This window comes from Chiloscyllium punctatum, chromosome 2 (genome assembly GCF_047496795.1).
Source record: "Chiloscyllium punctatum isolate Juve2018m chromosome 2, sChiPun1.3, whole genome shotgun sequence".
In the NCBI taxonomy this organism is placed as follows: Eukaryota; Metazoa; Chordata; class Chondrichthyes; order Orectolobiformes; family Hemiscylliidae; genus Chiloscyllium; species Chiloscyllium punctatum.
In genome coordinates, this window is record NC_092740.1 from 125,326,336 (window position 1) to 125,588,407 (window position 262,072).

A 262,072-nucleotide genomic window follows, 5' to 3' on the forward strand; every position below is an offset into this window, starting at 1 on the left:
TTCCTGGTATCTGTGCCACCTTTAAAAGCCCTTTGTTCCCTCAGACCAGCACTGTCTGTCTAGAGCTAGCCTGTTCAGTTCCTTACATTTGCCCTGGACCTGGCACACAGGGAGGGAATATGTACCCTGCTTTGTGGGGCAGGGTCCTGGAGATTCTGCTGGAAAGGGTGGTGCAGAGGTGGGTATATTTCCTCACCCAGATCAACCTGGTCTCAGGTTGCCATTCAGATTGAAGCTGGAGGAATGCCCGGCTATGTAGGAAGAACGTCAATGACCTTCTCCATTCCGCCAACATAAGTGCAACACCTTCTCTCCGATGCCTCAGACTTACTCTATCTCTACTTTTAGATCCATCTCCCACTAAGGTTCAAGATCCACCATTCTCACTAATGCCTGCAATATCTTTTCCATTCATTCTCACCACATCCACCTCAATCCCCAACAACCCTGCATGGCCTCTCTGCTGCCAACTCACTCATTTAAAATACTTCCCCAGTTGCACCAAAGTAATGCCTGTACCGCCCAATTTCAACTCCCTAAATATCAATCTCTCTGTCATTGCAGAAGGAAAACAGCTCCCAGTCAGAAGTAAATACTACAGATGGGCTGCCCAACATTCAGCTCCTCACTTGTTTGGAGGAGAACATCCTAACTCTGATTTCTCTGAGTGGTTGACAGACTGTGAGAAAGTGAGGACTACAAGTGCTGGAGATGAGAGTCAAAAAGTGTGGTGCTGGAAAAGTACAACAGGTCAAGCAGCAACTGAGGAGCAGGAGAATTGGTGTTTCAGGCATAAGCTTTTAATCAGGAATGTGAATCAGGAACAGATTGTGTCCAAAACTCTGAATTGATATCAGAGGCGGCACTTGAATTACTGTGTTGGGATCTCCTGAGCAAAGGTTATCCACCTTGATTTGACTGAGGTCTGCTGACAACCATGGCAAGCTTCCTGGCTCTGTGTCTGCACTAAACAGCAAGGCTGAAGAGGAAATCCCAGAGTTAAATAGTTAGGAAAGACAGTTCATATTGAAGCTGAGGCTGGAGGAGTTCAATAGAGTTCTGATGACAAAGTAGAGCCATCCTTGTAAACGAACCAATAAAGACTGGGTAGTTGTTCATGAAACAGTGTACAACCCAGCTATTATATGGAGACATTGTGAGAACACAAATTCCTATGGCAGGACACATGGGAATACAGGAACATAGGCATCAATAAACAGGTATTTTGCAAGGCCAAAACATCAAAAACTTGTCAGGTCGTAGAAAAACCTCTACATGTAATTAAACCAACACCTTTGATATCTATCCAAGTATCTGAAGAACAATTTAGTGTGAGTAGATTGAGTAGCATCATCACCTCGAATGAAAGCAGGACATCAGGTCATCCTTGCAATTATGGATATGACATCACAATTCCCAGAAGCCAAGGCATGGTCACTTGACCTGAAACATTAACTCTGATTTCTCTCCACAGATGCTGCCAGACCTGATGAGCTTTTCCCACTATTTCTGTTTTTGTCCCAAAAGCTATACCGTTAAATACATTTACAGGCAGGCTAGTGGTAGAAAAATTAACTCGGCTTTTCACTCTTTATTGATTGTCAGTTGAGATTCAATTTGAACAGGGTTCTAACTTTATGTCTTAAGTTTTCTATCAAATCATTAGCAGTTTGGATGTAAAACAATTGACTTCAACTGGGTATTAGCCACAAACACAGGGATTTTTGGAGAGGTGCCATCAGGGACTTAAAACCATGACTGAGGCACATTTTTCATGAATACCCACTAGATTGAGCTAAAGGTTTAGATTTCTTACTACTCGCTACCAGAGTTTTCCCAAATGAATCTACTGAATTTAGCCCATTTAAATTGGTTTATTGTCATGAGGCTAGAGGTCCATTAAAATTGATTAGAGAGAAGTTCTTCAAGCAAAATGACAAATCCTCAATGTTGAATTATGTATTCATGTTTCTAGGAAGACTCACAGAAACATGTATAAGAGCATTTAAAAGTTTCAAAGCCAAAATGAAAGAATGGGAGGAAAAATATTCAGCAACTACAGTGTTTCACGTGCAAGATGAAGCTTTGGTTTTGTTGTTTGTGTAAGGTGAACCTCTGAAAACAAAATTCAGTGGCCAATGCAAAATAGTTAGGAGGGTTAGTAAACTGAATTATCTGATAAGGGGAAGAAGAATCAGTTATATCATATAAACATGTTGAAAAGGTATCATCATAAGGAAGAGGATAAGGAGGAACAAGTGTCCCAGCTGGAAAGTGTAGTGGACTTTGTTAGAGAGAATAGGAGTGAGGTGGATGGACAGGCTAACAGTTCTCAAGCCAAAGTTCCTCCACTTTGACTAGCTAACACAGAAATACAGAGACAGTTTGACACTATGTTCCATATTCAGAAGGGCAATGGCTGGGTTTTGTAAGACCGCTTAGAAAGTGTAAGGCAACCTGTAGGCATACACCTGATGCTCTACATTAGCTAGGCATTATGTAGACACAGGAGAGCCACAGTCAACAATACAGCATCTTTATCAGTTGAGCCCAGAAAAAACAAGCTCAGCTGGAAATAGAAATTCAACATCAGTCAGAAAATCAAGTAACTGAAGCTAATCAAAGCAGCTGGAGTTCATCAGTGGCGTCAGTTTCTAAACTGGATAGACACTAGTGAAGTGGCCCAGCAGGGGCATGCTGGACCCCATAAGCCAGAGGTTGATGGATCAAAGCCATCTTCTACAAAGGGTTCTTGTGGTGTAGTGTCCCTACCTCTAGCTCAGGAGACCCAAGTTTATGTCCCACCTACTCCAGAGGTCACAGAGTCATAGAAATGTACAGCAAGGATACAGACCCTTCGGTCCAACCCATCCATGCCGACCGGATATCCCAACGCAATCTAGTCCCACCTGCCAGCACCCGGCCCATATCCCTCCAAACCCTTCCTATTCATATACCCATCCAAATGCCTCTTAAATGTTGCAATTGTACCAGCCTCCACCATATCCTCTGGCAGCTCATTCCATGCACGTACCACCCTCTGCATGAAAAAGTTGCCCTGTAGGCCTCTTTTATATCTTTCCCCTCTCACTCTAAACCTATGCCCTCTAGTTCTGGACTCCCCGACCCCAGGGAAAAGACTTTGCCTATTTACCTTATCCATGCCCCTCATAATTTTGTAAACCTCTATAAGGTCACCCCTCAGCCTCCAATGCTCCAGGGAAAACAGCTCCAACCTGTGTATAATAATATCTCTGGACAGGTTGATTAAAAAATATCCTCAACCGAATAGACCAACTAAATTCTGTAGAGTTTATAGAACTGTAAATTTAGTCACAAAACCATATTCAGACCCAATTCCACATTGAGAAGATTATATTGAAAGGCGGTAGTTCTTCATTCCTTTCAAAGATAGATCTCTTGAAGGGTTAGTGGCAAGTACTATTGACATCAAGGGAGAAAGAAGTACCCACGTTTGCCACAGCATTTGGATTACAGAATGCCTCAACTGCATTTCAGAGATTTATGGATCAAGTCAAAGCTGAGCTCCATAGCTGTATAGTTTATTTACGTGATGTTGTGTAACATATTAATACAAGGGAAGCGTTTGTGAAACAAATCTAACCCACGAAACAAGTATAACACTTATTTAAGCAATTGCAGTTAGCTGGCTTGATAATAAACTTAGCCAGAAATGAATTTGTGAAAGCAAAAATAACAACTAAGTTATATTGTAAAATGTAGACAAGTGTTGCCAAGTACAGCAAAAGGGAAGACTCTGACAGAATTCCTCAAGCTAAATAAGAAACATGAGATTTTTAGAAACACATGGGATTTACTCAAAATTTGTGCACAATTTCAACACAATAGCTGTGCATTTAACAAATTTGCTAAAGACACAAGCTACAGTGGTATGATCAGAAGAATGCCAGGCAGCTTTTGAGAATCTGAGGGCAATCCTCATTATTGAACTAGTGTTAGCTTCCCTTGATTTTTCCAAACATTTCAAAATGGCATTTGATGCTAGTGATTTAAGGCTGGATGCTGTTGTGTTGTTAGTCGAGGAGTTGGGAATGGAGAAGTCAGTAGGTTACTACTCCAAGAAACTAAACTGGTATCTTCTACTATAGGAGAAGAGACTTTGGGATTATTATAGGCCTAATGGTTGCAGGCAGCTTGTGGTAAAGTGTGGTGTAACCACACCTGCTCCTGGCTCCATCCCAACTTTTTTGTTAGTTACCAACTGTTAAGGAGAAAAAGACAGCAGGCAGGTACCATCCCAGTTCTGGCCATAGCAGGTCAATTTCAGAAAAGGCCCTAAAGCAGACGTGCAGCTTCTCATTTAGATACATAAGGAGACAATTGTATATTCCACCAAGGCACCAGGGCCTCCTGAAAGATTAGCTCATATGTGCTCAGGTGTATTTCATGTGCCCTAAGGTTGCAAAATTAGATTTCCTCCTCACCATTTTCCACAAGGAGCCCTGAGGCTCAATGACTATCCAATGGCCTACTTCCTTGTTCAAGTAGTGAGTCCCCTTGGAATTTAAAGACTGGTAACAATTACCAATGACATGTATACCTAGGATTAACACTTCAACTTGATCTTATCTTCTCCATTATTCACCATTGGCAAACTGTTCCAGTACATCTAAAACATTAGCATCTACCCAGCGAAGTGGATATTGGGCAAGATACGTTCTGTACATAAAAAAGCAAGACCAAATCTACCCAACCATAGGTGCTGTAATAGTTTCTTCTCAGTCATCAGTAAAGAGATGGAAGGTGTCAAGCAGCATATTCTTAACAATAATCTCCTCACTGAAGCTCATTAGGTTCTGCAAATGCACTTATCTGTTGGACTTACTATAGATTTCATCTAAACATGGATAAAAGAGCTGAACTCCAGAGATGAGGTGAAGTGAAAGTGACTGTTTCTGACATCAAGGCTGCATTTGATCTAGTGGCAACAAGGCGCCCTAGCAAAACTGGAATCAATGGAAATTGGAGGGGAAAAGCCCTCCACTGTTGGAGTTATGTCTAGCAGAAAGGAAATGGTTGCAGTTGTTGGAGATCAGTCCTTTCAGTTCAAGGACATCTCTGCTGGAGTTCCTCAAGGTAGTGTCTTAGGCCCAACCATATACAGTAATGACCTCCTCACCAGTGTTCCCTCTTTCTTCCCAGCTGCACGGGCCTCCAAGGACCATGTGTGGTAGCTGGAAATTCTGGAACTGGAAGTCAATGCTGCAATTGACATGTCGACACCAATCACCATGCCTTGGAGCAGTTATGCACCGATGCAGCCACACAGCTTAGAGGGAACGTTGCTTCCTTCCAACATAAGGTTAGAAGTGGGGATGTTCACTGATTCCTCAGATACTGAAGCAGTCCGTATACAGCAATATCCAGACAGAAGTCATGGTTGGGAGATGTAAGGATACAAGTTATATTCATGCCTCAGAAGTGTCAGGATATAACAATTTCTAATCAGAGAGAATTCAACCACCTCATCTTGATGTTCAATGCATCGCTATCACAGAATCATCTGCTATCTACATCCGAGGGATTACCATTGACCAAAATTTGATAAACAATATGGTTACATGTAAATTAGAAGTCAGAATTTCTGGAATATGTCACTCATCTCCAGACTCTGTTTATCATCAGCAGGATACAAGTCATGAGTTGGATGGAATACTCTCCACTTGTCTGGCTGAGTGCAGCTTCAACAATACTCAACAAATTTTATGCTATCCAGGACAAAGCAGCCATAGAGTCACGGAAACGTACGGCATGGAAACAGATCCTTCAGTCCAACTCATCCATGCCGGTCTGATATCCTAACCTAGTATAGTCCAATTTGCCAGCACTTGGCCCATATCCCTCTAAGCCCTTCCTATTCATATATCCATGCAGATGACTTTTAAATGCTGCAATTGTACCAGCCTCCACCACTTCCTCTGGCAGCTCATTCCATACATGCACCACCCTCTGCGTGAAAAAGTTGCCCCTTAGGTCCCTTTTCTATCTTTCCCCTCTCACCCTAAACCTATGATGTCTAGTTCTGGACTCTCTCACCCCAGGGAAAAGGCTGTGTCTATATCCTATTCATGCCCCTCATGATTTTATAAACCTCTATTAAGTCACCCCTCAGCCTTCAGCACTACAGGGAAAATAGCCTTTTCAGCCTCCTCCTTTCGCTCAAATCAAGGACTGGTTAGGGATAGTCAGCATGGTTTTGTGCATGGGAAATCATGTCTCACGAACCCGATTGAGTATTTTGAAGAAGTAACAAAAAGGATTGATGAGGGCAGAGTGGTGCAGGTGATCTATATGGACTTCAGTAAGATGTTTGACAAGATTCCCCATGGGAGACTGGATAGCAAGGTTAGATCTCATGGAATACAGGGAGAATTGCCACCATTGATGTCAGGCTCAACGGTCTATAATTCCCTGGTTTTTCCTTACCACCTTTCTTAAATAGTGGCATCATGTAAGCCAACCTCCAGTCTTCCAGCACTTCACTTGTGACTAGCAATGATGATAGCGAGTATATCTCAGCAAAGGGCCCAGCAATCACTTCCCTAGCTTCCCACAGATTTCTGGGGTATGCCTGATCAGGTCCTGGGGATTAATCCACATCCAGCACTTCCTCCTCTGTGATATGGACATTTTCCAAGATGTCACTATCTATTTCCCTCTTGATTTGCACCATATCCACTGCCTTCAACATTTATTCCTTCCACAGTGGAAGTAGTGTGCACCATCTGCAAGATTCAATGCAGCAAACCAAGTAATCCTGCAACAGCATTTTCAGAACCCATGCCTCTACCACCAAGGAGAACAAGAGCAGCAGATACATGGGAACACCACTCACAACAAGCTCCTCTCCAAGCCACTCACCACCCTGGATTGGAAATGCATTGTCGTTCCTTCACTGTCACTGGGTTAAAATATTGAAACTCCTTCACTAACAGTACTCTGGTTCTACATTCCATGGACTACAGCTGTTCAGGAAGGCAGTTCATCAAGACCAACTCCTCAAGGGCAGTTAGGGATGGTCAACAAATACTCTCTGTGGTCCCTAGCAGTGACACACATGAAATAACTAAAAAAGTGATCATGCTCACACCAAGTTCACTTATCCATCATCCCTTTCCTCACTGAACAACATTGGCCTGTACTTAAGCATTGTCTAATTTGTTCCATTTTCATCCTTATTTTCAAATCCCTCCATGTCTTCAGTCTTGGCCTTAGCTCTGTAACCTCCTCAAGCTCCAATATATCTCTACTGCTCTAATTCTGATCTCTTTAACATCCTGGATTTTAATCAGTCGGTTGTACTTTCAGCTGCCAAGGTCTCAAGCTCTGGAATAGCCCTCTTAAACCTCTTCACCTCTTTACCTCTCTTTCCGTCTTTAAGATGCTTCTTAAAACTGACTTCTTTGACCAGGATTTATCATATTTTTTTGAGGCTCGGTGTCAACATTTATTTAATAATTTTGCTGTGGAGGATTGAAATTATTGCTGCATTCAAATTTTTAAACATTTGCAAACTTCATAACGTAAACAACAACAGTGCAGAGTGTAAAATAAATCCCGTGAAGAGGATAAGGAGGATAATGGTGTCACAATGGCTGGTCAAATGCTGTTGAAATACTATTAGTAGTTACTAAAAATGTTGCAGACAAAACATGAGGTGAAACCAGAGTGACCTGAATAGATAGTGTAACTTATGCAAATATTCACCATGTTAGTTAAGAACAAAATTTAATCTATGGCACTGAATGACAAAGTGTGGGATGATGTGGAGTCTGTGTGGGTGGAATTGAGGAACCACAAAGGCAAAAAAACCATAGTGGGAGTTATGTACAGACCTCCTAACAGTGGTCAGGACCAGGGGCGCAACATGTACCGGGAAATAGAGAAGGCATGTCAGAAAGGCAAGGTCACGGTAATCATGGGAGACTTCAATATGCAGGTGGACTGGGTAAATAATGTTGCCAGTGGATCCAAAGAAAGGGAATTCATGGAATGCTTACAGAATGGATTTTTGAACAGCTTGTCATGGAGCCCACAAGGGAGCAGGCTATTTTGGACCTAGTGCTATGTAATGAACCAGACTTTATAAAAAATCTTAAAGTAAGGGTACACTTAGGAAGCAGCGATCATAATATGGTAGAGTTCAGTCTGCAGTTTGAAAGAGAGAAGGCAAAATCGGATGTAATGGTGTTACAGTTAAATAAAGGTAATTATGAGGGCATGAGAGAGGAACTGATGAAAATAGACTGGAAGCAGAGCCTAATGGGGAAGACAGTAGAGCAAAAATGGCAGGAGTTTGTGGGTAAAATTGAGGACACTGTACAGAGGTTCATCCCCAAGAAGAGAAAGATTATCCGGGGAGGGATTAGACAGCCATGGCTGACAAAGGAAGTCAGGAAATGTATTAAAGAAAAAGAGAGATCCTATAAAGTGGCCAAGAGCACTGGAAAGCCAGAAGATTGGGAAGGCTACAAAAACAAACAGAGGATAACAAAGAGAGAAATAAGGAAGGAGAGGATCAAATATGAAGGTAGGCTAGCCAGTAATATTAGAAATGATAGTAAAAGTTTCTTTCAATACATAAGAAACAAACGACAGGCAAAAGTAGACATTGGGCCACTTCAAACTGATGCTGGAAGCCTAATGATGGAAATAGCAGGAGAACTTAACAAGTACTTTGCGTCAGTTTTCACAGTGGAAGACATGAGTAATATCCCAACAATTAAAGGGAGTCAGGGGGCTGAGTTGAGTATGGTTGCCATTACAAAAGAGATAGTGCTAGAAAAGCTAAAAGGTCTTAAAATTGATAAATCTCCTTGTCCCAATGGGCTACATCCTAGAGTTCTGAGGGAGGTGGCTGAGGAAATAGTGGAGGCGTTGGTTGAGATCTTTCAAAAGTCACTGGAGTCAGGGAAAGTCCCGGATGATTGGAAGATCGCTGTTGTAACCCCCTTGTTCAAGAAAGGATCAAGACAAAAGATGGAAAATTATAGGCCAATTAGCCTAACCTCGGTTGTTGGTAAAATTCTAGAATCCATCATTAAGGATGAGGTTTCTAAATTCTTGGAAGAGCAGGGTCGGATTAGAACAAGTCAACATGGATTTAGTAAGGGGAGGTCGTGCCTGACAAACCTGTTGGAGTTCTTTGAAGAGGTGACAAGTAGGTTAGACCGGGGAAACCCAGTGGATATGGTCTACCTAGACTTCCAAAAGGCCTTTGATAAGTTGCCACAGGGGAGGCTGCTGAGCAAGGTGAGGGCCCATGGTGTTCGAGGTGAGCTACTGGTATGGATTGAGGATTGGCTGTCTGACAGAAGGCAGATAGTTGGGATAAAAGGTTCTTTTTCAGAATGGCAGCCTGTGACAAGCTGTGTCCCGCAGGGTTCAGTGTTGGGGCCACAGCTGTTCACATTATATATTTATGATCTGGATGAAGGGACTGGGGGCATTCTAGTGAAGTTTGCCGATGATACAAAGTTAGGTGGACAGGCAGGTAGTACTGAGGAAATGGGGAGGCTGCAGAAGGATCCAGACAGTTTGGGAGAGTGGTCCAGGAAATGGCTGATGGAATTCAATGTGAGCAAATGCGAGGTCTTGCACTTTGGAAAAAAGAATACAAGCATGGACTACTTTCTAAACAGTGAGAAAATTTGTAAAGCCAATGTACAGAGGGATCTGGGAGTGCTAGTTGAGGATTCTCTAAAGGTAAACATGCAGGTTGAGTCCGTGATTAAGAAAGCGAATGCAATGTTGTCAATTATCTCAGGAGGGTTGGAATATAAAAGTACCGTTGTGCTACTGAGACTTTACAAAGCTCTGGTTACGCCTCATTTGGAGTACTGTGTCCAGGTTTGGTCCCCACACCTCAGGAAGGACATACTGGCATTGGAGCGTGTCCAGCGGAGATTCACACGGATGATCCCTGGAATGGTAGGTCTAACATATGAGGAACGGCTGAGGATCCTGGGATTGTATTCATTGGAGTTTCGAAGATTAAGGGGAGATCTAATAGAAACTTACAAGATAATACATGGCTTGGAGAGGGTGGATGCTAGGAAATTGCTTCCGTTAGGCCAGGAGACTAGGACCCGTGGACACAGCCTTAGAACTGGAGGGGGTAAACAGAAATGCAGAGACATTTCTTCAGCTAGAGAGTGGTGGGCCTGTGGAATTCATTGCTGCAGAGTGCAGTGGAGGCTGGGACGCTAAATGTCTTCAAGGCAGAAATTAATAAATTCTTGATGTCACAAGGAATTAAGGGCTATGGGGAGAATGCGGGTAAGTGGAGTTGAAATGCCCATCAGCCATGATTGAATGGTGGAGTGGACTCGATGGGCCAAATGGCCTTACTTCCACTCCTATGTCTTATGGTCTTATGGTCTTATGTTTACCTGCCAGAACATGTTTCCTGCAAATAATATACACATGTGAACACCGGGGTATTGTTGTTCCCTCGCAGCTACCCATATAATTAGCATAACTAATAAGCACAAGCACGAATATTTTTTATATCAAAAGAAACCCAAATAAAGAGTAACATAAAGATAATTCAGAATAATGCAGAAATCATAGAGTGTAACAAACTTGTCATGATCATGGGAGATTTAGTGGATAGATGGAGAATATAAATTTCATCTGTCGAATGTGTCAATAACTAGGGGTCAGTAAACTTCCCTTCCTCAATAATCTCCTGCAACCTGATACCTTCCCTATCTCTGTAATCTCTTGCAGCCTGACACCTTCCCCATCTCTGTAAACACCTACAGCCTGATACCTTCCCCATCTCTATAATCTCCTACAGCCTGATACCTTCCCCATCTCTATAATCTCCTGCAGCCTGATACCTTCCCCATCTCTATAATCTCCTGCAGCCTGATACCTTCCCCATCTCTATAATCTCCTACAGCCTGATACCTTCCCCATCTCTATAATCTCCTGCAGCCTGATACCTTCCCCATCTCTATAATCTCCTGCAGCCTGATACCTTCCCCATCTCTATAATCTCCTGCAGCCTGATACCTTCCCCATCTCCGAATCTCCTGCAACCTGAAACCTTCCCTATCTCTATAAACACCTACAGCCTGATACTTCCCCTCTCTCTGTAATCTTCTGCAGCCTGATACCTTCCCTATCGCTGTAGTCACCTACAGCCTGATACTTTCCCTATCTCTGTAAACACCTACAGCCTGATACCTCCCCTCTCTCTGTAATCACCTACAGGCTGATACCTTCCCTATCGCTGTAATCTCCTGCAGCCTGATACTTTCCCCATCTCTATAGTCTCCTGCAGCCAGGCACCTTCCCCATCCCTGTAACCTTCTGCAGCCTGATACCTTCCCAATCTCTGTAATCTCCTGCAGCCTGATACCTTCCCTCTCTCTGTAATCTCTTGCAACCTGGTACCTTCCCTATCTCTGTAATGTCCTGCAGCCTGACACCTTTCCCATCTCTATAAACACCTACAGCCTGACACCTCCCCTCTCTCTGTAATCTCCTGCAGTCTGATACCTCCCCTATCTCTGTAATCTCCTACAGCCTGATACTTTCCCTATCTCTGTAAACACCTACAGCCTGATACCTTCCCCATCTCGGTAAACACCTACAGCCTGATACCTTCCCCATCTCGGTAAACACCTACAGCCTGATACCTTCCCCATCTCGGTAAACTCCTGCAGCCTGATACCTTCCCCATCTCCGAAATCTCCTGCAACCTCAAACCTTCCCTATCTCTGTAATCTCCTGCAGCCTGATATCTCCCCTCTCTCTGTAATCACCTACAGGCTGATACCTTCCCTCTCACAGTAATCTCCTGCAGCCTGATACCTCTCCTCTCTCTGTAATCTCCTGAAGCCTGATACCTCCCCTCTCTCTGTAATCTCCTGCGGCCTGATACCTTCCCTATCTCTGTAATCTCCTGAGCCTGATACCTTCTCGGTCTCTGTAATCTCCTGTATCATGATACCTTCCCTCTCTCTGTAATCATCTGCAGCCTGATACCTTCCCTACCTCTGTAATCTCTTGCAGTCTGATACCTTCCCCATCTCTGTAATCTCCTGCAGCCTGATACCTTCTCTCTCTCTATAACCTCCTCCAGCCTGACACCTCTCCTCTCTCTGTAATCTCCTGCAGATTGATACCTCCCCTCTCTCTGTAATCTCTTGCAGCCTGATACCTTCCCTATCTCTGTAATCACCTGCAGTTTAATAACTTCCCTCTCCCTGTAATCACCTGCAGTTTGATACCAGCCCTATCTCTGTATTCCCCTGAAGCCTGATATCTGCCCTATCTCTGTAATCTCCTGCGGTCTGATACCTCCCCACTCTCTCTGTAATCTACTGCAGCCTGATACTTTCCCCATCTCTGTAGTCTCCTGCAGCCAGGCACCTTCCCCATCTCTGTAACCTTCTGCAGCCTGACACCATCCCTACCTCTGTAATCTCCTGAAGACTGATACCTTCCCCATCTCTGTAATCTCCTCCAGTCTGATACCTTCCCTGTTTCTGTAATCTCCTGCAGCCAAATACCTTCCCTCTCTCTGTAATCACCTGCAGCCTGATCCCTTCCCTATCTCTGTAATCTCTCGCAGCCTGATACCTTCCCTCTCTCTGTAGTGACCTACAGCCTGATATCTTCCCTATCTCTGTAATCTCTAGCAGCCCCACAATTCTTCAAGGTCTCTGCCATAACCTAACTTTTCTTTTCTGACCCCAATTTTAATTACTTCTCCACTTATGAATGCTCCTTCAACAGCTCAGGCCCAAAGCTCGAGAATTCCCCCTCTTACTGTCTCCACTTTGCTGACTCTCCTTTCTTTTATAGACAGGCAGGAGGCTGAAAGAACACAGCAAGCCAGGTAGCCAGAAGGTGGAGAAGTCGATATTTCTGGTGTAACCCTTACTCAGCCTCCTACCTGTCTATTTTGGATTCCAGCATCTGCAGTTTTACTTTTGCCTCTTTTGTTTTAGATATTCCTTAAACCCTGGGTAAGTTTCTTTGACCAAGCTTTTCATTTTCCACCTTAATAACTCCTGGTATGATTGGTATCAAATTTTTCTTCGATAATCGATCCATTGAAGTGCTTCGGGTATTTTATGACTTGGAGATGCCTGTGTCGGACTGGAGTGGATAAAGTTAAATATCCCACAAGACCCGGTTATAGTCCACAACACCAGGTTATAGTCCAGATTAACCTCCACAATACCTGATGAAGGAGTGGCGCTCCAAGAGCTAGTGCTTCCAAATAAACCTGTTGGACTATAAGCTGGTGTTGTGGGATATTTTGTTCTAGTAATGGAGCTCAATAAATATAGGTTGTTGTTGTTGTAATACGAGCTAGATGCAGTCTTTTACTAATTTATCTCTGCCTTGGTTACATAATGCTGCCTGTGTTTTCCCAGGGTGTTTGTCACGTCTCTGCAGTGCTACTCCAAAGACCTGAGCAAAAAGAGCATTGGGACATTGTAGTAGGGCAGTAAGGGAGTGCTGTAGAATCAGAGCTGTTGTTTTTCAGAAGACACATTAGGCACAGGACTCTCAATGGGATATAAAAGGTCCTAGGACCCTATTTTGAAGATGAATAGGAAATTTCACTCTGGTGTCTCAGTCAATATGTATTTATCCACTAACAAACATAATAGTCCAGATTTTGTAGTCAGAAAAGCAATGAAGTTATCTATACATGTTGTTATTATGAGGCAAATTGCACAGCAATCTCCAGACCCCATATAACATACAGTTAAACTTGGAAGTTCAGAAATTTATTATGAGCTGCCCTTCTCCTTTACATGATACAATACACCAGAACCTCAGAGATAAGCTGAGATTTGAAATTGATCCAATGAATCATAGAATCCCTACAGTATGGAAGCAGGCCATTCAGTCCACACCCACCTTCCAAAGAGCATCCCAGCCAAACTCACCCAACCTCCCGCCTGTCCCTCCTATCCCTGATACCCTGCATTTCCCCTGGCTAATCCACCTAGCCTGCACATCTTTGGAGTGTGAGAAGAAAGCAGAGTAAACTTATGGGGACATGGGGAGAATGTGCAAACTCCATACACGCAGTCACCCAAGATTAGAATTGAACCCAGGTCCCTGGTGTTATGCATCAGCAGTGCTAACTACTGAGCCACTGTACTACACAATAATGCAAAGTTGCTATACTAGAACACTACTTAGTTACTGTACATACTTAGAAAATAAAGCCTTTTGCACTGAAGTATAAATGATTTTTAACAGCATGGAAGTCTTAATTCTCTGACCCTGAAAATGTGGCTTTACAGGGTTTGAATCCTTTTTTTGGATTTTAATTATTGTTGGAGATTTAAAATAGATTTATCCATGTGCATTTGTCCCTCTTAATCCCACACTTTTTTAAGAGTTGTATGAGATTATGCTTAATTCAGTCAATAGGTTCCAAAATACTTATTCTTTCAATGACATAACCCTTCCGAAAGATCATTATTGGGAAGTTATTGTTTTCAGATAATTCCGAATTAAACAGAAAATGAAGTAGAGGATATGTTGACAGGGTGGGATGATGTAAAATGGGAAGAGGTTTATGTGGAGTAGAAACATCAGCATGGATGATTTGGGCAGAATGGCCTGTTTCAGCACTGTGAATTTCTTGTTCTGGTATTTGTTGTGATTATCCACAGGCTGGCTTTATTGCACCATCTAGTGGCCACTCAACTTTTTTTTCTGTTGGTTGCAAAAGGTAACATTTTTTCTCCTTTGTGAAGCAATGTTTGAAACACACTGTCGACATAGAAGACAGAGGAAGAAACTGTTGCTAGAAGAGTTTGAAATTAATAAGCAAGAAGTCTTAGAATGATTGTTGCAGCTTAAAGTTGACAAGACACCAGGATCAGACGAGATTCATCCAAGGATTTTGAAGGAAGTAAGGGTAGAAAAGGGGCACTGATAGTAATATTTCAGCCTGCCCTGAACTTGGAGAGGTGCCAGGAGAGTGGAGAATTGTCAACATTACGGCCTTGTTCTAAGATGGTTCTAACTATATTCCCAACAATTACAGACCAGCCTGTTTAACTTCAGTGGTGGGGAAATGTTTGGAAATAATTATTGGGTCCAAAATGATGGTGGAGTCGGCCACTTCAGTCAGAATTCATTTTGCTCCACACGTTCTCCTTCTTTTCTTCTCTTTTTTTCTCTTGGTGATTTTTTTTCTCTTCCTCTCTCCCAGTGGACAACTCCTGGCCTCCAACGACAATTCCTGGATCCCGACAACAACAACAACTCCTGGCTGGGCGTGGTGGTCTCTTGGCCTGGATTAGCAGCTTCCCAGCATGGCCTGATGACCTCCTGGCCTGGCGTAGTGACATCCCATGGTGACCTCCAGTCTTGGCAAACATGGAGTCCTTGGTCTGGCAGGGCAGTCTGGAGCGATCTCCCAGCCTCATGGTCTTTAGGGTGGAGGGCAGAGCAGTCTGGAGCCAGGGCCCAGTATGGACTGGAGGCTAGGTGCCACCGTGGTATCGGTTGAAAGACCACTGTTGTGGACTTTTATGTTTGCAATGCTGGACATTTTACTTCTCTATTTTCTAAGATCTTGTAATTAAAGATGCTGCACCTCAGTACCTTTGCCCCTAACGTGGTGCTATAGGTGGTGACGTATAAACTTTTCACTATATTCATTGAGTTTATGTGACAAGCTAATTTATTCCTCATTTTCACTCAGATAGAAACAACAGTCACTTGGGAAAAGGGCAGTTGATTAGGTAGAATTAGCATGGATATTTAATGAGGAAATCATGTTTAACTAAGTTGCTGGAGATTTTTGAAGTGGTAACACAAAGAGTTGATGAGTGTGATGTAATGTGGTATACATCAATTTCCAGAAAACGTTTGATACAGTGCCACATAACAGGTTTACAAGGAATGTTATAGACCACGGTATAAGAGGAACAGTGGCAATACCGATACAGAATAGGCTGCTTGATACAAAATAGAGAATAATGGTCAATGAATTTTTGTTTTGGGCTGGAGGAAGGTTTGTATTGAGGAGGATAGTATGTGTGTGGATCCAACCAACAATAATCTGATTCTTCATCTTTATCATCAGAGTAAATAAAGTAATAGAAATATGAAGCAAAATCTGCCATCAAATACAAGTATCTAAAAAGGCATATCAGAACTGATCATACTGGAATTTGTAAAAGTGTTGGTGGAGGTGTGTTACAGTTCACTCAGGGAGTCTGAATGGCTGTGAAAACATGTACCTTTACATCCATGTTAGAATCTGGAGCTACAGCAAGTGAGAGTAGATTCCTTTCCATTTCAGGAATTTCTCCCACTCTTACCACCTGTCAACAGATTTTCAAACTGATACTCAACCTGTTTGGTCACATTGTGAATACAATGGGCGGCACGGTGGCACAGTGGGCGGCACGGTGGCACAGTGGTTAGCACTGCTGCCTCACAGCGCCGGAGACCCGGGTTCAATTCCCGCCTCAGGCGACTGACTGTGTGGAGTTTGCACGTTCTCCCCGTGTCTGCGTGGGTTTCCTCCGGGTGCTCCGGTTTCCTCCCACAGTCCAAAGATGTGCAGGTCAGGTGAATTGGCCATGCTAAATTGCCTGTAGTGTTAGGTAAGGGGTCGATGTAGATGTAGGGGTATGGGTGGGTACGCTTCGGCGGGGCGGTGTGGACTTGTTGGGCCGAAGGGCCTGTTTCCACACTGTAAGTAATCTAATCTAATCTAATCTTTCTTGGCCACTATGTTTTGGAATAGGATTTGAACCCAGAGCATCTGGTCAGAGGCAGGGATGCCACCCACTGCACCACAAGACCTTCTTACATTTGTAGAAGTAACGTTGTTAAGTTGCCTTGAGTCTGTTTGCTTTCTATTTGGTTGGTGAGGGGGGCTAGGGTTGCAAGTGTTATAACCAATGGTGTGAGGAATGGAGCTACCAGAGATAACAGATGATGAAATCATAAAGAATACACCAACCCAAGATCTGGTATCCCTACCTGAAAGTGAATATAATGAAACATTAGACAAAGTATTTTTCAGCATTACTAATCATATGTTCAAATGCAAAGAAAACTAAGTGCAAATTACATACTGATAAATATAGGAGAGGGAGATAGAACTTTTTGGTTTCTGGCTTTGCAGTTTTATAGTTTATTTTCAGACAACTTTCTCAAGAGCACATGTATGCTACATGTATGACTTGTATTACCAATGTTCAAAGAATATTAGTTATGGGGTTAATAAATCATTTCCTGGTTTGAGGTTTGTAATGATTCCCAGTATTTTAAGGTACACATCCTTCAAAGTATATGCACATTGTATTGGAATGGTTAAGAACATCCACAGTGCTATTTTACCTAGAGACAGTGAAGGAATGGTGATATATTTCCAAGTCAAAATAGTGTGACTTGGAAGAGAACTTCAGGCTGGAGGTGTTCTCATATATTTGTTGCCCTTGTCCTTCTAGATGGTCATATTTGTGGGTTTGGAAGGTACTAACAAAGAAGCCTTGGTGAATTTCGACAGTGCATCTTGTAAATAGTACATACTGCTGCTACTGAGCTTTGGCAGTGGAAAGAGCAGATGTTTGTGGATGTGATGCCAATCAAGCAGACTGCTTTGTCCTGGGTAGTGTAAAACTTCTTGACTGTCATAGAGTCATACAGCATAGGAAGAAACCCTTCGATCCAACTAGTCCATGCCAAACACAATCCCAAATTAACTAGTCCTACCTGCCTGCTCCTGGCACATATCCCTCCAAATGTTTCCTATACATGTACTTATCCAAATGTCTTTCAACTGTTGTAATTGTACCCATATCCACCACTTCCTCAGGAAGTTTATTCCACATGCGAACCACCCTCTGCCCCTTATGTCAGAGAGTCATAGAGATATACAGCATGGACCAATGGCTAACGAGGTGCCACTATTTAAGAAAGGTGGTAAGGAAATGCCAGGGAACAAGAGACCAGTGAGCCTGACATCAGTGATGGGCAAGTTGTTGGACGGAATCCTGAGGGACAGGATTTACATATATTTGGAAAGGCAAGAACTGATTAGGGATAGTCAACATGACTTTTGTGCATGGGGAATTGTGTCTCACAAACTTGATTGAGTTTTCTGAAGAAATAATAAAAAAATTACTCATGTGGGCAGAGCAATGGATATGATCTATATGGATTTAGTGAGGTGTTCAACAAGGTTTCTCACACTAGACTGGTTAACAAGGTAGCAAGAGCACAGCAGTTCAGGCAGCATCCAACGAGCAGCGAAATCGACATTTCGGGCAAAAGCGAACCTGATGAAGGGCTTTTGCCCGAAACGTCGATTTCGCTGCTCGTTGGATGCTGCCTGAACTGCTATGCTCTTCCAGCACCACTAATCCAGTATTTGGTTTTCAGCATCTGCAGTCATTGTTTTTACCTAGCAAGGTAGCAAGGTTAGCCTTCTGTCCAACTCGTCCATGCCAACCAGATATCCTAAATAAATCTAGTCCCATTTTCCAACATTGAGCCCGTATCCCTTATATGGCCACCAGGTGTTTTTTAAATTTTGTAATTGTATCAGCCTCCACCACGTCCTCTGGCAGCTCATTCCATGTGTGCACCACTTTCTCGGTGGAAGAGTTGCCCCAATCAATGTGCCCGAAACATTGATTCTCCTGTTCCTTGGATGCTGCCTGACCTGCTGTTTTCCAGCAACACATTTTCAGCTTTTGGGGTATACCCCAATTTTCCTGCTCCTCGGATGCTGCCTGACCTGCTGTGCTTTTCCAGCACCACTCTAATCTAAACTCTGATTTCCAGCATCTGCAGTCCTCACTTTTACCTAAGAGACTTTGGGAGTCAGGGTATGGGTTACCCAATGCAGGATTCCTTGCCTCTGACCTGCTCTTGCAACCGCAGTATTTATATAGCCAGCAGTTCAGCATGTGGTCAGTGGTAAATCTCAGGATACTGGGGATAGTGGTTAGATTACTTGTTGTCGAGATAGTCATTGTTTGGAACTTGTGTGTCACAAGGTAACCTGCCTATCCAGTCTGGATAACTTTTGATTGTTTTATCAACTGGGATATGGGGAGAGAGGAATAACTTGGTCCTGCTAGCAAGCCTGTAGCATACTGCAGTGTCCACCTCCCACCCAGGAGGTGGCGCTGAGCAGAGTCCTCCTCCTGGTCGGCATATGGTTCGTCGCAGTGCCCTGGTCCCGGCCGGTGCGACGTCATCACAGTGCGCCGAACAGTAACCCAGGCCGGTGTCGCTCTGATGCCAATGTCCTAGTGACCGCGGCCTGGTTGTTGGGGTGTGTGTCGTCGCTGTCGAGATGCCGCTGGGTTACACGCCCGATGAGAAGGCCCGGTTCCAGCAGTTGGTGAAGTTGCGTCGCCAGTGGTTGAAGGACCAGGAGCTGAGCCCACGTGAACCCGTCCTCCCGCCCGAAAGCAAAGGGCCCGTGGCCCGGTTCTGGGATGGATTTCTGCAGCCACGGAGTCTCTGGCGAGTTTATGTGAGTGAATGTGAACTGTCACCCAGCAGTGGTCAATCGGCAGGCATTTTACTACATTACATGGACCGTGACCTCAGGTAGACCGTGACCTCACTGTGACCTTACATAGAGTTAGCACATTGTGATCTCCTGTTAATGAGGTTTTGCTCTGTGTTTCTGGGGTCTAGCTCACTGAATCCTTTATATTCGATTCTGTCCTTGGCTCAAAAGGACAGCTGAGTGTTAACGGGCCTGTTCTCTTTCTCATTCGGCAGTTGATCCGCCACCTACAGTCAGACCCCACCACTAGAGATATATTTCTCTCTCCACTCCTATCACCATTCTGCAGATACCATGCCCTCCGTGACTATCTTGTTAGGTCCATGCCCCTCACTAACCTACCCTCCACTCCTGGCATCTTCCCTTGCTGACATAAGGGATGTAAAACTTGTGTCCACACCTTCCTCCTCCGCGGCATCTCCATCCAAGGATCCAACGCTCCAAAGGGTCCTTCTATATCCAGCAGAGATTTCCCTGCACATGCAAACACCTTATCTACTCTGTCCGTTGCTCTTGATGTGGTCTCCTCTACACTGGGGAGACAGGAAGCCAACTCATGGAATGTTTCAGGGAACATCTCTGGGATACATGCAATGAACAAACCCCACTGCCCTGTGGCTGACCACTTCAACTCCTCCTCCCACACCCCAAGGACATGCAAGTCCTGGGCTGCCTCCACCTCCAAGTGTTAAGTTCTTATACAACTACACAGCATCAATGGTCGACTTCACCAGTTTCCACATCTCCCCTCCCCACACCTCATCCCAGATCCAATCCTCCAACTCAGCACTGTGCTCTTGGACTGTCCTACCTGTCCATCTTCCTTCTCACCTATCTGTTCCATCCTCCCCTCTGACTTATCACCATCACGCCCCACCTGCATCTACCTATTGCCTTCCCAGCTACCTACCACCACCCCACCCTCCTGTTTATCTCTCAGCCCCCCTATACCCCACCACATTCCTGATGAAGGGCTTTTGCCAGAAGTGTTGATTCTCCTGCTCCTTTGATGCTGCCTGACCTGCTGTGTTTCTGCAGTGTCACACTTTTCAAGTCTGATCTCCATCATCTGTAATCCTCACTTTCTCCTAGTTGATTGTCACTTCTAACATCTGCAAATTTGACCCAATACCGTATTTAAAACTTTTATCTTTTGCTAAAATAAACATTTCTTCTTGTGGGGAGGGGCATAACTAGGTATTTAAACATATGATAGCAAGAAATAGATTGGAAAAGTTGGGACTGTTTTCTTTAGAAATAATAAGACCCAGAAAAGACTTGACAGAAATTTTCAAAATCATGACAGAGTAGATAAGGTGAATCTATCATCTTATGAAAAGATCAAGAAGAAGATGTCACAGATTTAAGGTAATTTGCAAAAGAAGCTAATGAATGTAAGAAACGTTTGTTCAGGATAGAATTAATAGTCACCTAGAAAAAAAGATGGGTTGATTGGGAGAGCTTCAGCATGCATTTTTAAAGAGGAAATTATGTTTAATTAAATTGTTTGAGTTTTTTTGGGGAAGTCATGAGGTTAATGCTGGTATGTGGTATACATGACTTCCAGAAGATATTTGACACTGTGCTACACAATAGACACGCAAGGCCAGTTGTAGGTTATGGTAGGGGCAGTAACAATGTGGATAGAAAATTGGCTGTGGCAGGAAACAGAGTAATGCTCAATGAATATTTTTCAGACTGGAGAAAGGTTTCTAGTGGAAATCCCCAGGGGTCAGTAATGGAACCCTTGCTTTTCCCGAGATATATTAATGATCTGGATCTTGGTTTGCATGGGCCAATTACAAAGTTTGCAGATGACACTAATCTTGAAAAAATTGTAAACTGAGAGGAGGACAGAATTTAACTGAAAAAGAATATTGAAAGTGGTGTCATAGGTAGCCAGAGTAGTGAAGAAAGCATTTAGCGTGCTTGCCTTTATTGGTCAGAGTGTTTAATAAAGGAGTTGGGAAGTCATGCAGCTGTACAGGACATTGGTGAGAGGCCACTTTAGGAGTACTGCATATAGCTCTGGTTGCCTTATTATTATTAAATTGGAAAGAATGCAGAGATGATTGACAAGGATATTACTGGGACTGGAGGGTTTGAATTATAAGAAGAGTTGAATAGACTGGAACTTTTTTCCTAGAGTGTAGGAGGTTGAGGGATGACCTTTTACAGGTTTATAAAACCATAAGAGGCATAAATAAGGTAAATAGCAAAGATCTTTTCCTTAAGATGGGGGAGGTCAAAACTAGGGATTATATTTTTAAGGTGAGATGGGCAAGATTTAAAAGTGAGTTGAAAGGTAACTTTTCACACACACTGGTTCATACCTGGATTGAAATGCCAAAGGAAATGTAGGTGCAGGTACAGTTTTATCATTTAAAAGACATTTAGACAGGTACACGAAAGGAAAATTTAGAGGGGTGTGGGCCAAACACAGGCAAGTCGGGCTAGTTTAATTTGGGAAACGTGATTGGAATGGATGAGTTGAACTGAAGGGTCTGTTTCCATACTGTATGACTCTATAGTTGATAAAGTGTAGGGCTGCAAGAAGCACAGCAGGTCAGGCAGCATCTAAGGAGCAAGAGTCAATGTTTCAGGCATAACTGTTCTTCAGGCTTGGGATGGGGGAAAGGGGGCCAAGAGATAAGGGGGGGGGGGGGGTGGGCGGAGGTAGGGGAAAGTAAGGTGGGATGGTGCTAAGTCGGTAGGAAGTGTGGAACAGATAGGTGGGAAGGAAGATGGACAGGTAGGTCAGATCAGGAGGGTGGATCGGAGTTGGAAGTTTGGGTCTGGAATGGTGTGGGGGGAGGGAAGATTTGGAAACTGGTTAATTCAATGTCCATGTCATGTGGGGGTTGTAGGCTCCCAAGGTGAAAGATGAGTTGTTCCTCCTCCAGTTTATGGGTGGCCTTGTGTAGGCAGTGGAGGAGGCCTGGAATGGATATATCCTCAGGAAGTGGGATGGGGAATTGAAGTGGACAGTCACAGGAAGGTGGGGTTGGTTGGGTGTACGGATCAGAGACATTCCCTGAATCATTCCACAAGTTTGCGCTCGGTGTCTCCAATGTAGAGGAGATCACATCGAGAGCACCAGATGCAATAAATGAGGTTGGAGAATATACAAATACATCTCTGCTGGATTTGAAATGATCCTTTGGGGTCTTGGACTGAGGTGAGGGGGAGGTGTGGGCACAGGTTTTGCACCTCTTGCGGTGAAAGGGTTAGGGTTGGTGGGGAGTGTGGACCTAATGAAGGTATCTCTGAAGGAATGGTCTCTACAGAATGCAAAATGGGGTGGGGAGGGAAATTAATTTTTGGTGGTGGGGGCTGACTGTAGGTGGCAAAAATGGCAGTGAATGATGCGCTAAATTTGGAGTTTGATGGGTTGGAATGTGAGGATCAGGGTGGATTCTATCCTTGCTGGGGGGAGAAGTTCAAGGTCAGCAGTGTGGGAAATGGAGGAGACGTGATTGAGGGTAGTTGATCACGTGGGAGGGTAAATTATGATCCTTGAAGTAAGAGGATATCTGGGATGTCCTAGAGTGGAATCACTTATTCTGAGAGCAGTTACAGTGGAGGAATTGGGTGTAAGGGATTGCATTTTTACAGGAGAGGGGAGGTTTAGTTAATGTAGCTGTGGAAGTCGGTACCACAGTTGGTACTCATTTATTGTAACTGGTGCTCTTGCTGTGGTCTCCTCTACATTGGAGAGACCGAGTTCAGGGGCCGTCTCTGGTCCATGTGCACCAACCAACCCCACCTTCCTGTGACCATCCACTTCAACTCCCTCGAGGACAGATCCATCCTACACAAGACCACCTGCAAACTGGAGGAGGAACATCTTCTGTCTTGGGACTCGACAACCACAAAGCATGAACATTGAACTCACCAATTTGCAAATCTCCCCTCCCCCACCTCATCCCAGATCCAGCCTTCTGACTCAGATCCACCCTCTTGACCTGACCTATCTGTCCACCTTCCATCCCACCTTTCCACTTGCCACCGACCTACCACCATCACCTCCTATTTTTGCCCACCTATTGCCATCCCACCTACCTTTCCCCAGCCCCACACTCCACCCCATTTATCTCCAAGCCCCCTTCCCCACCCACCAGTCCTGGAGAAAGATTACGCCTGAAACGTCAACTTTCTTGCTTCTCAGATGCTGCCTGACCTGCTGTGCTTTTTCCAGTACCATGCTTTATCAACTCTGACTCTCCAGCATCTGCAGTCCTCACTTACTCTCTGACTCTATAGGTTGGTAGAGTGCACAGATAGGTGGAGATGAGGTTCAATGCAGAGAAGTGTGATATGATGCATTTTGGTCGCAAGAACATAGAAAGACAATAGAAGATTCTAAAGCGGTGCAAGAGTAGAGAGACCTGGGTATATGTGTGCACAGGTTATTGAAGGTGGCAGGACAAGTGCATAAAGTATGCTGTGTTTTTGGCTTTATTAATAGAAGCATGGAGTACAAGAGGTGATGTTTAGATTAGATTAGATTAGATTTAGATTAGATTACTTACAGTGTGGAAACAGGCCCTTCGGCCCAACAAGTCCACACCGCCCCGCCGAAGCGCAACCCACCCATACCCCTACATCTACCCCTTACCTAACACTATGGGCAATTTAGCATGGCCAATTCACCTGAACCTGCACATCTTTGGAGTGTGGGAGGAAACCGGAGCACCCGGAGGAAACCCACGCAGACACGGGGAGAATGTGCAAACTCCACACAGAGAGTCGCCTGAGGCGGGAATTGAACCCAGGTCTCTGGCGCTGTGAGGCAGCAGTGCTAACCACTGTGCCACCGTGCCGCCCCTGCCACCGTGCTGCACCTGTTCAACTCAGGTGGAGTATTGTGTACAGATGTGGGGGCTACATTACAGGAAAGATGCAAGTGCATTGAAGAGAATGCAGAGGTGATTTACTAGAACAGTTCCAGATATGAGAAACTTCAGCTACCTAAGGAGAGATTGAAGAAGTTGGGACTGTCCTCCTTTGAGAGAGGAAGGTTGCCATGAGACTTGGTAGCAGTTTTCAAAATCGTGAGTGTGCAGGACAGACTAGGTAAGAAGAAGGTGTTAAAAAAAAGGAGAAAGTGAGGACTGCAGATGGTGGAGATCAGAGTCGAGAGTGTGGTGCTGGAAAAGCACAGCGGGACAGGCGGCATCCGAGGAGCAGGAGAATCGATGTTTCAGGCATAAGCCCTTCATCAGGAATGAGGCTTGTGGACCCTTGGTGGGGGCATGAAAGATAAAGGGAGAGTGGTGGGGTTGGGGGAAAGGTAGCTGGGAATGCAATAGATAGATGAAGGTGGCGGCAAAGGTAATAGGTCAGAGAGGAGGGTGGAGTGGATGGATGGGAAGGACAATGGAGAGGTTAAAAGGGTGGTGCTGAGTTGGAGGCTTGGGACTGGGATAAGATGGGAGGGGAAATGTGGAAACTGATGAATTCCACATTAATCCAGTGTGGTTACAGGGTCCCAAGGCGAAAGATGAGGCATTCTCCCTCCAGGCGTCGGGTGGAGGAGGCCCAGGATCTGCATATCCTTGGTGGAGTGAGAGGGGGAGTTAAAGTGTTCAGCCACAGGGAGGTGGGGTTGGTTGGTGTTCCCACTCATAAAAGGAAAAAGGAGAGTGCATAGATTTAATGTGCAAATGAATCAAGGGTGATGTGAGAAAAACCTTTGCTCACAACAAGGAGTTAGAATATGGAATGCACTGTTCTAGAAATATGGTGGAGGCATTGGATGGTTATGGTATTTGAATTGAAGTGGAATATATGTGCTAAAAGGAGGAGATTGGCACGAGGTAATACAACCACAGTTGGTATAATGGGCAGAATGGATCCTTCCATGTCATAACAATTGATGAACGTTGAATTATTGTCACTCGTAGTCTTCAATGAACAACATAGTGAAAAGTTTCAGCTGTCGCCACAATCCAGCGCTATTTGAAATAGTTTAAGAATAAAAAGATATAGCTGAAAAGAAAGTCCATCTTTGTTCTGTCGCCTCTGCCATGATTCCTGGACCCTGAGCCAGCTCACCAACGATACCTGTGCAGCTGCGTGTGCCGGACCCAACAATGTCAGAGTCACCACTCTTCAGGCACCATCTCTTCTTCACTGGGCCCACCTCGCCAATGGGCTGCTGATGCCAGGTCCCATACTGGACCTGCAAGCAGGAGCACCTCCCTCTCCAATAGCCAGGAGTCCCCCGGCTCTGGGACTACAGCAACCAGAAACTGCCACTGTCTCGCTGATGACCAGGAGAGCCCTATTCATGGCCTACCACAACTAGGAACTGCCACCGTCTTCATGCCACTATTCAGGACTCCCCGCTACAGATTCCTGGCCGACCAGGAATTCCTAGCTGTGCTGCCAGGCCAGGCCAGGCCGCTGCCTCACCAAGAATCCCATTCAGGCTGCCCTCCTCCATAATGTCACCTTCTTACAGGCACAGTGGCTCAGTGGTTAGCACTGCTGCCTCACAGCGCCAGGTACCCAGGTTCAATTCCCACCTTGGGCGACTGTCTGTGTGGAGATTGCACATTCTTCTCGTGTCTGTGTGGGTTTCCTCCAGGTGCTTCGGTTTCCTCCCACAGTCCAAAGGTGTGCATTGGCCATGCTAAATTGCCCATAGTGCTAGGTGCATTAGTCAGGGGTAAATGTAGGGTAGGGGAATGAGTCTGGGTGGGCTACTCTTCAGAGGGTCAATATGGAATTGTTGGGCCAAAGGGCCTGTTTCCATACTGTAGGAAATCTAGTCTATCTCATCTAATTTAATCCACCCTACCAGGAAGAAGATGAAGAAAAAGAAGAACACAAAAAGGTTAAAGAAAGAAGGGAGGGAATGGATGGGCCCTGGAGCATAAACGCTGCCAACATTGCTGGTGCCGCCATCTTATATTTAATTCTGAGATTCTGTGAAAACATTTACACGATGAGTAGCTAGGCTAATACCTAGAAATGTGGTGAGCAGGTTTAATTGAGGCAATCAAGAGATCATTATATGATTATCTAAATAGAAAGTTTTTAGGGTTGTGGGAAAAGGGCAGGGGAATGCCACTGTCATAATGCCTGGAGGGAGAGCTGGTACTTCTGCACTGCAATTCTGTGAAATCCAATTGGGAATTCAGAAAATACATCTTTTCCTGAGAAATGGTGAGATTATGAAACTCTCTAACACACGTTCTATAGATCCCAAGTTTATGAAGGTGAAGGGAATACAGTGTTATGCTAATGAGGTTAATTGAGGAAGGGTGGGGTCTCAAATAGAGCATGAGCACTGGCATGGACTGATCAGGCCCAAATTACTTGTTTCTGTGCTGTTTATCCAATGTCATAGTTTCTCAGAAACAATGCAGAACTCTCTGTAGTTTCTTACAGTCCCAGGCAGAGCAGTTGCCAAACAAAGCTGTCATGCATTTGGATAGAATGCTTTATATGGTGCATCTGTAGAAATTAGTGATACCACTGAACTGCTGGGACAGTTTGCACGCAGACTTCGTACTGTTTAAAATTCAGGGATCAGACATTTTGCAAACAACTGTTCTGCCTATTATGGCCTAATAAATCTGAACGAGATCTGTGAGAATCAACAACTTGAAATATATTCAAATTAATAGAAACGTTAATTGAACATTATCTGTGACCAAACCTCAACATTTTGGTTAAGTTCAGTTATATATATTTTCATGGGCATTTCTACTGGTATTTAATATTCCTGTCTCGAGAGTGTTGTGCTGGAAAAGCACAGCAGGTCAGGTAGCATCCGAAGAACAGGAGAATCGACGTTTCGGGCATTAGCCCTTTATCAGGAATGTGGCTTGTGGGTCAGGGCTAAGAGATAAATGGGAGGGTGGTGGGGTTTGGGGAAAGGTAGCTGAGAAAGTGATAGGTGGATGAAGGTTAGGGAGAAGGTGATAGGTCAGAGGTGGGAGTGATGGACAGGTCCAGAGGGTGGTGCCGAGTTGGAGGCTTGGGACTGGGATAATGTGGGGGGAGGAGAAATGAGGAAGCTGTTGAAATCCACATTTATCCCGTGTGGGTGCAGTGTCCCAAGGCGGAATATGAGGCATTCCTCCTCCAGGCATCGGGTGGTAATGGTTTGGCGGTGGAGTTGTCCCAGGACCTGCTTTCCCATGAGAGTGGGAGAAGGAGTTGAAGTGTTCAGCCATGGGGTGATGGGGTTGCTGGGTGCGGGTGTCCCAGAGATGTTCTCTGAAATGATCCGCAAGGAGGGGTCCAGTCTCCCCGATGTAGAGGAGACCACACCGGGTGCAACAGATGTAGTAGATGGCAATGGTCGAGGTACAGGTAAATTTCTGACAGATGTGGAAGGATCCCTTGGGCCCTTGGACAGAGGTGAGTGAAGTGGTGTGGGCACAGGTTTTGCACTTCCTGCAGTGGCAGGGAAAGGTGCCAGGAGTGAGGTGTGGACCTTGCAGAGGGAATGGTCTTTTCGGAACGCTGATAGGGGTGGGGAGGGAAATATATCTCTGGTGGGTGGGGTCCGTTTGGAGGTGGCGGAGGATGGTGGGCTGGAAAGTGAAGACCAGGGGGTTTCTGTCCTTGTTGCGTTGGGAGGGGAGGGTTCAAGGGCAGTAGTGGGTGAAGTGGAGGAGATGGACATCGTCGACCATATGGGAAGGGAAGTTGCGATCATGGAAGAAGGAAGCCACCTGGATATTCCCATGGTAAAGTGAGTCCAAACTCAGATTTTGCTGCTTACTAACCAACCTTCTCACCAAATTTCTTCCCTTCAGTGCTTGAGGATATTGATTTATTTGCTGGAATACGATTCTTTTAATGGTCACTATTTATGTTTGGGTGTCAACAGGCAGTGCAGCTGGAGAGGGTATAATAGCTTACTTGATGCAGTTTTCACACAGCATCCACAGTTGATGGTTTTAGTCAGGACACTGTCATTTCTCTTTTCCCTTTACTAATCCAGACATGCTGTACTTGTCCTCATTGTTAAAAATATAGTTTAAAATGATGTGACATTGTGAGAATTTGATCAATGAGCTACGACTACTGCTCACTTATAATCATGGAGTTCCTCCATTCATGGTTAACCATTATGCGGGAGTTCCGTTGGCGCCTCTCCTAGTTTAAGTAAGTTGCAAATGGTTATAACACCACTCCATCTCAAGCTTTGCATACAAGTATCTCTCCCAGTCTTGCTGCCTACCATGTATTGGATTATCAGTTTATTTATGAATGTGAATGTTGCCATGAGACGGGGTAAGAATTTTCAAAGCCATAAAGTCTCATGGTCTCTGACTGCTGGCTTTTTCAACCTGATGGAAACAAGTGGAACAGCCATCGTGCTTCCTCGGTGTCAATGGTAGTGAGAGAAGCCGTGGAAACATAGAATAGCACAACCAAGGAGGAAGTCATTTGGCCCATTGTGCCGTTTCAGCACTATGAAAGAGCTATGCAACTAATCTGCCATGTCCCTGCGGGGGTTTTTTCTTTCACATCTCATTCCAAATGTACTTGAGTCTGCTTCCATTGTGTAGAGTTCCAGAGATAGATGATTTGTTGGTTCCACAATTTTGAATCTCCGTGATTAAGCCTTGAAGTTAGGATTCACAAATGAGTTACCAGGTTAAAACATAATCTTGGGAATGATGTGAGGTCCTGGAGAAGATGTAAATGAGATTTGTTGAAACAGTTCCAAAGATAAGAGCTTGTAGTTAGAGATATTTTTCTAATCAACCTGTTCAGAGATGTTAATACACACCTCTACAGCAGGTGATACTTGAACCCAGGACACCTGGCTTGGAGGTAAGGACAATTTTGCACTGAATTTATTGTAATAAGATTGCTTTTAGCAGAATACATCATGGTTTTGAATACGAAATGAGTCACTCCAAACTACTTGTAAACCAATGGTTTCAATGTTCTAATCTAAGTACCCACTTTCTAAAGTGTCTTGACTGTTCTTTTTCTAAAATCTTATATTCTTGTCAAGTTCTTGATGAGGATGTTCTCACTTTGTAATTATTTCATATTTCAGACCTACAAGACATACTTTGCAGGCTGGTGGACGTTGACTCGGTTGTTGATTCCTGCCTGGATTATTCACTACTATGTGAAGTACCATGTTGCAGTAAGTACTGGCAATTGTTGGTAACCTAAATGAAGAGCTAACAGATTACATTGTCTGTAGTTTCTTTCTAAATGTCCCTAAGCAATTTACAGCTAATGAAGCACTTTTGATGCACACTCACTGCTGTAATGTTAGAAACAGTTTATTTCCACTATTGTGGAACATGAGGCTTTGGCTTAACATCTTATTCAAAGGACACCACCTCCCCACCAGAGTAGGATTTCCACAAGTAAACAAAGCTACGTTTGTGAGACTCTGTGGAAATGGCATGTGAATGGGATCGGTTGAGTTCATTTTGTAGAGATCTAGCTTGCACACAATGAAAGAAATGACTACTTTCTGTGCTGTAACTAATTCTAAGATATTGTAAGTGCTGAATTAGAGTTAGAAGCAATAGAATGGTAGCAGTTAGGTTCACAGGGACTTTTTTAGGGATCAAACAAATACAAGATCATGCAAAACAGAGAAAATGAGTATTATAGGTAAATTTGGAAGCTGCATATCTTGCCCACATCTTTGGAGTACATTTCAGGAACAAAGTGTATTATTCTCAAATCTAACCATGGCCTCACCTTATCACATCGAACATCTGCAGTTCTGTCCTTTTTTAGTTCTACACACTTGAGCATCGATGATTTTCGTCATGGAGACGTACAGCACAGAAACGAATCCTTCGGGCCAACTCATGCATGTCAACCAGATATCCTAAATAAATCTAGTCCCCATTTGCCAGCATTTAACCCATATTCATTTAAACCCTTCCTATTCATGTACCCAATCAGATGTCTTTTAAATGTTGTATTGTATCAGCTTTCACTGGCAGCTCACTCCATTCATGCACCAGCCTCTATGTGAAAAAGTTGCCCCTGATCCCTTTTAAATCTTTCCCCTCATCTTAAACATATGCCCTCTAGTTTTGAACTTGCCCACCTAGGGAAAAAGACCTTGTTTATTTACCGTATCCATGCCCCTCATGATTTTACAAACCTCTCTTAGGTCACCCCTCAGCCTCTGATGCTCCAAGGAAAATAGTCCCAGTCTATGCAGCCTCTCCCTATAGCGTAAATCCTTTAATCTTGGCCATATCCTTGTCAATCTTTTCTGAACCCTTTCAAGTTTCACAACATCCTTCCTATAGCAGGGACATTAGAATTGCACACACTATTCCAATAGTGGTCTAACCAATGTCCTGTACAGCAACAATACTTCCCAATTCCTAAGCTTCATGCACTGACCAGTAAAGGCAACCAAACGACTTCTTCACTATCCTATCTACCTGCGACTCCACTTTCAAGGAACTACAAACCTGCACTCCAAGGTCTCTTTGATCAGCAACACTCCCCAGGACCTTATCATTAAGTGTATAAGTCCTGCCCGGATTTACCCTTCCAAAATGCAGCACCTTACATTTATCTAAATTAAACTCCATTTGCCACTCCTCAGCCCACTGGCCCATCTGATCAAGATCCCATTGTACTGTGAGGTAACGTTTTTGCTCTCCGCTATGCCTCCAATTTTGGTGTCACCTGCAAACCTACTAACCATAACTCTTATGTTAACATCCAAATTATTTACATGAATAATGAAAAGCAGTAGACACAGCACCAATCCTGTGGCATAACCGCTGGTCACAGGCCTCCAGTCTGAAAATAAACCCTCCATCACCACCTTCTGCCTTCTACCTTAGAGCCATGTGATGTATTCCATGTGATCTAACGTTGCTAACCAGTCCTCTTTGTCGAATCCATATAGATCACGTACACCGCTCTGCCCTCATAATCCTCTTCGTTACTTCTTCAAAAAACTCAATCAAGTTAGTGAGACATGATTTCCCATGCACAAAGCTATGTTGACTATCCCTAATCAGTCCTTGCCTTTTCAAATGCTTATAAATCCTGTCCCTCAGGATTCCCTCCAACAACTTGCTCACCACCGACGTCAGGCTTACCAGGCTACAGTTTCCTGACTTTTTCTTATCACCTTTCTTAAATAGTGGCACCAATCTGCAGTCGAAAGGCACCTCACCTGCAGCTACTGATGATACAAATCTCTTAGCAAGGATTTTCATTGCTTTACCATTGGTGGCTTTACCTTCAATTGCCTAAGCCCTGAGCTCTGGAATACCTTCCCTCGCTAACTCCTTAAAACCTGCATCTCTGATCAAGCTTTTGTTCACTGTCCTTGTATGAGAATCGCTCCTGTTCGGTATCTTGGGGGTACATACAATGTTAAAGATACTGTGCAAGTGTAGACTTTGTGAATAATATATATCAATTTTTCATTTCTTTGATATGTCCTTTCCATTCCACAGACAAAACCATATGGCATTGTGAGTGTGAAGCCAAGAATTTTCCCGGTGAGTTACTTGCCAGAATTTGTGCCATGTGCAACAGCGTATAAGCAGGTTCTTCAATTTAATAAAATAATGAAGAGGGATTTATTTGAAAAACGGAGAATAATGGAAATCTGAAATGAAACAAACAATAAACTGGAATCAGCATGAGTTTTTATTTATCAAACAGGAACTTTGAACGTGACTTCATTCCCTCCAGTCCCCGCAGCTGTGTAATCTCCTTGGAGAAGCACAGAAACACGGAGCTAATAAGCATGCTCCTGAAAATACCCCTCCAATCAAGATTTAACTTTTGCACATATGGGTGATATTTTGAGATAAACTTGCAGCATGCAGTACCATAGTTGAATGGTACTTGCCTGCATTAGTGTACATTGTATTTTGTCATCCTGTTTTCAACTATCCAAAATCATACAATTTTAAGCAAGCAAAGACAATTCCCAAGAAGTGGCTAGAAATGTTCTGATTTCTACTTCTCCCATTATTTGACTGTGAAGAAAATCTCCTGTTTCATTGCAGATGAGTTGGAAGATGCTTGCCACTCGATGGGTCTTGAGAACTATCTCATTGAGGATGTGTATGCACTGGTGTGAGCTAGGGAGCCTTCAAATATAGAAAATCGATGCATAAACAGAGATCATGACATATTCAGAGGAGAATTTGTTTCTTATCCAGATGATTAAGTGAGGTGCATCATATGTAATTTGTGAAAAGGATGACAGTTAAGTACCTTTGGGTAAGATTTCTACTGCCTCCAGCCATTTCTGTTTCAGAAGAGAATTCTGGAAACAGGCCATTTTCTCTGTTATTCCAGGATTTAAAGCAAAGTAATGCCAGGAAATTATGAGAAACCCAATGAAAAATACTGCCAGTGATCACTACAACCTTTCAGGGCTTTTTTTGTTTCCTATCTTTGTGTATACATCTTTTAGGACTATAAAAAGGAGAATCTTGTGGTGCCTGTCCAGATCCCTGAAAGGACATTTTCATAGGGTCAGTCAGGAATGCATACAGGACACTTGCCTTTATCACTCATGGCATAGATTATAAGAATGGGAAGTTTGTGTTCGAAATGTACAAAACTTTTGTTAGGCAATGACTGAAGTGCTGTGTCACCTCACTGCAGAAAGGATGTGATTATATTGGAGGAGATGCAAAGGAGAGTCACCAGGATGCTGCCTGGGATGGTGCATCTTAGCTATGAAAAGAGGCTGGATAGGTTTAGATTGTTTGCTTTGGAGACGAAAAGGCAGAAGGGACACCTGATTGATGTATATAAGATTGTGGAGCATAGATGGGCTGGATAGAAAGCAGCTGTTCTTCTTCGTTGAAGATTCATTTACGAGTGTACTTAATTTTACAGTGAAGGGCAGGAGGTTTAGATGGGATTTGTGGAAATATTTTTCACAGAAAGCATGGTGGAAATCTGGAATGCACTGCTTGGGAGGGTGGTTGAGGCAGGAAACCTCGCAATCTTTTAAAAAGTATGTGGATAAGCCTTTGAAATGTCATAATAGTCAAAGCTATGGGCCAAGTGCTAGAAGCTAAGATTAGTGCAGATAGGTTGGCACAGACTTGATAGGCCTAAGGGATTCATTCTTGTTGTATGATTATGAAAAAGTAGCTTGGACAAGGAAATGTTAAATAAACTGTTTTGCAGGGTCTTCACTGCTGGAATATTACTGTGTAGACTTTGTGGTGAAATGACAGGGAGAAAAGAATGCTTGCACAATATGATTGCTAAGAATTGAAATTCAAAATAACCAATTGATGCAAAAACTCACGACTGGAAACATGTAATTAAGATGGAGGAAATCTGGAAAAAGCAAACAAGGAAATTTACCATAAAGAATACCATACTTTAGAACATCATACTATACTCTAGGCCTTCAAATCGAGTGAGAATCTGTTGAGCTAATCACACATCTGACATATATTTTATATTTGTTCCTTCAGGGTGACAGAATTTTGGAAACAGGAGAAGTTATTCCACCAATACAAGAAGATGAGCACAATGGACACCACTAATTACAGGATGAAAGCACAATGTAAATGTATAGCATCAATGGCTGTACAAATTGAATTCAGTGGAATAGAACAAATTTTCTTCTCATTTTGAAAGAGTTATTTATCATTAAACACTGACTTACCAAGATGCAGAGGTTGCTATTATTCATATACAATTTATAAAATCTGCCTATGTCCTAATTTGCACTGAGTCCTGTTCACCTGTTATCCATATGCATGCATGTCCCAAATTGACTTCCAGTCCACCGAAACCTGGATTGTTTTTTTTTTACATTTCTTATGCATGTTTTCAAATCCCTCGGTTGCTATTCTCCTCCTCAGCTCTAGTCACTTCCTTCAACCTTATGACATTGTGAAATATTTGTGCTTCCCCAGTTTTGGTGTGTTGGGCACCCATGCCATTTTAATTAAATCGCCATTGGTTGTAATGCCTTCACATGCCTAGGGCCCAACCTCTCAAGCCTAAGCTTTGGAATTTCCCTCCTAAACCACTTTGCCTTAAAACCTACTTCTTTGACAAAGCTTTTGGTCACCTGATCTAATTTCACTGAGCTCAGTGCTAAATTTTGTTTCAGACAGGAAATGGCTGTGGAGAGAAAAATAGGGTTAATGTTTTAAGTGCAAAAACTCTTCAGGGAAAAAAAAATATTTCATAGCTGTTCCTGTGAGGGCCTGAGGACTTCCACTTAAGGCCAGAATTAGCTAAGCGCCGAACTCCTTGCAGGTTTTCAGCTGACAGAGGTTACAGAGATAAAGATAGGGGAGGATGTGGAGGGATTGAAATCCAGGATGATAAAATTCAAATCAAGGCACTGCTTGACCAGGAGCCAATCTAGGTCAATGACCACAGGGAGTTGGGTGAAATGGATATGGGAGAAGAAGACACAAATTAGAATTCTTTTTGTCTTTCTTGAGATGTGCTGTCATTGATTAGGCCAGCATTTATTGGCCAGGCCTTAATTTTCCTTGAGAAGGTAATAGCTACTCCTGTAAACTACTGCAGACTATTTGGGTGCACTCAGCAACAAGGAATGGTGATAATGTTCCTAGTTTTAGATTACCTCAATTGAGTGGAAGCCAGCTGGCAAAGCATTGGAATAGTCAAATCCAGAGGTAACAAGGTGAGGCTTTCAGCAATAGATAAAGTTGCTGAGACATGGGCAGAGCTGGTAATATAACAAAAGTAAAAATAAAGCAGTCTTTGTAATGGTGCAGATACACAGTCACAAGCTGACCTCTATTAAATATGTGGCCAAGATCGTAATCAATCTGGTTCAGCAATACACAGTTGTCAAGGAATGTGACGCAAATTGAAAGCTAAGTTTGAGGGAAGACTGTGGTCTCAGTTCTCAATCTTTAATCAGAAGAAATGTCTGCTGATCCAGTGCTGGGACATCAGGCAAATAGTTTAAGAATTTAGCAACTGTGGAGGAGTCGGGAAACTGTGGTGGGTGTTGTCAGCATAAGTCCCACCTATCCTAGAGGTGCGTCAAAGTATATCACGACAGGCTGATTGAAATAACTGTAAACCATGGCTGTGATTTCCAAAGACGTGAACACCAGAATGCAGATAAGAAATAGGAGAGGCCTTGGAGGACTCCAGAGCTAATGGGGTGAATCAGGAGGAGAAGCTATTACAAACTTACTGTTCATTTAATGATAAGTATAAAATGTAAGGGGTGAACAGTCAATTATAGATTGAGAGCCTACCTGATGACTGAACACCAACAACAGATAACTGACATGTCAACTAATCTCCCTAACTGGATGGCAACATTGCTTGTCTTAGCAGTGATGCCTACAACCAATTGAAGATTGAAGGAAAATAAAATATTTATACTATTCAATTCGAATGATGCCTATGTTGGAGACTCCACACTTTTTAAAAATTCAAATCCATGATGTCGGAGACAATAAAACGATATTCACAAATTTCAAGTGTTTAGAAATGGAGTATATCCCAATACAGAGGAACCTTGATTATCTGAAGGACACGGGTGGGGAGTATTCCATTTGGTTAACTGAATGCCAGATAATCGATGTTGGATAACATAGTTAGCCATGCATCAGGACCTTGCGATCTTATTCAGATGATCCGAAGTTTGATCAATCAAATGCTGGATAATCAAAGTTCCTCTGTATATCAAAACAAATTCGACAATTTAGCAATAACACTGTATTATCAAAATATACTCAATATTGAAAGTACATTTTTTAAAAAACAGAACTGTATTGACATTTATTTGCCTCTGGCACGGTCAATCTCTGCCCACACATTTAGTTATGTTTGCACTGCTGAAAGATGATCTGTACTTGCTTTGAAAGATACAGTCTCACAAAATGCACCATCGATACCAAAACATTTCTGCTTAGTGTATTTCCAAAATGATTGTTGTCACATCAACAGAATCTTAATGAACATCTGCTTCTGGAAAGAATTTCTTTAGTTGCTGAACACCAGTGATCCTGGCTGCGTAAATAACAAATCCCCAAGAAAGTAAGACGATGGTCAGGAGTATCTGTACAAGATGAAAGATTGATGTTATGTTAAACAAGTAAGTAAACTATTGATAAAATTTGCAATACCAAAATAGAAACAGCAGAAAAACAGCCAGTCAGGCAGCATCTCTGTGACAGGACAACATAAGATGCCAGATCAGAGCTGTTTTAATTCTGATTAAACTTTATCAATATAAAACACAGTCTCCTCAATAGATGCTGTCTGAATTCCTGAGTATTTTTAGCATTTTCTGTCTTCATCCACTAAATTATGAGAGTGCTATCAGATCACTGGCTTTTATTATTTAAATTATTTACCTCACCAACCTGCTCAGAGATGTTATTACACACGTCTGGAGCAGATGACTTGAACATGGACCTCCAGTATGATGGTAGGGACACCACCACTCCAAAAAAGGGCTGACGGGCAATTATTTTAGCAACTGGCCTCAAATGCAGTCCCATGGATGTTAATGGAACTTTATTGCTTTTTTTAAAATAAGCTTCGTATCATCCTTGTTTTACAATAATCACCCAACTTGACAGTTTTATCTGAAAGACTAGCTTGAAGTTCTGAATTACAAGCCCACTGACGTTACCACTACACCACATAAATGCATGCAAAATGAAGTATCTTAGTTAGAACAGTCATATTTGGGTAGGAGCCCTGATGATTGGTGTAAATCCGTGTACTTCTCCTATAATACAGTTTCTGATGATAATTGAAAATTTAACCATCTTGTGTTTGTCTTGAAGAAAGTAGAGTGAAACACATTCACAGCATGCCTTTCTGTTCATCATGAAAAACAACTTGGTCTCTACTATCCATTTCTAGCCCTCGGTGTGCCTGCCGTTCTATCAAAACACTTGTTAATGTGTTAAAGAGGTGGGAAGATTAGAAACAGAATCTATACTTATACTACAGGGGGATATAAACGTTAGCTGAAAATGTGTTGCTGGAAAAGCGCAGCAGGTCAGGCAGCATCCGAGGAGCAGGAGAATCGACGTTGCGGGCATGAGCCCTTCTTCAGGAATGAGGAAAGTGTGCCCAGCAGGCTAAGATAAAAGGTTTGGGGGAGGGGTGTTGGAAATGCGATAGGTGGAAGGAGGTCAAGGTGAGGGTAATAGGCTGGAGTGGAGGGGCGGGGCTCAAGGGCAGAGGAGCAGGAAGTGGAGGAAATGTGATGGAGAGCATCGTCGATCACGTCTGGGAGGAAATTGCGGTCTTTGAAGAAGGAGGCCATCTGGGTTGTACGGTATTGGAACTGGTCCTTCTGGGAGCAGATGCGGCGGAGACGAAGGAATTAGGAATATGGGATTGCGTTTTTACAGGGGGCAGGGTGGGAGGAGGTGTAGTCTAGGTAGCTGTGGGAATCGGTCGGTTTACAGTAAATGTCCATGTTGATTTGGTCGCCCGAGATAAAAATGGAACGGTCTAGGAAGGGGAGGGAGGAGTCTGAGACGGTCCAGGTAAATTTGTAGTCAGGGTGGAAGGTGTTGGTAAAGTGGATGAACTGATCAACCTCCTCGTGGGAGCACGAGGCAGCGCTGATACAGTCATCAATGTAGCGGAGGAAAAGGTGGGGGATGGTGCCAGTGTAGCTGCAGAAGATGGACTGTTCGACATATCCTACGAAGAGGCAGGCATAGCTGGGGCCCAGGCGGGTGCCCATGGCTACTCCTTTGGTTTGGAGGAAGTGGGAGAGTTGGAAAGAGAAGTTGTTCAGGGTGAGGACCAGTTCAGTCAGTCAAAGGAGGGTGTCCGTGGAAGGGTACTGGTTGGTACGGCGGGAAAGGATCCCGCCGAGGGATCCTGCACTTCCTGCTCCTCCACCCTTGAGCCCCGCCCCTCCAATCGCCACCAGGACAGAACCCTACTGGTCCTCACCTACCACCCCACCAACCTCCATATACATCATATCATCTGTCGTCATTTCCGCCACCTCCAAACGGACCCCACCACTAGGGATATATTTCTCTCTCCTCTCCTCAGCGTTCCGAAAAGACCACTCCCTCCGTGACTCCCTCGTCAGGTCCACACCCCCCACCAACCCAAACTCCACTCCCGGCACCTTCCCCTGCAACCGCAAGAAATGTAAAACTTGCGCCCACACCTCCCCCCTTACTTCCCTCCAAGGCCCCAAGGGATCCTTCCATATCCGCCACAAATTCACCTGCACCTCCACACACATCATTTACTGCATCCAGTGCACCCGATGTGGCCTCCTCTATATTGGGGAGACAGGCCGCCTATTTGCGGAACGTTTCAGAGAACACCTCTGGGACACCTGGACCAACCAACCCAACCAGCCCATGGCTCAACACTTCATCTCTCCCTCCCCCTCCACGAAGGACATGCAGGTCCTTGGACTCCTCCATCGCCAGACCACAGCAACATGACGGCTGGAGGAAGAGCGCTTCATCTTCCGCCTAGGAACCCTCCAACCACAAGGGATGAACTCAGATTTCTCCAGTTTCCTCAATTCCCCTCCCCCCACCTTGTCTCAGTCCCAACCCTCGAACTCAGCACCACCTTCCTCACCTGCAATCTTCTTCCTGACCTCTCCGCCCCCACCCCCACTCCGGCCTATCACCCTCACCTTAACCTCCTTCCACCTATCACATTTCCAACGCCCCTCCCCCAAGTCCCTCTTCCCTACCTTTTATCTCATCCTGCTGGGCACACTTTCCTCATTCCTGAAGAAGGGCTCATGCCCGAAACGTCGATTCTCCTGCTCCTTGGATGCTGCCTGACCTGCTGCGCTTTTCCAGCAACACATTTCCAGCATCTGCAGTCCTCACTTTCTCCTCGAAGATATAAACATGTTAACCAATTTGGAAAAAAAAAATTGGCAGGTGGAATATAAAGTGGGAAAACGAGAAGTTCTGTACTTTGGCAGGAAGAATGGGGAGATGAGTATTACTTAAATGGAGAAAGACTACAGAAGACTACAACTCGGAGGGATTTGGGAGACCTTGTGCAAAAATCTCAAAAAGCTAGCATACAAGTTCAGCAGGTAATACAGAAGGCAAATGGAATATTGACCTTCACTTTAAAGGGAATGGAGTGTAAAAATCATGAAGTCTTGCTAAAACAATACAAGGCACTAGTCAGACCACAGCTGGAATATTATGAATTATTTTGAGCCCCTTATTTAAGGAAAAATACACTTGCATTAGAAGCAGTCCAGAGAAGATTCAACAAACTGATCCCAGCTATGGAAGGAAGTCTTATGAGGAGAGGCTGAGTAGATTTTAGTAGAATGAAAGGTGATCTTATTGAAACATACAAGATTCCTAAACTTGACAGGATTGACATGGAAAGGCTGCTTCTCCTTGTGGGAGTATCTAGAACCAAAATGTAATCTTAGAATAGGTGGTCATCCTTTTAAGAAATATGATGAGGAATTTCACCTTTCAAGAAGCAGTAAATTTGTGGAAATCTTTACTGCAGAGGCTGGGTCTGTGTGTATTAAGGCTGGATGGAAAGATGTTTATCAGGAAGTGAATCAAGAGTTATGGGTGTGGGATATAGGTAAAGCAGTGTTACTTCTGCAATCATAAGTTGCTTATGCAAGGTAAATGAACTCATATCAGTGTATAATTGTTTCAGCCAACAGCTGAGTTCACAAGAATGAAAACTATGTGAAGGAAATATATAATTGTTTTTGTATTAGCTAAAATGTGCATACAAGACTGAAATGTGCCTGCAAACAATGGTAGATGTTACAGACAAATAGATAAGGTGTTGTGAGGGGAGGGGGTTAAGCTAGATATGCCTGTACAAACAGTAGTTATAAGCATCTGTTTCCCGCTTCTGCAAAAACAAGAACAAACCACAATCAAGAGGTCATAAGGTCATAGCAAGCAAGGAAACAGATGGCAGAAAAGGAGGATATACCTAACAATGGACCACAGCAGGATGTGGTCAAACGGCCATGTGAGGCCAGAAATAAGCATTTTGTCACAGACAAGGCTGGATAAGGCAAGAGATAAACAAGAGTAATGGGTGCAGGTCTTAGAGAAGTGGGAGATGTAAACAGGGGAGGAGCATTGGGAAGAGTGAAGAGGAACGAATGACATAAATATTGTGTACTCGTTAAACACGTGTGTGTGACTATTTTGTAAATAGACACCACACCCTTCTTGCAAGAGCATAATAAATGATACTACTGCTTCAGATCTTGTCTTGGACTGAAATGATTGAAGTGAGTGAGCTTTGTTTCTCACATGGGCAAAAGTCTGAAGGTGGAGTTGAGGATTATTGGAACAATCATAATTTCACTGAATGACACAGCAGACTCAATGGGCTGAATAGCCTGGCTCTGCTCCTAGTGTTATGCTCACCATTGTTCCCAAACCAAAAGTATCAATACCTCAGAGTTCGAGGGCAAAACAATAGCTAAGTAAGTTATGATTTGGAGATGCTTGTGTTGGACTGGGGTGTACAAAGTTAAAAAAATCACACGATACCAGGTTATAGTCCAACAGGTTTAATTGGAAGAACACTCGCTTTCGGAGCGACGCTCCTTCATCAGTTGGCATAAGTAAGTTATGCAGCGGAAGACGCATCTATGGATGCAGAAATGTGCTTCCTATTTCGGTCAGTGTTGCTGTTAGCTGATCTGCGATGCAAAGTGACGACAATTGCGTGGGTGCAATTCCCGCACCTTCTGAGGTTAGAATGAAGGTCCCTCTGCCTCAACCTTTCCCTCACCTGACGTGCGGTGACCCTCATATTAAACCATCACCAGGGCAGAGGAAATGACCTGGGAGTTGCAGTGGGAGAGGGACTCCCTGAGATTCTTGTAGAGAGAGGAGGAAAACATCTTCAAGCCCCTTAAACCATCACCAGTTGTGTGTGTGTGTGTCTCTCTCTCTCTCCAGTGAGAAAACAGCATTTCGGTTCGACAGGACTACGACGATTTACTTAACCCAATGCCCCAGTTCACTCCGGCGAAGGTGCCAGTTTTCCAGAATTGCCCTGGACCATCCAGGGCTCTGCTCAACCAGATGTGGCCACAATCCCCCCCACCCCCACCCCCTGCAGTTCACAGTTGATACTCACAACAGAATAAATCCAGTCCAGTGTTCGCTTACTCACACGCATCATGGCCCTTCACTATGGCAACCTGACTGGGCCGATCACTGGAAGCTGCAGTCACAAATATAAACAAAGCCGAAAAGATTTACAATGCAAACCAAAACATAGCGCTCAAAGGAAGACTCAGATCGGACTGGAAAAGTTTGCCCTGTCTTTCCCTCTCTTCACAGATGATGCCAGGCCTGCTGGGTTTCTCCATCACTTTCTGTTCTTTTTTTTTAAATTGAGGTCTGAGATAGCCCTCCTCCTACCACTAGGGTTGGTGCTGTAAATCCCAATGGATGAGATACCCCTAGATCATCAAAACGAAAGGTCTCAGTGTCACTCTGTGGGGCCCACCGGCTTTACACGCTCTCTCAGTCGGTCCTCCCAGGGCCAGGGAGAGGGTCCTCCGACGTCCCGGCGGCCAACGCGTGACGGTGAGCGGCGGACAGTTGTGGGTCCTCCGACGTCCCGGCGGCCAACGCGTGACGGTGAGCGGCGGAGGCGGGGGAAAGTTGTGGGTCCTCCGACGTCCCGGCGGCCAACGCGTGACGGTGAGCGGCGGAGGCGGGGGAAAGTTGTGGGTCCTCCGACGTCCCGGCGGCCAACGCGTGACGGTGAGCGGCGGAGGCGGGGGAAAGTTGTGGGTCCTCCGACGTCCCGGCGGCCAGTGCGATGCCGTCACTCACTGCGCTTGTGTGATGGTGTCACCCCCCTCACAGGCAGGGGCTTGTCGCCCGGACTCAGCCTGAGGGCTAGGGAGTGGGGCGGGCCTACGTGGGAATAAACCGAGCAAATGTTCGCGGTCGGATCCAGGAGGAAGAGGAGACGAAGGGGGGAATGGGATGCTGTAGCATTTAAGGAAAAGGGAAGAGAATAATCGCAGTTAAAATACCGTATAATTCGAGTGAAGTGTGTGGAAGATAGAGGAGTGTGCGGCTGCCGCAGGTAAGAGATCCGGGGAGGGGGTAACTGCCTAAATGCTGGGGCCAAGCGCAGGCCCAAGGTTAGCATCTCGATCTGTCACCGGAATGAGCAACCTGTGGAACAATTTGTGGATCTGCGAGATGACAGGCAGCAAAAACAAAACGATTCGAGGCCAGAGACTCTTAAACCGGAACCTGAGCCAGTGGCATTCAGCTCTGTGGAAGGGTCACTGGACCCGAAACGTTAGCTCCGACTTCTCTCCACGGATGCTGCCAGACCTGCTGAGCTTTTCCAATAATTCCTGTTTTCATTTCAGGAGGCTGGCACCTCCTTGCGTTATGGGGAGGTTGTGGTTCAATCCTGAAATTGAAGAGCCAGACAATTCTGGAAGCAACTCTTGCACAAAGGGTGGCGGAAGTGTGGAATCCTCTCCCTCAAAGCATAACTCTTGTATACATCTGTGACCATGATTGATTGGTGCTGGAAGTCGAGGGTTTAAGAGGCATAACCTAGGTAGCTGATTGGGGTTTTGCCATCATCTTATTGATGTTGTATAAAATCAGAAGTCACACAACACCAGGTTATAGTCCAGCAGGTTTAATTGGAAGCACTAGCTTTTGGAGTGCTGCTCCTTCATCAAGGGGTTGACCTGAGGGTGGATGAGGAACAACCGTTTAGATTTATTTGAAATCACAAGGCTTTGGAGTGTTGCTCCTTTGTCAGAGTTAATCACACGACACCAGGTTATAGTCCAACAGGTTTAATTGGAAGCACACTAGCTTTCGGAGCGTCGCTCCTTCAGGTGGTAGCAGAGGGCTCAATCCTAACACACAGAATTTATAGCAAAAATTTACAGTGTGATGTAACTAAAATTATACATTATACACAATCTTATATAGATCAATCAGATGCCCCTTCTGCCTTTTTGTCTCCAAAGCAAACAATCCAAACCTATCCAGCCTCTTTTCATAGCTAAAATGTACCATGCCTCCGGGCATCCTCATTGGGGAATCCGAGCAAAGGCCACGAAAATTGGATGAATGGGCACCGCACAACAATCAACAGACAGGAGTGTTCCCTCCCAGTTGGGAAACACTTCAGTGGTCCAGGACATTCGACCTCGGACCTTCGGGTGACCATCCTCCAAGGCGAACTTCGGGACAGGCAGCAGCGAAAAGTGGCTGAGCAGAGGCTGATAGCTAAGTTCGGCACCCATAGGGAGGGCCTCAACCGGGACCTTGGTTCATGTCACATTACAGGTGACCACCATTGCACTATACACACACACAGGTATTCCTACACACACACACAGACACCCACACACACCCTTACAGACACACATTGCATCCCCTCACAGTCCTAAGACATTTTGCACTCACTACACACACGCACACATACATTTTCTCACACTCACAACCCCCAACCCAGACAGACACAGGCACACAGACAGACAAAGACCCACATGCACACATATATTTTGTGGGGTGAATTTGTACTTGCAGAGTTACATTGTACTTTGCTCAAAAACTGCATGAATTCATGTAAAACTCCGTTACCTCACTTTTTAGATTAGAATCAATCTAAACATCATGGCATAGACAGAGAACATAGGGGGCTAACACCTTCAACATATTGTCTAACTATCACCATTGTTAACAGCTAACCCAAGAATGCAACTTTTTAAAAAAAAATTGTGATTTACACGTGAAAGAAGTGAAATTATAACGGTATTCTAACTGATGAAAGGCTTAACAGACAATCAGTTTTCCAATGTATAATTTCAGTTACGTCACACTGTAAATTTTTGCTATAAATTCTGTGTGTTAGGATTGAGCCCTCCATTACCACCTGATGAAGGAGCGACGCTCCGAAAGCTAACGTGCTTCCAATTAAACCTGTTGAACTATAACCTAGTGTTGAAAAATGTGTTGCTGGAAAAGCGCAGCAGGTCAGGCAGCATCCAAGGAGCAGGAGAATCGACATTTCGGGCTTGGCTTGTGCTCGAAACGTTGATTCTCTTGCTACTTGGATGCTGCCTGACCTGCTGCACTTTTCCAGCAACACATTTTTCAGCTCTGATCTCCAGCTTCTGATCTCCTCACTTTCTCCTATAACCTGGTGTTGTGTGATTTTTAACTTTGTACACCCCAGTCCAACACCGGCATCTCCAAATCATGTCTCCTTTGTCAGATGAAGTTATCTGTTGAAGGAGCAGCATTCTGAAAGCTTGTGATTGCAAATAAACCTGTTGGACTATAACCTGGTGTTGTGACTTCTGTCTTTGTCCACCCCAGTCCAAAACCAGTGCCTCCACATCATGAGGGATAGACCAGCCTCAGAGGGCAAATTAGTCTCCTTGTTCATAATGTTAGGAAGTTTGCAAAAGTGTTAAATTACTTTGCACCAGTTTTTCCCTCAGCTTCAGCTGGAAATCCACTTTTACTGCAATGTAAAAGTAACTAGATGTTCACAAGAAGATATTAAAAATGATCTGATGTATTCACTGAACAAACTGTCCTTTCAGCTCTGAAGTCTGCTTTTGATGACATAAAAGACTTTGTATGAAATATGTCTGGACAAAGCTCTAGGTTAGTGAACTCACATTCTCTAAATTGACAATGTCACAGAGATGTTACAAGGATGGCAAGTACAAGTAAAGGCAATACCTCAATGTAATTTGAAGTTACATTTGAGACAACATTAAGTAAACTACACATTTTGTATTTCACTTGTGGGATGTTGGCATTGCTTTATTGCTCATTTCTAGCTACCTTTGAATTGAGTGGCTTGCTGGGCCATCTCAAAATAGCAATTCAGAGTCAATCACATTGATGGTGTCTGGGATCACATGTAGGCAGACCAGGTGAGGATAGTAGATTTCCTTCTGTGAAGGACATTAGTGAGCCTGATGAGTTTTTTAAGATGATCAGCAATGGTTTCATGGTCATCAGTACATTCTTAATTCCGGATTTCTTTTTTTGGTGTTGAATTCAAATTCCACCATCTGCTGTAGCGGGATTTGAATCCATGTCCCCAGAACATTAACTGAGTTTCTAGTTTAATAGTCTGGCAATAGTATCATTAGGTCACTAGAAATCTGCATGCAGTGTCTATGCCTGTCAATAGGAGCTTCTGAAACATGAGAAAATACTAACTGATATCAGCATCCACACACCTGTTTAAAAAATATACTTAATTCATAAATTATCTTTAACTAAATACAACAAGTATTTTGACATTCCTCAGTAAGTTTCAATCCAGTTGCAACAACAAGGTATTTTCTCATCATGAGAGGAAACTATTTACATACCCATTAAGACTGTAAACATATCTTGAAACTTAATAGATCCTCCCGTCATTCTATTTTGGCCGAAAGACTGTGGTCAGTGCCTTGGCAGCAGCTGCCCAAGCTTTAGTGCATCCCTCAGCACATAGTCCTGGACCTTGGAATGTTCCAGTCTGCAGCTCTCCGTCAACTCTTTGCACTGGAAGACCAACAGGTTTTGAGTGTCTGTCACCAAGTTGGCCCTCCAGGTGCAGTCAGTGTTTGTCTTGGAAACCAGCCCATAGATCACAGAGATCTGCATCACAGGGCTGCCCGAGGTGAAACTTAACAAAAACTACTGCATCTCTCTTCAGACCTTGATTGCAAAGGCACCTTCCAGAAAGAGATTTATGGCAGCTTCCTCACTATCACAGCAGCTTTCAGGACATTTGGTAATGGACAGAGACTTGGTGTGCATTAAGGATCTGATGGGCAATACCCTTCTCATTGCCAGCCAGGCTAGATCTTGCTAGTTGTTGAAATGTTTTAATGATGAGATGACTTAAACCTTCCACATACTAATGGATTGAATGCAGTTCCCTTTTATTGATATTGTGACTGCACTGTGTATCTGTAGATTTCTGTTTGTCCTTTGGCCAGCTCTGTCCTGCACTAGAGCAGATGTGTTACTATTCTGCATCAAGATTTTGATTTTGAGGAGGATTGTGCCCATGCACTCATTGATTGAATGAGAATCCTGAAAAAAAATGGAGAGACAGATGTCCACAATTTTTAAATTCAGGCACTGTTTCCAGAAGGGAAATGTTTCTCATTGAAAGTTCACTGCACATCAGGTAAACTTCTCTTGAAGTCTTTCACTGATAACATTATCGACCAGAAACTTAAATATCTTTAAAACGTATTAAGCAAAAAATGTATGAAACTAAAATAAACACACTCTATCCTTTCTTAGTGAACAGCTGAATATGGTAATCTTGGGCAGAAATGAAATTCTAGAGTTCAAAGATTTGATCTGTCATACTAAAATATATCTGTTGTTGAGTTCTTATACTAGCAATCGCTATAATGTTTCACTCTAAATTAGTTCAATATTTCCAAACAAACCTCTTGTGTAGAACAATTGTATTCCCGATGAATCAGTGAGCAGTCAACACTTCTATAGGAAAGATCCAGCACCATATCATAAACACATTTAAACGTGGGTGCTTTATGTCAAAAGCATTTTTAGCCTTGTTTTTGGATGCCAGTTTTAATGTTTTGGCAATGCAACACCTGCCTTTGCATTCTTTGTTAATTAGTATGCATACAGTGCTTACATCTTAACTGATACTGCCCTGTGATTAGATTAGATTCGCTACAGTGTGGAAACTGGCCCTTTGGCCCAACAAGTCCACACCAACCCTCCGAAGAGTAACCCACCCAGACCATTTCCCTCTGACTAATGCACCTAACACAGTGGGCAGTTTCGCATGGGCAGTCCATCTGATCATCTTTGGACTGTGGGAGGAAACCGGAGCACCCGGAGGACACCCACGCATACATGAGAACGAGCAGACAGTCACCCAAAGATGGAATCGAACCCGGGTCCCTGGTGCTGTGAGGCAGCAGTGCTAATCACTGAGCCACCGTGCCGCCCCACTTAATTGATTGCTAGAAACAGTGAGTTGTGAGGAATTAGCTCTGTTTAAATAGAAATGTTTAAGGGGGCAGTGGGAGGGTAGGAGGAGAGAAGAGAGGAAAAACAATTGGAATGGAGGACTTAAAATATCATTTAGCTTATTTGTTCCTGTGCTGCTGTAAGTTGGAGAGGACTAAAAACGTGACAACCAACTACTTTGCCTTCTGAGCTGAAAGATTCTACACAATTGTGAGGATGAAATGAATGAATGTAGGCAGTTAACCCAACTGGTCTGACCTGATGTTTATGATCCAGATGCAATCTGCCACTCTACTAGATTTCACCCCATCAGTATATTCCTCTTTTATCTTTCTCACTTATTCATTTCTCTAGCTTCCCCATAGATACATCTTGCTAGTTGCTTCTACCAACCCTGTGGTTGAGAGTTCTACATTCTTATCACTCGCTGGGTAATTGAATAAATCACAAGATTGTTTCTTTGTGACTTTTTATAAATTATTGAAGCTTATAAACATTAAAAGTAGGCAAAGGTAAATTATGATTTCCACACTGGAAGCAATTCTTGACAGAGAAAGCACACTGAGAATTTTCCTATGGTGTAGATACTATATAAATGAGAGTTTTGTCATAGGATGTACTAATTGAATTTATCACAATACCAATATTACCAGAACACCTGGACTTCCAGCTATTCAAATTTTAAATCCAGTTGTCTGAGCTTGGCAGTGGTGCATGTATTGAGATCGAGCCCTACTATTCATTGTTGGTCAACTTATTGGTGATACTAAAAGATGGTACTGGGAGATAGAAGGACGGCCCTGACAAGATGATGGGACAGCTCTTCTACAGTTGAATTGAATTGAATTTATTTTATTGTCACATGTACCGAGGCACAGTGAAAAGTTTTGTCTTGCGAGCGATACAGGCAGATCACATAGTTAAGTAGCATAGATAAGTAAGTAATATGTAAACAGTGGCAAAAACAAAAACACAGGTACAGGCAAATGTTAAGAGTTTGAGAGTCCATTCAGTATTCTAACAACAGTAGGGTAGAAACTGTTATGAAACTGGCTGGTGCGTGTGTTCGGGCTTCTGTACTTTCTCCCCGATGGTAGACGTTGTAGAAAAGCATTACCAGGGTGGGATGGATCTTTGAGAATGTTGGCGGCCTTTCCTTGACAGCGGGCATGGTAGATGGATTTTATAGATGGGAGGTTGGCCTTTGTGATTGTCCAGGCCAAGGTTACCACTCACTCTAACCATCTCTGATCTTGAATGGTACAGTTACTGTACCAGGTAGTGATACATCCAGACAGAATGTCCTTGATGGCATTCCTATAAAAATTGGCAAAGGTATTCACCGTCATGCCAAACTTCCTCAGCTGCCTGAGGAAGAAGAGACATTGTTGGGCCTTTGTAACCAGTGCATCCACATGAAAAGTCCAAGAAAGCTTGTTGTGGATGACCACTTCCAGGAGCTTGACACTCTCCACTTGTTCCACCTCTGGGCTGTTAATGTGTAGGGGGGCATGAATAACATCCCTCCAAAAGTCAATAATGAGTTCCTTGGTTTTGCCGACATTGAGCTAGGTTGTTCTCAATGCACATTTTTCCAGGTCTTCCACCTCCCGTCGCCATCTGAGATTCAACTGACTATGGTGGTGTCACAGTACATAATAAGATAACTTGGATGTTAGAATTGTCTGCTTTCAACTGCTTTAGAAACTTTGAATGTAATGAAGAGAGAATGAAAATGCTACTGGTTTGACTTCTGGGCTGTTGCGACCAAACTAGAACATACAATCTTTTTGTGTTTGCATTAAACGTACTTCTTTATTTAAAGAAGAGTGGATTTAAAATGTTTCCTAATTTTATAGGATACTGAGCTATTTTGTGTGATATTGAAGACTGTGTTGGTTATTCCAAGTGGCATCGGATGGATTAAAGTCCATGTTGCAGTTTTACTTTCTGCAAAGAAATTTACTTTTACCATCATTTCAATCTGTATTGGCAAAATAAATATATATGCATCTCCATATCTGTTGCATTTTTATACACAATTGTTGGGATGTTGATATCACTGGCAATACCAGTATTTATTGTCCATTCTCTCTTTGCCCTGAAGGTTGTCGTGCTGCTTTCTTATCCCTGCTGTCCCTGCTTGTCCATACTCCGAGGATGCTGTTAAGCAGGATTTTGAGCCAGTAATGCTGAAAGAAGAGTAATATGCTTCCAAGTCAGAATGGTGTGAGATTTGTGGGAAAATGTGTGGGTGGTAGTGCTGCCATGCATCTTCAGCCATTAGAAGTCATAAGTTTGGGAAGTGCTGTCAAGCAACACTAACAAAACTGTAAAATCTAGTTTCAGTCTCAACCCGTGTCTGTGTGGGTTTCCTCCGGTTGTCTCCCACAATCCAAAGATGTGCAGGTCAGGTGAATTGGCCATGCTAAATTGCCCGTAGTGTCAGGTGCATTAGTCAGGGGTAAATGTAGGGGAATGGGGCTGGGTGAGTTGCTGTTTGGAGGGTCGGTGTAGACTTGTTGGGCCGATGGGCCTATTTCCACACTGTGGGAATCTAATCTATAAATTGAGCAGTTGTCAGTACCTAATACTGCAAGATGGAGAGTCACCTTAAAGAAAAGATCTGTCCATAAAAACATTGAGTGACCAGGTTATTATTTAATCTGGAGAGTTTCAGATCATCCAAGTTACCTTGAATAATGCAGAATATAAAACAGATACACAATGTAAAAGATGAGTAATTAATTAACAGCAAATTTCTGTTGAAAAGATCAGATTTTTAAAATTTCTAAACTGTTTTTGGATCAAACTTTCTAATCCTAGATTATTTCAAAATTTGTCAGCACAGAACTGTTGGCCCAAATGGTCCTAAGTTTAACACAAGCTTCTTTTGATCTCCATCTCATTCTATTAGCATTTCCTTCTGTTTCTTTCCTCCTAATGTATATCAATCTTCCCTTAATTATATATGCAAATTGCCTCCACCTCTGTCAGTGACAAGTTTTGCATTTCATTAGTCTATGGGTAAATAAGTTACTCCTAATAGTCAATAGTTTATTAATCTTATATTGATTATTCCTTGGTGTGGAATCTTCCACAAATGGAATCATCTACGCGAATACTGTGTCAAACTCATTCACTAACAACTATACAAGCCTTTTCAACTATTCCTGATGTGTGTAACCTCAGTTCTGACGTCAACCTTTAGATCATTCTTATAACAGTAATATTCTCCTGAATCATTCTGTGCTGTAGATAGTAGCATCTTACATGGTATATTTGACAAATTCAATCTGCCAAAGTGTTATCCAGATGGTGCCCAAAATTGGCTGTTCAAAGCCAAGGCAATATGTTTTATTTTAATATATAATGTATTTTAATTTTAATATATATTCTATATATTTTAATCCAGATCTTATTCAATTTTTTTAAAAATGAAGTAGGGTTAAAAAGTGGTTGCGCTTATGTTTGTACTTGTAGTTCCTAACAAACTAAGCTGTTTATCTCCACAGTATCTTGGGTTTAGATACGTAACAGTGGGAGAGTGAATTGCAGAACAAGGCATGCCAGGTCCCTCTCTTAAGATTTCTGGCTAAAGAGTGGCAGAGACCTGGGACCTGACTTCCAGCTTGTCTGTACCAGACATGGATAATTTAACCGGATTTTATTGGGAAAATGAGATCTGTCGTCAGCCTTTTGTTTCTATATCCATTTAGAAATTCTTCATTGGAATTTTTACTTTTGGTTTCAGATTATGGCATCTGCTACCGAAGATTTGAAGATGGAGAACCAGTTTTCACCAGATCCTGAAAGCAGCAAGATTCCACATGGAGTCAGGGCTGATGCATCACCTGATGCAAAATGCCCCATCTGTCTAGACAGATTTGACAACATGTCCTACATTGATCGCTGCTTTCACAAATTCTGCTTCCGCTGCATTCAGGAATGGTCACGAAATAAAGCTGAATGTCCCCTGTGCAAACAACCTTTTAACTCCATTTTCCACAGTGTGCGGACTGAAAATGATTTTCAGGAGTATGTACTGAAGGCAACAGAGAATGGCTCATTTGCCAGTCCAGGTGGGCAGAGGTTTAGATACCGAACAACGCTGACGCGCGAACGTCGCAGCACCCGCCAACCTCGAAGGTCCCCTGTTCTTCCTGAATTGCCTGACAACGGAGTGGTATTTGAAGGATTTGGAAGGCAGCCCCGGATGTATCAGGGACACAGCTTGCGTCGAATGATGCAGCGAATGAGCGCCCGGAGGAGAGCACAGTCTGAGGGAAGATCCACACGCCAGGTGCAAGAACAAGAGATGATCCGTTTTAGACGGGAGTTGTACCGATCGGGCTTGAGGGTAAGGAATGTCCAGGATGGAGGTCGGTATCGAGATATTTCTGCCGAATTTTTCCGGCGCAATGCAGCCTGTCTTCACCGGTTAATGCCGTGGTTAAAACGGGAGCTCTGTGTCTTGTTTGGCTCCCATGGCTCTGTTGTCAATATTGTGCAACACATCATCATGTCTAACATTGTTCGATATGACATGGAAAGCGAGGCATTTCAGGAAGAACTCCGGCCTTTTTTACTCAGCCGCACAGATCATTTCTTGCATGAGTTCATAAGCTTTGCACGGGCACCATTCAACATGGAATCGTATGATCAGAGGGCAAACTATGACTGTCCAGCTCCATCCTATGAGGAAGAAAGTGACTCTGATTTGTCTGTGATCACAATCTCCCCTGACACCGCTCAGGCTCAGGAAGAAGACAGACCCACTCCCAATTCTTCAGAGTTAGCACTTGGCTTAAGTCAGGCGACATGGGATGACGAAACACCGGGCCCTTCTTATTCAGTGACAGAGACAGTGGAGTCAGCTAACTCCTCACCTGGTGAAACGTCTGTTGTTTCTGAAGAGACACCACCACAGCCTGGATCTTCATTGCTTACAGCATCAATTAAAACTGATCCAGGCACAAATGAAGAGGGGTCAGTCCGTTCCATCGATGACTGCCTAATAGTTGGTTACGTAAAGCCTTTAGCTGAAAGAACTCCTGAACTAATTGAGCTAAGTTCAGACTCTGATGCTTCCATTCAAGCCACAAGCACTGAGGTTGCTGAACAACCTGTACATATACGATTCCACAGCACCAGCAGTTTGTCTTCATCAACTAGATCATCATCAACTAGATCATCCACATCCAGGGAGCGATTGAAAAGAAAGAAGTTGAAACACAAAAAGAGCAACAAATCAAAAAGAGATAAGCACCACAGTCGTAAGAAGAGTTCCCATTCTAAGGGCAGTGCATCACGTTCGAGCAGGCACAGAGAAAGGACATTGAGCAGAGTTCGAGGCAGTTCAAAGGATCGATCCAGAATTCGATCACTTAGTAGAGATAAGCATGATCTTCGGAGGCCCGAGCAGTCAAGCACCAGGGATAGAACCATGGTGACTTACTCTTACAGTAGAAGTGAACATCGAGCTAAAGACTGGAATAGAAGAGAGAGGGCCAGATCAGGTAGCAGAGAGCCCCGTGCTCATCAAATTCAAGATAGAAGGCGATCAAGGAACCGAGAGAGGGCATCATTCACCAGAAGTCGGACGAGATCACAGAACAGTGACTGTGTTGCTTACAGGCATAGAGCCAGGTCACGTTCTTGGAGCAGAGGTTATCCTGCTCCGAGAGACAGACAGAGGTCCAGAAGTCGGGAGAGGACGTACAGCTATATGAGGGAATATCAGGAAAGAAACAGGGCTTTCTCCTATCAGTGGGAAAGATATAGTTATCACAGTAGAAGGAATGATGGCTATGAATCTGCAACTCGAACCAGAACTCATCACAGGAGAGGGTCACCATGTTCAGATTATAGAATTCGATCCAGTTCCGAAAGTACAAGTTTCAGGAGTCCAAGTAGCCATAGAGACGATATCTATTACCAATACGGAAGTTATCGATCAAGAAGCCCATCTAGTACCCGATCTAGAACCACGTCTGGTAGGACCGATAAGATTAGGCAAGAGAAACCTGGGGGCAAACGGAAATATAAGACTCATTATTTGGAAAGTTTCTCCAGCAAAGAGATGAAAAATGCAAGTTTGCAAGTTGCTAATTTATCATCAGAAATTCATATGCTGCCCAGACAGGAGGGTAGCTCCCCTGGCCCTCTTTCACAGTGTAGCAGTAACTCGAAGAGTAGTTCAGTGTTACTTGAGAGTACACTAGGCAGCGAACCAAAGTTCAAAAAACATAAGGAGAAAAAAAGAAGCGCAAGTGTGGAAATAGTGTACGAGGGAAAGGTAACAGATGCAAGTCGGCACCATAAGAGGAAAAAGAAACACAAAAAGAAACAGAAAAGGGAAAAGAGCAGCGAGCAGACTGATACTGAACATCATTCACCCCTTGTCATAACCATTGAAAGTGATAGTGACGTGATTGTTTCAAGTATGGAAGATGGTAATAGCACTTCTGTCACAACTACTAACCTTCTCACAGGTAACAGTTTTGAACTTGACGAGAAACATGTTCTCAGGACAATGGAATCTCCCGACACAACTCCAAACATTTTCTTGAATCGCACAAACACAGACTCTTTGGATGTGTGCAGAGTCTCCCCAGATTCTGATCATAGTCCACCAAATCCACATGAACAGACTTACTTTGACCAAGAAGATGTCAATCCAGTGACTGATACTGACAGTCATCAGAATTTCAAAGGGGAAGAACAAGAATATGAGCAACATTGCTCTTCACCAAGTAGAACCCTTCCTAAAAACTCTTCAGACAGACCACCTTTGATACTGAAAATTCCAAAGAGGTTCATTAACAGCACCAACTTATTTAACCGTCCGACGGAAAATGCTTGAAAATTGTTTCTCGGCTCTAAGTTGGTTTGAAAACTTCCTGGTCTCCATTCCCTAAACCTCCGCCCCCGCCCCCATCCAACAACCACTTACCACGTCCCCTCCACCCAGGGAATATTATCAGATTCTTTCAGTAGCACCAAGAGGATTACTAAGTGTGTGATCATCAAGGTGGCTTCCTACATACAAATTTTTTTTCAAGAAGAACTTCGTGACAAGACCAGTAACAGTGGACAGATCAATCGTGTTTGTAGATGTTGCTTAACAATACCATGAAAATGTAGATTCCTATACAGGATCTATCCATTGGAAATTTTATAAATATGATGTATTAAGGTGGGATTTGACAAGATGTGTGGGTTTATCTATTCAAGTACATCAGAGGTTCCTTTTCATCTGACTTTATCATTGCCAAAAATACAGCACATAAACTTACGTTTTACTGTTCTAGGTTGTCATGAATCACATAATACATGGAAGGGAAGACTCGGAGAGATTAAAGAAACTTGCACTTCTGTAAATAATTTTACTTGAACGTTCTAAAACAGTTGCCAAATATATAGATCAAAATTGGCAATTGGGTTGGCAATAATTTTTAAAAAGTTCATTTTGAGAACAGGTTTGAACAAATGTTTAGTTTTCTTTTTGCTGAAGCTTGTGCTCATCCCAACGAGGACTATTTCCTTGGGAAATGAAATTCTTTCATGCTCCCTTGGTGGCACTCTTGGATAAAAGGCCTTTTGCTGCACTAGCAATCACAAATCGATGTGGCTAACAGTTGTGTTCCTTGCCCTTAGGAGCTGGTTTCTCCCAATTTTTACACAGGATATCAATTTCCATTAACATTCTATCACCCTGATTGAAGCTTTCAGCAAACTAGAATGATGTCATGTGATGGTAGAAGGAGGGCTGTCAGTTTAAGGCAGTTCAACCTTTTCTACTTCCAGGTCAATGTTCTTGATAATTCAGTTTGTTAGAACAGTGCATTTTCAAAACATTGAGAATATAGTAAGTGTGCACAATGTCCTGTAATTTGCAGGAAATGTATTTTTATGTTTGATAGTTTTTTTTTTAGAGTGTGTTGTGAAATGTTGTAAAGAGGCTGTTAGATAAACCTACCTGCAGTATAGTTAAAATTTTCAGTTTGTCTGTCTTTATCAAATGATTCATCCCTACAGGGGATCCACAATTTCTGAACATCAGGCTAACGAACACGATCCCATACATGATTCTAAAATTTAAAGACCTGACAAACAAACATTTCCTGTATTTGCAATGGCTGCTTTCCACTGTCCCAAATTGTGCTCCAGCTTTCCAGAACGGAACACTTTGCAACTCCGGGACTGCCTGTACTTTTAAGTGATTGCCTGCAGTTTTCCTTACATTATAGCAGTGACTTGCCTACCTGAATTGACCTTGCACAGAGATGGTTCATATGTGAGCGCTGAATGGCAGCCTCTGTGCTTGTCACCATTCTAAATGTATTTTGGCTTTGGAGCACTTTGGGAGATCTTGGGTCATGTCAAGTGTTACTGGAACGCAATTCTTAGTTTCACTCCCATGTGAATTCATCAAGATAGGCCTCATAGAAGATAATGAGTAAAAGTCTATAGTCCATTACTGTCAGATGACCTATCCTGAAATGTACTAAATGTCCTTATATTGAAAAAGATAAAAAGCCACCACCACCACCACATCACTAGATTTAGTCAGTTAAATCACCACCAGTCTGTTAGATTGACCTCCAGCAAGTCCTTTGCATTTTTAGCTACAAATCAGTGTAGTCACATGGTGTGCAGGGTGTTCTAGCTAGTTGGATAAAGAACTGGCTGAGCAACAGGAGACAGAGTAGTAGTCGAAGGAGAAAGGTGACCAGTGGTGTTCCACAGGGATCAGTGCTGGGATCACTGTTGTTTGTGATATACATAAATGATCTGGAAGAGGGCATTGGTAGTCTCATCTGTAAGTTTGCAGATGATACAAAGATTAGTGGAGTAGCAGAAAACATAGGGGACTATCAAAGAATACAGGAGAATTGGGCATAGAAGTGGCAGATGGAATTCAACCCAGGCAAATTAGACCTTTGGAAGGTCTAATTCTAGAGCGAACTATACTGTAAACAGAAGAGCCTTGGGCAAAGTTGATGAGCAGAGAGATCTGGGAGTTCAGGTCCATTGTACCCTAAAGGTAGCTGCACAGGTGGATAGAGTGGTCAAGAAGGCATATGGTATGCTTGCCTTCGGATAGGGTATTGAGTATAAGAGTTGGCAGGTTTTGCTAACATTGTACAAGACTTTGGTTTGGCTCCATTTAGAATACTGTGTACAGTTCTGGTTGCCACATTACCAAAAAGATGTGGATGTATTGGAGAGGGTGCAGAGAAGGTTTATGAGGATATTGCCTGGTATGGAAGGTGCTAGCTACGATGAAAGGCTGAGTAGGTTAGGATTGTTTTCATTAGAAAGAAGGAGATTGAGGGGGGACCTGATTGAGATCTTCAAAATCATGAAGGGTATAGACAGGGTGGATAGAGATAAGCATTTTCCCAGGGTGAGGAATTCAATAATGAGAGGTCATGCGTAGAAAGTGAGAGGAGAAATATTTAAGGGGGATACATGCGGAAAATACTTTACACAGAGGGTGGTAGGTGCCTGGATCGCATTGCCAGCAGAGGTAGTAGAGACAGTCATGGTAGATTCATTTTAAGGTGCATCTGAGCAGAGGCATGAGTAGGTGGGGAGCAGAGGGATACAGATCCTTAGGAATTGGGCGATAGGTTTAGACAGTGGCTTTGGATTGGCACAGGTTGGGGGGTCGTGAAGGGCCTGTTCCTTGGCTGTAAATTTTCTTCGTTCTTTGTATGCTTGAGTATTGAACAATGTAAGAAAGTTCTTAAACAATCACTGGGAGTGATTGTAACAGACGCAAGCACTCCAGTAAATCTGATTAAAACTCTATATGGAGTGGATGAGAAAATATTAGATTTTTAAGTGAAACTTAGAAAGAACATGACAGAGAAGGAATAAAAGGATGTGGTGAGTTGAGGTGAGCAATGAGGAAAGGGGCTCATGTGGAGTATAAACACTGGCATGACCCATTTGAGTCAGCCTATTTCTCTACTGGAACTGGAGCACTGGCACTTTGAAGAAAGTTTAGGACTACCGAAGGGACATTGATGGCATCTGCATGCAAATCTGAATAACATGGAGAAATCTCATCTGTGAGATTTGCCTCAAAATGCAGATAGTAGCTGCAAAATAATATTCTCTGATATGCTTTCTGTTTTGGAGTAACACGCAATGTAAGACTCCAACACGTCATGTATGTTATTCCTCTACCTGAATCTCCTCCCACTATATTTATTTCATCCCACCTTATCAACATGACTTTCAAAATCGCCATCATGTTCTTATCCAATGTACCTATAAATGAATTTTTGTTATTAAGCTCTACCATTCCATTTACTAGCATATTCCACATTCTCACCACTTCTTAAATAATGCTTCTTTATTCATTGTATTCACTAGTTATCTTATTAATGGAACTCTAGTTTTAACCACATGGGAGGTAGTGTCACTGGCCTGGTAATCCAGAGGTCCTGTCCAAAAGTCTGGAAACTTGGGTTCAAATTCCTGTCGAATTTAAATACATTTAATAAATATGGAATAATTAAAAACCCATTTGCTTTACCAATGGGAAGAAAATCTGTGGCCTTGCCAGCTATGTCTGCATCCCATGAAAGAATTCAAAAAAGTAGAAACATCTTCTCCAAGTCTGACCTAGAAAGCCTCCTTGTTGTGGTTCTGTTAGCTGAGCTGGGAATTTGTGTTGCAGACGTTTTGTCCCCTGTCTAGGTGACATCCTCAGTGCTTGGGAGCCTCCTGTGAAGCGCTTCTGTGATGTTTCCTCTGGCATTTATAGTGATTTGTATCTGCTGCTTCCGGTTGTCAGTTCCAGCTGTCCGCTGCAGTGGCCGGTATATTGGATCCAGGTCGATGTGCTTATTGATTGAATCTGTGGATGAATGCCATGCCTCTAGGAATTCCCTGACTGTTCTCTGTTTGGCTTGTCCTATAATAGTAGTGTTGTCCCAGTCGAACTCATGTTGCTTGTCATCTGAGTGTGTGGCTACTAAGGATAGCTGGTCGTGTCATTTCGTGCAGCGGACAGTTGGAACTGACAACTGGAAGCAGCAGATACAAATCACTATAAATGCCAGAGGAAACATCACAGAAACGCTTCATAGGAGGCTCCCAAGCACTGAGGATGTCACCGAGACAGGAGACAAAACGTCTGCAACACAAATTCCCAGCTCGGCGAACAGAACCACAACAACGAGCACCCGAGCTACAAATCTTCTCACAAACTTTGAAAGCCCCCTTCTTTGAGCCTTCATTTTTCCAGAGCAAAAGGAATTCCAGCCAATTCAGCCTTCCTGATCCTGTTGCTATAAACTCCAAGTTCTGGTATCATCCTTATAAATAGTAGGGAATTCAACAATAAATAGAAATGGTTGGCAATTTACTATGAAACAAAACATAAGTAATTTGAAGTCATATCAAAACCAGAGGTACTGGAACCAGGTAGAAATGGACTTCACCACACTGAGTGTAACAAGAAAGTTCACCTGGTGAAGTGCAATGAATCAATTAAATGTTGAGGACAAGAAGATAACTGGGTTCCAATCAAAACTGATCATTGTGTGGAAGCTGGATATCAATATTATCATTTTGGAGAAAGGTAAGTTTAAAAAAAAACAACCTTCAGAGGTAGTGGCAGGAGGTAAAGGACAGGAAAGCTATATTTATACTATACACTAAATGCATTTTTTTAAAACATAAGGAATACTTTGTTCCTACAGCCAATAAATTGATTTTATAGATCCCATAAACAGCACTAAAATAATGACCAGTTAGCATTGGTTGAAGGACAAATGAAAGTTAGGAGAACATCTCCTGCAGTCATACAGCCCTTCAGTCCAACCAGTTCATGCTGACCATAATCCCAAATTAAACTAGCTCCACCTGCCTGCACTTGGCCCATATCCTTCCAAACATTAAGGGCGGTACAGTGGCTCAGTATTTAACACTGCTGCTTTACAAGCCCAGGGGACCCGGGTTCAATTCCAGCCTTGGGCAACTGTGTGGAATTTGCACATTCTCCCCGTGTTTGCTTGGGTTCCCTCTGGGTGTGCCGGTTTCCTCTCAGTCCAAAGATGTGCAGGTTAGGTGGATCGTCCATGCTAAGTTGTCCATAGTGATCAGGGATGTGTGGGTTAGGTGCATTAGTCAGGGCAAATGTAAAGTAATGGGTTAGGGGGATTGGATCTGGGTGGGATACTCTTTAGAGGATGGGTGTAGACTTGTTGGGCCAAATGGCCTGATTACACACTGTAGGGATTCTCTGATATGTCTACTTATCTAAATGTCTTAAACATTGTAACTGTATTGCCATCTACCACTTTCTCTGGAAGTTCATTCCACACATTAATCACTGTGTAAAAACTTGCCCCTCATATCTTTTTTAAATCTTCCTCTCCTCACCTTAAAAATATGCCCCCTAGTCTTGAAATCCCCAATCTTAGCAAAACGCCACTTGCCATTCACCTTATCTATAGCCCTCATTATTTCATAAATCTCCATAAAGTCATCTTTCAACCTCCTATGCTCCAGTGAAAAAAAGAGTCCCAGATTATACAGCCTGCCCTTATAATTCAAACTCTCTCCATTTCTAGCAACATCTTGGTAAATCTCTTCTGAACCATCTCCAGTTTAATAATATCCTTCCTATAACTGGGAGACTAGAATTGGACATGGTACTCCAGAAGAGGCCTCACCAATGTCCTGAACAACCTCAATGTAACGCCCTATATCCTATACATAAAGGTGTGAGCAATGCAGGTGAGCGTGCTAAACGCCTTTTTAACCACCCTATCCAGCTGTGAAGCAAACTTCAAAGAATTCTGTACCTGAACCCCTAGGTCTTTCTGTTCTACAATACTGCCCAAGGCCCTACTTTTAATTGTATAAATCTTGTATTTGTTTGTTTTACCAAAATGCATTACCTTGCATTTATCCAAATTAAACTCCACTTACCATTCTTCAGCCTGTTGACTCAATTGATCAAGATCTCTTTATAATCTTAGATAATCTTCACTGTTCACTCTACTACCACTCTTGGTGTCATCTGCAAACTTACTAACCAGGCTTTCTATATTTTCATCTAAATCATTTATAAATGACAAACAAAAGTGGACCCAGCACCTCACCTGCTTCTTAAATATTGCAGTAGAATCTTTTGGTGGAATTTGGGCACTTAGTTTCTCAGATGAAACGATAAGCATCACTTTGGATGCTGCGATATACCCTCGTTTTGTCAGAATCATCCAAATGCAGGAAATGGCAAGTGTTACTTCCAGAGATACCACATTTTTTTGTGCAACTCCAAGAACTTGGCCTCTCCAGTGTGATCAAATACATGATCATGTCATTAGCTAGCAAACAAGATTTATTGATTTGGACAGGATCTTACAACTCCCTGAGGATCAGTGGACTTAGCAGATATGACAAAGTTAAACAGCTCTAGAAACACTTATGAAATCCAAATGGATATTTTAAAAAACTCCAGCAAAATAAAGCATTTCATCTGACCTGATGTCTTTTTAGACCCAACTTTAAAGTTTGGTTTGAATAAGACATAACCTGTTGACAGCATTATTTTTAAAATGCAAATGCAATCCTAAGTTACGTAGGCAAATGGTTTCACAACAGGTCAAGAACTAGAGGAGACACATTTAAGGTGAATGGCAAAGTAACAAAAAGCAACATGAGGTTAAACTTTTTATGCAATGAATGATGAGGATCTGAAGTGTACTACTTCGGGGGGTGGGGGCGGTAGATTGAATTTTGGTTTTCAATGAATATTATCTGAAAAGAAAAATATTGTAGACTTGGGGAAGAGGATGGGATAGTGGGACTAGCTGAGAGCAGATTCTTCCAGAGAATCAGCGCAGGTATTTTAGACCACCTATGTTGTTAGTTGGTTTGTCACCTTTTAGACATAGAGCTACTGCTGAACCATTATTTTAATTACCTTAAAATAATAAAAAGTCAATACAAGAGGCTGTTGTTTCAGGTGGGAGTTACAGTACAGTACAAGTTGCATAAACATGAGCAATTATAGAAGATGATTAAACCATTAAATAGTTATTATAACTGAGATTAACTAAGTACACTCCCTCTCCCTACTACCTTCCTGCACTACTCTACTAGTCACAACATAAGTTGAAATGCATCTGTGGAGAGAAATCAGAGTTAACGTTTTGAGTCAAATGACCTTTCCTCCGAACTTTCTCCACAGATGTTGCTAGACCTGCTGAGCTTTTCCAGTAATTTCCATTATTGTTTTTGATTTACAGCATCTGCACTTCTGTTGATGTTTATAAATTGAAATGCTATACTCATTACTGATATGGTCAGTTATGTACTTTAGCTAAGGGACTCTTGTGTAGTTTTAGTGTCCCTACCTTTGAGACAGGACACCCAGATGTGTCATGACATTTCTGAATAGATTGTTCAGAAAACATTGATACTTCATATTAGGTTTGGAATAAAATAATTATCTAGGAGGGTTCTTTAATAAATAGGAAAATTATTGATTTACTGTGAAAACAGGATTTTATAGCAAATATGTGAAGCTGATTAACACAATTTGAAATAGGAAAGTATAAATTTTTCAGGGGAGGCAATGGCCTAGTGGTATTATCGTTTGACTATTAATCCAGTGAACTAGGTAATGTCCTAAGGACCTGGGTTCAAATCCTGCCATGGCAGATGGCAGAATTTGAAATCAATACCAAATCTGGAATTAAGAGTCTAATGAGGACCATGAAACCGTTGTCAATTGTTAGAAAAATCCATCTGATTCACTAAAGCCCTTTAGGGAAGGGAACTGCCATCCTCATCTGGTCTGGCCTACATATGGTTGACTCTAAACTGTGTTCTGGGCAATTAGGCTGGCCTAGGCAGTGACACCCTCATCTCATGAATGAATATTAAAGAAATTTTAGAAATGTCCCCACTGTACACACAATTCAATGGAAAAAAGGTGGAGACATTTCTTTATAGAGATTAATACTGGGGGATAATAAAACTTGACAAATATTTGTTCTTCAGAGAAAAACTGTTAAAGTAAAAATTGTTCACAATGGCATGCATTCTGTCACACACTAACTCGTGTCAGTCAACATAGGCAGTTGTCAATGGGAACAACAGTTTATTCAGTGGAAAATTCCGAGCCTTTCAGCAGAATAGTTGCATTGGTTTTATCACATTTCACATTGGAATCTCCAAAAGGCTTTTCACAGGGATGAGCTGAGTAGCTTTCTCTATGGCTGTACCCCAACTGAACTCCAAACAATATTCAAAGCAAAGCATAAACCCATTCAGGTGATTTCCAGGAAATAAGTCAGCACAATCCAAACAAATATGGCTATATCCTTTTAGGACCCTGTTTTATAAACAGAAACCTTCAGGTATCTCTTCAGCAGTCAGAATGAGCCACTGTTAACAAACCTTTAAACTTGAACCATAGAAACAAAATTGAACCACCTTCATAAAGGACGCTGATTAGGAGCAGAAACATTTGCATGTTAAAGACATTAATGATATGGGTGGGAAAAGTTGGTCAGGGAATAGATCTAATTAGATGTCTCTCTGATGTGAAAAATGTAAAACTAACATTAGATGAGCTACAGTCTATGTTGGCAATAATTAAAAATTAATTGGTTTACACAAAAAGTGGACATTTGGCCCATTAATGACACTGTCATCTACTTGATAGATCAAACTAAGTCATCCCATTCCCTGCTTTTCCTCAGCAGCCTTGTGAACTCTTAAGATATAAAAGAGACCTACATGGCAACTTTTTCACACAGAGGATAGTATGTGTATGGAATGAGCTGCTGGAGGAAGTGGTGGAGGCTGGTACAATTGCAACATTTAAGAGGCATTTGGATGGGTATATGAATAGGAAGGGTTTGGAGGGATATGGGCCGGATGCTGGCACGTGGGACTAGATTGGGTTGGGATATCTGGTCAGCATGGACAGGTTGGACTGAAGGGTCTGTTTCCATGCTGTAACATCTCTATGACTCGTAAGTATTTATCCAAATAGCTGTTTAAAGTTGTAATTAAATTTTCTTCCCCAACCTTGAGGAAGTGCATTCAGATCATAACTTCTGCATGTTCCAGAAATAAATCTCTGGTTCGTTTTAAATCTGTGTCATGGTTTACCAACTGTCCTGCCACCGAAAACTGTTTCTCCTCATTTCCAAGTTTTCGTTTCACGAGGCTGGCACTAAACTAGACCATGTACTTGGTCAAACAGCAATGTTGTAGCTTTTACAGAACATCTTAAACAATAGAGAGAGAAAAGAGACACTGAGGGGTTTAAGGGGGGAATTCTAGGGCTTGGGACTTCAGCAGCTTCAGGCTTGGCTGCTAATGATGGAGATGTACAAGTGGGTTGGAACTGGAGGATTACTGTTAACCGAGAAAACTGTCAGGCTGGAAGAGAATCCAGAGACTAGAATGGGAGGTCAAGGGCATGGAAAGACTTGGAACCTGGGATAGGAGGAGACATGCCTGCCATTCTATGATTAATTAAGTTTCTGCTTGGATATTAGATTTGTCAAGGTCTCTTTAAGCCCCTTAGTTCTGGATAGACCAAACTTGGTTAAAAGAAATTGTGTTGAAGTTGACTTGACTTTTATATAAATACACGTGCAGTCTGGACACCTTTTTTTCCAGTTCGGAGGTAACCTCTGAAACATAATTATAAATGTGATTTCAAGAAGTGTTAATTATTCTTCTAAGCCCAGAATAGCAATCAATTGTGTCATTGAGGAAATAGAATATACAAGACTGACTACAATTGAGGAAAGTTAAAAATCACACAACATCAGGTTATAGTCCAACAGGTTTGGAAGCACTAGCTTTCGGAGCGCTGCTCCTTCATCAGGTGGCAACGCTCCAAAAGTTAGTGTGCTTCCAAATAAACCTGTTGGACTATAACCTGGTGTTGTGTGATTTTTAACTTTGTACACCCCGGTCCAATACCAGCATCTCCAAATTACAATTGAGGAGATTTCTTTGTGACCCCTGTCCTCTAGGAGAACCAGCTTCAGTTCTTGGAATAGCTACGATTGAAAAGAAAGACAGATTTGTAATTATAGAGTCCCATTTGAAACTTCAGGACATTCCCTTGCACTTGATCACAATGATCAGTGCCAGAACTCATTGTTGCTCTGTGCACAGAAATCTCAATGTGATAATGACCAGATATTTTTTTCTCTTTGGTGATAGTGGCTAAAGGACAGTAGAACTGGCATGGTATTTTTTTTTGTGTCCACCCAAAAGCACAGATAAAGCCTTGGTTTAATATCTCATTTAATATCTCAGGTAGTACAGCATTTTCTCAATATAGTTTTGATACTATCATTTTGGATCTGGTCCTGAGGTCTTTGTAGTTACTGTAGAAATACTTAATGCAGGGACAATCCAAGGAGAGAGCAGTAGGGTCAGATTTTGAATTGGTATTGCAAAAGGCCACATGGATGTGTTGGGCCTACCTTCTATGTTTCTATGAATGTGAATCCCCAAGGATAACCTGAGAGAAATGGAAAACTCATGCTATCCTGAGAGAAGTTGGGATAAAACATCTTGATAGCACAGAATAAAAAGAATTCTCAAAGGTGCAAATGTGTAAAACGTTAAGCTGAAAGTACTTGAAGGAAGGCCTTCACTGGCATGAAAATTCACATAAAGTTATTTCAAGATTAAATAGAGATATTTAATCAAGTGGCTCAAGGAAAAGTATTTCCAGTTTTGTTACACGTTGGTAACAGAAGCATCGAAGTATGTTGAACTTTTTACCTGATTGCATTTTGTCTAGAATCATGTCCCACTCCAGAGGATATCCCATTTGACAGAAACATTGTCATATTTAAATTTTAAGATTAAGGAGATGCATGTGTTGAAACCTCACCCAAGCATCAACTCAGAATATAAATGCCTGTTAGACCTTTTGATAAATATTAGGGGCGAGGAAATGGTGAAATCAGTAAGGTGTGATAATTAGAGACAGTTATCATATAGAATATTTTCATAATTGTTGAGATTTTCTGAAGTGAAAAATGTTATACTAAGCAATAAATAATTAGAACATAATGCAACAGCTTGGGTCGTCATGCAATGATCAGCAGTCTCCATCAGTAATTAAACAACATTGTAAAGATCATGGGTTTTTTTTCCCCAAATTTTTGCTATTTTCTCTCTTCTGATCTTTATCAAATGTCATTAAAAGCAATTATATTTAGAGTTGCAGTCTGAAAGTATGTTCATCACATACATTATTTTGATATTAATGCTGAAATATGATGATGTTTTTCACAAATGGGAATTCTTATAACATGGAGTATAATCCCAGAGAAAATTGGGAGCACGAAGGCATTGATGTTTAGGAGGTACTTAGGTTTGGAGGCAGCAATGAGTTGAGACCAATCATAGTGCTAACTGATGGGACGTCTCTTGTCAAATGGAGGGGGTATTGCTGGCAGGAAGATGATGATGAAGATGTAGCAGGTTCAGTAGTAACTTCCAAATTGGGACTGTATTTCTGCAAAAATAGCAAACATTGTGTCTAATTGGTAGCATTTTAGAGCCAGCACAGATGTCAGATAAACAGCTTGCTTCTCCAGTGTATGATTCGATGAGGTACAGGTTTTGGAGTTGGCACATGTACAAAGAGGGGAGTGGACGTTTTGGGAGCTCTGAGAATGAGCAAGATGAGCACTGAGTTGTGGATGGACAGGATCCAAGAGACACACCAAGATCTGTAATCAGATGTGCAAAGAGTGCATATGTACTGGCAGAGAGTGTGACCAGAGTGCTGCATTAAAGTTGACTCTTATATATTAATATCACAGAAATGATATGATTGGCTAAATTTGTCCTATGAATCATACCTGGAGCCTGCACTGCTGTAAGTGACTAGCATTGATTTAACACGCATCATTTTTATCATTTTGAATTGAATTGAATTGAATTTATTGTCACATGTACCGAGGCACAGTGAAAAGCTTTGTCTTGCAAGCAATACAGGCAGATCACAGAGTTAAGTAGCATAGATAGTAAATAATAGGCAAACAGTGGCAAAATCAATAATACAAGTACAAGCAAATGTTAAGAGTTTGTGAGTCCATTCAGTATTCTAACAACAGTAGAATGGAAACTGTTACGAAATCGGCTGATGCGTGTGTTCAGGCTTCTGTACCTTCTCCCCAATGGTAGAGTTTGTAGAAAAACATTGCCAGGGTGGGATGGATCTTTGAGAATGCTGGCGGCCTTTCCTTAACAGCAAGCCTGGTAGATGGATTCTATAGATGGGGAGGTTGGCCTTTGTGATTGTCAGGGCCAAGTTTGTCACTCACTGTAACCATCTCTAATCTCGAATGGTACAGTTGCTATACCAGGTAGTGATACATCCAGACAGAATGCTCTTGATGGCACACCTGTAAAAGTTGGCAAGGGTAATTGCTGTTATGCCAGATTTCCTCAGCTGCCAGAGGAAGAACAGACGTTGTTGGGCCTTTGTGACCAGTGCGTCCGCATGAAGAGTCCAAGAAAGCTTGTTGTGAATGACGACTCCCAGGAGCTTGACATTCTCCACTCCTTCTACCTCTGTGCTATTAATGTGTAGTGGGGCATGAGTAACATCCCACCAAAAGTCAATAATGAGTTCTTTGGTTTTGCTGGCATTGAGAACCAGGTTGTTCTCAGTGCACCATCTTTCCAGTTCTTCCACCTCCCATCTGTATCCTGTTTCGCCGCCATCTGAAATTCAACTGACTATGGTGATGTCATCAGTGAACTTGTAAATGGCATTAGTCTGGTATTTGATGACGCGCTCATGGGTATACAGTGAGTACACTAGGGGGCTGAGTACACACACCTGGGAGGCCTCAGTGTTGAGTGTTGGTGACAATGAAATATTGTCCCCAATCTTTATTGATTATGGCCTGTGGGTCAGGAAACTGAGGCTCCAGTTGCAGAGAGTGGGGCTTTTTCCGAAATCACTAAGTTTAGTAATCAGTCTCGAGAGGATAATAGTGTTGAAGGCTGAACTGTAGTCAATGAGCAGGATTCTTACTTAGCTGTTCTTGGTGTCAAAATGTTCTAGGGAGGAGTGAAGGGCAAGTGATATGGCATCTGAAATGGATCTGTTGGTTTGATGGGCAAATTGGAGTCAGTCAAGAGTAGTGGGAGGCTGGAGTTGATTAATGCCATGACCACTTCATGAGCACCAAAGTTCGGGCCACTGGGCAGTAGTCATTGAGACAGGCTGCATGAGCCTTCTTAGCCACAGGGATGATGTTGGCCCTCGCAAAACAGGCAGGGACAGTGGCCTGCTGCAGGGAGAGGTTGAAGATGTCTGAGAAGATCTCTGCCAGTTGACCTGCGCATGCTCTGAGTGCACAGCCTGATACTCCGTCTGGTCCCATTGCCTTCCTTGGATTCACACAAAGGAAAACTGATCTGACCTCTGGTGCAGTGACTGTTGGGATAGGTTTGTCAGGACTTGTCAGAATAGGTGTTACCACTCCGCCGAAATTCTGCTCAAAGCGAGCATAGGTGTTGAGACGATCTGGGAGGGATATGTCATCGTCTGCTATCTTACACTGTCTCTTTTTAGAACCTGTGATGTCATTCAGTCCTTGCCATTGTCGCCGGGTGTCTGCCTGGGTCTCTAGTTTGGATTGGCACTGGTCCTTGGCTGTCTTAATGGCTCTATGAAGGTCATACTTGGATTCCTTATATTTGAGTGGGTCTCTTGATCTGAAGGCCTCACACCTGGTTTTTAGCAGGTTCCATAATTTCTGCTGGGGAACACCTGGGTTGACTTCCTCGGTATACAGTCCTCCACATACTTGCTGGTAAAGTCTGTGATGGTGTGGCGTAATTGTCCAAGGTACCTGCAGACTGTTTGAACATGGCCCAATCAGCCAATTCCAGACAGCACCGGAGTTGATCCTCTGCCTCCTCCGACCAGCACTGGACCTGTATCCACGACGGGAGGTCTCCTGCTTGGGTTTTGCCTGTAAGCGGGAGAAGAAACACGGCACTGTGGTCGGAGTTCCGGAAAAGAGGGCGGGTGATGGAGCGGTAGGCATCCTTCACAGTATAGGAGAAAGTGAGGACTGCAGATGCTGGAGATCAAAGCTGAAAATGTGTTGCTGGAAAAGTGCAGCAGGTCAGGCAGCATCCAAGGAGCAGGAGATTCGACGTTTCGGGCATTAGCCCTTCTTCAGGCATTCTTGAATCACTGCAGTCCGTGTGGTGTGGATACGTCTACAGTGCTGTTAGGAAGGGAGTTCCACAATTTTGACGCAGTATCAGTGAAAGAACAGTGATATAGTTTCAAGTTAGGATAGACTTGGAGATGCTCTTGTAGGTGGTGGTGTTCTCATGCATTAGTTACCTGTGTTACATGAGGTCCTACATGAGGTGTGGAAGGTGTTATTAAAGGAGCCTGGTGAGTTACTGCAGTGCATCTTGTAAACGGTACACATTGCTGTCACTGTGCAATGGTGATCAATGTCTGGAGTATATGCTCCCTGTATATTTTATAAGGGAGAGTCAAAGAAACAGTTCAAAAGCACAGGCCAGGGTGGGTGAAAAAAGAATTATATTTTTTAGACCATTTGAGTATTGATGGCTGTTGAACAAAAAAAAACATATTGGATCTCCTACAGGAACTCTAACTTTATAAATGATGGCATAGAGAAAGCCTTTATAAAATATTGATTAGGCTTCAGCTGGAGTATTGTGTTCAATTCTGGGCACAGCAACAGGGGAAAATTTGAAATTTATTAGAATAATCTGGAAAGTTTGTTAGCCAAGAACTTTAGTTGTTTTGTTCTTGACCCCATTGTCCTTGCAAATAAATCCCCATCTCTAACCTGTTCTCCCCAAAGTCCTTGAGTTTTGATACCCTAATATAAGTCCCTCCAATCAGACTTCCAGTCTAAACCAAAGCACTTTATCCTTGGTGATTTATTTTGATCCTGGGACAAGTTTCTTACCACACTAAGATCACCTATTAGTGATTAGCTAACTGCAGTCATGTTTCATTTCATCTGTTACTGAGATTTTTGTTATCTTTACAGTTGACTATTCCAATGCATTCTAAGCTGGCCTCCCACATTCTGCCCTCTGTAAATATGAACTCATCCCAAACTTTGCTGTCTTGTTTTTAGTGTGCCAAGTTGCATCCACCTATCATATCTATGATCCCTAACATACATTAACTCCTGTTCCAGCAACACCTTGATTTTAAAATTCTCATCCTTGTTTTCAAAACCCCATCATGGCTTCACCCCTGTATATCTTCCATCTCAGGAATAAAGGCAGTGAGCCTGAAGCATGGAGAGATAAGCTAGAGGAGGATGGGGGTGGGGAGAGAGTAGCATAGAGTACAATGGGTGAGTGGGGGAGGAGATGAAGGTGATAGGTCAAGGAGGAGAGGGTGGAGTGGATAGGTGGAAAAGAAGATAGGCAGGTCGGACAGGTCAAGGAGACAGTAACTGAGCTGGAAGTTTGAAACTAGGATGAGGTGGGGGAAGGGGAAATGAGGAAGCTGTTGAAGTCCACATTGATGCCCTGGGGTTGAAGTGTTCCGAGGCAGACGGAACACTTCAACCCCAGGGCATCAATGTGGACTTCAACAGCTTCCTCATTTCCCCTTCCCCCACCTCATCCTAGTTTCAAACTTCCAGCTCAGTTACTGTCTCCTTGACCTGTCCGACCTGCCTATCTTCTTTTCCACCTATCCACTCCACCCTCTCCTCCTTGACCTATCACCTTCATCTCCTCCCCCACTCACCCATTGTACTCTATGCTACTCTCTCCCCACCCCCACCCTCCTCTAGCTTATCTCTCCATGCTTCAGGCTCACTGCCTTTATTCCTGATGAAGGGCTTTTGCCCGAAACGTTGATTTCACTGCTCGTTGGATGCTGCCTGAACTGCTGTGCTCTTCCAGCACCACAAATCCAGTATTTGATTTTCAGCATCTGCAGTCATTGTTTTTACCTTATCTTCCATCTCATTCAACCCTTTTCCCTACAAGTTGATGGTGGTATGTACGTAGCAATTGATCTGTAATGCATTGCCTGAAAAAGTGTTGAAAGTAAATTCCATAGTATCATTAAAGACGGAATTGGATAAATTCTTAGAAGGGAGAAAATTGCAAGATTTCAGGGAAAGGATCTGGGATTAACTGAATGGTTCACTTAAAGAGCTGACCTGGATACATGGGCTGAATGTTCTCCTTCTATGAGCAAGATTCTGACTCCATGATTGAAACGAATGCAGGAGGCCACTGTGGATTTCATTAATTTTATACAATCTTGCACAAGGAGGTCTCCACCTCAGTCGGAAACAGGTCTTGCTCCTGTGCGAACCTGACTGACAAAACAGTTAAGCATTCTGGCATTAACGTTAGCCTCAGAGTGCAAACAGGAGTAAACTACTCTGAAGGGCAGTTGAACAGAAATGACTGGTCTATAGTGGTGTTAGAAAACAGGCCTGGGAACTCCAGTACTGTGAATGAACACTTAAACTGGGTAGCATTTTGCAGAGCATAAGCTGTGAGTTATTTACCTGGGGGGAGTAGACAGTGGTATCGGCAAGTAAGGCTGAGAAAAATCGTGATGAACTGAAAACAAGAAATGGCTATTTGCATTTATATAGTGCCCTTAATCTAGTAACATGTCCCAAAGTGTATCACACATACATTAGCACACAAAAAAAACCAAGTCACATAAGTCAAATGATCAAAAGCAGGCCAGTTTAGCAATAGAGTTTTAAATTTGGTGAAGGGATTAAAATCGGGCCAGCACTGAAGGTGAGCGTTAGAGAAGTTCAGAGATCTGAGGACCATAGGGCTGCGAGAGATTAGGGGGCGCGGAGAAGACAAGGAAAGATTCGAAAACCTTTTAAAAATTGGGGCGTTGCTAGACAGAAGACCAGTGTTGGTGGACGATGGCCGGATTGGAATTGGCAGGCATTAGGGTTCGAGTAGTAAAAGCAAAATCGATACTTGGATGGGGTAGGCAGTGGGCTGGCGGATCAACAGGCAAAATGGGTTTGGACTTTCTTGCTTTATGCAGTCTAACAACAGATTTAGGAGGGGGGAGGCACTGTAGACGTAAACAAAAAACAAGGAAATGTTACCTTCAGAAAATGAAAGAAGGGAAATGGAAACCGATAGTGATAAATCAGAGAGAGAGAAGGGGTGGGGGGAACAGGCATGTTTATTTTCTCAGTGGTGCTGACGCAGAAATCCGCGGAGGTTCGTGACTGGATTTCTTACTCGTCAAGGGGTGAAAATGATGGCTAATAAATGTTAAATGTAGATCCGCAAGAAACTGAAACTTAAGTGGCACCTGATTTCCTGGAAATTGCACAGTGTAGGCGGAGTCGCCGAGCTGATATTTAGTTGTATGGAAGTCATGCAGATCGCCAAGACAGCGGAAGAGCATTCCACAACAGTCACGGTTATAAAGATTTAAAATGACCGACGTCCAGAAAGAAAACTTGAAATTATGGCGACATTATATCACTGGAATTCTTCGCCCTACGTATATTCACGGATTCCTCACGTCTTTCTTTTCACCAGGTACGTAAGGTTGTAATAGTTGATCTTTCAATACTGGCTGTTGCATTTATTTTTCCGCTGGTGCGATTTTAAACATATCTGCCCGTGCATCGTGATTTTCCTCTGAAATGTTACAATCGACGGTAGCATGAACAAACAACAATGTGGGATCATTCATTACTTCCGCCCTCAGCTAGCGAAACGAAAACTCCCTAAATTAAAGGAAATTGTGTTGGAATGGATGTTGGGATTGAATATGTAAACATGCTAATTATGATTCTGCTGGGTCTATCTTAATAAATAAGTATGTCTGTTACAGAAACTGCACCCAGGCTTCAAGGATTAACACAGGAGTTTGTGAGGAAGACTGTTTCAGTCAAAATGTGTGGTGCTGGAAAAACACAGCAGGTCAGGCAGCATCCAAGGAGCAGAAGAGTCGACGTTTCGAGCCTAAACTCTTCATCGGGATTTTCCTGCTCCTCGGATGGTTCCTGACCTGTTGTGATTTTCCAGCAACACATTTTAATAGCATATGTAAATAGTCCATTAGCTAGATGTGTTTTTCGGCTAACAAATGGGCCTTTAATTTTTTTTTAACATGACTGTGCCTTTCCATAACGAACTGTGGACTCGTGTGGGGTTCCAGATTGCGTCTGATGTGTCAAATATCTTCTGATCTTTTAACCAACTAAAACTTGTTAAGATCTTCTGCCACTCGAAGTTGTTTTGTTCATTATTCGAGGTGAAATCCCATAGTGCACCACACCGGCCAAGGCTGATGGATCCTTGCTTAGAATTACCTGACTGCAGAGCTGAGATCCTGTGGTATGATTCCTCATGGTGTTCACAGCCAGCTGCTTGGTGTGAAAAATAAAAAGAAATACTGACAAAGGGGAAGTGGGTGTCCTTCCAGTTTTCCTTGATGAAACTCGAGCAGAGGACTCTTTGGCAGCTGCATTTTCTTTTGCTGGAAATCCCCAAGAGGCTGCAAAAGTAATGTCTTTAGACTCTGGATTTTGCTTTTAATCAACTTATTCAGAACCATTATGACACGCCTCTCGAGCAGATGGAACTTGAACACATGCCTCCGAATCCAGAGGAAGGAACACTACCACTACACAAGAGACTCTGGCTTTTAGATACAGAGGTGTGCTCTGATCAGTGAAATTAACACTCGACTTTTTTTATTTCTCACCTGGTATGTGACTTAAATCCCATTTTTGTTTCAATAACTCGTTTGAGAGCAGTGATCCTTCACAATTGAGTTTGGAAAGATGATTCTAAAGCTCTCCACTTTGGAGACTTTTTCACAGCTTGTGGCTGAGTCTGTTGTGGACTCATTGATGAGAGATTAACAGCTGTGAATAGTCAACAGCTCTTAATTAATAATTTGAAGGGTGGCTTAACCCAACACATTAAATCTGATTTTTCTCCGCAGATGCTGCCAGACCTGCTGAGCTTTTCCATCAATTTCTGTAACAAACTAAGTAAGGTGGGTTGGATTTGTTGGTTTCGATGATGCTTGGGAAAGGAAATCTTCCTTTGTTCTGGTTCATATGCTCCTCAGAGATCCCCCACCAGGATTATCCTGGAGTCTCCAAGAATTTAAAGGGGCATTTAGAAAGAAAAACATTGTGCTTAAATAAGATTTCCTTGAATATTTTCACAAGTTAGCAAAATACAAGATATTGAGGGAAGAAAAATATTGTATGTCCAGGATCAGCCAATGAGTTGATGTCAAGATTAGAGTGGTGCTGGAAAAGCACAGCAGGCCAGGCAGCATCTGAGGAGCAGGAAAATCGACATTTTTGGGCAAAAGCCCTTCCACAGGAATGATGCTGCGAGCCTCGGGGGTGGAGAGACGAGTTGATGGTTCAGTCTGCTGTTTGAAGGCATAGTGATTGACATGTTCAGTGAGTAGTGGGAGGGATGGGATGTAATATCATGAAACCTCCAAGATTAGATCCAATTAAAGTCAGAAACCTTTGTACGTGTGACCTTTTCCTTCCTGGTTTGTACATTTCATCTTGTTTCATGCTTGGTGATCATGTTGGAAACTCTGTTCAATTTGGTTCATGATTTGCAATGTTCTTTTTCCCCAGTTGATACTGAGCAGATTTTATCATTAGAAGAAAAGTCAGTCATAAAGTCTGCAGAGCTCTTTCTGGACTGTCTGCTTAAGTTGGAAGAGCAAGGATGGTATCGAGCATTTTTAGATGAACTAAGAGGAGCAGGTGGGTGAGTGAATTTTGCAGAAAAGCCACACTTCTCCTCCTCTTCAGGTTTTGTTCTCAACCGAAGTCTTTTTTTCCCCATTGTGTATTATCACTATTTACATAAGATTCATGAAAAGTACACCATTAAGTTATCACTAGTTTATCAATACCTCAACTCATTGGTTAACATTTTATAAACTTCTCACAAAGAATGGAGAATTTGCAACATTTAATGAGCAACCTGTTTCATCAGCTAGGACACAAAAGCATTATTTGCATTTAGTGGTTTCAGTAGTAAGTTGTGCAGTGGACACAGATCACTCGTAAAGAAATGCTAACAAATTCAAATAAATGCTAGAAAATATTGGGAGATTTGTGTTTTTATTGATAAGATTTTATTTTTTTTCTTTTAATGAGTAAGTGACATAACTTGAAACAATACAGAGTAATTATAGACCAGGATTTGGATTCAAAGACATTGGAATTCTGAAGAAATTGAGCACTGTAGAGATGAAGTGGGATCGTTGGTTGAGGTAGAAGATTACCAATGATCTTATTGAATGATACAGAAGGCTTGAAAAGCTGATTTACTTTTTCCTGCTTCTTATCCCATGCTTTTTCCTTGAACTAATTGAGTAATCAAAGGTAAAGCAAATGATTAGCTGATGGGCACAATTTTTTCACAGTCCCTTTTGACTTATGATTGAAGATAAACATTTGAGCACTTGATCGCACTATTGTTCATTCTGGTATAACACCAGCATGCATTAATAAAACATATTTAATATGGTTAGTAACATATTGGTGTTTAGAGGCAGCAGAAGGCTTTATTTCTCGGGAGGCAGTTGGAGGCAAGATAGTGTAGTGGTATTATCACTGGACTGTTAATCTAGAGACCTAGGTAACATTCTAAGGATGTGGGTTCAAATCTCACCACAGCAGATTATAGAATTTGAGTTCAATAAAAAATCCGGAATTAAGATTTAATGACCACAGATCAATTTGCAGACAAAAACTGCCTAGTTCACTAATGTCCTTTAGGGAAAAAAAACACCATCTTTGCCTAATTTGGTCTATGTGTGACTCCCACAGCAATATTGTTGACTCTTAATTGTTCTCTGGGCAATTGGAGATGAGCAATAAATGCTAGCCTAGCCAGCGATGCCTTCATCCCATGAATGAATTTTAAAAGTCATATGGTGAAACTTTCCTGAATATACCAAACCAGAGTCAGCAATACGTTTTGAAACTAAGATGTATAAAATGTTTCATGTTAATGCTCTGAATGTTCTGTTTGCAGATTATACTGGCCTAGAGCAAGCCATTGAAAATGCTGACTTCACTGAAATTGCAAAATTGGAGGAGCCTAAAAAACTCCTGGAGCGCATTTTGCCAACAATCGTTTCCAATATAAAACCATGTGAAGTTATTAATTTTATGCCAACATGTCTCCGACCCAGGGAATGTGAAGAGATTATACAGGTATTTCTGATGGTCTGAGAGATGTGGGGAAGCAGTTTGGGACACCAACTCTCCAAGATTGTCCTGCAGTCTCAGAGATTAATAACAATCTTAGAGTCATAGAGTTGTACAGCATGGAAACAGACCCTTTTGTCCAACGCATCCATGCCGATCAGATATCCTAAATTAATCTAGTCCCATTTGCCAGCACGTGGCCCATATCCCTCTCAACCCTTCCTATTCAATTACCGATCCAGATGCCTTTTAAATGTTGTAATTGTACCAGCCTCCACCACTTCCTTTGGCAGTTCATTCCATACACACACCACCCTCTGTGTGAAAAAGTTGCCTCTTACGTCCTTTCTAACTCTTTCCCCCTCACCCTAAACCTATGTCGTCTTTGGCAAGGCAAATCAAGGCAGGACATAAACACTTAATGGTAGGATCCTGGAGAGTGTTGTTGAACAAAGACCTTGAAGTGCAGGTTCATAGTTCCTTGAAAATAGAATCTCAAGAAGATCGAATAGTGAAGAAGGCGTTTGGTATGCTTTCCTTTATTGGTCAGAGCATCGAATATATGAGTTGGGAGGTCATGTTGTGGCTGTACACTTCATTGGTTAGGCTATGTTTGGAATATTGCATGCAATTCTGGTCACCCTGCTATAGGAAGGATGTTGTGAAACTTGAAAGGATTCAGAAAAGATAGAGTTCGAGGGTTTGAGCTATAGGGAGAGGCTGAATAGACTGGGGATATTTTCTCTGGAGCATTAGAGGCTGAGGGGTGACCGTAGAGGTTTATAAAATCATGAGGGGCGTGGATAGGGTAAATAGACAAGGTCTTTTCCATGTGTTGGGAATCTTCTGGAGTTCGTGGCGGATAATACCAAGTGACAAAACAGAACAACATTTAAAATTTTTTTTTAAATTATCTTTGAACATTTCTACAAATGAGGGATTTCTCACTTGCCCCTTATTTTAAAAGCCCACCATTGTTAGCAGTTGTGCCTTCAGCTGCCTGGGCCTCAGGCTCTGGACTGAACTCCCTGAACTTCTGACTGTCCCACACATTCCTTTTAAAATGGTCCTTGAAACCTAATTTTGGTCATCTCTGAAATATTTTAGACATAAGTACGATAGGATGTTTATGCTATGTCAACATAGAAACTTTGGCAGGCCATTTGAACCCTTGAGCCAGTTTCAGCATTCATTCAGTAAATTGGCCCTGTCAAGACTAAGTTTTTGATGAGTATTATATAGCTATGATACATAGAACCACCCACAATACTCCAATACTTGGTCTGACAGCAGCAGTTTGTAGCTGAAACATGATTTCTATTCGCTTGTGTTCCATTTCTCCAGATATAAAGGTCAGCATTTCTTTGGGATTTTTTTCATTAAAATATCATCAAGGGGTAACTAAAATAATGATCTGTTTACCTGAGCCTAGTAGTCTCTGGGGTTCTATTATTTCTATCTTTTTCACCATTTAGACCGTACCCTGTTGTGTCCTTTTATAGGTCATATTTATTTGCCGATGTTGAGTCTAATTGGCAAAGCACTTGATTTATCACTTTTTGTTAAAATCAAGCTCCTATCTACTCTCCATACAATGCCACATCTCTTTATGTCATTGGTATATTTGAATATCTGGCTTTTGTCCCATCATAAAAATCATTGATAAATAAATCACCGTTCTTCCGCTCAACTAATTTTATAAGCAGATCATAGAATTCCTACAGTGTGGAAGCAGGCATTTCGGCCCATAAAGTCCACACCTACCCTCCAAAGAGCATCCCAATATAATTCTTTTTAATTCTTTTTGCTAAAATGGACAATTTCACACGTTCGTATTAAAGCCTATTTGCCAGATCTTTGCCCTCTCACTGTCTATATCCCTTTTGTAGGTTCCTTATGTCCTCTTCACAACTCACTCTCCTACCTATCCTTCTGTTGTTAGCAAATTTAGCAACCATCCCTTTGGTCTCTTCATCCAAATCAATTTTTTTTAAATTATAAAGAGTTAAGACCCAGTACTGTCCATAATGGCACACCACTTACCACCTTGAAAAACACCCTTATGTTTCTACTTTATGCTTCGTGTTAACTAACCAGTCTTCTATCCTTCCCGAAATGTTACCCCAAACAATATAATCTTTTATTTTCCGTAGTAACCTTTGACATGGCACCGCTTCAAAAGTCGTTTGAAAGCTTAAGCTGGCTCCCCTCTGTCTATAGCACATGATGAGGGCATCACTGTCTAGTACCAGTATTTATTGCCCATCTTTATTTGCCCAGAGGGCACTGCCCAAACAACGGGTAACAATTTAACCGGACATTTATTTTGATTTGTTTCTGATTTGGATGTTGCTGAGCACGATATCGGTGGACTTTCCAGGGTGTGCCCTCTTCTGGATACCAGTCTTGAGTTCTCTTTCTCAGCTTAATTCTAGTGGGGCTCTTTGGGTATCGCAAGTCTGCGTACCAGCAGCAACTACAATGACTTGCTGTCCCAGATCCTGATGCAAATTGTAACTTTGGCCAAGGCTTGGCTTTGCTTTGAGGTTTTGCTATGGGCTGACCTAGAGTCCCTCTGTTCCTGATGCGTCCTGAATTCCCTTGATTAATTTGCTCTGGTCCTTTCTTTTATAAATATCTGAAGAAATGACTCCTAACTATTAGTATATTTTTGTTATCTGGTCTCTGGTTGGTTCCATAACGTGCAGGTCTAAGAAGTTGCCCCAAAAATATTGAATAAATTCCTAATCTAGACCACTGTTACCCATCTGATTTTTCCAATCTAAATGTAAGTTAAAATCTCCTGTGCTAATGGGGACCAGAACACCATTCCCACAAGCGACCTCTTGCTTTATTTCTACTTAGATTGCTTTTTATATATCTGTCCCTTCCTGTCATTGTTCAAATTCATTTATGAATTCATTCAGTAATTCACAAATTGATTTATGATTTTGCAGTAGCCTTTGTAAGTCACTTCTGTGTTTTCCTGAGAGATTAAATATTATGGTATGTAACCCACAAGTACATTTGTATTAGTTGATCTGAGTCCTGGAGGAACAACTTTTTCAATTTTCAATTTCTGAATCCTTCAGCAATTGATCTGATATTTTCACATCTCCTTTCTTTCATTGCCATTTTTGCAATAATTGTTTTCTTAAAGTTACTGCTTCAGGGAATCTTCTGGAAACATCCATGTTTGTTAATATATGCTATTCCTATCCTTGCTTTTAAGTACACCATCTATTAATATCCTGCAAGATGGTTCTTTGAAAGCTGGTATTAGAATTAAAGGTGCATATGTAATTAATAGTTGGAGTTACCCCACTACCTAACAAGTGTGGCATATCTGGCAAAACTTTAAGACATCTTTATGTAATCCTGGCCAACAAAAGTCTTTTAATGTTTTAGCCTGCATTTTTCTACTACCTAAAGTGACCTGCCATTGGAATTTTGTGAACCAGTCATAAAATATTTTTACCATGCTCAGATGGAACTACTGCTTGACGGTACACTGCCCATTCCTCATTTCCTCCTTAGTCTTTGCATTTCAAGGATTAACACTGTAGTATTAGTTCTGATTCAATTTCAAAGTATGGTATGATTCTTTTGATTGAGAATTTGTTTGTTTCATTTCTATGGAAGAGGATGGACTAAACATGACAACCTCACGCTCTTTAACCTTCATCCATTTTACTGAATTTTTCAAAAATTCCAATCACTGAATTTCCAAGTCTTTTTTTAATGTTGTCACCACTTCTTCCTGTCTAATTTTATGGGCCTGATATCTGGTCACAACACAGTCACAAGATAATCCAGGATGCTTGTAGCTTCTCATGTACTTTTACTTCTGTTATTTGCTCAACAGAAGGCTGGAAAAAGAGGAGGGGGTGATTGCTAATCAGAGAATGCATCACAGCTACAGAAACGAAGGTTGTTGAGAAAGGTTTGACTACTGAGTCAGTATGGGTGGAAGTTAGGAACAGCAAGGCAGCCACCTCATCGGGGGTTTTCTAAGTATAGCAGGAGAGATTGAAGAACTCATAGGCCGGCAGATTTTGGAAAACTGCAGATGTAGCAGGGTTGTTGTTATGGGTGATTTCAACTTTCCCAGTATTGACTGGAACCTCCTTAGAGCAGATGGTTTGGATGGAGCAGTTCTTGTCAGGTGTGTTCAGGAGGGTTTCCTTACTCAGTACGTAGACAGGCTGAAGAGGGAAAAGGCCATTTTCGAGTTGGTGCTTGGCAATCAGCTAGGACAGGTGTCAGATCTCGTGATGGGAGAGCACTTTGGTGACAGGGATCACAACTGCCTCACATTTACCATAGCCTTGGAGAGAGAAAGGAGTAGTTACCAAGGGAAGATGTTTAATTGAGGAAAAGGAAATTATGATGATATCAGACAGGAGTTAGGAAGTACAGACTGGGAGCAATTGTTCCACAGAACAGGCACAGTAGACATGTGGAGACTTTTTAAGGAGCGGTTGCTGCGAGTGATGCATTAATTTGTTCCTCTGAGACAGGTAAGAAGGGGTAAGATTAAGGAACCTTGGATGACGAGAACAGAGGAGCTTTTCGTCAAAGGAAAGAAAGCAGCTTATGTAAGGTGGAGGAAGCAAGGATCTAACACAGCTTTAGGCTTGCTAGAAAGGAGCTCAGAAATGAATGGAGGAGAGCCAAGAAGGGGCACGATAAAGGCTTGGCAAGAAGCATTAGGGAGAACCCAAACACATTTGACTCACATATGAGGAATAAGAGAATGATCAGGGAGAAGGTAGGGCCGATCAGGGATAGCGTAGGGAACTTGTGCGTGTAGTCTGAGAAGATAGGAGAAGCCATAAAAGAGTTTTTTGGTTCGGTTTTCACTAAGGAAAGGGAACTTGTTGTGAATGAGAACTTTGAGAAGCTGGGATACAGGCTTGAACAGATCAAGATTGATGAAGTTGATGTGCTGGAAATTTTGGCAAACATTAAGATTGATAAGTCCCCAGGGCCAGACAAAATTTATCCCAGGCTGCTCCGGGAACGAGAAAGGAGGTTGCTGAACCATTGGTAAAGATCTTTGCTTCCTCACTCTCCATGGGAATCGTACTGGAGGATTGGAAAGAGGCAAATGTTATTCTTTTTTGAAAGAAGGGTAATAGGGAAATCCCTGGCAGTTACAGACCAGTCAGTCTTACGTCTGTGGTCAGCAAAGTTTTGGAAAGAATTCTGAGGAATAGGATTTATGATTATTTGGAAAAGCATAGGGTGATTAAAGGTTGTCAGCATGGCTTTGTGAGGGCAGGTCATGCCTCACAAATCTTATTGAGTTCTTTGAGGAGGTGACAAGACAGGTGGTCGAAGGTCAAGCAGTGGATGTGGTGTATATGGACTTCAGCAAAGCACTTGATAAGGTTCCTCATGGTAGGCTCATTCATAAAGTCAGGAGGTATGGGACACAGGGAGATTTGGCTATCTGGTTTCAGAATTGGTTGGCTGACAGAAGGCAGAGAGTAGTTGTAGATGGAAAATATTCTGCCTGGAGGTCAGGGCTCTGTTTTTGGGCCTCTGCTCTTTGTAGTTCTTATAAATGGTTTGGATGTGGAGGTTGTGGTGGGTTAGTAAATTTACTGATGACACAAAGGTTGGAGATGTCGTCGACAGTATCGAGGGCTATTGCAGGCTGCAGCGTGGCATTGACAGGATGCAGAGCTTGGCTGAGAAATGGCAGATGGAGTTCAACCTGGATAAATGCAAAATGATGCATTTTGGAAGGTCAAACTCAAATACTGAATATAGGATTAAAGACAGGATTCTTGGCAGTGTGGAGGAACAGAGGGATCTGCGTGTTCAAGTACGTAGATCCTCAAAGTTGCCACCCAAGTGGATAATGTTGTTAAGAAAGCATATGATGTTTTGGCTTTCATTAACAGGGGGATCGAGTTTAAGAGCTGCAAAATTTTGCCACAGCTCTACAAGTCCCTGGTGAGGCCACACTTGGAATATTGTGTCCAGTTCTGGTCGCCCTACTATAGAAAAGATACCGAGGCTTTGGAGAGGGTGCAAAGATGGTTTAGCAGAATGTTGCCTGGACTGGAGGGCTTGCTTTATGAAGAGAGGTTGACTAGGCTTGGACTCTTCTCTCTGGAGAGAAGGAGGAAGAGAGGTGACCTATTAGAGGTATACAAGGTAATGAGAGTATAGATAGAGTCAATAGACAGAGACTTTTCCCCAGGGCAGGATTGACTGGTAAGAGGGGTCATAGTTTTATGAAATGAGAAGGGTATAGAGGGGACATCAGAGGAAGATTCTTTACGCAGAGAGTTGTAAATGCATGGAATACGTTGTCAGCGGTGATGGTGGAAGCAGAGTCATTAGGGACATTCAGGCGATTGTTGGAACATGCACATGGATCGCAATGTATTGAGGGGTGTGTAGGTTAAGTTATTTTATTTTTGATTAGGATTAATCCTCGGCACAACATCGTGGACCAAAAGGTCTGTTCTGTGCTGTACTTTTCTATGTTTTGTGTAACCGTCCTTGGTGACGCCAAACATTTTGAAACTGCCAGGTTACTTTCCAGGATAAAATCAGTTCTTTCAAGAATTTGTTATTCTCTAACTACAACTTCTCCATTTGCTAAGTTACTCTTTAATCCAACTTTGCATCTGGGACTGGATTGTAACCTCCATGCATATCTCCAATAAATACTTTCTCCTGACTTCTCTGGAATGCAAATGGTAACATCACCCTGCATCACTGGCTGGCTTGCTCCAATGTCTCTCATATATCTTTTATTAGTTTACCTCCTTGATTTGACAAGTAAGGAAACACCTCCCCTTCTGAGATGAAATATTCAGAACCTTCAGTGGTCTGACTTCCTATCAATATTTGAAGAATTTTCATGACTCTCCGAAGTGAATTCTCCCTTCTCAGTGCATTGTAAGGAAACACATTCTCTTTGTACTGCTGCTATAGCTGTAATGTCGATTCCGTTGCCCACTATCTGCTTTTTGGAAAATTCCCTAAGTGTTACAACTGCTTCAATTGACCTGCTGTTTAACTTGGCAATTAGTTTTACTGCATCAAGTCATATTCCAATGGAGACATGCTATTTTCTTTATATCACGTTCTTGTCTTTCTCCTTTTTATTAAATTTGCATCCTTTTGTTTGTTCCCAAAAACAAAAATCACTTGTCTCTGCAGATTTTCTATCCCTGCAGTTTCCCACATGACCATTAGTCTATGAGAGATCATAGGTATCTGCTGCTTCTCTGATCTTTGATACTTGGTGTTCATCTAAATAAATATTTAACTTTTACAGGAATGTTATTTCAGAGTTCTGTATTAAGTGTGAAATTTTCTATAACTTCGGTGATCAATACCACTGGTCTCTCAGCATTTCATTTTCTCTTGCAAATTTTATAAATGCTTAAGTTTCTTGCTTGTAGTTCAAAATTTTAATTGACGTGCTTCAGGAGCAAATGCATGAATATTGTTTATTTTATAGTTCCATAATCTGCAGCAAACATAGAATGCCAACGAAACTCATCAAATTTACCAATGGCACGAGTGTGGGAAGTATGGCAAATTCTAATAGCTCTGAGAAATTGCTAGAGATATGGGAAGATCGGGTGGATAGGTGATTAATGAAATTCTACATAAAAGAATGTGAAATTAATAGAAGTAGTCCATCAACAATAAACAAAATGAAAGGACCGTGGCAGGCAGATGAAAAAGTCACCAATTGAGGTGGCTACAGAAGTAGAGAATGACATTTCTTAAAAAAAACAGAAGAGCTCTCATGTGTCCAGTGATGCTCCCAATTACTGTAACATCCCTCAACCCCAAAATTCTTCTAACACCCACTCTCAGTGACCAAGCTAAAATCAAAAGTACTGAAATTCTCAACCTTTTGCACAGATTTCCGAGCGCAAAGGTTCCACAGCTGGAGCAGAGAAACTACTTGATTGTTTACAAAGGTCTGACAAACAAAGCTTTTTGAAGGAATTTCACCTTGCGTTGGAGAGGTGCAACTGTAATGCAGTGACCTTGCTCTTGTCTCCAGATTCAGGTAAAAGTAATGATACATTATAAATCCTTGTCATATGTAATCAGTAGCTGATAAGTAAGCCATGAATAATTTTGGAATATAACATTTTTATTTTTTAAATTCCCTTAATTGTATTAGCCTGTAAAGTGATTGAACTAATATTTGATAGGGCAGATCATGAGAAACTATTTAATCTGTTGAGAGAGTAATGCTAGTGGTATGGAGAAATCCAGCACAAATTGGCATGGATCATGACTTTAGAATTAAAGCCAGTCCATTCCGGGCTGCTTCCAGGCAACACATTTTCCGACTGCCAAAAAGACATTGAGGCTGCAAATCAGGTCAAAATATCAAAAATAAGATTCAAAGACTTTTTGTTTGGTAAGGATATTCAAGGGGGTTGGCTACCTCAGTTGGCTTGATGGCTACAGTGTGCTGCTAACAGCATGGCTTCAATCCCTGCCGAGGCTGAGCGCGTCTTTCCTCAACTTGCACCGCAGTGTACAAGCCATGATTAAGCTATCATTACACAATGAGGTTGCTACCTGGGGAGAGAGAAGGGTATTTAAGGTTACAGAAACAAGTCAGGAAGAAGTAATTCAGACGTAGATTGACTAAGTGTTCTAATTGACTGGTGTAACAGATTTAAGGGCCTGAATGGCCTACTCCTTTCCAATGTTCCTCATGAACCCGCAATCTAAATAGTGTTTTACTTAAATTCTAGGTTCATATACAAATCACTTGGCAATCTTACTCCCACATTGTTTGAAATGGATTACCACACTGAAAGTAACCAGGGGTGACATTTGCAGTGGGAACAGGTCTCGATGTTAATGTAATATCAGTGAAAGAAAAGCTACTGGAAAGTTTTGGAAATCACAGCGCAGCAAGCCACTAACCAGTTTGAGCAGCTTTGTAGGAGGAAAAAATCCATTTGCTTCAGGGCATGTATTAGGTTAAATACTGAATTTCCCCAAGGTAACTAGGCTATCTCAATACAATTTTTACAACAAAATGTCGTATTAAAAAGCAGGTGGCAGTAATGATGACCATGTAACTGCTGGATACTTGTTAAATTTCATCTGGTTTACTAAAGTTCTTGAGTGAATGATATCTGACATCCTTATCTGGTGTCATTTACATGTCACTATAGACCCACAGCAATGTGTTTGATGCTTAAATGCTGTAGCAATGTACACTGTAATATTCAAGATGCACTGGCTCAGTAGTTAGCACTACTGCCTCACACCACAAGGGGCCTAGGTTTGATTCCAGCCTCTGTCTGTGTAGAGTTTGCACGTCTTGCCTGTGTCTGTGTGGGTTTCCTCTGGGTACTCCAGTTTCCTTCCACAGTCCAAAGATGTGCAGGTTAGGTGAATTGGCCATGCTAAATTGCCCGTAGTGTTCAGGGATGTATAAGTTAGGTGCATTAGTCATGGGAAAATGTAAAAAAAAATGGGAGGGGAATGGGTTTGAGTGGGATACTCTTCGGAGGATTGGTGTGGGCTTGTTGGGCCAAATGGCCTGTTTCCACGCTGTGTAGGGATTCTATGATTCACCGTCACCTTTCAGGACAATTAGAGATTGGCAACAAATGCTGACCCTGCCAGTGATACCCACATTTCATGCATTAAAAATGCACTCCATCAGTTTGATTGAATTTTTCATTTTTTTGTGTAGGTAGGAATACCCCAAGGCACCGCACAAAGAGAAGACAATCACTGGGGCAAAAGAAAATCTAATAAGTTGTTTTGGCATCAAGTTGATTTTGATGAGGTGAAAATAAAAAGCTGTGTGAAGGGTTACTGAAATTTTCAGAATGATCTTGGAGTGATGGAGGTTTTGGTAGAAGAAGCTCATTGACACTTCATGTAATTAAGTCAGATCTGTTGTTGAATGGTAAACAGGTTTTGCTGCAGATGCGTTCAATTCTGTAACCTCTTGCACTTGGCTTTACTAGTGGAAGTGACCAGGATTTCAAATTATAATGGTGTTTTGGGGCAATAAGAAAGATGAGGGAACTGTTCAGCAAATTGAGATATTTTGATCAATGTAGGGCCAAAGGTTAGTTGTTGGGAGACTGAAAGCGCTCAGGAGATAGTTTTAGGGGAGTGTTTCATCCAAGCCCAGATGCCAAGGAAGGGGGAGGGAGAGAATGGGTGGCAAGGGTTAACAAGGAATTGAATCCTTGCTGGTTATGTGGGTGTCCACAGAAGATGATTGAGAGGGTGGATATGAATGTTGATTGGGAGAGTATATAAAGAGGAAGGCATTTAAAACAGACAGGAGGGAACTGAGTCCAGAACTCGGTAGGTTTAATGCAGAATGATAGTTGAGGGGATGCATCTTGTGCTGGTGGATAATACGTTTTATTAAAGGACACAAAATTGTGATGTCAAAGGAGAAGAAAGTACCAGAAATGTCCTAGAAATGACCTCCAGAAATATATTGCTACTGAAGGCCACATCAGCAGCACCATGCCTAATTTGGAGTGTATATCCAGTTTACATAGTTTTGCTAAATCTTGAACTTGAGCTGTAAACTAGTTGTTTGCCCCTCATGTCTTTTCCATAGTTGAGATGAAAACAATTGAAGAAAACAGTAGCAACTCTCTGAGCAATGATGTGGAAATGCATTATTCAGAAGAGGCAGAAAGCATGAACACTTCTAGTGCACCAGTCAGCGATACAGGTAAGCATGAACAATACTTCTGTCACTTTGGCTATACTTGCTAAATGATTTATTTCCTATCAAGAGCTTTCCCCTCAACTCCTCCACTTCCACTCCCCCAAAGCACAGCAGTCACCTCCATGTGGTTCCAGATGGCCATGAATAGGAGAAGCGGAATGGGCTTTCCACACAAACTCAATCCATTCCAGTACCAGGAGAAAACCAACCAAAGATGTGATGAAAGGTTGTGCGTGTAGTCTGGATGATTGGACCCTTCTTTCATGTATTAATGTAAAATGAACTGTTAATGTGATAGTAAACGAACAGATGCAAGTTAAGAACTTGTTTTATATGACAACATGTTACGCTTTGAAATGTGCTGACCAAAAGGAATGGAAATTAAATTATCCCTTTTACAAAGAAATCGGATAGATACTTGGAGAATTGTCGCCAGGCTACATGGAAAGAGTAGGAGGAAGTGGGGATAATGAGGTAACTCTTTCAAAGGGCTAAGACTGGAATAATGGGCTGATTATTACATTCTCTGCCTTACTATTGAGTTCTCCAGGCATTTTTCCATTCTCCATAAACTGAATTCTAGAGGCCATTTTGTAATGTAAATAAACTTCATGTTGTAGCATAAACACATATCAGTAATTCCTTTTGGTTTTGCTATTTGTAATTTTTCAGTGATTGATTTATCAACTATCCTGTAATTAATGCTATCTAGCTGTGTAACATGTGGTTAACCTCATGGTGTCATCTGGTGAAAGTAGTTAAGCACATAATTAAGACCAGAAAAGTCAATGTATTCCCTTGAGCTTGTACCACCATTCTATCAGATCATACTGATCTGTGACTTGACTTCATACATCTGCCTTTGCCCCACAACCATTAAAATGTGTGGCTAACAAAAATCAAACTGATTTTAAATGACGTACTGATCTAACATCAATTGTCATTTAAGAAGAGTTCCAAGCACCTACCTTTTTGTGTGAAGAAATGGTTCCTAATTTCACTCCTCTGAAAGGTCTGGTTCTCGTTTTTACTCTGGGTTGCATAGACCCAGATCCCTTGCATTAGTGAAATTAATTTATCCCTGTATACCTTATTTTAAAACACATTTTAATTCTTTCATAGTTTGTGAGCATCCCTGGCTCAGCCAACAATTTTGCCCAACATTAAGTGCCATTGTGAAGATGGTCGTGAGCCTTATTCTTGAACCACTGCAGATCCTTTGGTGTAGATACATCTATTATGCTATTTGGAAGAGATAGCTGCCTCTCAAGCTTTTATTCCATCAATTTAGAAAGTTGTTTGGTATAATTTCATCCTCTCATTTAACCATAGGAGTCCAGGTATCATTTTGATAAACTTCCATACACTGCCCTCCATCCAAGGCTTCCTACAATATGATACCAGAACCGGTTACAGTACTGCAAGTATGGACTAACTAGAGCTTTACATAGTTGAAAGATAACTTCTAGCCTGTTGTTTTTGTGTAGATATTGTCATGCGCTTTTTTGATCTTATGTACACAAATGACAGGACAGGAACCATCCATTTAGATTGACTCCTCCAATTATAATTGTCTTGTACACTTTAATGTAATCACTCTTCATCACACTGGAGCCATGAGTACAGAACCAAGGGAGTTATGATGAACCTTTTTATAAAACACTGGTTTGGCCTCAAGAATATTATGTCCAATTCTGCGCAATATAACATGGGAAGATGCAAGGGCATTGTATAGGGAAAGTAAAGATTTACAAGCATGGTGCAAGGGCTGTGTAATTTCAGTCGCATGAATAGATTGAAGAAATTTGGTTTAATTCCTTTAGACAGAATTGAGGAGGGATTTGATAGAGGTCTTTATTATCTTAATACGTCTGAACAGAGCAGATAGGGAGAAACATGTACCCATTGGAAATCAGAAGACATCAGTTTAAGGTGAATGGTAAAAGAACCAAAGGTGACATGAGAAAACACAGCATGTAGTCAGAATCTGGAATGCATCAGCTAAGAGTGTGGTGGTGTCTGTTGTCACAAAATCAAAGCTAGGAATTAAATGTTAAGGGATATGTAACTTTTTGAAAGAATAGGTACAAAGACAGTTAGTATAGCTATGTTAGTCTAAAGTGAAACAAGTACAAGAGCCAGAAATGATTTGTTTCTGAAGATGTAGAATTAATGTGGATGGAGGTAAGAAATAATAACAGGAAGGAGACACTGATGGTAGTAGTCTATCAATCCCCTAGCAGTAACTATACTGTTGGACAGAGGATAAATCAGGCGATAAGGAGGGCATATAAAAAAAAAGCAGTACATTAATCATGGGTGATTTTAATCTTCTTGCAGATTAGAAACTGAAGTTCGTACAGGTAGCCATGAGGAAAAATTTATAGTATGTTCAAGACAGCTTCCTAGAACATAATGTTGTTGATCCATCCAGATATTAGACTATAACAAAAGATGCCGGAGAAACTCAGCAGGTCTGACACCATCTGTAAAGAGAAAAACATTTAATGTTTTGAGTCAGGTCACCCTTCATCAAAACTGGCATCAGTTTTGGATTTTTTTTAAATTTTGAATCTGGTAATGAGGCAGGTTAATAAACAATCTCAGAGTAAAGGATCTCAAGGAAACAGTGGCCATACTATGTTGGATTTAGCATTCTGTTTGGATGTGAGAAACCTGGGTTGTAAACAGGTGTGCTCAAACTTTAATATCAGTAATTACAAGTAATGATAACAGAGTTGAGTGAAGTGGACTGAGAGTTCTTTTATATCAGAAAAGATGGCTGAAGAACGACAACTTTTAAGAAATTAGTTCAGGACTCAGGGCAAAGATACATCTTAGTGAGGCAGAAGGATTTTAGAAAGACGATAAGCCAACCATGTTATACTAAAGAAGTTAGGACTGTATCAGATTGTAAGAAAAATAAGTGACACAGATTGGTGGTAAGACAGTGTTTTAAAACCAACAAAAAATGACTGATTTAAATTAATAGAGGAACTTTGAGGGTAAACGTGCAAGTAATATAAAAATAGACAATAAAAGCTTCTCTCAATAAAGAGAGAGGCAAAAGTGAACACAGACTCCTCAGAGAATGAGGCCAAAAAAAAACTGGAGAACCAGAAACTGACACAGAAGTTAAATAAATAATCTACATCAGTCTTCACTGTGAACATGACTAATAGCATTCCAAAAATACTAAATTTTCAAAAGGACAAAAAGGAGAGAGGAACTATCTACAAAAATTATCACTAGAGGAAAGGTACTAGGAAAGTTAATGGTTCTAAAAACCAATAAGTCCCCTGAGCCTGAGGGGTTGCATCTTGGGATACTAAAGATACTATAGATATAGTGGATGCACTGGGAGTAATCTTCCAAGACTTCTTAGATTGTGGTAAAGGCCCAAAGGATTGGAAAACTGCAATGTGACATCTTTATTTAAAATGTGAAGGAGCCAAAGCGATAACGATAGGCTGTTGACTTATTGGGAAAATGTTAAATTACACTACAATGGCTGTAGTAGCAAAGTGTTTAGAAATACATAATCTAAACAAGCAAAGTTAATATGGCTTTGGGAAGGGAAAGTCATGCCTGATAAATTTATTAGTATTTTTTTCAGAAGTAACAAGCGGGGATAAATAAAGGGGGGCCAGTAGGGGGAGTTGATGGCCCAGACCATTAAACCAGAGAGAAGCAAATTACTGTGGATGCTGAAACAAATGCTGGAGTTCACAGCGGGTCAAGCAGCATCTATGGAGCTCTGAAGAGTCATCTCGACTCAAAACATTAACTTGCTCTCCCTCCATTGTTGCTATCTGCCCCATGTGATCTCCAGCATTTGTTGTTTTCAGTATTAATCCGGAGATCCAGGTAGAGTTCTGGAGACCTGGGTTCAAATCCTGTCATGGCAGAGGGTGGAATTTGAATTCCTTGAAAAGCCAAAAATAAGAGTCTAATGATGACCATAAAATCAATGCGGATTGTCATGAAAGGCCCATCTGCTTCACTGATGTCCCTTAAGGAAGGAAATTTGCCATCCTTGTGTGGTCTGGACTACATGTGACTTTAGACCCACAGCAATGTGGTTGACTCCTAACTGCTCTCTAGGTAATTAGGGATGGGCAATAAATGCTCGCCAGCCAGTGAAAACCTCATCCCGTGAGTGATTTTTTTTTAAAAAAAAGAGATGTAATTTATTTGGATTTCCAAAAGTTATTCAGTAAGGTATTAAACAAAGGCTACTTAATAAAATGAGAGTCCTGAGTATTTGGAGGAGGATATTAACATGAACTGAGAATTGCATAATTAAAAGAAGGCAGAGAATTGGGAGGAAGTGGTGTTTTACAACCTGTAACGAATTGAGTCCGACATAGGTCAATGCTGGACCAACAATTTACTATATTAATGACTTATATGAAAAAGTGAATGTATTGTCATCAAAATTATGTGTGACAAAAATAGATGGGAAGGTGAGCACTGAGAATGACAGTCTGTCGAGAGATATAGGCAAGTTAAGTGAATCGGCAAAAGCCTGTCAGATGGAATACAATGGGCAAATGTAAGGGTATGCACATTGGCAGGAGAATAGAAGAGCTGAACATTATTTAAATGGAAAAAGGCTGCAGGACAGTGTGATTTGGGAGCACTCATCTATTAAATTACAAAATGCTAGCATACACATTCAATTAATAGGGAAGACAAATGGAATTTTGGCCTATATTTCAAAGGTAAATGGAGTATGCTGAAACAATACAAGGCACGAGTTAGACCAGACCTACAATGCTGTGAACAGTTTTGAGCTTGTCATCTAAGAAAAGATGTACTCGCATTGGAGGCAGTCCAGAAAAAACTCGTTAGGTTGATTCCAGGCTTTGAGGAATTTTCCTATGAGGAGAAGGTGAGTAGACTGGGTCTGTACTCATTGGAGTTTAGAAGAATGAGAAGCAAACTTATTGAAACATAAAGGATTCTTAGGTTGTGTATCGGGATAGATGTGGAGATGTTGTTTTCCCCATGTGGGAAAGCTTTTATCATCATCTCAGAATAAAGGGTCACTGACTTGAGACAGAAATGATGAGGAATTTCTTCTAGGGGTAATGAATCTGTGGAATTGTTTACTACAGATGGGTTGTTAAATATAATCAAGGATGAGAAAGGCATTTTTCATCAAAACTTTATGGGGGGGGGGGGGCAAAGGCAGGAAAGTGGAAGTGTGGGTTGACAGATTGTTCGTGCCATTAAATGGAAGAGTGCACTTAACAGTCCAAATTTCTTAATTCTGCTCTTATGTCTTATGGTAATCCTTTCAGAAGAGAATTGTGTCGTGATCTTAAGTCAAAGTTTACAGGGCTGTGGGGAAACAGTAAGGAGAGTGGGTTCAGAGTTTCTCTTGCAAAGAGCTAGCATACACTCGAAATGCTGAATAATCTTCATCTGTCCTGTAACTATTCAATGATTCTATTGACTCCCCTGAAAGAGCCGTACCAACTAGGAGAAAATCATTTGGGAAATCCCTGCCCAGGTGGTAACTTTTTTGGGGCACGATACTTGTCCAAGATGCTGTTCTATTCCTGATTAACGTTAGCAGATACCTGTCCATAACTGAATTCTGGAACATGTGTAAATGACTGCCTTCATTGGAGGCATCAGACAATATGCTCAAGCTGAACTAACATAGTTTAGTAAATGTCTGATTTGTATCTCCACAAGCATTGATCGTGACGGTTAACTACTTTTATATTTATTTCTTACAGAAAAGTTCCAACAAAACTTAATTGCTGTGGAGAATTTGCAATTGAGAGACTATCAGATTGAGCTGGCAGAACATGTACTCGTTGGCGACAACACTATCATTTGTGCTCCTACAGGTACATTTAAGAAACAAGTGATTGATATCTCTTTGCTAGACCTCTTTTGCATCTCCAAATTTCTTTGCTCAGAATAGTGTGCTTTCCATGAAAATGAGAACTACAGATGCTGAAGATCAGAGTGGAGCTAGATGAAGCACAGCAGGTCAAGCAGCATCAGAGGAAGAGGGAAATCGACGTTTCAGGTCGGAACTTTTCATCAGGACAGTTCCAATCTGAAGCATCGACTCCTCTCCTCCTTTGCTGCTTGACTTTTTCCAGCTCCACTTTTTATCCACCCTTTAACTATCCATGACCTAAACATTGGAATTCCTTCCCACTGCCTTTTCTTTCCTTTTTTAACAAGCTCCTTAAAACTTAGCTCTTTCATTATGAAAAGGAACTTACAAGGGACATCAGAATCAATAAGAAGAAACTTTTCTACATACATTAGGGGAAAGCAGATGGTGAGGAGGAATATTGGCCCACTAAAGACTGGAAGTGGTGATATTGTCAGCGTCTATGGGGAAATGGCAGACATGTTGAATAATTACTTTGCCTCACTGTGTTCTGTAGAAAAGGAAAATAGCTTGCTGAAGTCCCAAGGAAATTAATAGTGGATTGTGGATCGGGACTGAATAAAATTAATGTAAGTAAAACATCAGTAATTGGGAAATTAACGGAATTAAAGAGCGACAAATACCCAGGAAGTAACAGTTGCCATCTGAGCATTTTAAAGGGAGTAGGGGAGTGCATTGTAGATGTCCTAATTATAATCTTTCAGGGTTCATAAGGTGCAGGAGTCATCCCTCTGCATTGCAAAACTGCATGTTGCTCCACTTTTTAAGGAGAGCAAAAGATGAAAACCAGAGAATTATAGACCTAATCCTAACCTTAAGGTCTGTGGGGAAATTGTTGGAGTCTATAATCAAGGATGAGGTAACTGAACACCTCAAATTTACAATTAATCAGGGAGATCCAGCATGGATTTATGACAGATAGGTCATGTCTTACACACCTCATTGAACTTTTTGAAGAGGTCACTAAGGTAGTGAACAGGGGAATATCTGCATTTTCTTTCATTCATTCATGGGACATGGACATTGCTAACTGGCCAGCATTTATTATCTGTCCCTAGTTGCCCTTCATAGGGTAATGGTGAGTTGACTTCTTAAACTTCTGCAGTCTGGGTGCTGTAAGTTTACCTATATCACCCTTAGGGAGTGAATTCAAGGATCTTGACCCAGCTACAGTGAAGGAACAGTGCTATATTTCCAGTCAGGATGGTGAGTGGCTTGGAGGGAAACTTGCACATGATGTGTTCTCATATATCTGCTGCACTTGCCCTTTAGGTAGAAGTGGTTGTGGAATTGGAAGGTGTTGCCTAAGGATCTTTGGTGAATTTCTGCAGTGTACCTTGCAGAAAGTACATACTGCTGCTACTGAGAGTCATTGGTGGAGGGAGTGGATGCTTGTGGATGTGGTGCCAGTCAAATGGGCTGCTTTGACCGGGATGGTGTCAAGCTTCTTGAGTGTTGTTGGAGCTGTGCCCATCTAGCCACGTGGGGAGTATTCCATCACATTCCAGACTTGTGCCTTGGTAGACGGTGGACAATTTTTGGAGAGTCAGGAGGTGAGTCAGGCTCTGACCTGCTGTAGCACCACTGTGTTTATGTGGTAAGTCCAGTGCTTTTCTGGTCAATAGTAATCCCCAGGATGTTGAAGTAGGGCATTCAGTGCTGGTCACACATCATTGAATGTCAAGAGGCAGTGGTGAGATAATTTCTGACTGGAGATGGTCATTGCCTGGCATTTGTGTGGTGTGAATGTTACTTGCTACTTGTCAGCCATAGCCTGGATATTATCCAGATCTAGCTGCATTTGAACATGGACTGCCTTCAGTATCAGAGAAATCATGAATGGTGCTGAACATTGTGCAGTCATTGGTGAATATCCCCATTTCTGACCTTATGATGGAGGGAAGTTCATTGATGAAGTAGGTGAAGATGGTTGGGCCTAGAACACTACTCTGAGGAACTCCTGCAGAGATGTCCTGGAGCTGATATGACTGATCTCCAGTCGCCACAACTATTTTCCTATGTGCCATGTTGTTTAAATGATCTCCAGAACACATTTAATAAAGCCTCATAAAGAGACTGTTAACTAAGGTAGACACCCACAGAACTGAGCAAAAGTGAGGACTGCAGATGCTGGAAAACAGAGTTTAGATCAGAGTGGTGCTGGAAAAGCACAGCAGGTCAGGCAGCATCCGAGGAGCAGGAAAATCGATGTTTCGGGCAAAAGCCCTTCATCAGGAATAGATATGGGGGCAAGTTCTTGACATGGCTGGGAAGTTGGTTGGGTAACATAATAGAAAGTAGGGATAATGGGTAGATACTTAATTTGGCAGGATGTGATCAGTGTTGTCACCAAGGATCTGTGTTAGGGCCTGAATTATTGATGTTGTTCATTAACTACTCGGATAATGGCAGAGAAAAAAGATGTACTTTCTCAAAGTATCTAACTATCCAGTTTGGATTTGATCTCAAACTCTCTGAAACATTAGAACCAGCTTCTAATTTCTAGTGAAATAATTTAATCACAGAATCAGGCAATATTTGTGAACTTTCTTCTTAACTTCCCTCTTAACATTGTGAAGATGAACCTGCCTCATTTGCCTCTGGATATTAGGGAATAACTATACTATTATCCAAATGCTCATATCTGTATTGAATGGCAGTACACTTTGCCATGGTATCAAAAGTGCCATTATCATCAAATGCATTTCTATTCAAAGGATGTGGAAAAACCATAGTTGCCCTCTATATCAGTGAGGATCACCTCAACAAAGCACCTAAAGGTGTGAAAAGGAAAGTTGTCTTCATGGCTACCACAGTTCCTGTCTATGAACAACAATACAACTTGTTCAAGAAACACTTCGAGCAAACCAGGTACACCCAGAAATGACAACTTCTCAGCCCTTTGTAGAAGCAACATAAGTTTCAGGATTTTGCTATCATTTCAGAAATTCCTTTTGGCAGTGTGCTAAACTTCAGTTATGTTCGCACAGTATAGCTTAGAATGCGCAGTACAGACACAAGCCATTCAACCTAAGTGATCTGTAATATAAAAGCAAAATACTGCAGGTGTTGTAAATTTGAAATAAAATCAGAAAATGCTAGAGTTATGTAGTAGGACAGGGAGCACATGTGAAGAGAAAATGTTGTTTCAGATTGATGACCAATCGTGTAGTCCATGCGAAGTTCCTCCCATTCCATTTCTGCACATCTTCCTATTCTATTTTCTCATCTTTTGAAAGTATTTGTCAACTATTTCCCGAGTTACCAATTCATTCACCCTTCACTGAATCAAGCAATTTCCCTGTGTTTTTTATTGGTAATTATTTTGTTTTTCTGGCCCCTCATTTTGGTTTCTCCCACAAGCGGAAGCATTGACTCCATACTTACTCTGTCCATCTACTGGAACATAGGACCAGGAGGGGATTGTTTAGTCCATCATGCTTCTGGAGCCATTCAATGAGATCATTGCTATTCTGCAACTGAACTCCAAATACCAATTTTTCTTCATATCCCTTAAAACATATCAATAATAAAAATCATTCAATCTCAGTTTTCAAATGTGCAGAATAAGTCCAAAATTGCATCACTTTGTGTAGAAATGTTTCCTGTTTTCATTTCTTAAAGGTCCAGCTCCAAATTTTATGCTGTTCCTCTTCATCCTCAAACTCCATGGTTTCTGTCAACTAAATCTGTCCCTCTTAACAGCTTAAATTTTAATCATTACCTCTTAGTCTTTTAAATTCAAGGAATGCAACCTTTATTGTGATGGACTCCAAATGCTATACTATCATTCCTGTAAATCTACACTGAGCTCCCTCTGAGGCCTATGGAACCTTCCTAAGCTGTAGTGCCCAAAATGGCTCACAATAACTCCATGTCACCTAACCACATTTTTTTTTTCAGCTTTGAAGTTTTTATTACCTATGAGAGGTAATTCAGAAATTTTTAGTGATCTTAAGGTCAGAAGTCCAAAGAAAGAGATCAGGCTCCCATCAATCTTTCAGCTTTAACCTGGGGAATCAGGAATTAAAATTTAGATTGCAGCGTCATAAATATGGATCTGTTCAGCAGATAGGCACTCGATTCCTGCTGATTCTGAATCAAAAGGTTTGGAGTTCAAGTCTTATTCTAGAAACTTGAGCACAGCAATCTAGCCTGACTCTCCCAGAGCAGAAGCGAGAGGGTGTTGCACTGTTCAAGGTGGCATGTTTCAAATGGAGCTTTTAGATCAAGGTGTTATCTGTCCCCTTGGGTGAATATAAGAGATCCCACAGACAGCACTGTTCTCTTGTGTTCCAGCTGACCTTTATCCCACAAGCAACATCATTAAAAATATGATCTGTGTCAGTTTGCTTCATGCAATTTGAGAGCCACATTTCCTACAGCAGTGACCACAGTTCGAAAAGTACTTAATTTTCTGTGATGTCCTCTAGAAAATCCTGAGGTTTTGAAAAAAGCTAAATAAATTCACCTTATTTTAATTGATTGATTGAAGCCACAAAAGGAGAAAGTGAAAACTGCAGATGATGGAGCTCAGTATCAAAAAGTGTGGCGCAGGAAAAGCATAGCAGGTCGGGCAGCATCCGAGGAGCAGGAGAGTTGACATTTCAGACAACATTCCTGATGAAGGGGTTATGCCCAGAATGTTGACTGTCCTGCTCCTCAAATGTTGCCTGACCTGCTGTGCTTTACCAGCGTAACACGTTTTGTCCATACTTTAAATGTTCACATTAATGGCTGTGCAGTGATCGCAGGTTATTTCTTGGGTGAGACTAATTTCCATTTGCCTTCATCTTCCAGCTACAAGGTGTGCGGACTGTGTGCTGATAAAGTGGACAGTTCTCCAGTGCAAATGTTGGTTGAGAGAAATGATATCATTGTCCTGACACCACAAATTCTGCTGAATTGTCTCAAAGATGAACGAATTCCATCCTTGTCTCTCTTCACACTGTTGATTTTTGATGAATGTCACAACACAACGAAAAACCACCCATACAATGTTTTAATGAAGACGTACATTGATCTCAAGTTGGGCCCAAAGACGAGCAGTTTACCTCAGGTTAAACCTCTGGCTTTCCTGTTCCTTTGCCTGATTTATGTAATGGGGTCCTCAGCTTTATAAGTGAGGGTGTAGAATACAGAAGTGAGGAGAGAATAGAATAAAGCAAAGAACTGCGGAGGTGATCTGAATAAAAAAAAACAGAATTGCTGGAGAAACTCAGTAGATCTGGTAGCATCTGGATGGAAAACGGAGTTAACATTATATGTCCAGTGACCCTTCCTCAGAATTGAAATATTAACTCCGTTTTCCCTCCAGATGCTACCAGATCTGCTGACTTCCTCCAGCAATTCTTTTTTTTATTCAGATCACCTCCAGAGTTAACATTGCATGTCGAGTGACCCTGAAATATTAACTCTGTTTTTCTCCACAGATGCTGGCAGACCTGCTGAGTTCCTCCAGCAATTCCTGTTTTTGTTAGAGAAGTTAAGAAGTTATGTTAAACCATCAATAAAATTCTGTTTAGGTCTTGCCTGGAATATTGTGTCCAGTTCTTTAAATTCAGACCATCCCTTTAGTTCTCCTCTCTTGCCTCCCTTTCCCGTGCTGTGTAGTTATTTATAAGCAGGTAACTCTGATTTAATGGTTAATCTATTCATAATCTAACCTTATCCCTCATGATGGAGTTCCATTTCTCCTTTTGTCTACTTGCCTCAGTTCTTGTCAATGCTGAGTATCAGATTAAGTTGAGATTGAGTTGCTTTCTTTATCTTTAAGAAACCACAGACCAGCAACAACTTTACTGCTGGGTGTTGGAAACAATGTGCTGTCTCAGAGGCCATTTTCAGAAAATGATATCAGAGCCAAGAACACCAGTTTGCAAACAACTTCTCCTCCATAAATGGAATCCCTGATGTACTCAACCACCACCTTTCCGTGGCTCATCTAGGGGGAAAATAAAACAAATTCAATATGTCTTACAGAAGTTTTAATGAGGGAGGAAAAAAATGCTGGACTTGCTTGTGATCACACCTTTATGTAACATGAAATTTTTTTTTTTGCTTCTTAATAGATTGTTGGATTGACAGCATCACTTGGAGTTGGTGATGCTAGCTCACTCAATGATGCAGTGAATTATATTCTCCAAATTTGTGCCAATCTTGATGCTGAATCCTTATCAACTGTGCAGAAGAATGTGGTAGAATTGAACAAATATGTCTTTGTTCCAAAAAAATGTAAGACTTCTAACTGCATTATTATCCCAGCGGGTTAAAGTGTAGCATTGAAATTTTAGCTTTGCCTCATGCCAAATGATTTTCCCAAAACTGCTGGAAATGAATTTATTTTTCCTGTATGTCCAATAGGATTTTAAAATTATGAAAAGGGCATCTTTAAAGATTACGAAAGATTATGCTTGATAAGGTAAATGTGAAGGAGGCATTTCCACCTGTGGGGGAGTTCAGGAATCAGAGGTGTAATTGTGAATAATGTTGCCTGTAATTTCATTCAAGACTGTCTTCTGATATCTTCGAGGAGAAAGTGAGGACTGCAGATGCTGGAGATCAGAGCTGAAAATGTGTTGCTGGAAAAGCGTAGCAGGTCAGGCAGCATCCAAGGAGCAGGAGAATCGATGTTTCGGGCCTTCTTCAGGAATGAGGAAAGTGTGTCCAGCAGGCTAAGATAACAGATAGGGAGGAGGGACTTGGGGGAGAGGCGTTGGAAATGCGATAGGTGGAAGGAGGTCAATGTGAGAATGAAAGGCCAGAGTGGGGGTGGGGCCGGAGAGGTCAGTAAGAAGATTGCAGATTAGGAAGGAGGTGCTGAGTTCGAGGGTTGGGACTGAGACAAGGTGGGGGAGGGGAAATGAGGAAACTGGAGAAATCTAAGTTCATCCCTTGTGGTTGGAGGGTTCCTAGGCGGAAGATGAGGCGCTCTTCCTCCAACCGTCATGTTGCTATGGTCTGTTGATGGAGGAGTCCAAGGACCTGAATGTCCTTGATGGAGTGGGAGGGGGAGTTGAAGTGTTAAGCCATGGGATGCTTGGGTTGGCCCCAAGGGATCCTTCCATATCCACCACAAATTCACCTGCACCTCCACACACATCATTTACTGCATCCGCTGCACCCGATGTGGCCTCCTCTATATTGGGGAGACAGGCTGCTTACTTGCGGAACGTTTCAGAGAACACCTCTGGGACACCCGGACCAACCAACCCAACCACCCCGTGGCTCAACACTTCAACTCCCCCTCCCACTCCATCAAGGACATGCAGGTCCTTGGACTCCTCCATCGCCAGACCATAGCAACACGACGGTTGGAGGAAGAGCGCCTCATCTTCCGCCTAGGAACCCTCCAACCACAAGGGATGAACTCAGATTTCTCCAGTTTCCTCATTTCCCCTCCCCCCACCTTGTCTCAGTCAAATCCCTCGAACTCAGCACCGCCTTCCTAACCTGCAATCTTCTTCCTGACCTCTGCGCCCCCACCCCCACTCCGGCCTATCACCCTCACCTTGACCTCCTTCCACCTATCACATTTCCAACGCCCCTCCCCCAAGTCCCTCCTCCCTACCTTTTATCTTAGCCTGCTGGACACACTTTCCTCATTCCTGAAGAAGGGTTCATGCCCGAAATGTCAATTCTCCTGCTCCTTGGATGCTGCCTGACCTGCTGCGCTTTTCCAGCAACACATTTTCAGCTCTGTCTTCTGATATCCCCAAAATGCCCTCATGCAGATGTGCAAACCGTGCCTGCACAGTATTCCTGCCAGTGCGGCAAGTGCCATCATTCTTAGTATCACATTCCTGATGGCTGTGCAATAACTGGCCACTAATAGGTCCAGTAAAGAATTCAGAACAAACATCTTCACCCAGAGAATGCAGAAAATGTGAAATTTGCTATCCAGTGGAGTGATTGAATTAAACTATATTGAAATATTTAAGGGGAAGTTCGATAAATGCATAAGGGAGAAAACAGATGGAAAGACTTGTAAAATAGCAAATGGTCCATATGCAGCACATAACCAGCATTAACCACTTGGGCCAAAAGGCCTGTTTTTGTGCTGTGAAAGTGTACAGCATTGTTTAATTTTAGAATCTGTTATTAAAGTTATTAGAAAAAAAGCTGCTTGGACAATAAATGCAAGAAATTGATTCAAATAAATGTCTCATTTGATGTATGCAAAACAAAGTAGAATATGATGAATATCTGGCCTCAATTTTGGTAGAATTAAGGATGTTCCAATTCAAACAGCATCATTATCACATTGAGGTTTATATAATATTTACACAAGGTTACAGCACTGGTGAAATCTGCTCAGATAAAATTCCTGGCCTTTGATTCGAGTTTTTTTCACAAAGCTGGACAACTCAAGCTGACAAATGAGGTGGGCCATTGCTGTTTACAGATACTGCTACTAATGAAAGTATGCAAATATATATACTAGTTGCAAAAAGTAAACAGAAACTTATTGGCATAGTGAACGGGAAATGGGGATTAATTCTATGTTTCTGTGAAGAAATCAAGCAAATCTGGACAAGGGAAAAAGGGTCAATAGCTGAGGTTTACATTGCTTTGCTTTTAACCGTTAAGGTCACTGTACCCTGAAATGTACTGGCAAACTTAGATTCTTATGTTTTTGTTGTTCTTTGATAGATACTCGTCAAACTACCAGGCGTCCAAAGGATCCATTTGCAGACATTATCTCTCAGATGATGGCTCAAATTGAGGCAATGGCCAGGAGCAATTACAACATTGGTAAATTGCAATTTAATGAGATGTTTTTACATTGGCAGAGAGTATTTGATCTGGCCTGTTAGTGCCAATAGGCAGTGATTGGTTTTGAAAATTTTGATTTATTTTTTCCTACCTATTGTTCCAAATATATTTGGATACTGATACATATGGAGGAAATCTGTTACTACATTATGAATTATGCCATTTGCATGCTGTTTTGCCCTGATATTCTTCTATAATGGTGTAGCCTTTTAACACACATCTTATTCCGCCTGAATCACAGGTGCTGCTGTTAAGAAGTGGCATTCAGCAGTGCAGTGAAGCTTTAGATTAAATTAATTACTTACAGTGTGGAAACAGGCCCTTTGGCCCAACAAGTCCACACCGATCCTCCAAAGAGCAACCCACCCAGACCCATACCCCTACATTTACCCCTTCACCTAACAATGCGGGCAATTTAGCATCGCCAATTCACCTGACCTGCACATTTTTGGACTGTGGGAGGAAGCCGGAGCACCCGGACGAAACCCACGCAGACACTGGGAGAATGCGCAAACTCCACACAAACAGTTGCCTGAGGTGGGAATTGAACCCGGGTCTCTGGCGCTGTGAGGCAGCAGTGCTAACCACTGTGCCACCGTGCCACTTTATTTTGTCATTACAGATAACCTTTCACACATCCAGAATCGAAGCCGTGGGACACAGAAGTATGAGCAGTGGATCGTTGAAGTGCAGAAAAAGTGCAAAGTTCTCCAAATGGACGATATAGAAGAAGAAAGACGAATCTGTCGGGCACTTTTCACTTACACCGAACACTTACGGGTGAGGGAGTTTGTCTGTGCCAGCAATAGGGCTTCAGCCGTGTCTGTGAGAAATCAGTTTCCAGCTAATTTGGTTTCAAACTCAACAATTTTCTGATTTTGAACTGAAGGGCAAAGCTTATTATTTATATAGTCCATATATTTATATATTCATTCTAGATATAAAAGTTAACACCTAATGGCACTGAAATATTTGGATACGTAGTTTACTGCTGCTCAGTTCATCAAGTTTGATAACCCGCTATAGCCAGTTTGTCTTCTGCCTTCAACTTTTCAAGATGTAGGCTTTGGGTCATATATTTAAAATAAAAGCAAAACAAAATGCAGTTGCTAGAAATCTGAAATAGAAATTACTGAAAAAACACAGCAAGTCCAACAGCAGCTGTGGAGCAAGAATCAGTTATTGGGTGAAAAATTCCCAGCCTTTGATCAGCATGGACACCGGTAGAATTTGGGAAAATGCAGCAAGAATAAATAAATGAGATTCTTGACGCTGAGAAAAGAAATGAGCTTTTCCCCTTGTGATTCTCACCCTAGCCATTGAAACTTCCAAAGCAAATGGTAGGGACCCAATATGCATGCATTAGCTAACCTTACCTCTTTTCTAAGCAATTTACAATTCTCCCAGGTACCAGTGAGCAACTAGACCAACGCGAGTTGGAAGTCGGAACAATCAGCTGATGGCAGTAGCTCACCAGTTTCTTCTCCAGGCCTGTATCTTGGCCAACATTCCCCAACATCTCTGGGCATGCCCTGTGGGCAGTGACTGAATGTATCCCCTGTCCATGAAAGTCGACTGCAGCAAAACATAAGTCTCATTTTCATAGCATAACTTGGGTTAACTCGGAATACATTGTAGTACTTAACAATTGCACTTTGGAGCTCACTAACACTTTGCATTGCAATGCTGCTGCCACGTGGCTTTGCACAGGGACACGCACCCACATTGTTCATCAGCACAGTGTGCATCTGTGCTTCTAGCTTCCTTGAAGCTCACTCAATTTTACTTACTTGAATGATTACATCATCTTCTCCTTACCCCTTAGCACATTACCACTTCATTCAGATTTCTACGTTAGCAGCATCTCTGTTTTGCCTTGCCTTTCAGCACAGATGCAGTGCCAGGCAGCTTGGCATGGTTGCTGGCATTGAACAGTCAAGAGGGTCAACATGTTGGTGTATGACATCATGCTGTGTCAATGTCACACCTACACCATATGTCTGCACCTTCAGCTCCAAACACCACATGAGCTCCAAATGACTGGCCACGTCTGAAAGCCTAAGAGGAGTAGTTCTTATCAAGCAAAGAGGGACAATGGTTAGTCAGTCAGTGGCACCACGGTCATTGCACAATCTCAGTCCAAGGGATTGGCCACAGTCAGATGAGTGCTTAGTGCGATCAGAATTTGGCCATGGTTAATCCTACAGGTCAAGTCAGACCAATCCAGGATGACTATTAAGTCAGTCAGGAAGCCACGCAGAGATCAGTCAGAGGTTGAGACTGTGTGACTGGAGGAGCAGAGTAGGAGAAGCCAACTGAAAAGGAAATAGAAAAGATGAACTTTTGAACCTAAAATAGTAAAACTGTTGTAATAAGATCATGCTATATAATTCCGTGTTCAAAGATGGTGCTAGAACGTAGTAAAACTTTACATTTAACACACAAAACAACACTTTTCACTGTACTTAGGTACGTTAAATATTAAATAAATCTAAATAAATGGGTTATTCACTAAGTAGCAAAAACAGGAAGTCACGTTATTATCTGAACAGCTATAAACTGAGAGAAGAGAATGTGCAGTGAGATCTGGGTGTCTTTGTATACCAGTTACTGAAAGCAAGCATGCAGTTGCCACAAACGGTAAAGAAGGCAAATGGTATGTTGGCCTTCAAAGCAGGTGGATTTGAGTGCAGGAGCTGGGGTGTCTTGCTGCAGTTACACAGGACCTCCGTGAGACAACATTTGGAATGTTGTGCACTGTTTTTCTGTCTTTATCTGAGAAAAGCTGTTCTTGCTATAGAAGGAAGTACAGAAAAGGTTTACCAGACTGATTTACTACACTATGGCAAGATTGACATTTGAGGAGAGGTTGTATTGATTAGAATTAAATTCACTTGGATCAGAAGAATGTGAGGGAGTCCCTGTAAAATTATAACAGGACTGGTCAGTATAGTTGCAGGAAAGGTGTTCTCAATGGCAAGGGAATCCAGAATCAGCGTCATAGTCTAAGCATACAATGTAAATTATTTACATAAATTTAAAAGGGACCTGAGGGGCAACTTTTTTACATACAGGGTGGTGCATGTATGGAGTGAACTGCCAGAGGAAGTGATAGAGGCGATTACAATTACAGCATTTAAAAGACTTTTGGACAGGTACATGATAGAAAAGGTTTAGAGGGCCAAGGGCCACAACTCAAGCAAATGGGGCTAATTCGATTTAGGAAACCTGGTCAGCATGAACGAGTTGAACTAAAGAGTCTGTTTCCTGTATGACACTGAGAAGTTTCCTCATCCAGAGAGTGCGTCTGTGGAATTCATCACCATGGAAACCAGTTGAGGCCAAAACATTGTACGATTAAGAACTAGTTGGAAAAAGTACTTGGGGCTACAAAGATCAAAGAGAATGGGGCTAAAGCAGTAACCAGCTATTGAGTTGAATGATCAGACATGATCATAATCAGTGGTGGAGGAGGCTCAGAGGGCTGAGGTGGTCATCTGCTACTTCTATTTTCTACGGTTCTATAAGGGTTTCATATTACTATGGCATAATGTGCTCTTTACAATGGGAGAAAATAAAGTGGGGATCTCATGGATGCTGAGGAGCTGGGACAGCAGCAACAGTTTTCTGAGGAAGATGATGATGATGCTGAACAGGAGGAACCTCACTTTTACCATGCTGGAGAATGCAATTTGGGGTGTAACAAGTCAGCCAAACAGTTACTACCTGCTCCCAAGTGATGGTAACGTAGGCTTTGCACTGATGCAAAGGCAGACAGTCCCTCTTTTTGCACAAAACAAATGCATTTTTTTTTGCCTTTCCTGTTGTATGATAAAAGTCACTACTATCAAGTATTTTAATGCTTTGCAACCTCTGCTGCTCCTATATTCAAGAATGACAACATTGTTCTGTTCTCAACGTTGAGAAAAATCAGCACATATTCACATTGAGTTCTAATACTGTATGGTGCTAAGTAAAGGCAGTTTCTGAGGCTTTCTTCCTGATTATGTATTGAAGACCTATACAATGAGTTCTGCCATGACCAGTTTGAGAACCTTCCAGATATGAATGCTTCTTGCCCACCCATCATCATTCAGCCTTCAGTGTCTTTGTTTCATATGCTCCACTGAATGAGTATGCAATTCTTTAGCAGACTTTGCGATAACTGCAATCAGTTCTTAAATCTTCAATTCCAACAAGAGAAATGTGCTGTGAATCAGAGTTTAGATGATAACGGGGTAGTAGACATCATCCGTCTCTAAATGAGTGTATGCTCCCTCATAAGATACACAGGTAGAATGAACCCTTGCCTCCAGAGAGGAATGCAATCATGAATGAGCACTAACCCACATATAGAGGCCATAAGTATGGAACATGAGTGGATTCCAAGACCTATAAACAAGGTGTTCCTGTTAACTTCCCCTCACCGTGTAATAAGTCTTGGAGTAATTAAAGCCAAAAAGTGGGGTGCTGGAAAAGTGCAACAGGTCAGGCAGCATCCAAGGAGCAGGAGCATTGACGTTTTGGAGCATTCCTGATGAAGGGCTTATGTCCGAAATGTCAATGCTTCTGCTCCTCGGATGCTACCTGACCTGTTCTGCTTTTCCAAAGCCACACGTTTCGATTCTGATCTCCAGCATCTGCTGTCCTCACTTTCTTCTTGGAGTAATTTAGAATTATTCATTATGATATGGATTCAAAAGATGCAATCCTTTTCTATTTATTTCCTGATAGCCATACATAAATTCCCTGTTTACTTTGTAGTTTCATTTCATAGTTAATTCTGCTCCTTTATTAATTCAGTTTTAACCTCTCTCTGCCTGTAGAAATACAATGATGCTTTGATTATCAATGATGATGCCCGGACCAAAGATGCTATTGACTATCTGGAGGATTTTTTTAATAATGTGAAGGAGGGTGGATATGATGAGACAGAACAAAAGCTTACTGCGTTATTTGAAGGTAAAAAAAAAATTTGCATTATCAATCAAGCTTTAGATCTTTCATTTTCACATAGCTTCAGAAGAACTGTTTTTGTTTGGACCCTGCATGTTTTAACTGAGCAAGGTGGGTTATTTGATTTTTATTGGCATTAATCCTAAAGTCAGCCTTGGCTTTAACATTCTTACTCGTGTTTCCTAATTCCTCCGAGGCCTCATCACTTCTATTCTCTGTAACCTCACCTATCACTAAAATCATCCAAGATCTATGTATTCCTGCTGTTGTGGCCCTTGCAGTCCCCAACTTGCATCACTCCACCATGGGGAGCAATACATTCAGCAGCTTTTGCCCTAAGCTCTGTCCAAATCTCTCCTGTCTTTCTCTCCTCCTTTTACGATGCCTCTTAAAATCTACCTCTTGAACAAACATTTGGACATTTAGCCTAATATCTCTTTAGTTGGCTCACTATCAGATAGTGTTTGATAACAGTCCTGTGAAGAGCTTGGGACATGTTGCAATGTTAAAGGTGCTATGTAAGTGTAAGTTGTGGTTGGAATTTTATTTATGCTTTAATTGTGCACTGTTCCCGTTCATTGTTGATTTTTGCCACATTTGTTGAATCCTATGTTTTACTTTGTCCCTTAGATAAGAAACAGCAACTGTTGGAAATTGATGCTGATCCAAGCAATGAAAATCCCAAGCTGACTGAAGTGAAGAGTATTCTGAAAGAGGAATATGAAAACAATCTACAAACCAAAACTATCCTGTTTGTCAGAACCAGAGCACTTGCAGATGTAAGCTGCCTTTTGAGTCACATTCCTAAGAAATGCATTTATTAATGGAATGGAGTGAGAATGAATGTGGGAGCCAGTGGAGCAGGATAGGCAGGACTTACAGCAAACAGTTTATTCAAACAGGAGTCTCATCCACTATAGCAAGCAAAGCCTATGACTGAAACTGAAGAAGTCTGAATAGAAGTAGGATACATGATTTAGGGAACTTTGCTGGTACACATTGCCACTGTGGTTGAGACTTGTGCTGTCATTATATGCAGTCTTTATCAATTAATAGATTCAAAAGACAGAACTAGTTTCACCAAAATAGGTTCCACAGTTGTGATTTTCATGAAAGCCTTGAAAATGAGCTGTTTTACCTGGTTTCCTTTTCAAAATTTGCTATTTAATTGTCAAACAAAGAATTGTTTTGACACTTGCCTGTTCACGTTGCTTCTCATGGTCACTTACCACAAGTATGATCCTACAAATCTTCCATTTCGCCTGGCCTACACAGATGTTTTTCTCCCTTGTCATTTTAGACAATACAGAATAAAATCATCAAATAGTACAGCACTGACAGTGACCATTTGCCTCATCAGGTTTGTGCAGTCTCTTATAGAGTCATGGAGTTGTACAGCATGGAAACAGACTCTTTGGTCCGTCTTGTCCATGCAAACCAGATACCCTAAATTAATCTAGTCCCATTTGCCAGCACTCAGCACATATCCCTCTAAACCCTTCCTATCCATGTACCCATCCAGATGTATTTTAAATGTTATAACTGTACCAGCCATCATCACTTCCTCTGGCAGTTCTTTGAAAAATCAACTCTGTTAAACCCAACCCCTGGTCCTTTTACCTGTCTATCTGCAACTTTTCTGTTTCAAATGTTTATCCAATTTCTTTTTGGAAAGTTACTATTGAGAAGCTATTTCTACCATGTAAACAAACAGTGTATTCCAAATCCTAACCACTCATTGCATTAAAATGAAACTTTGGTCATTTTTACTATCCTTAAATCCGTGAACTCTGGTTATCAAACTTGCAGCCGTCGAAAGCAATGACTATATGTTTCCTTTATATGAATACATCATGTTTTTAAAAACTCCAGAAAATTTCTCCTTTGCCTTTTCTGCTCTGAAAAGCAGTTCATACCTCACTCAAATTATCAACTATGTCCTTGAAATGAGATAACGAGAGTCCACAGACAGTACATCCCTGTTTGGGTGAAAGGAAAGGCTGGTAGGTGTAGGGAATGCTGGATGACGAGAGATATTGAGGTTTTCTTTAAGGAAAAGAAGGAAGCATTTGTCAGGAATAGACAGGAGAGATCACGTGAATCCTTAAAAGAGTATAAAGGCAAAAGGAGTATACTTACGAGTGAAATCAGGAGGGCAAAAAGGGGACATGAGATAGCTTTGGCAAATAGGGTTAAGGAGAATCCAAAGGGTTTTTACAAGTACATTTAAGGACAAAAGGTAACTAGGAAGAGAATAAGGCCCCCCAAAGATCAGCAAGGCAGCCTATGTGTGGAGCTGCAGGAGATGTGGGAGATAATAAACGAGTATTTTGCATCCGTGTTTACTGTAGAGAAGGAAATGGAAGATATAGAGTGTGGGGAAATAGATAGTGACATCTTGAAAAATGTCCATAATACAGAGGAGGTGGTGCTAGATGTCTTGAAATGCATAAAAGTGGATAAATGCCTAGGACCTGATCAGGTGTGACCCGCGAACTCTGTGGGAAGCTAGGGAACTGATTGCTGAGCCCCTTGTTGAGACATTTGTATCATCAATAGTCACAAATGAGGTGCCAGAAGCCTGGAGGTTGGCTAACATGGTACCACTATTTAAGAAAGGTAGTAAGGAAAAGCCAGGGAACTATAGACTGGTGAGCCTGACGTCGGTGTTGGGCAAGTTTTAGATTAGATTAGATTACTAACAGTGTGGAAACAGGCCCTTCGGCCCAACAAGTCCACCAGTTGTTGGAGGGAATCCTGAGGGATAGGATTTACATGTATTTGGAAAGGCATGGACTGATTAGGGATAGTCAACATGGCTTTGTGCGTGGGAAATCATGTCTCACAAACTTGATTGAGTTCTTTGAAGAAGTAACGAAGAGGATTGATCGGAGAGAGCAGTAAGCGTGATCTATATGGACTTCAGTAAGGCATTCAACAAGGTTCCTCATGGTAGACTGGTTAGCAAGGATCGATCTCACGGAATACAGGGAGAACTAACGATTTGGATACAGAACTGGATCAAAGGTAGAAGTCAGAGGATTGGCGCGGAGGGTTGTTTTTCAGACTGGAGGCCTGTGACCAGTGGAGTGCCACAAGGATCGGTGTTGGGTCCACTACTTTTTATCATTTATATAAATGATTTGAATGTGAGCATAAGAGGTACAGTTAGTAAGTTTGCAGATGACAACAAAATTGGAGGTGTAGTGGACAGTGAAGAAGGTTACCTTAGTACTAAAGCATCTTGATCAAATGGGCCAGTGGGCTGAGGAGTGGCAGATGGAGTTTAATTTAGATAAATGTGAGGTGCTGCATTTTGGAAAAGCAAATCTTAGCAGGACTTATCCACTTTTGGAATATTGTGTGCAATTCTGGTCTCCTCCTTCCTATCAAAAGGATCTTGTGAAACTTGAAAGGGTTCAGAAAAGATTTACAAGGTTGTTGCCAGGCTTGGAGGATTTGAACTACAGGAAGAGGCTGAATAGGCTGGGGCTGTTTTCCCTGGAGCATCAGAGGCTGAGGGGTGACCTTATAGAGGTTTATAAAATCATGAAGGGCATGAATAGGATAAATAGAGAAAGTCTTTTCCCTGGGGTGGGGGACTCCAGAACTAGAGGGCATAGGTTTAGGGTGAGAGGAAAAAGATATAAAGGGACCTAAGGGGCAACGTTTCACGCTGAGGGTTGTGCGTTTATGGAATGAGCTGCCAGAGGAAATGGTGGAGGCTGGTACAATTACAACATTTAAAAGGCACCTGGATGGGTAAATGAATAGGAAGGGTTTAGAGGGATATGGGCCAAGTGCTGGCAAATGGGACTAGATTAGGTTAGAATATCAGGTCAGCATGGATGAATTGGACCGAAGGGTCTGTTTCCGTGCTCTATATCTGTATGACTCTAAATACTTAAGGATTCATTATATGAGAGGGAACTAAAGGATCAAATGCCTTCATTACTTTAACTAACAAAAGTAATATAATTAATCTAGCCAAGGCAGATAAATGGGAGTTCAAATAGAGGTTAGCTGTGATCTAATTAAACTATGGAACAGGACCAAGAGTCCACACAGCCTATTCCTCTAGTTCTTATATTTACTCTGCAAAGCAAAAATGTCTTGTGTGAAATTACATACTGCCAGTTGTAAAATGCATTCAAATTAAAATCTAATGTTGAAGAGGATAGTCTTTAGCTGAAAATGTGTTGCTGGAAAAGCGCAGCAGGTCAGGCAGCATCCAAGGAGCAGGAGAATCGATGTTTCGGGCATGAGCCCTTCTTCAGGAATGAAGAAAGTGTGTCCAGCAGGCTAAGATAAAAGGTAGGGAGGAGGGACTTGGGGGAGGGGAGTTGGATATGTGATAGGTGGAAGGAGGTCAAGGTGAGGGTGATAGGCCGGAGTGGGGGTGGGGGCGCAGAGGTCAGGAAGAAGATTGCAGGTTAGGAAGACGGTGCTGAGTTCGAGGGATTTGACTGAGACAAGGTGGGGGGAGGGGAAATGAGGAAACTGGAGAAATCTGAGTTCATCCCTTGTGGTTGGAGGGTTCCTAGGCAGAAGATGAGGCCTTCTTCCTCCAACCGTTGTGTTGCTATGGTCTGGCGATGGAGGAGTCCAAGGACCTGCATGTCCTTGATGGAGTGGGAGGGGGAGTTGAAGTTTTGAGCCACGGGGTGGTTGGGTTGTTTGGTCCGGGTGTCCCAAAGGTGTTCTCTGAAACGTTCCGCAAGTAGGCGGCCTGTCTCCCCAATATAGAGGAGGCCACATTGGGTGCAGCGGATGCAATAAATGATGTGTGTGGAGGTGCAGATGAATTTGTGGCGGATATGGAAGGATCCCTTGGGGCCTTGGAGGGAAGTAAGGGGGGCAGGTGTGGGCGCAAGATTTGCATTTCTTGCGATTGCAGGGGAAGGTGCCGGGAGTGGAGGTTGGGTTGGTGGGGGGTGTGGATCTGACGAGGGAGTCACAGAGGGAGTGGTCTTTTCGGAACGCTGATAGGGGAGGGGAGGGAAATATATCCCTCCAAGGCCCCAAGGGATCCTTCCATATCCACCACAAATTCACCTGCACCTCCACGCACATCATTTATTGCATCCGCTGCACCCAATGTGGCCTCCTCTATATTGGGGAGACAGGCCGCCTACTTGCGGAATGTTTCAGAGAACACCTCTGGGACACCCAGACCAACCAACCCAACCATCCCGTGGCTCAACACTTCAACTCCCCCTCCCACTCCACCAAGGACATGTAGGTCCTTGGACTCCTCCATCAACAGACCATAGCAACACGACGGTTGGAGGAAGAACGCCTCAACTTCTGCCTAGGAACCCTCCAACCACAAGGGATGAACTCAGATTTCTCCAGTTTCCTCATTTCCCCTCCCCCCCACCTTGTCTCAGTCAAATCCCTCGAACTCAGCACCACCTTCCTAACCTGCAATCTTCTTCCTAACCTCTCCGCCCCCACCCCCACTCCGGCCTATCACCCTCACCTTGACCTCCTTCCACCTATCGCATTTCCAATGCCCCTCCCCCAAGTCCCTCCTCCCTACCTTTTATCTTAGCCTGCTGGACACACTTTCCTCATTCCTGAAGAAGGGCTCATGCCCAAAACGTCGATTCTCCTGCTCCTTGGATGCTGCCTGACCTGCTGCGCTTTTCCAGCAACACATTTTCAGCTCTGATCTCCAGCATCTGCAGTCCTCACTTTCTCCTCGAGGATAGTTTTAACTTGAGGCATGTTTATATTCATTTTAAAGCACACATTACTTTCCTTTTTATACAGGCTTTGAGGAAGTGGGTATTAGAGTGTCAAGAATTGGCATTCTTACAACCTGAAATGTTGCTGGGAAGATCCAAAAATACAGGTGATATCCTATGTGTAACTATTATAGCCTTTTTAACATAACAAATACTGCACCCAGTACTAAAATGTTGATTTAAAGGTGACAAACTATGAAGGATTTTGATGAGATTAATAAAGGAGGGTCACAGACAGGAGGGTCAGTAACCAGAAACCACAGAATTAGGATGCAGAATCCAGAGTTACTGTGATCTCAGTGTGTTGCCTATCATACTAGTGGAAGTAGATTCAGCAGTAACTTTCAAAAGTAATAGGGTAAAAAACTTAGAAGGAAGAAATGTGCAGGTCTATGCAGAAGGAACAAGGGACTGCCTGCTCACGTAAGATGAACCTTTCCTGTCCTATATGGTTCTGTGGTGTTTTGGTCTGGACACCATGCGCTCTTCCACTGAAGTTACTGAAGTCAAACACATTGGTAACCCTCAAAAATATTTTAAAATTTATATCCAGTATTTTTTTAATTGTAAAAATAAGCAAATAAACAGTGCGAGGGTTAAATGCCAAGAATACATTTTGGTATTTGATTTCTAAAGTTTCCCTCTAAATGTAGGAAGAAGGGTAGGTAATTCAGAAGCCTGGAGCATTTTCTGCCATTCAGAATAAAAACACTTACAATTTTATAAAGCATGTCTCACAACTTCTGTGCTTTACAGCCAATGAAATATTTTCAAAGTGTAGTCACTGTTGCAATGTAGGAAATTTTATACACAGCAAGCTCCCACAAATGGTAATGAAATAACGATCAGAAAATCTGTTTCAGTAATGTGACCAATTTGATATTTTAATTTCATTTGTCTGCATTGGTTCTCAAACATTAATATACTTTGGTGAGGGTAAAACCATCAATTTATTTTGGCATTTTCAGTTGCGCCATAACAGCCTTTTGGAGGGGCTTTGAAATTTCCACTCCACTTTTGCATCAGAAGTGCCTCCAGACATCAGCTCTAAAAGGCCCAGCTCTAGTTTTAGGATTGTACCTCTTTATTCAAAGCATGAAAGAGAAGAAGAGAGAGCAGGGACAGCAGTTTCACAAAGACAGAAAGAGTGAGCATGAAGACAGCAGATTCATAGGTAGAAAGCATAGGAAGGACAACTTCATGAAGACCACAAGAGAGTGTGGAGACAGCAATTTTGTAAAGAGAAGGAAAGAGGGCAGGAACATCTGAGGATTTACTTTTGGGAGCAGAGGCAGAGCCTCTGTGACTTGACTCAGCAGCAGAGAAACAATAGCATCTATGTCAGTCGCAGGAATGAAAATAGAAGCAGGAGTGAGCTGTTCAGCCCATTTGAACCTGCTCTACCATCTAATGGGATCATGGATGATCTCTATCTCAATACCAAACTTCAAATCTCTCCCCATACTCCTTGACAACTCTATCTATTTTTTATTTTAAATATATCTAGTGACTTGGCCTTCACACCTTTCTTTGATAGATAATTCCACAGCCTTACCAGTCTCTCTCTGAATGAAGAAATTCCTCATCTCAGTCCAAAATGCCTACCAAATATTCTGAGACCATGACTCCCCAGTCAGGGAAACTTAATCCCTGCATCCGATCTGTGCAATCCTGTCAGACTTCTTTATATTTCATCGAGGCCCCTTCTTATTCTCCTAAATGCCAGTAAATACATGCCCAGTCAACTCAATCTCTCTTTACAAAACAAACTTGCCGTCTCGGGAATCAAACAGGAGTGCTTGTGCTGCATTCAAGCTACATTGCCACTAATTTCTTTATTCATTGCCCTCCAAAGTCTACACATGTCAGCAATGTGCAAGTGTGGCTACCTTTGCAATGGTTTGAACAGGACCTCGAGCAGTCGTTTAACTTACAGGGAATATTTTATATCTTTCCTTTGATAAGGAGACCAAAAGGTACACCAGGTATTCTAGGAAAGACTTTGTACAGCTGCAGTGAGACTTCCTTGCTCTTGTACTCAAACCCACTTGCAATGAAGACCCAACATACCATTTGGCTTCCTAATTGCTCGCTGCACCTGCCTGCTTACTTTCAGTGAACAAGTGATACCAGCTCCCTTTTTTTGTAACGCAACTTTTCTATCTATTTTAATTTACACTCTGCCGTTTTGTTTCACCTAACAAAATGAACAAGTTCACATTTATGCATGTTGTGCTGCATCTGCAATATATTTGCCCACTCTCTCAACTTGTCTAAATCATCCTGACATCATCGTCACCACTGTCTCTCCCACCCAGTTGTGTCACCAGCAAATTTGGATGAGGGAAAATATTGTAAATGGCTGAGGTGCGAGCTTTCATCCCTGCAGTAGCCCCACTATCACTGGCTTCCTCTCTGAAAATGGCTCATTTATTTCTGCTCTCTATTTCCAGTCTGCTAACCAGTTCTCAATCCATGCCAGTATATTTCCACTGATCCCATGTCTTTCATTTTGCACAATGTGGGATTTTAACAAGGCTTTCTAAAAATTCCAAATCAGCACATCCACTGGTCCTTCCCTCATCTATTCTATTAGTTATGTCCTCAAAAAAAAATTCAAGTTTATCAAATATTATTTCTCTTCCATTGATCTATTATTTGGAGATGCCGATGTTGGACTGGGGTGTATTCCATAGATCTATGTTGACTTTAAGTATTTTTATATGTTCTATTATCACATACCTATCATAGACCCCAGCATTTTTGCCACTACTGATATTAGACTAGCCAGTCTGCAACTGTAGGTTTGATTCCCCCTCTGCATTTTTATACAGTGGGATTATGTTTGCTACTGTTGTTTCTTTGTGTAAGTGTAGTGGACTGTCACTGTGAGATTTGGCAGTTAACTGCTACCCTCCAATCTGCTGGAACCATGTCAGTACTTAAAAAAATTTTTGACAGTGACAACCAAAGCATCCACTATTTCCATGGCCACCCCTAGGGTTTACCAACATTTTAAAAAAACTAATGTTAATTTCCTCCTTCCCAAACGACACCTGCTTTCCTAGCATTTCTGGAAAGCTTTTTGTGTCTTCTGACACAGAACAAAAGTAGTTGTTTAATTCCTGCACTCCCTATAGTGTGGAATCAGGCCATTCAACCCATCATGCCCACACCAACCCTCCACAAAGAACATTCCACACAACACCCTCACCCCAGCCCTCAATCCCTGTACCCCCCTATATCACATGGCTAATCTAACTAGTCTGCAATTCCCTGGATATTAAGCAAATTACCTAATCTGCACATCATTGGACTGTGGGAGGATATCAGAGAACCTAGAGGGAATCCATCAGACATGGGGAGAACACACTACCTCCACAGAGTCAGTCACCTGAGGCTGGAATTGAACCTGGGTCCCTGACACTATGAGGAAGCAATGCTAACCACTGAGCCACCATAACACCCATGCGATAAGGTTACATGCAGTTTCCTTGTTCTCCATTATCAATTCTTCAGTTTCAAACTGAAAGGGATGTATAGTTGTCTTCAATAATTCTTTTTTCATTTCATTTACTTGCAGTCCACTTTCATGTTCCTTCCAAGTTTACCCTCGTGCATTTTCCCTTCTTGTTCCTCTTTTGCTGAATTCTAAACTGGTCCAGCTCTCAAGCTTGCTACTTTATCAAACAACTTTTATATGGCTCCTCTTTGATCAAATGTTTTCCTCAACTACTTTTGTTAAGCATGGTTTGACAACTTTTCCTGATGTTATTTCACCTGAAAAGAATGTGCGAGTGCTGCAATGCGCACATTTATTCCCTAAATATTAACCATTACCTATCCACTGTCATGCCTTTTCACAAAGTTACCCAGTCTATTACAGTGAACTTACTCCTCATACCTTCATAATTTCCTTTGTTTAGATTAAGGACCATAGTTTTGGATTGGACTGCTTCACTTTCTATCCCAATGAAAAATTCCACCATTTTAAAAAAGAAAACAAAAGAACTGTGGAAGCTGGAAATCAGAAGCAAAAGCAGAAATTGCTGGAAAGACTCAGCAGACCTGGCAGCATCCATGGAGAGAAATCAGTGTTAATGTTTTGGGTCCAGTGATCCTTCTTCAGAACTAATGGCAGCTAGAAAAAGGGTGTTTTTATGCAGAAGACAGGGGGTAAGGAGTAAATTATAGGTGGAGGCAGAGCCCAAAGAGAGGGAACAACAGTTGGATAGACAAAGTTAAAAATCACACAACGCCAGGTTATAGTCCAACAGGTTTAATTGGAAGCACACTAGCTTTCGGAGCGACGCTCCTTCATCAGGTGATAGTCACCGGAGCGTCGCTCCGAAAGCTAGTGTGCTTCCAATTAAACCTGTTGGACTATAACCTGGCGTTGTGTGATTTTTAACTTTTTACACCTCAGTCCGACACCGTCATCTCCGAATCATGACTAGACAAAGGAGTGGACAATGGTCAGCCTCTGAGAATAAATAGCTGCTGCTAATGGGGATGATCGTGGCTAACAATGGGAAGTGTGTGATAGCAGACCATGAGACAACAAGGCCTGGATGTGTGGGGGTTGGGGTAAAGACACAGAGTCATAGAGATGTACAGCACAGAAATAGACCTTTTGGTCTAACTTATCCATGTATACCAGATATATCATCCCAATCTAGTCCCACCTGCCAGTAACCAGCCCATATCCCTCCAAACCCTTCATATTCGTATACCCATCCAGTTGCCTTTTTAACGTTGCAATTGTAGCAGCCTCCCCACTTCCTCTGGCAGCTCATTCCATACACGTACCACCCTCTGCATGAAAAGGTTGCCCCTTAGGTCTCTTTTAAATCTTTCCCCTTTCACCCTAAACCTATGCCCTCTAGTTCTGGACTTCACCACCCCAGGGAAAAGATTTGTCTATTTATCCTATCCATGTCCCTCATGATTTTATAAACCTCTAGAACGTCACCCCTCAGCCTTTGACGTTCCAGGGAAAATCAGCCCTAGCCTGTTCAGCCTCTCCCCATAGCTCAAATCCTCTAACCCTGGCAACATCCTTGTAAATATTTTCTGAACCCTTTCAAGTTTCACAACATCCTTCTGTTAGGAAGGAGACCAGAACTACATGCAATATTCCAAAAGTGGCCTAACTAATGTCCTGTACAGCTGAAACATGACCTCCCGACTCCTATATTCAATACTCCAACCAATAAAGGAAAGCATACCAAACGCTGCCTTCACTACCCTATCTGCCTGTGACTCCACTTTCAAGGAACTATGAACCTGCACTCCAAGGTCTCTTTGTTCAGCAACTCTCCCGAGGACCTTACCATTAAGTGTATAAGGCCTGCTAAGGTTTCCCAAAATGCAGCACCTCGCTTTTATCTAATGGGAGAAGGCTTCAAGCCCTAAAATAGGTGAACATGATATTGAGTCCATCAGGCTGTGCAGTTCCCAAGCAGAAAATGAGTTGCTGTTCCAGTTTTCACTGAGCTATGCAGGAGCCCTGCAGGAAGCCAGGGAACAAGGTGGCGTGTTGAAATAGCAGGCAACTGGAAGCTCAGGGTCTTTTTTTGCAAACAGAATGTAGGGTGTTCTGCAAAACAGTCCCCCAGTCTATGCTTTGTTTTCCCAATGTAATGACTGCATTGTGAGTAGTGAATGTAGTAGATTAGATTGAGTGAAGTTCAGGTAAAGTACTGCTTCACCTGGAAGGTATGTTTGGGCCCTGAGAAGGGAGGAAGCAGGTGTTGCATCTTCTGCAGAGGTACCATCTCTGAACAGGTTGAATTTTAAAAAAACCCTAAATATCTTGGAGATGCAGCTTGGGGCTCTTGTGTAACAGTTACATTGGCCCTACCTGCTTCATAATGTGTCTGAAATACATTGGGGCTGCAGCCGGACCAGGAAAACATTTACCGAATCAAGCTCGTCTTACCAATCATCTAGAGTCTCACAGCTTGCATCATGGAGGTTTTGGAACATTGATTTTGTCTGCAGCAGTCCGTGTTTGGGAAGGTGATCTATCTGTCATTGAAGGAACTGGAAGCAGAGGATTGCAACAAACTTCTAGAAATGATAAAACACTGTAGGAAACATTTCACCCATTGAGTCTGTGCTTGAGCTAATCAATCAGTTCCATTCCCCTTTGTTCTTTTACCATAACCTTGTGATTTTTTTTCCACCTTCAAGTATTTATCCAGTTCCCTACTGAAAGATATTGCATTTATTTCACTGCAAATCACTGCTCCTGATCACAACTTGTTACATAAAATGTTTCCTTATGCTACTCTAGTTCTTTAGCCAATTACTTTGAATCTTGTAACCTCAAGTTGTTAATCCTCCTGCTATTGGAAACAGACTTTGGTAGTTCTTTTATACTACAGCAGCATTAAAATTCTTAGATTTTGTAAGTAATCTTTTTATCAACTGCTGTATATAAAGAATTTGCACTGGAATTCCAAAAACACTGAACAGTTTGACCTCTTGCTACCTTTAAAACTGTTAACAGGTTGCAGGTAGCAGTTCTAAATGTAAATGTTACATTTCAAATTATGGGGAACTGTAGCCACATTAGCATGAATCTGAGGAATTGTTCTTTCGGAGCTGACCTGTGTACAATAGTTTGTGTGTGCGTTAGAAAAGTTAGCTTCTCTAAACCAGTGGAACAATAACATAATAACGTAGCACTGTTAATATATCAGAGTATTAACAAAGAAAATTTGACACCAAGCCACATAAGATTAAGCCAGGTGACTTAAAAACTTGTTCAGAAAGATTGGTTTTGTTGAACATTCTAAGTGAGAGATTTGGAGGGAGGTGGTTCCTGAAATAGGCCTAGCCAGCTGCCAGTGATGGAGCGAGAGCAATCTGATTCCAAGAGTCTGGAAGTGTAAATGTTTTGGAGGAGGTTTGCAGAGATCATAATGGTGACCTACTGTGAATGTTTTCTTTTAACTAAGGTATAAAAGATAATTTTATCAGTGCATATATTATGTTTTACAGGAATGACTCTGCCCTTGCAAAAAGAAGTACTGATTTCGTTTAAAGGCGATAGTGGAACCAAAATCCTTATAGCAACATCTGTTGCTGATGAGGGAATTGACATAGCTCAATGTAACCTTGTACTGTTGTATGAGTATGTGGGTAATGTTATAAAGATGATTCAAACAAGAGGTAAGGACATTGTCAAAGTAAGATATGATCAACTGATCTATTGTCCAGTGGTTGTTACTGGATAATGGTGGGGTAGGGGGCACAATATATCACTCAAGTAATGTTTAAACAAGCAGTTCAGTGCTAAGTTGTTTTGGACCATGCATACAAACTAAGCATAATTAAGGAATTCAGTTGAAACGTCTTCACCCAGAGAGTAATGAGACTGTGGGACTCACTAGCTAGTACCAATGTATTTCAGACAATGTTCAATACATGTAGTCATAAAGACATACAGCATGGAAACAAACCCTTCAGTCCCACTCACCCATGACGACCAGATATCCAAACCTAATGTAGTCCCATTTGCCATCATTTGGCCCATATCCCTCTAAACCCTTCCTATTCATATACCAATCCAGATGTCTTTTTAATGTTGTAATTGTATCAGCCTCCACCACTTCCTCTGGAAGCTCATTCCATACATGCACCACCCTCTGTGTGGAAAAAGTTGCCCCTTAGGTCCCTTTTTTAATTTTGCCCCTCTGACCCAAAATCTATGCCCTCTAGTTCTGGACTTCCCCACCCCAGGGAAAAGACCATGTCTATTTATCCTATCCATAACCCTCATGATTTTATAAATCTCTATAAGGTCACCCCTCAGCCTTCGACTCTCCAGGGAAAACAGCCCCAGCCCATTCAGCCCCTCATTGTAGCTCATACCCTCCAATCTTGGCAACATTCTTGTAAATCTTTTCTGAACGCTTTCAAGTTCCATAACATCCTTCTGATAGGGCAAGATAAAGGAGATGCACGTGAACAATGAAAACTGGCATAGACCACATGTAAGTTTTCTGTAAATTCTATATGACTGGAGAGCTTATTGAGGCACAGAATTGTGGGTGCCTCTGGAATTTAAATTGCTTGCTAAATGTAGATATGCTATTCTGCAGTTGTTAAGTCATGTTTTCATGCAGTTGAGCAGTATAATAATTATTCTTGTCAAATGAAATGACAATATAAGGGACTTTGGACAAAGTCTAGTACATTTATTAATCTCCATTAATTTTACTATTCACAATGGATGTGGTATGTTCTTTTCTGCTAATTTATACAAAACTGTATAAGCAATTCCCACATTTTGTTGCATGAAGTTCACTTAGTGGTGATTCTGAAATGACCGTTCTGTTCATGCCTGTGTTCAATTACAACACAATTAAACTGTTGCTGTCACAGGTCGTGGAAGAGCACAAAATAGCAAGTGCATTCTTATTACCAGCAAAAAAGAGCAGGCTGAGAAAGACATGCTTCATTTTTTACAAGAGGAGATGATGTACAAAGCTATTCATGAAGTACAACGGTTGGGACAGGCAGACTTGGTCGAGAAGGTAATAATGGGCTTATGGTTGTTATGCTACAGACTTCAGAATCTTATTCTTGGTTGAGTTGCGATATTCTGTTCCACCCAGATTTCCTATGCAGGCACATCTTATGTGAAAATGCAATGTTTCACTGCCCTGATTTCGAGATGTAGATTGTACTGTACCAGATATTTCAGACAAATATTTTAAATCAAATTGGACAGAAACAAGCAGCCATAAGGCCAACCAATTCATTCAACCTTCTTTAAGTGTCTTCATTCTAACAATCATCACAGCACACTGCATTAGTTAGAAGTTTGTTGTAATTTTGAAATTACAGAGTTAACAGTGAGGTTTTAAGTTCCAATTCTGGAGACTACAGGTTCCCAACTAAGATTTCAATTGGGTAACTTATCAGAGATTTCTGTGTGATTATACTATGGTATAAGAGATGTATTTTGTTCTTTTTTTAAAAAAAGAAGAGAAGTTGTGTCAGAGGAGAAGAATGGTCTGTTCCAAACTCATAAAGTAAACAACCTGAGACCTTACAAGAACTATGCCTAAATTGAAACAATAGGAGCAGCATGAAGGGGTGGGGTCTAGCTCCCACAGAACGAGGATTTTAGTTTAGGTTTCAGTAGCCATTGAGGTTTTGTTGATCTTCCCTCCTGGACTGGAGAATTGCATAAGACAATCTATTTTACTGAATTTGCCTTTGCCAAGGATGTATTTCTGAGATGTTACTAGATTGGAACAGTTGTTGTTTAGTATTTAAATAATCTCATTCTATTAAATTTCAGTAGAGTTAGAGCTATACCAATTTCTTTCTTCCTTTTGTTTGTATTTTAATAATAGTGTAAGAATAAAGTGTGCTTTGCTTCAGGCCTGGTAGTTTGACCAATCGAATTGCATCTGGAACACACTGCCTTTTAAAAGTAAGAAAAAGTTTAGGGTCCAGTCCACAACATCAGGCTTAAATCTCATCTTCCACTGATGGCAAACCTTCTGAATAGATAAATGCACTGGGCATTGTGCAACTGAACTACAAAAAAAGATATGGTTCAGTCTGCAGTTTGTCCTGTGTAAACAATTGTATCTTGACTGAAATGGTAAAAACATGCACCATAATTAACTAAAATCAGCTAAGCTCTTAGCACCAGCTCTCAGTGCAATGGGAATCATTGGTGAATTATTTCTAGAGAAAATTAACATAAGAATTAATTGAGAGTGATGCACCTTAATTGTTTCTTTCCCAGGCTAAGATTATTATTATATGTGGAGTGTTGATTAGAATTGTTCTCTGGAGTTTATGGAAATAGATTTTGATTACTATTGAAGTCAAGACAGCAGAGGAAAATGGATATAATGCCACAATGTTATTGAATGGCAGAGTAGGCTAAAGGGACTGAATCCTTTATCATTCTAAAGCTTCACATTACATAAGAATTTAGGTTCTGAAGTGGAGGGAATTTTAGTACATAGTTCAGTTTTGTGATTATCTGACCATAGCATTTACTAAAGTCAGTTAAATGAGCAGCAAGGTTGCCTGGGGAGTTAACTGCAAAGGTATTTGTTGACTTGAGTTTTACAACCACTGCAGGGAGAGACAAAGAATCAAAAACAAATCTATAAAGGGGGAAGGTTAGCAGTCAAGGCTAGGCATATGACCTGAGATGTTTATAAGTCAGTAAAGCAGCTGTGGGGCTGTCAGAGAGGAAAACATCCACCAAAGCTGTTGAAGTCATGAGTTTAGGGAGCCATGTTTAATAAGAATGAGCTGAGTTCAGCTGAGTAGAGACCGTGAAGTGAAGAAACTAATTTCTAGTGAATACATAGCAATTTCCCAAAAGGAAACCAATTACAGGCATGCCAGCTGAGCAAAAGGTTTTAACTTTGAAGTAGGCGACTCCTGAGGTTTAAGTATCTGTTAAGGGTATTACTGCGGGGGAGGATAAAAAAAGGATGAATCTGTCTGATGTTTGCAATAAAATTATTCCAAAGGTCTTCACTCTAATATAGTTAATGATTTTTACTTTGTTAAAAATACATTGGCAGCTGTGAATATGTCTGTTACACTCTCCATGGTAAACAAATAAATTATGGTCTATGCACTATCTTCCAAAATTCTATAGATTCTGGAAGACAACAGACGTTACCCCACTATTTAAAGGAGCAAGTGAGAGAGAGAAAACATGGAACTACAGACCTGTTGGCTTTACATTAGCAATAGAGAAAATCCTAGAATATATTAGAAATGATTTAAATAAGTAGTCATCTGGTTTTTGATAATCTGAGTATAATCTGCCTGAATTTGTGAATGGGAAATTACTTGGGGAGTTTTTATTTGAAGTTGTTACTGACAAATACAGTTATGAAAATCTAGGTGTTTTGGTAAAGTCCTGCACAGGAGGCTAGTTAGAAAGGTTAAGTACAGTAGGTAGGAGATACTGCACTGGCTTGGATTAATGGACTGTTTTCTATTTGTGAGCCAATGGGCCAAAACTAGGTCATTCTCACCTCAGCAGAGATGGTGTAAGAAACGGTGCATGGGCCCCGCTGTTTACAATACACATCAATCATTTGGACGTGGGGAAGAAATCTAATATTTTCCAATTTGCAGGTTAAAAAAAAGCTAAGTAGGAATGTGTCCTATGAGGTACGAAAAAAACGTTCAGAGTATTTGTTAATTGTCAAGAGGTTGGCAAGTGTAGATGTACAAAGGGGCTAGGGTGACCTTGTCAATAAGTCACTGAAGGTTAATATCCACCTGTAACAAGCTATCAGGAAGGTGAACAGGCAGGGAATAGAGGGACATGCAGGAAGATGGGATTATTGAGAATGACATCGTGTCAGTGCAGACATGGCAGGCCAAAGGGATGTTCCTGTGCTGTACTGTTTTAAGATTTATAGAATGTTATTTTTGCAAGAGAATTTGAGTACAGAATTAGTGAAATCTTGCTCAGAGCTTGGTTACACTCCACCTGGAGTACAATGTGAAGTTTTGGGTTCCTTATCACAGGAAATGTCATTGACACAGGGTGTACAATAAATATTCACCAGATTTGTTCCTGGGATAGCCAGATGATCTTTTAAAAAGTGATAGTGTAAACCAGACCTGTGTTCCAGAGAACTTTGAACAACGAGAAATGATCTCATTTAAACTTACAAAATACAGGGGAGAAATAGGTAAGATGTTCACCTTGTTGGCATAGTCTAGAACCAGGAGCCACAGTTTAAAAAGTCATTTAGGTTTGAAATAAGGAAAAATTGTTTTACTCAGAGGCTTATGAAACTTCCAAATTCTCTACCCTAGAAGGCTGTGGAAGCTCAGCCTTTGAGTATGTTTAAAACAGAGATTTGATAGCTATAGGAAAGACGTTATGAAATTTTAAAGAGTTTAGAAAAGACTTACAAGGATATTGCTAGGATTAGAGGGATTGGGCTATAGGGAGAGGCTGAATAGCTGTTTTCCATGGATGACCTTTATAGAGATTTACAAAATCATGAGGGGTCTGGATAGGTGTTATCGACATGGGGTAAACTCTCCTGCTTAATTTAAAACCAGCAACACAGAAGATTTTTCCCGGGCAGTAATCTGTAAAATTAGAGTAGCCAAAAACTAAGCAAAGTAAAAATTAACAATTTTAAGAAATAAAATATAACAGAATATTTAACTAACCACTATTTACAATTTCTTTCTCTAACCTATCTTTTACCTTCCCTTCTATAATACTAGTCCAATAAAACTCCCAATTAAGAAATGTTGTTTTGTAAATCTTATTTCAAAACCAGGCAGCTGTAGGGTCTTGTCTTCAGATCTTGCTGTGTCGTCTTTTCTCCTTGTTAGGAATTTCTGTGTCACAAGTTACTGATTGAAAAGGGACTTTTAAGAGAGATGTTTTTCTCAAGCAGTCGGGTATATGCTAGGATTGGCAGTTCTCCTCTCAACTGTTGAATTTTACCCCAGTTTTATCCCCCAGAGCATCGGATTGTGACACTGGCTTTTAAGATTGTCAATATACTTAATTCAAACTTGATTTGAAATTGGTATTTTTGGGGGGTATAATTTAAACTGAGTGGCTGAATTTGAATTTGTTTTGGTCTCTAGGCCACTCAGTGAGTGCTGTTTGTTCTTAATCAAAATGTTACTTTATGAATTCTCCAGCACTGTGTATTTGCCAAGTCCTTCACTCTTAAGGGTACATCTTCATAACAATAGGGTAAATAGACAAAGTATTTTCCTGGTTTGGCGAGTCCAGAACTAGAGGACAACTTTTTAATGCAGGGGGAGGTGTATATATGGAATGAGCTGCCAGAGGAAGTGGTGGAGGCTGATACAATTACAACATTTAAAAGGCATCTGGATGGGTATATATATAGAAAGGGTTTAGAGGGATATGGGTCAAATGCTGGCAAATGGAACTAGATCCATTTCAGATATCTGGTCTGCACAGATGAGTTGGACTGAAGGGTCTGTTTCTGTGCTGTACATCTCTATGACTTTATTACTGATTACCAGTGGCATTCAGGGTTATGGAGAAGGCTGGGTAAAAGGCATTGAATTGTTTGATCAACCATGATCTCATTAATGACCTACTCTGGTTCCTATTGAGCCAGGTTTCACTATGGTCTCTGGCTTATCCAATATTATCAATTGGCGTCATAACACTACTCCTGCTCTTATGCTCACACACTTCCATTTTAGGTTTTTAATTACCTTCAGAAATGGCTGCACAATTGAGAGAATTTGCTCTCAATTCATTTACTTTCTTGTTTGATTTAATTAATTCTGTTTAGATTGTTATTCTAACAATACATGTATTGGAGGTTGCTGTTTAAAATGTACCTTTGCAAGAGACTAAACTGCAATTCTTTCTTCCAAGATTAATACCATTCAACTAAGTGACAAGAAGATGAGGGAACTGCTTGTTAGTATTCCAAATACAGAGAAACCAGATGTCAGTTACGAGTTACTTTGTGGAAGATGCAAAACGTATGCATGCAACTCTGATGACATAAGAGTCATAGAGGTAAGTCCAGAATTTAGTAACCTACCATTATTACTATAATGACAATTATCTTGCTAGATAGAATCAAATTGTTCATAAGTGCTTCCAGATGCAACCATATTTCAAATTTGTAATTCCATACTCAATCTTAGACCTTGGCCATAATATTTGGTTCCAAAATTTCTGAAAAATACAAATGGATCTGCCTGCTCAGCCAGTAACCAGGATTTGATGTTGGAACTAATTTTGGATAATTGTCAAGCACAATTACCCATAATTTAGGGGGTCAAAAGTTCTTCAATTATCTACCAAGCACATGACTAAAGAGAGTACTTGTAATAATACCGTGCACACCACTCGGAGCATTTATGATTCCGACAAAATAGCAATAATGTTGGGACAAGAGAGGGCTCAACTGACCTGACTGGAAAAAGAGAGTGTTTGTGTAACTGAATAGCACTTGCAGGGGCTCATGTAGCTCAGTTGCCTCGATGACTGGTTTGCAATGCAGAGTGATGCCATCAGCATGGATTCCGTTCCCACACTGGCTAAGGTTATGATGAAGGACTCCTTCTTAATTTCTCCCCTTACCTGAGGCTTCACCAGCTGAGTCTATTGACAGGCGATGTTGACTTGCTATCTCAAGTTGTTGCATCTATGGCAAGAATTTGGTGTGAGATGTAGCATTTCATACAGAAACACTACTCAATGTGGTTACTATATAATCTGGGCACAAGAACACTATGGAGAGATGGGGATAACTTTTAAGCTGATTAACTGGGATCAGGTGGAACAGTATAATTGTCTTTTTTTCTAAATTAGATTACCAACTACCCTCCAATCCCATGTGCTTTAATTTTACACATTTTATACAGAATGCCTCTAAGGTTCCTAATCAGGATTGGATTGTAAACCTCTTAATTGAACAAACACCTTTTAAATACAGTGAAACACTCAACTGCCTAGTAGAAGTTTGCTTAGTACCCTAATAAATCGAATTAGTGTGAACTTACTATGGACGGTACACATCGAAAGCAAGACTTTGGAGAAGCTGCAGAGAAAACTTAGCAGAATGTAATCAGATGAGGGATACAATTTTATGTCTAGAGGGTGGAGAAGCTGAAGTTCTTCTTTTAAGAAAAGATTGGGGGAGATATCAAAAATGTTTGTGATCTTGAACATGGAAGTAGGGAGATTTGTTTCCATTTGCAGAGGAGTCAGAGGACATAGAATTAAGGCAACTACCAAAAGAGCCAGAAATTAGGAAGGCTTTTTTTGAAATCCAGTGTATTGCTTTATATGGGAATCTAATATTTAGAATGATGGTAGAAACTGTTTTGGGAGTAGACTAAATAAATGGAGAAAAGTTACAAAGCATGTTTTAAAGAGAATGTGTGTTGTGAAGCACAGAGCAATCCTAAAATACTTAATGAGTACTGCTATTAGTATTTACTAAGGAGCACCAGAGACCCAGGTTCAGTTCCAGCCTTGGGCGGAATTTGCACATTTCCCCATGTCCGTGTGGGTTTGCATTAAGTGTTCTAGTTTCCTCCCACATCCAAATATGTGCAGGTTAGGCAACCTGGCCATGCTAAATTTCCCCGTACCATCCAGGGATGTGCAGGCAAGGTGAAATTACCCATGGTAATTAAGGATGGAGAAGAGGGGGGTTTGGGTCTCAGTCAGATGCTCTATGGAGGGTTGTTGCAGACTCAACAAATAGCCTCTTTTTGGACTGTAGGGATACTATGATAATATGCAGACAGCAAAATCCCACAACTAACAATAACTATGCAATCTGTGGATGTCGCTAGAGTGTTAAATATTGTCTCTGTCACCTATGTTTACCACACTGAACAGGTAATGCAATACTGTAGAGTCATTTGTTTCTATTCTGCTAATTCATAGCCTATTGTTGAAATCTCTCCATGTTTTATTTCAGGAATGTCATCACACAGTTATAGACAACTCTTTCCAGGAGCGCTATTCAACTCAACCTCACAAGAAGCCAAAAAGCTTCAACAATTTTCAGAAAAGGCAAAAGTTGCACTGCAAAGACTGCAAGCATGATTGGGGAATCACTGCAAACTACAAGGTGTTCATTGATCTCCCAATAATTAAAATTGAGAGCTTTATTCTTAAGAATGTCAAAACATCTGACCTAGTTCCTGGGACTAAATGGAAGAATGTCCCATTTTCAATTAAGCTTTTTGATGGTGTGGAAATGGCCAATAAATAATAGGCTGTGTGGGGCAGGAGGGGGATTCTCTTATTAAAATTCCTTTAATCAAAGACATTTCACAGTAAAGCAAAATGCTGGAACTGCATAGTAGATTCAAGCAACAGAATTTAAAAAATAATCAGTTCAGTTGTAGGACACTCCGCTGTTCTGCTAATTTAAATGAAAAAAATAATTTTTTGTTCTACGTTTAACTGCTTAAAAAACAATTTGGATATTCATTACGCAAAACCATTCTTGCCTAAGTCTTTGTTTCAGAATCACCCTAAGCATTAATTCCCTTCTCTAGAGCAACACAATGAACAGAAAACCTACACTTACAGAACATGAACATGCGACAGTTGGAATACTGATTCAGTAATTTTGTCAATGCATTTGAATGTCCTTTACTGTTGATCAGAATAGAAGATATTTCCACTCATCAATGCCTTTAATATAGACATTTAACGAAAGGATAATTATTGAAAAATCTGTTAAGAACTTGCCAGTGATTAGAATGTGACAACTGCTGCCATACATGTAGTTGAGGCAAATAAGTAGCAATCAAGAAAAGCTAATCACATGAAGGAGGCATGGCTAAAGGAATATGCTAACAGATTAAGATGAATAGATGAGGAAGCAGCTGATGGGGCACATCAATATCATCATTGAGCAGTTGAGTCTTTATCTGTGCATTCCATGTAAAGTAGTTCAGTGCTTTGAATTTAAGCAAATATTGTTTAAGATCAATTTATTATATGCATTTAATAATTAAAACAAACTAGATTAATCATCAATAGTGTGTTTTACTTTTGAAATTGGTAATTACAAGAGTTGCTATCAAGTAAGAGATGGTGTCACACAGAACTACAAAATAACAATAAAAATTAAAGAAATACCAACAGTGGCAATTCAGGCACCACAAAATCTCTAGAAGACGACTGCCATTGCTGGAGATCAGAGTCGAAGAGTGTGGTGCTGGAAAAGCACAGCAGGTCAGGCAGCATCTGAGGAGCAGGAGAGTCTATGTTTCGGGCATAAGCCCTTCCTCAGGAATGAAGCTTGTGGGCCGAGTGGAGCTGGGGAGAAGGTAGCTGGGAAAGCAATAGGTAGATGAAGGTGGGGGTGAAAGTGATAGGTCGGAGGAGGGTGGAGCAGATAGGTAGGACTGTTCAAGAGGGTGGTGCCAAGGTGGAAGGTTGGGACTGGGATGGGGGAGGGGGAAGAAACCAGGTGAAATTCACATTGATCTCATGTAGTTGGAAGGGGCCTGGACCCGAGTGTCCTTGGCAGAGTGGGAGGCGGGGTTAACATGTTCAGCCACAGGGCAGTGGGGTTAGTTAGTGTGGGTGTCCCAGAGATGAAGTCTGAAACAATCCATAAAATGGCATCCTGTATCCCCAATGTAGAGAGGACCACATTGGGTGCAATGGATGCAATAGATGATGTATGAGGATGTACAGATAAAGTTCTGATGGATGTGGAAGGATCCTTTGGGGCCTTGGACAGGGGTGAGGTGTGGGTGTAGGTTTTGCATTTCTTGCAATGTCAGGGGAAGGTGTCAGGAGGAAAGGGTCAGTTGGTGGGGGGGCATGGACCTGACAAGGGAGTCATGGAAAGAATGGTCTCTCCAGAACGCTGATAGGGTTGGGGGAGGAAAACACCTCTCTGGTGGTGGGATCTGCTTGTAAGTGGCGGAAATGGCAGAGAATGATGCAGTGTATCTAGAGGTTGGTGCGCTGGAAGTTGAGGACTGGTGGGGGTTCTGTCATTGTGATTAGAGGGGTGGGGTTCAAGGGCAGAGGTGCAGGAAGTAGAGGAGATGCATGGGAGGGGAAATTGCAGTCTTTGAAGAAAGAGGGAAAGAGGTCCTTTGGGATGTTCTCTGGTGGAATTGGGAATATGGGATAGTGTTTTTACAGGGGGCGGGGGGTGTAGGGAGGAGGTGTAGTCCTGGTATCTGTGGGAATCCGTGGGTTTGTAGTGAATGTCCATGTTAAGTCAGTTGCCAGAAATGGAGATGGAGAAGATGGAATGGGAGGGTGTCTGAAATGGTCTAGGTGAACTTGAGGTCTGGGTGGAAAGTGTTTGTGAAGCTGATGAACTGTTCAACCTCCTCATGGGAGCAAAGGTGGCGCTGCTAGTCATCAGTCATCAATGTAGCGGACGAAAAGATGGGGAATGGTGCAGGCGTAGCCGTGGAAGATGGACTGTTCCACCTACCCGAAGAGGCAGACATAGCTGGGGCCCATGCAGGTGCCCATGGTTACTGCTTAGGTCTAGAGGAAGTTGGAAGGAGAAGTTTTTGAGGGTGAGAACCAGTTCAGCCAGGTGGATGAGGGTGTCAGTGGAAGGATACTGGTTGGGTTGGCATCAGAGGAAGAAACTGAGGCCTTCGTCATGGCGGATATATGTGGCCAGGGACTGGATGTCCATGGTGCAGGGCGTGGGTGGTGTCCCAAACATAGGTGGAGAGTTCCTGAACCAAGGAGGACAGGATGATGTCAAGGTATGCAGAGATAAGTTCGGTGGGGCAGGAACAGGCTGAGACAATGGGTCAACCAGGAGCAGTCAGGTTAGTGGATTTTGGTTAGGAGGTAGAATCGGGTGATGCAGGGTTCCCAGACTATGTGGTTAAGGCTGTGGAGATCCCCTGAGGTGATGAGGATGTGGATGGTCTAGGAGATGATGGGAGGTGAGGTTGTGGTTGAGGGGGCAGTAGGAGGAAGTGTCCACAAATTAGCACCTGGCTTCAGTAGTGTAGAGGTTTACCTATCACTTTCCCTGCTACCTTCCCACCCCAGTCCCACCCACCTCCCATTTACCTCTCAGCCCCCTTGGCCCACAAGCCTCATTCCTGATGAAGGTCTTATGCCCAAAACGTTGACTCTTCTGCTCCTTGGATGCTGCCTGACCGACTGTGTTTTTCCAGCACCACACTCTTTGACTGCAAAATTTCTGCACTCTGTGGCATCTGATTTTTGTCTCTCCATAACTGGCAGATGTTCCAAACCAAAGTTCCTTCCTTAAAATCCAACTCTCCAATTAAACCTTTGGTTACCTATTGCAATATCTCCTCTTGCAGCCTGGTATCAACTTTTATTAGATGACATTTCTGTAAAGTAGGATGTTTTACAACACCCTCCACAAGTGCAGGCTATTATTTGGTTACTCAGTAACTTTCCCAAAAATGAGGGTCGGCTTAAACAAATACCATTTATCTTCATATCTTTTTGTATAAGTTGTTCTCAGCACCTGACAAACAACTGGATTACAAGCCTTCCGCAGAGAGCACCAAGAGTTAACCAAATAATGCAGACTGAAGTCCATACTCGGATCTTCAATACAACTTTTTTTTAAAAATGTGCATGGAAATCTGACAACTTTAATCTCCAACTTTTTCCCCACTAAAACAAAGTTGGTAATTTAAGACTTCATTCAACAAGTTTAAAGATAGACAAGCTGAAAACGATCAAAACAGTAACTTTGGCAAAAACAATGTGAAACATACAAATGGTAGACTGCTGACAAGTTTTCACAAATATCATGTTTAATGATACTGCAAGTGTGTAGGTTTCAAAAATAGATTTCATTATTATAACTGACTAAATAATAAATTGCAAATGTTTGAAGAGGTAATTTCAATGACTTGTAGTTAAAAATTAGTTCTAGAAAGGGAATTACAAAAATCTTTTACCTAATTACAAAACCCAGTCAGAATTGCTCCAACTAAACTGGAATAAAACAATTATCAACATTTACTTCTGATAACTAGTGCTTTCAATTTGTGCGTTTTTCGAGATGATCGAACCTTTATCACCTCCTTCACCCACTCCCCCACCGCCACCAACAAACAAGACGTAGTCTCCAACTAATTGGATATCATCTTTCGGATCATGTAGTTCAGTATACCACCATGGTGGAAGTAGGCCAATTCTACGTCGGTATCAAATCGCATGGTAGCTTGGAAGGACTTGCCAGTGTCAAGCTAGGAAATAAAAAAAAACTTGTTCAAATACTTTCAAATGTGGGCGGTCTGACAGTGTCAGTGGTACAGCCATTCAAAAATAAGATGGTCACTTCCAAAAAAAATAATTTGAGGAAAATTTTAATGCAACAACTTCTTGCAATTTGGAAGGTTTCCTGAACAGTGATGGTAGCAGTTCAGTTGGTTTCAAATAGGAACCAGACACAGAGATAAATTACAAACTATTGTAAAAGAGCAGGGAACCAGGATTCATTGGATAGCTCCAGCTGTCGCTGTCAAAATGCAAACACAAGTAGATTGAGTGGTATTCTCTGCTGTATTATACCAGTGAATTTCCAGCAGTTAGAAACAAAAGGTGGAATAAAACGCCAAGTTTGTGATATACCTGACTGGGGAATATAAAAACAGCATTCTAAAACTGTACCAGGAGGAGGGGCAGTCAGTCCACCTGCCTGGTTTATGCAAAACTGTTACACCATGGGAGCTTTGATGGTGAGCGTACTTGACAATAATAGTCAGGAATTCACCTTAATCTCCACATTCATCTTGGGCTTCATCTGGTTCGGAACAGAGATAGTAAAGCGTTCACGACCTGTAAGTCCCAAGCTGTCAGCAGTCTGTCCCGGTAGATATTCCAAGGGAATTATCCCCATCCCCACAAGATTACTCCGGTGAATGCGTTCATAGCTCTCAGCAAGGACAGCTTTGATGCCCTGGTAAGAAGATTATGATTGTGTTATTCAGTACCCTTGACTTACACAATGCAGCTCACAAGTTAAGTCTCATAAAGCCAACTAAAACTTGACATTGGACAATTTTGGCCAAGTTGATTGATGCACAGAATGTAGTAAAAGCAAATCATTCCAACTCTTTTAGGGAAAAATACAGCCAAAGTTTCTGCTTTGGATGCCATTGGTTACCACACCACAAATTGCATTCATTTCCTAAAGTGTGGTTATGGTTCAATGGTCTGCTCACATTGGCATACACACAATCTTTCAGGAACCAGCGGTACCAGGCAATACAACAGAAAATAACTTCTGTTCATAGTAAAAAAAAATCCTGTATTTAAGAGTGGTATCCTAATGCACTTTTATTAACAGATAAAAATGGATTTATTGCAAAAAAATGTATTTTAACAACTGTTTAATACACCATCTGAGAGTAAACTGATTTTATGTCAAATGGTAAGAAATTTTACGTTACATTTAGTTACACTGGTATACGGACCATTTCAATTCATACTTCTTGACTTTTAAAAAGACGGAGTAATGTTACGAACCCAAAAACAAGGACTTTTTAAGAACTCCTTGAACGGTCTTAATCACCAAATTTTGGCATTAGTTTCAACTGGAGGCCTGTTTTGTGGAGGCTGGGTAGAGAAGATCAGGCTAGCATCCAACAAGTTCTCTTAAACCAGCACAGAAAATCTCAGTAAAATTTCAACTGGACATATAAGAGTTCCAAAAATGGTGCATCAAAGGTCTTCATTTTTCAACACTTTAGGGGTAGATAAAGGTGTTATGCCACAATCAAAATCAGTTATGGTGGAGCAGGTTCATAAGGTCAAATAACACACTCTTGCTCCTATTTCTCATTTTTATGAAACATTATTTTGGCAGATGTTGGGCGAATTGCACATAATAGAAATTCTAGGCCTAAATACGCAAGATTAGTTCTTGCATGTTGGTATAAAACCCCATCCGCCTTATAAGGGGCAAATTAATACCAAGTGCCTGTCCAGCTTTTTCACTTGCCATTTGCTGGAACAAATTTATTTCTAAACAACTCTTTTAACTAACTCCTCTCCCAATCTTCCCTTTTCCAATATATTGTATCAATATATTGAAGACGGTGAAAGACAAATTGGGATCAGTGAACATTTTGAAGTGACAGCCCCACAATGCACAAAAACAATCCTTGCAGACATTTGGTGCCTTTGAAATGGTGGTTAATTTTTGTTAAAAAAAAATTCTTAATTTTGGTTCAAAATAATGTGCACTATTTTATCCCAACTCAGACCACTTGCAATTTGAGATCTAGATATCATAGGAATTTGTTGGTCTCAAAATGTAATCCACATCAGCCCACACATTTACTTATTTCACCAAAAACATGATCAAAGTGACCTTTCGAACCAAAACATGCAAGGAACAGTGCAGTAAGCTGCTCACATAAGTGTTTTGTCAAGAGCTGCAAGAATGAACTGTCTTCAAGATAAGTTTGCTGTTACTTAGTCTTCAGCTCCCATTTCGGTTACTGCAGGTTACAATTTGCAATTGCAGTTGACTTTAGGCTGCTAAGTTTTCATGTTCAAATGCAATTAACATCCTTGTTTTCAATCCCCTCATAACTCTGTCATTCCCCTCATAACTCTGTCATTCCCGGTATCTGGAATCTTTTGTGGTCTTACTGCCCTCTACAACCTCTGCCTCCTCCAGAGTACATGATGCAAGGTTATCAACTTGAAACATTAGCTTCCAATTGATTTATTTTTATTCATTCACCAGATGAGGGTGTTGCTGGCTCAGTTCTGGGTATGGAGTCACATGTAGGTCAGACTAGACAAGGACAGCAGATTTCCTTCCCTGAAGGACACTAGTAAACCAAATGGTGTTTTGTTTCCCCGACAATCAACAATGGATATGAACCTGGGTCCCAGAACATTAACTGAGTTTTCAGGATAGTCTTACAAAATTACCATAGGACCACAGCCTCCCCATTTACTACGCGACCTGAGTATTTCCAGCATTGTATTTTTAGACACAAAATTAGTAGTGTTTCCCAAGTAAGTCCTTTCCAGTATTTTCTATTTTCAATCTTAGAATCTGTTGCAAATTTAATTTTTCTAATAATTCAAAAGGAGTGGAGTATAAAAACAGGAAAATTTGCTAAAACTGTACACAGCATGAGTGAGAACACAATGAGAATTCCACAAACAGCTTTAGGCCTCTAAGGAAAGATACATTTACACTGGAGGCAATCTAGAGGAGGTTCACTAGGCTGACACCAGGAATGGAGGGACTGTCTTATGTCGACAGGTTGACTATGTTAGGCATATGCTCATTGGAATTTAGAAGAATGAGAGGCAGTCTTATTGCAACATCTAAGATGCTTAGACATGTGTACTGTACCGTAAGAGAGTGAAAGCTGGGAAGCACCTAGCAAGACAGTGTGCTGGAAAATTTAAAAATGTAACATTTGGTTGTGAAACTAATAGCTGAGCTGGGTTGCTATGTTGCCACAACAATTTGAATTTAGCCAGTTTAAATTATGCCCCACGATATTTAAACCCAATCAAATTTGAATTTTACTGTTTTGACAACATCAAACCAATGAGACAATCTGATTTTTGGGGTATAACAATCAGGCATTTGAACAGTTAGCCAGAGAGACCAAGAGCACCTACTGCATACAAATTGCCTACAGGCCCGCTCTCTGAAAGGTACCTTCTCTCATATTAAAAGTCTATGCAACAAAAAACCGAAGTCGACCCAGGAAGATACAGAGGAGGATCAACACAGTTGACTGGCTTTGAAACTTGGTTTTTTTTGTACACTTTATAGGGGCTTTATCAGATCAGTATATTGTTATAGAGTGGGAGGGAGATAAATCATCAAGACAAAGGAGGTTTACAGTGTAGATAGTTGTTGTTTAATGTTCTCTTTTTGAGTTAAAGAATAAATTGTTAATTTTTTCTTTAAACAGTGGAATTTGGGAAGTTCCCTGTCACTCATACTTTAACAGATTACAAGGCGAGGTTAACCTTTCTGTGTGTCTGATTTAAATTGGCAGAAGGGTTTACCCAGTGTCATAACAGAGGATTTCACAGTAGATGAGGAAAGGATGTTTTCCCTTGTGCAACAGTGAGTAAAACAAGAGGGCATTATCTCAGAATAAGAGGTTACACATTTAAAATGAGTAGAGAAGGAATTTATTCTCTCTCAGAGTAGTGAAGTTGTGGAATCATTTACTGCAAAGGGCTGTTGAGGCCGAGTCATTAAGTGTATTTAATCATAGAATCTCCACAGTGTGGAAAGAGGCCATTCAGCCCATCAAGTCTGCACTGACCCTCTTAAGATCATGACACCCTAGACCCAGTTAACCCCAACCTCTACGCTCGACCCATAATACTACATTTCCTTTGGTTAATCCACCCAACCTGCATATCTTTGGACTGAGATAGAGAGAGAGATCTGTAATAAGTAACAGAATCAAGGTTTATAGGGAAAAAGCAGGAAAGACGAGTTGAGGATTATCAAATCAGTCAATGGCAGAGCAAAATCGGGAGGCTGAATGGCTGGTTTCTTGTCCTACAATTTATGGGCTATTAAGTTCTGCAATTTGACAGAAGTCCATCTTGAATGCACTGCCCTAATGGGCACTGAAGGCAAACTCAATAGTTTTCAAAATAGAACTAGATAAATACTTAAAATGAAACATTTGCTCATCTATTAGGAAAGATTCAAATGACGGGTCTGATTGGATAGCTCCTTCAAACAGCTAACAAGGTATATTGTGCTGATGGATTCCATTTATGCTGTATCATTCTACATATGCCCATATTACCAGAAGTTTGATTACTTTTTAAGTCATGGATGTAATCAGGACACTTGTACATATTTGCCAGAGGCAAACAACTTACCTGCAAATAGGGACCCTTTGCTGCCCAGTCTCTTGAGCTCCCTGATCCATACTCCTTACCAGCCAAAATAATCAGAGGATGAGCATGTTGTTGATAGCGGTCTGCAGCATCATACACATCCAGCTGCCAACAGTGGAAAAATGCATGCATTTTAGAATTTTGTTTTGAATTTAAAACTTGATCCTGTACCAAATTGCACTAAATTCATCAAATTCTAAAGAGTCGAACTTAAAAACATTAAATCACATCTTTCCTGATTAGAACATGTGATAGAACCGTAATGTGTTGAAGGAAAAGACCAGTTTTCATTGCACCATAGAATCCTACTTTGCAAAAGAGACCATTTGGCCCATCAAGTCTGCACCGACCCTCTGAAGAACATCGCACCCAGATCCATCCTCACACTATCCCCATAACACCACATTTAACTTGGCTAATGCACCTAGCCTGCACATCTCTGGACACTGCGGAGCAATTCAGCATGGCCAAACCACCGAACCAGTACATTTTTAAACAATGGGAGGAAACCAAAGCACCCAAACGATACCCACACAGACATAGGGAGAACAGAGCGTGCAAACTCTGTACAGTTGTCCAAGGCTGGAAGTGAACCCTGCTCCTGGTGCTGTGACGTACCACTGTGCTACCATGCCATCCCACCCAACATTTTCTTTCCAAATACATGCGATATCACTCAGACTGTTAACAGGACAGTGTTCAACGAACTGTATTTTTCAGGTTAGCTTTATTGCTATTCAAATGATAATAAAATTACCATTGAAGCAATTTTTTTTCCCTCTCCTTAGGGGGAAAAAAAATCTACCATCCTCACCTGGTCTGGCCTACATGTACTCCAGACCCATGGCAATGTGGTTGCCTATCAACCTCTGTAATAGCCTGGCAAGCCACTCAGCTGTATCAACTGCTACAAATTCTCAACAAGGAAATGAATCAGATGGATCATTTGGCATTGACCTTGGCACCAGAAATGACATCAGCAGAAACAGTCCCATTGAAGTCTTCCTTATTAACATCTGAGGGCTACCGCCAAAATTGGGAGAACTACCTCACAGACTAGTCGAGCAACTAGTTATACTCATGGAAACATACCTTATAGACAATATCCCAGACACCACCTTTGTCATTGCTGGATATGCCCTGCCCCACCAACAGAGGTAGCAGCAGAGTGATATAAAGTAAGGAGTGTGTTGCCCTGGGAGTTCTTAACATTGACTCCAGACCCCATGAAATCTCATGCCATCAGGTTAACCCCTACTCAACCATCACTCGGACTCGGCAAGATGGCGGCGATTCTGTAGAACTGCTGTGGGAGTGCAGGAGGGCATGCCAGGAGCAGCACCAGGCATCTCTAAAAATGAGGTGTCAGGGATGTGTAGGTTAGGTGCATTAGTCTGGAGAACTGTACAGGAATGGGTCTGGATGGACTTGTTGGGCCGAAGGGCCTGTTTCCAAACCGTAGAGATTCTATAACCCAGTGAAGCTACAGTACAGGATAACCTGCATGTCCAACAGCATAAACAGTAAGTGACAGACAGGGCTAAGCGATCCCACAACCAATGGATCAGATCGAAGCTTGACAGTCCTGCCACATCCAGTCAAGAATAGTGGTGGAGAATTAAACTTAATGGAGGTGGCAGGTCCACATCTTCAATGATAGAAGAGGCCAGCACATCAGTGTAAAGGAAAGGCTGAAACATTTACTGGAATTTTGATCCAGAAGTTGATGATTCATATTGGCCTTCTCCAATGGCCCCCAGCTTCATACATACTAGTCTTTAGCAAATGCGATTTGCTTCATGTGATATCAAGGAATGGGTGGACGCACTGGAACCTGCAAAGGCTTTGGGCCCTGAAGACTTATGCACCAGGACTTGCCACTCCACTAGCCAAGCTATTCCAGGACAGTTACAAGATCGGCACCTACTTGACAACATGGAAAATTGCCCAGGTATGTCCCTGTACACAATAAGCAGGAGAAATCCAACCTAGTCAATTATCACCCCAGTCGACTCTCCAATATTCAGTTTTAAGCAAAAAGTTACGGAAGGGGACTTGACAAGATGGCGGCGATTCTGTAGAACTGCTATGGACAGCTCTGCCTAACAGCCAAAAAACATTGATGTTTTTTTGCCATCCCTGGCCAACTTATGCGGTGGAATTATTAGTTTAAAACCTTACAGATCACATATTTGTTAATATTTGGGAGTGGGAAGGATGCCAAAGGGAAAAGGAGCGAGCAAACAGCAGCAGGAAGGACACTCCCCTGCAGCACCTACCACACCAGAGACCACAGCAGCAGCAGCCTCTCTTGATCCCCCCAGAGACCTGACAGACTCTCAGGAATTGGCTGCGGCGATGGAGAGACTTACCTCGAAAGTTGGGGCTGCAATTGAGGAGATCCGTGGGGAGGTGGGGAGGTTCGTGCCCAGGTCCAACCTATCGCATCCATGCTGCAGAAGCATGAGCAGGAGATCCAGGGCCTCGGGGAAAGGCTGGAGGAGGTAGAGGGTTGAACGAAGGTCTTGGAAGCTGCAATGGAGTCCTCATCCATTCAAATCCAGGTGCTGGAGCAAGAAGCGCAGGCCTTGTAAGACCATATTGACGAAATCGATTGGATAAATCTTCTAATTTTTGGGCTCCCCGAAGGTGAGCAGCCAGTTTCTTTGAAAACTGGCTGCCGAAGTTTTTGGGCCTTCACATCAAGTCCAGCAGGCTACAGATTGAAAGGGCATATCGGGTTACAGTGCACAGGTCAGGGCCGGTGCAGCACCCCCACTCGGTCCTAGGACAAGCAAAAAAATCATAGAAGCTTCCAGATCCCTGGGAAAAGATCCGCAGGCACTGCTGTACAAGGGGTCAAGAATCATGTTTTTCCAGGATTTCTCTGCAGCTGTAATTCGATGAAGTTAAAAAGAGGCTGAGGAACCTGGACATCCATTAATCCATGAGATACCCCGCAGTACTTCATTTCAGCCACAAGGACTCAGTTTATACATTTGACTCAGTGGATAAAGCTAAAAACTTTGTAGACACTTTAAAACAGACGGATTGGCCTGAAGAATACGGTTAATATTTGTTCTCTTTTCTATCTTTCCCCATGTTTTCCCTTCCTTTTCTTAAAATTCCTTTCTTTCTCCCTAATAATTTCCTTTTTGGAAAGGGGGGGAAAAAGACCTTGGAATAAGTTGTTCCTTTTTTTTTAATAACTGGATTTTCTGATGGGAAATTTTGTGGATGTTCTTTGTTGTCTCTCCCCCTTTTTTTTGTTTGTTCTTTTAGTCACAGGTAGGGGTGACATGAAGCCAGGGATGGGTGGAGTGCTCATCCTGACTTTGTCTTTTCTCGGTTGATTTAAGGATCATCTTTTTTTTCTCTCTGGCCTAAGGCTGGGCACAGTCCGGGTTTGAAGGAGCTGTGAAGGAGGGGATGGGTAGGGTGAGTGCCCCTTATGTGCAGGGGGAAGAGTCTTCCATTCAAGGTTTTATAGTTTTTTTTTGGTAGTAATAGTTGTTTATAGTTATGATAGAGTAGTTTTTGTATATATAGCTCTTCAAATCTATGAGTCTTTATGTACTTGTGCTTGGCGCTTTGTAAGTAGGGTTCTCCCTCCAAGGGGTTCAAGGGTCTCTGAAAGGGGCTATGGCTAAGTGTCTTATTAAATGGTACACCTGGAACATTAAAGGAAGTAATTCACCTGTTAAAAGGAAAAATGTGCTTTCTAGTCTTAAGAGGGAAATGGTTGATATAGTTTTGTTGTAGGAAACCCATCTTGATGGGGAACACCTGAAATTACAACAGGGGTGTTATGACCGGGTATTCTTTTCATCCTGTAGGGGAGTGGCGGTACTTATCCAGAAAAATCTTCCATTCACATTATTAGAGCAGGTGAAAGATGAGCAGGGACTGTTTGTGATACTTAAAGCCCTGATACATGGGGAGGAATATGGCATTTTAAGTGTCTATTGTCCTCCATGCATCCCCTCAAATTTTTGATTAGTGCTTTTGGAACATGGCACATTATTATAGGGGAGGGATTTTAATTGTCTTTTGGATCAGACAGTGGACAGGATGCCTTGTGGGCACCCAACTATTTCTTTGCAGGCCAAGCAGATGGTTGACTTATGCGACGAGTTGAGGCTGGTGGATATTTGGTGATGTCTTCACCCTACCGGCAGGGACTTCACCTTTTTCTCTAACCCACAAAAATGTCACACGAGGATTGACCTCTTTCTGGCTCCCACGGCCCTTCTGGATTTGGTTATGGTTTGTTAAATTGGGATATAGCTATCTCTGATCATGCAGCAGTGTATTTGGAGGTTAAGGCTAAGAGTGAGGGGCTAGGTTTGCGGCACTGGCGTTTGTACCCTTTTCTCCTCAAGAATTCCAAATTTGTGGAATACGTTTTGAAGGAGTTTCAGGAATTCTTGACTATCAACTCAGGCATGGCTAATAGTCCATCTATGCTATGGGAGACTATTAAGGCCTTTGCTAGGGGATTAGCTTTTTCTTACATGGCAAGCCAGAAACGACAGGAGGAGGAACAGCAGTGTCTAATTGAGACGCGGTTGAAAGCCACCGAGGCAGCACATTTTACGCGGTCTTCGGTGACTAAGCTACAGCGGATCACTCCCATTCAGACTGCCTTGAATTCAATACTGACACAAAACACAAAGAACGAGCTTGCTTTTGCTCGACAAAGGCTGCTTGAATATGGGGATAGGCCAGGGGAGTATTTGGCGTACCTGACTAGGAAAAAGCGTGCTCCGCAATCCATTACTGCAATCTGAGACAGTGCCAGAGTCCTTACATACAATGCTAAAAAGATTAATGAGGCTTTTCAGACCTTTTACTCTGAATTGTATCGGTCTGAAAGTTGTGTGAACAGGAGGGCTAAAATGGAGACACCTTTTGTTTTTAAGAATCTGGACCTCCCAGGGGTAACCTTGGAACAGGCCTCCCTCCTTAATGTCCCCTGTTCAGGAAATCCAGGAGGCAGCTAGGCAACTTCAGAGTGGGAAAACGCCTGGCCCTGATGGTCTTCTGGGTGAGTTTTATAAGGAGTTTCTATGGATTCTGTCAGGGCTGATGTTGGAGATGTACAATCCCTCCTATATGCATGAATGCCTACCACCATCTTTGAGAGAAGCTGATATTTCCCTAACTCTTAGAAGGGGAAGGTTCCAAAGGATTGTGCCTCATACAGGCCCATCTCTCTATTAAATTCAGATTTCAAGATTCTGTCTAAGATCCTGGCACTGAGATTGGAGAAAGTGTTGCCCCATATTGTCAACGAGGACCAGACAGGTTTTATAAGGGGCCGTAGGTCCTCTAATAATATTAGAAGGTTGCTGAATATGGTCCAAGTTTGTCAGCAACGATCGATTCAGGGGTTGGTGATTTCCTTAGATGCAGAGAAAGCATTTGACCGGGTGGAATGGCTGTATCTTTTTTATGTCTTAGAACAGTTTGGGTTGGGTGGAGTCTTGGCTAGGTAGATGGAGGTTTTATATCGCCACCCTCCGGTCGCGGTCATCACCAACGGGGTGAAGTCTGGGAATTTAACGATTGGTAGGGGTAGTCGGCAAGGCTTCTTTAGAACGTCCACATAACCGCTCCGGAAGTGGGATCGAGGACACACAAGATTACACTGTATGCAGATGATGTACTTCTGTTTTTATTGAACCCAATGACCTCTGTACCCCATTTGATACAATCTATCAATTCATTTGGGGCTATTTGTTGTGGTTCTCTTCGCCGAGCTGAGAATTTGTCTTGCAAACGTTTCGTCCCCTGTCTAGGTGACATCCTCAGTGCTTGGGAGCCTCCTGTTGAAGGCGTGGAGGGCGATGCGTCAGACTGAGGGTTGCTTATCCAAGACTTCACAACTTACACCTATAGTTGATATGCCAGGGTTCCGACCAGGGATGATGGACTCAGGGTTCAAACTATGGGCAGCAAGCGGAGTTTCTAGTTTGGGAGACATGTTTGAGGGGGAGGTTATGATGTCTTTTGAGCGACTGAGCCGCAAATACGGGTTGCCCAGCACAGATCTTTTCCATTTTTTAAATCACTTTAGGGATTTCATCCAGAAGACGACTATGCTTCTCACTAAGCCCTATAAGCCCAATAATACAGAGAGGTTGTTGCTATGTTCCACAAGCACCTTTCGGTTAGTGCCTTCTATCGCCTGCTGGGTAGCAAGGCCTGGCAGGATATTAAACGGTTACGAGGGGTCTGGGAGCAAGAGCTGGGAGTGGAGATCTCTTCTGAAACACGGGAGAACATATGGGAGAATACTCGAACGATCTTAATCTGTAATAGGACATGCGCTATGCAGTTAAAAGTTCTGCACAGATGTCATCTGGCAACAGACCTTCTGGCGAAGTTTAAAAAAGGGCATCTTCAGTGTGCTCCAAATGTAAAATAAGTGTAGGTACTCTTACCCATTGCTTCTGGACATGCCACAGGCTGTGTTTATTGGAATACTGTGGTGGGAGAGATAGGGAGGGTATTGAGGACCAAAGTTTAAGCAGCCCCGATATCTCTCCTCTTAGGTCTACCGAATTTACCATCTTTAGATGGGCATGGGAAGAAGCTATTTAATATTCCTGCATACTGTGCATGGAAGAATATTCTGATGAAATGGGTGTCTGAGAACCTGCTGGATTTGCTGGGATAGCAGAAATTAATTATGGAGCACATCCCCCTGGACTTTTTTTTACAAACATGACGCACCACACTACAGACAATTTTTATGAGACATGGCAGCCCTAGTTGAGTTATTTGGATATAGATTTGTCAGTTATCTTAACTAGGGCATTTGTTTAAAGGATGATTAGATTTGTCAAGCCCTGGGCCCTGGAGGGGGTCTCCCGAGTTAATACGGGTATGTATATGTACAATACTCCCATTCCTTTGTTTGGGAGCTTTGCGCCGAGCATAGCTGTTCTGTATTTTGTGGGGGTTTTTTTGCTTTTATTTTGGTGTTGCTTTGCACAGTGTTAGGGTTTGCTTTGTTTATAGGATAGGTTAGTAGTTAGTGGATAGTAGTTGTATTGTAATTTGTGTTTTTTTCTTTGTATTATTGATTTTTATTTGTTATTGATTTTACGTTTGAAGTTACGGAAGATGTCATCAACTGTGCTATCAAGCTGAACCTACTCAGTGATGCCTAGTTTGGGTTCCGTCAGCGTCACTCAGCTCCTGACCTCATTACAGCCTTGGTTCAAACATGAACAAAACCAGTGAATTCCAGAGGTGAGTTGAGGTAAGAGTGACAGCTTTCAATATCAAGGCCACATTTGACTGAATGTGGCATCAAGGAGCCCTAACAAAACTGGAATCAGGAGGCAAACTCTCAGTTGGAGTCATATCTGGTACATAGGAAGTTGTTATTAAGAGGTCAGTCATCTCAGCTCCAAGATATTTGTGCAGGAATTCTTCTGGGTATTACCTTTGGCCCAACCATTTTCAGCTGCTTTAGTAATGATTTGGTCAGAAATGGGGATGCATACTTATGATTGTATAAAGTGCAGCCACATTCATGACTCCTCAGATCCTGAAGCAATCCATGTTCAAATGCAACAAGATCTGGACAAGACCTAGTCCTGGGCTAACAGTTGATAAGTAACATTCATACCACACAATTGCCAAGTTACAACCATCTGCAACAACAGACAATTAATCACCAGCCCTTGACATTCAATGGTGTTACCATCATTGAACCCCTCACCATTATCAACATCCTGACATCACTGACAGAAACTCAGTTGGATTCACTATATAAGCACAATAGTTATAGCCACAAGTCAGAGACCAGTAATACTGTCAGTTTTTCTAGAATGTGAAGGTTGGTTCTTGTGCAACCCGCTTTATAGAAAAATCACGCTTTAGAAACAGTGTTTGAAGTCTTGGCAATATAATCATGTTACAGCCAACACACATATTAAAAGTTTGCGTTTTAGAAACAGCATCCCCAATTCATCAATCATGTTACAGCGAGTTCACGCTGATGAAACGTATGTTATAGCAGAATGACCAGCACTGCAGCAAGTAAATCACCTCCTGACTCCCCAAAGCATGTCTATCAACTACAGAGCACAGGTCAGAAGTGTAATGAAATACTCTTCACTTGTCTGGATGGGTGCAGCTCCAACAACACAAGAAGCTTGAAACCATCCAGGACAAAGCAGCCCACTTGGTTGACACCATGTCAACAAACATCCACTTCCTCCGCCACCTATACTCTGAAGCATATACTGTTTACAGGATGCAATGCAGAAATTCACCAAGGATCCTTAACACAGCACCTCCCAAACTCTCAACCACTACCATCTAGAAAAGCCATCGGATATATGCAAAGACCACCACTTGTGTGTCCCCTCCAAGCCACTCACCATCCTGACTTGGAAATATATTGCTTTTGCTTCACTGTCACTGGTTCAAAATGCTGGAATTCTCTCCATAAGGGAATTGCTAGCATCACATTGAGTACAGCAGTTCAAGAAGGCAGCTCACTAGCACCCTCTCAAGGGCAACTAGGGACAAGCAATAAATGCTGGCCCAGCCAACAATGCCCACATTCCACAAGTGAATAAAAAACTATAAAGGAGGAACACTCCACTGTATCATCAGGAGAGAAAAGTTCAAAAGGATTACTGATAGACTGTTCAATACAGTGAAGAGCCATTGCCAATTACCACTACCAAAGTAATATTTCTAGTTACTTTTACATTTCAAATAAAAATCTGATCTTCTCTGCTTGACTTTTCACAACAGCCTCATTGAAAACACAACTCAGCAAGTAGAAAGCCATAGTACAACCTGATACTCATGTGTGCCAGCCCACTGGACTCGGTAGACGATAAACTTTGTGATTTCTCACTTACTATTTCTCCACTGGGAAAGTGAATAGTCTGCGGTCCCTGCTTGTTGAGGAATTTATTGAGCAACCGAATGTTTGCGAATGTTCCTCTTGCCATTACTGCATCATTTCCTCGACGGGATCCGTAGGAGTTGAACTGTCGAGGAGTTAAACTAAAAAGAATTTTAAAAATTAATATAAGGGGTTTAACTAGATTAAACATTTCAAAAGTCATTTAACATCATGCTTCTCTGCCAAAATCAAGCATTCCCCAGAATCATTTTGGAAAAGAAAATAAACTGTTTTTCCTGTTTTTCTGCATCTGCCTATTCCCCTTACCATCTTCACCCACACTTCGAATTACAAGTCCAATAAACTCAGAACTCCTTCTCACTAAGATAATGAACACCCATTCAGTTGCCTCTGCTATTCTTCTTCATTCCTGCCCAACCATTCCTCCCCAAACACTCATGTTAAACAATGTCTGAATCCCCTGTTTCTCCGAGTATCTTTCTTACCTCTTACCATGTCCTCTCCAAGTCCATATTATCACCGAGACCTAACTCTAGTCCCTTGACACCATTCTCCATAGACTGCTGACCAGCCAGCTTTCCTCCTGACCTCAAATAGTTCACTCCACAAAAAGTTCCTTTCCCTTTTAAAATCATAATCACCCACTACCCCCACTATAAAATAAATCATAAGGCACCCAAGTCCTTGCAAACTAGTCCTCCATTTCCAACCAAGCAGGGTAACCTGCTTATTGAAACAAAGGGTATGGTACAGGTACCAAATGTTTACTTTGCTCCTGTCTTTACCAAATTAGAAGACAGTGAGTATTGAGCATACCTGCTAAAAGTGAGTATTGAACAACTGAACAGTACAGCGATAGGTAAAGAAGCGGTAAAAAGGCTGGCAGCACTCCAGATAGAGAAGCTGCCAGGCCCAGTAGGGATGAAACATGTAATGGATGCAAATCGCTAAGCCATTAACAGAAATTTTCTGGTCTTCTCTGAACACAGGATTAGTTCCAAGGGACTGAAGGATTGCAAATGTGATGCCATTGTTTAAGAAAGAGACAAAGGATAACCCACAAAACTACAAAACTGTCAGCTTGACACCAATAGTGGGTAAACTGCCATAATATAGGGCAAGCTAAATATACATATAGAAAAAAATAAGTTAATAGAAGACGGTCAACATGGCTTTGTTAAGGGCAGGTCATGCCTGAGAAAATGAAAGGGAGTACTTTGACAAGATGGCACAAGCCACGGATAAGGGTGGTGCTGTGGACGATGTATATTTGGACTTCCAGAAAGCATTTGATATGGTGTCACGTGGTAGGTTAGTTAGCAAATTAGAAATATTTGGGATTAATGGTTCCATCTCTGCATGGATTAGAAGTTGGCTAAAAGATAAGAAACAGAGAGTAGGTGGGCATTTCTCAGGCCAGAGATGAATTGAAAGTTCCCAGGGTTAGGTGCTGGGACCCCTCACCTTGCTTTTTCCAATTTACATAAACAATTTGAAGATGAGTATTGAGGGCAAATTTTCTAAATTTGCAAACACTAAGCAAGGAGGAGTACTGAATTGTGAAGATGACACTAAGTGACTTCAGGCAGCATTGACAAGTTGGCCAAATGGGCAGACAGGTGATATTTCAATGCAGAGAAATAATAGGTAATGCATTTTGGTAGAAGAAACAGGGAGAAACAATACAGGCTCAATGGTACAACATTGAGGGGAGTACAGAAGCAGTGATCTTGAGATACAAATGCGTAATTCTCAGTTGGTGGCTACGCTCATTGAAACAGGTATTTTAAGGAAAGCTGTTCAAGCCCTGGAGAGGGCACAAAGGAGATTTACTAGAATGATACCAGGAATGAGAGATTCTTTTTTATTCATTCATGGATCGATGTGTCACTAGCTGGTCCAGAACTTATTCCCATCCCTAATTGCCCAGGGGAGTTAACAGTCAACCAACCACATTGCTGTGGGTCCAAGGGTCAAATGTGGGCCAGACCAGGAAGGACAGCAGATTTGTCCTTCCCCGCAGGACATTAGTGAATCAGACGGGTTTTCACTTATGATCACCAATAGTTTCATAGTCATCATTACAATCTTATTTCCAGATCATTAGTGGAATTTGAATTCAATGTCTACCACTGTAGGATTTGAACCCAGGGCCCCAGAACATTAGTTGGAACGCTTGATTAATAGTCTTGGCCATCGCCTATCCCAAGATACAAGAAAAGATTGAGAGAAATTGGGCTTATTCTCCCTGGAGCTGAAAAATGTGTTGCTGGAAAAGCGCAGCAGGTCAGGCAGCATCCAAGGAGCAGGAGAATCGATGTTTCGGGCATAAGCCCTTCTTTAGTTTCCTGAAGGGCTTATGCCCGAAACGTCGATTCTCCTGCTCCTTGGATGCTGCCTGACCTGCTGCGCTTTTCCAGCAACACATTTTTCAGCTCTGATCTCCAGCATCTGCAGTCCTCACTTTCTCTTTATTCTCCCTGGAGCACAGCATATTAGGAGATGACCTTATTGGGGTGTTCAAAATTATGAATAATTTTGATAGACTAAAGAAACATATTCTGATTTCACTAGTTGCTGTTTCAGTAAGTAGGGGTCACAATTTCAAGACTAATCAGTAAGATAGCTAGGAGCGAGATGAGAAGAACCTTCTTTACTCAAAATTGTTAAGATTTGGAATGCGCTACCTGGGTAGAGTAGTGGGGGTGGATTCCATTAGAGGCTTCAAAAGAGAGATGGATATATATTTGAAAGTAAAGGATTGAGGGGCTGCAGAGACAGGGCTGGAGAATGGCACGAGCTGGGTAGTTCTTTCAGCAGCCAGTACAGACACAGTGGGCCAAATGGTTTCCTTCTATACTACAAAATTCTACAATAGGAGGCTTTATAAATTGATTCGCAACCAGTTTGGCTGCATTATAAATGTAGCTTACATCATCCTTAGATTGGACTTCATCCTAGAGCTTCTGGCTCCGAGGCAGAGCAATATTTCCTTGTCAACCTGTTCAAAAAGTATTACTACACACCTCTGGAGCAGATGGGACTTGAAGACAGGCCTCCTGGCTCAGAGTTTGGAACTCTGCCACTTCATCACAAGACTGTCACCTGCCTCTCCTCTACTGTAAAAGGCCAGAAACATTGCAATGTCATCTCACCTCATTCATCACAACCTCAAGAGTCCACAACATTTCATGGTCCTTCTGCTTGCTCATCTGCAGCCTGCACTTTGATAACATCATTCAGAGACAAAAGGTTGGATATTGTAGGTGTGATTTCAATTTGGGAGCATGTAAAACAGGTCAAGTGGCTAATCCACCAACTTCCTGCTCATCCAGGCTTACCCAAGAATGACACAAGATGGGTGGGCACCAAAATCGATTGCCAACCCAATGTGTAAACATTAATTAGGAGTCAATTCAGCTTGTTAAAAGCTTAATCGACTCCAATATTATGCAGCCTATATCATAAAATGATAGGCATGGGTAGTCAGGCAGGAACAGGCAGGTCGTTTTTTCCTACAAGTGCTTCCCCTTGTAATTTTCTGCCCAATGGGGTCATCTATATATATAGCTGACGACACCCAGATCTCTCATCACCTCTCAGAAAAATTCCACTTCACATGTGTGACTTGCAGTCTTGCGGGAACTTAAATTTCTTCTAGTTAAATTTTGGAAAGACTGACATCACCACCTTTAGGTCTTTCCACACATTTACTATTCTGTTATCTCTAAGCTTGGATGATATAATATTCTCTTAGACAATATCCCAACTTCTACTTGCTTCAGTTCATTCAAACCTCAAATGCCTCTATTTATCCCACAGGGTACTGCTCACTCTATTACCTTTGTCCTTAATTATCCACATTGGCTTCTGGGACAAAACATCACAAGTTTAGAATACACATTTTCATGTTAAAATTCCACCACAAACTTGATATTTCATGATTTCCAACTTCCTTACTAACTACACCTCATCTCACATTTATTTTGGTCCTTTTGTAAATCTAAACTACACCATTCTCCCCATTGCTGATGATTTTGCTTACAGGTACCTGAGCCTGATGTTTTGAAATTTCCTCCCAAACACGGATCTATCTCCAACCTCCTTTAAAATATAACTCTTTAATCAAAACTTATGTTCCTCTCTTAACATTCCTTCTTTGGCCTAGGGTCCACATTTCCCCTTACATGTTCATCCATGGAATAGTACTGCAAAAGAAATAGCCACAACACAGGCCCAATGGCCCCATGAATTAACTTCACCATTCACTATGATCATGGCTGATCATCTATCTTAACTATACTTTCCTGTCTTATCCTTATATTCAGACTTCCTTGGTATTCAAAAATCTGAAAAAATAATATATTCATCAAATGAACGTCCACAGCTCTATGTTAGAAAACGCAAAGATTCAAAATCCATTACGTGAAGAAGTTTCTTGCCAACTTCGAACTAAATGGCTGATCCCCTGTCCTGACACTAAGAATCCCTAATACTAGAATCTCCAGCTCGGCAAAACACACTTGCTAAGCTGTCTAAGAATTTTATACATTTCCGTCAGGTCTTCTCACATTCTTCTAAAAGCTGCTCTCACCGGCGCAGTATTTGAGTCAGTAAGTGTGACTTGGTGTAGTATTTCCCAAAGTGTCATGCACAGCTAAAGACAAACATGCTGGTCTATGTACATTGGTTCATCCCTTTTAAACAGCTTGGCTACGTCACCCTGAGACCTCTTTGTAAAATGGTGTAATATTCCATTCCATTAACATCTCTGCATTAGCTAATCTCATTACTGAGAGCTAAATCTGAGAACTTTTGATTTCTGATGCCTCTTCCGACCCTTTAACTTATCACCATTTTCCACCTTTACTATCTTGAATCCAACTCAGCGGTTGACCAGCTTCACTGTCATAATACTGTTTTAGCATGACACACTTAAGATTGGCTGTACAGTAGGAGAGAAGCTTGGAGAAAGACTCTCTCCTCATTGGGCAACACACTATTCTAGAAAGGTGTGAAACATCACTGCACCCCATAAGGTAAGTATATATTCACTTAGAGAAGAAGGGCAGTACTTAACTTTACATGAAGAAGTTTTATTCTTTGCAAAAATAACTTTAAAATGCAATAGTTATATAGTCATAGAGATGTACAGCATGGAAACAGACCAGTCAGTCCAAACTGTCCATGCCAACCAGATGTCCCAACCCAATCTAGTCCCACCTGCCAGCACCCGGCCCATACCCCCCCAAACCCTTCCTATTCATCTACCCTTATATATCAGAACACAAGCTAGATATTTGTGTTTCTGTACAAGTCATTTGCAGTGAATTTGGAAAAGGACAGGGTATAAGTAGGAATATTAATAAACCCATTAAGAATTATGCTCACCCTCGATCAGTTAAATACCGTGCCGCTGGGCTGTTTCTGGCAATATTCCCCGCTGGAGAGATATGATCAGTTGTCACTGAATCACCCAAATTCAAAAGAACATAGGCATCAATGATAGGTTTAGGACTCTGCAGTTCTACTGTCTGGATAAAAGAAAAAGTCAGTTTTAAAAATGTGTGTATAGTGGTAAATGATACAGCAACAGTACTTCAGATTGACCAGTGGCAGTTCATTTATTTCTTGTTCCTTCACAGAGATAACCACATGATGCTGGAAATTAGGACAGCACTCCAATAAAATTGAATGAGATTAAGACTGAAGCCCAATTGGTACATCAGCTGATCTGTGGATCAAAACATCTAATATTGTAGGTTATAACAGAGTCTGTTGTTGGACCAATACAATTCTTAAAAGGTAACCATTCATATCTGAATAAGCTGAATAATCAACAGAATTTGGAACTGCTACCTCAATTCCAAATAACTGCTAAGTAACTGCAACAATTTGCATTTATACAGCATCTTTAAAGTAACAAAGAGGCCCCGCAACACTTCACTATCAAACAGAATTTGACACCACATTAACAGATCGTAGAGGTCATGTGGCTAAAGGTTTAGTTAAAGTAGTAGGTTTTAGAGGAATGCCTTAAAGGAAACAGGAGTATTTTAGAACATTTTAGAAATTCCCTTTCCTGGTTGTTAATGGTAGATCAATGAAAAGCAGGGATGCACAAGACGCTAGAATTGGAGGAGTGCAGGGGATCAAGCTGAAGAACAAGTATTGGAAGTATATGTAGAGCACGAGGGATAAGAGTACAGGAAATCTGTGAAAATCTGTATATATTTTCACCAGTTCACATCAACATATTCAGTCTTCGATAGTGGCAACTATTTAACAATCAGAACCAGGAACTCTAGCAAATTTCAACTTTATTTAGAGACTTGAGGATTATTACAACACAAGTAGGAGGCCATTCAACCCCTCACACCTGTCCCACTATTCAATTAGATCATGGTTGATCACCATCTTTCCAACTTTGCTTCGTAAGCATGAGTACTCATTGCCTATCAGAATACCTTTCAAACTCAATACTGAATTTTTCAGTTTTCTCCCCAGCCTCAACAACTTTTGGAGGAAGGATTCCAGACTTCCACTATTCACTTCCTCACATCATCCCACTTATTGGCCTGCCTGAAATCAACCAACTCAAAATAAAGATCATATTTCATATTTATGAGCTATTTGTTTAGCTGTCTTAAAACGTAAATTATCTAAACAATAAGTTACTTTGAAAATTGTTGCAATTCATAGGAGCAAACTTTGAGCCATTAGGAATAGAAAGATCTCTCAAGAACCAGATGATTTACACAGGATGTACAACACAGTATCTTACCATTCAACTAAACCTATCCAAGCCAGTATTTATGCTTCACTCAATCTTCTTCAGAATATTCTGGAAAAGATGCTCATTTGTTGTGGCATTTCACAAGTTAGTAGTATACAACAGGTCTGGCACATAAATATGCCGAGAGCAGCTTTAATTGAACAGAATCTACTCTGAGGAACTGTTCAGAATGAAGTACAAATAAATCAGGGAAGTGGCAAGCTAATGCTAATTTTTAGCCTTCTCTCCTTAATTCAAAATCTCACATCTCTGGAGGGATGCTTGAACTCCATTGCCATCTACCTCACAGGTAGAAGGCCAATCTAATCGGAACTCCCACGCAGGCCGATGTAAACACTGCACTACCAAAGATGCCATCTCTCGGATAGGAGCTTAAATAGAGGCCCTCCTGTCCTCAAAAATCAGGTGTCAAGTTCACCCCAGCTCTGCAGCCAATAGTTATCCTTCAAAAGGGGTAACCTTAGAGAGGTTTACAAAAATATGAGAGACATGGATAGGGTAAATAGGCAAAGTCTTTTCTCTGGGGTCGGGGAGTCCAGAACTAGAGGGCATAGGTTTAGGGCGAGAGGGGAAAGAGACCTAAGGGGCAACTTTTTCACACAGAAGGTGGTACAGGTATGGAATGAGCTGCCAAAGGAAGTGGTGGAGGCTGGTACAATTGCAACATTTAAGAGGCATTTGGATGGGTACATGAATAGGAAGGGTTTGGAGGGATATGGGCCAGGTGCTGGCAGGTGGGACTAGATTGGGTTGGGATATCTGGACCAAAGGGTCTATTTCCATGCTGTACATCTTTATAACTGGCTGTATAAGACATAGGTGAGACCACTTTTAGAACACTGTATACAATTCTGGTCATCCTGCTTTAGGAAGAATGTTGTTAAAGAAGAAAAGGTACCGAAAATATTTACAAGAGTGTTGTGGAGATTTGAGGGTTTAAGTTACAAGGAGAGGCTGGATAGGCTAGGACTCTTTTCCCTGGAGTGTCAGAGGCTGAGGGGCTTATAGAGGTTTATAAAATCATGAGGGGCATGGAGAAGGTGAATAACCAAGGTCTTTTTCCCAGGGTAGTGGAGTCCAAAAATAGAGGGCATAGGTTTTAGGTGAGAGGGTAAAGATTTAAGAGAGACCCGAGGGGCAACTTTTTCATGCAGGGGGTAGTGAGAGTATGGAACAAACTGCCAAAGGAAATGGCAGAAATGGCTACAAGTACAACATTTAAAAGGAATTTGGACAGGTACATAATCAGGAAAGGTTTAGAGGGATATAGGCCAACTGCAGACAAATGGGACTAGTACTGTTTGAGGAAACCTGGTCAGCATGGACAAATTCAACCAAATGGTCTGTTTCCATGCTTGTATGACTCAATAACCAACACCATTTAAAAGAAAGAAAATTTCATAAAATTGCTGTTTGAGGCCCCTCACTGTGTACAAGTAGGTACCCCATTTCCTGCATTACAACAGTGACTATACTTCAAAGCACTTCATTAACTATGAAGTACTTTGCCACAGAGATCATGGGTGGCACTATTTATAAACATAAATCTTTTACTTTCATAAGTTGTCACTGCAGGATTTATTTTTAAGCACATGGAATTCTTCTCAATTTCTGGCACGCTCTGAATATTATTAATTTAAGTACCAGAGATGGATTATATTAAGAAATAGTCAAACCTTTCCCTCATAATCAGAGGAATAAGGGAGTCACCCTAAATCTGAAATACACCCATCACAGGTAAACCATGAAAACTGTAAGAAAAAGGAATAACAGTGAGCCGTTTGGCTTCTCCATCCTGCTCCACCATTCCATAGAATCATGTCTGATCCAACATTTCTCATATCCAATTTCCTGTGCTTTCCCCGTAACCCTCGATTCTCCTTATGATCAAAAATCTATCTCAGCTTTGAATATACACAAGTACATACCAGGTTTTCAAAAAATGGCGGCGATTTGATATATGTTGACCTGGGATTCCAAGCGTAGAGTTTGTCACCAGGAGCATTCAAAGAATTCCAGCATTCATTTCCTTTCTGTGGAAAAAATATGAAAACACAAAACACTATTTCCCAACTTGACTTTCTGAATCTCTAATCTAAGGATAACAATGCTAATATGCACACCCAGTTACTGAACTCACTCACATTGAGCCCTATAAACAGCAGACCACATATTTATATTTGCCAAATTTGGACAATTCTTCAAAATGCTGTATTTAAATTTTAGTTAAAACATTTTACTATAATTGCGCACAACTCGAGCTTCTACCAGATACTGTTACAATAGATTAAAATCATTAAACCTTTGAACTTCCTGAGTAAAGTTCACCTCATTTACCTCAATCTTCTCATAAACTTCCTTGAACATGGCAGGAATAACAAATTCCCTCTCAATTGCTTGCAGTTCCTCCCTGGTTGGCCAAATATCTCTCAGAAAGATTTCCTTTCCTTCCGCAGTAACACCTGAAAGAGAATGGTTAAACAGTTCAGTTGTAAATATGAAACGGTACTGCATTGAACAACATCCAGGAGGAAGAAGTTAATCAAAACTTGGTTACATTCCAGAGGTACACTCTTGAAATGGACAGACATTTAAAACAAAAACAAGTCATTTGTGAAAATCTGATTTTTAATTCTCATGAGTGATGAAAAATATCAAGATGACTAGAAATTTATCAGCTCTTGTCCATTAAAGGAACTGTTGTGTCAGCCATGGCTCAGCTGTAATACCCTCGTTTCTGAGTCAGGAGGTTATAGGTTCAAATTCCACTCCAAAGACTTCAGTACAATCTAGATTGGCACAGTACTAAAAAAGGAATCTACTTTTGGAGGTGCCATCTGTTGCTTGAGTTATTAAAACAAGAACACATCTAAGATCCCACAGCTAATATTTTAAAGGGCAGGGTATATGCGCAAAGTGAGTTGGACCAACATTTCTCACTCAACTGCCATTTCTTTTTTGGCTATTGCGAGCTATCACCACATCGCCATTGATATCCATGAACATGCTGCCTATTTTCTACAGTACAAACAATTACACGTCAAAAGGATCTCAGTCCATAAAATATAGTGCAACATCTTGAAACTGCGAGGCGCAGAAGTCTTTGTTGCATTGCTACATAATAGGCAAAATGATCATTCGGTAGTGGTACACCTTAAGCTCCAATCCAGGATTCAGTTACTGCTAATTTACCAAACTACTGGAAATATCAAGCAGACCAACAGGTAATAATGTGTGAACTGTCTCCACCTATGGCAACATACATCCAGTACCTTTTTCAAAATTTCCAGGCTCAAAATCAATTGCAAGACTACAATGATTTTAATGTGCTGGAAGATCTGATTTTTTTTTACATCAAAGGGATAAGAACCACAGAAACATTGCCACGACCAGAAGAGAAGCTGCACAGAAGAGAAGCTTGCAAGTCTATTAAAATGATTTAACCAATCATTAGAATAAACAAAAAGTAAACTTTAGTCTGGTTTTCATTTGCTATAGAAATCATCCTTTAGCAATTCAAAACTGAATTATCATGGAGAAACAGCTTACCTAATGGTTCCACTTCAAAGTTGATCCTTATACTACCAGCTATGGCATATGCAATAACCAATGGTGGCGAAGCCAAATAGTTAGCACGTGTGTTGGGATGTACACGACCTTCAAAGTTTCTATTCCCAGACAATACTCCAACTGCAACAAGATCATTCTGAACAAACAAGGATAACATAATGTAAATTGTCTCCACTAGTGATGCTGGTATTATATTGCTAGATTCAACTTCTTCATTGTAATAGCATACTAATCATGGCCATGTCATTTTATTAGATTTTCAGCACCCCAAAAATGAAGAATGAATCCCTCCCTCTTCTAGGATAATAGATCTCAAGAAAGAAAAAAAATCATTAACTAGCTACTTTTGTGCTCAAATGTTTTAAATAGATTAGTGAGGTGTGGAATCACTGGCAAGGCCAATATTATTGCTGAGGTAAAAACAATGACTGCAGATGCTGAAAATCAAATACTGGATTAGTGGTGCTGGAAGAGTACAGCAGTTCAGGCAGCATCCAACGAGCAGCGAAATCAACGTGATGAAGGGCTTTTGCCCGAAACGTTGATTTCGCTGCTCGTTGGATGCTGCCTGAACTGCTGTGCTCTTCCAGCACCACTAATCCAATATTATTGCTGAGCCCAGTCAGCATTGACAAGGTGACAGCTCACTATCTTTTTGAATCATTGTAGTCCCTGTGCTGTAGGCACACCTAAAATGCCATTAGAGGGGGAATTCCAGGATTTTAATTGAACAGCGAGAAGGGAACAGATATATATTCCCATATTAGGATGGTGAGACTTAGAGGGAGCTTGCAGATGCTTGTGCTTTCTTGTGCCTTCTGCCTTTGTTCTACTAGGTGGTACAGACCGTGGGTTGGAAAAGTGCTGTTAAAAGAGATTTGGCATGTTGCTGTAGCACACCTTGCAAATGGTAACTTATGTAAAAAGACAATAATGCACAAGTATTTTGTTGCCTGTAACTACATTTATGATGTGAAAGGTCACCTTAGCTCTACATTTTCAACAACTCCACTAAAATATACACAATCAACAAAGGACAGTTCAATCTGAAAGGGATATTTATAGCATTTTACCTTAGTAATGGCCTCCACTACAGACTCTGGGAGTGGACCACTGTTACCAATGCACGTCATGCATCCATAGCCAACAACATCAAACCTACAGTGTACAAAATAGCTGCTTAAAATCACAAATAGCTAGCAATGTACAAGTGTTAGTTTGCCTGTCTGCAACTTCTGAAACAGCCGTAAAATACGCTGACATGCATTAAAGTTGCATGCATTGAGTACCTTTCACAGGTACCTCAGGTTTTCTGAATTTTTGGAGCTAAAAGGTCTACTTTATATATTCCTTGGGATAGTTTAATTCAACTATCCTCAGGATAGTTAAGCTCAATTCAACCAACAGGTCCATCCACATACATGCATTACTATGATTTTTTTGGATCTTCATAATTGGAAGTGGATTTAAAAAGGCATTCAGTTGTACATTTAACTTAACAATGCTCACTCCCTTTGTTTGCTTAGCTCCTACTTGCACGTCACTAGATTGAAAGCTAGTATAAAGAATCTGCAATATGTGTATCAAAATAAGCTTGCTGCAGGGACCAGAACTGGAATATGTTTATAAAATATGAAATACCAGCATACAGTGACTTTATTTTGAGAGAAAAAGGCATTGTTGCTGTTACAAATAATTTCACATCAAACTGCATTCTACAGGGACCTAAAAATTTTCAGCATGCATAAAAGAAAGTTGAAAATGGATACATTGCATATAGTGCTAATAAAAAAGTCTCTGTGCAGAATCTCTTCTACAGACCAAGGTTGCTAATATGAACTATGGAAAAACTTTATACTCACCCTAGCTTGGCAAGATAGGGCATGACTCCACTCTCTTTTAAGTAGTAGGTAACTACTCCACTTCCTGGAGATAAGCTGGTTTTGATATATGGTTTAACATTAAGACCAGCTTCTACTGCTTTCTTTGCCAACAACCCTGCAACACAGGATAAAAATATTAAATAGCTTTCCTGAATGAAGTCTTATGACAGCAAAGTACAAAGCAAATAGTGTTTCCTTAATACTTCTTGAATTTGCCATTTGTTTAATGATGGAATTCCTTCAATTCCAAGACATGTTCCAAAGTAGGAATGGTTTGATGATGGGAGGGTTTTCCACCTGATGCTCTGGCTTTCTCGCACAGGCTGAAGATGTGCAGGTTAGGTGGATTGGCCATGGTAAATGGGGGAATCTGGGTCAGGGTGGGATGCTCTTTGGATGGACTTCATGGGCTGAATGGCGTCTTTCCCCACTGTAGAGTTTGTAGGGTTCAGATAGAGCAAATAGCGATAAACTGTTTGATCTGCTAAGTAGGCCAGTGAACAGAATTGGAAAAGACAGAAAAACCAAGCTGTTTTTCATAGTGTTAAGATCAGCAATGTGATAGAATCAGATTTCATTTGAACTTTTATACGGCAAATGGTCATGCAGGTTTGTGGTGGACTCAGGTGGAAGAAGCCAGTGTATTGGATTCAATTAGGTAGTTCTGCCGTAGAAAATTCAGGCTGATTTACTTGCTGTTATGTAAGGATACATATTTTATTGTTGTTGATAATGCATGAAGATTCATTCACAATGCCACATAAATTAGTTAGAGATTTTTAAAAAATAATTGGCATATTATAAACCTATTTAATTTAGTTAGAAGACAAGTAGAAAAAAAAACTTTCTTGCAGAAACATTGCTGCACTTAGCAAGGGGTTACAAACAGAGCAAATGATTCAGGAAAAAGGTTATATTCTGACCAAGCATGCTGGTTTCATAATAAAACACTTCTGCAAGCAGATGGTTTGATGGAGCCAAAATCCAAAAGACACAAACTCCCTAAACAAAACATGAATGAATCCTTCTGTACAAGAATGGTGACAAACTACACTTCCAATACACGATACACATGCAAGTTTGCAGATTTCCTGTGCAGTAACATAAAGCAGACTTAAGACAACTGGAACATGAACACATGCTCGCCAAATATTCCTGAATCTGCATGCAACTTGTTTCTAAAAACCAGAACAATGTTTCTGGACGAACTACATTTTCAATCTGTTTTAGTTTTCTCAACGTTCCACTAGTAGGAATGCCTGACAATACTGGCAACTTACCAAAACAGAACACAAACACACATCCCTTATTGAATTTTGATGGAGGGTGAGGAAACAACAGGCATTTCAGGGATGCAATTCTCTTTCCTTTGTGTACTCAAGTCACCATAAACATGCAGCTGCAGCTTCTCCAAGTTTATACAGCTCAATGTATTTCTGCATGATGTTAATGCTATTTGGCTCGCAATGAATTAAAGTATTTAGATTACAGTTCATCAATTTCAGAACATAACCACTGCCTTCAACTTTTTGAACATCAGACACTTATAATAGTCTTAACTCGTCACTTAAACCTCCTTTTAATTCACTTATTTCTTTATTTGCTCCACGACCAACGCTTCTGCAAGGCACCTTTGTACCCATTTATAATTTAATCACTGCAACCTTTCAAGTTCTCATAGACTTTCTATCTGTCCTCTAGTCACCCTCCCTTCTAGTTTCCATACTTGGTTCAAACAGGTTGCCTCTGTCACACATCTCATTCCAAAATGGGTATTATTAACCACAAATATTAAAGTCTGTTCCTCTCTCCAGAGATGAAGAGAATTTCCAGCATTTTGTTTTTATTTCATATTTCCATATCTGCAGCATTTCACTCAACTATTATAAGGAAACTACAAATTAAAAATGAAAAAAAGGATAATATGAACCCTGAGTTCAGTGTGTCAACAAAAATGGGGATGGGGAAGCGCTTTGATCCAGGGACTGTTGGTGCCCTTGGAATTTCCTATATCTTTGTAAGAAACTACCCGTGTTCTGCTCAGCACTTCCTAACAAAAAAAGAGCAGTTATTTGAATCTAGCACTGTGAGATACACTGAAATATAGTATCCTCAAATACCAGTCAGATCTTTAAAAAATACAAAATAGGTGCCGACACCAGCAAAATAAGTTATCCCCATTTGCAAGGCTGACCAGAATTCATTCAAGGTTAGATCACTGAAATTACATGACCAGCAATTTGCATGGACTGAACAAGGAGAGATGCACACTGGGATCATTCCACACTAACCATTTCCATTCTGGTGTCAAGAATCTGCAAGTACATGTCAGCCTCTAAACTTCTCTCAATAGAAAATAAATTATAATCAATCTACAGTTCTATTTACAGCATGTTCAACTCTCTGTTGCAGGACAAGGCAGAATAGATTGTGCATATCTGCAACACAACTAAGAAAATCTTTGTAAAATAACATATCATCTAAGTTACTCAGAACCATAGTTTTAGAAATCTACTGGTATCCTACCAAAATACTTGCAATTAGAATTCAGCATGAAAACACAAATTTCAAACATATGTAGGTAGGTAGATAGATGTGTGCAACATACCTGCTCCTAACATTACAGATGGATTGCTGGTGTTTGTACAGCTGGTGATGGCAGCAATTACCACTGAACCATGACACAATTCATAATCCTGATTGTTGTATTGAAACTTCACTTTGTCATCTTGACGAACCTGCGGAATCTGAAATCCTTTAAATCCTCGCTAAAGAATTGAGTGGCAAAAAGAGGGGAAAAAAATGGAAACTCAGTTTCAGTACAAAATTCCTGCATTCTTGATTATGACCTTTACCAAAACTGGATGCTAAGGAAAAAGAAGGACAAAGAAAAGCTTAGTTGCAATACTGTGAATGTGAGCGGTAATGTTTAGGTTTAATCAAGAAATAATTCTAAGTTTGCACAGATTACACAAAAGGCATTAGTGATGACCTTGCAGGAATTACTGGAGTAAGAGAGGGTTCCAAAGGAATGAAAAATGTCTAATGTTTAAGAAGGGACGGAGGCAGAAGATGGGAAATTATCTGGTTAGCATGCTCTTGGTTGGTAATAGGATTTTATTCCATGAGACTATCTTATTCTTTTAGTCTGTACGGAGGATGAGATTGCAGAGCACTTGGAAGTGCACTGTAGTATAGAGCTGAGTCAGCATAGCTTCACCAAGAAGAGGTCATCCCCGACAAACCTGAGGAGGAAACGAGCAACTGAGGCAAAAGAGAGCCTAAGAAACATGTGATCTACTTTGATTTCCAGAAGGCCTCCGAGAAGGTACCACACAGCCTCCGAGAGGCTGTTAAATAAAGATAAGGGTCCATAGTGTTCGGGGCAAGGGACTGACTTGGAAAGAAGACTGGCTGACTGGCAGAAGACAGAGACTGGGCATTAAGGGATCTTTTTCAGGATGGCAAGTGATTAGTGAAGTTCCGCAGGATTCAGTGTTGGAATTACTACTATTCACCTTATATATCAACAGTGCGTACAAAATAATTGAGGGCATTATTGCTAAGTTTGTATATAACACAAAGATAAGTGAAGGGACAGGTAGTGTGAATAAAGTTGAGGGGCTGCGGAGGACTTGAACAGGCTAGGACAATGGGCAAAATAGTAGCAGATGGAATGCAATCTGGGAAAATACGAGGTTGTGTACTTTGTTAGGAAGAATAGAGGCTTGGATTATTTTCTGAATGGGGTAGGTGTTCAGAAATCTGAAGCAAAAAGGGACTTTGGAATCCTAGTTCAGGATTTTCTTAAGTTTAACATGCAGGTTCAGTTGACATTTAGGAAAGCAAATGAAATGTATTTCAAGAGGACTGGAATACAAGAGTAGGAATATAATGTTAGGGCTACGTAATCCTCAGATCAGGCTGCATTTGGAATATTGTGAGCATTTGTGCAGCCCGGATCTGAGGGAGGATGTGCTGGCCTTGGAGGGGGTCCAGAGGAGGTTTGATAGAATGATCCCAGGAATGAAGAGCTTGTCATATGAGACATGGTTGAGGTCTCTAGGTGTGTACGTGGAAGTTTAGAAGGATGAGGGGAAATTTCATCAAAACGTAGAATACCAAAAGGCCTAAATAGAAGGAATGTGGAGAAGATGTTTTCACTAGAAGAGGAGACTAGGACCTGACAACAGTCACAGAGTGAAGGCACAACCCTCTAGAACTATGATGAGGAGAGTCTTTTAGCCAGAGAATGGTAAATTTGTGGAATGCATTGCTACAGAAGGCTGTAGAGGCCTTGAGTGTATTTAAGACAGAGACAGATAGGTTCTTGATAAGCAAAGGGATCAAAGGTTATGGGGAGAAAGCAGGAGAAACACATCAGCGACAATTGAATGGCAGAGCAGACTTGATGAGCCAAACAGTCTAAATGATATCTTACGGTCTTATTATTTAGCAGCATCCTATGCCCTTAGAACTAGCCAAATACATTCAACAACTGTTCAGAATGAGTGAGCATAATACAAGAAAGGTTAAGCAAATCACACTTCATCTCTTTCATCAAGAAGTTATGTTGATCCAGATTATTTGGCTCAAGTACAGCACTGCATTTTTAAATATTCTGATATTTCACAAGCTGCTATCCCCAATTCCACTGGCGCACTTAGGTTAGTCATATATGCAAGGTGTTGCTGAAACCAGGGTATCTGTGCAATAGAAACAGCCTGAATCGCAACACTGAGGCACCAAGTTCAGTATTTTCAACCCTGAAAAACTCGCCAAAAAAGCATTCATTGTTTTTTGATCTTTCAGCGAATTTATGGCCAATACAAAACTTTCACCTTTTTGGATTTCTGGTGGTGGATTGGTGTTAAACTAAACTCACCTTTGCTGTCAAACAACTTTCAAAATCTTGCTTCATATTGGACACAGCCACTTTGTCCTGAGGTCGTTTGGGACCACTGCAGCATGATACCACAGTGCTGAGATCTAATTCCACAATCTACATAGGATGAAAAAAATTATCTTGGCAAAACACAAGGACATGATATGACGTACAAAAAAGCAACACGTGTCTGAAGACAAACATTATTTTCTAAACATTTTAAAATATAAAGCATTCGTAGTGCGAAGAAAATTTACTATACCAAATCTGAAAAACATTTCTATATTTAGAATTGCACATAATAGATTACAAACCTCCATTTAAAATGCTGGTATTCTCTGCTCTTGAAAGTGACATTGAAAAGTCATTACAGTTCTTGACATATTTTAGTGATATCAACATATTTTGTCTGAACAAAATAATGTCTTCAATGGAACATTTATTTGCATTAGTAAAAATACATTTAGCAACAAACCGAAGAGAAGTGTTTTTATAACACACCAGACAACATTTACAACTATGCTTCTTTGTAAAATGTGGAGCCATTATTGCTGGTGAAGGAAATATTTCTCATTCCTGTGCCCAAACATCAAATTTCTCCCAGTTATACACTAGTCTACACACAGTTCAAATCCTCACCGCCTTTGCCCAACTAAATTCAAGAGCAACCCCTAAACCACATGCCTGACAACTGTCCACTCCATTGTGAACCCACTCTGAGCTTGGAGCCAGATGCGAAGTTAGTATCAGAGTTTGCAAAAAGATTTGCGCTATGGCAATGGGGCAAAATTGCAAAAATCATTTTCTCCCACAGCTGCCAGAAAGCAGAGGCAGTTTCACCAGCTGAACTAATACCCACAGTTTAGAAGTCAAAGGCAAGTGTGGAACCACATCACTAGACTATCAGCTGTTAAATATATATAGATTGAGACAGTACTTCACCACCTGTAACTTAGCTACACAATGACCATTTAATACTGGAGACATCACTTAATGTTGTGCAATACTTTAAATGAGGTTTTCTTGTGGATCACATAAGTTAATCAAATTTCAATGTAAATCATTTACTTTAAAGTAAATTAGACACATTTAGGTTTGTTATTATTGGAGGGGGAAATCAGCTTCCTCTCTTTTTGAGGTCACATCACAATTGCAACAAACATTCTTCTTTTTAGCACACAGATATCATATGTCAAATAAAATTCAGTTCTCTAGAAAATGAAGGAGCCGATTTCCAAAGCTTTGTTGAGTTAAAGAAAGAAATTTTATTACCTAGTAATCTGGACAGAAAATGATAAAATACCAACATTAAAACATAAACACAAATACAGGTAATAAGGTTAAAATGAGAGAAAAAAAAGAGGGATAAAAGCAAATTACTGCGGATGCTGGAATCTGAAACCAAGAGAGAAAATGCTGGAAAGTCTCAGCAGGTCCGGCAGCATCTGTAAGGAGAGAAAAGAGCTGACGTTTCAAGTCTAACTGATCCTTTGTCAAAGCAGGGGAATGTACAAATAGCTGCCAGAAAGCAGAGGCAGTTTCATCAGCTGAATTAATACCCACAGTTTAAAAATAAAAGGCAAGTGTGGAACCTTGGAAAAAAAAGGAATAACGTACAAGCAAAAATAAAAGCAAGTGAGGTTTAAGTCTTAGGCCCTTGAGCGTTCAACGCAAGTTCACAACAGTTTAGCTGCTGTCTTGTTTCCTCAATAGTAATGAATTTGCAGAATTCTGGAGTTCTTCATTACAAGTACACAACTATGAAGCATCAAGACATCCTCAGGACATAACGTGCATTCATACAGTGCCTTTTAAGCCTTTTGTCCTCCCCAATCACACCACACTGTAACTTCATCTCTCATCTCTAAAGCCTGTATAACCATTGACTTGAAAGACTTGGGATGAACTTCCTATAATATACATATTGTAGATCCCAAAGATTTACAATTTGGCAAGAAGGTTTCTTCGCACCTGGAACACACAAGAATCATCTTACCTGTGTAAACTCTGGATCCTGGGATGAATCACTGAAATCCCTGAACATTCCAACTGTTTTTAGATATTTTTCAATGTAGTTCAGCTTATTTTCGTCTCGACCTTAAACAATTAAAAGAGAACACAATGAATGGAGTAAATATGATTGCTTTATTTAATGAAAGAATATCTTTCAGCAGTTAAAACAAACATTGGTTTCGAAACAGGAGAGGAAACCCTAGCTTTAATAAGCAAAGACTCCACAACAGAAATCTTGCAATGAAAAAGACTAACTATATACACTTATAAGTAAGGTCCTGGGAAGCGTTGCTAAACAAAGAGACCTTGAAGTGCAGTTCCTTGAAAGTTGAGCCACAAGTAGATAGGAAGTGAAGGTGGTGCTTGGTATGCTTTCCTTTATTGGATAGAGCATTGAGTACAGGAGTTGGGAGGTCATGTTGGGGCTGCACAGGAGATTGGCTAAGCCACTTTTGGAATACAGTGTGCAATTCTAGTCTCCCTCCTATCAGAAGGATGCTGTGAAACTTGAAAGCGCTCAGAAAAGATTTACAAGGATGTTGCCAGGGTTGAAGGATTTGAGCTACAGGCAGAGGCTGAATAGCCTGGGGTTGTTTTCCCTGGAGTGCCAGAGGCTGAGGGGTGACCTTATAGAGCTTTATAAAATCATGAGGGGCATGGATAGGATAAATAGACAAGGTCTTTTCCTTGGGGTGGGGAGTCCAGAACTAGAGGTCATACATTTAGGGTGTGAGGGGAATATAAAAGGGACCAAAAGGGCAACATTTTCCACACAGAGGGTGGTGCATGTACGGAATGCGCTGCCAGAGGAAGTGGTGGAGAATGGTACAATTGCAACATTTAAAAGGCATCTGGATGGGTATATGAATAAGAAGAATTTAGAGGGATGTGGGCCAAGTGCTGGAAAATGGGACAAGATTAGGCTAAGATATCTGGTCTGCATGGATGAGTTGGATCGAAGGGTCTGTTTCCGTGCTGCAATGAAAAATGAAATCTGTATAACAGTTAGTATTGCTGTGATTAAGTACCTTCACCAACAGCTATTCAAAATTTTCTCAAGACCATACAATTTTCAATGTTGTTCTTTAAATATTAGATTACAACTCACAATCATGCTGCACTGGGAACAAAAAGCACTCTCTTTGCTGTGTTGGTAGCCAGCCAATCAGATCCCAAGCTTCTGCAAATGCCACTCTAACCAGCTACCAGAGAATGCAGCAGCACAGTGATTCATCCTTCAGAATCTCTTTGCTGAGGTTTGGGGAGAGGGTTATGGGGAATGAAAGCTTACAGGAAATGAAGGCCCACAGAGGAAAGACGGCACTTGTGTGATGGAAAATTTTATGTACTAAATATTACGTACTAAAATCTAAGTACCATTGCACCAGAACACTATCCTGGCAAGTTGTTTTAATCCTCATTTGCAGAAGTCTAAAGTCCCACTTTAGATACCATGCACAAGAGAAATCTAATATCCTGGGACAACTCTTAACATTCTACATCACGTAAACAAATTTTTATTCTGTTTCCAATGTTGCTATTTTCCGGTGTTTAGTTTGTAAAAATAGATTGCTCAGTTTCTCTACAGTATGACTGACAATGCATCAGAAGCATAAATTGCCAAGGGCTTCAACATGTCCAAATTGCAATAGGCTGATATATAGGTATATAGCACTCATTCCCCACAGTCAATGGTTTTCTGGTTTTAATTTAAAGAAAAAAACTCTGTACAGAACTTTATCAAACTGGAGTATCTTTAAACAATCCGAGTTATGAGGACCTAGAAGCCACAGTAGTTTTGACTTGAGGCCAAAGACACGCTTTCCATTTGTGTTTGGATTGCTTACTTCACGAGTCCATGCTGTGACATTTCCTGAGAAATGATGGTCTGGCCTTAACTCTGCTTCTACATTCGAGAATAAATCTCCAGAAATGTGCAAATTAATCATGACATTCACAAACATACCACATGCACATACTATTGATGTAAACTGCAGCTGCTCCCAAAAAAAATGCAATAGGACTAACACTATGACTCAAATGCTATGCTAAGAAGAATGGCGAAAGCAGATTTAATAGTAAGCTTCCAAAAGGAAATGAATACACACTGATAGCATAAACTTCAGAGCTTTAATAACTGCATGGATTGAAAAAAAAAACAGCTATAACTGTTTGGAATAAACTGTTAAGGGACAAGGGCAAGCTGTTATGCAGGAACTGAAAGCAATTAGCCATGCCAGGGGAGAAGAGTGTGTCAATCTGTTTTAACAACTGCATGATAAATTATGCCACAAGGCGTTATGCCTTATGCACAAGGATAACTGATTGCCCTGCAGAAGAATTTAAGGAGTTAACTATAGGAAAGCTGTGTCTTTAAAGACAATGAATGGCAAATGTAATAAGGATGAGGTGGTGCCAATATTAGACGGGGGGTGGGCAAAGTCAGAAGTCACATGATACCAGGTTATAGTCCAACAAGTTTATTTGAAATCACAAGCTTTCAGAGTAAAGGGCTGTGCTCCAAAGGCTTGAGAGATTTCAAATAAATCTGTTGGATTATAACCTGGTATCATGTGACTCCTGAAAACATAACGGGCAGAAAAGTTACATCTGATAAGGTGGTATGATGCAGGCTTGCAGTATTGTGGATGAAAGAATCATCAATAACTCTCACAACAAATTCGAATAAAGGAAAATCCTGTAAGATTGTAACGCCAGGAATCCCCTGGAAGAGAACTCCAGAAAGCAACGCTGCACAAGGATCAAACCCAGAACACGTTCAGAGACAGAGTGTTGGTTGGAATTGTAGCAAAATTCTAACATTAATCAGGTAATATAGCTAATGCGGTGAGGGGTTTAACTTACCTGAGGAGTCTTATTTTGGTTGCTAGATGCAATAAAAGTTGAAATTTGATTATCTGCAAAATTTTTTTTAAAAGTCGCTGAATTAAATATAGCTTGTCGTAACTTACATACAACTTCAAGGGAAGAAAATTTGTATGTACTCTGGAGAAAGATTAGTCATAGAGATAATTTAACGAACTCTCAACAGCCAACACAGACACAATATACTAAAATGCCTCGTACTGTAGCTTCCACAGATGGGCAAAAGTCAATTCTTCAGCATTGTTGATGCATTATTAAAGGATAGCTGATGAACAGTTGCGACATACTTAGATTAAATTATAAATGCACATTGCAATAGATTCCAAATTCATACCTGTTTGCTCCAAGTACTTCATACTGATTTTATCAACAGGAAAGAAAGCTGCTGTTGCCCCATACTCAGGACACATGTTGGCAATAGTTGCTCGATCAGCAATGGATAATCGCACCACTCCTGGTCCAAAGAATTCAACAAATTTGCCCACAACCCCAACTTGGCGAAGGTGCTTTAAAGGAAAATGAAAAACAAAAACTGTTTCAACATGTAAGTTAATAATCTTTGTTAACAATAGCTTCATTGGTTTGAAGTTGCTGAAGAACCAGATAAGATACCTATGAGACACAGGATTTGTTATTATCTGGAAAGGAACGATTTGATTAGGGACAGTCAACACGGGTTTGTGAAGGGTAGGTCGTGCTTAATTAATCTTATTGAGTTCTTTGAGAAGATGACAAAACAGATGGATGAAGGTAAAATGGTTGGTGTGGTGTATATGGACTTTAGTGAGGCATTTGGTAAGGTTCCATATGGTAGGCTATTGCACAAAATACGGGGTTTTGGGATTGAAGGTGATTTAGCGAACTGGATCAGAAATTGGCTAGCTGAAAAAGCAAGAGGGTAGTTGATGGGAAACATTAGTAGACTAGCCGACGTTAAGGGCATTTAAATGGGCATTGGACATACATGTGAATAATAATGAAATTGTGTAGGTTAGATGGGCAACAGATTAATTTCACAGGTCGGTACAACATTGAGGGCTGTAACATTCTATGTTCTATGTTAGATTAAGAATTTGTGGAAATTGAAAACATAAAAACATTTATAGTTGATTTTATAAAAATGAACTCAAATTAGAACTTTACATGTACTTACTTTTGTAACTGTGAGGACTATATCTGTTGATGTTACCAAGGAGTGTGGGCTTCCTACCAATTTATAACCAACCACCTCTGGAAGAACCATGCTGATTGGCTGGCCCAACATCACTGCCTCAGCCTCAATGCCACCCACACCTGTGAAGGAAACAATATTCACATTATTAATGGGACCCAGAATGCCAAACATGGCTGGTGCTAGGATAATGGTGTTTCAGAATATCATGGGTTCAAATGTGACTTCAGAAAATCAAATAAAAATCTAGGCCGACTCTCCCAGTGCAGAACTAAGGAAATGCTGATTGCCGTGGGTGCCATTTTTTCCAGAAAAGATATAAACTTAAATGTCATCCACCATCTGAAGTAGACGTGGAATATCCCATGGCCTGATGCTGAAGAAAACTAGAGGAGTCCTCCCTGATGTCTTGGTCAATATTTATCGCTCAAGCAAGACCTTAGCTAAAATAGGAATCAAAGTCATGTTGGTGTTATTGAACCACAAGCTAACCAAATAGAAAACTGAGTTAACTGGCCCCAAATATTTCTGGGTGTACCAGTCTAAAATATGTTCAGAGTGAACTATAAATTAGGCAAATTATATCAGAGTATCAATTAAACTGGCTTAGAATAACAATAAGCAGGTGGCTTAAAATTGAATGCATTCTCAGGTCCCCTGCAACATGTGCTGGAAAAAGTAATCACATGTAGCCATGGTTTAAAAAAAGAATGCACAACAAATTACACGTCATACATCAGGTTTCCTGATACATGATCCTAACAGGCAAGGATCCACATAACAGTACAGTTGGAAAATATACTTTTTAATTACCAAACATGGGTTGAATGGATTAGTTCAATATTTTATTCTGTTGAAAGGAAGAAAGTTTTACATGCTTGCAAAATCTATGACACATACAAAGACCCAATGTTTGATTAGTGGGGCTGCACTTTTGTGTTGAGGAATTGACTGAAATACTTGAAATTTTATTTAAGCAACGTAGGTTCTTAGAATGAAACCAAATATTTACACAGCAATTGAGCATTATTTTGTAAACTTGTGTAAAATCTTGTCATGACTTTTTTTTCCATACCTGTAACTTGAGCAAGTAGAATCGTCACAAGGTTTAGGTCTACTGCAAATGTTCTCTTTTGAACAGTAGTCTCATGTGCAGTCTGCACATCTTGCATTCAGGTGCTCACGTTCACTGGCTTTTTTTAAATTTGGAATTTTATAGCAGAGAAGCAGACTAGTCAGTGCTAATCTTTTTGAGCCACAAAAATAAACATTTCTCACATTATTTTACCTATGCCTTTCTCCATCTTGTATATATCTAGATTTACCTTAAATACATTTATACTATTTATCTCAAAATTATGTACTTACATAACACCTTTAGCATTATAAACTTTGCAGCTTCACAAAAGTTTCAAACATAATCTGACAACAAGCCAGATAAGGAAATACCAGGAAAATAGAAAGAGGCAGGCTTTAAGGAACTCTCAAAGGAGGAGCGAGAGGTAGGGATGCAGAGAAATTTAGGAAAGAAATTCCAGAGGTAAAGGGCTGAACGCTTGATTGCCAACGAGCAAAGAAAAGGAGGAATGGCCTACAGATGAAAAAAAAAACTGAACCCCACCCTGAAACCGGAGCTGGATATGTTTTATACTTAACCATGTGCACATTTCCCAGCCCTCCTCTTGGTCTTACCGCAGTGAGCAAAGGCCTGATGTGCATTAAGGTGCTTAACGGTCATGAGAACAGGTACAAACAAACCTGACTTACTATAATTCAAAAGTCTTTTCTTGATAGATGAGAAAATATTAATGAATCATGCACCTTTATTCTTGTATGGGATGCTTATTTGTTTTGGCATTCTCCCTCTTTATAAACAACTCCATATGAGAACTTTGCTTGCATGTCCATATTTAAATTTCACAATCAGTTTTAAAAGTAACTTGCCTGCCCTGCCAATGTCTCCTTTTCCCTATATTTGTGCTCACAACTTGGAAGTTGGTTCCACTCATTTTCTTTTCTTTCACTGCTTTACCATTAGGCCAGTTAATAAAACAAGCGACACTTCCAGTCCAAATACAATGTCTCAAGAGACACCCAATGAACAGGTCGCCTGCAAAACTAAGCAGCTGGGGTGCGCTGCACCACACCGAAACAAACACTAGGCCAAATGCATTGTCTGAATTCTAATCTAAATATTCCGACTCTCCTGTTCAGTAAGTTTAATCCCTGGGGAGCTCTAATTTACTTGAAATGCTCCTACTGAGTTAACGTTGATACTTAGATCCTCCCATAAAATGATAGTTGCAACTCCTGAAGAAAGACAGAAGTACTTAACATTCACTGGGATTTTTCTTGGTAAATTTTACAAAGAATGGTTTTGAACTGCAGTTGATGAATTTTCATTTTAAAATGTAGCATAATCGATTTTTAAATTAAAAATTTGAAAATTTAAGAACAATTTTGAACAATACAAAATCTGAGCAGCTTTCAAAAAGCAAAAAGAATTCATCATTTTCCTAGAACAATAATATAATTAAATCCTAATAATAATCTCAGACAAGGCAAACATCTAGCAGGTCGCTTACCCCAGCCAAGCACACCTAGGCCATCGATCATTGTTGTGTGAGAATCCGTACCCACCAGACTGTCAGGGTAGTAATAGCCATCCTGATCGAACACCACCCTTGCCAAGTATTCCAAATTCACCTGGTGGATGATTCCTGAGCCAGGAGGAATAATCCTCATATTTCGAAAAGCTTTAGAACCCCACTTTAAAATAAAAAAATGCAAGAACGATTTAGATTTAACTCAACAGGACATTAAGGAGCTAAGTAATTGCTTATAATGCCTATTCCTTTAAATTAATTGCTGTGGGAAACATTGAATGTTAGAACTTCAAAATACAGATTAAGCAAGTTTTGTTTTAAGGTGATTTCCCTTCTGAAGTTATCAGTACTTACTGAGTTGCATGTCCATAAGGTTGTCCTTCAAGTATGAGCACAGACAGAGTCTGACCAAGTTACTACACTGCAAAGGTATCACAGCTATAGATTGCCCTTTCCTCATCTGAAATGACTGTTTGTCAACAGAAGTTGCCGGATAGAAACAAAGAGCATGAATTTCATCAGATTTACTCCCCCACTCACTCAGCTAAGTAGGAAACTTAGCCAATTTTTACCCGACATCAATCATCTCAAAAACTGGGAACTGGGTACTTGCTGGCTGTATGGTCCTGCTGCACATTGTTCTAATCAGTTAAGCCACTGAGAGAACAGAAGAGCATACTTTGATGCTATTTTATCAACTATCAGTATTGACTATCTGACCCAACTGCTAGGAAGCAGGAAGGAAGTTCTAGGATTAGTGAAGATTATCAAAAATTTAAAACATGGTCTTTTCTCATTAAATTCTGATGTAAACATATTTGAGCATAGTTCATGAGACTTGCTATTATCCATGCTTATTCTCCATCGTGGGTGGAACTGGAAGCGTTTCAGAATTCTAGTTCTTTCCCCCCCCCCACCTTCCTCCTTGGAGAATCTTTATTTCAGTTCACAAGGTCAAGACTAATAATTCACTAAATATTTTCTCTCTGGCACACAAAATGGTAAAAATACAATTTATTACAGAATGTCTGCTAAAAGCAAACAAAAGCTAAAAGCAATACCTTCAAAAACTCAAATCTTTCTTTGTTTCTTTCAAATTCAATTTCTTGATTTTTTTGCAAGCTGTCTGGCCTGGAGGAAAGCAAAATCAGAACTAATTTAGGTTGAGCACATTTGGTACATAAATTTAGGATGACTACTGCATTTAACACAAGTATTTAATAATGTTACCACAGTTAAAGTGGGAAGGAGGATACACTTGCTGTAACATTTGAAAGGGATTTGAGAAATGGTGACCAATCACTGACAGATCTCCTCCTTTGTGACTTTACAGTGAAATAATGGAGGTCAAAGACTGATCCCATCTCAAACATGGACCCCAAATGGTACAATATAAAACACAATTCTGAATATTCTATTCTTAATTTCCCAGTTACATAGAGAGAATGATACTGTGGCATCTCAAATGACGCACGTTTTTCTGTGCATAATGTTACTCCATATGACACCATATACTTCTAGCAAAAGTTGCCAAGGGTTTAACACAGGGCTGAAAGACCCCAAGAGGAGCTGCAAGGTGATATTTAAGGGTCATGAGTTATGCCACTATGTTGCTTCACCTCCCTCCAACCTCACGTTTGCAAGTCTGCTGTCTCCTGCCCTGATCTTCCCAACCTCACATGAAAAACTCTTAATTATCCATGGGATCATGACAATTTTCAGGTCTCTAAATAGAGTCATAGCAGGAGAACGTTTGAGAAGCATTGGTTTTTAACAGTTCAAGCATAAGTTCACTTCATGATTTATTGTAATTATCAAGGTTAAAATGGTTGATTTAATACGAAAAATTGGACAGATCTGACCTGTATTCCTTGAATGAAGATATTTGAGGTTTATAATTAAAGGATCTCTCTTCCCTTATTTCCTCTAATGGGTATAGTGGAAAACAAAAGATATAATCCTGAATCAAGAGGCACAGCAATGAGGGACTATATCAGAAGCACTGTTTCATCCAAAGATTGGAGGAAATCTGGACGTCTCTTTCCATAAAACAAAATCCAACTGAGGCCAATTGAAAATTTCAAAACTAAGATTGATAACATATTAGGTAATGGTACCGAAGGTTACAGAACCAAGGTTAAGCGATGGGACATAATTGAATGGGAGTTCTTAACCAGTTAATTGAAGCCACACAAAAAAGTACCTGTTGTGGAAATGTGCACAGCTCACTGGAAGATTTGTGTACCCAGTGCTGATTAACTTCAGAAAACAAATTCTATTGGACACTAGTTGCCTTATGCAACTTACACCACTACATCTTGATTCCAGAGTACTAATGGTTTTTTGTAAAACTAGAATTTTCAGATTATCCTCTCTCCTCTAGATCTTCAAAGGCACGAAACTAGTTAATATTTCCACAAATTTGCATCACATTACTACCTCATGCTTCACACGTCTCTACAAGATATATTTCAGGAGTGTGAAGGAATACTCAACTGTCTGGATGAGTGCAGCTCATTCAACAATAATGAAACTTATCACTACCCAGGACAAAGCAGCTTGCTTGATTGGCACCACATCCATAAACATTCAGTCCCCCCACCACCATACACAGTAGCAGCAGTGTGTACCATCCACAAGATGCACTGCAGAAATTCACCAAGGCTCCTTAGACAGCACCTTTCAAACTCATGACCTTTCAAACTAGGACAAGGGCTGTAAATGCATAAGAACACAACCATCTGCAAGGACCTCTCCAAGCCATTTACCATCCTGACATGAAAATATATCTGTTCCTTCCATCACTGGGTCAAATTCCTGGAACTCCCTCACCTAATAGCATTATGGATCTAACTACAGCACATGGAGTGCAGTGGTTCAAGAATGCAGCTCACCAACACCTTCTCAAAGGCAACTAGGGATGGGTAATAAATGCTGGCCCAGCCAGTGACACCGACTTCCCATGAATGAATTTAAAAAATGCAATCATTTTAGTGCACAGAACCAACTTTACTTCAGTCACAGGGTTTACATTTCCAAATAGTCTTTTCATGCATTTTTATTGGGTAAAATTTAGTATGCCCAAGACCAAATACTAAAATCAAATTTTTTTCTCTTGCCTGATATTTCCTGGATCTTACTGACCTGCCTTAGTATTACTCAAAAACCTCCAGAAGTGGGAACTTGCACCTTTATTTGGTTCTTTTGGACTCATGATACTGAACCAAGTCATAAGTGCACTGCCCCTAGGATGGCCTAACTAACCTATTACCAGCTTTGATTACCATTCAAACGAAATTTCATCCTCTTTCTATTTCCTCTATTGTCCCACAGAAGTCTTTGATCCTTCACAGAATATTGCATACCAATGTAAACAGAAAAAGGCTTTCTCTACAAGCACATTGGAGTTTAAATTAATATTTAACAGTTGATTTTAGCACATCAAAATCTGGGATTCAAAAGGGGCAGCATAATTTCCATATCACAAGAATTGATCTACCAATAAATAACCAAAACAGCAAACAGCTTGATATGCATAAACTGCCTGAAACTACGTGCAAATGCTAACGCATTTAAAATGCTGGGGAAAAAAAGCTTTAATTTCAGAAAGAAGGCTGCATATGTCGATTCAAACAAGTTCTCTGATGTGATCGTAAATATAGATTAGCAGTATTCAATTTAGTCTATCAGCAGCATTCTGTAATTAAGTATACATATTATCCTATTTTTCCACTTCCCCAAGGAGCCATTTGTACTTCAGTACATCAAAGTGAGCCTGTTATCTGAAAAAAACTAACAAGTGCATAAATCAAGTCTATATTAAAAAAAGCAAAACAAGTCACGCAAATCTAAACTAAAACCACTATAAATAGATTAATGGTTTTAGGAAACAAGGCACATTTATACGAACACAAAACAGATGGCCTTTCCAAAAAAAAAGGCTAAGCAAACAGCATGGGTTAGAAGAGGAAAAGCATTCAATTAATCTATAATAAAGAGGTAATGTGGTAGCCTACTTTGAGAAAAAGGGGTGCCAATGCCTTGGTAACAACCAGCACAGAATCCTGTAGACCCGTACATAATTTAAACAAAAGTACCTCATGAATCAAAAATACTTCGTACATGGGTTTCGTGTAAGATAGTAATTTGCTGACCCTCAGAAACTTGAGTTTTAACACATTGAGCCCTCATTTGCAAAACTCTAACACTTGCTTAGTATGAATGCTGCAGTTAATAGAAGCATATTAATTATTGCAAGATGTAATGCGATACATGCCTTATTTTTCCCATGCACTTGTTTTCAACTTGTTATAAAATGAAATAATTGCAGCTACTGCATATGCAAATTACGTTTATATGCAACTGAGTTACAAATAACTGCTGTCTTTTACTTTTAGGTTTCATGAAATACAACAGATCCAAAATTATATATTTTTTTGTCAACTGGAATTAAGTAATCATTTTTGACTGACTTTTTAATCACTTCAGTCTCCAGTAAATCCTGTTATATGCACTTAGGGCATGTTCAGCACAATTTATAATGGAATTGTCTGCTATTACTTTTTAGGCAAAGAAAAAGAAAATAGCAGATACATCCATGCATCACTCCAGTAGCAAAAAATGTTTTATTACATTGTACTGACCTGGATTTAATTATTTGATGACTAGCCATTATGACTTGATGAAATATTGGTTCCAATACTACTACATTTGAATGGGGTGCGCCATTTCCCTTGACAGGGTTCTGTCACTCAATAGGATAATGGCTGACCATCTACACCTTCATTTTCCTGCTTTATCCCAAGAGTCCTTAATTCCTTTAGTCGCCAAGAATCTGTCAAACTTGAGCGTACTTGATAACTAGCTACCACAACTATCCAGGACAGAAAATTCCAAACCCTTAAGAGTGCAGAAATATTTCTCAGATTAGCGAAAGAGCCTAATCCTTAGCCCGATACTGTCATTCCTATCCAGATGTTTCAGCTCAAGATCAATAGCCTCTCACAACATCGACATAGTCAAGTCTTCAAGTAATTATTGAAAATAATTTAAAATCTTGCACTACTTACACTTTGTATAACTTGATTTTCTGCTATCACAAATGTGTTGGAACTGATTGTTTCCAATGTCCACACTTAATTTAAAGTAAAGTAGTCATATCATAACTACAGTCTAACTGGCATGTGACTTGGGCCCAGGCTGTCAACATGCTCAGGTGCTTCTCCTTCCAAATTTTCAAAATATATAAGAGCCATCTCTTTGGATTTTCAGTACCCATAATTCCAGCATACACTTTAGTCATTTCTTCAAGGCAAATTTTGACATCAGATTAAAATTTGATACAGTTTTCCTGGTCTTTGGAGTTAATTTGCACTACCCAAGCTTTGCACCCTGTTAAATGCAGTATGAAACTAATTAAATTTAATGCTCTTCCTCTTTTCCAAACCACAGCATCACAACATTTCACATTTTGGCTATTGTTTCCACTTCAAAAAATTATCAACATGATAGTATATGACGTCTGATGGACCACTATTTTAGATCTGGACTGATCTATGAGCAAGCAATTGAACTAAAAATTCTGCAGCACCAGCAATGCTACAAGAGGCAAAAAGTAAGGAATAATAAAGACAACTTTAAAGATGATTCATCACTGCACTGCACATTAAACATATTTGCCAGAGTTAGATTAGGGCAAGGGACTAATTCAATCTGACCATTCATCTTGTTATTGTCTCTGCATAGGTGTACCATTCAGAAGGATTTATGCACTCAGTAAGAGCTTTAAAAATATCAGACCTGACAGTTATTGTACTATTGGCAATAAACCTGTAAAGTTAATGAAGCCAAATGCTTTTTTCGACCCCCAAGTTTGTTGCTTTTGATCAAAATGGTACTTAAACAAAATTTAATCAGACAAGTAAAATCACCTTCACTCAAAACATATCTTGCTTTACAAAATTTTACAAAAGCAATCCAAAATCCTTTTTGAAATGAACAACACTCAAACTGGTGATATTGGAACTTTAACCTTCACAACTTACCATCTGTTGAAATCTACTTGGATGGAGTGATCAATAACCAAATCTGCAGGACAAATTGGATTGATCTTCTCCGGATCTCCCCCCAGTTTTTTCACAGCGTCTCGCATAGCAGCAAAGTCTACCACAGCAGGTACACCACTGAAGATAAAGTAAATAGTTACAGAGGTCACAGAACGTGATTTTCACAGAACGTGCCTGTTATAAAACCATGCCTTTACTCAAAAGGTTGGAAGATCTTTGGAACTCTCGATTACAGAGCATGTTTTTGAATGCATTCGTCACAGGATGACAGACTTTTAGATGCTACGACCACAGTGGAGAAAGGCAGAACTTAAGCCAGTGAGGTGAAAGTGACTGCTCTACTGCCCTTGACAGCAAGGCCAAGTATGGTAATAAGGTGTCTTAGCAAAACTTGAGTCAATGGGAAGTGGATCAAAACTCTAATGGTTGGAGTCATACGTAGGAAAGGAAAATTGGAGTTCCTGGAGATCAGTCATCTCAGCATCTTCAGCTGCTCATCAGTGCCCTTCCACCATAAGGTCAGAAATAAGGGTGCTCACTGACGATTGCACCATGTTCAGCACTACTCATGACTTTTGAAGTATTGAAGCAGCAAGACCTGAACTTAGACTTTAGCTGACAAGTGGCATGCAACATTCACACAACACAAGTGCCAGAATACAACCATTGAGCCACTGCATTCAATGATATTATCCTCACTAAAATGCACATTCAACAGAAACTTAACTGGACTAACCAAATCCAATCCAGCCTGAAGAAATTACTCCTTCACAGCTTGTATGGAATTTGCTCACAAATATTGGCGATTGTGCTTTCAAGCATCTTGAAAACCTCAGATAACCATCTCAATTGAGCTTGTATTCCAATGTTCAGGAGTAGACCCTAGCCTGTACTGATTTTCTAACCACAGACAAATCTTGAATTAGGAATTCCTGACAAGTACTCAGTGGCCAACTCCCTACCATATCAATCTAGTAAACTGCTTAGCTTCTCCAGCAGTTCATACTGGATGAATGCATCCAAATTTTAAATTTTAATGCAACTTGGTGGACTGATAACTTTTTCTTTACCAAAGTCACTCTAGGTTTCATGTTGTGTCAAGTCTCTCACCTGGAGTTAACCCTATTCTCAACATTGTTTAGGATGGGCAATGCTTTCCCACCAAACACATGACCTTAAATCAATGCATCAAGAACACTGATCTGTGTAGAACAGCCTCACGTAAGTGTTGGATGTAGCAAAATAACTTTGCATTTTTAAAAATTCATTTGTAGGTCGTGGGGTCGCTGGCTGACCAGCATTTATTGTCCAACCCCAGCTGCCTTTGAGGTGCTGTTGATGAGCTGCCTACTTGCTTTCCAATCCCCATAGGGAGGGAATTCCAAGATTTTGACCCAGCGACGGTGAAGGAACAAAGATATACTTCCAAGTCAGATAGTGAGTGGCTTGGAGGGAACTTGCAGGTAATTGTGATCCTATGTATCTGCTGCCCTTGTCCTTCTAGATGGATGTGGTCATGGGTTTGGAAGGTGCTGGCTGAGGATCTTTGATGAATTTCTGCTTTTAGACAGTACACACTGCTACTAAGTGCCAGTGGAAGAGGAGGTGGATGTTTGTGGATGTGGTGCTAATCCAGTGGGTTGCTTTGTAGTGGATGGTGTCAAGCTTCTTTAGTGTTGTTGGGGCTGTATCTATTCAGGAAAGTGGGGAATATTCTGTCACAGTTATGAATTGTGACTTGTAGATGATGCACAGACTCAGAGTTAGGAAGTGAGTTACCCGCTGCAGTATTCTCAGCCTCTGACCTGCTCTTCTAGCCACTATGTTCACATGACGAGTCCAGTTGAGTTTCTGATCAATGGTAGCCCCCAGGAGAATGATTGTAGGGATTCAGTGTGCAAATGTTACTTTCTACTTGTCAGCCCAAGCCTAAATATTGTCCGGATCTTGTTGCATTTGCATATGAACGGCTTCAGGATTTAATGAGTTGCAGATGGTACTGAACATTGTACAATCTTCAGTGCACATCCTCACTTCTGACCTTATGATGGAGGGAACATCACTGATGAAGCAGCTGAAGTTGTTTGGACCCAGGATACTACCCTAAAAAACTTCTGCAGATATCCTGGAGCTGGGATGACTAACCTTCAACAACCACAACCATGTTCCTATGTACCTGATAACAGGTCATTCTGCTATTACGCGCATTTCCTCAGTGCGAATTTGTTATAACGCAATTGACGAATTGTGGACATTGGTTATAGCGGTTTGCTACAGCAGATTTCCACAGGGCGATTTTCTCTAGCATGAGGTTACAGAGGAACATAGCTGCCACATTATAGCAGAACAACCTGTATGACTCTAACCAGTACAGAGTATGCCCTGATCCCCAATGATTACAGTTTTGCTAGGGCTCCTTTATGGTCGAATGCAGTGACTCAATGTCAAGGGTTGTCACTCTCACCTCTGGAATACAGCTGTTTTGTCGATGTTCAAACCCAGGCTGTAATGAATACAGCAGCTGAGTGGCCCTGGTGGAATCCAAACTGAGCATCAGTGAGCAGGTTATTGCTGAGCAGGTGCTGCTTGATTGCATCGTTAATTACATCGTCCATCACTTTACTGATGATCAAGAGTAGAATGATGGGACAGTAATTGGCCAGATTGGATTTCTCCTGCTTTTTGTGCACAAGATATAGCTTTTATTTCAATTGTATTATGCTTAAAGCAAACACTATACATATTTTATACATTACACAATCTGTAAATACCATCCAGAGAATGCAAAAATAAAACCAAACATGACAAAACTGATCATAAAACCTATCTTAGTAAATTGGTTAACTTTAGGTACCAGGGAATTACATTAGGAAGTGATAAAACAGGAAAGGATTGATTTGTTATGGAGATAGACGCACTGAATCAAGCTTCTGTCAATCCACTATACGAAAAAGAAAACAATTTGCCCTTTGATCATAATTCTTCTTGCTAAATATAATCTGTGGATTATATTCTATAATGCACAACTATTTTTCTTTTCACAAACTGTACTCATTAGATTTCAATAATGCGTTATGGAAAGCTGAAGCTACACTTACGTGAAATCCTGCAAGATGACACGAGCAGGTTTAAAAGGCACTTCAACACCATTGTGTTGGGTCACCTTCCAGTTCAATATGTTTTCAACATCATCTTTCTTCACAAGAAAACAGTCACAGTTTCTGACTGCTGCTTCTAGAAGTACCCGGATAGAGAATGGCAAGCGTGCTATCAAGGGAAAGAAGAGTGAATGTCATCTTAAAATAACTTAGGATAATAATTACAGCATAAAAATCGCAGAAGCGTCTGGCGTAGATTTCAGAAACAGCACTGTTAAAGATATAGTGGGGAGAGAGGAAGAGGAAAGGGGAGAACAAAAATAACTTGTATTTATACAGCAACTTTAACCAAGTAAAAAGGTGATTCACAATTTAACACACAGAGATATTAGGACTTGTAACCAAAGGAATATTCAAAGTAGTAAACTTTTGCACCTTAAATGAGACAACAGGTGTAGGCAAATGGAAAGCTTTATGGTAGGAATTGCAGAGCTAACGACCTTGGTGACTGAAGGCCACTATGGGAATGGCAAAGAAAGTGGAGGAGAATAACCAACAGGGCAGAGTTGTATCAGAAATATGATTATATCAACTAGATTCTCACTTAGTTACCACAGACTATTAACATCAAATGCAGAAACACTATTCATTAAATTTACTTAAGGAAGGACCTGTTATGCTCTGCAGACAAATCAACAGCTTCTCTTCTAATAATAGCATTTGCTGTTGGTACAACTCCTGAATAACGTATAGATTCTAATCAAGACCATAACATTTAGGAGCAGAATTAGGCCATTTGGCCAAAAAAGCCTGCTCCACCATTCAATTATGGCTGATATGCTTCTCCACCCCATTCTCTTGCTTTCTCACATAAACCTTGATCCCCTTGCTACTAAAGAACTTAGCTATCTGTCTTTAATACACTCAGTGACACAACATCCACAGCCTCTGTAGCAATGACCTTCGCAGATTCACCCTCTATGGCGGAAAAAAATCCTCTTCATCTCAGTTCTAAAGGAAAGTCATTGGGTCCTAATCTCTCTTACTCGTGGAGGCAACATTTGCAGTTCTACTCTATTTAGGCCCCTCAGTTTTCTGTCAGATCCCCCTTCATCTTTCTGAAGTCCACTGAGTCGAGTTCTCAACCACTCCTCATATGCTAACCCTTCATCTCTGGGATATTTCTTGTAAACCTCTTCTCGACCCCCTCCAAGGCCAGCACATCTTTCCTTATCATACAGAGCTCAAAACTGCTCACAATATTCCAAATGCAGTCTGGCAGAGCTTTATATAACCTCAGCAATATACCCCTGTTCTTGCATTCTACCTTCACAAAATGTGTTAACATTGCATTTGCCTCCCTAATTGCCAACTGAACCTTCATGTTAACCTTAACAGAATCCTGAACTATGACTTCCACGTCCCTTTATATTTCAGATTTCCAAAGTCTTTTCCCTTTAGAAGATTGTCTATACCTCTGTTCTCCCGAGAGTGCTGAACCTCACATTCTCCTCGCTTGTCAGAGACCTTCTGCAGCTGCCCTGCCTCCTCAACACTACCAGTCCCTCCACCTATCATTGTCATCTACAAATGTAACACTTCTCCAAGTTCCTTTGTCCAGATTATTAAAGTGTAATGTGAATAGTTGCGGTCCTGCAGAACTCCACTGGTCACCAGCTGCCATCCTGAAAAAGGCTCCTTTATCCCTACTCTCTACCTTTTGCCAGTCAACATTCCATATGTAACACCTAATACAATGGGCATAGGCTTAGCAGATATCTTTATGGCACCTTGTCAAAGGCCTTTTGGAAATCCAAGTAGATCATGTTCACTGGCTCTTTTTGTCTAAGTTGCTGATCAATTCCTCAAAGAATTTTAACAGATTTGTCAGGCATGACCTCCCCCTCATGAAGCAGTGCTGACTCAACCCTATTTCACCAAGTGCTCAGCAATCTCATCCTTAATAAGAGACTCTAAAATCTTACCAATGACAAGGATCAGGCTAACTGGCCAATAATTTCTTGTTTTCTACCTCATTGAAAACCCTGGGATATACAGTAGTCCATTCTGTCTGGGTGATTGATCCATTTCAAGCCTTTCAGCTAGCCTATCACCTTCTCCTTAGTGATAGCCACAAGACTCACCTCTGACCCTTGACTCTCTGGAATCTCTGATATGCTACTGGCATCTTCCACCATGAAAACTGATGCAAAGTACCTATTCAGTTACTTCACCATCTGTGTTCCATATTACAACATCTCCAGCCTCATTTACGAGCAGCACAATATTCATTCTTGCCTCTCTCTTACCTTTTAGATATTAAAAAAACTCCTACAATTTTTTTTTATATTACTAGCTGACTTGCCATCATATTTCATCTTTTCCACCCTTCTAGCTTTCTTTAATTGTCCTTTACTGGTTTTTAAAGGTTTCCCAATTTTCTGGCTTCCTATTAATCTTCTCCACATCGTATATCTTTTCTTTTGGTATTATATTCTCCACATTTTATTATCATACACCTTTTCTTTTGTTATTATATTGTCCCTGACTTTTCTTGTCAGCCATGGTTGCCTCCTCCTCCCCTTAGCATGTTATTCCTTGGCATGAATTCTGTTGTGAATCCCAGATTATCTCCAGAAACTCCTGCTATTGCTGCTCCACCAAAAGGACTTGCGCACTGTGAACTATATAGCAATGGGATCTTTGCTCTGTGATCAATATGATAATAAATTGTGCCCCTTTGGTCATTTTCTAACAATTTAATCATTTGGATGTAGAGCATACACTTATTTTTTTAGTTTCCAATGTAAACTGGAAGCACTTGATGATTTATCTCAAAAGTGCCTTTATGAAAACCCTCATCCTCAAAGATTCATGGGAATTAGGAGATGATGGATGTGAGCTAACTAGTTACAAGCCTAGACATAAAAATTATTTTTGCAACTTCCATTGCTTTTTGTTTTTCAGTTTTAGATTTCTCAGTAACTGTTGTTGTATGATGGTAGAATAAGCTCAATTTCAATGTCCTCTTGGCACCTGTCACAGCAAAGTATGAGTGAAAATAAAACCATTAAGAAACATTGTTAACTGTCTACTAATTGCATGCTGAAACGTATTCAAGTGGTAGGCATTAACTGGGAAGCCATTTGTCCTCCTACATCAGGTGTCCTCAAGGACATTATGGAGCAGTGATAGTGACCCTAACTCTGGGACAGAAGGTCCAGATTCAGGTCCCACCTCATGATGTGATGTCCAAACAGGTTCATCAAAAATAATTAAAGATGCCCTTTGACTTGTTTTTTTATTTGGTTTTCAAAGATTATATGATGCAGACTGAAACAGTGGTTGTCAGGTTTAGATATACATGTTTGTGATGTGACCTCTACAAGTAAAAGACTATGAAGTGTGTAAAACTTAGGTCCATTCTATCCATCACTGACATTTTTCTGAAATAATTTACACCTTTTAAGCTGCAAAAGGATCCTACTATCCACATTTCAATATGAAATGATTACACTTGCCTGTTCATTTCATAATCCATAATTAAACAGTGCAACTTATAACAGTGAATAAACTATAATATGCACAGGAATATTATAATTCCTCCTCAGAAGTCAACACCCTAATGGTTAAAGAACTGCAGCATTGTTTTTTTTTCCTTTTTTTGCACATCCTGAAGAGGAGGCTTGAACCATTAGCTTCCAACGTGTAGCACTCAGTAACAATGCAGTTTAAAATTTGCTGAATTCTCCAAGATTGTTAACTCAGTGGCCTTGTGCCAATCAATTCAAATACATACATCCAGTGGATAACCAATGATATTTTGTACTTCCTCACCATATCTTTCATCTCCCAATTTGCACAGATTGTAGAACTTCTTTTCCTTCCTGTTAGGATCAAGGGGCTCCAAGAGGTCAGCATATGGATTGCTCATTATTTTCAACATACCCAACGGTCAAGAAGGATCACCTAAGATGTAAAAAAAATTAAAATGTTTTTGTTAAAATAAAGTTAACAAGTTTATTTTAGGACCCCAATATTAAGATGCACCACATTAGAGCCAGTGAGCATGTCACAGAGTTCCTACAGCACAGAAAGAAACCCTTCAGCCCATTGTATCCATATTGCTCACCAAACATCCATCCATTCTAATCCCATTTTTCAACACTTGACCCACAGCCTTGCAAGCTATGTTGTTTCAAACGTTCATCTAAATACTTCTTAAATATCTTGAGGGTGTGTTTAGATCATTAGTTTACTCTGAAAACAGTAAGGTTAAAGCACAGAACCCATAGTATACCACTGGACACAACATTCCAGTCACAAAAACACCCTTCAACCATCACTCTCTGCTTTTTGCCATTTAGTCACATTGAATCCAATTTGCCAAATTGCCCTGGATCCCATGGGCTCTTAGCACTTTCACCTCACTTTTTATACCAGATCAAATGCACTACTCCCATCTAGTCACCTCCTTGATAAAAATCAAATTTGTTAGACATGATCTCCCCTGATGAAGCCATGCTGACTGAGTGGAGATTGATTTGGTCCCTCAATTTTTCCAATAAATTCCCCTATCACTGACATTAGACTCACTGACCATTGGAACACAACTAAAAGAATATTACAAGAGACTGGATTTAATGTAGCTTGCTGTGGCAGTACGTGCAGCTGCTCGACCCACTTCATTGCAGTAGAAAGTTGCACATTAATCTGCCAACAGTAGGAAACACACTCCCCCAACTTCCTAGTTGAAGGCAGTAATGACCAATGTAGGAAATTTGCACACCCGCAGCACGGTGTTCAAGACTGAGCATCAGAATTTAATCAGGGCTCAGAGATTAATTGCAAGTGGCACAGGTTTTCCTCTGTCTCCTGAAGACTGCCAGACAAACCGTTGTGGTTTACTGATTTTTTGGGGGGGGTTTGGTAGATGGGAAATCCTCATTTCAAAGTTCACTTAGTGTCTGATTTACCCAACAATTGTGAGGAGAGGTTACTGCTGAAAGCCACCTTTTATCGCCTTGTCTCCAAAACACCTGAACCCATGTCCCAAAACACCCAGTATCCCACCCTCGCTGGTCAGAGCTCAGGGATCCACCAATGATCCTGCCAGTATCTCTGGACAGGCAAGATTTCCACCTCAGGGCCCTGAATCCCAGGGAAGGGTCAAAACTGAGAGGTGGGGGGTCACTGGACTCAAAACATTAACACTTTTCTCTTCATAAGTGCTGCCAGACCTGCTAAGTTTCTCCAACAAGTTCTGCTTTTGTTTCAAGGTCCAACATGGGCAGTCAAATATCTGAAGCCCTGTCCCACAAAAGCAACGGAGGCTTCAACCAATCCTGAACAGTGAACAGGACCTGCCTGGCAACATTAAATCCCACCTATGGATTAACACGATCTGTCCTATTCTTGCACCCGCAACAAACCAAATATCATCTGTAGAATGGGTGGGTGTAGACTGGGTGACTGTTTCACAGAACACCTACACTGTGTCTGCAAAGGCCCTGAACTCCCCATTGCCTGCCACTTCAACACACCATCTTGTTCCCTGGCCAACATCTGTGTCAGACTTGCTAGCGAAGTTCAGTGCAATCTGGAAGAATAACATCTCATTTTCCGCTTGGGACTCTCCAACCTTCTGGATTCAATATCAAGTTCAACAAATTTGAGGCTTTGGCATTTTCCCTATATTTTGCCCCACCCTCACACACCAGGCCTTGTTATCACATGGTCTGCCATTAAACACAACTTATTGTTGGCCACTAATAGCGCCATTAGTAGCAACTCATTCTCCTAAGCTGACTGCTTTCCACCCTTTGTCTGCCCAACTGTTTTTCTCTCGCTTTGGGCTCTATCTCCATCTATCATGTAGTCTGTATCACCACTCTAGCTTCTTCAGAAAGAAATGCTTTCCTAACTACCATGAATTCTGAAGAGGAGTCACTGGACCCAAAACATTAAATCTGCTTTCTCTCCACAGATGCTGCCAGACCTGCTGAGTCTTTCCAACAATTTCCATTTTTGTTTGATTTCCAGCATCCGCAGTTCTTTTGGTTTTTCGATCAATGCAAAAGCCATTAAGTTCCAAATAACCCGAAATGAAGCCATGTAGAGGTGTTTAGTATTATGTTCTATTTGTAATTCCTCAGATAATGAAGTAGCCGCATATACATAAAGGAAGATCTGGACAAAATCCAGTCTTAAGCTGATAATGGGCAAGTAGCACAAAATAGACAGTTATAAATAGTAAGCTGGTACTGTCAGTAAACATATTATGGGTCCAAATTAAGAGTCATGTAGGCAGAACAAAGGAAAAAATGCAAATGTTGTTTGTGGATTTTTATTGTCCTTTAATTTATCAAGGCATCATACAAAATACCAATTACACACTATTATAAACTGTACTTTCAGCAGAACATGGAACAAGAGGTCATTCAATCCTTCATGTCCATGACTCATTTAAGATCATGGCTGACCTGTATTTTTAAGCCCCATCTAATCACCTTGGTTTCATTTTTTTTTAATACCATAACCCTTCTGAGTCACTGGACCCGAAACATTAACTCAGCTTTCTCTCCACAGATGCTGCCAGATCTGCTGAGTTTCTCCAGAAATTGTTGTAGTTTTGACGCAACAATTGCAAGAAGATAGTTTCACATTCCACTGCCTTTTTTCATAAAGAAGTGCTTCCAGTCATTGACGCTACGTAGACTAGCTTTAATTCTGAGGTTATACTGCCTTGTTCAGAACTTTTACTAGTAGAAACAACTTTCATTTATCTTGGTCAGCGGAGCTGAATAAACATCCTGGTATTGAATCTGATGCTTATAATTGACTGTGTGCCCATTCTAGGAGAAAGTGAGGACTTTCCAGCAACACATTTCCAGCTGTGAGCCCATTCTAATCTTTAAAGTCTGTATCAACTAGATGTAGATTTCTCCAGTAGTGGAAGAGGCTTAGTCACTAATAAATCCAACTAGGAATTCAGAAGCCTCTTTAGCCAAAAGGTGGTGAGTGTGAAATTTACTATTTGTATAGATTTTTGGTCTTGGTTTCGAGATGCATGCAATCCCACATTAACATATCAAAGCAATTGTCACAATTGAATTAATCAAATGAATTAATTGTAAGGGAATATACACAATTATGTTAAACTTGTTAAGGGATCATGCTTTGAAAAACACAAGTTCAGTCAAATCTGTATAAAACATTGATAAGACCACATTTGCAATACTGTGAAAGTTCTGTACATTAAAAACATCAGCAAAAACTTGACAGATGAAATGTAATGTGGGGAAAATGTGAGATTATGCACTTAGGCAAGAAAAATAGAGCAGCTAAATATCACTTAAACAGAGAGTGACTGCAGAAAGCTACAAAACAAATGGATTGGGAGTCCTCATCCATGAATCACAAAAAGCTAATATCAAGTTCAGTGAACAACAGAGAAAACAAATGGAATAGAAAGTGTAGGGAGGTTTTGTTAAAAGTATCCAAGGCACTAATCAGACCACAGCTTGAATACTGTAAAGAGTTTTGTGCCCATTCTCTAAGGAAAGATATAATGGCATTGGAGGCTGCCCAGATAAGGTTCACCAGGTTGCTACCAGGTATGAGGTATCATCTATGAATTTGAAGACTGGGTAATGACTAGTGAGAGGTCTTTCAAATTATAAAAGAAATTTGATACAGTAGAGGTAGGGACAAATTTGCCACTTACAGACAAAATCAAAACTAGGGGACCACCTATATATCTAGCCCTAATAAATCCACTAAGGAATTTAGGAAAAATTTCTTTATCCACTGAGTAATGGGACAAATATAGTTACCACATTTAGTTGTGAAGAAAGAATAAAAGTATTTAAGGGGAATCTAGCTAAATGCATGAGGGGAGAACGGAATAGAAAACATGCTAATTGGATGAATTGAAGCGGGTTGGAAGAGATGAAATTTTAAACACTGAATAGGTCAGGCCATCTGTAAATCCTATTAAATTCAATATACTTCTTCAATCACATTAAACATCTCAATTATAATCACTCCTTTAATATTCTACCTCAAAGAAAGCCTAATTAATGCAACATCTACCTAATTCCTTCATATTGACATCCAAAATTACTATGTATAAACAGAAGATGCAAGAGGCCAAGTTCAAGTCTCACCAACTCCAGGTGCATCACAGCACACTTGAAAAGGTTAATTCAAAATTTTTAAAAAGGATGCTTCACTACCTTTTCATCAAACCAGTTATACCTACAATCCGCAAATATAGTACAATCTGAAATGTGTTGCCCTTCCATAAGATTCGATATAGTATCTTCACAATAAATCAACAAATCAAAACTAGAGCTTCTCCAATTTAAAGTTAACATAGTAATCAGTGTACCGCAAAAATGTCCCATATTAAACAATATTTGCCAATGAGAAGAACTTAAAAGTTAATTCTTAATCAAAATGACATCTGTACAGACTTTTATTATTTGCCTCACTCCAAGTTCACCCTTCAATATTACACTACAGCAACATGAAAAATCAGGAATGTATTGGATGATTTATTCACCTTGTTCATCATACATTAAAATATATGAAGAAACCATAGAAAGTTACCACACAGAGCAGAGTTCATATTCATGCAACTGAACTGCAAGCAGTTTTAACCTGGCTTACAGCACCTCCGCCCAATTTGCACTTCCAACTACTGCATCCTGGCAATCCAGCCAATGATGTAGACCAATAGGCTGTGTCATTATCATTGGGGTGGGGGGGCGCACCACTGGTCTTTGTGATTAAAATTTAGACAGTGGAATGATAAATGACCAGATGATGAAAATGATGATGCCCATCATATTGTATGGTGGTGTAGCCCTGCATTGGCACACTCAGGCCGCAGTGGTAGCAGAGATTTATGACAATATTCTTCTATGACCCGGATGGATTAGCGGGGTATAACGGAGGTAGGAGTACATCTGCGTGCATGCAGCCATCTGTCCCTGTCCCTGTGTCTTCAAAAGAATTTTCTCTCATGTGCACCAAATGCTATCTAAATCTTGGGATATGTTAAGTGTCATTCTGGATCTTGGTGCTCCACAAAATCTCAACAGGACAGTGATAAGTCGAGGGCGTGTACTCTACCTTTAAAGTGAGAACAAATGTCGTAGAAATTGCCCATCTAACATCTTGCTCTCAAAGAAATTAGACAACACTTGCTACCAAAGTACGTTTTCATGTGAAACATATTCGCAGTAAAAACAAACTGAATGACCCAGGGTGATCCTCAGCTGGAAGAGATTGAAGACATAAGATGACAGTGACTGTGTGGTTTTGAAATTAAGTTGATGTAACTTTAGTAAATGTCATATTGTAACACATATTGTTATAGAGTTGGAGGCAGATAGTAAGCAGTTTAGAGAAAGGGGGTTTAGAGTTGTGAACAGTTGTTAGTTAATGTTCACTTTTAGAGTTAAAAAATAAATTGATGTTATTTACTTTAAATTGTGGAATTTGGGAGTTCTCGGTCACTCATTTTAACAGATTACAAGGCGAAGCAAGCTTTTCTGCGTGTTTGGTTCAATTAACAGAGGGGTTCACCTCCATGTCATAATAGATTGGGGGGCTCGTCATTCAAGATTTGGACAGATTTAAACACATCCAGTCAGGGACTTGGACAGATTTGAACTGCTTTCAGGTATGAAAGATCCCAGCAGATTTAAACACTTGCTAAATAATGCCCTAGATTTTTAAATAAAATAAGTGAGAAAATTTGTTTAATTTCAGTTACTTGTGGTTGGTAAAATTAAAAGATGAGGGAAATTATTGTTAACATTGCAAAAGAGGTTCTGGGGTTTGAAGATGCTTCCCAAATTTGTTAAATTCAGAAAGACGGTAGAAGGACGTACTTTTAGAATTAGCAAATAGGTTAGAATTGGGTTTAACCAGGGACAAAAGGAAAGCTGAAATTGTAATAGAGTTGGTCAAGCTCTTAGGTGTATCAGAGAAACAGACAAGTGCAGTAGAATTTGGGGCGGCACGGTGGCTCAGTGGTTAGCACTGCTGTCTCACAGCACCAGGGATCCGGATTAGATTCCTGCCTTAGGCAATTGTCTGTGTGGACTTTACACATTCTCCCAGTGTCTGCATGGGTTTCCTCTGGGTGCTCTGGTTTCCTCCCACAATCCAAAGATTGTGAATTGGCCATGCTAGGTTGCCCAGGGATGTGTAGGTTAGGTGCATTAGTCAGGCGTAAATACTGAGTAGTAGAGGAATGAGCCTTCGGAGATTCAGTGTGAATTTGTTGGGCCGAAGGGTCTGTTTCCACACTGCAGGAATTCTATTTCTAATTAGAAAAACTTAAGTTGTAATTTAGGCAAATGGAGTTAGAAAATAAAGCAAGAAAAAAAGCCATGCTAGAGGAAAAAGAAAGGGAGAGAAAGTTCTTAGCCAAGCAAAAAGAAAGAATTTGAACTTCAGAAGCTGTGAATTAGTCAAGAAAGTCAAGTTAACAGGATGGAGATAAAGAGAGAAGGTAGGGATGTAAACAAGTATGTTAAAACATCGCCACGTTTTGATGAGAAAGTCTTTGTATCTTTCTTTATTTCATTTGAAAAATTAGCTAGACAGATGGAGTGGCCAGAGAACTTGTATGTAATGCTAGTTCAGACTAAGCTGGTCTCAGGGTTAGTGAGGTATTTGCAGCGCTGTCAGATGAGGGGTCAAGAGATTATGCTGACGTCAAAAAGGCTATTTTGAGTGCTTATAAATTGGTACCAGAAGCATATAGACAAGGGTTCAAAAACAATGAAGGAACTAGATCAGACATATGAGTTCCAAAGTAGTAAACATAGTAATTTTGACAGAAGGGTGTGGGCCTTAAAGATAGATAAGGCATACGAGGCTCTAAAACAGAGATTATTCTACTGGAAGAGTTTAAAAACTCTCTTCCAGAGATGATAAGAATTTGTGGATGAACTGCAAGTTCAAGAAGTGAGAACAACGACAGAGATGGCAGATGAATATGCATTGGTGCAGAAAGAGAAATTTAACTTCCGACAGAACTTCATCCTGAGACAGATAGAAACTGGGACAAGATCCTACTGTCATAAGTCACAGCAAGAAGCAAATACTAAAGAGAAAGATGAAGAAGTTGATTTTCAGCTAGCTGACACACTGTTTGATGTAATGGTTCAGGAAAAACCTGAACAGGAATAGGGTCAGGCAGAAGTATTTAGTCCTGAAAGGATAATGGGCTTACAACAGAAAGACAAAACAATAAAAAGGTATATATATTGATACATACACAGAAAAGGAATAAATGTATTCCTGAGGGTTATCTAAAGGATAGAATCCTAAGACAAAAATTAGGTTAGTACAAAGGAAAAGCGGGCAGAAGAGCACCAGATTGTGTTGCCCGTAACATACAGACAGGAAGAACTGCAGGTCATCTGGGTGAGGGGAAGACTCAGGGTAAGGGTACAAAAGCAATTCTATTGGCCTAGGCTGCATAAGTGTTAGATTCTTTTCCAGAGACTTCAATGACACAAGGTGCCATTCACGCACACTATCTTCTGCAAACAGTTAAAGTTTATTAAAGCTTGTAAAAGCTTGTATAAGCTAGATGACCCCCTTTGACCCTCTTCACAGGCACGCGAAGTCAGGTCAAAGTGATGCCCTGAACAAAGAAAGCACGTCCCTTTTATACAGGTTAGTTGCCAAAGCTTATAGATGGTCTGACCGCTCCCCCACAGTCACATGCCACTCAAGACACCCCACCCCCACCCCCAGTCACACATTATCCCAGGTACAATGGTAGGATGAGATCATCCTCAGAGATAATGTAAATGCTAATACCCTAATCCTGGGGAATCATTACGCAGACGATTTCCTGACTCACTGATTCCCCAAGACAATGCAGGTGTGACATACACAGCTTCAGGGAATGGCTTATGAAAGCATTTCTGAATGGAAGAGATTGAATGATAGTTTAATTTGATAATAGTTGCAGAGTAGCAGCAAATGACTGTAACTGGGGTGTGGGTGATTCCTGAATGTCGTCCCCACCCACTTCCAGATGTTCACTTAGTGACCGAAAGCTAGTGTGCCACCAATTAAACCTGTTGGACTAACCTGGTATTGTGAGATTTTTAACCTAACCTAGTCACATTTGCCAGCACTTGGCCCATGTCCCTCTAAACCCTTCCTATTCATATACCCGTCCAGATGCCTTTTAAATGTTGTAATTGTACCAGCCTCCACCCACTCCCTCTGGCAGCGCATTCCATACACGCACCATCCGCTGTGTGAAAAAGTTGCCTTTTAAATCTTGCCTCTCTCACACTGAACCTATGCCATCTAGTTCTGGATTCCCCTACTCCAGGGAAAAGACCTTGTCTATTCATCCTATCAATGCCCCTCATGATTTTATAAACCTCTATAAGGTCACCCCTCAGCGCCTGATGCTCCAGGGAAAACAGCCTCTCCCTTTAGCTCAAATCCTCCACCCTGGCAATGTCCTTGTAAATCTTTTCTGAACCCTTTCACATTTCACAACATCCCTCCTATAGAAGGGAGACCAGAATTGCACACAGTATTCCTAACCAATGTCCTATAATTCTGCATCATGGCCTCCCAACTCCTATACTCAATGCTGTGACCAATAAAGACAACCACACCAAACACTTTCTTCACTATCCTATCGCCCTGTGACTTCACTCCCAAAGAACTAAGAACCTGCACTCCAAGGCCTCTGTACAGCAACACTCCCCAGGACCTTACCTTTAAGTGTATAAGTCCTGCTAAAATTTACCTTTCCAAAATGCAGCACCTCACATTTATCTAAATTAAACACCATCTGCCACACTGGCCCCTCTGATCAAGATCTCGTTGTACTCGGAGGTAACCTTTGTCACTGTCCATTACACCTCCAATTTTGTTGTCACCTACAAACTTACTAAACATAACTCCTATGTTCACATCCAAATCATTTATATAATTGAAGAAAAGCAGAGGACTCAGCACTGATGCTTGTAGCACATCACTGGCCACAGGCCTCCAGTCTGAACAGGAACCTTCCACCGCCACCCTCTGTCTTCTACCTTCGAACCAGTTCTGAATTCAAATGGCTAGTTCTCAGTGTGATCTAACCTTGGTAACCAGGAGAAAGTGGTTGGAAGGTTGGAGCTGGATTGAAGTGGGGGGAGGTAAGATTTGGAAGCTGGTGAAGTCAACGTCGATGCTATGTGGTTGTGAAGTCCCAAGGCAGAAGATGTGGCATTCTTCCTCCAGTTGACAGATGGCTTTGATTTGGCAGTGGAGGCAGCCCAGGATGTGAATGTCCTTGGGAGGAGTGGGAGGGCGAGTTGAAGTGGTTGGCCACAGGGTGGTGGGGTTGTTTAGTGTGGGCAGACTAGAGATTTTCCCTCGACCACTCCACAAGTTGGCATTCTGTCTCCCTGATATAGAGGAGACCACATCGAGAGAAACGGATGCAATAGATGAGGTGGGCAGATGTGCAGGAAAGTTTCCGCTCACTTTTAAATGACCCTTTCAGGCCTTGGATGGAGGTGTGTGCGCAGGTTTTACACCTTGTGCGGCGACAGAGGAAGGTGCCAGCTGTAGATGGCGGGTTATTTAGAAGGGGGGGCCTGGACCTAACATGGGAGTTGTGGAGGGAATGGTCCCTGTCGAACACAGATAGGGGTGGGACCTGACTGTAGGTGGCAAAAATGGCCAAGGATAATGCACTGTATCTGGAGATTCATGGGGTGGAAGGTGAGGAGGACCTGAGGGCATTCTTTCCGTGCGGTTGGAGGGGTGGGTTTGAGGGTGGAGGTGCAGGGCATCTGCTATGTCCTGGAGTGGAATTGCTCCTCCTGGGAGCTGATAATGGCAAAGGCAGAGGAATTGGGAATATGAGATCACGATTTTACAAGAGGGAGAGTGAGAGGAAACATAGTCGAGGTAACGGTGGCAGTCGGTGGGTTTGAAATAGATATCTGTATTGAGGCAGTTGCCGGAGACAGAGACAGTGGTGTCCAGGAAGGGGAGGGTGGTGTCGGAGATGGTCTATGTGAGCTTGAGGTCAGGGTGGAAGGTATTAGTGAAATTGATGATCTGTTCAAACTCCTCAGAGCATGAGGTAGCACTGATATAGTCATTGGTGCAAGAGAGGAAAATATGGGGGATGGTGCTGGTGTAACTCCAGAAGAGGGACTGCTCCACGCATCCTATGAAGAGGCAGGCATAGCTGGGGCCCATGCCAGTTCCCACGGCTACCCCTCTGGTCTGTAGGAAGTTGGAGGACTCAAAGGAGAAGTTGTTTAGGGTGAGGACTGGTTCACCAATTGAATGAATATATTGGTGGAGGGGAACCAGTTGGGTCAGCAGGACAGCAAGAAATGGAGGTCTTGTAGGCTTTTGTCATGGGGGATGGAGGTGTATGTCCATTGCAAAAATGAGGTTTTGGGGGCCAGGGAATTGAAAATCATAGAGGATGTGGAGGACGTGGTTGGTGCCCCGGACATACATTAGGAGTTCATGGACCAAGGAGAACAGCACAGATTCAAGATATGAGGAGATGAGTTCAGTGAGGCAAGAGCAGAATAAGACAATAGGTCAACCAGGCAGTCAGGTTTGTGGATTTTGGGTAAGAGGTAGAACCGGGCGGTGCAGAATTGGGGAATGAGGTTGGAGGCTGTGGATGGGAGATCCCGAAGTGAGGAGGTTGTGGAGGTTTGGGACATGATGGTTTGGTGATGAGAGGTGGGTCATGGTCAAGGGAGCAGTAGGAGGAAGTGTCAGCGAATCAGCATCTGGTTTCAGCAAGGTACAAGTCGATGCGCCACACTACCACTGCACCCTCTTGTCAGCTACTGTGCTAACCAATCTACCATGAGGAAATGTGTAGAGGTCCTTACTGAGGTCCATATGGATCACATCCACCAATTGGGTAAGGCAGAATGGATTGCAGGCTCAGATACATGAATATTAATTTTACCTCCTTGACATTATCAAACCCACGAAGGACCCTTTGTTGATATGTGCTCTTGAAAACCATGGGGATTAGCTGTAGGCCCAAATATGGGGATCCTTTTTCTATTTCCACTAATTACGCCACAATAAACAGGGTGGCATAAGTAACTGGATTATTGGTCTGGCCATCCTGACAGGTTGTGGTCAGTGGGCTAATTGGAACAAGATCCTAGGGGGTGCCAAATGATCTCCGCCCTATGGAAAATAAGGTGGGGATCTTTAATCTTCACCTCTTTTGGCATATCTATGGGTTTGTTCTTCCATTTCCTGCCAATCTATCCCATTACCATTGTCCCCATCCAATTCTATTGTCCAAATGCACACATTTTCCCTTTTACACAGGGAAACGGGATGAAACTTTTTTCAATCTCACACTCATATTTTGATTGGTCTACACCACAGGCTCTGTTTTCTTTACCTGCCTTGTTCAGGATTCTGAACACATCCTGTAGGTTTTCTCAGTCAGCTTGGCTGCAGCTTTTTGGGCTGAGTTCCGATCACTGACTGTGTGCTGTGCGCCCGAGACTCTGTCGTGCTGGGTCTGAAACTGTCCCAAGTATCCCATGTTCACCTGGTACCTCTGCTGCTTTGATTCTTATTTTCTCTATTTCATTACTTAGCTTCACCTTTTCCTATTCTCTATCTCTCAGCTGCTTTACGGAACCAGCTATTACTTTAACCTTGCTGAGTTTTAAAGCATGCTTCCATTCAGTTTTCTGCACTGTTTTTCCAGCATTTCTGTTCTAGGGGTCCCAGACCTGATACTTGCTCACAGTATCAGTCGAGACACCTAGGCCAGTTATTTAGGTACTTTTTTTAGGACCTCCACCCACTGTAGGCACTGTGTCATTTCTCATATTGTTTCCCTTAAATTTGCTGCCCTCTCTCATGGGTTCCTGCTTTTTCACTTCTCCTTGACTCTGGGTTCCTGAGCATTTACACTCCTTTCATTCCTTGGAGTTTCCCAACCTTACTCTAGCTTCTCTGTGTCCTCATGGGTCTCTAACCCCAACATCTGGTTTCTCACCACCTGGTGGGTCCTCTGACCCTGTATTCGGCTTCCTTACCTCAATTTTCCATTCGTACCTTATTCTGTACTACCTCTGGCTATTTGTCATCTTCAAATTGTAAGCACTTTGGGCCAGAAACAATCACTGGTCAGAAACCTCAACCCTCTTTCACACAATTGAATCCTGGCGATCACGTGGAGAAGAGATCCTCTTAATTCAGATTCAGGCAGGATGTCCGAGAGTTCAAAGTTGGTGGGGTTTGATTTGAAGTTACATAAACACTTCTAAGCGAAGGCCACTAAGAGACACTAATATCATCCATTGTTTTGGACACTTCGACCAATTTATTTATTAAAAGCACCCAAGTGCTCGTCAGGAGAAACAGAATGTGGTTTGTGGTTCAACTTGATTTTACTCACAAAATATTCCTTATTAAAACACCTGGTGAGCATTTCCCAAATTCCCAACTATTTATTCTCAATCTAACTCCAACGATCTGAGAAAGGACATTACCCACAAAGATCCAAATGTTTGAGCTGGGCCACTGAAATCTCCTTCCTCGCCGACATAGGGCTGGCTCGCTTCCACAAAGGTAGGTCTTGTAGGTTCAGGGTGGATCTCTGTCCAGCTAGTCAGAGCTCCAATGCTGCTCCAGGTTAAGCTCTTGCTGAGAGTCTTCGCTGAAGGGGGTGCCATTAGGTATGTGTCCTTATCCCCTCTCATTCCATAATTTCTTGAATATTCCGTAGCCTTCGGCCAATAAGGCCATGAGCTGCAATCAAAGCATCCAATGGGATTGCGCCAAAACCTTTCACTGTTGTCATGCCAGGGATGTGTAAAGGGCACGTCCTCAGGCACTGGTTGGAAGTCAGAGTGAAATTTCGCTAATACACAATCCACTGGCTTCCCTCAATCTTATGACATTTTTGAACTTTGTTTCTGTTGTTCTCTGTAGCTAATAGCTGTTGTTTGCTGTTTAAATTAGTTTGACCAGATTTCTGTCAAGCCCAATTTGTCTGGCTGTGGGTCAATTTACAACATCCAATTTTCAGGCCTTGATACTATAAAATCAGAAGCAATCCACTCTCGTGTAGGGTTCTGGCTTGAACACAGTTGCCAAAACTGACAAAAGCAGGCTTTACATTTCACATCTTTGAATGAAAAATTATGACTTCCACTGAACACATTCTATATTCAAGTTATTTATCACTTCAAAATCACCATTTTACTGGCAGCTATTGCTCAAACAATTCACCCAAGTATAAATTTGTTTCAGCAACATTCAGTGAATGAGTGAAAATGGTAAGGAGGAAAGACATTAATTTCAATAGCTCCTTTCACAACCTCTCAAAGTATTTTATATCCAATAATGTCCAGTCACCTTCATCAGGTAGCAAATGTGGCAGCCAATTTGTGGAGCAAACTTCCTAAAATCACAATGTCATAAAGTTTTCATAAATCTTTATTTGGCATTGGTTGAGGGTAAATATCTGCCAAGACTCACTTATTGTGGATGCTTGGTTCAATTGCTAACTTATATCCTAAGTTACACTTCAGACAAATTTCTCCACCTCTAAGTAAAGAATGGAGGAAAAGATAAGAAAAAAATACAATATTAAAGATTACTTCTCACATTTTTCAACACCAAACCAACTTCATAACATAGCAGATAAAATCTGCAAGGTCACACTGATATCTGCCTAGCGTCAGACATAACACACTTCCAGTGTCTCTCAAACCATGTTCTACATTTGTTAACTTGATCATATGAAACAGCTTCCATTGATAATGTGACTTATCACCTAAATGTTCCACAGCATCTTGCAACCAATGACATAGTTAAATGACAACTCCAAGGCAAAATTAAGTAAGGAAGCCAACATGCTACCAGAAATTTTCATCAACAACAAATGAAACTGATCATTTTATGTTCTTATTTAAAAATGAATCAAAAGGACTTGGGAGGTGCAGGCAAGGTCAACATTCATTAATCATTCCAAGTTGCCTTGAGAAGGGCACGAATCTCTTTCTTGACCTGATGTCTATATGAAGGTGCTCCCAAGTGCCAGGATTATGACTCACAATGTTATTTATTGAGATGACCAGAGTTTTGAGAAGATTTGTAGCTCAGGTTGAGGTTCTGGATGTAGGATTGTTCGCTGAGCTGGAAGGTTCATTTCCAGACGTTTCATCACCCTACTGGGTAACATCTTTAGTGGGCCTCAAGCGAAGCACTGTACATGTTTCCTGCTTTCTGTTTATATGTTTGGGTTTCTTTGGGTTAGGGCCGTCATTTCCTGTTTTTCCTCCCTTGGGAGGTTGGGTGGTAGATGGGGTCTAACTTGGTGTGTTTGTTGATAGAGTTCCAGTTGGAATGCCATGTTTCTAGGAATTCTCGTACATGTTTCTGTTTGGCTTGTCCTAAGATGGATTGTTGTCCCAGTCGAAGTGGTTTTCTTCCTTATCTGTATGTAAGGATACTAGTGAGAGCGGGCTCTTTTTTGAAGAAGGTCATGGGATCTTTTGCAATTAATTACTGAAGGAGTGGCACCATGCTGCAGGTAGTCTCCTTCAACTGAAATGTAATTCAGGTGGAGGATGACATTTGCAGCACTCCATCAGTAATACCTGAAAACTGATCTTCCGTAATGTGCTAAAAAGTAAGATTTTGACACACCCCTCACTCAGAGATGAGAATGTACGAGTAAATACTTTTTAAAGAAATTCATTCATTCGCATACTTTATGAAAAACAGAACCATTGAACTGTGCGAAACAAACCCTAAACTCATACCATTCCAACACTGCATGTTTTCAGAAGTAAAGTGAAGAAAGAATAACTAACGCTCCAAAAATAAGAACAAATCCCACCAGAGCAGCTGCAGGATTTAAATTCAGACAGCGATATAAATGTAAAATTTTTAAAAATCAGTAACAGTGACCATGACACTACTGGGTTGCTTTTAAATTAACATCTTATCCAGTCCACAAATGCCCTTTAGGGAAGGAAATCTGCTATCCTTATCAGTCTGGACTCTGACTCCAGACCATCAACTGCCATCTGAAAAAAATCTAATAAGCTATTTAGCTTTCCAACCCGCAGAAAAATATAATAAGTGTACAGCAACAGTTCAACAAGGCAGTTCACCACTAACTTCAAGAGTAATTAGCAATGGATAAAATTTGGCCTCCAGTCAATCCCCATACCCTGCAAATCAATAAGAACAATACACACATCCATCGCAATCTAAAACACTCTTCAAACATTTTTTATGAGGTATATTGTTACAAATTTGCAGCATGCAATTCTTAACCCATTAAAAAATATTCTGCAAATGCTGCTGTAAAATCTATTGGTGTAACAAAATATGGATTCTATTGTATATAGCTCTAGAATATGAAGTGAGAATTTAGTGACTGATATTATTGTAAATTTAAGAAATTGAAAACAAAGATATATGCACTGAAAGGAGTAAAACAAAGCAAAAGAAATGCAATTTTACCTTCATTTCAACTCAATGGTGGGTTGATTCCAAACATATTCCTATGTTTTCTATATAATATACACGCTGAAGATTTCATCAATTGCTTACGTTTTTCCGAGCACAAGTGTCAACACACCAAATGATCAACTCGAATTAAATATGCTATGGTACCTCACTCTGAACAAAGTTATAACAGGTATTTTTCCACTATGGTAAATGGCAAATTAATACTTGATAAACACATTTATTATGCATATTAAAACTAAACAAAGCTGTCACAACAACAATGGCAATAAGACAAGTTGGAAACTTATTCCCACTCAATGAATAAAATTTGTTCTGAAAGTTGTAGGAAGACTAAGTACCAGAACACAGCAATGCATACATTACAACTGAAACCTGACAATTTTATTGTTGTACTCTGAATCCTTAACTGATTTATAAGCTGATAGTTAGTACACTTTAGTGGGTGTCAAGCAATCTTAGTGAGTGCCAAATTACTACTTTAATATATAGCCAACAGCTAAACTCAGTGCAGCTCATTTACACTTGTGACACAGTGATAGGCAGGGACATTTCCTCTACAAAAGACTTTATGTGCTATTTTTGTTTAGCAGAAGGTAGGGGGAGCATGTTGCTCTCTGTTGCTTTTGTTATGGCAAGGACCGCACCAGAGTCAAAATGTAAACTAACCAATACACTTTTCTTCTTTTTTATTTTGATATGTTAAAAATTTTGATTGTTTGAAATTTGCAATTCTTGCACTCAAAGAGTGCAAGACAAAAAAGCTTTGGCAACATGCTTGCCTTTCACATGAATTAACTGTTATGATAAATGTAATATAAATTCAGCACTGCATCCTCAAGCAGCAAAAGTTTATACCCAAAAGGAATTATTAATAAGATGGCAACATGCCACATTGCTTGACACTTTATACATCTAACAGAGAATTGATTGTTTTTTGCACAATCTAAATGTGGGAGCAAACTAATGAATGAGATATTTCTGGCCAACTTTTCCTTACAGATAGCATTCACAACTAGCACTATCCATAACTCCTAACAAACCAGCTATGACACATTGGCACTTTCTCCAAGTCCTGCCTGATTATAGGCAAATAGGGCCTATTCTGTTACAGTAGTTTGTCCTGACCTTTAACCTGTGGTCCCTCAGCCTCCCCAGCTCCTGCCTCTGATGCTGTCATTAGATAGAACACAGGACTTTCCCCTAGCCCTTCCTGCAATATTGCCATTGGACTTTTCCCAAGCGCTGCCTGCATTGCTGTCATTGCACAGGATACCAAACGTATACCCAGCAGTGACTGCATTGTTATCATTGCAGAGATACCAGACGTTCCCCCCAGCTCTGCCTGCACTGATCTTATTCCACAGGTGACTGGACGTTTCCCCCCAGCTCTGCCTGCATTGCTCTCATTCCACAGGTTACTGGACTTTTCCCCCCTGCCTGCCTGCACTGCTCTCATTACACAAGTTACTGGACCTTCCCCCCCCCGCTCTGCCTGCATTGCTCTCATTCCACAAGGTACAGAACCTTCCCCCCCCCGCTCTGCCTGCATGACTCTCATTACACAACAGACCAGACTTTTCCCTAGCTCTGCCTGCGTCGCTATCCTTAAGTGCAGGAGTTTCTCGCGCTGCCGCTCGAACCCGTTCACAGCGACTGAACATTTCTGGACAAGCCAAGCCCACCACGTCGCCATCAATAAGAGCTGACCGTCACCTTCTGAGGTCCGAAGAACAGGCTGCTTATCTTCAGCTCACTGACCGAACTGCTTCATTCAGCCAGCCGGCCTCTCATCGCTCCCGACTCCAATGCGCATGCACCCAGCAACACACAGCCCGCCGCGCATGCGAGTGACGTCACGACGGTCGGTCACGCCCCCTCCAGCGTGCGCAAGACCGCGTGCCTCTGGGTGCAAAGTTGTTTGCAGTGTTGCCAGTCACTGTCCATAGAAGGCTAGTTTGCAGTAGAGTCCTGTTGGCAGCCAGCATAAAAGAAAGACAAGACTCTGGGTTGTTTTTTGCTTTGCTTTGCGCTGCCCCAGAGTATGCTCAGGGCAGATTCCATTGACGTTCTCAGAGAGGCATTGCATGATTACCTGCACACCAAAACATTTGCAGGGCCATGGATATGTCAGAGAGTCATATAGCATGGAAACAGACCCTTTGGTCTACTCGTTCACACACTCGTTCACACCGACCAGACATCCCAACCTGATCTAGACCCATTTGCAATCATATTGCGCATATCCCACTAAACCCTTCCTATTCATATACCCAGCCAGATACCTTTTAAATGTTGTAATTGTACCAGCCTTCACCACTTCAGCAGCTCATTCCATGTATGCACCACCCTCTGCGTGAAAGAGTTACCTTTTTAAATCTTTTTAAATCATTAAACCTAATGCCCTCTAGTTTTGGATTCCCACACCCTAGGTGAAAAAAAAACTTGGCTTTTCACCTTATCTTTGTCTCTCATAACATGAGATTGCACTAGAAAAGATTCCTCAGATGAGGAGATAGTCTTCTAGGAGTCGCCATACCCCTGAGAGACCGATCATATCAATGTAGACTGTGGGAGGTTAATTTTCTTTTTCCTTTTCTTTGTAAGTATCCCTGACGTATATGTGTTGGCTACAATGCCTGTATAATAGTTATAATTGTTACATGTATGGATATTAGGAGGAGTTCAACTTGCACTAACCTTTCTTTTGCCTGAAGTCCAAATGTGAAATTCCAGTAAAGTAATTAAAAGGAGGAAGGGGGTTGAGGCAAAAGTGCAGAACCTCTGGAAAACATTTTCCTCCCAAATGCAGGGCTTTCCTAATGTGGCCCTACCTAAGGTCAGTTTTGATCAGTGGTGCACTGTTTTCTATCACGAAAGCCTACCCTCCAAAAGGCTTCTTTGCATGTTATGATTTTCTGACTCAGTTTTCAATGTATCTTCAGCACAGACCTGAACCAAGCCAACCCAAAGCTCTTATTCTACTCCTTAGTTTCGGGTTGTGCAATGACAGCCTGTGTTGCCAATGAATTCACTAATGACACCAGCCAGCAAGGGAAATTAGATCCCTTTAGTAATCAAATTCTGCAAACAGTTGCAGATAACAGTCTGAGATAAATCTAACTGATGTCTGCATTGATGACCATCTGGAAATTATATGATAAACCCATGGATCAGTAAACTACCCTCCCACAAATACCACAATAAAGTCACTAATGCATACTACTGTTTGGCTTGCTGCAGACTGTAAATCACCATACTTCAATTCTCAAGGCTTCATATCCAGTGTTGTTTGAAGTTGGCAAATAGGGTTGGATGAGATGACATCCAGTCCCAACTCTACTCTGTTGAGATTTATGCAGATCAAAGATGAGATGTTGGGTAAGCTGGAGGAAAATGTATTTTGCCAAGAATTTAAATGACAGGTGTGGAGCTTGCTGTATAAATTGTTGATCAATTATCCAAGTGCAACGAGGTTACCTTTTTATTCATGAAATCAAACATTTCAATTTGGTGTGAGTTTAAACTCTGGCAAGGCAGCAGCCTCCTCTCCTCCTCCAGGTTAGCTGGTGTTCTACATTGCTTTCACTTTGATCTGCTTCATTTTCATCTGACGCTTCTCCAGATTCTTTTGCTCCTAGTGAAGAGCAGCCTTCTCAAGCCAGTGCTAGATGGACATGATTGGACAAATGGCTTCCTCCTGCGCTGGAATATTCAACGGTTTTATGACTTTCATTTAAAATTGTTGTAAAAGCTTTGTTGGTGGAACAATTGACATTTGAAGGAACAATGAAGCATCCTTCAGTAAAGTGAAAAAGCACCTGCCCACTTTACCTTTGATGCAGGAAGGTGGGGCATTGCAGGGATTGACATATTGACAAATTTTAGCTATGAAGAAAGGTTAGTGAGGATGGAGTTTTCTTTGGAACAGTGGGGACTCAGGGGAGATTTAATTGAGGTGTGAAAAATTGTGAGGTCTTGGATAGTGTTGATAGGAAAGATTTACTTGCATTTGCAAGGAAATCAATAAACAGGGGCATGGATTTATAGTAATTAGTGAAAAGATTGGAGGGGAGTTGTTTTTCTTTATTATCCAGAGAATGTTGCAGATCAGGAAGTTACTGCCTGAAAGGACCATAGAGGCAGAAATCTTAATTGCAGTTTAAAATAGATGCATAATTGAGGTGCTTTGACTTACAGTATTTCCAAATTAATTTCCTGAACACTACTGCCTGTAATCCAGAAGGAAAATCATTAAAACCTAAAACATTTGGGTGCGTTTTCCATCTTTTCAACACTTCCATGATTAAAAATATTGCATATTTGGAAAATGTCTGTTGTCTGTTTGACTAACAGAAAATGAAGAACCTGCTCACTCTTCAATTGGCTGTGGGAAAGTAATTTAACATAGGGATGGACCAATGAGAGGAGAACATGCAGCAAGAGTTCTATGCGATATAACCTCCAGGAAAATGTCAACTGGAATTTGGAACCCTAGAGTTTATTTATTTAATGCTGATCAGTCTTTATGCTGCAATCAGTTATTAACCATCAACAAACCTGAGGACGTGATAGAGACAGGTACAATTAAAAAGTTTAAAAGACATTTGGACAGGTATATGGATAAAGTTGAAAAAATAAGCCCTTCTTCAGGCTTATGCCCGAAACGTCGATTCCCCTGCTCCTCAGATGCTGCCTGGCCTGCTGTGTTTTTCCACATTTTTCAACTCTGGTATTCCAGCATCTGCAGTCTTCATTTTCTCCCAGGTATATGAATAGGAAAGGTTTAGAAGGATAGGGGCCAAATGCAGGCAAAGAGACTAGTTCAGTGTAAACCTAGTTGGCATGGGCAAATTCGTCCAAAGGGCCTGTTTCTGTGCTCTATGACTGTAAGCATGCCTGTAAGTACACACCACACTTAACAACAATTAATTCTGAATACCTTTGGTTTATTTCTCAACATCTCCAACTACTCCCACCCCCCCCCCAACCATCCTGATTAACCATGAATACTAATGCTAATTGTTGGGCTTTTTCAGTTTTTTGTTGAAGGTCAAGCAAGAAAAAATAAAACCAGGATCAAAACGGTCACCTTTTTAGTCTAAGTGGTTCAACTGTGGGTTGTTTTAATTAATTTGTAGGACATGGGCTTTGCTGATTTGGCAGCACTTATTGGCTGCCTTGATTGGCTAGAAGGTAGTTCAGAATCGGCCACATTGCTGTGGGTCTGGAGTCACACAAAGGCCAGACCGAGGTCAGGACAGCAAATTTCATAACCTCAAGGCCAGTTTTTGATCATCGTTGACAATTGATCATGGTCACATCACCATTAGGCAAGCTCTTTACGCTAAATTTTATTGAAATCAAATTTCACCATCTGCCATGTTGAGAATGAAATTCATGGTCCCAGAACATTAACCTGGTCTTCTGGATTATGAGTCCAGTGACATTACCACAAATACACCACCTTCCCATTTCTTTCCCACGCAAAAGAATAATTTCTAATTCAACCAATATTGTTAAGAGTACATTTCTTCTGTCGTTCTGTAATTTGAGTTTGTTATACTAAGCGCACTGTTTCTTTAAATTTTAAAAAATGCAATTTCTTACATTGAGCATTGCCCAGGCAGATAGCCAGGATTTAAAAAAAGCACAGTACGTGCAGACTGGAAGCAATGGGTTCTGAGATTTCATAATATATCCAACCAAAAAAAACTCATTGGCAGCTTCTTATCAGTACAACTTATTTAAATTCTACTTGTTTATGTTACAGTTGGATTTCATTTTAAGATTTGGAGTTGCAGAGTGTTAAGTAATTTTGAAAGTTGTTTATACCTCCATTTCATGGAAAAGATGATATGCAGAAATCTTTGAAAAAACATCCATTACCAGACTGTGTGATGGTGTCTTTGTCAACACGTAGATGTTTTTCCCCGTGTAAATGATTCTGTCCTCTTTCAGATCTATAGTTGGATTTGCCATCTATTACATTGAAGGGTAGCAATCTATTCTCTCAGTTTGCAAACACATCCCCACACTCACAGTTGCCTGTCATTTTAATTTTCCCACACTGACATTTCTGCCCTCAGACTCCCAAGCTCTTCCAATGAAGTTCAAAGGATAACACCTTCTCTATCAAGAACACAAACTTTAAACCCTTTCTACTCATCATTGTGTTCAACAACAACAGATCATAATTACTGCTCCCATCTTTTTCACATTGCAATTGTTGTGAATGATTCTTGTCTTGTTACCATCCCACTTTAGCTTATTCCAACATCTTGTCAATTAATTTCTCCTGTCATCCATCCTATCATAAGCCTTCCCTTTTGAGCTTCCCCCTTTCCCCTTTTCCTGCTTCTCCACTGCATGCAAAAAGTATACAGATCGATTGGCAAGTTGATTCTAATTGACTGAGGCATTGCCAAGGAGAGTGTACCAGGGAACCAAAGTCCCCTGTGCTTCTGTTAAATTCAAAAAAAGGTGTGCTGTTGGTTATATTTCTTTTCATGCAGTATAATTTGTTGCTCTCTTTGAAACTTGGCATTGTTGTGCTTGGAAAAGCACAGCAGTTCAGGCAGCATCCAAGGAGCAGTAAAATCGACGTTTTGAGCAAAAGCCCTTCATCAGGAATACATGTCTGTGCTGTGCTTTTCCAGCACCACCAATCCAGAATCTGGTTTCCAGCATCTTCTTGTGTCTGACCTGGTGAGTGCAAAATGAAAAACTTTGACAGCATGTATATTTTTAGAACAAAATAAATTATATGATTATTGTAACAGTGGTGATTGTGGAAGCTTGCTGTGTACTGCCATGTCTCCTTGGTTTCAACAGGGAGTATATTTCAACAAAGGTAAAAATCAATACTTTCAAATAAACCTGTTGGACATTAACCTGGCATTGTGTGATTTTTAACTTTGTCTACCCCACACCAACACCAGCATCTCCACATCTACACTTCAACAGTACATCATTGACTTTAAAGGTTATTTGAACATTCTGAAATTGTGAAAGGTGCTACAGAAATTCAAGTCTTTCACTTTAAGTAGGAGTTATTTTGTTATTGATTAAAGTGAAGTAGTTGTGTGGGGAGATTAATCTAGATTCTAGTTTCACAAAAGAAAAATGCTATCTTGTATACGATTTCCAAAATCAACCTACCTTCAGATATCAGTCACTTAAAATTGTCTTGGATTTACTGTCGTTATATACATTCTAGTTTTTTTTTTAAAGTATCCCATTATCTCATTATCATGCACCATTTTCCAGCCAAGAAAGCTCAGTGAAGTGACTCATCCCATAGCTTCTGCCAATAATATTGAGTTGAATTGTTCCAAATTAAGAAGGATTTCAACAGAGTAATAAAGGAGAAACTAATTACACTAGTGGGGGTGGGGTGGGGAGTGAGATCTGTAATAGAATGCATAGATTGAAGATAATGGGCAAAAAAACAGGTACGATGAGAATTTTTTACATGGTGAAATGTTATGAAGTGTACAAAGTTAAAAAATCACACAACACCAGGTTATAGTCTAACAGGTTTAATTGGAACCACTAGCTTTTGGAGCACTGTTCCTTCAGCTAGTACTTCCAATTAAACCTGTTGGACTATAACCTGGTGTTGTGTGATTTTTAACTTTGTACACCCCAGTCCAACACCGACGTCTCCAAATCACGTGATGATGAGGAATGCACTGGCTGTAGTAACGTTAAAAAGGGAACGATTTGAGGGACTCGGCAAGATGGCGGCGATTCAGTAGAACTGCTGTGGACAGCTCTGCCTAACAGCCAAGGCATATTGGTGTTTTTTTTTACCATCTCTGGCCAACTTATATGGAGGAATTGTTAATTTAAAAACTTGAAGAACACATTTTCATTGACAATTTGGAGTGGGAAGGATACCAAAAGGAAAAGGAGCGAGCAAACAGCAGCAAGGAGGACACAGTAGCAGCCTCTCCCAAGCCCTAGGGGACCTCATAGACTCACAGGAATTGTCAGCGGCGATGGCAAGACTTTCCACCAAGTTTGAGGCTGCATTCGAGGAGATATGTGCCCAGGTGCAACCCATTGCATCCATACTGCAGAAACATGAAGGGGAGCTCCAGGATCTCTGGGAGTGGATGAAGAAGGTGGAGGGTTGAACCACTGCTTCAGAAGCGGCGATTGACTCCTCGTCTGGATGGATCCAGGTGCTGGAGCAGGAAGTGCGGGCCTTGCGAGACCAGGTCGACGACCTCGAAAATTGAGGTCAGAGGACAAATCTTTGGATTGTCAGGCTCCTGGAGGGTGAGGAAGGTGGGTAACTGGCTGCCACGGTTCCTGAGCATTCAAATTGAATCTGGACGGCTGCACATTGTAAGGGCGTCGGGTGGTGGTGCGCAGGTCTGGGCTGGTATAGCACCTTCGCCCAGTCCGAGTGCACTTGCACACATATAAGGACAAGGAAAAAGTGATAGAAGCCTCCAGATTACTGGGGAAAGATCCACTGGCAATGTTGCACAAGGGGTCAAAAATCATGTTTCTCCAGGAGTTTTCAGCTGCTGTAATTTGGAAGACGAAGTCCTTCAATTAAGTTAAAAAGAGGCCGAGCAAAGATTCAAAGAAGCTTTTCAATAAAAATACTTATTAAAAAAAAGGCTGAGGAACCTGAGCATCCAATACTCCATGAGGTACCCCTCAGTGCTCCGTTTCAGCCATGAGGACTTAGTTTATACATTTGACTCGGCAGATAAAGGTAAGAACTTTGTAGACACTTTAAAATAGTCTGAAGACTGGTCTGAAGAAAACGGTTAATGTTCGTCCTCTTTTCCTTCTTTCCCTATGTTTTCCCTTTTGCCTTCAAGGTTTTATAGTTGGTTTTCCTTGTAGCTTTTTGGTAGCAATAGTTGTTTGTCATTATGATTAGAGTAGTTTTTGTATACACAATTCTGCGATTCTATGAGTCTCCATTTACTTCTGCTCGGTGCATTGCAAGCAGGGTTCTCCCTCAGAGGGTCTCAAGGGTCTCAGAAAGGGGATATGGCTAAGTGTCTTGTTAGATGGTGCACCTGGAACATCAAGGGAAGTAATTTGCCTGTTAAAAGGAAAAAAAGTGCTTTCTAGCCTTAAGAGGGAAAGTATTGAAATCACTCTGTTGCAGGAAACCCATCTTGACGATGGGACACACATGAAGTTACAACAGGAGGGCTATGATCGGGTATTCTTTTCATCCTTTACTATTGAAAGTAGGGGAGTGGCTGTACTTATCCAGAAGAATCTTCTGTTCACATTATTAGAGCAGGTGAAAGATGAGCAAGGGTGGTTTGTGATACTTCAGGCCCTGATACATGGGAGGAATATGGCATTTTAAATGTCTACTGTCCTCCGGCGCATCCCCTCAAATTTTTGGTCAGTACCTTTTCTGAGTTGAGTGCCTTTGCAGCACAGCACATTATTATAGGGGGAATTTAATTGTCTTTTGAATCCAACAGTGGACAGGATCCTAGTGGGCCCCCAACTATTTTTTTGTATGCCAAGCAGATGGCTGACTTATGCGAGGAGTTGGGGCTGGTGGATATTTGGAGATATATTCACCCTACCGGCAGGGACTTCACCTTTGTTTCAAACCCACATAAATGTCACACGAGGATTGATTTTTTTTTTGGTTCCCTTGACCCTTCTGGCTTTGATTATGGGTTGTAAAATTGGGAACATAGCTATCTCTGATCATGCAGCAGTATATTTGGAGGTTCAGGCCAAGAGTGAAGGGCTAGGGTTACGGCACCAGTGTCTGGATCCATTTCTCCTTAAGGATTCAAAATGTGTGGCGTATTTTTGAGGGAGTTTTTTAAGTTTTTGACTATCAACTCAGGCATGGCTAGTTGTCCATCTATGCTATGGGAGATTGCTTTGCTAGGGGATTAGCTATTTCCTATTCGGCAAGAGTCATAGAGTCGTAGAGATGTACAGCATGGAAACAGAACCTTCGGTCCAACCCGTCCATGCCAACCAGATATCCCAACACAATCTAGTCCCACCTGGCAGCACCCGGCCCATATCCCTCCAAACCCTTCCATTCATATACCCATCCAAATGCCTCTTAAATGTTGCAATTGTACCAGCCTCCACCACATCTTCTGGCAGCTCATTCCATACACGTACCATCCTCTGTGTGAAAAAGTTGCCCCTTAGGTCTCTTTTATATCTTTCCCCTCTCACCTTAAACCTATACCCTCTAGTTCTGGACTCCCCAACCCCAGGGAAAAGACTTTGTCTATTTATCCTATCCATGCCCCTCATAATTTTGTAAACTTCTATAAGGTCACCCCTCAGCCTCCGATGCTCCAGGGAACACAGCCCCAGCCTGTTCAGCCTCTCCCTGTAGCTCAGATCCTCCAACCCTGACAACATCCTTGTAAATCTTTTCTGAACCCTTTCAAGTTTCACAACACCTTTCTGACAGAAAGGAGACCAGAAGTACAAGCAATATTCCAACAGTGGCCTAACCAATGTCCTGTACAGCCACTACATGACCTCCCAACCTCTGTACTCAATACGCTGACCAATAAAGGAAAGCTTACCAAACGCCTTCTTCACTATCCTATCTACCTGCGACTCCACTTTCAAGGAGTTATGAACCTGCACTCCAAGGTCTCTTTGTTCAGCAACACTCCCTCGGACCTTACCATTAAGTGTATAAGTCCTGCTAAGATTTGCTTTCCCAAAATGCAGCACTTCATATTTATCTGAATTAAACTCCATCTGCCACTTCTCAGCCCATTGGCCCATCTGGTCCAGATCCTGTTGTAATCTGAGGTAACCCTCGTCGCTGAACACTACAGCTCCAATTTTGGTGTCATCTGCAAACTTACTAACTGTACCTCTTATGCTCGCATCCAAATCATTTATGTAAATGACAGAAAGTAGAGGACCCAACACTGATCCTTGGGGCACTCCACTGGTCACAGGCCTCCAGTCTGAAAAACAACCCTCCACCACCACCCTCTGTCTTCCAACTTTGAGCCAGTTCTGTATCCAAATGGTTAGTTCTCCCTGTATTCCATGAGATCTGACCTTGCTAATCAGTCTCCCATGGGGAACCTTGTCGAACGCCTTACTGAAGTCCATATAAATCACATCTACTGCTCTGCCCTCATTTGTTCTTTGTTACTTCTTCAAAAAACTCAATCAAGTTTGTGAGATATGATTTCCCATGCACAAAGCCATGTTGACTATCCCTAGTCAGTCCTTGCCTTTTCAAATACGTGTACATCCTGTCCGTCAGGATTCCCTCCAACAACTTGCCCACCACCAACATCAGGCTCACTGGTCTATAGTTCCCTGGCTTGTCTTTACCGCCCTTTTTAAACAGTGGCACCACTTTTGCCAACCTCCAGTCTTCTGGCACCTCACCTGTGATTATCGATGATACAAATATCTCAGCAAGAGGCCCAGCAATCACTTCTCTAGCTTCCCACAGAGTTCTCGGGTACACCTGATCAGGTTCTGGGGATTTATCCACTTTTAACCATTTCAAGACAGCCAGCACTTCCCCCTCTGTAACCAACGACTGAAGGGGGAGCATCTACTTGAGACGCAGCTGAAAGCCGCAGAGGCGGCACATTTTGCAAGGCCTTCAGTGATCAAGTTACAGCGGATCACGGCTCTTCAGGCTACTTTGAAGTCAATACTTACACAAACTGCAAAGAAAGAACTTGCTTTTGCTAGACAAAGGCTGCTAGACAAAGAATGAGGATAGGCCAGGGAAGTATTTAGTGTATCTGACTAGGAAAAAGTGTGCTCCCTCATCCATTACTTCAATTAGAGATAGCACCAGGGTCCTTACATACGATGCCAAAAGGATTAATGAGGCGTTTAGGAGTTTTTACTCTGAATTGTATCAGTCTGAAGGTTGCAAGGATAGGAGGGCCAAGATGGAAGCCTTTTTTAAGAGCCTCAGCCTCCCGGGGGTAACCCTGGAACAGGCTTCCCTCCTGAATCCCCCTTGACAGTTCAGGAATTACTGGAGGCAGCTAGGCAACTGCAGAGTGGGAAAGCCCCTGGCCCTGATGGTCCCCTGGGTGTTTTTTTACAAGAGGTTTATAGGGATTCTGTCAGGGCTGTTGCTGGAAATGTACAATCCCTCCTATATGCCTGAATGCTTACCACCATCTTTGAGAGAAGCTAATATTTCCCTCATTGATAAGAAGGGAAATGTGCCTGATGATTGTGCCTCTTACAGGCCCATCTCTCTATTAAATTCAGATTTCAAGAATCTGTGTAAGATCCTGGAGCTGAGATTGGAAAAGGTGTTGCCCCGTATTGTCAAAGAGGATCAGACAGGTTTTTTTAGGGGCCATAGGTCCTCGAATAACATTAGAAGGCTGCTGAATATGATCCAAGCAAGTCAGCAATGATTGATCCAGGGGTTGGTGATTTCCTTAGATGCAGAAAAAACATTTGACTGGATGGAATGGCCATATCTCTTTCATGTCTTATAGCAGTTTGGGTTGGGTGGGGTCTTTGCTAGGTGGATGGAGGTTTTACATCGCCACCCTCTGGTCGCGGGGTGAAGTCTGGGAACCTTAGGATTGGCAGGGGTAGTTGTCAAGGCTGCCCTTTCTCACTGTTGTTATGTTGGTGATAGAGCTGCTGGCAGAGGCCATTCATCAGAACATCCACATAACCCTTCCAGAAGTGGGATTGAGGGCTCACGATGTCCTTCTGTTTTATTGGACTCGATGACCTCTGTACCCCAATTGATACAGTGTATCAATTCATTTGGGGCTATTTCAGGATATAAGATCAACTTTGCAAAGTTGGAGGCTATGTCTTTGGAGAACCTCAAGAAAGTGCCAGAGGTTGAAGGTGGCCCTAGATTCCCCTTTAAGTGGTCACGGGCAGGTTTCCGATACCCCCATGTTTAATCGGTTATTTGGGACTAATTTTGCTCACCTGCTCAACAATATTAAGCGGGATCTCCAGAGATGGGAGGCTCCTCCAATTTCGTGGTAGGGCCGAATAGCCTTTATTAAGATAAATGTCCTCCCTCGTTTGCTTTATCCCATGCATATGCTCCCTATAATGTTTCCCAGTTCAACGTTGCGGAAACTTATGGGTTGGTTTAGTTCCTTTGTCTTGCATCGTGTGCAGCCCTTCATCAAACTTACCAAATTGCAGTTGTCTCAAGGATGGGGAGGAGTTGATTTCCCAGACGTCAGGATGTATCAATTGAGTTCCACGCTGTGCTTTGTGTGTGATTGGGCAGGTAACGATCCGGACTCAATATGGCTGGATATTGAGGCCTCCCAGGCAAAGTGCCCTCTCATTAACCTGTTGTTCATTGATAAGATGAGGACAGTTATGAACCACTGCTGGAACCCAATTGTTATGAGTACAGTCAAGGCATGGAGGGTGATGCGTCAAAGTGAGGGTTGCTTATCCAAGACTTTGCCACTCTTTCCCATAGTTGGTATGCCAAGGTTCTGACCAGGGATGGTGGACTCAAACAATGGGCAGCAAGAGGAGTTTCCAGTTTGGGAGATTTGTTTGAGGGGGAGGTTATGATTCTTTTGAGCAACTGAGCCACCAATACGAGCTGCCCAGCAGAGATCTTTTCCATTGTTTTCAGGTTAGGGATTTCATCCAGAAGAAGACTACATTTCTCACTAAGCCCTATAAGCCCGATACAGAGAGGTTGTTGCTACGTGCCACAAGCACCCTTTCAGTTGGTGCTCTCTATTGCCTACTGGGTAGCAGGGCCTGACAGGATACTTACCAGTTATGTGAGGTATGGGAGCAAGAGCTAGGAGTGACATCTCTTCTGAAACATGAAAGGACATATGAGAGAACATGTGAAAAATCTCGATTTGTAATAGGATATGTGTTATGCAGTTAAAAGTTCTGCACAGGGTTCATCTGGCACCAGACCATCTGGCAAAGTTTTTAAAAAGGGCATATCCAATGTGCCCCAAATGTGAAATAAGTGTTGGTACTCTTACCCATTGCTTCTGGACATGCCACAGGCTCCGTGTTTATTGAAGCGCTGGGGCAGGAGAGATAGGGAGGGTATTGAGGACCAAAGTTAAAGTAGACCCAACAACTCTCCTTCTCGGACGACTGAATTCATCATCTTTAGAAGGACATGGGAAGAAACTATTTAATATTCTTATTTACAGTGAACGGAAGAATATTCTGATGAGTTGGGTGTCTAAGAACCCGCTGGGCTTGCTGGGATGGCAGAAATTAATTATGGAGCACATTTCCTTGGATTTTTTCACAAATATGGTGCACCACACAACTCATCTTTTTTTATAAGACATAGAGTCATAGAGTTATAGAGATGTACAGCATGGAAACAGACCCTTCGGTCCAACCCATCCATGCCAACTAGATATCCCAACCCAATCTAGTCCCACCAGCCATGGGAGCCTTTTTTGAGTTATTTGGACACAGATCTGTCTGCTATCTTAACTCAGGCGCTCATTTAACCAGGATGCTTAGATTTGCTGAGCCCTGGGCTCTGTAGGGGGGAATCCTGAGTTAATACGAGTATATATACAATGCTCCCATTCTTTTGTTTGGGAGCTTCGCGTGAGCAATGTTATTTTGTGTTTTTGTGTGTTCATTTGTTGCTTTTTCTTGTTTTATTAGTCACTTACTTATTTATTGGCGTTGTTTTGCACAGTGTTTCATATTGTTTTGTATTATAGGGTAGGTTAGTAGTTCGTTGACAGTAATTGTATTGTAATTTGCTTTTTTTAAATTATACTGGTATTTGTTATATTTCCAATAACTTATATTTTTGTGAAGTCAAAAAACATTTTGTTTTTGCGAATAAATATATTTACAAAAAAAAGGGAATAATTTATAAAGAGAAAGCTTTCCAGAGCTGTGAGGATCAGGCAGAATGCTCAGATAGCTTATCGAAGGGAATGAGCTGCCAGAGGAAGTGGTGGAGGCTGGTACAATTACAACATTTAACAGGCATCGGGATGGGTATATGAATAGGAGGGGTTTTAAGGATATGGGCCAAGTGCTGACAAATGGGACTAGATTAGGTTAGGATATCAGAATCTGAACTTGAAGGGTCTGTGTCAGAGAAATTAGTCCAATAAATTAGAGATCACAAAGCACAGTTTAAAGTGAAATTAACAAACAGTTTGTTGGTACGGCTATATTGCGGAAGAGAAAGTGACTAAACTCAAACAGCACAGATAGTCTGTCCAGGTAGCCAAAAGTTCTCTTCCCCGAGCTGAGGATGAAGCCAGGTTTTATGGGAATCTTGTACAAAGAGGTTAATTAAAATGGGGAAAGATACAATGTATTTGGAAATTAAGTAATCCAGTTACAATGATGATAATTGAAAAACACTTACCAGAAGAATGTCCTGATTGTTGATACAATGTAACATCCTGACAATATCAATGAGTTCTTGATGGGCTCAGGAGATTGCAGCTCTCTTTGCAAGTAGGTGAGAATGTCTCTTTTGAAACAGTAAGGTGCTTCCACTGTTCCTGTCCTGGGAGTGAGGCCCTTTGGTACTTCTCTGTCTGACCTGTCCTTTGAGAGGCTTGGATGTTGCTGTGTTATGAGACTGCCCTCGGGATTTTGGGATATCTGTATGTTGTTAGTGTCTTTTGGAAAGTGTATTTCCTTATCCGCGAGTGACTATAGTTCTGTCTGATTTCACTTGTCAGCCTGTTTGGTCACTGCTGAGGCATGCTGGGTGTTTCTGGTTTGGTTTGGCCAAGTTTGCTTTCCTATGTTCTGTGTGGGCCAACTATGGGTCAGCAGGGTGGCAGTTGCCCCTTAAGTCTCTTTCATATCTTTCCCCTCCCACCCTAAACCTATGCCCTCTAGTTCTGGACTCCCCCACCCCAGGAAAAAAGACTTTGTCTATTTACCCTGTCCATGCCCCCCATGATTTTATAAATCTTTATGAGGTCACCCCTCAGCCTTCGACGCTCCAGGGAAAACAGCCCCAGCCTATTCAGCCGCTCCGTATAGCTCAAATCCTCCAACACTTGCAACATCCCTGTAAATCCTTTCTGAACCCTTTCAAGTTTCACAACATCCTTCCGCTAGATAAAAGGAGAATTTTTAAAACAAAGGTATCTGGCCATACCAGCAACAAAAACATTGCATTTGTACAGAATACCAGCTACTTGAATGGGATCACTGAACCTACAATCTTTTCAGAGGAGGTCACACCACCTGGTTTGATTGTTTGTGGATGTAATGACTGTGGTTTTGGAAGATAGTCAGAGAAGACCTACCACAGGGAAACAACCTATATCTTCTCCCTGAAACCTTTGTCGCTAAAGCAAGTTGGAAATACCCTGGAAGATCTCATTGTCACGAGTGGAGATTTCTTAAAGGAGATTCTAAATCTATGGCACTGTTTGAAGAAAAAAAGAGAATTCAACCATTCATGACTGAACTCCAGAGCCACAAGCTTATGTAAAAAGTGATGTCAGGTGCAGACCAGCATTTAGACAATCTGATTTTTTTTGTGCACTTAGCTGTTACTTTGTCAAAGTATCTTTAAGCTAATATAGTGAAGTGTTTTGTTATCCATGTGTTTATGCCTGTGTTTTCATTTTTAGTAAGGGTACTTGGCTATTTTTGCACATTTTAAATCTTTTGTTACCAAGCTTTGCTTAAGTAAGTTTTTTGATCAAAATATATCACATTCTTTATTTTACTTTATTTCTTTTTCCTACACATAAGGAAGCTGGCTGACTTGTTTCTGACATTGGGGTACAAGCAAATAAATAATATAAAAAATGGTTAATACCACTTTCATTTAAAATTATATTTTATTGTGGTAAGCCAAATAATTGGACAAGGAAATGAATCAGTTTGTCCCTCCTAACTGGTTTATCATATTCTAATGCCAAGAAAGTAAGGGAGGGACAGAGAATCAGAGAAAGTGTCACAACACTTTGTCTTCAAGATTTTGATGAGAACTATTGGCTGAGATCCAAAGGTTAATTGGATGTTCCTCCCACCAGAGATAGTGTTTACAACAGATTTCCATGTTTGGTAGAAGACATTAATGGAGAGAAAAAAAATAAATACCACAAAAAGAACATTCTAATAATAGATGATAAATATAGACTTCTAAAGCACAAGTTTCTCAGAGTGAAATCGGAACATTCAATCCAAACATTTTAGATGGTTATAATGAAAAAAGAGAGTACTTCTGGAAAAAAAGACATTAGCTGCAATTTTCCTGCTGTATGAGAATATGTTGAGTGGAGAGGATTATTCCCATCAAGACCACCCACCTGGTGTCCAAATGCATGGACTTTGCATGAAGTTTTAAAAAAGCTCTTCACAATATGCACAGTAAATGGCGTTAAGAGCTATATGGTGATATCTAGAGTGCTTCAGGAGTGATGTCAGTCTTCTTTTTAATTCATTCACAAGAAGTGGGTTTTGTTGACAAAGCCAGCATTTATTATCCCAATTTACCCTTGAGAAAGTAGTGATGAACTTATTTAACAGCTGAAGTCCAGGTGGTGTATATACACAAGCACAGCTGTTTTGTGGAGAGATATGAAATTTTGGCCGAGTGACAGTAAAGAAACAGTGATATACTTCAAATTCAGGATGGAGAGTGTCTTACACGGGAACCAGTTGATGCACCGACTGCCCTTATCTTTATAGGTGGTTGAAGCCATAGGTTTGGAGGTGAAGTCGTAGGAGCCTTGATGAATTGCGGCAGTGCATCTTCTAAATGGTGTTCACTGCTGCTTTGATCCGCCAGTAGTAGAAGGAGCAAACGTTGAAGGTATTTGATGTTGTACCACTTAAGCAACTGCTTTGACCTGGATGGTGTCAATGTTCCTGAATGTTGTTGGAACTGTACTCCACGCAGACAAGGGAAGAGTATTCCAACACACTCCTGACATATGTTTCATCGATAACTAATAGGCTTTGACCAACCAGGAGGTGAATTACTCAGCACAGAATTCCCAGAATTTGACCCCGATTGTCACCACAGTATTTATATGATAAGCCCAGATCAATTTCTGATCAATGGTAACCTGAAGGATGCCAACAGAGAGGGAAGCAGTTAAGATAATACTGTTGAATGTCAAGGGATTATAATTAGATTATAGTTTTTCAAGATAGTCATTGCTTGGCACCTCTGTGGGGTAAAGGTCATGAGATTGTGAAAGAAATGTGAGTCAGTCAGTCAAATCCTTTTGTCTTTCTTTCCTTCACTTCTTTCTTTGTCTGGGCGAGGAACGGTGAATTCATGCTATTTGTGCTTGACACATGCTTTCTCAAGTAAATAAAAAAAGCTTTTAACCAAACAGTTGAAAATGTAAATCCCTAAAGAACGATTTATGTTGGATACCCCTGCATGCGCCCTACAAATGGAGTATAAAATTATATCCCAAAGTCCTTCAACCTCCTGAGACGGAAAACAAGGATGGTATTTGTCAGAGAGCTGTGTGTTTATGAAAGCTGCAGTGTTTACATTGGCTGCAGTTCAGGCAGCCTGGTATAAAAACACCAGTTCATTCATATGAGAGGAGACTGACTGAATGGCCACCTCATCTGATGATAGTCTCTTTAGCTCTCAGCCAATCTCAGCAAAGTCCTCACAACCTGAGCTAATGGCGTTATTTACTGATCTGCTACAAAAGGGTCAAATCATCTGAAGTGAACTGTGCCTCTGGTACAGTGCTTTTTGAAGAGCACTTGTTTTATAGGGTACGGAACAGCCAACCTGTGTGCATTAGGTCTGGCAGCATCTGTGGAGAGAAGGCAGAGTTAATGTTTAGGTAAAAATGATGACTGCAGATGCTGAAAACCAAATACTGGATTAGTGGTGCTGGAAGAGCACAGCAGTTCAGGCAGCATCCAACAAGCAGCGAAATCGACGTTTCGGGCAAAAGCCCTTCCTGATGAAGGGCTTTTGCCCGAAACGTCAATTTCGCTCTCGTTGGATGCTGCCTGAACTGCTGTGCTCTTCCAGCACCACTAATCCAGAGTTAATGTTTAGGTCTAGTTACCTTTCTTCAGAGCTAATTGGAGCTAGGAAAGGTTGGTATATATGCTGAAGGCATGTATGAGGTGGGGCAATGGGGAAACAAGTAAATAATCGGTGGAGATGCAGCCGAGAGAGAGGGAGAGAACACGAGCTGGGCAGACAAATGAATGGGTAATGAACAGCCTGGTGGAATCAATAACTGCTAATTGGGACGATTTGTAATTGACAATAGATTGGTGTGGTAGCAGCTCATATGATGACAAGGCCTGGTGTGTGGGCATTGTAGAAAGGTCAGGGGAGAAGGTACTCAGGCCCAAAAATTACTGAACTCAATATTGAGTCCCGAAGGTTGCTTGGGTCCCCAAGTGGAAAATGAGATGTTATTTTTCCATCTTGCACTGAGCTTCATTGGAGCTCATTAAGCCAGGGAACACAGTGGATGTGTTGAAGTGGAAGGCAAAAGAAGCTTCGGGGTCATTTTTGCAGAGGGAACAAAAGTGTTCTGCAAAGCTGGTTGCCCAGTTTACGTTTTGTCTCCCCAATGTAGAGGAGAACACAATGTGAGCAACAAATACTGTAGACTGTTTAAGAAAGGTGGTAAGGACAAGCCAGGGAACTATAGACCAGTGAGCCTGACGTCGGTGGTGGGCAAGTTGTTGGAGGGGATCCTGAGGAACAGGATGTACATGCATTTGGAAAGGCAAGGATTGATCAGGAAAAGTCAACATGGCTTTATGCATGGGAAATCATGTCTCACAAACTTGATTGAGTTTTTTGAAGAAGTAACAAAGAGGATTGATGAGGGCTGAGTGGTAGATGTGATCTATATGGACTTCAGTAAGGCATTCGACAAGGTTCCCCATGGGAGACTGGTTAGCAAGGTTAGATCTCATGGAATACAAGGAGAACTCGCCATTTGGATACAGAACTAGCTCAAAGGTAGAAGACAGAGGGTGGTGGTGGAGAGTTGTTTTTCAGATTGGAGGCCTGTGACCAGTGGAGCGCTGCAAGGGTCAGTGCTGGGTCCTCTACTTTTCATCATTTACATAAATGATTTGAATGGGAGCATAAGAAGTTCGTAAGATTGCTGATGACAGCAAAATTGGAGGTGTAGTGGACAGCGAAGAAGGTTAACTCAGATTACAATGGGATCTTATCAGATGAGCCAATGGGCTGAGAAGTGGCAGATGGAGCTTAATTTTGATAAATGTGAGGTGCTGCATTTTGGGAAAGCAAATCTTAGCAGGACTTATACACTTAATGGTAAGGTCCTAGGGAGTGTTGCTGAACAAAATGACCTTGGAATTCAGGTTCATAGCTCCTTGAAAGTGGAGTCGCAGGTAGATAGGATAGTGAAGAAGGCTTTTGGAATTCTTTCCTTTATTGGTCAGAGTATTGAGTACAGGAGTTGGGAGGTCATGTTGCGGCTGTACAGGTCATTGGTTGGACCACTGTTGGAATATTGCGTGCAATTCTGGTCTCCTTCCTTTTGGAAAGATGTTTTGAAAATTGAAAGTGTTCAGAAAAGATTTACAAGGATGTTGTAAGGGCTGGAGGATTTGAGCTATAGGGAGAGGTTCAATAGGCTAGGGCAGTTTTCTCAGGAGCATCGGAGGGGTAACTGTATAGAGGTTTATAAAGTTATGCGGGGCATGGATAGGATAAATAGACAAAGTCCTTTCCCTGGGGTGGGAGAGTCCAGAACTAGAGGGCATAGGTTTAGAGTGAGAGGGGAAAGATATAAAAGAGGCAACTTTTTCACTCAGAGGGTGTTAAGCGTATGGAATGAACTGCTAGAGGAAGTAGTGGAGGCTAGTACAATTGCAACATTTAAAAGGCATCTGGATGGGTATATGAATAGGAAGGGTTTCGAGGGATATGGGCCAGGAGCTGACAGATGGGAGTAGATTGGGTTGGGATATCTAGTCAGCATGGACGAGTTGGACCAAAGGGTCTGTTTCTGTGCTATACATCTCTATGACTATATTGAGTGAAATATAGGCAAATCATGGGAGTAGGACTGGATCAAGGAATTTTCCATGTACACCACAAAAAGACAGGCATAACTGGGGCCCATGTGGATACCCATGGTCAACACTTTGACCTGAGGGAAGTGGGATAAGTTAAAGGAGAGGTTGTTCAAAGTGAGGACGAGCTCAGCCAGACGGAAGAGGGTGATTGATTTGGGCCTTTCTTCCAGGAAGAAACGGAGAGCCCTGAGAACATCCTGATGGAAGATGGACATGTAAAAGGATTGCATGTCCATGGTGGAGAGGAGGCAGCCGGAGCTTGCGAACTGGAAATTCTGAAACCAATGTAGAGCATCAGGAGAATCGTGGATCTAAGTGGGACGGGATTGGACAAGGGAAGAAAAATCAAGGTAGGAGGAGATGAGTTCTGTGGGGCAGGAGAGGACAAAAACAATGGATTTGGAATTTGGGAAGGAGGTAGAAGTGGGCTTTGTAGCATTGGGGGATTATGAGCTTGGAGGCAGTTGTTGGGAGATCACAAGATGAAATGAGGTTAGTGACTGTTGTGGATACAAATACCTGGTGTTCATTGGTGGGAGTAAGGGTTCAGGGGGAGATAGGAGGGGGTGGCTGAGAGCTGGTGTTCAGCCTACACAGTGCAGAGGTCAGTAGTGCCAGACAACAACAGAGACACCAATGTTGGCAGGCTTTATTACCAAAGCACAGGTCACTTCTACTTTTATCCCAAAATCCACAAACAGGACTGTCCAGGCAGGCACATTGTTCCTGCCCAGTCTTGCCCCACAGAATTCATCTTTTCCTCCCTTGACTTGATGTTTTTCTCCCCTTGTCCAATCCCTTCTCTCTTGTAGTCATGATTCTTCTCATGCATTACATCAGTTTCAGAATTTCCAGTTCACCTCCACTTCACAATAGATGTGCAATCTCTCTATACATCCATTCCCCCCCTCAGTGTGGTCTCAGGGGTCTCTGTGTTTTACTGGGCCTAAAACCGTCCCCATCCTCCACCACCCTCCTCTGTTTAGCTGAGCTTGCCCTCACTTTGAACAACTTCTCCTTCAACTCCTCTCACTTTCTGGCCATGGGTGGCACATAGACCCCAATTATGACTTTCACTTTGTGGGGTACATGCAACATTTCTTGTACTAGACTTGCTCGGATCCTTCCCCACACTCTTTCTCAGGTACATTGATGATATCATCAGTGCTGCTTCCCCTCGCATTCAGAAATGGAAAAGTTTATCAATTTCACTTCCAATATTCATTCCTCTCTCATCTTTACCTGGTCAATCTGCAATTCTTCCCTTCTCTTCCTCAATATCTCTGTTTCTATTTCTGGGGATAAGCTGGTCACCAATATTCAGTACAAGTCCATCGATCCCCATAGTTACCTTGAGTTTATATCCCCACATCCTGCTTCCTGTAAAGATTTAATTCCATTCTCCCAGTTTCTCCATCTACATCACATCTGTTTCAATGATGCCAGCTTCTACAAGAATGTCCACCAACTTCCTCAACCAAGGATTCCCCACCACCATTCTTGACAGGACCCTCAGCCATGTCCAACCCACATCCTGCACTTCAGTCTCAATACCCTCTCTTCCCTCCCACAACAGTGCTAAGGTTCAGGTCATCCTCACTTTCTATCCCACCAGCATTTACATCTAAAGGATCATTAGCTGCCATTTCTGCCACCTCCAGTAGGATGCCACCACCACACAAATTCCCCTCCTTTTTTTTCAGCCTTCCACATGGACCATTCCCTCCAAGACACCTTACTTCACTCCTCCTTCAGCCCCACATCTCCCCACACCCTGATGGTACCTTTCTATGCAATCATATAAGTTACAACATCTGCCTATTTACTTCCTCTCTCCTCCCCATCCAAAATCCCCAAACACACCTTCCAGATGAAGCAGCAATTTACCTGTATTCCATTCAATGTAATCTGCTGTATTCACTGCTCACAATGTAGTCCCTCTACACTGGGGAGACAAAGCATGGACTGGGTAACTACTTAGCAGAACATTCTATTCACATTAATGACGTTGAATGTTTTGTTGCCTACCACTTCAACAAACCATCATATTTCCTGGCTAACATGTCTGTCTAAGACTTGGTGCAGTCCTCCAGTGAAAGGCAGCGTAAGCTGGAAGAACAGCAACTCATTTTCCACTTGAGAGCTCCACAGCCTTTTGGATTCAATATTGGGTCCATTAATTTTAATGGACCTTCTTCCATGCCCTTTACCCACTCTTACACCCCAGGTATGTCATCACATGGGCTCATACCACAATCAATCTTTTTTTAGCCATAAATGGTCCCCATTAGCAGCTATTCATTCTCTCAGGCTGAGTTGTACCCATTCCTTTGTCTAGATTAGAGTGGTGCTGGAAAAGCACAGCAGGTCAGGCAGCATCTGAGGAGCAGGAAAATCGATGTTTCGGGCAAAAGCCCTTCATCAGCAAGAGAGACAGGGTGCCTGGAGAGATAACTGAGAGGGGGGTAGGTGTTGGGAGAAAGTAGCATAGAGTACAATAGGTGAGTGGGGGTGGGGATGGAGGTGATAGGTTAGAGAGGAGAGTGGGGGAAGGTAGCAAAGAGTACAATGGGTGATTGGGGGTGGGGATGAAGATGATAGGTCAGAGAGGAGGGTGGAGTGGATAGGTGGAAAGGAAGATAGGCAGGTAGCACAAGTCATGGGGACAGTGCTGAGCTGGAAGGCTGGAGCTGGGGTGAGGTGGGGGAAGGGGAAATGAGGAAACTGGTGAAATCCACATTGATGCCATGGGGTTGAAGTGTTCTGATGCAGAAGATGAGGCATTCTTCCTCCAGGCGTCGGGTGGTGAGGGAGCGGCTGTGGAGGAGACCCAGGACCTGCATGTCCTTGACAGAGTGGGAGGGGGAGTTGAAATGTTGGGCCATGGGGCGGTGGGGTTGATTGGTGCGGGTGTCCCGGAGATGTTCCCTAAAGCGCTCTGCTAGGAGGGGTCCAGACTCTCCAATGTAAAGGAGACCGCATCGGGAGCAACAGCTACAATAAATGATATTGGTGGATGTGCAGGTAAAACTTTGATGGATGTGGAAGGCTCCTTTGGGGCCTTGGATGGTGGTGAGGGAGGAGGTGTGGGCACAGGTTTTGCAATTCCTGAAGTGGCAGGGGAGGGTGCCAGGAAGGGAGGGTGGGTTGTTGGGGGGCATGGACCTGACCAGGTAGTTATGGAGAGAACAGTCTTTGTGGAAGGTGGAAAGGGGTGGGGAGGAATATATATCCTTGGTGGTGGGGTCTATTTGGAGGTGGCGGAAATGTCATCAGATGATGTGGTTTATGCGAAGGTTGGTAGGGTGGAAGGTGAGCACCAGGGGCGTTCTGTCCTTGTTACGGTTGGAGGGATGGGGTTTGAGGGCGGAGGTGCGGGATGTGGATGAGATGCGTTGTAGGGCATCTTTAACCACGTGGGAAAGGAAATTGCGGTCTCTAAAGAAGGAGGCCATCTGGTGTGTTCTGTGGTGGAACTGGTCCTCCTGGAAGCAGATACGGCAGAGGTGGAGGAATTGGGAATACGGGATGGCATTTTTGCAGGAGGTAGGGTGGGAAGAGATATAACCCAGGTAGCTGTGGGAGTCGGTGGGTTTGTAAAAAATGTCAGTGTCAAGTCAGTCGTCATTAATGGAGATGGAGAGGTCCAGGTGGGGGAGGGAGGTGTCAGAGATAGTCCAGGTGAATTTAAGGTTGGGGTGGAATTTGTTTGGTGAAGTTTTTGAATTGCTCAACCTCCTCACGGTAGCACGAGGTGGCGCCAATGCAGTCATTGGAAGAGGAGGAAGAGGTGGGGAGTGGTGCCGGTGTAACAATGGAAGATGGACTGTTCTACATAGCCAGCAAAGAGACAGGCATAGCTGGGGCCCATACGGGTGTCCATGGCTACCCCTTTGGTCTGGAGCAGAAGTTTTACCATTCCTTTGTCTGCCCAACTGGTGTTTTCTCTCTCTCTGGGCTCAATCTCCATCTTTCATTTACCCCTCACGCCTCCCTTCACTCCATTTTCAATGTATACACCAAAATCTTTCTCGTTCCAATCAGTTCTGAAGAAGGGCTATTGGACCCAATACATTAATTCTGCTTTCTCTCCACAGATGCTGCCAGACCTGCTGAGTTTTTCCAGCAATTTCTGTTTTGTTTCTGATTTCCAGCATCTGCATCTTTGGTTTTTTTGTGAGGGCACCAAGGTTCCTCAACCAGAAATTTCATATAACAAAGTGAATATCAGCCTGTGACTCTGTCGAGATTCATGAACTTTTGTCTGTATTTCCTGTCAAACGCAGTAACAATTTTATCTTTCAATTTGATTCCTGAGCTCTCATTCTTCTAACAATCAGCAAATATAGCAAATCAGCAAATATCTTCCTCAATATCTCCTCAGCCCCAGAAATAGTCCAATGAGCCTTTGTTTATTCCCTTTTAGATATGTATGTCCTTTCTTGAGTAAGGAGGCAAATTCTGTAGACACTACTCTAGATGTGACTTCACTAATCCATGGGTAATCAAAGTAACACTTCTTTACATTTATGTTCAACCTTTTTAAACAAAAACAAAACTTATCATTTGCCTTCCTAATTACTTGTGGTAATGGCCCATTCAATTTCTGTGATTCAGGTTTGTCTTGATGTAAAGATTTTGATGAGATCATCACCGATTGGAGGTGTTGGTCGAGGGATAAATATCAGTCAGAATGTTAATAAAAAGGCATCAATGTTTCATCCAAAAGATGGCTTTCCTGACAGTGCAGTATTCCCTCCTTCTGATCCACTTTTAACTTTGAAGAATATTGTAGGACTGTATGTTGCTGAGTTCTAACTGTTGGGTTTATTGCTATTTTATTTGTTCTGTTAGCAGATTTATTTCTGATTGAAGGTTGAAGATCTTTGTATATTATTAAGATAACTTATAAGCAGGGATATTTAGAATCAGTCCATGTTCCCAAATCTCTTTGACCTGGAATCCTTTACATGTGCCAGCATTAACACCTTTAGTTTGGATAGATTGTTGGTGTTACTATGTTATGTGTCATTTCTGGTCATTAATAAGTAGTATTTAACAGAAGGAGCAGATAGTTTATAAATGTAGTCCTTTGGAAAACAGAAATACAAGCAGTATTGCTTAATACAAAGAAGACAGAAAAGCGGGATTAATGGGAATTTTTTCGAAATATGTAACTTTTGGAGTGCCACAAAGATCTATCCAAGGGTCTCAGTTATTTTCTATGGATATTAATGGTTTTAAGGAAGGGGAAAAGTGTAATATATCTAAATTTGCTGATGATACAAAAATGTTTGGTGAGCATGTTGTGACGAGAACATAAGGAACCTGTAAGGGTGTTTAAAAATGTTAGGTGACTGGGCAAAAATGTGGCAGATGGAATATAATGTAGGAAAGTGTAAGGTCATGGACTTTGGTGTGAAGAATAAAAAAGCAGACAATTATTGTCTGAGAGAGAGAGAGAGAAACTCCAAAGAAGTACAGCACAGAGGGAACTGGCTGTTCTTATGCATGAAACACAGAAAGTTAGCATATACATGCAGCAAGTAATTCAAAATGTAAATGGAATTTTAATCTTAACTGCTCAGGTTTTGGAGCTTAAAATAGAGAAGTCTTGTTACAACTGTACATGGCATTAGTGAGGCTGCACCTGGAGTGCAGTATACAGTTTTGATTCCACTATTGAAAATATGTATACTGGCATTGGAAGCAGTTCAAAAGATTCACTAGACTGTTTTCTGGATTGAAGAGGTTAATTTATCAAGAACAGCTAAACCAATTATACCTTTATTCATTAGAGCATAGAGACTGAAGGGTGATCTTATTGAAACATACTATTGAAAGATCCTGAGGTAGCTTGACTGTCTAGGTATTGAGAAGAACTTTCCAAATGTGGAGATATCTCAAACTAAGGGCAGTCTTAATTAAAACTGTGACGTGAAGGATTCTCACCTCCCACAGGGTAAGGAATGAATAATAACTGTATTCTAACAGTCTGGGATTCTTTATCCCAGGTGATTGTGGAGGCTAGATCACTGAAAATATTTAAAGAAGAGGAAGGTTTTTAAAAATATCGTGTTGAGGGTTATAAAGGGCTGGCATGAAAGCAAAGTTGAAGCTTGGGGCAAGTCAGACATGATCTTATAGAAAGTAGGCAGGGTTAAAGTGCTGAATGGCCAACTACTGCTCCTGTTTCTTCTGTTCTTATTTCAGTGTAATGTCAAAAAAGTGAGTTATTGGTATTAAGAAAATGTGAACAGGTCGTTATGCTAGAGGGTTTCTATACGTTAACCCATTTAACAAATACCACAAAGACTAATATTCATATCAATTCAGATATCTGGAAGTTTAGTACCAACCCACATGCATGTGCAAAAAATATCTCAGATCTGCCTCTACAGTCTGGGAGCCGTACTTAGATTTCATTAACATTGCATGGTGGCTCAGTGGTTAGCACTGCTGCCTCACAGCACCAGGGTTCGAGGTTCACTTCCAGCCTCAGGTGACGGTTTGAGTGGAGTTTGCACATTCTCCCCGTGTCTGCGTGGGTCTCCTCTAGGTGCTCTGGTTTCCTCCCACAGTCCAAAAATGTGCAGGTCAGATGAATTGGCCACGATAAATTGCCCATAGTGCTAGGTGCATTAGTCAGAGGGAAATGGGTCTCGGTGAGTTACTCTTCAGAGGGTCGGTGTGGACTAGTTGGGCCGAAGGGCCGGTTTCCACACTGTAGACAATCTAATCTAATCTACATACATGGGTGGATCCAAGATGGCGGCGACCCAGTAGGACCCAGTGCTCTGCCTAAGACTCAGGCAAAGTGGGGTGCCCACCTTCACCTTACCCTTTAAATCATTCAGGATAGCTTTTGCCCAGCACTCTTGGTCATTTTACATCAAACTTTAACAGTTTGGTGCTTTTTAAAAAATGACTAAGGGCAAAAATTCCCACAGTTCACAACAGTCAGGGACCCCTCCCGCAGCAGCAGAGACGTCATGGCCGCCTCGGGGGACTTACCTGCAGAGGTGAGCCCGATCTCCAAGATCGTCAAACTGCAGGAGAATATCAACGCGTCCATTGAAGAGACCTGGTCTAGGTGGGAGTTGATCTCGGTCATGTTGCAGAAGCATGACCGAGAGATCGAAAATCTCGAGCAGCGTGTCAGAGGGGCGAAGCAACGGGCTGCAGCCTCGGACACTGCTGCTGAGTCATCCATGGGTCAGGTCCGGGCTCTACAGCAGCGAGTCCAGACCCTGGAGGAGCACTTCAACGACCTCGAGATTCAAGGTCATCAGAAAAATTTTCGGTTGCTGGGCCTTCCCGAATGCGAGGAGGAAGGCCAGCTTGTGGATTTCTTGGAGCAATGGCTCCCACAATTATTGAAGTTGGAGTCAGAGCTGGGCCAGTTGCGGCTGGAGTGGGCCCACCAGGTTGCTGTGCGCAGGCCCGGGTTGGACCAGTGCCCCTGCCCGGTTCTAGTCCGGCTTCAATGTCCTAGAGGCCTCCAGAGTCCTGGGGAAGGATCCCCCAGGCCATGATGTACAAGGGCTCCAAGGTAATGCTATTTCAGGACTTCTCTCCAGTCGTGGTCCACAAGAGGAGGGCATTCGACGAGGCGTAGAAGCGTTTGAGAGACTTAAATATTCAATACTCCATGCAATATCCGGCAATGCTGCGCTTCAGCCATGGAGGATCCGTATATAACTTTGGATCACCAGAGAAAGCAAAAGAATTCTTGGATTCTCTCAAATAGACCGCGGGACTTGAACTGTATAGATAATGACTTTATTTTGCAGCCCCCCCCCCAACTTTGTTTACCCTTCTTTCTTTCTCCATCTCTTTTCACTTATCTTTCCCTGGGTGGGAAGGGCTTTTTCTTTACTCTTTCTTTGGTCTCCTTTTTATAGATCGTGCAGCATATCTGATTTGTGAGGGAGGTTTTTCCTAGAGTGGGGTTTTCTTTTTGTTTCTTATTTAGTTGCCTAGTACTTGCTGGGATTGTAATTTTGTAACTTTATATATTTCTATTTTATATTATTTTTATTATACGTATCCAGGTGATGGTGTGGGGGAAGGGGTGGGTCACTCACTTTTAACTCCTGTTTTACAAGACACTTTGTGCATTTACTTACTCAGTTTTGTAATGCCTGGTCCGAGGGCAGGGCCCTAGCTGGGAGAGGTTATAGTGGGGTTATTGGTAGGTCGTAATGCCCCCGGGAGCAAGGGGGAAAGTCTCCTTTCAAATATGTTTTGTGTTATTTTTACTTAGGTGTAGTTCTTAACTGTTGAAAAATGTGGTGCTGGAAAAAAAATGCAGGAAGAAGGGCTTATGCCCGAAACATCGATTCTCCTGCTCCACGGATGCTGCCTGGCCTGCTGTGTTTGTCCAGCACCACATTTTTCAATTCTGGTACTCCAGCATCTGCAGTCCTCACTTTCTCATAGTTCTTAATTGTGTTGATTTAAATGTTTTAAAGAGTTTTTTTACATGTGAATTTTCTATGGTCTTTATTCAATGTCTTTTGGGTGGGGTTCTTCCTCCTGGGGAGTCTTGGGCCAGCCTGGACAATCCTGGCTAGCCATTCGCTTAGGTGATGCACCTGGAATGTCAAGGGGAGCTATTCGCCAATCAAAAGGAAAAAGATATTATCAAGTCTTAAAAAAGAAAAGGTTGATGTAGCTCTCTTACAGGAGATGCATCTACTTGATAAGGAACACTCAAAGCTACAACAGGCTGGGTTTGGTCAGGCATTCTTTTCATTTTTCAGCTCAAAAAATAGGGGAGTAGCCATTCTTATTTGGAAGAATCTTCCTTTCTAAATGTTAAGCCAAATAAAAGATGAGTCTGGATGGTATATATTGATCAAAGCCCTAATATACAGAGAGGAATATGGGATTTTGAATCTTTATTGTCCCCGGCACACCCTTTTAACTTTCTAACGGAAGCATTCTGTAAGTTAATGGCTTTCGGGGTTTGTCATACAATTGTAGGAGGAGATTTTAACTGTATTATTGACCCAGAAATGGATAGGATACCTTGGAGCACTGCGGGTATATCTCTGACATCTCGGCAAATGGCGGATCTGAACAAGGAGCTGGGACGAGTAGATGTGTGGAGGTGTCTTCATCCCCAGGGTAGAGACTTTACTTTCTATTCCAACTCACACAAGTGCCATACCCAAATTGATATGTTTTTTGCCCCCCCCCGATCCTTTTGAATTTGATACTGTCTTGTAAAATAGGGTAATATAACTATTTCTGATCATGCCGCTATTTATGTGGAAGTCAGGACTAGGGATGATGGGATAAGCCCCCGACATTGGCATATGGATCCTTTGTTATTGAAGAATAGCAAATTTATAAAGTATTTTCCACAGGAATTCAAAACCTTCTAGGATATTAACTCAGGTACGGCCAGTAACCCTTCGATGATGTGGGAGACCACTAGGGCATATGCACAAGGCTTGATTATCTCATAGTCTGCGACCTGGAAAAGACAAAAGGGAGAGCAACAGTGCCTACTCGAGGCTCGCCTGAAGGCAGCTGAAATTGTGTATGTTGATAGGCCCTCCATTACTAAGCTACAGAGGATTACAGCCCTTAAGGCAGCCTTGAATACTGCACCTAACCAAGCACCTAACCAAACAGCGAAAAGGGAAACATTATTCGCAAAGCAGAGATTATTTGAATACAGTGACAAGCCTGGCAGATGTCTAGCTTACCTTACCAAGCCATTACATCCATTACAGAAAATGCTGGTGCCCTGACCTGTGATCGTAAAAAGATCAATACAGCCTTTAGAAAGTTCTATTTTGAATTTTATAAGTCACAGGACTGTGAGGATAGAACTGGGAAGATGGAGTCTTTCTTTAAAAATTTGGCCCTTCCAGGCCTAACGTTGGAGATGGTGTTGATCTTGAATGCCCCCTTGACAACCCAGGAAGTACAGGACACATTTAGGCAGCTTCAGAGTGGCAAAGCGCCTGGGCCAGACTGATTCCAGGTTGAGTTCTATAAAGAATTTATTGCGGAACTGGCCGGGCCACTCATATATATGTACAATTACTCACCCAGTCAGGGCTACCTCCCACCTTCAGTGAGAGAAGCAAATATTTCTCTCATTCTTAAGAAGGAAAAGACCCAAAAAGATTGCTCTTCAATAGACCCATATCCTTGTTAAATTTGGATTTTAAAATTCTTTTAAAAATGTTAGCATTAAGACTGGAGAGGGTTTTACCATTCATTATAAAAAAGGACCAGACAGGGTTGATAAAGGGTCGCAGGTCAACTAATAACATTAGAAGGGTCTTAAATATGATACAAGCCTGTCAACAGGGAACAATACAGGGTTTAGCTGTCTCCTTGGATGCAGAGAAGGCATTTGATCCAGTAGAATGGCCATATCTTTTATATACACTGGAAAGGTTCGGTGTTGGAAAGGTCTCTACTAAATGGGTTTTAGTATTATATAATGATCCCAAAGCAGCGGTGATCACCAATAGTTTAAGTTCAGATAGCTTTAGCGTTAGCAGGGGCTGTCGCCAGGGATGTCCTCTCTCACTATTATTGTTTACGGTAGAGATTGAACCACTAGTGGAAGCTTGACGAACTCACCCTATTATAACGGCTCCGAGGGTTGGATCGGGCAAGCACAAAATTACTCCCTATGTGGATGATGTCCTCATTTTCTTAAGTGATCATTTGACATCCGTGCCCCGCTTAATTCAAGTGGTCAATCTTTTCGGTATGTTCTCAGGTTACAAAATCAATTTTATGAAATCAAGGCCATGCCAGTGGGAGGCCCTGCCAGTGTATCCAATTTACCGGACGATCTTGCTTTCCCTTTTGGTGGTCACTAGAAGGTTTTCTGTACTTAGGTATTTTTATCACTCCAGTATTTGGTCAGCTATATAAAGCTAATTACGTACACTTATTAGAGAAAATAAGGCAGGACCTTCAACGCTGGGGAGATCTCCCAATATCCTGGCTAGGCAGAGTAGCCTTAGTTAAGATGAATATCCTACCTCGTCTTCTATATCCAATAAGAATGCTCCCCGTGATGCTGCCGGGACAGGCGTTGCGTAAGCTTTACGGCTGGCTCAGCTCCTTTATTTGAAATCGTAGACGACCCCTTCTCAAATGAGAAAAGCTGCAGCTCACACAGGCAAGGGGAAGACTGGACTTTCCAGATTTCAGGAGGTACCAATTGAGCTCCTTTTTATCTTATGTAGCTGATTGGGTCTCTTGTGACCCATAATCAATCTGTTTAGATATTGAGACCTGCTAAACAAAATGTCCTCTCATCAATCTATTATTTATGGACAAGATGAGAGTTATTAGGAACTATTATAAAAACCCTATTGTACTAAATACAATTAAAGCCTGGAGGATAATGCAACAAGATGAGGGTAACCTGCAAAAAAACCTCCCCTTATACCCCCATAGTGGGAGCATCGGGATTTTAGCCAGGGCTGACGGATGCTACATTTAAAACTTGGGAGTCCAGAGATATTTCATGCTTGGTAGACCTGTTCGATGAGGAGGTTATGTTGTCCTTTGAGCAGCAGTATCAGATGTTTGGACTGCCTAACAAGGACCTCTTTCAGTATTTTCAAATACGAGACTTTATACAAAAGAAGACCACACTGATAGTCAATCCTTACAAATCGGATAGGGAAAGGAGAGTGCTATGGCCAACAGGGCCGCCCTCGGTTAGTACTCTTTATCATTCACTATACAATAAGGTCTCAAAAGACATGGAATGATTATATAAAAACTGGAATCAAGAATTAGGGTTGGAAATCTCTTTAGAAATGTGGGAGGACGTCTGGGAAAATGCCAGAAAGATCTCTATCTGTAACAGAACTCAGGCGACTCAATTAAAGATACTTCACAGGCCTCACATGAATGACTTGCAAAATTCAAGGCAGGAGCATCCCCAATGTGTCCTAAATGTAAAATATAAGTTGACACTCTCACGCGTTGTCTATGGGCATGCCATAAGATCCGTAGATATTGGGATAGAGTAGCGAATGCCTTGACAGAGATTTTGGGTACAGAGATTAGATTGGATCCAACGTCCCTACTCTTGGGCTCTCCAAACTTTCCCTCCCTGGATGTATACAGGAGGAAATTATTTACTATCCTCTCTTTTTGTGCGAGGAAAAATATTTTAGTGAATTGGTTATCCGAAGGCCTCCCAGGACTTTCAAACTGGCACAAGATAGTCATGGAATATATCTCCCTTGACTTCCTCATGAATACGGTGCACCAAAAAAAGGAATTATTTTATAAAACATGGCAGCCCTTTTTAAACTACACCAACACAGGCTTTTCGGCCATATTGTCCAGGGCTTTTGTTTAGCTGTGGTAATGGTTCTGGCTAGTTTGGGGGCCCCTGGGAGGAGGAATCCCGTATAAATACGGGTTCTATTATGAGTTGATGTAAATCTATTTTGAGCATGTATCTAGTTATTTAATTACTTTATTGTTTACTCTTAGTAATGTATGATATCCTATTTTATGTTTTGGTTGTTTGTAGAATAGATGAGTAGTTAGTTGGGGTTATTTATTTATTTAATTTTATATTGGTGTTATTATTATATTGTAATGTGGAATACACTAGTTTGAATTATTTTTGTAATTCTGTAAAAAAAATCTTAAAAATGTTCTTTTCTCAATAAAAATACCCATAAAAATAGTTGTATGAAGGATTGCCTAGCAGACTGGCCTGTCTGCTGACTGAATGAACAAAGATAGATCCTTTATGACAAGTTGAAACCTATATACCTTAAAGCTATAATGCCTTTCTGAGGTTTGTACAACAATACAAGACAGGTTGGGACACTTTTCTCTGAAGAAGAACAAAAAAGAAACTTGCGTTTATGTGGTACTTTCATAACTGCAGGACATTTGAAAGTATCTCATGACTTACAAGATACTTCTAAAGTGTATCATTGTTTAAATGTAGAAAACTGACACAGCTAGCTCTCACCAATAGCCTTGTGATAATGAACAGAATAACTGTTCCTAGTAATCTTGGTTGAGGGACAAATATTGGGCAGGGCACCAAGGACAACTCTGCAGCTGTTCTTCAAAATACATGGTTATATCTCCCCCTCAATGCTCAACATTACTTTAAGAGACATCACTGTCATCAAAGCATGTGACCTGAGGGCATAAAGATTTCAATGAACTTTGGAGACCAGATCTGGCTTCATTTTAACAAATCTCTGAAAAAAGAAGTGAGGGAGTACTTGACAGAGGCCTTTAAATTTATGGAAGAGTTAATTAATGACATCTGGAGAAAATGTTTTCACTTGTCATTTTCAATATTAAAGCTGGGGGCCATCAAAATAAGATAGCAACAAATAAATCCAAGAAGAAACTCAGGAGAAATGTTCTTATCTACAGAATAGTAAGAACATAGAACTTGCTACAGCAGGGAGTGCTGAGGGCACAAAGCACAGCTAGGTTTAAGGGTATATAAACAGAACAATGCCTGACATAACCAAAATGTCAGACAGCATCTATGAGTAAAAACGGAGTTAATGTTTCAGGTCAATAAAAATCATTGACCTGAATCATTTGGCAGGACTTTCCAGTCACTAACACAATGCGAATGTTGGCATGTGAGTGAACTTAATCGGCTAGAGAGGATAAAAACTTATATTCTCACTGTCAGGATAAACTCCAGCAATTAAGTTCACCCCTGTCAGGTGCTAGGTCAATTATATCATCAATAGATTAGTTGAAGCCCAATTACTTGCACGTATTTGCATCTCATTAACATCAGAAATCTCTGGAATTAACTTCCCCTTCCCAACAACACTTTGAGTGTGAATATCTCTGATTATAAAAAGAAAATAGGGACACTGGAGAGTGTGCAAAATATATTGACTGGATTGCATCAGAATTGAGAGGACAATATAGATCAGGAAAGATTGCACTGCCTTCAGCTCTTTCTCCAGAAGAATGAAAATTTTAGAGTAATCTGAGAGCAGCCTTTACAATGAAGTGGTTTGAGGATGTACAGTATATGGTGGGTGGGAGCAGAGATACAGAACATAAATATAACATAGTCAATAATAAATTCAGTAGTGAAGTCAGAATTCTTGATAAAAAAACTGAAGCAAAAGGAGAAATGTTTTGAATATGCAACTCTCTACAATAAGGAATGGTTGAGCTGAACAGTATAGACATGTGGGGAAAAGGATAACGATATTAAAAAGATTAGATAGAGTGGGTGAAGATTCCTGTGGAGCGGACACACCAACGTGGGCTTCTATCTCTGTGTTGTAATTAAGTTGTAGTATCATGAACAGTGATTTTGAATTTGCTACCTGATGAAGGAGCAGCCCTCCAAAAGTTAGTACTTCCAAGTAAACTTGTTGGACTATAACCTGGTGTTATGTGATTTTTAACTTTGAACTTGTTGAAATAGCAACCTGTATAAAGAAGTGTAGCACAGCATTAGCTTATAAGAATAAATCTGATCAAAGAATGAATATTCCCATATTCTTCCTTTTATAGGTACAATTTTTTAAAAACAAGCGAGATGTTCTATTTATTAGAAATGTTCTATTTAGCTCCTTTACAGCATGGTGTGCCTTTTCAACATTTGTGCTGATAGACTTGATCTGCTTCCATTTGCTCTTCGAGCTTTACTTCTTTGTCATGCAGCAATTTCAGTGGAGGTATTTGACTGACAACATAGTACCTCAAGAAAGCAGAGAATACAATAATAACTGACCGTATGTTCATGTGTTCTTTCTTTACAGTGGCACAGTGGTTAGTACTGCTGCCTCCCAGTGCCAGCAGACCTGGGTTCAATTCCTGCCTCAGGCGACTGACTGTGTGGAGTTTGCACATTCTCCCCGTGTCTGCGTGGGTTTCCTCCGGGTGCTCCGGTTTCCTCCCACAGTCGAAAGATGTGCAGGTCAGGTGAATTGGCCATGTTAAATTGCCCATAGTGCTAGGTGAAGGGGTAAATGTAGGGGAATGGGTTTGGTTGGGTGGCAGGGCGGTGTGGACTTGTTGGGCCGAAAGGGCCTGTTTCCATACTGTAAGTAATCTATATCTGACAACTCTTTGTTATTATCATTTGAAGTAATTGCTGTTGCACAGATTTTTCTTAATATATAACTTCAACTTCAGTACCAGAGTAACACATGAGTTTGCTCAATCACTGTAAATGGAATAAAAACAGAAAGTGTTGGAACTACAAAGCTGGTCAGGCAGCATCTGGAGACACAGCGAAAGATTTCATGTATCACGTCTTTTATCAGAATCCCTAATATAAATGCAATGTTTGTACTATATAAAGTTCCACAATCAATGCGCCATTTTTCATATCTCAGGCTCGTAGGGAAGGCCTATAGTCCAAATTTCAGTACAGAATTATCTTTTCTAGGTGTACAGATCCACAGTTCCATGAAAGTAGCAACACAGTGGATAAAGTGGTCAAGAAGGCATATGGCATGTTTACCTTCATCAGTGCGGCATAAAGAATAAAAATTGGCAAGTTGTGTTGTAGCTGCTTGTTATCATTTGTTATGGACTAGGCCAGACCAGTCAAAACATTCTTAAGCAGGCAGCCCAGACTATAACTTTGCAACTTGTTTTGGTAAGTGTGCAGTGAAAATTACCCAGAGTAAGTTAGCTAGGTTTTAAAACAGACAAAAATGTATTCTCAAAATTATGGAATGAAACACAAAGAACAGGATAAAGAACATCTACAGAACATTTACAAGATGATTAGGGGGTTAGATAGGGTTGACAGTGAGAACCTTTTTCCACGTATGGAGTCAGCTATTACAAGGGGGCATAGCTTTAAATTAAGGGGGGGTAGATATAGGACTGATGTTAGGGGTAGGTTCTTCACTCAGCGAGTCGTAAGATCATGGAATGCCCTGCCAGTAGCAGTAGTGGACTCTCCCTCTTTATGGGTATTTAAGCGGGCATTGGATAGGTATATGGAGGATAGTGGGTTAGTGTAGGTTAGGTGGGCTTTGATCGGCGCAACATCGAGGGCCGAGGGGCCTGTACTGCGCTGTATTGTTCTATGTTCTATGTTCTAACTCAGTCTGTCCAAACCAGACATAATTATGCTGTTCCAAATATACACAACAGTCCTAATAAACAAATCCCCTTAAACATAGAGTAAAACTGAAACAAAGGCTTACAGGTTGAAGTTAAAAAGGCAGAAGGAGAGAGAGTCTCGCAGCCTGTGTCCACACAGCTCCACAGCTGAACTTCCTTGTTAGTCCTGGACTGAACTGCTCAGCTAGCAAGCTAGCCACGACCCCTTGACTTATACAGGTTACTTCTAAAATATAAAAGCTTTGACCTAAAGACTCACCTTTAGTATAAACTAAAAGGCCTTTCATCTCTGTACCAAACCCAGTCATTTCGGAGCCAGGCCTGTTTATGACCCCTTTGAAAAAAAACCAAGGATACAGTATCCTTGAGAAAAGAAACAGCTTTAAAGGAAAAAAACGGCTTGATGACAAACTTCAGTGAGGCCATATTTGGAATATTATGTAACTGCAAGAAAGATCTGGAGGCTTTGGAGAGGGGACAGAGGATCTGATAGAGGTTTACAGAATTATGAGAGATATGGTTAGAATGGATAATCCGAGACTATTTTCCAGGGTAGAAATGCCAATTACTAAGGAATATAGGTTCAAGGTAAAAGGGGCAAGTTTGAAAAAGATGTCAGAGGCAAGTTTTTTCCAGAGGGCAATAAGTGTCTGGAATGTGCCGTAAGAGGATCTGGTTGAAATAGATACAACAGCAACATTTAGAGTCATAGGGATGTATAGCACAGAAACAGGTCTAACTCATCCAGGCCAACTGGATATCCCAACCTAATATCGTCCCATTTCCCAGCATTTGTCCCATATTCTTCTAAACCCTTCTTAATTATATACCCATCCAGATGCCTTTTAAATGCTGTAATTCTACCAGCCTCCACCTCTTCCTCTGGGACCTCATTCTAAATACGCACCACCCTCTGTGTGAAAAAGTTGTCCCTTAGATCCCTTTTATATCTTTCTCCTCTCACCTTAAACCTATGCTCTCTAGCTTTGGACTCCCCCACCCCAAGGAAAAGACTTTGTCTATTTGCCCTATCAATGCCCCTCGTGATTTTATAAATCTTTACAAGGTCATCCCTCAGCCTCTGACACACAGGGGAAATAGCCCCAGCCTATTCAGCCTGTCCCTATGTCTCAAACCCTCTAAACCTGGCAACATCCTTATAAATCTTTTCTGAACCCTTTCAAGTTTCACATCCTTGCTATAGCAGGGAGACCAGAATACCCCAAAACTGGCCTAACCAATGTCCTGGACAGCTGCAAGATGATCCCCAACTCCTATACTCAATACACTCAATAAAGGAAAGCATACCAAATGCCTTCTTCATTATCTTATCTACCTGTGACTCCACTTTTAAGAAATTATGAACCTGCTCTCCAAGGTCTCTTTGTTCATCAAAACTCCCCAGGACCTTACCATTAAGTGTATAATTCCTGCCCTGATTTGCCTTTCCAAAATGCAGCACCTGACATTTATCTAAATTAAATTCTATCTGCCACTTCTCAGTCCCTTGGCTCATCTGATCAAGATCCTGTTGTACTCTGAGGGAACTTTCTTCACTGTCCACTGCACCTCCAATTTTGGTGTCATTTGCAAACTTATTAACCATACCTCCTATGTTCACATTCAAATTATTTATATAATGACATAAAGCAGTGAATCCAGCACTGATTCTTTTGGCACACTGCTGTTCACAGGCATCCAGTTTGAAAAACAACCCTCCACCACCATTCTCTATTTTTCGAGCCAGTTCTATATTTGAATGGATAGTTCTCCCTCTATTCCGTGTGATCTAACCTTGCTAACCAGTCTACTATGAGGAACCTTGTCAAATACCTTACTGAAGTCCATATGGATCACACCAATCTGCCCTCATCAATCCTCTTTGTTACTTCTTTAAAATACTCTATCAAGTTAGTGAGACAGGATTTCCCATGGACAAAGATTAGAGTAGTGCTGGAAAAGCACAGCAGGTCGCCCATGGCCTTAAGCGGCATCTTGACGGATACTTGAATAGGCATGGAATAGAGGGATATAGACCACATAGAGGCAAAAGAACTTTAGTTTAGAAAGGAGTCATGTGTCAGCACAGGCTTGGTGTGGAGAAGGACATATTCCTGTTTGATACTGTCCTTTGTTCTCACATGTGAACCTTTTCACCTGATTAATTTCGGGATCGAAGCACACACCATTAATTGAGGTAGGTAATATCCAGCAGGCATCTCTGCTTATTTTAATGAAGATGCATATTGTAAGGAAATGGCTAATTTTTAACTTTTAACTGTTAAATAAGTTTCTAATGGAGGATGCCATTCAGTACCTCAAACTTATTCAGTCATATAATGAGATCACAGCTGCTGTAGACATGGTTTGGATACACAGACTTCCAAACTTAGACCCTCTCACAGACTTAGACTCCTTTACACTCACACGCACACATATACACTCTCTCTCACAGACACTCACAACCCCCCACCCCAGACACACACACATACGCACGCACACACTCCTATACACAGACACTCACACACACTCCTGCAGACACACACACACCCAAACTCACACATGCATCCTCTCACAGACTTAGACCCCTTTACACTCACACACGCACACATATACAGACTTCCAAACTTACACCCTCTCACAGACTTAGACACCTTTACACTCACACGCACACATATACACTCTCCCTCACCGACACTCACAATCCCCCACCCCAGACACACACACACACAGACAGACAAAGACCCACATGCACACATATATTTTGTGGGGTGAGTTTGTACTTGCAGGGTTACATTGTACTTTGCTCAAAAACTGCATGTATTCATGTAAAACTCCGTTATCTCACTTTTTAGATGAGAATCAATCTAAACATCATGGCATAGACAGAGAACACAGGGGCCAACACCTTCAATATATTGTCTAGCTATCACCATTGTTAACAGCTGACCTGAGAATGCAACTTTTTTTTAAAAGGTTTTGTGATTTACACATGAAAGAAGTGAAACTGTTGTTGTGGTTCTGTTTGCCGAGCTGGGAATTTGTCTTGCAAATGTTTCGTCCCCTGTCTAGGTGACATCCTCAGTGCTTGGGAGCCTCCTGTGAAGCGCTTCTGTGCTGTTTCCTCCGGCATTCATAGTGGCCTGTCTCTGCCGCTTCCAGTTGTCAGTCCCAGCTGTCCGCTGTAGTGGCCGGTATATTGGGTCCAAGTCGATGTGTTTGTTGATAGAGTCTGTGGATGAGTGCCATGCCTCTAGGAATTCCCTGGCTGTTCTCTGTTTGGCTTGCCCTATAATGGTAGTGTTGTCCCAGTTGAATTCATGTTGCTTGTCATCTGTGTGTGTGGCTACTAAGGATAGCTGGTCGTGTCGTTTCGTGGCTAGTTGGTGTTCATGGATATGGATCGTTAGCTGTCTTCCTGTTTGTCCTATGTAGTGTTTTGTGCAGTCCTTGCATGGGATTTTGTACACTACATTAGTTTTGCTCATGTTGTGTATCGGGTCCTTCGTTCTGGTGAGTTGTTGTCTGAGGGTGGCTGTTGGTTTGTGTGCTGTTATGAGTCCTAGTGGTCGCAGTAGTCTGGCTGTCAGTTCGGAAATGCTCCTGATGTATGGTAGTGTGGCTAGTCCTTTGGGTTGCGGCATGTCCTCGTTCCGTTGTCTAAGTGAAACTGTCATGGTATTCTAACAGATGAAAGGCTTAACAGACAATTAATTTTTCAATGGATAATTTCAGTTACATCACACTGTAAAGTTTTGCTATAAATTCTGTGTTGGAGGATTGAGCCCTCCACTATCACCTGATGAAGGAGCAACGTTCCAAAGCGAGTGTGCTTCCAATTAAACCTGTTGGACTATAACCTGGTGTGGTGTGATTTTTAACTTTGTACACTGCAGTCCAACACCGGCATCTCCAAATCATGACTACTGTTGGACTATAACCTGGTGTGGTGTGATTTTTAACTTAGATCTGTAGACAACTTTATTTACGCACCTTTGCTCCACACTCCTTTCCAACAAAAATCTATCAATTTTACAGATTCTAAAATGAACATTATCAAATGTGAGCTAACATCTATTGCTTTCATAGTAAATATTTCCATACATCTGTAATCTTTCGTATGATGCAGAGTTCCCTGCCTTCACTTAAAAGGGAGTTTACAGTAAAAGGATTTACAGCCAGAAGGCTTTCACTAACAATACGTCATTGCACCCACTCTGAACAAGCAGGGACAATGTTTGCTGATAAGAAATTCAGCAAGGCAACAAACAGCTTTAGCTCTAACCTTGAAAAGACATCTGCCAAACATTTGTTAAATTAGGCAGTGTGAGACAAGTTATGGGGTGTGATTCTTAGTTAAACTGAAGTCCAGATAATTGAATGAGGTGTTACTTTTCAAACATGCTTCAAGTGAATCAGAGCAATAAAAACAGGAGTACCAGAATAGACAACACTTAAGTAATTCCCCCAGCTTAAAACGAGAATCCAAAGGGTTTTTACAAATATATTAAGGACAAAAGGGTAACTAGGGAGAGAATAGGGCCCCTCAAAGATCAGCAAGGCTGCCTTTGTGTGGAGCCACAGAAAATGGGGGCGATACTAAATGAATATTTTGCATCAGTATTTACTGTGGAAAAGGATATGGCAGATATAGACTGTAGGGAAATAGATGATGACATCTTGCAAAATGTCCAGATTACAGAGGAGGAAGTGCTGGATGCCTTGAAATGGTTAAAGGTGGATAAATCCCCAGGATCTGATCAGGTGTACCCGAGAACTCTGTGGGAAGTTAGAGAAGTCATTGCTGGGCCACTTGCTGAGATATTTGTATCATCGATAGTCACAGGTGAGGTACCGGAAGACTGGAGGTTGGCAAACGTGGTGCCACTGTTTAAGAAGGGCGGTAAAGACAAGCCAGGGAACTATAGACCAGTGAGCCTGATCTCAGTGGTGGGCAAGTTGTTGGGGGGAATCCTGAGGGACAGGATGTACATGTATTTGAAAAGGCAAAGACTGATTAGGGATAGTCAACATGGGTTTGTGCGCGGGAAATCATGTCTCACAAACTTGATTGAGTTTTTTGAAGAAGTAACAAAGACGATTGATGAGGGCAGAGCAGTAGATGTGATCTATATGGACTTCAGTAAGGCGTTCGAAAAGGTTCCCCATCGGAGACTGATTGGCAAGGTTGGATCTCATGGAATAAAGGGAGAACTAGCCATTTGGATACAGAACTGGCTCAAAGGTAGAAGATAGAGGGTGGTGGTGGAGACTGGAGGCCTGTGACCAATGGAGTGCCACAAGGATCAGTGCTGGGTCCTCTACTTTTTGTCATTTACATAAATAATTTGGATGAGAGCATAAGAGGTATAGTTAGTAAGTTTGCAGATGACACCAAAATTGGAGGTGTAGTGGACAGCGAAGAGGGTTACCTCAGATTACAACAGGATCTTGACCAGATGGGCCAAAGGGTTAAGAAGTGGCAGATGGCGTTTAATTCAGATAAATGCGAGGTGCTGCATTTTGGGAAAGCAAATCTTAGCAAGACTTATACACTTAATGGTAAGGTCCTAGGGAGTGTTGCTGAACAAAGAAACCTTGGAGTACACGTTCATAGCTACTTGAAAGTGGAGTTGCAGGTAGATAGGGTAGTGAAGAAGGCATTTGGTATGCGTTCCTTTATTGGTCACAGTATTGAGTACAGGAGTTGGGAGGTCATGTTGTGGCTATACAGGACATTGGTTAGGCCCGTGTTGGAATATTGCGTGCAATTCTGGTCTCCTTCCTATCAGAAAGATGTTGTGAAACTTGAAAGGGTTCAGAAAAGATTTACAAGGATGTTGCCAGGGTTGGAGGATTTGAGCTATAGGGAGAGGCTGAACAGGCTGGGGCTAATTTCCCTGGAGTGTCGGAGGCTGAGGGGTGACCTTATAGAGGTTTATAAAATTATGAGGGGCATGGATAAGATAAATAGACAAAGTCTTTTCCCTGGGTTTGGGGAGTCCAGACCTAGAGGGCATATGTTTAGGGTGAGGGAGGGAAAGATATAAAAGAGACCTAAGGGGCAACGTTTTCACGCAGAGAGTGGTACGTGTATGGAATGAGCTGCCAGATGATGTGGTGGAGGCTGGTACAATTGCAACATTTAAGATGCATTTGGGTGGGTATATGAGGGATATGGGCCGAGTGCTGGCAGGTGGGACTAGATTGTGTTGGGATATCTAGTTGGCGTGGACAGGTTGGACCGAAGGGTCTGTTTCCATGCTGTACATCTCTATGACTCTATGTGAAGTGTGAAATATATCTTCAATATGTTCACTCCATTTTCATTTTGTTGCACCTTCAACACAGACATTGTATGAACAAGCCTTAAATATTAGCAAGTTTTGAGAAAATTTGTAGCTCAGGTTGAGGTTTTGGATGTAGATTTGCTCACTGACCTGAAAGGTTCATTTCCAGATGTTTCGTTACCTTACTAGGTAACATCTTCAATTCACTTCATGCAAAGCAATGCTGTAAATTCTTGCTTTCTACTTATATGTTTGGGTTTCTTTGGGTTGGTGATGTCATTTCCTGTGGTGAAGTCACTTTCTGTTCCTTTTCTCAGGGGGTAGTAGATGGAGTCTAACTCGGTGTGTTTGTTGATAGAGTTCCAGTTGGAATGCCTGCTTCTAGGAATTCTCGTGCATGTCTTTGTTTGGCTTGTCCTAGCATGGATGTGTTGTCCAGTTGAAGTGGTGTCCTTCCTCATCCATATGTGAGGATACTAGTGAGAGAGGATCATGTCTTTTTGTGGCTAGTTGGTGTTCATGTATCCTGGTGGCTAGTTTTCTGCCTGCTTGTCCAATGTTCAATGAGCCAACACACACTGCAGCACAGAGGAACTATGCAGAGCAGAGGAAAATCATCTATACAGTGTATTAAAAAAGAATGGGTACCCAATGAACACTGTCTGCCAATTTCTTAGCAACAAACCCAAACAAGCAGACAAAACACATTCAGAAACCCTAGCCACTCTCCCCTACATCAAAGACATCTTGGAAATGACTGCCAGACTACTCAGACCCCTTGGCATTATGGTAGCCCACAAACCCACCAACACACTAAAATAGCAGCTAATGAACTTGAAAGACCCTATACAGACAATGAGCAAAACTAACGTCATTTACAAAATACCGTGCAAGGACTGTAACAAACACTACATCCAAAGCCTTAGATATGATGTGGAGGTGCCGATGTTGGACTGGGATAGACAAAGTTAAAAATCACACAACACCAGGTTGTAGTCCAACAGGTTTATTTGGAAGCACTAGCTTTCAGAGCGCTGCTCCTTCATCAGGTGGTTAGATATTTAGCCTTCGATATTTTCACTAAACTTTCTTTATAGCTACCTTGCCACAATCATTTCTAAGCCTTCACTTCTTGCCATCAAACAACCGCTGAACCTTAAATAGACTATTGTTCACAGCAAACTACCCAGTCTTCAGGACAACACCCACCACAATGTCACACAACTCTGCCATGGCAACCTTTGCAAGACATTTCAGATCATTGACATGGATACTACCATCACACATGGGAACACCAGCCACCACATACACAACAGACATGTGACCCAGCCAATGTTGTCTATCTTATATGATGCAGGCAAGGATGTCCCAAGGCATGATACATTGGCGAGACCATTCAGACAGGAATAAGTGAGGACTGCAGATGCTGGAGATCAGAGCTGAAAATGTGTTGCTGAAAAAGCGCAGCAGGTCAGGCAGCATCCAAGGAGCAGGAGAATTGACGTTTCGGGCTTATGCCCGAGACCATTCAGACACTATGGCAATGGATGAATGAAGACCATACAAAGATCAATACACAGTGGTGTTCCCTTCCAGTGGGGAGCACTTCGGCGGTCCAGAACGTTCAGTCTCCAATCTTCGTGTGAGCATCCTCCAAGACAGACTTTGAGATATGTAACAATGCAAAATCGCTGAGCAGAGACTGACAGCTAAGTTCTGTACCCATGAGGACGGCCTCACCTGTGATCTTGGATTCATGTCACGTGACAGGTAAGTCCACCACACTACATACTCCCACACACAGACTCACACACACACTCTCTCACACACTTACATGGACCCTCTCCTACACACAAGCACACACGCAAAAATACACACTTACACACAAATTCTCTCACACACACACACACACTCACCTTCCCACACAGGGGGTATCATACATTCAAGATTCTTTTCTGTCAAAAACATTAAAAAACTTGGCCTCAGCTTAAAACATGGACAGATTCAAAGCGGAACTTCACAACTAACCTGAGATGTCACCTCTTGTATATTGATAAGAACTTTAATATTTGCATTTTAATCAGCAGTCTACCTCCTAACTAATTAAAGGGTTTAACAAGGGCAGCTAGTTTTAAAGTTGTTAACTTTTTGCTTCTGAATACTGTGCTGTATACCTCTCACACCTGAGGAAGGAACTGACTCCAAAAACTTAGAATTTCAAATAAACCTGTTGGACTATAACCTTGTGTTGTTTGATTTTTGACCTTAATAGTCAATGCCACACTCTCTGTTTCTGCTGTATAAGACAATGTATAAGGAGAGAACCAAAACGAGGGAGGAGTAGCTGGCATGATGTGGAGGTGCTGGTGTTGGACTGAGGTGGACAAAGTCAGAAGTCACACAACACCAGGTTATAGTCTAACAGCTTATTTGAAATTACAAGCTTTCGGAGCATAGCCGTTTCGTCAGGTGAAGTGAGAAAGAATCACACAGACGCAGAATTTATAGGCAGAGAGATCGAGGGCAAAGGCAGATAGTTCAAAAGATCATACAAATGCAGGGAAGGATGCCCCAAGGCATGGTATATTGGCAAGACCATGCAGATGCTACGATAATGGACGAGTGGACACGTTGCAACAATCCCGAGACAGGAATGTTCCTTCCCAGTTTGGAAACTTCAGTGGTCAAAGACATTCAGCCTCCAATATTCAGGCAAGTGTCCTCAAAGACAGCCTTCGAGATACACAACAATGCAGAATTGCCAAGCAGAAACCGATAGCCAAGTTCCATACTCATGAAGACAATCTCAACCATGATTTTGGGTTCATTTTACACTACATGTGAACCTACCACATTGTAATGTTCCTGTAAAATATTCCTCACTGTCCTGTTTTGACATCATCACCTTGATAAATTGTTATGATCACTCTACCTTTATTAGTTTGTACAGCTTTGGATTACCTATTACTTTGGTTAGGCCCTCAACATATGACTATCAGGCCTATCACATTATTCGAGTCATTTGGTTTGTCTCCAGCACCACCTTACTTTTAATATTTTGTAATCATCTGTCTGCCTCATTTAATTGGATAATAGGTCAGCTCTACACGTTTTATTCAGCTGTTGACATTTTGCTCACACAGTCTGACACTTTTGATCACCTTAGTTTAGATTAGAGTGGTGCTGGAAAAGCACAGCAGGTCAGGCAGCTTCCGAGGAGCAGGAAAATTGACATTTCCTTCATCAGGAATAGAAGCAGGGAGCTTCCAGGGTGGAGAGATAAATGGGGGTGGGGAGGTGGGCGGAGCTGGGAAGATGGTAGCAAAGAGTACAATAGGTGAATAGGAGTAGGGATGGAGGTGATAGGTCAGAGGGGAGGCTGGAGCGGATAGATGGGAAGGGAGATTGGCAGGTAGGACAGGTCATGAGAACAGTGCTGAGGAAGGTTGGAACTGGGGTAAGGTGGGGGGAGGCAAAATGTGGAAACTGGTGAAGTCCACATTGATGCCCTGGGGTTGAAGTGTTCCGAGGCGGAAGATTCTTCCTCCAGGCATCGGGTGGTGAGGGAGCGGTGTTGGAGGAGGTTCAGGACCTGCATGTCCTTGGCAGAGTGGGAGGGGGAGTTGAACTTTTGATCACTTGCAGAGACTTATTATTCGATACTCCACTCACAGCATTTATATGATCGTTTGATCTCTCCGCCCTTGATCTCTCCGCCTATATATTCTGTAGCTGTGTGCTTCTGTTGAACTACAACCTGGTGTCATGTGACTTCTGATTATAGCTCTCAACATTGGGGAATCAAATAGCTGTGACTAATTGTTTAAACATGACCTGGAGCTTTGGAGGAGGTAATAAGAGGCAGCTTAACTCAGCAGTGTTTCTATAGCCATTCGCCTCAATATATTTTCAGCAAGCTTTACAATGACATTAAATTTATGGAGGCTAGAATGTGGGAGACCATCTTAGCACTTGAATATTGAGTCTGGAGGTAACAAAAGCATGAATGAACTAAGACAGAAGTGAAATAAGTGATGTTGTAAAAGTAGAAATAGGCAGTTTTAGAGTTGTGACATACAAAAACCAGAAAACCATTTTGGAATTAAATGTAACATCAAGATTGCAAAACAACTGGCTTCATCTCAACCTATTGCCAAGGGAGAGAGATGGAGTTGGTGGCTAGAGAGTTGAGTTTGAAGCATGGAGTGAAAACAATGAACTTCATTCTTCCTGATATTTATTTGGAGGAAATATATGCTTATCCAATGCAGGATGTCTGATAAGCATCTGATACTTTAGGCAGTAAAATAAACAAGGTACTGGAAAAATTCAACCAGTCTGGCAGAATCAGTAGAAAGAGCAACAAAGTGAATGTTTCAAATCTGATATGATTTTGAGTCCTGTGTTCTAAAGAAGAGTAATTTCAGACTTAGAATGTTAACGCTGCTTCTGTCTCCATGTATTTGTTTTAATTGTTTTACATTGGTGAGGCCTTATATGGAATATTGTGTCCAGTTCAGGTCACCCTTCCTTTTAGGAAGCATATTATTAAGCTGGAGAGGGTTCGGAAAAGATTTATCAGGATATTGCTGGGAATGGAGGGTTTTAGGTATAACGAGAGGCTAGATAGGCTGGGACATTTTTCCACTGGAGCATAGGAGGTTAAGGGGTGACTTCAAAGAAGTTTATAAAATAATGAGGGGTATAGGTAAGGTGATTGGCAGGAGTCTTTTCCTTAGGGTGGGGAATTTCAAGACTAGGGGCCATATTTTTAAGGTGAGAGGAGAAAGATTTCAAAAAGACGTGAGGGGCAATTTCTTTACACAAAGACTGGTTCATGTTTGGAATGAACATCCCGAGGAAGTGGTGGATTTGGGTACAGTTACAATATTTAAAAGATATTTAGATAAGTATATGAATAAGAAAAGTTTGGAAGGATATGGGCCAAGTGCAGGCAGGTGTGACTAGTTTAGTTTGGGCTTATGGTCGGTGTGGACTGGGTGGACAAAGGGTTTGTTTCCATGCTGTATAATTCTATGAATGCTGCCACGCCTGGAGTTTCTTAAGCATTTTCTGTTTCTTTTTGTTCCTGTTTATATTTGAGATCTCCAGCATCCACAGTACTTTACTTCTCTTTGAATAATTTACCAACTTGCATTTGTGTAAAAACTCAAGGGACATCTGAAAGTGCATTACAGCCAGTTAAGTACTTTTGAAGAATTGTTGTAATGCAGTAGATGAAAGTATGGGGGGGGTGCAGAATTACACTGAGCATGAAGGGTTAAATTACGAGGACAGATTATAGAGATTTACTTTGCATTTCCTTGTATATAGAAGATTAAAGGATAATCTAATTGAGGTGTTTAACATGATTGAAGTAGTCCTTAGGCTAGATGGAGAGAAATTATTTCCTCTGCTGGAATGGGAGGGAGAGAAAGGAATCCAGAAAAGAGGCATAACTTTACAAGGAGAGCCAGGCCATTAAAGAGTCATTTTGGGAAGCACAAAGGATAGTGGAAATTTGGATTTCTCTTTCCAAAAATGCTGTTGAGGCTAGGGATGAACTGAAAATGTCAACTGAAATCAACATGTACAAAGAAATATTAGAGTCATAGAGTCATAGAGATGGACAGCACGGAAACAGACCCTTCAGTCTAACTCATCCATGCCGACCAGATATCCCAACCCAATCTAGTCCCACCTGCCAGTCCTGCCCATATCCCTCCAAATGCTTCCTATTCATATAACCATCCAAATGTCTTTTAAATGTTGCAATTGTACTAGTCTCCACCACTTCCTCTGATAGCCCATTCCACACATCCACCCCCTCTGCGTGAAAAAGTTGCCCCTTAGGTCTCTTTTATATCTTTCCCCTCTCACCCTAAACCTATGCCCTCTAGTTCTGGACTCCCCCACCTCAGGGAAAAGACCTTGTCTATTTACCCTATCCATGCCTCTCATTATTTTATAAACCTCTATAAGGTCATCCCTCAGCCTCCGATGCTCCAGGGAAAACACCCTTAGCCTATTCAACCTCTCCCTATAGCTCAAATCCTCCAATCTTGACAATGTCCTTGTAAATCTTTTCTGAACCCATTTGAGTTTCACAACATCCTTCTGATAGGAAGGGGACCAGAATTACATGCAATATTCAAAAAGTGGCCTAACCAATGCCCTGTACGGATGCAACATGACCTCCCAATTCCTGTACTCAATATTCTGACCAATAAAGGAAAACATACAAAATGCCTTCTTCACTATCCTATCTACCTGCGACTCCACTTCCAAGGAGCTATGAACCTGCACTCCAAGGTCTCTTTGTTCAGCAATACTCCCTAGGACCTTACCATTACGCGTATAAGTCCTGCTAAGATTTACTTTCCCAAAATGCAGCACCTCGCATTTATCTAAATTAAACTCCATCTGCCACTCCTCAGGCTGTTGGCTTATCTGATCAAGATCCCGCTGAATTCCGAGGTAACCCTCTTCACTGTCCACTATACCTCCAATTTTGGTGTCACCTGCAAACTTACTAACTATACCTCTTATGCTCACATACAAATTATTTATATAAATGATGAAAAGTAGTGGACCCAGCACCGATCTTATGGCACTCCACTGGTCACAGGCCTCCAATAGGAAAAACAACCCTCCATGACTACCCTCTGTCTTCTACCGTTGGCCAGTTCTGTATCCAAATGGCTAGTTCTCCCTGTATTCCATTGAGACCTAACCTTGCTAATCAGTCTCCCATGAGAAACCTTGTCGAACACCTTACTGAAGTCCATATAGATCACATTTACCGCTCTTCCCTCATCAATCCTCTTTGTTATTTCTTTAAAAAACTCAATCATTGAGACATGATTTGTGAGACATGATTTCCCAAGGACAAAGCCATGTTGACTATCCCCAATCAGTCCTTGCCTTGCCAAATACATGTACATCCTGGATTCCCTCCAGGATTATCTCCAACAACTTGCCCACCACCAACGTCAGGCTCACTCGTCAATAGTTCCCTGGCGTGTCCTTACCACCTTTCTTAAACAGTGGTACCACGTTAGCCAACCTCCAGTCTTCCGGCACCTCACCTGTGACTATCGATGATATAAATATCTCAGCAAGGGGTCCAGCAATCACTTCCCTAGCTTCCCACAGAGTTCTAGGGTACACCTGATCAGGTCCTGGGGATTTATCCACTTTTATGCAACACTTCCTCCTCTGTAATATGGACATTTTTCAAGATATCACCATCTATTTCCCCACATTCTATATCTTCCATATCCTTTTCAACAGTAAACACTGATGCAAAATACTTGTTTAGTATCTCCCCCATCTCCTGCTGCCTTGCTGATCTTTGAGGGACCCTATTTTCTCCATAGTTACATTTTTGTCTTTAATGTCTTTGTAAAAACCCTTTGGATTCTCCTTAACTCTATTTGCCAAAGCTATTTCATGTCCCCTTTTTGCCCTCCTGATTTCCCTCTTAAGTATACTCCTACTGCCTTTACACTCTTCTAAGGATTCACTCAATCTCTCCTGTCTATGCCTGGCATATGCTTCTTTCTTTTTCTTAACCAAACCCTCAACTTCTTTAGTCATCTAGCATTCCCTATACCTACCAGTCTTCCCTTTCACCCTGACAGGAACATACGTTCTCTGGATTCTCATTATCTCATTTCTGATGGCTTCCCATTTTCCAGCCATTCCTTTACCTGAGAACATCTGCCTCCAATCAGCTTTTGAAAGTTCTTCCCTAATACCTTCAAAATTGGCCTTTCTCCAATTTAGAACTTCAACTTTTAGATCTTGTCTATCTTTTTCCATCACTATTTTAAAACTAATAGAATTATGGTCGCTGGACTCAAAGTGCTCCCCCACTGACACCTCAGTCACTTGCCCTGCCTTATTTCCCAAGAGTGGATCAAGTTTTGCACCTTCTCTCGTAGGTACATCCACATACTGAGTCAGAAGACTTTCTTGTACATGCTTATGAATTAAGTGAAGATAGAAATCAGTCATGATTTAAATTATTGGTGCAACATTCAGGGGCTGAATGGTCTCCCCGGGTTTGTATGGAATATATGAGGATTTCCTCAGCCACTTAAGAGCAGTCCTTCCAATCTCCTCTTCTTTATCATCGCCTTGAGTTCAGGGAGCAGCAAGATTTTCTGTGTTGGGATGTTAAAATGAAAGCATGGAGCTATACATATTCTCAAGATGTGTTGCAAGGCTTCATCAGATTTATCCATTAACCTAAATGTGAAATTCTGCTTCACCATTCTTCTTGTGGTCACACTTGTATAATTCTTTTGGTTGTCTAGTCTGTATGCACAATGCTTACTGAACGTTACTACTCACCTATAATCTAGATAATCTTGTAAACTTCCTTCATTGAAGTAGCCTGATGCAGCCCCATTGTGAATCATGCTTAGAATCCTTCAGGAATGTTTCATATGCAAAATAGTTGTGTATTAAATTTATCATTCAAACTTAAATTGCACTTTAAATTTGTCAAACCTGTTCACAAAAATACAGCAGCATGCTTGTTCATTAGAAAGACAACGGTAAGCTGTTACTTGGCATTTTTGAAACTGATAGCAAACTGGTGCACTGCTATGTCTGTTCTTTTATATACGTTTAATTGCAGGAGGTGTTAACTATTTAGATGCTTGCAGTGACTGTACTGCTCTTGTCTTCATACTCAGAATGATAATGAACCCTCAAATGGTCTAAGTAGTCTTTCAGGTCATTTTAATAACACCAGTTGATTGACTGCAACACTTTGTCCATTGGAACAGGAGCACTCTGTGCTTGTGCCTTCTGGTTAGATACTTGACAAGTTGACATCAGTTCTTTAAGCACTGTTACTTGCACTTAATAAAGAATGGCGCTCTGAGGATATTTAAAGGAATGGTCTTTTTGAGCAAAACGCCCTGGAGGTTTTTATCCCTTAAGTTGCAGAAAAGGAACATATCCATTTGAAGATGAAGAGTCACCAGAAAATATTTTTGGGAAGTATGTAAAACCAGCATCCATCAAGTCCTGTGAGTTTCCAAATGGATTAAAATTATCTTCTTCAAATGGAAAATACAGTAGCATCTCCTCTTATCTGGGTGAACATTAGGAAGGATTGAATGTCTGATTGCTGACTAATGTTGAGTAGTAAACAGCAACAGATAAGCAGGGCTTTACACAATGTCTCAAAAGATAAGGTTACATTTGTTCAACCATGTTTCCACCTCACCCAAACAGTTTGCCATGGCGTAGAAAGTGTTAGGGATCCATTGTACTCATGGAAAAAAGGACATCTTCTGGTACAACAGAAAATGATACTGAAGCTCCTTCACCCTGAGAGCCATACTCAATATACTTTAGCCTCACAATGAGGTATAGATAGAATAAATACACAGGACAGCAAGGACTGACACTGCTTGCAATATGAGGAGAATAACAATAGCAATCATCACACAACTTATTCTTTTTAAAAAGAAACAAAAAAGGTAAAGAAAGTAAATGAATTAATCTCTGACTACATGATATATACAATACAATTCAATACAGCATAGGAACAGGCCCTTTGGCCCACCAACCCTGTGCCGATTCCAATCCCTATTTAGATTCGCTACTTCTTGCCTATGCACAGTTTCAGTCCCTATGTTTGCCTCCTGTTTTATGCCTAAATGTGCCTGTTTCCACCAATTCCACTCACAATGCATTCCAGACACCCACCAGCCTCTGTTGGAAAAAGTTTCCCCCACTTCTCCCTTAAACTTCCCCCCTCACATTGAACTGTGCCCTCTTGTAGTTGACATTTCCACTCTGGGAACGAGATTCTGATTATCCATCTTGTCTATGCCTCTCATAATTTTGTAGATCTTGATCACATCGCCCCTCAGCGTCTTTCTTTCTTTCCAGTGAAAACAATCTGAATTTATCCAACCTCTCTTCATAGCTAAAATCCTCCAGACCAGGCAACATCCTGGCAAACCTTCTCTGCATCCTTGCCAAAGCATTTACGCCCTTCTGATAGTGTGATGACCAGAACGACACACAATATTCCAAGTGGCCTAACTAAAGGTTTGTACATAACTTGCCAACTTTTATATTCAATGCCTCAGCCAATGAAGGCAAGCATGCTGTTTGTCTTCTTGACCATCTTATCTGCCTGTATTGCCACTTTGAGGAATCTGTGGACCTGTACTCCCGGATCTTTTTGTATGTCAATGTTCTACCATTTATTGCATAATTCGAAACCTAAATTTGATCTTCAAAAAACGACACTTCGCATTTGTTTAGAATGGCATCTGCCATTTCTCTGTCCAAATCTGCATTCTATCTATATCCTCCTGTATCCTTTGACGATCCTTCTCTCTATGTGCAAATCCACCAATTTTAGTGTTATCCACAAACTTACTACATTTCCTTCCAGATCGTAAATATATATTGCAAACAGCAAAGGTCCCAGTAATGATCCCTGCAGAACACCAGTAGTTACTGATCTCCATTCTGAAAAGTACCCTTCCACCACAACACTCTGTCTTCTATAACCAAGCCTGTTTTGTATCCAGCTAGCCAGCTCACCCAGATCCCATGAGACTCCACCTTCTGTACCAGCCTGTCATGAGGTACCTTGTCAAATGCCTTACTAAAGTCCATGTAGACAACATCCACTGCCGTTCCCTCATCAACCATTCTTGTCACGTCCTCAAAAAACTCAATCAAATTGGTGAGACACAACCTTCCCCACACAAACCCATGCTGCCTATCACTAACAAATCCATTCACTACCAAATGTTAGTGAATTCTGTCTCTCAGTATCTTCTCCGACAGCTTCCCCACCACTGACAACAAGCCCAGCATCCTATAATTACCTGGATTATCTCTGTTTCCATTCTTAAACAAGAGAAAATCACTGGCCATTCTCTAGGCCTCTGGAACCTCACAAGGAGTCAAAGAGGATGCAAAGATATCAATTAAGTCTTCAGCTATTTCCTCCCTTGTCTCCCACAGTATCCTAGGATAGAATGTGTCTGGCCTGCGGACTTGTCTATTGTAATGTATTTCAAGACACCTAACACTTCCTCCTTTATTATGTTGACCTAAATGCAACCTTCCCAAATCTCAACATCCCTCCCTTTGGTGAATACTGATGTAAAGTACTCATTAAGGAGCCCACCCATTTCCTCTGGCTTCGCACGTAAACTCCCCCCTTTATCCTTAAGTGAGCCTACTCTTTCCCTAGCTACCCTCTTGCTCCTAATATATGTATAAAATGCCTTGGAATTCTCCTTAACCTTGCTGGCTAAGAACATTTCATCATCCCTTTTAGCCCTCCTAACCCCCTTTTGAGCTCCTTCCCACTTTCTTTATATTCTTCAAGGACTTTGTCTGTGTTTAGTTGCCTGGATCTTAGGTATCTTTCCTTTTTTTGACCAAGCAGGTAATTTCCCCTGTCAGCCAAGGTTCCTGAATCCAGCCATTATTGTCCTTCATTTGCATTGGAACATGCCTGTCCTATATTCTAATCAACTAGTCTTAAAAGACTTCTGCGTGACTTACGTGGATTTATCCTTAAATAGCCACTCCCAATCACATTCTCCAATTCTTGCCTAATTTGGTTATAATAGGCCTTCCCTTCAATTTAATACCTTCATTCAAGGTCCACTCTTGTCCTTATCCATAAGTAACTGAAGCCGTAATTATGGTCACTATTCCCAAAATGCTCGACCAATGAAACTTAGATCACCTGGCCAGGCTCATTTCTCAACACTAGGCCCTTTCCCTCATGGGATTATCCACATACTGTTTCAAAAAAACTCTCTTGGACACACCTAACAAATTGCTCCACATCTAAACCCTCAGCACTAAGGGAATCCCAGTCAATATGGGGGAAGTTAAAATCACCCAGAACAACCCAGATGTTACTTTCACATCCTTCCAGAATCTGACTACATTTCTCCTCCTCCATCTCCCACTAGTAGCTGGGAGGTCTATAGTACATTCACAGCATTGTGACTGCACCTGTCCTATTCTTGAGCTCTACCCATAGTGCGTCACTGCAAAATCCCTCCAGGCTGTCCTCCCTCAACACAGCTGTGATAGAATGCAACTTGCCAAGCTCTTTTGCTTCCTCCTCTGTCTTTCCCAAAACATCAATAACCCAGAATGTTAAGCTGCCAGTTCTGTCCCTAAGACGTATAGAATGCCTTTACTTGAAGCCAATGTCCTGGTGATCTTAAGGACAGCCACAAGTTAAAAATTCAGAGTAATATATTATATATTATAAGCTGTAACAGTCCTTCATAATAGTATTAGCAACACTGAAATCTACCAAAAGTTGAAAAATAAAATAGACTTTTAGAACACAGAAGCCATTTGTTCTACTGGTCACTTAGACTGCACATAAGACTCCTTCCACTCTTCTTCACCTCGGCCTGTCAAACAGATCAGTAAAGGCTTAAAATCATTCATTCTGCCCAGTCATCAGAAGAAATCTTTACACTGTGTTTGTGAAAGGAGGTCAGTTTCCTTTCAAAGGTTAGAGTGTGGTGACACCTAGTGACTCAATTTATTTTTTCTCCACAGTCAAAATTGAATAAAAGGAATTACATAAATACTTGAGGGGGACAAAGTTACAGGGTCATTGGGGTGTGATCAACTCAAGAGCTCTTTTAAAAATCTGGCATGGCTCAATGGGCAGAATAGTTTCTTCCTGTGTGATATAATTCTACAATTCAATGAACTGTACATGAGAATTAAATTGATGATTTACATCACTTTTTCTGGTCTACAGAAACATATCTTGCTTTAAATGCCACCAATTTAAATTACAGTCCTTATTAATAACATTGTTATTGGCTATCCTGGATGGCAATCTGTGTTAGGTGAATGCTTTATGCATTTATCACAAACAGGAACCAATTACAAACATGCATCTTAAAAATATGTCGAGTACATCAACTATTTTGGGCGAATCAAGCAGATTCTTTTTTATATTACAGTTGACCTCATCTTGTTGAAGTTTGATTATCATTCAGAAAACTCAGTATGAGAAACAAAGCTCACATGTCAATAAATTTCAGTCCGAGTCAAATTCTGAAGCAGCGAATTTTATTGAAACGTACTTGCAAGACGGGTGTCTAACGAGGAGGCACCCTGATCTGAGGGTTACATTCTGATTTATGCAGTTCAGCTGTGTCTCTCAGTCCTCCCGTTTTACCCCATTGGTTACTTTTGTTTCTTATTTATCTTATTCCTTCTATGTGACTATCCTGGCATAGTTTGCCGTCTTCGTGCAATCATCCTGCCAAACTAAATTCTGTCCATTGGCCACATCCCTCCTGCGACTGGCACACTATTCTCCTGCAACTGGTACACCCTGCTCCACGGTTGCTCTGCCCTATTAGTCATAGATAATTCTACCTGTTTTCGCTTCTCACTGTTTAGTATTTGCATGCGCAGCCCAATTTTATCATGCAAACTTTTGCAGAAGCAACACCTGTTCCCTTATTCTGCACAGTTTTAACCCTATACCTTACATCAGTGATAGAAGCATAGGAACAAGAGTACATCATTCAAACCTCAGAAAGCTGCAGGCATAAAGAGAGCTACAAACAAAGGAGCTCGAGGGTGAAGGCAATCAGTGCACAAGAGGCACATAGAGGAAGCAGACAGAGACAGGAAAAGGAACACAGAGAAGTCTTGTGAGGAGACAATCAGGTGCACTTTTCAGCTTATTAGAGAAAGGAGCTCTTGGAAGCATTCTGCAAGATGCCAAACAGGTCTAAAACCTGGAAAGCTATGTGAATAGCTTGGAGACACTAAAAAGCAAGATATTATTCCATAAGTGGCCAAACCATGCAACAGAATGTTATTAAATGGTTGAAAAGGAATCTTGGAAAGCTACTGGATCATCAGATCATGATCCAAGGGAGGGAGGGGTTGCCCAGTAAACCTTGTTGATGACAATCATATGAAATTTGAAGATGAACAATGTTGTGGATAGGACTCCTGACCAACCTTGTGTGTATAAGGAACAGTTTACTGTGGAACTGTGTAGCTATACAGCATTCCATTTGTACAGGGACTGACACAAGTATCTGTGGTTCTGTAAAATGTATGTTTGTTATATCAACTATTTAAAGTGAAATTTATTTTTCTATTTAAAGTATTGTGTGCATTTTATTACATGTGCAATTTGCATTGGTTCTGATTTATGTTAAAAGTAAAAGCTATAAAAGGATCTTGGTGGTAATTTCTTCTTTTGGGGTGACTTAGTAAATTTAGCTTCATTGGTTTGTAATATGCCAAAATGATCATTACAATCAAATGCAAGAGCTTTTTTATTATTGTTCTTGAACTTATTGCTGATCAGTTAGCAGATATTTTGTTCTCTGAAATGTGACTAATATGCTGGCAGTCACAATCAGAATATCAAAAACAAAAATATGCTTTAAATGTATATATACCCCACCTGATCAGTGGAAAGCTTTTAGTCAAGTTACTAACTTTATCCACAGGGTGGTGAGACTTGGCAGACAAGCAAACTTAACATGTGAAGTAAAATTGTTGCCATCCAAAATCAGATTAGTTAACTTTTACAGTTCCCAAACCTGTGATAGATTTCTGCAATGCCATAGCTAAGGAACATAAATGTCACCAGTGGATAGGCTGAGTAACATGAGTTGACAGATTGATTTTGCAAGGAGAAAGTGAGCACTGCAGATGCGGGAGATCAAAGTTGAGAATGTGGTGCTGGTCAGGCAAAATCTGAGGAGCAGGAGAATCGATATTTCAGGCATAAGCCCTTTTCCAGCACCATACTCTCGACCCTGAGTAACAATGCTAGACATGTATAATTCAATTCTGTCATCCAGGATCATCGATGTCCCAACAAATTATGAGCTGACCTAAGGGGACTGAGAGCTAATTAAAATAAAGATACTCCTCATTTACCAATTCAAAACAAGAGGAACATTCATTTTTATAAAATCAGCCTCCCTTCCAGTCACTGGGTTTTATGTATAAATATCAAACACTAGACTCTTTGACAAAGGATATCTTAAGCAGGAAGCTTAAATTGCTGGAGAATTCAACCTTGTCAAGTGGTGCCAAAGAACTGATGAATTACAAACTTTGTACCCTTGTTCAAAATAGATCGTAAACATTGGCCCAGCAATTACAAATCAGTTTAACTTCAGTGATGGGGAAACTTCTGGAAACAATCATTCAGGATAGAATTAAAAGTCATTTAGAAGAGTCAGCATAGATTCATTAAGGAAAACTCATACAAAAATAACTTGCTGGATGGATGATGAAAGGAGAGCTGCTGATGTTGTGTCCATTAAAGGTGGCAAGACAGTTAGACAGATCTGCTACTAAAGTACACAATATTCTAGACTTCATAAAAAGGGGTACAGAGTACAAGAGGAGTAAAGTTCTGATTAATTATTGCAAGGTGCCAGTTAGATGTCTACTGAAGCATTGCATACAGATCTGGGCATCACACTACAGGAAGGATGTGAATACATTGGAAAGAGCTCACAATGGGTAATGGACGGAGGGCAGGCTCACCTTATCTTCACCGCTGCATGACATGACATGTTGGAGTTTGATCTCAGGAGGAGAGGTGCAGGGTGAATGGCAGAAAGAAAAGATTTTATTGACCTTTTTTGACTGAGGAAGAATGAAACAGTCCAAAAATAGTTCCATGATCAAATACTTCTTATGAGAAAAGATTGGAGAAATTGGGACTGTTCCCAAGAAGGAGGATAAGAGGAGATTGGATAGAAATTCTCAATGTCATGAGGCATCTAGACAAAGCGAATAAGGAGAAACTGGTTCCACGCATAACTGGGTTGAGAACCAGGGCACAGTTTTAAAGCACTTTGCAAAAGATGCAAATATGACAGAAAAAATACTTTTTTCTGCAAGTAGTTAAGATATGAAATGTACTGCATTGAAATGTGATGGAGACAGACCCAATTGTGGCATTCAAGATGGCATTGAATTAATGCTTAATTAGAAACAATGTGAAGAGTTATGAAAAAGGCATAAGATTGGCACTAAGTTAAAATTACAGCAAGTACAGACACGATGGAATGAATGGCTTTTATCACACCATAACAATTCTGTGATTCTGTAAGAAGGTTGACGATGGAGAACAGAGAACATTTAGATTCTCAGACAATAGCAACATTAAGCAGTCTAGGATTGAGGACAACAATGCAACCTATAATGCTACTCTGCCTAGTAATGTATTGGTGCCTAACTTTAACACTTACCTTCTCTTTATACAAATGAAAATTTCTCAAACCAAACTGTTCTCACTCTTTATAAGTGAGAGTGACAGGTTGGTGAGATTTGCACTTTTGAGTACCGTGTGCAGGATGGAACTTCCATTTGGAAATTGAGCACCTCTGTTCACATATTTTTTTGTCTGTGGGTGGAAAATAATGGGTTGAAGTTATGTATTTTTTCCTCAATCTATATCTTCCATGCTTCAGGAATGCCAAAACAGAAACTCTCTCTCAATTCCAAAGAGTACAGATTTCCATTTTGGGAATGTATCTGCTCAATATTTTGCATTGTTATGTACCACTACTGGATTCCCCAGGAATGTCTAGGAACTAGAAATTAAACTCCAAGACTCACTGTGCGCAAAATCTAGAAAAACATTATGAGGAGAATAAAATTTAATATTATTTAAATACTTTTGTTTACCAGTTTAAATAATATTGAAGATTGGAGTACAAGTTCTCTGATTGTTAGTCAAGAATCATCTAACTGATTAATGAAAGTGTTTATTCATTAACTGTTTGGTGCAGGAATGTTGCATGCTGTGATGAAGAAGATGTTGGATGATCAACAGAAGGAGCACAGTGATGGGATTGTTGGAGGAAGTAATTCATGGAATACACTTCCATGATAAGGTCCAACTAGACTTGGCAACTCACTTCACATTGGATCCAAATGTCTAATACCGTGACCAGATATTCATCCCATCATTTTACGTTGGATTTCATCCCATCTAAAGTTTTATATAGATGTCACCTAGTTTGCTGTTTCTGGTCTCTCCCTACTCTAATACTTGTTCTTGTGCATTTTGTACTTTCTCCACCTCACCCCTCCCCTCACACACCTCCTTATTTCCTTTTCCCTGAAAGCCACGCTTAATCTATTCTTACCCTGCTCGCTCAACTTCTCAACAGTCCACATTCATTTATGCCCCCAGTTCTCGCTAGCTCTCTGTCCTTACTTTTGACTATAAGAAATAGGAACAGAAGTAGATTATTTGGCAGTGCAGGCCTGTTCCTCTATTGAATTGGATCATCACATCCACTTTCCTGCATTTACCCCGTAACCCTTGATTCCCTTACTGGCAAGGAGTTCCCATGACTCACAATCCTCTGAGAGAACAAATTCCTTCTCATCTCAGTCTTAAATTGATGCCCCTTAATTCTGAGACTACACCTTTGGTCATAGTCTCTCCCATGAGGGGAAATGTCCTCTCAGCTTTTACCCTGTTAAGTCCCTTAAGAATCCTATATGTTTCAATGAGATCACCCTTAATTCTTCGAAGTTCCAGTCAGTAGACTCCTAATCTGTTTAGCCTTTGCTCATTCGGTAATCCCTCCATACCAGGGATCATCCTAGTTAACTATCTCTGAACTGTCTCCAATGAAATGATGTCTTTCTTTAAATAAGGGGCCCAAACCTACTCATAGTGGTTTCACCAGCAACTTGTAAGACTTCCCCACTATGGTACTCCAACCATCTTGAAATAAGGGCTAATGTTCCATTAGTCTTCCTGATTACCTGCTGCACCTGTGTGCTAACTTTCTGTACAAACACCCCAAGTCCCTTTCTGTTAAAGCTTTCTGCAGTTATTCTCCATTTAAATAGCATTATGTTCATTTGTTCTCCTTTCCAAAATGAACTCCACATTATACTCTATTTGGAGAAAGTGAGGACTGCAGATGCTGGGACCAGAGTTGAAAAATGTGGTGCTGGAAAAACACAGCAGGCCAGGCAGCATCTGAGGAGGAGGAGAATCGACGTTTCGGGCATAAGCCCTTCTTCAGGAACTATACTCTATTTGCCAATTTTTTGCCCACTTACTTAACCTATAAATATCTCTCTGTAAACAATTTTTATCTCTCACAACCCACCTTTCCACCTATTTTTGTGTTATCTGCAAATCTGGCTAAAGCATATTCCCTTCCTTCCTCCAAGTCTTTAATAAATTGTAAACAGTTGTGGTTCCAGCACTGATCCCTGTGGAACACCACTAACATGGATCAACTACCTGTAAATGAACCTCTTATCCCCACTTGCTGTATCCCACCCATTAGCCAATTCATTATCCTGCCAAAGCCATGAGCTCTTATGATTTAATCTTCTGTGAAGTACCTTGTCAAATGCCTTCTGAAAGTCCAAATTCAACATATCTACTGGTTCTCCTCTATCCACTCTGATTGAGCCTTTCTCAAAAAAACTCGATTAGTCATACATGATTTCCTTTTCAGGAAGCCATGTTTGATTAGATTATGACTTTCCAAACAGTCTGTGGTTATTTATTTAATAATTAATTTCAATATTTTTCCCACAATAGAATTCAGGCTAATCAGCTTAAAGTTACCCACATTTTGCCTCCCTCCCTTTTTGAATAGGGGTGTCACATCGGCAGTTTTCCAATCCTCTGGTACTTCTCCAAAATTCAATGATAATGTATCCATTATCTCTGTTGCTATCTCTTTTAGGCTCCAAATGATGCAAGCCATCAGGGCATTGGGACTTATCTGCCTTTAGCTTTATTAGTTTGCTGAATATTACTTCTTTGATGGTGATGTTACTTAATTCCTCCCCTGCATTCTTTAGTATTAATGGGATCTTCCACCATAAAGACTGA

General features: G+C 41.4%; 5 protein-coding genes and 1 long non-coding RNA gene across 9 annotated transcripts; 3 read left to right on the forward strand and 3 right to left on the reverse strand.

Annotated features, from left to right (window-relative positions):
- Positions 1–19,249: 19,249 nt before the first annotated feature.
- ndufb6 (NADH:ubiquinone oxidoreductase subunit B) lies at positions 19,250–34,216 on the forward strand. Its single transcript, XM_072588126.1, has 4 exons — positions 19,250–19,540; positions 29,616–29,708; positions 32,020–32,064; positions 34,018–34,216. Exons 1-4 carry the CDS (start codon positions 19,358–19,360, stop codon positions 34,087–34,089), a joined length of 393 nt encoding a protein of 130 aa, XP_072444227.1. The 5' UTR covers positions 19,250–19,357; the 3' UTR covers positions 34,090–34,216.
- LOC140488601 (uncharacterized) lies at positions 32,198–42,167 on the reverse strand. The gene is made up of 2 exons (XR_011963046.1): positions 41,657–42,167; positions 32,198–36,608 (listed from the first exon to the last, which is right to left on the reverse strand). It is a non-coding gene; the product is annotated as an uncharacterized lncRNA (long non-coding RNA).
- A 208-nt stretch (positions 42,168–42,375) lies between these two features.
- On the forward strand, positions 42,376–58,306 carry toporsa (topoisomerase I binding, arginine/serine-rich a). The gene is made up of 2 exons (XM_072588127.1): positions 42,376–42,622; positions 51,299–58,306. Exon 2 carries the CDS (start codon positions 51,302–51,304, stop codon positions 54,407–54,409), a length of 3,108 nt encoding a protein of 1,035 aa, XP_072444228.1. The 5' UTR covers positions 42,376–42,622; positions 51,299–51,301; the 3' UTR covers positions 54,410–58,306.
- An 8,217-nt stretch (positions 58,307–66,523) lies between these two features.
- Positions 66,524–72,007, reverse strand: LOC140488670 (uncharacterized). 3 transcript variants are annotated; one of them, XM_072588132.1, is made up of 3 exons: positions 71,912–72,007; positions 70,770–70,931; positions 66,524–68,561 (listed from the first exon to the last, which is right to left on the reverse strand). In XM_072588132.1, the coding sequence occupies exons 1-3, from the start codon at positions 72,005–72,007 to the stop codon at positions 67,743–67,745; spliced, it is 1,077 nt and encodes a 358-aa protein (XP_072444233.1). In that variant the 3' UTR covers positions 66,524–67,742. The 3 variants fall into 3 exon arrangements, 1 of the variants encoding a protein (XP_072444233.1); XR_011963047.1 differs by lacking the exon at positions 71,912–72,007 and having other exon boundaries at positions 66,524–68,822; positions 70,770–71,900; XR_011963048.1 differs by lacking the exons at positions 66,524–68,561; positions 71,912–72,007 and adding an exon at positions 70,551–70,636 and having other exon boundaries at positions 70,770–71,900.
- rigi (RNA sensor RIG-I) lies at positions 71,985–128,492 on the forward strand. Of its 2 annotated transcripts, none has more exons than XM_072588128.1 (18): positions 71,985–72,144; positions 74,226–74,357; positions 75,640–75,821; positions 83,718–83,868; positions 86,422–86,538; positions 92,286–92,399; positions 95,176–95,329; positions 97,259–97,517; positions 98,530–98,692; positions 101,111–101,212; positions 101,856–102,013; positions 106,060–106,195; positions 106,820–106,968; positions 111,965–112,046; positions 118,948–119,118; positions 120,334–120,485; positions 125,342–125,488; positions 127,410–128,492. In XM_072588128.1, exons 1-18 carry the CDS (start codon positions 72,039–72,041, stop codon positions 127,704–127,706), a joined length of 2,772 nt encoding a protein of 923 aa, XP_072444229.1. In that variant the 5' UTR covers positions 71,985–72,038; the 3' UTR covers positions 127,707–128,492. The 2 variants fall into 2 exon arrangements, with proteins under 2 accessions (XP_072444229.1, XP_072444230.1); XM_072588129.1 differs by lacking the exon at positions 71,985–72,144 and adding an exon at positions 73,417–73,615 and having other exon boundaries at positions 127,410–128,490.
- A 2,092-nt stretch (positions 128,493–130,584) lies between these two features.
- On the reverse strand, positions 130,585–201,594 carry aco1 (aconitase 1, soluble). Its single transcript, XM_072588131.1, has 21 exons — positions 201,473–201,594; positions 184,046–184,177; positions 180,209–180,377; positions 177,090–177,227; positions 172,107–172,176; positions 171,025–171,208; positions 168,422–168,561; positions 167,603–167,774; positions 164,366–164,466; positions 162,370–162,486; positions 160,093–160,252; positions 157,464–157,599; positions 156,675–156,759; positions 155,581–155,737; positions 154,369–154,493; positions 153,960–154,064; positions 150,627–150,769; positions 145,228–145,375; positions 136,319–136,441; positions 132,201–132,386; positions 130,585–131,673 (listed from the first exon to the last, which is right to left on the reverse strand). The coding sequence occupies exons 2-21, from the start codon at positions 184,152–184,154 to the stop codon at positions 131,557–131,559; spliced, it is 2,685 nt and encodes an 894-aa protein (XP_072444232.1). The 5' UTR covers positions 184,155–184,177; positions 201,473–201,594; the 3' UTR covers positions 130,585–131,556.
- Positions 201,595–262,072: the final 60,478 nt, after the last annotated feature.

Coding starts and splice junctions, on each gene's coding strand:
- toporsa (XM_072588127.1), top strand. CDS start 51,302: ATGGCATCTGCTACCGAAGATTTGAAGATGGAGAACCAGTTTTCACCA.
- aco1 (XM_072588131.1), bottom strand. CDS start 184,154: ATGTTGAAAATAATGAGCAATCCATATGCTGACCTCTTGGAGCCCCTT. Junction 177,228..180,208: donor GTCATCTTGCAGGATTTCAC/GTAAGTGTAGCT, acceptor CTTTATCTTCAG/TGGTGTACCTGCTGTGGTAG. Junction 154,494..155,580: donor CTTTGAAGTGGAACCATTAG/GTAAGCTGTTTC, acceptor ATTCTCTTTCAG/GTGTTACTGCGGAAGGAAAG.
- rigi (XM_072588128.1), top strand. CDS start 72,039: ATGACCGACGTCCAGAAAGAAAACTTGAAATTATGGCGACATTATATC. Junction 74,358..75,639: donor AGATGAACTAAGAGGAGCAG/GTGGGTGAGTGA, acceptor TTCTGTTTGCAG/ATTATACTGGCCTAGAGCAA. Junction 97,518..98,529: donor AGACGAGCAGTTTACCTCAG/GTTAAACCTCTG, acceptor GCTTCTTAATAG/ATTGTTGGATTGACAGCATC.
- LOC140488670 (XM_072588132.1), bottom strand. CDS start 72,007: ATGCTCTTCCGCTGTCTTGGCGATCTGCATGACTTCCATACAACTAAA. Junction 70,932..71,911: donor TGCAATTTCCAGGAAATCAG/GTGCCACTTAAG, acceptor CTGTTTTGTCAG/TCAGGTTCGCACAGGAGCAA. Junction 68,562..70,769: donor CATTCAGCCCATGTATCCAG/GTCAGCTCTTTA, acceptor TCCCGCTTACAG/GCAAAACCCAAGCAGGAGAC.
- ndufb6 (XM_072588126.1), top strand. CDS start 19,358: ATGCCGCTGGGTTACACGCCCGATGAGAAGGCCCGGTTCCAGCAGTTG. Junction 19,541..29,615: donor GGAGTCTCTGGCGAGTTTAT/GTGAGTGAATGT, acceptor TTCATATTTCAG/ACCTACAAGACATACTTTGC. Junction 32,065..34,017: donor TGAAGCCAAGAATTTTCCCG/GTGAGTTACTTG, acceptor TTGTTCCTTCAG/GGTGACAGAATTTTGGAAAC.